Genomic DNA, 288,358 nt, shown 5'->3' with positions numbered 1-288,358 from the left:
GTATGATTGGATGCATGTGTTGGCAACCATTAATCTCCCATTCTTGGAGGATGAGAGTGAATAAATGCAAGCTATAGATTCAGTTAGTAAACCCAACAACACTACAACTTCAAACCTATCCACAGTACTCGTATGCATGTTGGCCAAGAGTTCCATTAGCAGACCAACACCAATCACCTATCATGTCCCAACTAACAAATGGGAACTCCATAAGATCTTTGAGTACCTGTCAGGTGAGTTGGCTAGCAACCCAATTGCCAACTTAAATCCTCTCAAGGATCTTATGAAAAGCAAAGAGTGGCAATGGACTAAGATGCATGAATTAAACTTGTCATATAACTGGACTCTCATGATAAGTGAGAAGAAACGTGAAAATAGGAGCCATGAAAATGATGCATAGTCTAAGTATGCAGATTTTGAGGATGAGTACGAACATTGCAATTCCATGAGCAAGGAAAGAAAAGAGGAAGTAGAGACCATAGAATATGACATGGATGGAAGACTGACAATGCAAATTTGAGCATATACTAAACCCCAAGAGGTAAGCATGTTTAGAGTGAACAAAGGAGTTGCCAAGGTAGATTGCGATCAAGCTTGGCTAGAATACCTAGAGGTGGTAGATTATGAGCAAGGGGGATTAGTTCAGCCTTGCACCACACCATTATTTGGAGTGTAGTTAGCCTCAAAGTTGAGACCACTAGGGGAGACAACCTCTTCAAGTGAGGATGGTAAGTACAACTTTGAGTCAGAGGTGAGCTCTAATAGTGACCCTAAAATGCCTCAACCACCTGGGACCAAATGCACCAAGGGGGACCTCCCAGTCCACCTGAGGTGCAAGAGGCTAAAGAAAGAGAGAAGGAAACAATCGAAGCCTTCAGAAGTTGACCGACAAAAGAAACCCTAGGACCTACCCAAGTGCTTCACGAATTTCAAGAAGGGTGATCAAGTAGCGGTGTTATTAGGAGAAAAGTGGAAGGGGTAGGCAAGTGAACCCATTGAGGACCAGCCAAAGTTAAGGAAGTCAACTTGGCAAGGGAAGAGGACAAGCCTCGACCCATGTACATAGCAGACGACCTAACTAAGGAGGAAGAGAACAACCTCATGGATCTCTTAAGGGAGTTCACTGACGTGTTTGCATTGTCCTTAGATGAGTTGAAGGGAATAGATTTGAGTATCGTGACTCACAATATTCCCATGACCCCCAATGCAGTACTAGTCAAGCAATGATTGTACACGATGAATCTTAAGCATGCACACATACTGAAGAAAGAGATTGATAATCTATTGAAGGCATGATTCATTTACAAAATAAACCACATGGAATAGCTATCATCCATATCCATAGTCATAAAAAAGAATGGGAAGTTCAAGTATGCGTAAACTATAAGAAGGTCAATCTAGTTACAAAGATAGACAACTATCCGTAACCATACACTAAGCATGTGTTAGAGAGAGTTTCACGAAAGGAAGCCTATAGTTTTTTGGATGGCTTCTCAGGCTATAACCAAGTGCAATTTTATTTGGATGATAGGCACAAGACAACATTCACCACCAAACGGGGGTTGTTTGCGTACATAGTCATGCCATTTGGGCTAACCAATGCCTTTGTTGCCTTCTAGTGCCTCATGTGTGCCATCTTCAAGGACATGCTCAGAAAATGGTTGGAAGTCTTTGTTAATGACTTCTGTGTCCACACCAAAACTGGGAAGAGCACTTGGAAAAGCTACGAATGGTCTTTGAACGGTGTTGGCAATATAATCTCTCATTGGACCCCTTAAAGTGCCAGTTTTGGGTGAAGCACAATTATATTTTAGGGCACGTTATGTTGAGGAATGGGATAGCCACAAACTCCTTGAAAATTAGGGTAATTGTAGACCTTCCACCTCCAACCACTTTCAAGGGAGTACAATGATTCTTAGGCCACACAAGGTACTACTAGCGGTTTGTGTTGAACTATGCATTGATTGCTAAATCTTTGTACAAGCTATTGATAGTATTCAAGTGGATTGAAGAATGTCAGCAAGGCTATGAAAGGCTTAAACATGCTCTAAATTTAGCTCATATCTTAAGAGCCCTAGATTGGTCCATTACATTCCATGTGCATCCTAATGCATCAAAGTTTCCCGTGGGGGCAGTATTGTGCCAACCTGGTGAGCATAACCTTGGCTATCCAATAAGCTTTGATAGCAAACAACTCATTGATACGGAAATGAACTATTCCACAATAGAAAGGGAAGGGTTAGCCCCATGGTGTTTGCCATAAAGAAGTTTAGACACTATCTTTTAGCAACACCCTTTACCTTCTTTGTGGATCATCAACAAGCATTGCTTTATCTTGTGAATAAACCCTGTGCAATAGGACACATTGCTTGATGGCTACTTTGCTTTTGGAATTTGACTTCTCTATGGTTGTATATGCAAAGGCAAAACACATCACTACATGGCAAATCACATGTCGCCCATGTCCACAGGTGAAGTGGTTGGATAGGGCCTCATTGATGACCTACAAGATGCACATGTTTTTAGAATGTCCAGAAAATGATATTTGTTTAGAGAAGACCTCACACCATATTGGGCAAATGACATAGTCCATATCCTAGAGAATGGATTGCCTGAATGATCCATAGAAAAAGCTAGGTTAAGGAGATCAATCTTGACGTCTCACCACCAGATCGATCATCTACTGTTTCTAGTTCAGTAGAAGATAAAGGAGCTCTCTCACTCTGAGGAGACTCAGGGTAAGCATCCACTATTACATGATTGGCACCTCTCCCTAGAATCACTCGACTAGTGGGTATATCGACTTGGCAGTTTGTTTGTAAGATCCATGGCCTACCTAGCAAAACTCGATAGCTAGGATGTCCTACAAACCTTATCACCCTAAAGTCCAGATAGCATTCCATGTTCGCAACTGTAACGTGGACTTTAGTGATGCACCCTTCTAGTTGTGTTAGACTGTTATCTGCCATCCTAAGAAGTGTGGAGTTGTCTTTCTGAATTTCGAGACCTAGCCTCTCCATCAAGTCTGAACTCATGATATTGACGGAGGATCCAGTGTCCACATATGCTGGAACCCTAGGGCAATGCTTTTCAGCATGATCAAACCAATCTTCTCCCACTCATGCGATGCCCAAAGGTTCTATAATATATACAATTACAGAGGATTTTCTTGAATTCCTTGCGTACTCTTGGAGAAAGTTTAATCAATTGCAAGAGATTCACGTCTGGTTTAACTTCACAAAGAGAACTTGCTAGGTCAAGTCATGGTAGTTAGCCAAAGCTCTCTTCTCGTGCCAAACCATTCTCTCCTTTGGTATTTGGACCGGCTTTGGTGCCTCTTTTTTAACTTTTTCCTTCTTTCTTGGCCATCCTTTATCCTTCTTGGGATTAACTTTACTATCAACAGGCCTTATAGGTTCACCTTCCATATCAGGATTCAGAACTTACTTTCCCCTAGATCTTGCTTAGGGTTTCCCTCGACAGGTTTTACAGTTTCTTTGTCACCCTCTTTAATCTTTTGACCTCTTGTTACGGCTCATAGATTAGAAGGTTCAACGCTATTGACACATACAACCCCAATAAGACTGACTCCATTGCCATGAGGCAACTGCTCTATAATAGCCTTTCCTCATTGCAGTATTTGTCTTGGTCTCTCATCTTGTTGGAGATTATTCCCTTGTGCGCGATGCTTAACTAGACCTGGAAGTTTACTCCCTTGTTGGAGAGAACTAATCTTATTCCAACATGTAGCAGGTAAGTGGCCAAAATTCCCGCAAATATCGCATTTGACATTCGAACAATTCCTAGGGAAATGTTGGTCACCACACCACTTACAGCTGAATCTTGAGGGGGCACCCTCTTCAGGGCATCGACTCCCTATCAAATTTTGCTGCTTCTTAAGAAAATTGACATCCACAGATATTTTTCTATATTTTTCAGAAATCATATTGGTGTAGTGCTTCATCATGTCCTTAACTTTACTAAGGACATTAGAGGCACACTCGACTCATAGCCACGATTGTCTATCTATCATACCATCGGTCTAACCACTTGATTAGGAATTGGCCGTTGACCTATTGGGACAACATTAGGATTCATTGTTTGGTCCCCACTATTTAGTGAGGCCGTTTGACTAGCCATAGGCATAGTCATACTATTAGGAGGAGTTGGTAACATAGGCATATTCGAAATGATACTCCTTTTCCATTCACATTTGACATGGGGTCCCCTTGACTCCTGTTGGTCAATGCAAAATTATTACCATTCCAATTTATCACTGCTGCATACGCCACTTGCAAGCGTGACTCTACTCCTTCTGCTTGGGTGATAACAGTGTTAATGTCAGCCAAAGTGACACTACTAAGTTGCACCTGGATATTGAAATCCAATCCATGTAGGAAATATTGCAACTGTGCAACCAGTGGAATGGGGATATAAGTATTAAGTTTGCAAAGAACTTGCTTTAGCTTCTTGGCATAGGCATGGACATTCTCATTTGGCTCTTGGTGTGTTACATTCAAGACACACAACCAATACTATCCACCCCTATCAGGAGCAAACTCTCTAGGGAAGGCCGTGAAGAATTGGTCAGTGCTAGTTATAGTTATGGCCTCTAGACTGTGATACCATATTGCTGTCCTTCCTTTTAATGTCATATTGAAGAACATCATTAGGTGTTCTTTGTCTTGGATTCGATAGTTGAACATGAGATTTTGGCCTTAATATGGAGTTCTTCATATTCTTTTGCTAACCCATGGAAGATGGGAAAAGGTGCTCCTAATATCGGTAAATCCGGTGTCCCTGCTGGAATTGAGATGGGTTGTGCCATGGCTACATCCGGTTTGACAATCGGCTTCTTATGACACTTAGGTTATTAGAACCATTGTCGCTTATGCGTAGTGGGCTGCTTCTTTGAGGGGAATAATGCCTTACAATCTCCAACCACTGTCTAGCTGTCTCAACACGTTCTATTTTTTGTATTTTGGCTTGACGGTTCTTGTCAGAGGACATAAACCAACTATTTGGTCCCTAGAAACCCTAGATTCGGAACCACCACTTGTTGGTAGCTCCCGGCAGATGCACCATTGATGGGACCTAAAATGGGCTGGCATTGGCAGCACTAGCCGCACCTCATGCACACAATAGACAACCCCACCACATGGCCTCGTGGTCTGGGAATGTCTGTAATATACCGATGTATATTAAATAGACTTAATTATGCATTTGTAGTTGATATGTAGTTCAACGTTTACCTTCCCTTCTCCTCAGAGGGAGATCCCATACCATATAGGCATAGTGCCTCGTAACACAAACATAAGGAAGCTCCCCTCAACTGATTGTCGCGGCTCCATTGCGACCTCCTACACCTCGGGGATTGGCCCCAAGATGCGTCCCTCCAACATATAAAACATAACGCACAAACTCTACTCTTTTCTTGCTTTGTACGATCTAGGAAGATATAGATCCTCACCAAACAGTCCCAAGGAAAGCGTATAATTGCCCTACAGCAAAGACTCCTTTCCACTCAACATATAAGTCATGTCCTAGGAAGACAATTGCTATGCAATCCAAGATTGATACCATATCATGTGTCATGCATAGTGCATATGATCCTAGTGCACAAAAAATATTTATCAAATCAACATTTTATGATGTAGAAAAAATAGCCCTTCCATGATTTTCACTAAACGTATGCTTCAATGTATGAAAACTAGCACCGATTCCTCATGCTACTAGCCTCTTAAACTGAATTATCGCAATTCTAAATGGAATGCACAATCAAATATTTCAAAGATCCATACCCTCTTAGCCCTCTTAATCTCTTAACTTCACCCTTTCCCTCTAACGTTTAGGTTATGTTGCATTGCATAGGTGTAGGGTTTTATTTTGTAAATATTTTTCGCATTAAAAGAAAAAACATGAACTATGATACATAAAAAAGGCCTAAATGAAGCCAAAATTCATGCCTCAACTTTGTTATATAGCCACAACCACGAATCGTAATTTTCTAGATTTTATAACGTGAAAATCCTATTTTTTTCCCATTTTTAGCTAATTTTCCCTATTTATTTGTGTATAAAAATAGATTATTATCTAATTTATGACTATTGATTGATTATAACAGTTGAAAGATGTTTTATCTCAGAATTTTATCCCTTGTGTATCTATTTTTTCCACCCGAAACCAATAAAATCTTCATTTTTACACTAAAAAGGCACTTTTCGAGCTATAATTTAATTATTGCAACTATTTATCATTATGGATCTGCATTTCTTTTATGCACAACCCTCAATCATAATGCAAAAAAGCTCCAAACAAATTTTTGTTCCATATGAATTCCATTTCAACCATCAAACATCAACAAGAAGCAAATTTCCTTTGTAAAAATGGTGCATACCGCTTACTTGCGTGTTGCGGGTTTTTTGAATTATTTTTTTGGATTTCCAATGGAATGACCAGCAGAAAATCTTCAATGCTAAACATCTCCCCTCAGTCTCCTCTTGATCTTGGAGCAATCTGGTTTAGGCCGGGCAAGCATCCTTCAATCGGTCTTCATTCTTCTTCATGTGCATGAACTACCCCTTAAGGGGAGAGAGGAGGAGAGAGAAATACTGAAACTGTATCTCCTCATCCGGGCAGCCATTTTTGAAGTCGAGAGTGGCGATGAGGAGCGAAAACATCAAGCATCAGGGTGGTAAGATTGGTTAGTATGGGTATATTGAGGTGGGAGATGGCCTATGCCTCCACTTCACTCCATTTCACATCGTCTGTAAGGAGAGCGCCTTCTTTCTTCTTCACACGCTACGAACCCCCCCCCCCCCCCCCCCCCCCCCCCCCCCCCCCCCCCCCCCTCCCCACGAAATCAAAATTTTAAGGGGCCCCCCAAAGGGAGCCTCCAAGGGTCACACCCTTTGGCCCTTTAAAACCCATTTACACTTAGCCTTCTTTGGTCTTGATCTCGGTCTTGGCCTCCCGGGCACTACCATTCGACTGTGCAGCGTCCAAATCGACTTCTAAAAATTCCTGGGCATCCATCTCAAAGCCCCATATACAATAGTCGAAAAAATTATGAAAATTCCCCAACCGTCTCTCGGTGGGTCTTTAAAGCACTTTTGGGGCTTGCTACTAAAATCGTACTGATTGCAGTTGTCGCCTTCGATGAAGTCTATTTTTCCCTTGAAATTTGAAAATTTTGGCTATTTTTAACCACTTCTTGGTGTCAAAAATCATCTCTCATTAAACCAATACATAACCCATCATGATAGTCTAAATCATACATGATCCTTGATTGGAGTACCAAGGTCTAACATATGACGTGACCTTGTATAGAGTTCAAAACCTTTTTGGAACTTTCAAATGGCATTCATTTAGGAGAGAATATATCCTTTACACTATGGCTACAAAGTATTTTGCACTATGGCTTTTGTAAAGGGATTACACTAAACATGATATCCATGTCCCAAGTCCATGTGGCTTGTCACTACAGGATGCTATATTTAGTGTCATTATTTTCACATCTAAAGAGACATAAAGTTTACATAACTTACTATACAACATGTTACCCAATGTAGTAACTATACATAAACTACTCATAATGTAATAGGAGTCTAATGCAGGATTCAATGGAGAATATTACCAAAGAGATATAAAGGTTATTGATAAAGCATGAGGTTGATCAATTTATCGAGTTTAGGAAGAATAGCTAGTGATGACTTGCACTAAAGATGGAATCTATGTCCCATGTCTTTATGACTTTGGCACTAACAAATATCATATCTAATGTGGTTAATTTATACACAAAAAAGTATAACTAATGTTAAAAAAATGCTGTTAGATTTTATCTTTGTGCTTCTTAACACTATATAATTATTCATATACTCGTTTCAAAGCAAGTACTTGATAATCCACATTAGTATCTATCTTAAGCTCAAAATTTAAGAGTATTTTTTTAGCTATATAAGATGGGAACACACACACACACACACACACACACACGCACGCACGCACGCACGCACGCACGCACGTGTGCGTGTGCGCGCCTGCGCATGCACCCGCACATGCATATGCACACGCACACACACACACACACACACACACACACACACACACACACACACACACACACACACACACACACACACACACACACACACACACACACACACACACACACACACACACACACACACACACACACACACACACACACACACACACACACACACACACACACACACACACACACACACACACATAGTTGGTTTCACCTTTTAGGTATGGATGCTGAGGGAAAAACAAGTGTCCAAGGTAATATGAGTAAATTGGATTAAAAGATACTTTTGAAAAAATGTAGGTATAGGCTATTTAGAGAAATATGCTCTATGAAAGAAGAAGAGATGAGATATTTGTTGGAATATTGGAAAAAGGGACATACTAAGATGTAATGTGATTTCACAAATAAAAAAACATGTAGAAAACCCATGGATTGCATGCTTAGTTGAAAGTATGGATTTGGATGTTGTTACCATGACATGGATCTCTAGCATGATTGGAAATATTTTAGAAATTTGGAACACTAGTAAGCCCAGCTTCCAACAAGATTTTGGTGTTGGAAAAAAAAGCATGGGATGCATTGTATGCGAAAGCACGAGTTGCAAAATCAAAATTTGATAGAAGCTTAAACAAGTCAATTTCATGGGATAAAAAGATGCAGTTTGCATATGTTGCTATGGAACAAAATTTTACCCCTTCAATGGCAATATCTGAAGTACATGCCCTTCAAAGTAACTATGCAAGTATGTCTCATGTGTACTCTACAACATATCTGAGTGAATATGAGATAATTCTAGGGAAAAACTAGGAAAGGGTGCTTGTGGTGTTGTATTCAAAGTAAAGGTTGTAGGAGTAGCAAGATTTGATCACAACAAGATCTATGCAGGACAATGTTATAGAGGAAAAGACTATATAAGGCAAGCAGAGCAACGAAGAGAGATAGTGATGTAGATTAGACATCCAATGTTAGTACGTGTGATTGTAGCTACTGCAAAAGAACCTCTATGGACCATAACACCATATTTTAATGGTGGAAATCTTTTAAGTTTCATGACTCTACTACCTACATCTTATGGTTGATTTACAAGGTTATTTCATGCTTGGGATACAGGTAAAAGAAGGCATGATGAAGAAACTCAATTGAAAAGTAATAAAATAGTGTAAATAAATATATTTTGAAAATGTATCACATCTATTATACATGCATTAATTTTGGGAATGTGTCGTTTGCACAAAGCAAGGTGGTTACACATAGATCTACATCCTAGTAATAGTGTATTAGATTTTGTTGGTGATGTTTATTGTGTGGGGATTATAGATTGGGGCACAACTTTGGATTTATCAGAGAAGAGAAAGGCATTTTCCAAGCCACATCGAGGGTGTGTAGATGATGATAAAGTGTATGCAAAAAAATTAGAGCAATGCAAAGTAGACCATATACAAAGAAGATGGTTCATGCAAGATACCACATTGAAGGGTTGTTATAGCCCACAAACTGATGCTTATGCTCTTGGCTGGATATTTCGGGAGCTTTACTATTTCTATGAGGATGCTTCTGATTAATTTGATGTAATGAAAGTTATCTCTTCATCCTTGATAATGATTAGACACTTGTCTGATGTTTTTGGAGGTAAAATGATGAATGTAGATCCATGAAAAAGGGTTTCATTTGACAACATAAATGAGCATATCTGTAAGCGCCATGGTATGAATGGTGAATTGGTTATGTGTCCCTTGGAAGAAATGGAGCCAAGATTTATCTGAATATAGTTTTACATTATCAATACCATATAGCATGACTTGTAACTAATTTTACTTTATTGTCCAAAGATACAAATCCTTTTGGAATTCTTCATATATTAGAAAGTGTGCTCTTTATTTTGTATGTATCCTTTTGAAATTATGGTACTATATCTCTTATGAACTAAGTTTTTCTTCAGTGGGACTATCTTTACTTGAATTTATGTAGATAGCTTGAATTTCTTATTTCACTTTGATCATCATTGATTGTTTAGTTGAGTATCATTACATTATATACTCAAGCATGATTTTAGTGCTTCAAGGTATTGTGCTTGCCACTCTCCCTCTTCTTCACTCACCCTCCTTTCACTAGACTGCTCATGTTCTTGGTGTGTAGAGGGGACATGTCTGGCGTCTCACCAACTTCCTCATATTCTTGTGCTTCCCCTAAGGACTCTCTGATAATGGCCGTCAAGACTCCTCCAAAGCCAATGGTAGAAGCTTTTGATGACGACGACCCCCTAGCTTTAGAGGCCGGGGATCCCCCCCCCGCGCGGGTCTTTTGCTAGTGGCCAATGCTTTCGTTGATGTTTCTATCATCTTCCTCACAAAGCCATTTAGGTTCACGTTGTCGAAGGACTTGGCAGCTATGCTATCCAACATTGGCACATTGATCTACTCATGTTGTACCTTTGGCTAGAGAATAGTACATGCACCATTTTGGCTACAGCAGGATTTTTGAATCATGGATATCAGCCAAGTTGATACCATCGTTAGTGTGGACCATCACTTTTTTCCTAGCATGGCATACACATCTCTCTTTGGCCATATTTCCACCATGTTGGCTAGGACCAATGCCTTCTCCACCAACTCAAGTGTCAACTCAATCTGTACCTAGTGGGTTTTCTCTCATTTTTGCACAGTCACAGTACCATGGTTCCTGTTGAAGGTTCAAAGGAACTCTATGCACTGGTTATAGTCCACCATTTGGCCAACTGTCTCCATGTAATTTTGCATATTGCATTGCTCCACAATCTGTTTTATGGCTTGCTCCTCCACGGCTATATAGTCCAAGTTCAAGACATGCCTAAAATTGAACTTATTAAAGACCCTCGTTTCAATTGAGAGTCTGTACTTTGCCTGCTCTTTCTATGAGAATGGCAAATTTCTTATCTTTTCCTGTCTTGCCATAGTGGATGCCTGTCATTAAGTCATGCTCCCGATTAGTTATCTTAAAACAATTTCTTGCGGAAAGAAAAAGATTATGTGATTATGAACGATTGAAATGATTAAGAATAGAGAGAGACTTTTCCTTCAAGCAATTCTATCCATTTCCAAAATTTCATGACACTGTTTCTCAATCACAAGCTGATTTCCAATCATTCTTTACTTTTGGACATTGATTGAGGCTTTGGTTTTTCCTTGCATATTTCATTCACCTTACATGTTTGATTCATCTTACCCCCTCCCCCTTGGAATTGAGAAAAATCCTTCCTAGGATTAAGGGTTGAGAGGTCAAGGGCATTCAACTTGTACTCACAGTGATTTACTTTCATATGAGCCAAGCATAGAAGTTTACAGAGAAAGGTATTATGCTGCTTGTCATTTATGTTGATGATTTGATTATCACAGGTGATAGTGATGAAGATATCCTTCATGTGAAAATGCTATTGAAGTAGAAGTTTGAGATGAAGGATTTGGGAGAGCTGCGTTATTTCTTGGGCATTGAGGTGATTAGATCACCAAGTGGGATACGGCTCTTGCAGAGGCAGTATGGATTGGACATGCTGTCCAAATATGGGATGACAGGCTGTAAGCCTATTTCAGTTCCTTTGGAGCAGAATGTGAAGCTGATCGCTCCTCCTCCTCCTCCTCCTCCTCCTCCTCCTCCTCCTCCTCCTCCTCCTTCTTCTTCTTCTTCTTCTTCTTCTTCTCCTTCTCCTTCTCTCTCTCCCTCTTCTTCTCCTTCCTCTTCTCCTCTCTCTCTCCCTCTTCCTCTCCTTCCTCCTCTCCTCTCTCTCCCTCTTCTTCTTCTTCTTCTCTTCTTTTTCTCCTTCTCGCTCTCCCTCTTCCTCTCCTTCTTCTTCTCCTCTCTCTCCTCTTCCTCTTCTACTTCTTTTTCTCTTCTTCTCCTCCTCCTTCTTCTTCTTCTTCTTCTTCTTCTTCTTCTTCTTCTTCTTCTTCTTCTTCTTCTTCTTCTTCTTCTTCTTCTTCTTCTTCTTCTTCTTCTTCTTCTTCTTCTTCTTCTTCTTCTTCTTCTTCTTCTTCTTCTTCTTCTTCTTCTTCTTCTTCTCCTTCTCTCTCTTCTCTCCCTCTTCTCTCTCTTCCCTCTTCTTCTCCTTCTTCTTCCACGATGATCACACCCGCGGGGGGGGGGGGGGGGGGGGTAAGGAGAGCACTATTGTGGATGACGAGGGGGGGAAGCTTATGGATGACGAGGGGGGGAAGCTTACGGATGACGAGGGGGGGAAGGCGGTGCTGCATTCGAATGGGGGGAAGCTTGCCACAGTCGTCCTAGGGGCCTATCGAGAGCCAAGGATGGGGCACTTGTTGCTGTTGTAGCAAGGGGGCCACCTTATATGGTGGAGGGGGGAAGGTGATAAGGTGGTGCCGCCCGCCATCTGGGAGGGCTACATGCCCCCCATCACACACTTCACTCCCTCTCTCTCTCTCCATGATGTGCTGTCATCGGGGAGAAAGGGAGGGATAAAAATTTTTCCAAAAAAAATTAAGAATTTTGAAGGGGGGTTCTCATGGGGGGAAAGCATGGGGGGTCATAGGGGGGGATGTTATAAAATGTGACAACCATAAGGCCTCTTTGCATGCCTCAGTGGCAGCCACATACTCTACCTCTATAGTAGACAGTGAATCACACTTATGCAGCCTGAATATTTGGAAAATATATCCCCTTGTGAAGGTAAACACATACCATGAAGTGGACTTCCTGCAGTCCACATGTCCAACATAGTCCGCATCCGTAAAGCTAATAACATATACCTTTTGCTTACCAAAGTAGATGCACAAATCCCTTGTGCCCTTGAGGTATCTCATAATACCTTTCACTGCTTCCCAATGCTTCTCGCTAGGATTTTCCGTGTACCCACTAACCACTCCCACTGCAAAGGCAATGCTAGGATGTGTAGCAACCATGGCATATATCAAACTACCAACAACTAAAGCATATAGAATCTTGGCCATTTCAGCCTTCTCATCATCAAATGTAGGGTTGTCCTCTGCACTGAGTTTCACATATGAAGGCAATGGAACTTTGATTTCTTTCCCCCCCTCCACATTGAAATGCTATAAAATCTTGGAGACATATACTCCTGTGAGACAGATAGAGTAACCTCTTTGACCTATCTCTGAGTATCGACATCCCAAGAATGTGATTTGCATCACCAAGATCCTTCATGTCAAAGATTCCAATGTAGATTATGCTTAAATGAATCCAAAGCATGAGTATCACTGCCAACAATCATCATGTCATCAACATACAGAACCAAGATAATCAGGCCACCATCTGTTTCCTTCTTGGTGTACAAGCAGTGATCAACTTGACTCCTCTGATAGCCCTGAGATTGCATGAAAGAATCAAACTTATGATACCATTCCCACAATTCTTATTTCAGCCCATACAAACTCCCGTTTGTGTTTATAGACCATCTTCTCTTTGCCTTAGCAACAAAACCCTCAGGCTTCTACATATATATGTCCTCATGTAGATCACCATGTAAGAATGTAGTCTTTACATCCATTTCTATGAGCTCCATATCTTCAGCTACAACAAAGCCCAAAATGGTTCTTAGAGTAGTCATCTTGACTACGGGAGAGAAGATCTCATCAAAGTCAATTCCATGTTCCTACTTCTACCCCTTTGCAACCAACCGTGCTTTGTACTTTGGCAAGGAACCAAAAATGACCTCCATCTTGTAAACCCACTTGCATGGAAGAGTTTTCTACCCTTTAGGTAGCTGTACCAAGTCCCAAGTACCATTCTTATCAAGTGATTCCATTTTTGATAGCATGGCCCTTAAACCACTTATTGTTGTCGGGTCTAGTCATTGCTTTCTTGAAGGATGACGGCTCAGCACAGCCAATAACCATGACAAAATTTCCAGCATACTATGCACCAGGAACAAACTTGTCAGGTGGCCTTGATGGTTGAGTTGACCTACGGAGTGAAGGCTCGGCATTTGCAAGCTGTGGAACTTGCAATCTTGCATTTTCAGCTTACTATCCTAAAATTTCATCATGCTATCTAGTTGTCCTAACTGCATATTTTCTTGCTACAACTATGGATCATCATGGGAAATACCTTGCTGCTCATTTCCAACAAACACCATGTTGGGGAATATGGGAATTTCCCATTAGATTGGGACACATGGTCAAATCTTTGATTTTTCATAACTTGAACACTATAACTCCAAATCGAGTGCTCTATAGCTCAATAGATTCCATTTTTCAAGCACTTTCCAATGATAGGTCACATCATATGGTTTTGAGAAACTTATGTGCATGTTATCCGGGTGCCAAATTTTTAGTATTCAAAAAATGGGAATTGGGAGATTCCCAAACTCACTAATATTGTGTTAACACCATTTCCTACATTTTTAGGGTTATTTATAGCACGTATATGGTGCCGTTTACCACTGGGCACAAACAAATGACTAAAAGGTACATCCTCCCTGAAAACAATCCTCCTGACTTCCTCAGTCTTCTCATGCTACTTATGAATGCAATCTTCACGGAAGATGATGTCATTGTTGCATACTATCTTTCTTTTCTTGGGATCTCAAAGTGTATATCCCATCTCACCCTCATCACCGTATCCTAGGAATATGCATTTACAGGACTTTGGTTCCAGTTTGGTGCATTCTTCTTTCCATATATGCACAAAAGCCTCATATCCAAACACTCACAAATGAGCATAAGAAGGTGGCTTTCCCGACCACTCTTTTGAGGGACTCCCCCCCCAAAGACCTATTCGGTGGCCTATTGATAAGATGAATGGTTCTCATAACAGCCTCTGCCCAAAAGCCATGGGGTAATGCAATATGAGACATCATCGTACGGACCTTATCCTGGATGGTTTGATTCATGCACTCTACAACTTCGTTTTGAGGTGGATTATAAGGGGCAATGAGCTCCCTCTTTATCCCCTTACTGTCATAAAATGCCTGAAAGGCTTTGGACACATACTCCCCACCGTTGTCAGAGAAAAGACACTTAAGTGTCTTATCAATGTGGTTCTTAACCAATGCCAAGAATTTTTGAAACTTGTCAAGCACTTCGTCCTTGCTACAAATAGTGTAAACCCATACCTTCCGAGTAGCATCATCAACAAATGTGACAAAGTATTTCTTTCTCCCTAGAGATAACTATGGTATCTGGTAGACATCGGAATGTACTAACTCTAGAGGCAAAGGCTTTAATGAAAGAGACTTTTTATGAGACATTTGTGCATGCTTACCATAAACACAATGATCACAGTGCTCAAAATCAACATAATGAAGACAAGGCAAGTAACCCAAACAAGAAAGTACTTTCATTCCTATCTGACTCATGTGTCCCAACCGGCCATCCCACAAGGAAACACTTGGCTACTCAGTCACGACAACAACACGGTCATGCACACTAGATACATGAAGTGGATACAAAGTATCACTCTTGCAACCTCTAGCAATAACCTTAGATCCCTCATAGATCTTCCATTTCCCATCACCAAAGGTGGTAGGAAAACCATCATCATCTAGCTGACCAATACTAATCAAGCTCTTCTTGAGAGGAGGTACATGCCTGACATGCTGAAGAGTGAAGACAGATCCATGCTAAAACTGCAACTACACACTACCAATACCTACAATGTCACATGGAGTTGTCCCCAAGATGGACAAATCCATGTTTGCCCCCAGTGTAGTCAGAAAAACCACTCATGATGAGGAGTGACATGAAAAGAGGCACCTAAATCTAAAATCCAAGTGTGCATGTCATCATCCATATCTGGAAAATCAAGGCATGTGCACTAAAACAAGAAGAGACAAAGAGGTCATCATTCCCATTGTCGCTCTCATGGCTGACTACATTCACCTCTTTGATCTTTACACTACTCTTTTTAGCAAGATGACTCTCTTTCTTCTCTTCTTTGCTGTCATTTGTTTTCTTGCCTTTCCCTTTCTATTTCTTCCATCTATAGCAATCATGTTTGAAGTGACCCTTCTTGCCACAGTGATGGCATTCAACATCCTTACCACATGATTTACTGCATCCCCTATTATCAGATTTCCCTTTCTGTTGCAATCTACCTCTAGTATGCAAAGCATGGAAGACTTGCTAGATGCATTGTTCTGTCAATTCATTTCTTCCATGAGTAGAGCACTCTCTACATCCGAATACAATAACATGGCATTAGAATTACTTATAGCAGTCCTAAAAGTATCTAGCTCTCTGGCAGAGTGCATAGCAAGAATGTAGCTTTGAACTCCTCATCAATGTTGAACTTAAAGGCAACAATCTGGTTGAAAATGGAATTAAACTCACTCACATGAGTAGACATGGCAGTGCCTTCTTTCATGCACAAATCCATGAGTTTCTTTAGCCAGTAGACTTTGCTTGTTGCAGCACTTTTTAGGGCATACAATTCCTCTAGTCACATCCAAATGGCATACGTAGTATCAAGTCCTTCTATGTTGAACAACAAATCATCAAAAATTGAAAGGTCGATGGTTGAGCGAGCAGGCTCATTCAACTCATCCCAATCATCTTAATCTACATTAGTTGGTTTTATCCCCTTCTCTTTGATCGGCTTTGCCTACTTTTTTTGCAACAAGATGTTATAGCATTTCTTTTGCCAAACTACAAAGTTGTGTGCTCCTTCAAGCTTCTTGATGTGCAGTAGATTGCTACTGTCACTATTGCTAGCCATAGTTGCAACCCAAAAGTACACAAATGCAAGCCAAAATATGTCAAGACAAGTGACCGATGACTATAAATTTTAACTAGCAAGAGATTCCAAAATATTTTATTAAGATCATTTTACTGATCATAACCTATCATATAGACTCGGTTACATCCATCAATGTATGTCTAACAAGCATTTGACAGTTGCATGTATGACCTATTTGTAGACAAGACCTACTATCCACTATTTATAGCTTCAAAATGTCTGCAAAAATTGATGCATTTTGGCCAAAGATGACATATAAAACATGTCCAATCGCTAACCAAAGTGGATGCGGGTAATCCAATACCAAAACAATGTCAACCAACTCAATCAAAAAGCATAGAGTTCAAGAAAAACCCTCTCAAATTTGTCCATGTGACCTGCAATTTTATGACAGTCAGGAGCAAGATTTCGATCCTCCAAACAATCATAACATCTTCCCAAAGCTGTTTCCACATACATGACATCAAAATCAAGCATCAATACATCATTTTGGATGCCCAAATCAAGTCTAGAATGCATAAATCCTCAAAGTGGCATTCAGCCCTGTTCATTACAGGCAACAAATCCCTATCAAAACTGAGTAAAATCTCAGTCAAAATCAGCCCAAATGCACTTCAAGTCATAGGCATATCATTCCTCAGTGTCTTGACATCATATGATCATGTATATGCATCAACATACATTTCCAAGGACCAATATCATCTCATGATAGAGTGTTGGTGTAAAATTTAGGTTGTGAATTGTGTATTCCAGGCACAATTTAGTCATCAAATAGATTCAAATATATGCCAAGATCAGCCCAAAAAATACTTCAAGATAATAGCACATGACCTCCAAGGCATCCAACATCCATTGGCATCCAATAGCTATTATATGAGTATGACATGTGAGCATCAAACCCATAAAGATGTGTGCTGCCCTATGTATACAGCCTATAAGCTATATATTCCTTGCTCTGGATTGAATGTATCATCCCAATGTTAATAGAAATGGCCAATGTCAATGCTCAAGGTCTAGGTCAAGCATCCAAATATGTTAGAGATGCCCAACATATGTCCACTAGAGTGCAAAGCCCCTGAGCAGCTGCGTATCAATGTCAGCTTGCAACATGTGCAAATCAGTGTGAGCTGTCCTAAGACTTGCTTGAGATGTTGAAGGTGTGGAGGCTCAAGGGAGGACACCAATGGTACCCAAGGAAGGCCGAAACTATTTCCAAACAAGCTTAGATAGGCTACATACAAAATATGGAAGAGAATTTCTATTGTGTTGTTGAGCTATGGCTGCCCACAACTTGTGACATTTCTCACAAACTTGTTCTACTTGTTTCCAAGCTCATGCTTCACAATGCTTGGCTCCAACTCCTGAGTCATGCGCTCTAATATCACTTTGTTGTATGCACAGATCAATGGAGTCAAGCTGTTGATATAGGTTGAGAGAGATGAGAGACAAAGACATAATCTTTTGGTGGTACTGAAGAGTACCTCGATAATGCTTTAGATAGGTATATAAGTCATGTATAGGTCAGCCCTTAAGGGTGGTCACGAGCATTGCATTGGGCACTACCCTTTATCCCAACAATCCCTCTACCTCCTATGGCTCTTGGACACCTACTCTAATGATTGAGAACCATTGGGCATCCTATTCAATTTGGTCATTGATATTGAGTAGTGGTCTTGAGTCATTAAGCTTTAGCTATTGATTGTGCAAATAGTGTAGCATGTTGTAATACGCCTCATGATAGCACTTACCTTGTTTTTTGGAGGTCACTTATGCTTCATGAAATGTCTATTTGATGGGATCACTTGGGGATGCTATGTGAATGTTATGAGATGCTATTGAGCTAATTTGAGTACACTTTTGGCTTAGTTTGCTCAAAGTTTTCCTTGTTGTAATAATAAGGTTGAAGCTCATTTTTTTGGGAAAATCTTATGATTATTGCTACTTGATGCAACCGGGGTCATCTATTGGATGTATCGACACTTTGGTTGTCATGTACACCTATGGAAATGTTTATGACATGCTCTTAAGTTGAGATTGGGGCTTGGATGCTCTAATGTTGGCAATCATTTTTTTCATTGGATGTTATATTTACAGGCTTGAAGTTCTTTCCTAGGTTTGATGCTCACGACTTATGCTACATGTATCTTGGATGTCTGGATGCTATTCACTTGATGTAGTGAGCTTGTTGCTTAGTGGGCATTTGACTTTTGCGTGAGTGGGAGCTATTCGGCTGTATGTATTGAGCCACTTACTTGACATTGGATGTTATATTGTGCATTGGATTGTAGTTGAGCTTTAGCTCCTTAGAGTGAGATAGTGGGATCTTCACTTCATATCTATGCTCTCTTCATGCTATACGCATGTAGTGGAATCCTAGTGTGTTGATTTGACATTTTTCTTTGGGTTGGCACCTATCTCTATCTGATCATTTTCAGTGATGCATACACTTGACATGGCTATGTATTGATCATCTTTGTCCTTGCTTAGTTAGTTGTGCCTTTGGTAGGTCTCTTTCATTATCTGTGAGACCTACCATATGCATGATGGTTATGCCTATGGGATGTATCTCAGTGGCACATTGACCTTTGATAGTTCTCAGTGTTTGTTGCATATTCACTCACTGCTAGTTGTAGTTCTTCCTTGGCAGTTGTAATTTGCATTTTATTCACTGATAGCTCATACTTGGCTTTGATTTCTTAATGCTATACTCTATTTTCAACATGTTATAAATGCAGTTCTCTACATTTTTTATGAGAGCAGCTACCTTGTCTTGACAGTTTCTTAACTATAGTTTGTGGACAATTCATTATTTTGTCAGTATCTCTTGTTTCCAACTTGATTTTGTAGTGGTTTTGGGGCTGATTTGTAGGATATTATAGTAGCATGTTTTGCCATTCAGTACACTTACTTGGTCTCATTATGACTAGTGGTTCTCACAACAATACTCTCTTTAACATTGACAAGTTGGATGGCCCCAACTATAGTTATTGAAAAGCACAGATCTCGCAAGTTTTGGTACAAAAAATGTAGATTAAGCCTTTGAAATATGAGGGTATCAATGTAGAGGATTGGGTTGAATTGGACGAGTTATATAAATCTACAATCATTTCGTCACTCTCTAAGTAGGCTTTCTATAATGTTGTCTCTAATGGGTAGTTTTCGTGGGAATGATGGGATAAGATTCATAATATCTATGACAAACAAAGCCTACCTCTCAAATGTATTAGCCAAAGCAACTCATGGACCTTCGTATGGAGGAGACTTCTATATCCACCCACTTAAATGATTTTCAATTCATTTTTAGCCACTTATCTTTATGGGGATTGAGTTCAAGGATAATCTTCCTCCCTTGTTCCTCTTTTTTACATTGCCTAAGCGATGGGACACATTCTATACTACTATGTTTGCAAACATGCCTATTGATGGGCTAAAGTCTTGGGATGTAGAGGGTGCACTCTTGAATGAAGAGGTTAATAGAAAGAATGTCAATGCTTTCCACATCTCTCATGATTTGACAGTTAGAGGCAATAATGATAGGATCAGTAATGACCTTCATGGGAGAGACTCTTAGTAGTCTCATTCTCAATCACATGGACAGTCGCATAGTAAGTCCTATAGCTATAAGCCTACTCTTAGTACTCTCATTCTCAATCACATGGATAGTCCTGCAGTAAGTCCCATAGCTATAAGTCTACATTGACTTGTCATTATTGTGGGAAGTAGGGTCATTTTTGACCATAGTACCATATATTGCGTGATGACAAGCATAAGGAAAAGGGAAAGGTAAAGTACATGTAAGAATGATGATTTTAGCGTTGCGTTCAACATCAAGATTGAAGAGATTAATGTTGTACATACTAATTTTGATAATGATTACACACTTGCAACTTCTTCTCTTGATACGTCACAGCTGATTGATACCTTGTCATGGTATGATTAGTGTTGGTTGATAGATTTAGGGGTTTCCTTTCATGTGACCCATCATAGAGAGTGGTTTTGCTCCTATTACAGTATAGTTGGATCTATATATTTGGGTAATGACTTGGCATTATAGATGGTTGGTATTGGTGATATCTGTTTAGGTAGTATGTTCACTCTTCATGATGTCTATCATATATCGACTCACATGAAGAGTCTTATCTCTATTGGGACTTTGGATGATGGAGGTTATTTTGTCTCTTTTGGTGATTCCTCATGGAAGATTACATGTGGGAATCTTGTTATTGCACGTAGTGCTAAGACCAATACTCTCTATCCCTTGCTTGTATCTAGGTTAGTTGACCATGTTTCGATAGTGGTTGTAGTTCCACATGTATCTCTTTGGCATCGTCACCTTGGGCACATGTCTTTGAAAGGAATAAAAATGCTTACCCATTTGCATTATCTTCCACTCCTTGACTATAAGTCTTTTGAGTCTTGTGATCATTGTTTATATGGTAGGTAGATACGTAATATGCATAAAAAGTTTGGCATGAAGTGCATGGGTGAGCCTTTGACTCTTATTCACTTTGATGTGTGTGGATCTTGCCCTACAAGTCCTTAAGTGGCACGAAGTATTTTGTTACTTTCATTGATGATCACACACATAAGATCTTAGTATACCCCATAGAGATAAAAGTGAAAATCTTGGCTATATTTCAGCATTAACTTTCTTTGGTCTAGGTCTAGGTTAAAATGCCTATGATCTGACAATGGGGGTGAATATGCCTCTAAAGCCTTTGAGTAATTTTGTATTAAGTATCAATTGACCGCTCCATACACCCCACCCTAGAATGGTATGACAGAGTGCATGAATAGGATGATTCATAAGTGAGTTCATAGCATGCTTAGCGAGTTATGCTTACCACAATACTTTTGGGCTAAGGCAGTTATCATTGGTGTATACTTGATTAATTGGATCCCATGCACTACGCTTGATTATCAGGTTAGTAAGGAGGTATGATATGAAAAATATCCATCTTATGCTCATTTACGTGTCTTTAGTTGTGAGGCTTTCTATCATGTTTCCAAGAACAAGTGTAATAAGCTGGATCCTGAGTCTATGAAATGCAACTTTCTGGTTATGGGAATAATGCGAGATGGGCTATCATATGGGATCTACAGGCTACTCGGAATGTCATATGCAGTAGCCATGATGTTGTTTTCTATGAGGAGAAAATGCATAAGTAACTTGAGTAGGTCATTGAGGTATGTAGGAGGGTGATATTTTAGGAGGAGCCTCCTGTTACTATACAGCAAACTAGATAGTATGCAGCACTAGCATGCTCCAATGGCCTAGGCCCTTGATGTTCCACATGATGTATAGGCCCTTGTCTTGTGGTAGTCTACTAGAGATAGATGATAGCTTGAGTGGTTTGCACCCTCTATGGATTATGTTATGGTGATGGATGCTAGTGAGCCTCTTACCTATGATGAGGCCATGCGTAGAAATGATACTCACTTTTTGGAGAGTGCCATACAGTTAGAGTATGACTCACTACAAAAAAATCATACATGGGATTTGGTTCCTTTGCCTAGGGGGAAGTGTGTAATGCCAAGAAAGTGGGTATACAAGTTGAAATTTACCCCTAGATGCCCCAAGTTAGCATACAAGACCATATTAATTACTAAGGGTTTCAAGGAAGAGCATGGTGTGGACTTTAATGAAATCTTTTCTATTGTTGTAAAGATAACAACCCTATGCTTGGTACTAGCTTTGGTTGCTTAGCTTAACTTGGATCTTTATCAAATGGATGTTAAGATGGCTTTTCTTATTGGGGAATTGCATGATGAGATTTCGATGGACAAGCCTAAGGGCTTTGCTGAACCTAGTAGGGAATACCTAGTGTACAAATTGAGAAAGAGCGTTTATGGCCTTAAGTAGGCACTTAGGGAATGGTACCACAAGTTTGATGCTTTTATGCATTCACAACCTAGAGTGATATGATCCTTGTTTATACACAAAGAAGGGCCAAGATAATATCCTTATGATTTTGGTATTTTATGTGTGTTGAGAAATAAGCCTAAGTCTAAGGCATAGTCTAAGCCTTATCATATTGTTGTATGTAAAGTGTCCTTAAGTGTGGGTTATCTATCTTTTGAGGATACCATTTTTAGTGTGTGGACTGTTTTTTGAGATATGGTGGGAGAATATTGAAGAAGAAGAGAATGAAGAAAGCTTGAGCCTCTCCTTGTCTCAACCACCTTTCGTTGTGCATCCCCATCGAATCTCTCACCTACTTTCATTTGGTATTAGAGTGGGAGTGAAGGATTGACGCGAGGAGCGCATCGAATCAAGGTCTACATCAAATTGAAAGCTTGTTGTCCGTCATTAAATGAGGTACAAATCCCTATCTAAACCACTCAAAGCAGGTACATCAATTGGAAGAGCTATTGGGGCTCGAATTTGTGGGCTATTGAGCTTGCATTGAGGGTTTGTTGGAAGCCAAAGGAGGCTAGAAATGATGTATAATAGCAAGAAATCAGTTCACTTTGGATGCAAAATCGATTCATGTATGGATGCCGAAAGCACGAGGGCTACTTAAGCTCGGGGCCTGCTTGTCATCATAAGCACATGGCCAGCTTGAAAAAGGAAACACAGGGTCTACTTACAGAGAAGCGGGGGGGGGGGGGGGGGTTTGGCGACCTGCAGTACATGCCATGAGATGCTGAAATTCACGCCATGTAGGCAGTGCCCCCCTGGTCACGACTAATATGTTTTTGTAAGGCTTAAAGAGCCTTATTACTAAGCCTTATCCACTTGATAAAATTCACGCCATGTAGGTGGCACCCCCTAGTCAGGACTAATATGTTTTTATAAGGCTTAAAGAGCCTTATTACTAAGCTTAGAACTGGTTCATTTGACACAGATTTCACACTGCAGACAGAAGAACTAGATGTTTTGAAGGCTAAAATGACAGTTTTCATGCCATTTTCGGCTGCGATTTTGGAGGTAAAAAAAATTACAGAGAAATTCCAAAATTTTTTACGTATCTTCAACTTGACTAGGACTTCATGTTTGGCACAAAAAAACTGTAAGAAAACAATAGGGAAATTGGTCAATTTTAAGTCCGTATTTTGATGCATTTTGGGTCATACAGACATCGTGTGGAATCCGATTTGGATGGTTCTTGTTGGGAACTGAATGTATGACATGTTGGCATCATGGATGGATGTATATGACAGTTTTTGGACACATGTATGAGAGTCATATTGCTGAATACCATTTCTGGACAGATTGTATTGTTGTTTTCTTCTGAATTTGCAGTAGTCATAATGTCTGACACAGCATAGATCACTCAGATCGTGGGGGACAAATTGACCAAAGACAACTATAGTGTTTGGTCCTACAGGATGGAGAATTTTTTGATGGGTAGAGGTCTACGGGATCTCATAACAGGTGATGATGAATGTTCAGAAGTTCCCGAACATCCAACTGAAGAGCAAAAGAAAGTGTACAAGGATTGGACTGGGAAGAGCAGGAAGGTTTTGCATTGGATCTCCATATGTATTTCAGAAACATTGATCCCTCGTATCAAAAAGGCAAGTACTTGTAAGGAGGCATGGAAAATCATAGAAAAAATGTATGGAACATGTACAGAGGCTTGTAAGATACAACTTAAGTAGAGATTACATGGTGCATGGAGAGGCGATCGCAGTATCAGTGACTATGTGGCAGAAATCAAGCAAATTTCAGAAGACCTTGCATCCATTAATGCACCTATTGATGATGATGATTTAGTGTCAGTGACACTAAATGGGCTTGGACCAACTTTTAAATCTTTGGATACCTCTATTTCCATTAGGGGAGGCTCCTATGCTTGACTTTGAGGAGCTTATTGGATTGCTACTTATAGAAGAAATCAAGTTGGGATTGAATGCATCTAGCAATGGCAAAAATGCAGGTGGAGATAGTGTTTTCTATCACCAGAGAGGTCGTGGTAGCTCATCTAGAGCTAGATGCTCTTCACATGGTCGTAGTAATTATGGTTTTGCTCGTGGAAGAGGTAACTTTGGTCGTGATGACTTCATGCATAGAGGCAGGGGGAGATCTTTCCCTAGAGGTAGAGGACGGTCTATTCCTTCTTCACAAAGAGATGGCACTTATCATTATTGTGGGCAGTTTGGTCACTTTGAGAGGGATTGTTATCAAAAATAGAATGCTATGTCTAGGGGTCATGGAAGGACCCAATATGGCCACTATGCAGGCACTTATGGTGGTACAAGTTATGGACCTAAAGGTGGATCACCTAGAGGTCATTTATTTGCTATGGAGCATGTGCTTGGGAGCATGACTCATCCTTCTCGTGAGAATGACCGGTTTTTTGGATTCAGGAGCTACAAACCACATGACTCATCATGTTGAGTGGTTTGATAGTAAGGAGCAAGTGCAGAATGATGAATACGTTGCCACTGGTGATGATACTTTACACAAAAGTACTCATATTAGTAGTGTGCCACTTGTTACTAAAGATGGGATTGAGAACAAGCTTGGTGATGTACTTTATGTGCCCACAATAACTAAGAACCTAGCATCGGTTGGTCAAATGACAGATCAAGGATTGCAGGTGAGATTCAATAAGTTTTGATTTTTCATTGAAGAGTTCCATAATGGGAGAACTGGCAGGGTGATTGCTCATGGTAGAAAGAAAGGGAGATTGTTTGCTTTGGATGCAGGCACTCCAGTGATTCAAAACTCTATGTATGTTGAGAGAGGACATGGGCAAGATAAGGATGTGGAATTATGGCATAGATGGATTGGTCATGTTAATTTGCAAAGATTGAAACAAATGCAATCAAAATAGATAGTCCGTGGTTTGCCGCATTTAGGATATGTGAATTTTGATCATGTATGTGAGGCTTGTCAATTTGGCAAGCAGTCCAGATTGCCATTTCCAAAGAGGGGAGAATAAGCAGCCATGCTTTGGAAATAATACACTCAGATATTTGGGGCCCATGTCAGAATGCTTCCATGAGCGAAAAATGTAGATTATATATCACCTTCATTGATGATTTTAGGAGGATGACTTGGGTGTACTTTATGCAGCATAAAAGTGAAGCATTTGAAAAGTTCTTGGAATTTAAATATATGACTAAAAAGCAGTTTGGATGCTACATAAAATGTTTGAGGTTAGATAATGGTGGAGAGTACATGTCATATGAGTTTTGTGACTTCTTGAGAGATCATGGTATCAAAAGGCAATTGACATGCAGGTATACACCTCAACAAAATGGTGTGGCTGAAAGGAAGAATCAGATTATTGTAGAGGTTGCAAGGTCAATGATGAACCAAATGAACATGCCATTGTCATATTGGGCAGAAGCAGTGCATACTGCAGTTCACATTATGAATAGAACACCTACAGCCTTGATTCATAATATGTCACCATATGAGAGAATGTATGGCATGAAACCCACTGTTGCATACTTTACAGTCTTTGGATGTGTCTGTTATGTTCATGTTCCGGATGAGAGAGAGAAGAGGGAGAGAGAAGAGAAGAAGAAGGAGAAGAAGAGGGAGAGAGAGTAGGAGAAGAAGAGAAGAAAAGAAGAAGAGAAGAGAAAAGAGAGGGAGAGAGAGAGAAGAAGAAGGAGAAGAAGAGGGAGAGAGAGAAGAAGAAGAAGAAGAAGAAGAAGAAGAAGAAGAAGAAGAAGAAGAAGAAGAAGAAGAAGAAGAAGAAGAAGAAGAAGAAGAAGAAGGAGGAGGAGGAGGAGAAGAAGAGGGAGAGAGAGAGAGAAGAAGAAGAAGAAGAAGAAGAAGAAGAAGAAGAAGAAGAAGAAGAAGAAGAAGAAGAAGAAGAAGAAGGAGAAGAAGAGGGAGAGAGAGGAGAAAAAGAAAAAGAAGCTGAGAAAGAAGAGAACTCGAAGAGAAATCAGAAGGCCAAACATGAAGACTCGTTTGCGGCCATCAAGAAATCCCCTCGAAAATGGTGTCCTCTAACCCTCCTGCTATTCTTATTGCTTATTGTTCATGGTTTTCTTCCATACTTAAAAGTGCATGATTATGAAAAGTCAAGTGCATGGGTTGCATGAAATATTGACTAGCCTAGTACATGAAATATTGTTGCACGAAATATTGCAAATATGGAATGATTGCATGGGAGTCAAGTGGACAAATAGAATGGTCTGCATGGATTGACACACATGAAATGATAAGGTTTTCATAAATTTTTACATAAAATGATAGACCTTCGCGTAGAGCAATGTTTAAATTAACCAATAAAAATCACGATTTGCATCTGCATAAAAATTAAGCACATGAAATGTTAGTTTCCGTTCATAGGATGCAATTGCACTGATAGATAGAAACCTAGACTTTCATATACGCAAGTCACATGAGATCCGGTGCATTAGGAATAAGCATTCGTTGTCACGTAGAAGAGAGTTAAAGGTTGTTTAGGATGTACTAATATATTAAACGCACCATGTGCATGATGGGTAAGTTTGATTGGAAATTTCTACATAGTACCGCACTAAGAGAGATGGATGGGACACATGCATCTAGATTGTATCCTGAAGGCCTAGGTGAAAAAGTCTTGCATTGCCAAGTGTGTTAACTTTACTTGGTTAGAGAGAGATGAGTAAAGAACTGGAAGAATAAAGGCTCTTGGATGGGTTGCAAATAAGGCTTGTCCGTTGCCTGGGTTGACCAGCCAATACTTTGGGTTAGGACTAAGTTACCACAAGGAAACACCCAAGGGGAAGAGAGCTTCAAAAGGTTCTAAAACGGGGCCTGAAACCTTATCATTTTAGAGCCGCAAGGTTGCGGACAGTAGTTTTAGGGTACACTGTGATTTCGATTGTTTTGACCAAAAGTGGGTGCGCAGGTTACAGATTGTGAATCTGTAATTCTTGAGGTGTTTGCAGGAAGCAAACATAAGGTTTATCTACAAACAAGTTGCAAATTGCATGTCTTGTTGAGCAAATAGTGAAAAAGGCTGTCCAGTGTATTGTTGTGCACTACAGGTCGAGGGTTGCAGAAGATTTGCTTGCTGTTTGGTATTAGTTTTGTGATAATGGCAGAGAACAATGGAAGCCCCATCATTGAGAAGCTCGACAAGAACAACTACCCTTCATGGAAGTTCTGTGTCACGAACTTCCTTATTGGAAAATGCCTCTACAAGTTTGTTTCAGGTGAAGAAAAGGAGCCAAAGGTAAGTGATCCTCCAACTGCAGAAGAGACAAAGGCACGGAAGGAATGGAATGCAAAAGATAAAAAGTTCATGTATTGGTTGTCTGCAGTAATTGACAATAATATGCTGGGACATATTAGAAATGCAGAGAATTCATATGCAGCTTGGACCATACTTGAAAGTATGTATTCTGTAAATACAAAGGCACGAAAGATTCAACTCAAGCAAGAGTTGAATACATTGAAGAAAGGGAAGATGTCTATCAATGAGTATGTATTGAAGATAAGGAGCATTGCAGATGCCTTGGCAGTGATTGATGAAATGCCCAATGATGATGATTTGGTGTCGTCTACCTTGGGTGGACTTAACAATGAAAAGGCTTGGAAGTCTTTTGTAACTTCCGTATATGTTAGAAAGCCATTTCCAGATTTTGATGAGTTGGTCTCCCTTATGATCATCACTGAAGAGATCAACATGTAGAGTGAGACAACTGAAAAAAGTGGTGAACATGTCCAAGCTTTCTACTCTAGTTTAGGAAGGGGACGTGGCAGGTTCTCTTCAAGAGGTCGTGGTACAGGACGCGGTAGTGACAACCAGCAAAATAGATTGAATCAACAATTTGGCGATATGCAGGTTTCAGGAGGTCGTGGTAACTTTAGAGGCAGGGGGAGCTTTAGAGGAAGAGGTGGATGGCAAAATAGAGGTTCTAACAACTCTGGTATTGTGTGTCACTACTGTGGCAAAACGGGTCATATTGCAGCCTAATGTTATGCTAAGAAAGATGATATTCGCAGTGGTAAATTGCAGCAAGGAAACTATGCATCGTCTTTACGACAGAATGAAGACAAAAATGAATGTATGTTTGTTATGCAGCATATGTTGAATGCTGTTACAGGAAAGGGAACACATGATGATATTTGGTACATTGATTCAGGTGCATCCAATCATATGACCAACCATGCAGAGTGGTTTGGAGAGATGCAGGATTTGCAAAATGCAGGTTATGTGCAGACGGGTGATGATTCATGCCACCCAATTTCACACATTGGAAAAGTTCCCTTGTCCTTGCATGATGGTAAGACAAAGAGTCTTTCAGATGTATTGCATGTGCCATCTATTACAAAGAACTTGGTGTCAGTCGGTCAAATGGTAGAGCAAGGGCTGCAAGTCAGATTTAATGCAAAGGGCTGCTTTGTAGAAGACTTCAATGACAAGTGCAGGTTGGTAGCAAAGGGAAGTAGAGTTGGACGTATGTTTACTCTGGATGCTGGAATTCCTACTATGAATCCTGCTATGTATGCTAAAGGAAAAGTTGTTGTTGCAGATATTGAAATATGGCACAAACGCATTGGACATGCAAATATACAAAGGTTGAAATTAATGCAGTCCAAAGGGTTGGTTACATGTTTGCCTACATTTAGAGTTGCAGAATTTCATAAGGTATGCGAAGCATGTCAGTTTGGTAAGCAAGCAAGACAACCCTTTTCACATGACAGAGATGTAAGCAGAAATATCCTTGATGTTGTGCATACAGACATTTGGGGGCCTACACAAAATGTATCTCTTGGAGGTAGTTCATACTTTGTCACATTCATTGATGATTGTTCTAGAAAACTGTGGGTATATTTTATGAAGGAAAAGAGTGAAGCATTTGAGAACTTTAGAACTTTCAAGGTTGCAGTTGAAGGAGAAACGGGCTTGAAAGTAAAGTGCCACCCACCTCCACGAGACTGTGAGCTAGCTAGGTATGAGAAACGAATTGATCCAAAAGGAACCAAACCCAACGAGTCTCAATAGGTCTATCAACCAAAACCATAGCCCACTGTATCCAAACCAACTCAACCTAACACTTCTACTGTTCCAGTGACTCCACAAGCAAAGAGAAGCACATCAACTAAGCTACAAGACCAACCCACTACACAAGTGGCCGACAAACACCCCACAGAACAACCCATGAGACAAGCATCAATAGTTAAGTTATCTAGGCCAACCAACCTCCTGTAGGCCTTAGACCCTCCTATAGGCAAATATCCATCCTTACTTTGGCCTCAAATCTAGCCACAAACTCAAGGTATGACCGGGCCACTTGCATCAAATGCTTGGATGCTACTTTCACCATGTTTCCTAAATGCTACGAATAGTTGGATCTAGGTCGCCTTGACGAGCCATTAGCAATGGAAGTACACTCCTTGCCATGCACTTGGGAGGAATATGAGTTCATGTTTGTTAAGATTCCAAGGTGGCCAAGGACTTAATTGCCAATGAGATTTCTCGAGAGAGAAAGCTCTCAAATAGTAGTTGCTCACCTTTTATTGCAAGAGCAAAGTCTCTGCAAACAACCTAGGAACTAGAAGAACTGAAACGGTTAGCTGAGTCTAACTCTTCCTTTCTACAAAAATGGTATGCTATGTGTCTCCAATGGGAACAAGAGGGCTACCAAAGTATGACCACTGTTGAGCAAAGATGTGCAATCAAAACCTCTGAGTGCAATTGGATCTATGTGGCTCCTACCTCATTCAAAGTATTGGCCATCACACGTAATTGACCCTTAGAAGAGCATGTTATGGCCCATCCCTATTTGGATCAACTCCTTAACTAATGAGGAATTGCACATTGCTAGTAGCAAGATGCACTCTGGCAACTTCTTCACTGATGTTCTAGCCTACATTACACACATAGGCATTAGGCCTCAAAACATGGACTGTCATGCCTGCTTATAGTATAACCCACAATTCTATGCTTGGCTCACAAAGAAATAAAGCACAATAAGCAAGTGCTTCACACCATTAACCCTTTACCCTCCAATCCTAGAAAGGATTTTCATCATTCTTGGGGGGGAGGGGGTAAGGTGGAAAAGAAACCTTGACTTGAACTTCAAAACTTCAAACCGAATTTCAAAAGCAAAAAGGTTCAAAAGCAAAAAAGGACGAATAAAGGGGACTTGTACTTTAAGAAAATCTTTTATGGAATTCATCCTTGGAATGTGTGGATTTCTTAAAGTATAAAAAAGTTTCCATTCCCTTACTAGAACATCACACCATTCCATAGTGTTTGTTCTTAAACTTTTTCCTTTTTTGAAAAATGTACCCTTAAATGAGCTAATTGTAAGTTGTTGTGCCACAACAAAAACTTGAGATGGCAATACAACTTCTATTCTCAAAGGAAGAGCACAACAAGTACCGATTGGCCACTAAAAGGCAAGTCTACAACCAACTAAAGTACCGCAATGTCAGCAATTTGCACTACAAGATATAGGCCTTATACCGACGTTAAAAGTGACAAAAATATAAATAAATAAATTTGCCCCCGTCGTCACAAAAATCATCGTTATTGGCAATGCCATAGAACAGTCGGTATTAGCATCATTATCAGCATCGCTATTTGCGTCAGTATCAGCGTCGCAATACGATACAAATAATGATGCTCTGCGACACTAATAATGACACCAATAACGATGCGTGCATGTAATTTTGCAATGCTAATAGCGACGGTAACAGGGAAAAAAAATTTGTGGTAGGGCAGCAAGTTGCCCTGGCACATATAACACTGTGTGCTATATTTAGGCCATACAAAATAGTTTCTGCACTATGTACAATGCTCATGTAAATAAAAACAAAGTGTACTTAAATTGTAACACTGATACATGAAATAAATACATGATCGCATGATGAAAGCGACTAGTACAATCATGGCAAGATATCACTACTACATAGAAAATGTCTACACAGATCAGGCAACCAAAAAAGAAGGGTGTGTGAGCTCTAGGGATCCAAGGGCGAGCTATATATCCTCGCCATCCAAAAGCTCGTCTCACTGCAAAGGAGCATCAAATGGACTCTGCAAAAAAAAGAAACAACTACATATCAGTCCACCATACAATAATGCATTCTAATTAAACATGGTAATTATGGACAAGAAAGATGAGTGACTTACAGGGCCGCTATGTCTATACAATCGATCAATCAATACAGTGAGATCACGCCTCTCTGTATATCGAGTCTCAAGGACGGTCGGATCATGATTTGTGTCAAGAATCACGTGGTGGAGGGACTTGCTCAAGATGTTGCGCCGCACATACACAGAATGCACAAGGAGAAGCTCACTCAAGAGACAAGAAGAGAGATGGAGGCCAAAACGTTTTCTTGTTGGTTTCTTCTTCTTCTTCCACACACTTTACAATGTACACAAAGTATAGGTAAGATACAACATAAAGAAAAGTGGCCTACTAAGTCAAACAATGCATAATCGACTACACTAGTCGACTGGTGCTATAACTATGCCAGCTGTAAATAGGTGTAACAACCTGAATATAATAAGTAATGAGTTAGTGGCCATGTGAGGGTCATAATGACCACCAACGTGCTAAGTGTAGACATGTGGACCCATCTAACGAGGCCGTCCATCATCAATGTCCGCATGTGTTGAGCTTGTCATATCAACACTCGCCCTCAAGCTCAACTGTATCTCTGCAACTCCAAGTAAGCTTCGAAACTTTTGAAGCTTCTCTGTACCCAATGCCTTTGTAAAGATGTCGGCTATTTGATCCTATGTGCTGATATACACCAAGTCAATCTCACCTGCTAGTACCTTCTCTCTCACAAAGTGGTAGTGTATCTCAATATGTTTTGTCCTGGCATGGAACACAGGGTTCCTAGCCAACTGTATACTGCTCATGTTGTCACAATAAATGACAACTGGACCTTCCACCTGCACATCCAAATCAGCCATTAACTTTTGTAGCCATACTACCTCACATGTTGCACTAGCAGCACCTCTATACTCAGCCTCTGTACTCGACAAAGCAACTGTAGATTGCTTTTTGCTGCTCCAAGCAATTGTTGCACTACCAAGAGAGAACATGTATCCGCTGGTAGATCTTCTATCAGACATACTACCATCCCAATCTGCATCTGTGTATCCAAACACATGTACATCTGTACCTACCTCATAGAAAAGTCCATAATGTAATGTGGACTTCACATATCTCAATATGCATCTGACTGCATCCAAATGTGGCTTTCTAGGTACTTGTATAAACTGACTCACAAGACCAACAGTGTAGCTCAAGTCTGGCCTTGTAATGGTCATGTAGATCAAACTCCCCACTATCCTCCTGAACATAGTAGGGTCTTCTATCTCATCCCCAACATCAGCACTCAACTTTACATTCTGCTCCAACGGGACTGAAAGTGGTTTGCATGCTGTCATACCATACTTGGACAACATATCCAAGCCATACTGTCTTTGGGACAGCCATATACCATCATCACATCTGATCACCTCAATGCCAAGGAAAAACCTTAGCTCACCTAAATCCTTCATCTCAAACTTCTTCTTCAAAAAATCCTTGACTTCAGCAATCCCACTATCACTATCACCTGTAATAATCAAGTCATCCACATAAATGACTATGATGACCAAACCTGCATCTCCCTTTCTCACATAAAGTGAGTGATCAGCATTAGAAACATAAAAACCAATATTGATAAGATACTCTTTGATCTTGTCAAACCATGTTCTAGGTGCTTGCTTGAGCCCATATAGCGCCTTCTTCAACCTGCACACATACATGGGATGCTCTAAATCTTCATAACCTACTGGCTGATCCATATACACTTCTTCCTGAAAATCACCATGCAAGAAGGCATTCTTCACATCCATTTTCTGCAAACTCCAACCTTTGGTTGCTGCCAAAGCAATCACACATCTGACAGTTGCCATCCTAGCAACTGGACTGAAGGTTTCATCATAATCTATGCCATATGTCTGGGCATAGCCTTTTGCAACCAGCCTAGCTTTGTACCTACTAATAGAACCATCTGCATTATGCTTAATCTTATAAACCCACTTACATCCAATAGCTTTCTTTCCCTTCGGCAATGATACTAGATCCCAAGTCTTATTGGCCTCTAATGCAGCGATCTCCTCATCCATTGCTGCATCCCAATGAGCATGATGACCAGCCTCTTCAAAAAATGTGGGCTCAACATCCTCAACTAGTTTCACCATATAAGCATAATGGTGGGCTACATAACCTTCAAAACCAAATCTTTTAACAGGGTATCTGACCCTGCTAGATCTACGTACCATCGGGTCACTGAATGGAGCCTTTACATTATTATGAGCTCTCTGTACACCTGGTGTCTTGACAGAAGGAATACCAAGCTCATCATCTAAGCTCTCTGAGCCACTAGAGTCTCCATCAAGAATTACATCAATGCCATCTGACACTTTATTCTTTCCTTTGTCTTTACCTGTAGTGCTACTAGATGCACCTGAAGATGTAGAGGTACTCCTTAATCTCCCAGACCAAGGACTACCAGATGATGTCTCTGGTCCACTAAGAGTCTGTGATTCTTGCTTTTCAGCCTGCACATGAGTGTCATGATCATCATCATCATCCAATGCATCACCACTAGATGCATACCAACTGCTCATTTCATCAAAGATGACATCCCTGCTCACTCTGAACTTACATGTGACAGGGTTATAACAACGATACCCTTTTTGCTCTAAAGAGTATCCAATAAAGACACACTTTTCAGCCTTTGGATCTAGTTTCTTCCACAACTCATCTGGCACATGAACATACGCGATGCAGCCAAACACTTTCAAGTGTGATACATCAGGCTTCTTGCCAGTAAAACATTCTTCAAGAGTCATACCATGAGCTGCAGCTGTGGGAGTTTTGTTCATAATATAAACAACAGTATGAACAGCCTCAGACCAGAAATGCTTAGGCATATTCTTTTCAACCATCAAGGCATGTGCAACTTCTGCAATATGTCTGTTTTTCCTTTCTGCAACCCCATTTTTCTATGGGGTATACCTGCATGTGAACTGTCTCTTTATCCCATGAGACCTCAGAAAATCACTGAACTCATTCAAGAGGTACTCTCCCCCTCCATCTGACCTCAAGCACTTTACTTTCAAGCCTGTTTCTCTTTCAACTGTAGCCTTGAAAGTTTTAAAGTGCTCAAACGCTTTACTCTTTTCCTTCATAAAATATACCCACAGCTTCCTAGAACAATCATAAATGAATGTGACAAAGTATGAACTGCCTCCAAGAGATACATTTTGTGTAGGCCCCCAAATGCCTATATGCACAACATCAAGGATATTTCTGCTTACATCTCTGTCATGTGAAAAGGGTTGTCTTGCTTGCTTACCAAACTGACATGCTTCGCATACCTTATGAAATTCTGCAACTCTAAATGTAGGCAAACCTGTAACCAACCCTTTGGACTGCATTAATTTCAACCTTTGTACATTTGCATGTCCAATGCGTTTGTGCCATATTTCAATATCTGCAACAACCCCTTTTCCTTTAGCATACATAGCAGCATTCATAGTAGGAATTCTAGTATCCAGAGTAAACATACGTCCAACTCTACTTCCCTTTGCTACCAATCTGCACTTGTCATTGAAGTCTTCTACAAAGCAGCCCTTTGCATTAAATCTAACTTGCAGCCCTTGCTCTACCATTTGACCGACTGACACCAAGTTCTTTGTAATAGATGGCACATGTAATACATCTAAAAGACTCTTTGTCTTACCATCATGCAAGGACAAGGGAACTTTTCCAATGTGTGAAATTGGGTGGCATGAATCATCACCTGTCTGCACATAACCTGCATTTTGCAAATCCTGCATCTCTCCAAACCATTCTGCATGGCTAGTCATATGATTGGATGCACCTGAATCAACATACAAACATCATCATGTGTTCCCTTTCCTGTAATAGCATCCAACATATGCTGCATAACAAATAGACGTTCATTTTTGTCTTCATTCTGTCATGAAGATGATGCATAGTTTCCTTGCTGCAACTTACCACTCCGAATATCACCTTTCTTAGCATAACATTGGGCTACAATATGACCTGTTTTGCCACAGTAGTGACACACAATACCAAAGTTGTTAGAACCTCTGTTCTGCCATCCACCTCTTCCTCTAAAGCTCCCCCTGCCTCTAAAGTTACCACGACCTCCTGAAACCTGCATATCGCCAAATTGCTGATTCAATCTATTTTGCTGGTTGTCACTACCACGTCCTGTACCACGGCCTCTTGAAGAGAAGCTGACATGTCCCCTTCCTGAATTGGAGTAGAAAGCTTGGACCTGTTCACTACTTCTTTCATATATCTCACTCTTCATGTTGATCTCTTCAGTGATCATAAGGGAGACCAACTCATCGAAATTTGGAAATGGCTTTCTGACATATATGGAAGTTACAAAAGACTTCCAAGCCTTTTCATTGTTAAGTCCACCCAAGGTAGATGACACCAAATCATCATCATCAGGCATTGCATCAATCGCTGCCAATGCATCTGCAATGCTTTTTACCTTCAGTGCATACTCATTGATAGACATCTTTCCTTTCTTTAATGTATTCAACTCTTTCTTGAGTTGAATCTTTCATGCCTTTGTATTTACAGAAAACATACTTTCAAGTATGGTCCAAGCTGCATATGAATTCTCTGCATTTCTAATGTGTCCCAGCATATTATTGTCAATTACTACAAACAACCAATACATTACCTTTTTATCTTTTGCATTTCATTCCTTCCGTGCCTTTGTCTCTTCTACAGTTGGAGGATCACTCACCTTCGGCTCCTTTTCTTCACCTGAAACAAACTCGTAGAGGCCTTTTTCAATAAGGAAGTTCGTGACACGGAACTTCCATGATGGGTAGTTGTTCTTATCGAGCTTCTCAATGATGGGGCTTCCACTGTTCTCTTCCATTATCACAAAACTAATACCAAATAGCAAGCAAATCTTCTGCAACCTTTGACCTGTAGTGCACAGCAATACACCAGACAGCCTTATTTCACTGTCTACTCAACAATACATGCAATTTGCAACCTCTTTGTAGATAAACCTTATGTTTGCTTCCTGCAAACACCTCAAGAATTACAGATTTGCAATCTGTAACCTGTGCACCCACTTTCGGTCAAAATAGCTGAAATCATAGTGTACCCTGAAACTGATGTCCGCAACCTTGCGGGTCTAAAACGAGGCCGGAAATGGCCTCAGATACCCAAAATAACTGCAAAAAATCTGCAGAATACACAGCGCTCTTCGGGCACACCAAATCTCACTGCAATTTGAGATTTTTGCTCAACCCTGCTTCCGGTGCCTCCACAGGCACTATCCAAGAGAGAGAGTGGAAGAATGGGAGAGCTTCTTACCCATGGCTTGCTTGCTCGAACCTTGCTTCTTCTCCTTCGCTTCAACCTTCGAAATTAGCCTCTCTCAGTGGCGCGGCTCTGATACCATGTCAAGAATCATGTGGTGGAGGGACTTGCTCAAGATGTTGCGCCGAACACACACAGAATGCACAAGGTGAAGCTCACTTAAGAGACAAGAAGAGAGATGGAGGCCAAAACGTTTTCTTGCTGGTTTCTTCTTCTTCTTCGACACACTTTACAATGTACACAAAGTATAGATAAGATACAACATAAAGAAAAGTGGCCTACTAAGTCAAACAATGCATAATCGACTACACTAGTCGACTGGCACTATAACTATGCCAGCTGTAAATAGGTGTAACAATGCATAATCGACTACACTAGTTGATTGGCGCTATAACTATGCCAGCTGCAAATAGGTGTAACAACCTGAATATAATAAGTAATGAGTCAGTGGCCATGTGTGGGTCATAATGACCACTGACGTGCTAAGTGTAGACGTGTGGACCCATCTAACCAGGCGGTCCATCATCAATGTCGGCATGTGTTGAGCTAGTCATCTCAACAATTTGTAATGGAGTGCTGCAAAGAAAACACAAAATACTAACTGTTAGAAACATGATTATCAGTACAAAGGATATTGCAAAAAAATAAGCAAGCAAAACAAAAGAAAAACTTACAAAGTCCTCCAGATATGTCATGTCTGCCAAGATAATGGACCACTTTGGCCTCTAATTGTGCCCTCACCGCATCATGTTACTGACTCCAACATCCTGAAGAATCTATAACCTCCTCCCTCAGTCGGCACAGTCATCCACGTCTAGCCACTCGGGCTTTGCAACCCCACTTTTGAGTGCCTTGCGTGCGTCCGATCGTCTGTGTAACATATATGTACACATGCAGTCCATCATCTAGCCCTTAGAAAATCTATTTGCTGTGGCTGGAATCAAAAACTCCTCATGCAAGGATGCTACTATGTAGCCCTTGCTCCCCTCCGGTATGTTTTTTCAATGATCTAAGACGTTGTGTCGAAAAACTTATTGGCACAACTCTCTCATGTCAGCCATTACCCTCCTTCCCTTATCATTCATGATGATGGCTCCTGACCTATCATTGACAAGATAGGCATATCCCTCTGGGGTATGCCTAAGATGGGTCCTCTCCCACCTGCGACCACGCTCCTAGGCATATCCAGGAGACCCCTGTACATCTGGTGTACCGACCGGGGTAGTATCTATCGGTGTAGCACCCATAGGGGTGCCACTTGCAGACGGCTGAGCAAAAGCCAAAGTAACTTGAGTAGACGTCCCCACAGGTGTGACAAATCCTGGAGGTGATGCAACTCCAGTAGAATGACAAGATGGAGATACCGCGCCCGTGCCTCCACAGCAACCACCTAAGCTACGCTCCCTGGAACCGCCACAAGAGTGAGGAGTAGCACCTGTATCCCATGCCGACCGCGGGCTCACTACCTCCGTATCTCTGCAGCATCCCCCTAACCCTAAAGCACACCCTCCCTCTAGCCCAAGCCTAGAGCGTAGACCTCATCTGCTCAAATTTGAAGCATCTGATCGCATCAAAGTAGATCTAATAGAGCGGCCTGACGATGTCTGAGACAGCTCCTGGTCCACCATGTCTCTGAATCTCGCCATCTGATCTGGAGACATGCACGTAAATATATCATGCAACTCCTCATTGCTCATCCCTCGACTCATCCTGATTATCTAAGTATCCAAAAAGGTCACCTACACAAACAAAAAATAATGTTAGCACAATCAATTTAAATCATACAAAGCACGGAATATAAATCCTAAAAAAATGATCTCACTTAAAATGCATATCTTATGTACCCTTATAAGCGATTAGTCAATGAATTGAGTAAGTGGATGCTCTAAGTATGAAGTATCCTGTGGTCCCATGTCAATCTCCTGACACAACTCTGCATACACTAGAAGGTCAATAGACATGTCACTACAAAAGGATGAGTCTATCTCGTTCTCAAAGAATTCTTGGACTCCTTTATTTCCATCATTGTTACCTGATGCTAGCTCCTCTACATGCTCCAAGCTTTCGGTGGTCTCCACCCCTTGCAATATGGACCCCTCTATTTGCATATTGTCCTCATCTATGCTCGGAACATTGCTTTGATCATATACTCTCGCACTTCGGGGAGCTGAAGGTATAACATACCACCATCGAGGTTGTCAGGGGTTTGGATAGAAGATTACCTGTTAACAAACACGTACAAGAGAGATTAAACTATTGTGACATGTACCATGTCGTAATACAATTAACAAACAAATGAGTTCATGTACATGTTCACAATGGACCAGCAACACAAAGGTGTCGTGCAAATCCGTCCATTTTTTTTCGGAATCTATTTTGAGAAATCCAGATGGACCTCATCGAAGTGTTGCTCCAGCTCCTTCAAGTACCACTTTGAACCACTGCACATAGAATAGTATCATGGAGAAGCTACGGTAATCCACTATAACAACACTTTGCAAGTTTCTAAAATACTCCATATTATCTATAACCGTGTTTGGATCCGTTGCTTGTCGTCGGCTCTCTTGCTCGAACCTTGCCATGATACCACAGTCCGTTGTGGAGTGCATTTTGTCAATACACTCCACGTGAAAATACCGTCTGAGTGTCCACGTTGCACTATATATTTTGTATTGTACATTGAAATACTCAAATTATTTGTCGCATATAAAATATAGATATGACAAATCCTAAACACATCATCACCTTTGGACTACATCCCCTCGAGAATTCCCACTCCTCGATTGAGACCTCCACCCCTTCGTGAGATGCTGCGGTCAAAGCTCCATGCAACTATCGCGTTGAAATGAACCGCAGTATCTCCTCCATGCCCTTGAGATATTGAATCGGTCGATGGCACATACTACGTCGAAATTCAGATCGCACTTCCTCTCGATCTTGCCTAGCTTGATGGTACCTGGCAAGCCACGTCTCTATAGAGGCATGGTGCAACATACAAAAACGATTCACCTTCTCCTCCATTACAGCATCCATTCTTTTTCTACCCCATTTCCAACCACCACATCTCCAGCCCTAGGGGCAGGGAAAACCCTAACCCTAGCTAGCAAAGGGCTATATAAATAGCCTATGGGTCACTATCAAAGTGTGAGAGAGTGTACCCAAGTTGTACTCTAAGCAACTTAGTAAGCAAGATTTCATTCTTGTACTTTGAGCTCTCTTCTCTCTCTTGTGTACACATTCTACTGCTATAAACTTTGATTCTCAACATGGTATCAGAGCCATCTCTGATCTTCTCAGCTTCCCTCAGTATCAGTTATCACTAAGTGCACATGAGCTACCATTTTCTTCATTCTATCCTTCTTTCCTCCATAGCTGCCTGCAACCTACCTCCATTGGAGGACTTGAGGAGGACAAAGGAGGCCATACTAGCCTGAGCTTTCTTCTGGAGATCTTTTTCCCACATCAGGGCGCAGCTCCTTGTCAGTTCAAACCCTGACATTGTCCACGTGTGAGGCTAGCATTGTCAAGATCCCAGAAACGGTGCAGTTTCTGACAGCGTGGCGTTTCCTGACCTGGCGCGGGCAACAGGCGGCGCAATCTCAGCCACCGCCATAGGGCTTTGATAGCCCCCCAAGTGGGCTATCCTCAGCTAAGAGGGCTCTGAGAAATTTATCCTCTACTGGCTGCTACAAGCCAAACCCTAACTATGTTTTTTTGGGCAGCCATAGCCAACAAGCTCCAAGCTTGACATTTTGTCATTTTTACACTCTGAGCTTCATTAATAGTGATTCTAATCACTGAAGCAGAGTCTCTGAAGCCTATTCCAGAGTCTAAAGCTCTTGGGCATGCTCAATGGACATCACCAAGCATCGGGAAGCCGACTTCCAACCGGGTTCCATTCAAGCACTTCACTAAGCTTGACAATAGTGTTCTTTTAACACTAATCATAAGTCATCAGGTTAATTGCTTGCTGGGCATTCATTAAAACCTAGTGAGTTTTTTATTCCTCTTCATATATTGTTGTAAGGTTATGTGTAAAATTAACACATAGACCATCATGCACAAGAAGTGTATTGCATACCGTGAGTGACTTTGTCTCAAGTACATTGGTCAGTAAAATCAATAGCATGAGTGTCATCATACTCTCCTCGGAATCATCAACAACAAGCATTGAGATCATAGACAAACCGTGTCCAACACAAGCTTCATCCACTAAGCCGTACCACAAGGAGGAGCCTGAAGTCCAGTCTAGGTTTACTTTATTAAAACCTAAAAAGACTATTAAACCACGGAAGAAGCTTGCTCATAAGAAAGGACCGCCAAAGTCATACTTTGAAATATTACACTTATATGATTTTCAGTCTTTCTCTTCATTGCAACTTTGACTTCACTTTGTCTAATTTTCTTCCACATTCAATGAAAAGTTTGTAAGGGACTAGACACTGCCCTTGTCCTAACAAGTGGTAAGACCTTCCCAATGACCACAACATATGCTGATGTCCGTCCTCAAATTCGAAAGTTTGATGGTAAGGATTTCCACCCATGGCAGGTACTTATAAAATACAAAATGATGGAGAGAGGGTATTGGCCTCTTATTCAAGGTAGTAGAGTTGTAAACTCTGCAAGTATGATTGATATAGAGGATGACCAACATGCTCAAGCAATCATAATGCTACACTTAGATGAATCCCTGATTCATCATGTTGATCAACTAAACACTGCTAAAGAAAAATGGGATGAGCTTGAAAAGCTCTATGGAGCCACTGGCAAAAATACTAAAACCTTCCTTAAAATTGAATTCTTTAGCTTGGAATATCGTTCAGGAGAAGATTTGGGAAAATTCATTTCTCATATGAAGGGACTTATGGCATAGATTGCTTCTGTACAAGCTCCAATACTTGAAGAAGATGCTATTGCTATTCTCCTAAAAGCTGTAAAACAGGTGTTTCCTACTCTTGTAACCACTCTCACCAACATTCCAGATCCTACTTTGGCAAGTACCATTCAATCCTGTTTGGATGAAGAAAAGAGGAACCACAAAGAAAGCAGCAACAGTCAGGCAACTTCAAATTCCCGTGAACAAGTATTGGTTCATACAGTTCTCACTAAATGTTCTTTCTGTAAGAAAAAATGACATCTTGTAAACAACTGTTGGAAGAAGTATCCCGAGAAGATGAAATGTAACAAATGCAAGAAGACAGGGCATATCACTAGTAAATGCCCCAACACTTCTGAAATACCCAAAGAATTGGTGGCCAACTATGTCTCAAATTCATCTGAAGATCGACTGTTTTGACTATTTAAATCCTCTACCTAAAACAACCTTGTAAGCCTGATTTATAAAGGCATCCCGAAAAGGGGGGGGGGGATCTTTTACATGCCTTGTAATCCAATGCCACCCTGGCATTGAGGGGGGTGTTAGAAGATGGGCATAGAAACCCACTGTAAGCAAGGGAGTATAAGGGCAGATGAGTGTGAATAGCCCTAGGGGCAGGGGAAACCCTAACCCTAGCTGGCAAAGGGCTATATAAACAGCCTATGGGTCACTATCAAAGTGTGAGAGAGTGTACCCAAGTTGTACTCTAAGCAACTTAGTAAGCAAGATTTCATTCTTGTACTTTGAGCTCTCTTCTCCCTCTTGTGCACACATTCTACTGCTACAAACTTTAATTCTCAACATTTGTATCGTGAGCATGCTGGTAGGCAGGTATTTCTCAAAGAGACAGACCGTCTCCACTGCTCTTCGCCTCGCGGATTCAATAGAGGGCATCTTAATCTCCTTCTCTGAGATCCATTGTACTAAAGTCGACAATCTATAAATGGCCTCGCGTATTTCTGGAGTAAGGCAGCCTACAATCACGATCGGTAGTACAAACTGCCACAAATGAGAAAGCATTATAAACAATAGCTACACTCCAAATAGCAAATTGAGCATGCCAATTACAATCCACTTGTAGTACAAAATTGACATATCTTATGCCAATCATGGGATTTTAGCCCTGATAAATTGGTCGTCTTTAGAAAATGTAGACCCGAGAGAACACATCATACCCGTCGGAGTGCGGATAGACTTGACTATTTGCTTCACAATGCGTTCTTCCTTAGTGGACAAAACCCAAGGAGCGCGAGGTAGCTGCATGCAACCATCAGCACTCGACTGCGGCCAAAGCACCTCCATCTTGCCTACCTTCTTCAAATCCATTCGTGCCCCTATAGTGTCTCTCTTTCTTCTGATGTGGTCCTATAGCAAGCTGCACACGTTCTTGAAAATATGCATGGGATCCAAAAAGTGGTTGATCTGTAAGTGGGTCCAATATGGCAACTCATAGAAAACTGAGAACGGTCGCATTCCATTTGAATGTGACTCCGCATGAACCATTTTTAGCTTGTACTAGCTTGCGGCATTCATACGTGTTGGAGTTCATCCAAGAAAACCTTCCCTAAGTTCATGACCCTCTGGCAAGAAAGCGACATGTCCTTGATATACCATCTTCTTCATGGTTCGTGACCTTCAAGAGTCTAACTATGGCCCGCACAATGGACATGCATGATAACTTGAGGTAACCGGACCTATTCCAACACCTCTATCCAATGAATACAAACTTGAACGAGCTATGATAAATATTACTAATGAGAACGAAAGCCTATTTACCTTAGCACTCTCCAAATCCCGAAAAGTCATGCATCATCCACATGAGAATGGCTCGAATATTGGCTGACCGTCAACCATTGCGCTTGCTCATATCTTGCACGGTGACCCCCTCCTCCCACAAAATCTTAAGCTCATCAACTAATGGACGAAGATACATGTCCATATTTTTGACTTTGTAGCGACTGGGAAGGAGTAAGCTAAGGATGAGATGTTCTTTCTTCGTAGAAAGCCATGAAGGGATATTGTAGTTGACAAGGACTATAGGCCACACATTGTAAGAAGTTGAGCGTAGACCGAATGGGTTCACACCATCCATTGCAAGACTGAGCCGAAGATTCCTTGGCTCTTAGGCAAAGCCTAGGAAGGTAGAGTCAATGTGGCTCCATGCGCGTGAATCCGCTGATATTTGTTGACATGTCTCCATACTCTCGTATTCTCCTCAAAATAGTATGCAATCATTGATACATGCATGGATGCTGTTGTAGTCCATGCCAAGCTTTTGTAAAACATATCGTGCATCATCACGAGACTCAGGCATGGTATTTGCAGGTGGTAATATATGATATTTCAATAGCCTGAAAAAAATCACAAAACACCTTGAAAAAGCACAAATGTTATTAATGATAGTGCTTTCAGGAATGGTATTTGGAGTGTCTTCAGGCGAGATACTCGGCACCCATCATATAATGGTATGGATGCTTCGTCTCTAAATGGATCAAAAGTCTTGACATCCATGGGAATCAATGCATCGATCATTGCCTCCATCTCATGCTCCAAGATTGTAGGTAGGTCTGGAAGGCTACCTGTCTCCTCTGGTATTGACAATATGGATTGGGTAGTACCTTCCAGGTGGTGGATTTGCTTAGACACTCCATCCATTACACGCCCACGAACTCTTCTAATTGGCTGCAAAGGGTGCACTCCTCCTTGGGACGAGACGTCACCTCCGTGGATAGAAAATTTACCAGCCACACCTAATCTTCTTGTATATGGTATTCAATTAGCTTGCGAGTACAATGCATGATTGATATTAACTTTTCTTACCATTTGCTGAAAATCCAAGATCGCCTGATCAATGATCTCAGATTAACGTATGTAAAGTTTCCACCTACCCACCCACAAATTAACGTATATATGTCGGAGTATTTCCCGTCTCGTGGTGTTGCACCGGACCTTGCCACCACTCTCTCTTTGTTTTTTATCCATTCATTATCTTCTATCCTTCCATCTCTCTCTCTTTTTCTCTTTCTTTATTATGCTGTATGTTTATTCCCTCTCTCTCGTTCCTTCTTCTTTTTTCTCTTCCTCCCCCTCTCTCATTTTCTTTAACGATTACGACTACGACCACGACCATGACCACGACTACAACCACGACTACGACTACTATTACTACAACAACAACAACAACAAACAACAATTTCCTTTTCTCTCTTCCTCTCCCTCTCTCATTTGCTCTCCCTCCCTCACCCTCACCCTCTCTTTCTCTCTTTCCCTATCAGGTTTAATGTTTTTTCTCTCTTTTTCTCTCTCCTCTCCCTCTCTCATTTTTTCTCTCTCCTCTCCCTCTCTCATTTCCTTTTCTCTCTTTCTCTCTCTCTCTCTCTCATTTCCTCTCCCTCCCTCACCCTCTCTCTCTCTTTCTCTCTTTCCCTATTATGTTTAATGTTTTTTCTCTCTCTTCTCCCTCTCTCATTTCCTTTTCTCTCTTCCTCTCTCTCTCTCTCTCTCATTTTCTCTCCCTCCCTCACCCTCACCCTCTCTTTCTCTCTTTCCCTATTAGGTTTAATGTTTTTTCTATTTTTCTCTCTCCTCTGTCTCTCTCATTTTTTTTCTCTCTCCTCTCCCTCTCTCTTCCTCTCCCTCCCTCACCCTCTCCCTCTGTTTCTCTCTTTCCCTATCAGGTTTAATGTTTTTTCTCTCCCTCTCCCTCTCTTTCCCTATTAGGTTTAATGTTTTTTCTCTCTTTTTCTCTCATTTCTTTTTCTCTCTTTCTCTCCCTCTCTCATTTCCTCGCCCTCCCTCACCTTCTCCCTCTCTTTCTCTCTTTCCCTATTAGGTTTAATGTATTTTCTCTCTTTTTCTCTCTCCTCTCCCTCTCTCATTTCCTTTTCTCTCTTCCTCTCCCTCTCTCATTTCCTCCCCCTCCCTCACCCTCACACTCACCCTCTCTTTCTCTATTATGTTTAATGTTTTTTCTCTCTCCTCTCCCTCTCTCATTTCCTTTTCTCTTTTCCTCTCCCTCTCTCATTTCCTCTCCCTCCCTCACCCTCTTCTTCTCTTTCTCTCTTTCCCTATTAGGTTTAATGTTTTTTCTCTCTTTCTCTCTCCTCTCTCTCTCTCATTTCATTTTTCTCTCTTCCTCTCCCTCTCTCATTTCTTCTCCCTCCCTCACCCTCTCCCTCTCTTTCTCTTTTTCCCTATTATGTTTAATGTTTTTTCTCTCTCCTCTCCCTCTCTCATTTCCTTTTCTCTCTTCCTCTTTCTCTCTTATTTCCTCTCCCTCTCTTTCTCTCTTTTCCTATTATGTTTTATGTTTTTTCTCTCTTTTTCTCTCTACTCTCCCTCTCTCATTTCCTTTTCTCTCTTCCTCTCCCTCTCTCATTTCCTCTCCCTCTTTTTCTCTCTTTCCCTATTAGGTTTAATATTTTTTCTATCTTTTTCTCTCTCCTCTCCCTCTCTCATTTCCTTTTCTCTCTTTCTCTCCCTCCCTCACCCTCTCTCTCTCTTTCTCTCTTTCCCTATTAGGTTTAATGTGTTTTCTCTCTTTTTCTCTCTCCTCTCCCTCTCTCATTTCTTGTTCTCTCTCCTCTCCCTCTCTCATTTCATTTTCTCTCTTCCTCTCCCTCTCTCATTTTCTCTCTCTCCCTCACCCTCTATTTCTCTCTTTTCCTACTATGTTTAATGTTTTTCTCTCTCCTCTCTCTCTCTCTCTCATTTCCTTTTCTCTCTTCCTCTTCCTCTCTCATTTCCTCTCCCTCTCTTTCTCTCTTTCCCTATTATGTTAATTTTTTTTCTCTCTTTTTTCTCTCTCCTCTCCCTCTCTCATTTCTTTTTCCCTCTCTCATTTCCTCTCCCTCCCTCACCCTCACCCTCTCTTTCTCTCTTTCCCTATTATGTTTAATGTTTTTTCTCTCTCCTCTCCCTCTCTCATTTCCTCTCCCTCCCTCTCCCTCTCCCTCTCTTTCTCTCTTTCCCTATTATCTTTAATGTTTTTCCTTCCTCTCCCTCTCTCATTTCCTCTTCCTCCCTTTCTCTCTTTCCCTATTATGTTTAATATTTTTTCTCTATTCCTCTTCCTCTCTTTCCCTATTATGTTGAATGTTTCCCTCTCTTTCCTCTCTCTCCCTGTCCCTCTTCCTCTCCATCTCCTTCTCTCATTTCCTCTCCCTCCCTCTCCCTCTCCCTCTCTTTCTCCCTTTTCCTATTATGTTTAATGTTTTTTCTCTCTTCCTCTCCCTCTCTCATTTCCTCTCCCTCCCCCTCTCTTTCTCTCTCCCTCCCTCTCCCTCTCCCCCTCTTTCTCTCTTTCCCTATTATGTTTAATGTTTTCCTCTCGCTCCCTCTCCCTCTCCCTCTCCTCTCTCATTCCCTCTCTCTCCCCCTCTCTTTCTCTCTCCCTCCCTCTCCCTCTTCCTCTCCCTCTCTCATTTCCTCTCCCTCCCTCTCCCCTTTCCTCCCTCTCTCTCTCCCTCTCTCATTTCCTCTCCCTCCCTCTCCATCTCCCTCTCTTTCTCTCTCATTTCCTCTCCCTCTCTCACGAATTATACCAAAAACAAGTAAAAGAGAGAGAGAAAACACAAAAGCAAAGCAAGAATGGAGAATGCACTCACCGTAAAGACTCGAAGGGTTTAGCGCCTCCTCTTCGCCCTCCGTACACCTCCTCCTCTTCTTCGAGAATGACAGTGGTGGTGGTGAGAGCCTTCTTTCTCCCTCTTTCTCTCTTTCTATCCCTCTCAAATGCAAGATGTTCACTCTTCCTTTCGCTCTCTCTTTCGTGAATGTGCGCAAAATAATGCGCTCGGGTTTTGGCCCACGTTTTTTTCGTCTAAGTACCGTCGCTATTTGCATCGCTATTAATAGCGACGCGGCTATTTCTCGTCGCAAATCGCCATCGCTATACCCTCATATCCTTGTAATGTTGGGAGAGCTGGTAAACAAGAAAGATTTGGTGAGATAAATAGTTTATCAATGCAATCTCCATAGATACGTAGAGAAGATTGGCTAGAATATTGACCATGGCAGGTGCAGAGTTCCTAAGAACCTTTGATGCAAGAAAGAATAGTGGCACAATAATCATCACAAGAAGAAAGGCTCACCCAAAAGGGTAGAAGTTGTGCTTAGCCTTGAAATAGTGGAGAAGGCCTTGGGTTTGACCAACACATAAGGAAAGAGACCAAAAAGGGATGTTTTTGGCATGTTGAAGATGCTGAAGACAAAGGTGCACCAATGATGGGATCAGTCTAGCAGACATCCCTGACCCCGCTGGCTCCAGGCTTCTAGATCATCCGCCCTACATTGTTGCTCGATGGACCGGTGTGTAGCCTCGGCCAAGTCCTCCTCTTCCTTTCTTCTTAATTCCTCTTCTTCCTCTGCAGCTCTTCTTTGCCTTTCTTTTTCAGCCTTTCTGTATTCTTCCTCCAGTTTCTCCTTTTCTTCTTGCTCCTCTCTTATTCTCTTTTCAGCCTCTTGCTTCGACGCCTTTTTAGCCTGCTTAACTTGCTCTATTGCTTCTTCTTCTTCATGTCTTCTCTTCTTCTCCCTCTCCTTGGCTTTCCTGAGGGATTGTCTTTTTGCTTTTTCCAAATCTTCATTTTCCTTCCTGCGGCCTTCGTCAAGTTTCTTTTTCTTCTGTGCTATCTTCTTCTTGGTTTCCTTGACCTGCTTTTTGCTTGATTGCTCTTCTTGCCCCTGTCCTTCCTTATCGGTCTCAGTCCTGTCACTGGACCTCTCTTGATACTGCTGAGGGGGTGACCTTTCGGGCATTTCCCCTCCCCCCTTTTCTACATCTTGCGTCTCTTTCATGGCCTCCTAGATGATTACTGTTCAGATGCTTCCATAAGCGATGAACGAGGCCTTGGATTAGGCTTTTTTTCTTTTTGCAGCCTTAGATGGCGGAGACTCTCCCCCTACGGGCATGCTTCCTAAAGCCAGTGCCTTAGCCACTTGGTTGATAGTTTTATGCACGTAGCCGTTTCAACTAACTTCATGCAGGGTGTGAGCTGCCACATTCTCCGGTTCGGCACACTGATTCGGTGCATCAATGTGTTTTAGCACTGGCTGGAAAAGAGTGCGTGTACCAGTTTTGCCTGCAATTTGGTTTTTGCATCAGGGATGTCTTGAATGCTGATGCCGTCATTTGTCAGCACATCCTCCTTTCTCATCCCCAGCATGGCGTACACATCTCTTTTCTGCTTCTTTTCTATTTTGGGTTCTAGTCCTAGCGCCTTTTCCACCAAGGTGGGGGTTAAGCGAACCAGTACTTGCTTGGCGCTTTGTCCCCTTCCCATTGTGACGGTGCCGCATTCGTTGTCGGGGTCGTGAGATCTTAGAAATTTCACTCATCTTGTGTGGTCGGGTTCTTGTGCGAATCTTTCCAGGTATCTGGCGAAGTTGCACTTTTCAATGACTCTCCTAGCCGCCTCTTCCTTGGTCACCAATCCTTCTATGTTGTGAATAGTTCGGAATTTTAGTTGGTTGTAGGCGCGGCTCTCCAGGGTGATGTTGTACTGCGCTCTCTCTTCTTCTGTGAATGGGGGTCGATGGGCACGGTCTTGTTGCGACATTTTTGGTTCCTGTCATAAATTCCAGTTTCCATTAGTTCTTTCAATTTGACAATACAAAAACATCCTAGGCTGAAAAGGAAAGATTTACGTGTTTATTGAATGGAAGCCTTAAAAGCCTATCCAACATGAAGCTTTAACTTTTTGCCTTTTATATTAAAGTTCTCTTGTCATTTTTCTACTTTGCTTGGTGCTACGTGCTTAGCGTTTTGCTTGATTTCCGCGAGTTTTAATTGTTCTCCTGATTCTCCCCTTTCCCTCCCAGCTTGAGAAGAATCCTTACTAGGATTGAAGGTGTGGGGAGTTGAGGACCTTGGAATGGGTCTTAGGAGTCGTCGGTGTAGGAACCAAGTGTAAAAGTCGGGGTTGTACTCTAACCGAGCTGTGCGGTCGAGATCAACCAGGCGAGTGCCTACATGCATTACGTAAGTGAGAACATCTGTTAGGAAGTCACCAGAGGCATTGCGGCTAGCAATGTGTAGCTCCTCCTCTGTCAGTAAAGCGATCGAGGTGAGGATGTCCCTTGATGTGCTCCTCCAGAGGTTGATTGCGAAGAGTGGTCAACACTCTATATGAGGTTGGCGCGATATAAGTGGGGTCACACTGCGCCATTTTGATTGCGCAGTGCTGCTCCGCGTTAGTCATAACTCGGCAGCCTTCTACTTCCCATTGCAACCTAAGAGTGTACCAGTGCCGTAAAAATGGGGATTTCATCCCACCAAGTTGGGATAATTCTGTGATTTCTTGGTCGGTGATGGCAGAAGTGGTTCACTAATCGTATGATGTGATGAGACGTTGTTTGAGTGCTTGCTTCGCTGGATCATATGATGTGATGAGACGTTGTTTGAGTGCTTGCTCTTTCGAGACCTCACTGTCGAGTAATACAGCCACGGAGTTTGCTGCCTTTGCAAAGGCAAGTTCAAACGTCTCCCAAGAACAAGGCATCATGTGAATTTTAGTTGCGAAAGGTTTGGGCAACAAGCCTAAGTCCAAGCAGTCATAGCTGAGAGCCAGGTTTCTGAAGGTGGCATCGAGTTGTCTAACGCAATCAATCACGTCATCCCCCGTATCTGAGGCCAGTGTCAAAAATGACTTTCGCTCGTAGGAAGGCATAAGCCCTACTGGTGGTTGGGGTTTGATGGCCCATTGACAACGGGTAGTTGTGGTTGCGGGTGTGCCAGAGGTTGCGGTTGGATGCCTTGGCTTAGGGCTGGTGGAGTGGCAACTACTTCGGATTGATGGCAGCCTTTAGCGTGGATCATTGTCGTTGAATGGACTCTAGTGCGTGATGGGTCGTACGATGGTGTCTATCATTTGGGCCGGTAGGCTTGTTTGAGTCTCTCGGGCATATGTGTAGATGGGCTTTGCTGGACGCGGTCCTGGGGAGCACTGCGGCTCGTCATGTTGAGGTCTGATGGGGCTGGGGGTGATCAAGCTCGAGGGTAACATACTAATGGCGGTCTTGGCCGGGTGGGGTTTAGGGATATACAACCAGGTGTTTCCCTCAAAGTAGCCTTGCGTGAGCAGGAGAGCTTTGGGGACCCACCTGCACTGAATCATGTCCTAATTTCTGTAAGTGCGTCTTAGTGTCCTAGTTTTAGCGACAGGGGTCTTATGCAGTTGTGCATGGTGACTCCTAGGCAGCGGTTGTGGTTGTTTAGGCCTCCATTGGAAATTATGCTATTGTGCCTTAGCTTTTGTTGCCACGAGTAGTGGTTCTTGAGTAGTGGTGGGAAGCGGTCGGTCACTACCCCGCTCCTTAGATTCGGATGCTAATAGTTTTACTGATGGTCATGTGGTCTGTTCCATCGCACCACCCTTGCTGAGAGGTGCATCGACACGGATGCTGCCTATGGTGAGGTTAATGCGTTGCGACTCATAATCGACATGGCAACGAGTTTGCTTCTTGAAGGTTCGCCCTAGCAACGTTTCCATACCTGCATCCTTGGTGCTTGGCAGCACATAGAAGATCATTGGTACAGTTTCGGTCTCAATAGAAACAACGGCCCTACACTTGCCGAGGAGTGCATAGGGGCGGTTTTCATATGGGTTCAACTTGGCGTTAGTGGGTTGTAGTGGTGGTTTGCCAAGTTGGGTCCAATGATCGTGAATTATGACATTGAAGTCTGCTCCCTCATCAATTAAGGCATTAAGGATGCAGGTCTACTTGGCAGTGACTGTGATGTGCAGGTACGCAGGTTCTACGACCTCCTCCTTTGCGTTGTCAATTTCGGTGATGGTGGCTACATGGACATTGACTGGTGGTTCCAACATTGGTGGTTCATGCAACGGATGCGTGGGGGGATAGTATTTATTAACACGGCTGCCATTGAAGAAGCCAATTCCATCGCCGGCTATAGTCTCGAGCTCGACGTTGCCTGTTCAGCTGATAGCATGGACCCTGAAAGGTCCAAGTCCCTAAAACTTCATTTTTTGTTTGTGCCCCTTGACTGCGTATAGGAGCACTAGGTCGCCTTGTTCGAAATTGCATTTCTTGACATATTTGTCAGACTAGATCTTGTATCGTGCCTTCTTGCATATGAGTGCGTGAGTGGCTAGAAGGTGGGTCTCCGAGAGGCATTCGAGTTCTACTAGTCTTTGTGTCCATGCTTCCTTTCCTTCCCATCGCTCTTGAAGCACAATTCGTAGGCTGGGCACGAAGAATTCTAGGGGAGAATAGCTTCGGTTCCGTAGGTGAGCCTAAAGGGGGTCTGTGTCCGACAGCTATTTTGTAAGCTATGCGGTAAGCCCACAAGGCCGCCATTAGCTTGTTATCCCAGTCACTGCATGAAGCCGAGACTACCTTGGTTAGGAGGTTGATAAGAATATTATTTGTGGATTCCGCCTGGCTGTTTGCCTGAGGGTAGTATGGAAAGGATTTCCGATGGATAATCAGGAAGGTGGATAGGAGATGGGTTATCACTTCATTGATGAAGTGTGTCCCCCGGTCACTAACTAGTTCGATGGGGCATCCAAATTGTGAGATCACCTGCTCTCATAATAACTTAGCAGTCGTCCGAGCATCGTTCTTTCAGGTCGCTCTCGCTTCTGCCCACTTTGTTAGGTAGTTTGTGACCACAATGATGTATTTGGCCTGAGAATACTGTGCAGCAGGGCTGATTGGTCCTATGAAGTCGATTCCCCATTTCTCGAAGGGTTGTCGTGCAATGACTGGGGTCAACTCCATCTGATCCTTGTGAATTGGGATCTTTGTCACCTGACATTCGTCACAATGTTTAACAAATCGCGCAGCATCATGGAACAGTGTCGACCACTATAGTTGAGCTTGCAACACCTTGCGAGCTGTTGTGTCTCCGCAAAAGTGTCCCCCCACAATCCCACTGTGTGCCTCTGAGAGCACGTCGTGCATCTCATGTTCACACCCGCACCTGCGCATTAATCCATCTTGCCCTAAGCGATACAGCTGGCCTGCTATCAACTGGTAGGGTTGGATTTTGAGAATAAGTCGCCTTAGTCTTGCCTTTTCCAATGGTCGTTCTGGTAGTCCGTGCTCTAGCAGTTGGACTATGTCATCTGCCCAATATGGCATTAAATCGGCTTTGAATAAATCCCTTTCGTTGGAGAGGTTAAAGAGATGGGAGTCTGGTGGCAATTCATCCGTGATGCCTTTGCCAGCGGATTCCCCTGTGGGAATGCATGACATATGATCAGCCATGTAGTGCTGTTTCCCTTTTCGTACAACCACCGAGAAGTCAAACTCCAAGAGCAGGAGGAGCCACCAAGCGATGTGCCCCGTAGCGCAAGGTTTGTTCACTAGGTATAGCAAGGCTTGGTGGTCTACGAAGAAGGTAAAGGGTGTACCCAATAGATAATGCCGGAACGTCTTCACAGCAAACACCATGGCCAAGCCCTCTCTTTTGGTCATTGAGTAATTCATTTCCATCTCCGTCAGTTGTCAGCTTGCAAAGCTTACTGGGTAGTCTAGGTTGTGCTTGCCAGGTTGGCACAACACTGCCCCCACCGCGATTTTAGAAGCATCGATATGCACGTGGAAGGTAATGGTCAAGTCTGGGGCTCGTAGAATTGGTGCTATGGTTAGATCCTTCTTTAGCTTTTCATATGCGTGTTGGCATGCTTCAGTCCATTCGAAGACAATTAGCAGTTTGTACAAAGGTCTTGCTATCAATGCATAATTCAACACAAACCATTGATAGTATCCCGTATGGCCTAAGAAGCATTGAACTCCCCTGTAGTTGGTTGGTGGTGGAAGGTCGACAATAGCCCTGACCTTTGAGAAGTTAGTGGTGATGCTGTTCTTTGACACCACATGGCCGAGGATGCATCCATGTTTCACCCAAAACTGGCATTTCAAGGGGTTCAGGCAGAGATGATATAGGCAGCACCAATCAAAGACTGCTTGGAGTTTGTTCAAGTGCTCCATCCAGTTTGAGTGAACGCAGAGGTCATCGACAAAGACTTCTAACTCCTTGCAAAGCATGTCTTTAAATATGGTGCACATGAGTCGTTGGAAGGTGACAGGGGCATTAGTCAACCTGAAGGGCATGACCATGTACGCAAAGACGCCCCACTCGGTGGTGAAGGCAGTCTTATGCCTATCGGCAGGATGCACTTGCACCTGGTTGTATCTTGAGAAGCCGTCCAGAAAACTGTAGGCCTCTTTGCCTACCACTCGTTCAAGCATGTGCTCGGTGTATGGTAATGGATAGTTATCCCTCTTAGTAGCAACGTTCACATTTTTATAATTGACGCACACTCTAATTTTTTTGTTTTTCTTCATCACAATGACTATGGGTGATACCCAGTCTGTGTGCTCAATTTCATATATGAATCCTGCTTTCATCAGCTTATCAATTTCTTCCTTTACAGTGTGAGCGTGCTTCGGATTCATTGGGTACGGTCGCTGCTTTACTGGTGCTGCGTCTAGTGTCATGGGTATGTTATGAGTCACCACACTCGGATCTACCCCTTTAAGCTCTTCCAAGGACCATGCGAACACGTCCACATATTCTCGCAAGAGGGCGACAGACTCGCCTCCTCATCCTCGGCCAAGTCATCGGCAACAAAGACTGGCCGGGGTGTCTCCCTTTCCCAGGCTAAGCTTACCTACTTGACTCTGGCTGGTCCCTCGATTGGTTTGCTCACTTGTCCTTTCCGTTTGGCACCCATCAAGATCACTACCCTATCGCCTTTCTTGAATTTTGTAAATCATTTCGGAAGGTCCTGTGGTTTTCATTGCTCATCTGTTCAGGTGTCCCTGGGTTGTTTTGTCTTTTCTTGCTTCAGTCACTTGCGCCTCAAATGGATAGGTAAGTCCCCGGCGATGCATCGGGTCTTGGGTGGCCTAGGTATCTCTGGGTCACTATCCGAGATCACTTCTGACTCAGAGTCAAACTCCTCGTCTTCGCTAGATGAGGGGGTCTCCCCAGGTGGTCGCAGTTCAAACAGTGATTTTTCCATAAGCACTTATGTCATCCCTGGTTGAGCTAGGCCTACTTGCTCAAGGTCTATGGCTGCTATGTGTTCTAACCAGGCACGGTCACAAATCACGTGCATGAGCCCTTGCTTTGTCTGGTAGGCACTTCTTTTTTGCAGCTTGGAATATGCCCGTATCTGCTCTATTACATGTCCCTCCATGTCGTATTCTATCGAATCCACCTCCCCTCCACTCTCATCCTTGAAGGGTTGGCAATCTTCGTACTCGTCATCAAAGTCCTCTGCACTAACTCGTTCCACGTCCCCTAGGGCTTGGTACTTCTCTTGTCGTTGCTCTGGAACTAAGACCCAGTTGTACATAAGGTTCAAGTCATGCACTCTAGTCCATTGCCACTTGGATTCACCTAATAGGTCCTAGAGAGGCATGAGGTTTGCTGCTGAGTTGTTAGTCAGCTTGTCTGTTAAGTATTCCAGGGCCTCTTGGAGTTCTTTCTTGTTGCTTGCCACTTGGAGGGTGACGGGCTTAGGTCTCCCAAGGTGGGTTCCTTCCATCATGCACATTGGTATAGTGGGCATGTCGTCAGTTGTGCCTATCATTGTGATGGCTTGCTTGTGTGCTTCTTCGTCCAAGAATAGTAGGTCAATTGTAGCAAGGACATGCATCCAATCCCGCTCGTCTTCAAGACATGGGATATACTTGGTCAAGGGCCCATAAGACTTCTTGACCTGACTGTCGCCCTTGAGCATCGAGAAGATGGCATCCAAGTTGACTGGTGAGGTTTTCCAAGTGTCCATCTCCACCCTCACAGCTTTCGTCCTGTTGCCTAAGAAGATCAAGCCATTACCCTAATCTTCAATAACTCTGGCATTGCACATCCAGGGCCGGCCTAACAGAACATCATAGTCCACCCCCTTCATGACTATAAAGTCGATTGAGAACTGAACACCTGCGATTCTTACTAGCCAGTTTTTAAGCACTCCGAATGGCCTTACCCTCATGCCATTTGCTAGTGTGACATTAAACCGAGCGGTCTCAACAGGTGGGTTTCCCCATGTTTGCAGTACCGCATGGCTCAACACACTAACACCAGCTCCCGTGTCTATGATCCCCTTCCTTTTCGTGTCTCCTAAGGCTAGGACTAATAACACCTCGTGCATCTCGGTGCCTTTCCAAAAAGCGTTAATGTGCAAGGATTTTGGCACAAAGTGTAGCGTAAATCTCGGTATTTGTGTTTCTGCGTTCTGATCCTATAGGTCCAACGCCTGCTCCCGTGACTCCTCAACCCACTGCTTGAGGTTTCACCATAGGGTGGGGTGCTGCTTAATCAGGTTTCCTAGGCTTAACATCATTGGGGTGGTCACTAGTGTGGTGAGGAGCCCATCGATTGCTCGTCCTTCTCCTATGCCAAACTGCTCTGGCCAATGGCCGTGACTAGTTTGTGGCCCTTCAACATCAAGGCTTGCCCTCAGAGGTGCTGTTTGGGATGCAGTTGCCCTTCTTGGTTTTGGTTGAGGGGGTAATTCTGCCATGGTCATGCTGATGAGATCCTCGCTCCCATCCTCTAGGATGGGCTCAGCATCTCTCAAATGTGCTTGTGCCTCTTTTACCCAATCCCTCACTTTCTCTATGGCCTCGAGTTGGCTCTTCGGACGCGAGTACTCCCCTACCTTGACACTCCCCTTTTCGACCGTCTTGGGGGCTGAAGTCTCCATCTCTGCGTCCTCGACCTTTCCAACAGGTAGAGTTGTAGCACTCTCGGCCTTCAGTGTAACTTTAGCCTCCGGCCTCCTTTTCCTTCTCTTGCGGCTCTTCTTTCCCATTGAGGCTGCATTGAGGTTACTAGGCCCTGGTAGAGATATGCCGGCCTGCTTTGTCTGGGCACGGGTCATGGCCCACAATGGGATGGGAGTGGCCTCCCCATTGATGTTCTCGACGCCGAACAGCCCCAATGGGACAGATGGTACTTCGATTGGATTTGTAGACAGTTTCCGCTTTGGGCAATCGATGAAGAGGTGGGTGATTCCACACTCTATGCACCTTAGGTCAACCTTGTCTCTGTTTTGCTGCTCCCTTTTTGCACAAGAAGGGCCAACGGGGCTTCCCTTCCAAAAAGTGGTTTTAGTCTGTTGGCTAGGTAAGGCTAGCCATATGGTTGGGAGTATGAAAGTCTCCTGGGCAATCTGCAGTGCATAACGTTGTGATTGAACCTGCCGCAATTAGTGCAAGGTCTTGACCGATGGTCTTGACACTCGGTTGGCAAATGATTTCCGCCACAATACACACATTGGATGTGTGGCCACGTTGGTCGTCTCCATAAGTCTTGCAGCTTGACTATCTCCATCTTGACATCAGCCAGAGTGGCTTGTCTCGGTGGCCTTCCCCTTATCTTGGGATGATGGTGCGGGCCGCTCACCAGAGGTTGGTGCTCTTTCCAAACCTCGCAAGCTGGTTTCTTCTAAGCCGAAGTTCCTGGAACTCCTCTCTTTCAGTTGGTCATCAACTCTGATGGCTTCCTCAAAAACCCTAGCTATTGCATCTCACTGCAGGCTTGAGTTGGTTGCCAGAGTCTTATACAGTTCCTCATTTCGAATTCTGCTAATGAACACAGTCAAAACTACTCTCTCAGTCAGTCGTTCACCTGTAGGGATCCTCTTGAAGAGGCTCCTTACGTGGGTTACGTAATCGTGAATGTCCTCCTTCTCTTTCTGCTTGACATTCATCAATTGCACTAGCAAATTATTGTAGTATCCAGGCTCGATAAATCTCTTAATGAAGAGATCCTTGAGGTTGTTGAAGTTTGCCCGCTCAACCACGTCTAAACTTGTATACCAGGTCCTGGCCTTGTCCCCTAAGAAGAGTCCGAACGCTTGAGAGCACTAAGTCAGGTTGCTGAGGCCGTTGGCTTTGCAGACTTGCTCGAACTGCTCTACAAAGCTGTATGAGTCGTCATGGGGTTGGTACTTGTCGAGCTGCTTTGCAACTATTGGGATCTTAGCTTGGCTCTTAGAGCCTTGGGTTGCTCCTAACCCTGCAAGCAGCGAGGTTGCTAACGCTGCAACATTTTGCTCTACTGCGGTGTTGTCTAACAAGCGCTTCATGAGAAGTTCACTCAGTGTTAAGTCCCCTTCTCGGTTTCCGCCGGCTAAGTTCAGCACTCGCTGTACCTTATGCAATTCCATACTTTGCCTTTGCCTCCTGACCTGCTGGTCTCTATTGTGCGCAGCTATGCCTTGCAACGCCTTATGGGTTAGCTTTCTCTCTTCTTCTAAGTCTGCGATGATAGCATCTACTGTCCGACCGTGGTGCTCATATCGGGCGGGCGCATCATAGTTGCTAACCAGTTGCTGAATAGCCTCTGGAAAGATGCCCAAGTTGAGTTTCTCATTAGCCCTAAGGTCCGCGCCTTCCTCCGCCATGGCTGAGTTCTTGCGCTTTGCCAAGCTATCAATCGAATTGAGTGGGTTTGTCAAATCCCTTTCTCTTGCGCCGCTTGCTTGGTCCCACTCTGTGTGTTGATGGTTTGTCTTCGTCTGTGGGTTTTCTCCTATTTGTGGGTTCCTTAAGTGGCTTATCTGAGTGAGTTCCTTGGCTTATTAAATGCAGTTCTCAAGTTATTTCCACTCCGTGTGGGTGTTCTTTATGGTGCACGTGTGTTCAAACAGGCTTTCAATTTTCCTCAAGTGCCCTTCAAGTGCGGAAATTCAAGGTGAGTGCAACAACCAGCCCCTAAGCGTCTCATGCACCCTTGGGTGCCACGTTGCCTTGCCATTTCTCGTGGGCTCAACCAAGGTTTTACGTCTCGGCGAGTTACCTCTAGGTCTCTGGGTCTCTAGGTATCATGACAACCCACTCAAACTGTTAAGTGGCCCTGTCTTACGATTTCGTCTACTCGGTGCGCCAAAATCAGGCTTCAAGCGCCAAGAAGACTTACGCCAAGTTGCGTTGCTAGCTCCAATTGGGTCAGGTCAAATTTTTGAGACTAAGTTGGGGTACTCACTCGGCCCAACTGGTCTGAGTTGCAGGGGTCAAGTGGGTGACTCGGACGGGCCAAATCTCGCCTGTCCGAGTGCAGAGTTTTTTTTTTTTCGGACCGAGAGCCGAGTGGAGTAACTCAGACGGGCCAAGTTGAGTGATTCGGACGAGCCGAGTCCGAGGGCCAAGTGGACCTGGGTCCGAGTGTTAGTTTGGTCGGATGGGCTGAATCTAGTGATTCGGATGGCCCGAGTCCGAGGGCCAAGTAGGGTTTTTGGGTCGAGATCTGAATGGGCGGGTCTAAGGGCCGAGTATGGGACTCGACCTCACAAGGGCCATTCGAACGGGCCGAACACGGCATGACGAAAGCCGTGCAATGCCGATTTTGATCGAATCTCCCTAATCAGCAATCATTCCTTGCATAAACTTCTAGATCCTGGCTAAGGCACCAAGGGAAGTGATTGGCATACCTGGGGTGAGCGGTGGGCTCTTCGACGGCATGATCGAATCAAATCTTCATGGCGGCTCTCACTCACTCACTCTCTCTCTCTCTCTCTCTCTCTCTCTCTCTCTCTCTAATGGTTGTAAATGAGCTCTCCCTTGGCCCCCTAACCTTTAAACCCCTTCCCGAGCAAGGCTTTGACACTCTCAATCATTCATTTGCCAACGTTAAGCATCCCAAGATGGCTTTTTGCCATTTTTTGTATGTTTTATGCCCTGTTTTGCCCTCTTTGCAACAGTAAACCTTGCCCCTTCCCGGTTCAATTTCCTAATGCTATCCTACTCTAAATGCAACGAGAATCGAAAGCAACAAACCAACATAATTTCTCCCTATTTTACAATCATCAAACTAACTAACTAACCCAAAATACTTACTTGTTTCAAATATCAAAACACCCAACCTTCCTACCTACCTCAAGCTCTGTTTCGGGGGAGAATCCCTTACTTCGATGCTTGATATGGGGCACGCAAACGCTCAAGCTTGAATCCATGGTCCCGGCAATAGAACCAAAATGTGGGAGCTTTCACTCAACCGCCAAGACCCACGGACCACTTATTGTTTCAAGCGTTCCAAGCGAGCTCTAATGGCTACCTCCCACATAGCCGACGGGCCCTTGATCCTAAGAGTGTAGTGAGCTTACCTTGATGCCGGTATGAGTTGCCTCCTCCCTTCCACACTCCGGTAGTTCCACAATCCTAGATGCTAGCTCAAGAATGCTCAAGCCTTCTCCTTCTCCACACTCCAACCTCCATGGCCGCGTGCACAAATGATGGAAAGGGAAGAGAAAAGAGGAGAAGATGATAGATGATGAAGAGCTTCACCCCCTTGATCCCTCATTCCCACTCACTCCCTCCCTCACTCTCACAAGGGCACTCACACAAGCAAGGAGAGGGGAAGAAGAGGAGAAGAGAAGAGCTCTTGTTGGGCACACACCAAAGAATGAGCTTCCATTCACTTTTTGAACTTTATATATACAAACCCTAAAACCCCATGGGCACCCATCCTTTTTTACATGACCAGCCATTGTGGCAAGGTCCCTTTTTCTAATTCCCTCTTTTTGCTTAGTGCCCTAGGCCTATATTCGGCTATTCTTTTACAGGTGGCACAGGAGGGAGACTAGCGCTCTTTTACAAAAGTTTTTCGGAGTTTTTGAGGCGCCTTTTATTTAAAACTACGCTTTTGGACCCGGCTTAGCTTTGGAGTCTGTCTGCGTGTCCTTGCTCCTTTTCCATCTTTTTTTTGCGTTTTCATTTGCCTTTCCTTCTTTTGGGCTTGGGGTTAACATCTACACCATTTGCCTTCTTTGTGGACCATCAAGCTTTGCTTTATCTTATAAACAAACCCTACGCACTACAAGAAGATGCATAGCTACGCACTACAAGAAGATGCATAGCTAGATGATTGCATCTGCTTTTAGAGTTTGACTTCTCTGTGTGGTAGTACTCAAGGTCAAGTAGCATTACATGGCCGATCACATGTCCCGTCGCATACCCACAAGAGAAGCCACTGGATGACAGGGGATTATAGACATCCTACATGATGCACACATGTTTAGCATCTCAAGCAAAAAAGACTTATTTAGGGTAGACTTAACGCCATATTGGGCAGATGACATACTCCAAATCTTAGAGTACGGGTTACTTGAGAGACCTATCGAAAAGGCCACACTAAAGCACCTTATCCTTAAGATTGAGCCCTATTAATTAATTGTCGACCACCTCTATAGATTGGGACAGGATGGCTTATTGCGAAGATACATGTGTGAGCATGAAATGCATGATGTGTTGTGACTGAAGCACATGTTGGAATTGCTAGAGGGCATTTCAGCAGAGATACCACGGCCCGCAAGGTGCTATAATCTCAACTGTCGTGGCCCATTCTATTCCGTGATGCTACCAAATTTGTAAAGCATTGTGACAAATGCCAAAGGACCAAGGTCCCTATTCATGAGTTGACCCTTGATCATAGCATGACAACCCTTTAAAAAATGAAAATTTGACTTATTGGGCCGATCAATCCCACAGCACAGTATCCTAGGCCAAGTACATCATAGTAGCCATTGACTATCTCATGAAATGGGTTGAAACTCGAGCTACCAGGAGGACCGATGCTTGAATTATGGCAAAGTTCCTTTGGAAGCAAGTGATCTTATGATTCGGCTGGCCCATTGAGCTAGCTAGTGACCAAGGCATGCACTTCATTAATGAAATGATCAATTATTTGCTATCCACATTCCTGATTATCCATAGGAAATCATCACCTTACTACCCTCAAGCACTTATTTGCTATCCACATTCCTAATCATCCATAGGAAATCATCACCTTACTACCCTCAAGCCAACAATCAAGCGGAATCCACGAACAAAATCCTAGTGAATGTCCTAACTAAAGTGGTCTTTGCTTCACGCAGTGACTGGGATAACAAGCTCATTGCATCACTATGGGGTTGTAGGACATCTTACAAGATGGCAATGGGGAAAACACCATTCAAGCTGACCTATAGAACTGAAGCAATCCTGCCAGTAGAGTTTGTTGTTTCAAGCTTGAGAGTAGAAGTACAAGAAAGATGGGGTGGAAAGGAGGCATGGACAGAACTCCTAGTAGACCTAAAACATCTTTTTGAGACTCGGCTCTTAGCTATCCATGTGATAATCTATGAAAAAGCATGACACAAGAGTTGGTTTGACAAGCATATCAAACAATGTGACTTCAAGCAAGGTGACCTCATGTTGCTATACTATGTGAAGGGCCATAAGCAGAAAATGAAATTCAAAAGATTAGGGCCCTTCAAGGTCCACAACATTAGTCGAACCACTGGCTAATTTCACAAGGAGGAAATTTAATGCCATGCCACAAGACATGCCCAAAGTCCAGATGATGCAACCTGAAGAACAACTGCCAATAAAATGGGCACTAGAACTAAACCATTGGGAGCAGTGGGAAAAGGGGGGACACACCATTCAAATTTGATTTCTTCTATTATGTTGCCCCAAATCGAGTGCTACCCCCTCCAATGGTTGAACGAGCCATCCAGGTTGCAAAGATGCTAGGAAAGTTGTGGCTAGAGGAGAGGGCAAGAAAACCCACACTATGGAGAAGAGATCCTGCTTAATACTGTGAGGACAAGGTCATGGAAGAGCCTAGAAAAGTCAAAGGTTATGAAGCCCAACCTAAATGGTGCCAAAGAATCTGGGACAATAATTTTGAGGCATGGATGGCATTTTGCAACACACTACCATATGAAAGGGATGAGCCCACCTACATGGCTTACCCAAGGCACCACAGTGTGGACTTTGACCAAGGGAAGCATGCAAGTATGACTTCCCTTTGATCTATAATGTCAATGCCTCCAGCCTTGAAGAGTGCCTCGTTTTTGGAGCTCAAGACCTCCAGCCTTCCATCACCCACTTCCTAGACAAGTTCATAGCATGCTTGGACATTGGCTTCCTTACCACCCTGCAATTACCTCCGCCTCTTACGACTCATATTAAAATAGAACCCAGTACCAAAAGAAGAGCATCTTCCACTGCTCTATTTTGACATCAATGTAGGGATAGACAGTTGTGTAATGACCCGCATAACGTTAAGTGCCAAATCTCTTACCAACATTTTGCATGTCTCTTAGAAGATATGTGATAGTAGGTTCTCAAAATGTAACAATCCCTTCCTCTCTACTACCCCATTCAATGTAAGGATTAATCAGGAGGGATATGTTAAGCCATGCATTCCCCTTAGCAAATACCTTAGTCCCCCACGTGAAGCTCCTAAAGAGCATGAGGATGACATCTAGCTTGTCTCCTGCAAGAGGAAAAAGAAAACAAAAAAAAAAGGAACTGAAGAAAAAGGGAAAGAATGAATGAAGTCCACTATAACATCATAGTGCCACAACTATTGCACCTAGGGTTCCTCAAGTTAGGTGCATCACGTAGACTTAGTCGACTGGCTCCATGCCTAAGACCCTAGTCCTTTTGTTCCCCCACTCCACACTTAGGGCTCATCAATAGCAAGTCACACTTGCCTATGGTTAGACATGTATCCCTAAGCTACTCCCACTACACCTCCCCTCTGGAACATGCCTACCTATCAGTTGTCTAAGCATGTTTTAGCGGTCCATCGAGCAACAAATCTAAGTGTCGCCACTCAGCACTCCCATGGAATGTTCCTGAGTTTGTCGCCTAGGGTTTCCCGAGTCCACTTCGCAACGGAACATTTGCGGTTGAACCCACTAGGATCGACCTAAAAACTGGATTCCTAGTTGCCAAGGTCTCCTAACAGCATTCTAGCATTGACTCCTAGACATCCTACTTTACGCACAGATACCCAAGCTGAAGCAGATCAATGCTGCACTTGGTTCAAAGAGAATGGGAAATGAGAGGGATGTGCCACTCAACCTCTCTGCCCATAAGGCATAGTCCCATTTCGATCCCCTAAAATGGCATGAATCGGGGTTCTAACCTAACAATTCCAAAGAGTCGGACGATGGTAAAATCTTGTGAGAAGCTCCCCAGTTCTTTAGGACCACCTTGCTGTTAGAAATGCGGGATCTAGAGCATGACATAACCGGAAGCTATGGAGGATGGAAGGAGAAGTGTAGACTCATGATGGAATGGACACTGTTTGTTACACAAGTGAATTAGGTTCCAAGATTGAGACTTGGACTCATAAACACAATCTTGTGTATGTGGACAATGACATTGACACTTTACTGAAATGAAAAGAGTACTATCATTGCATTAAGAAAGGAAGCAAGTACAATGCTTTATAGGAAAGTAGGAAACTGCAGTAGGCACCATTGTGCATATGGGATAAGTTAGCCTGCATGTCCTTGACCCTGAGACTCCATACAAAGAGCCTGTTTGAGCATGATTGCTGATTCTCAACACCCCTCCTCAATCACAACTAGGAAAGGCACAAAGTGTGTAGAGGCTGTAATGAGAACCACCTGCAAAGTGTGGGTATACCACAGACATGGCAAAACACCAGAGGCTGTCGCAGAAAAAGCTAAGTGTGGGTACCATAAACATGGTGGACATCCAGAGGCTGTAACAGGGGCCTCACAAAGTGTACAGGGACTGTAATGCCAAGTTACATAAGGAGTTTACATAGCTTATGGCAGGAAGCATTAGGGCAAGGAAAAATACAAGGCTATTAAAACAGTCTATCAGAATTATGAGAGTACAAGGACTGATGAGTCTTGTCCTTCCGATCCTGGTGATCTTCATCTTCTTCTTCCTTTGCTTCATTTTCTTCTTCTTCTTTGACTGCGACTAGATAGGCCTTTTGGGATCTCTTTCTTGCGTGGCAGAACTTCTCGGTGTGTCCGGTCCTTTTGCAGAAGTCACAAAAGAGCTGATCTTTCTTGCCTTTGTACCTGTTGCTAACATATAATGCATGGTCATCTCTAGAGGTACTTGGTTCTTCCTTAGTTTTTAGCTTCTTTTCTTCTTCTAACAGTGATGCCTGGATATCAACAAGTTCAGGATTTGGCATGTTGATTAAAGTTGTTGATACGTTATTATATTTAGGAGGCAAGCTCTTAAGTAGAACACCGATGCAAACATCTTCATCCATTTTAATGTTGATTCCTGCAAGTTGGGTTAGGAGTCCTTCCATGTAATTAAGATGTGTGGCAAGTGATGTGCTGAACTTCATTTCAAGCCTGAAGAATTCAATTAGGAGACCATACTTTGATGGTTTAGATTGTGCACCGAACAGGGTGTCAAGTCTTTTCCATGTATCCTGTGAGGTCTCACAGTTATCCACGTGATGGATATAACTGTCATCTAGCTCCAATTTGATAATGGCCTGGGCTCTGTCATCATTCTTTTGCCAAGTAGTTGCAAGGTCCGCGTCTCGCGGTTTCTTCTCTTTGCCATTTGTGATGGCCCAGAGACCCTTCTTCATCAGGATGAGCTTGATGCGGGTTTGCCAAGTGTGGAATCCGACTCCTTTGAATCGAGCATTTGGCGAGTCTTTGCCCATGTTAGATTTATGGGAACAGTAGCAAATCAACTTTAGACTTTATTAGATTTGAGCAACAGAAGAATTGATTGAGAGACACAAGTGCTAAAAAGCACTAACTAAGTGTCAATGAATACCAAATCTGCAAAAGTCTTTTACTCCAAGTGATCTTCCCCTTCTTGATTTGATGCTGATGCCTTCAGATCTGAGTGACAGTACTTTAACAAACTTCAGAGAGTATTGCTCAGTGATTAAAATCACTGTTGATAACTTCAGTGAGAGAAACAGTGAAAAATGTCAAGATTTTGAAGCTTTTGGCTATGGTGGAATTAGGGTTTCTGAGACAGGGGCCTGGTTTTTTGCTGATTGCAGGAGCTACAGTGCATCATTTTCAAAACTTTTTACATATCTAGGAAGCTTATGTCATGGGCTACCAAAACCCCATGGAGATTGTCAACATCGTGGTCAGTATACAGCGCGTAGGTGCCGCGAACAGAATCGGCGCAGATCTGGACAGCGAGGTCGAATTTGAGCAATGCTGGAGCTATAGATCATCAATGTTGGTGTTTAAAGTGACAGGAAGCTGCGCCCTGAGCCAAGGAACATTTCTCCAGAAGAAATCGTGTTGAAATTCTGCCTGGTTGAAGAGTTATGGAAGCTCCAAGCAAGGTAGGTCCTGTCTGGCTATGGCAGACACAGAATAGAGATTGGGGATTTTCACAATGCTGAGCTCCAGATGGTCCAATGTCCTAGATTGATGTGATACAGGGAAGCTTTATGAGTTGGGGAATACTTTTCCAGAAGGAAGCTCCAAGAGCTTTGACCTGTGGAGTGAGATATAAGCAGTTCAATCTGACAGGGTGCTGCTGGCTATGGCTGCCATGGAAGCTTCAGTGAGAGTAGAGTTGAGAAAAGAAGTCATACACTGACACTGAGCTGGATGGAGGTTCAGAAGAATCAAGAGAGGCTGGAGAAGCAATGCCATGCCCAACTGGGCTCTGATACCATGTTAGAAATGCGGGATCTAGAGCATGACATAACCGGAAGCTATGGAGGATGGAAGGAGAAGTGTAGACTCATGATGGAATGGACACTGTTTGTTACACAAGTGAATTAGGTTCCAAGATTGAGACTTGGACTCATAAACACAATCTTGTGTATGTGGACAATGACATTGACACTTTACTGAAATGAAAAGAGTACTATCATTGCATTAAGAAAGGAAGCAAGTACAATGCTTTATAGGAAAGTAGGAAACTGCAGTAGGCACCATTGTGCATATGGGATAAGTTAGCCTGCATGTCCTTGACCCTGAGACTCCATACAAAGAGGCTGTTTGAGTGTGATTGCTGATTCTCAACACTTGCCATAGGACAGACCCATCGGGGTTCCACCCACCTGCTTCCCTTGATAGCTTTAGTTTTCTAATTAGGTCGTATCACATTTATGGTGACATTCAAGATCAACTTCCTTAATTAAGCCTTTTAGGGAACAAGATTCATTTGTGTAATTTATGGCACAGACACGAATACAGAGCAAGAAATCCTTTGACAACAAATTCAAACAAATTTCTTAACTCATCTTTACATTAATCTTTATCTACTGCCCATACACGAGAAATTATGTATCCTTTCTGTCCAACAAAAGTACCCGGTCCAAATCACATGGCACCATAATTTTCATCTAGTATCTAGAATAGGATCTTCCAATCCCCTAGACGTTGGGCTCATGGCAGTCTCCAACTCCATCCCAGACGACTCAACAAGGGGTGTCCAGAGCTCCACTGAACCCAAGCGATCTAGGAGTGAGACACAATTTCCATGGTTGGCCTTTCCACCACTCGACCTTCGGCCCATGAATCGAGTAGTACCCTCTTGAGTTGAAACGCGGTGTGACCGTGAAGATGATCCACCCGTGCAAAATATCATCTTCCAGGATAACATTCCTTTATTCCCATGGCAACTTGTCATCACAGACCCCTCCCATGCATTTACCATCAAGCACAAGCACTCAGAATAATCATCCAGATCACATTCCAGCAAAATCAGTTTAATGCAAAAGCATATAGGGCATTATTTGATCAATCAACAAAAACAATAGTATCCTTTTTCAAATCATTGCCAGAATAGTCGCGATAACCTTTCCATCATGTATTTTCTCTCCCCCTTGGGATCAGGAGTGGTTCTATGTAAAATTTACTTTAACACACCCTTCTTTCGACTAAGGCATATGTTAAGGTTTCAAACATTGTACAAGACATAAGTTCTATTAAACACTTACATCGATTGATAACCCAACCTTCTTCTCTACACGTACAAAAGCATCGGTCTTTCCTTCGACTTAGGGTTTACTAACACTTGAGTTATTTGCTTGCCCTAAGGTTGTTGTTGCATCTAACCCAACCTCGAATAGGATTGATAAACATAGTCACTATCAGACAGATCTCAAGGCATCATAGTTATAGTCCTAATGAATGTCGTTTGTCCTAGCTAGGCATAACTTCAAGATCCCAATGAGCTAATAGTTTGGGATATTAGTAAGACTTTAATGCCAAATCAATTTGTGTACCATCGATGCATGTGTCATATAATCTTTCCCATGCATGTACCACCTACGTGCATCTGCAAGCCTTAACAATGTTATCCTAGGTAAAGAATAATCGAGACTTATCGATGCTTAGTACTTTAGAAATATTATATGCCGCTTATGATATGCATGGATTTGTCGCATAGCAACTAGGGCAATTAACTTCCCTTGATACAAGCACTTCGCAAACTTCATCCTCAAGCTTTTGAGATGGACTTTATCCTTTCAATTAACCTATTATCGCGTGGCATAGTACGGCCTAATGCATCTCATGTGGGAAATCAAAGCAAGCATCTATCAATTTTAAAATACATTACGTACGACCAATATCGCATGCAAATTGGCAGTGATGCCCCTGTTTGAGACTTCATTGCTTGTTGAGGGATTGCCATATGGGTGTGAGAATTTCCACTTGGGTGCCATCCCCGATCTCTTCTCTTTTAGGCATGCTTCATATAGTACTTAGAGAGGGCCAGTTGGGGAGCGACATGAACTTGGGATCAAAGGATAATCATGCAGGAATGGGGTATGGGTCCGCAGCCAATGAGAGAGAAGGAAAGCATGTGGACACCCTCTACGGAGGGGAAAGGAAGAAGAACCCTCAGAGAGTCTCTCTCTCTCTCCCTCTTCTTCTTCTTCTTCTTCTTCTTCTTCTTCTTCTTCTTCTTCTCCTCTCTCTCTCTCTCTCTCCCTCTCTCGTCTTCTCCCTCTCCCTCTCCCTCTTCTTCTTTTTCTTCTTCTCTTCTTCTTCTCCTTCTTCTCTTCTTCTCTCCTCTCTCTCTTCCTCTCTTCTTCTTCTTCCCTACAGTGTCCTGGCCCCTCTCTAAGGCTTCCTATCTCCTTTTATTACGATTGGGGGGGAGGGGGGGGGAACAGATGGTTGGGGGCAGGGGGGTTGGAGCATGTGTGCCCCTCCCCCCATCGATTTCACCGCCTTTCTCTTATCGCATCATCTCCCACTCATCCCTGGGCTCTCCGTCATGATCTCCTCCTCCACCCCCATCAACTGTCGTTTAGCTCCCCCCTTCCTCCACGAACTAGCTACATTGCCAGGTCTTGGGGGTAAAGGCGCCTCCACCTAGCCGCCCGTGTATTACTACACTGATAGTACCCGCCACTGCACACTGTAGGTGGTGGGCGCCCGTCATAGTCACTTATTCTTTATTCTTTTAGTGATAGTTTGAATAAAGGAAGGTCTGGCCACACATTGTGATTGTTGAAGTTCCCACTTTGAGTTTCTCTCTCTCTCTTGCTCTTGCTCTCCATCTGCCATAGCTCTCACAGCCAAGCTTCTTCCTCTTGGGTTCTACTTCCCTTTCAACTGGTATCAGAGCAAAGGCATTGGAGCTTGCCCATCATTCTCTTCAGCTCGAACTTGAAGAGCTTCAACTCGAGCTTCATTGGCAGCCATGGCACCTTCATTTGCAGGTATGTTTTAATCTCCCGCCTCCTCTCAGATCTTCCCGGCCTTCATTTGGCACCTTGTAGGGCTGTATTGGAGTCCCCCTAATCATTGCCAAGTACTCATTAGCACTATTGAAGACTCCCCATCCCCCAAAATCAGCCAGCACAAAATGCAGCACATTTTTAGGGGGCTGGGCTGATCCACTTTTGGCATTTCGAGTTCCTTCCCCGACTTTCCGGCATTGTTTGCAAGCTTCCCGATCATCTTTGGACTCCCCGGCATTGGTTCTTGGCTCCCGATGATAGATACTAATGCTTTCACCTTCAGCCATTGTTGTATACACAGTCCCAAGACTGTCAAAAACAAGGCAGCACTTGACATTTGATGTTTGATGCTTCTTGGCATTGCCCGTTTGATGCCTATTGATGCCCGGTGATGCCCGGATGTTATGGGATGTTATTTCTATGCTTTGGGACTGATTTCGAGCAAATTTGGGCATCGATTGAGCTTCATTTGACAGTGATTATGCTGTTGTAATACAGTGGGCTGAAGCTCATTTACTTGGTGTATGCATTGGTTCTTGGATACAGGGTGCTTACCAGCGATTTGAATGATCATACCGATGTATTTGGAGTTTGTCAAATGTTTTTTTTTTGTTTTAGAATGCCTTTGAGCTTGGATTAGACTCCATCTTGGTCATCATTCATTGGCATTTGGATTGACTTGGCATGCTTTAGACTGATGTATGCCTATTGTCATTGCTTGACATTTAGGCCACTTGCATTTATGCTTTGGTCAGATATGGCTGCCACTTGGTTTGCCCATGCATGATAGCCACTTGGAACTTCATCTTTGGATGTATTTGAGAATTTTGGACCTACTGGGCATTACATTTGGTTGTCAGTTACATGTTATTTGAATGCTTTCAGGCTTATGCGTTACGGGTCTCAGATAGCTTGGGATTTATGCTCCGAATATACCCTACTGGGATTTAGAATGTCTGATGCAATATACTCAATGTATTTGAGCGTTGCTTGCTCTATTTGCATTTGACTTTACTTCCAGTGGAAGCCTCTTGGCATATCCAGATGTATACAGAGTTTTACTTACACTTGAGCTTGAGCTTGTGGGACACTTACATGCATTTTCTCTCATGAGAGCTTTATGTCTGCAGTTAGTCTGTAGTGGGCTAATTTGATATGCCTATTGGGGCAGGAATCTATCTCTATCACTGATAGAGTGTTGCTTGCTCTATTTGCATCTGACTTTACCTCTAATGGGAGCCTCTTGATATTTTCAAATGTACATAGAGTCTTATACTTGAGCTTGAGCTTGTGGGACAATTACATGCATTTGCTCTCTTGAGAGCTTTATGTTTGCAGTTAGTCTGTAGTGGGCTGATTTGATATGCTTATTGGGACAGGCACCTATCTCTGTTCATAGGTTTGTCAGTTTTGTATGCATCTTGGATGGTTATGCATTGAGCTTCTTACTCTATCAATTGTGCTTATGCTTGGTCTCTTCTCTTACCCTAAGACCCATTACATGCATGACTTCTAGACCTATGAGATGTATCTTGCCTGACATGTTATTGGTTTGACAGTTCTTGGTACTTTCTTGCCCCTTAACACTCATTGTTGGATGTATCTTGCTACCTTGCAATTGCAGTAACATATGTATCAGTGATTGCTTCACTTTGGGACAGTTTTACATACTGCTATAATTTATTCTAGCAAGCTAAAATCTGTAGATTTCGAGCACTTGTATGAGGGTAATGCTTACTGTTTGATGTTATCTTGGTCATATTTGGTGGACATGTGGTTCTCTTGGTGACATCAACTCTTTTAGCTTGTTTTAGCAGTGGTTTTAATGCATTTTCTACTAATTACAATAACCTACAATTTTGCATTTTTTGCTTTGATTTGAGACAATATGGCTGGTCATCTGAAAGACAGGGCTCTCTTTAACATTGCCAAGTTGGATGGTACCAACTATGGATATTGGAAGTCCCTGATATGGCAAGTTTTGGTGCAAAAGTTACAGATTAAACCATTGCATTTCAAGGGTGCTAAATCTGAGGATATGGATACTGATGTTTGGATGGAAGTTGATGAGCTATGCAAGCCTACCATTATCTTGTCACTCTCAGAAGAGGTCCATCATAATGTTGTTGAAGATGAGAATCAGAGTGCATGGGACTTATGGAAGAAGATTTAGGAGCTTTATGCGTAACAGAGTCCTGTGACACAGATGTATTGGCTGAAGCAGTTAATGGACCTTCGCATGGAGGAAACATCCCTATCATCTCATTTCAGCTAGCTTCATGCTATCATGAAGAATCTATTGTCACAAGGTATTGATTTCAAAGACAATTTGCACCCGTTATTTCTGCTTGGCACCTTGCTTGAATCATGGGATGTCTTCTGTACTGCCATATGCACAAACAAGCTTGATGGGCTGAAAATCAACGATGTTGAGAGTGCTTTATTGACTGGGGAAATCAACAAGAAAAACAATGATGCTTCTCGCTCTTCACATGCATTGACCATTAGAGGTGGCAGACACGGCAGGCATGATAATGATCATAAGGGCAAGGACTCTCAGAAGTCCAGGTCAAAGTCACATGGCCGCAGTAAGTCCCATGGACGAAAGTCTGATCTTACCTATCATTATTGTGGGAAAGCAGGACATATTAGGCCACATTGCAATAAGATGCACGATGATAAGCGCAAGGAAAAGGGAAAAGAGAAAGCACATGAAAAGTCTTCTGAGCGCAGTATTGTACCTGCAAAGTCGGTGTGAAGATAGAAGAGGTTAATGTCATGTACACCACTGATTCAGATGAGGATTACATACTTGCAGCTTCTTCATGCGATGCCTTATAGGCTTCTGAGACAGATTCTATGTATGCGCAATGTGCTGGCTTTTGGATTCGAGTGCGTCATTTCATGTGACACCCTGTAGAGATTGGTTTCATACCTATCGTACCATCTCTAGTTCTGTGCATCTTGGTGATGACAAGTCTCTTGACATTATGGGCATTAGAGATGTTAGGCTGCTACAGTTTCCTTCTGGTAGTTCTTTTGTTTTGCATGATGTACACCATGTACCTATGTTGACTCGCAACCTTATGTTAGCTAGACAGCTTGATGATGCAAGGTATTTTGTGTCTTTTGGATACTTTGCATGGAAGACAGCTTGATGATGCAAGGTATTTTGTGTCTTTTGGAGACTTTGCATGGAAGATTATTCGTGGCAGGTTTGTGCTTGCAAGAGGTGCCAAGTTTGGTAGCCTCTATCCCTTACTTGTATCTGGAGCTACCTTGAATCATGTTTTATCTGTGGGTTCTATCCCACATGTATCCCTTTGGCATGCTTGTTTGGGGCATATGTCCCTTAAAGAAATGAAAATGCTCCGTGCTTTGCAGTATCTTCTGCCTTTTGACTATTTGCATTTTGATTCTTGTGAGGAGTGTTTGTATGGCAGGCAGACTAGGAATATGCAAATAAAGTCTGGTAAGAAATGCATGGGTTAGCCCTTGGCTCTTGTGCACTCAGATGTATGTGGGCCCATGCCTTGTTAATCACTAGGTGGGGCAAAGTACTTTGTTACTTTCATAGATGATCACTCACGTAAGGTTTGGGCTTATCCCATAAAGAGAAAATATGATGTCTTAGACACATTTTAGTGTTGGCTTGCATTAGCAAAGAACCAGTCTGGGAATAGGTTGAAATGCCTAAGTTCAGATAATGGGGGTGAGTATGTATCATGTGCTTTTGAGTAGTTTTGTAATGAGCGAGGTATTAAGCATCAGTTGACCACTCCTTATACCCCTCCCTAGAATGGTATGACTGAATGCATGAATAGGACCATTTAGAACAGGGTCCGTAGCATGCTTAGCTAGATTGGCTTACCGTAGCACTTTTGGGTTGAGGGAATTACTATTGCAGTGCATCTCATTAACATGTCACCTAGTAGTGGCATTGACTTTCATGTTACAGAGGAGGTATGGGTAGGCAAGCCCCCCTCTTATGATCATTTGTGTGTCTTTGGATGTGAGAAATTCTGCCATGTGCCCAAGGACAAACGCAATAAGTTGGATCCTAAAAGTGTCAAATGCATTTTCATTGGCTATGGAGATGCAGGAGAGATGGGTTACCGTCTATGGGATCTGCAGGCGCAGAAAGTGATCCGCAGCCATGATGTCATCTTTCATGAGGATAAAATGCATATACAGCCTGAGAAAGTGGTTGAGGTATGCAGAGCTACCTTTCAAGAGGAGCCACCTGCTCCCGTACAGCCTGCTTCATAGCCAGCTAGACAGCATGCAGCATCACCTGATGCTCATGGCCCAAATGTTAGACATGTTGATGTTAGACAAGATGTTGGTCAGGAAGGAGAGCCTGGGTTGAGGCATTCTACTAGAGAGAGGCCGAGTATATTGCAGCCATAGAGGCTTGCAAGGAGGCTATCTGGTTAGGCCGTTTGATTGCAAACCTTGATATGACAGATGCTATGCCTTCACTGCATTTGGATTCTATGAGTGCCATTCAGTGGGCCAAGCATCCGGTCTTCCATGCGAAGAAGAAACATATTGAGGTGAGGTATCACTTCATTCGTGAGGTCGTTGAGGACAGGTCTATTGACCTTGTCAAGATTTCGAGTGAGCAGAATCCTGCAGACTTGCTCACGAAGAGCCTCACTACAGAGCACTTTGCCTTCCTCAGTAGATTGATAGGCGTTGGATGAGATGATGTCTTTTTTTTCATCATGTTGTACATGTGTACATGTTGTACTATCTTTTCTTTTCTTTTCTCTCACTGGGGCAAATTCACCTTTAAGTGGGAGGTTGTTGGGGGTAAAGGCGCCTAGCTGCCTGTGTATTACTACACTTTACTACACTAACAGTACCTGCCACTGCACACTACAGTTGGCGACTGCCCGTCACTGTCACTTATTCTTTATTCTTTTAGTGATAGTTTGAATAAAGGAAGTCCTGGGCACACATTGTGGTTGTTGGAGTTCCCACTTTGAGTTTCTCTCTCTCTCTCTTGCTCTTGTTCTCCATCCGCCATAGCTCTCACCGCCAAGCTTCTTCCTCTTGGGTTCTACTTCCCTTTCACCAGGGAGGGGGTTGAAAAAGGAAAAAAAAAATTTTTGATTTAATTATTTAAAAAAGTAGAATGCTTTATGCAGTTGGCTAGGGGGGTTTTATGGGCCCCAACAAGATATTACATCCCCTCTACACAAACCAGGTCCTCAAGTGCGGGATAACATTCTAGGCTTACTTATGGTTGACCCAACTCCTAGTTCCAATGGCACATGGACACAATGCACTACAAGGTAAGGTAGACACACCCCCTAGGCAATGCACCTTCTTTTCCTTTTTAGGTGAATTCGACCAACCACGACAACCCCTCTACTACAAAGGCCCCATCACCCACTCAATCCACTTTCGGGCTCCACAACCTCAATCATTTTGATATGCTTCTTCTCCACATCCAATCTGCACAAGGCCCCATCATTGACCTCCATGACAACCCTTCAACCAAATGAGCCCTCATCAACAAAGCCCACAAGTACCATAGGACTAGCACTTGACTAGGAGGGGGGTAATATTAACCCTACTGCAAGAAAGGAAAAAAATGAAAAGAATGAAGAAAATAAACTTTTAAAATATAGGGAAAAGTGAAAAAATGCGGCCCTGACAAAAGTAAGAGGGAAAAGGACCAATAGTGCAAAGGAACCTTAAAAATCCAACACGAGTGCAAAAATGGAAGAGGCCCATATTAATATGCAAAGGTGCCCCTAAATCTTTGTAAAAGAGCGTCAGGATCCCTCTTTTGCAATTTATAAAGAGTAGATGGGCATGGGTGAAGTCATAATGTATATAAAAGAGAATAGGAAAAAAGGACCTAGGCTAAAATGGCCGATCATGTAAAAAAGGGATGGGTGCCCAAAAGGGCTTAGAGCATGCATAAAAGCCAACAAGTGAATAGAGAAGCTCATTCTTGTGTGTGGCCAAAACTAGCTCTCCTCTTCTCTTCTTCTTCTTCTTCTTGCTTGTTTGAACTTGTGCTTGAGAGAGGGAGTGTAAAGGAGTGAGTGAGTAAGTGTGTGAGGGTGAGGGACCATGGTGGAGAAGCCCTCCATCTTCTCCTCCCTTCTTCTTCTTCTCCTCTCTTCTCTTGTCTCATGCGCAGCAATGGAGCTGGGAGCTTGGAGCTGGGAGCTTGGAGCTGGGAGCTTGGGGATTGAGCTTGCACATTGGATCATGGAGCTATCAGAGTGCTTGAGGGAGGAGGGAACCCGATCAAGCATGGAGGTAAGCTCACTACACTTGTAGGTGGTGTGAGAATGCGTACAACTATGTGAGAGGTAGCCATTGCACTTGGCTTGAAATGCTTAAAGCAATATTAAGTAGTCCATGGGTCTTGGTGCCGATCGACGAGCAAAGGCTCCCACAATGAACCTTGTCTTGAGAAGCATGCATATATGGGGTTCATTGGTAAGGTATTTGTTATGTGGAAGTACTTTAGGGTTTGTTGATATTATGTGCATGAGCATGTGTGGTGGTACACCCTTAAGGTCAATGTACTTCCAAGTGAACACATCTTCAAACTCTATGCGTAGCACAATGAGTCTTCTGTTATCCTCTTTTGAAAGGTCATCAGCAATGTACATGCGCTTGGGAAGCACCCCTTCCTTGTTTGGCAAGGTTCACCTCATTGACATTCAAAATTCTCTCCATGGGCTCACCGAACTTCCCTGGTTTGCCAAAGTTTATTCTATCATCTTGACATCAAAATTTTAGTCTCCAGATCTATTATCTTTGTCATCCTTGCTTTCATCCTCAAAAAAATCCTCTTCAATTTTGCTATACTTTCATCCTCAATATCATCCATCAACACCAATAGGTTGTTAGTCAAACAATCTGGTGTAGCTTGGCCCATTTCCACTCTTAGGTGCTTGAGTCACATTTCTCTTAGTTCATTTAGCTTTGCTAGGTTGTGGAATCTCAAGACTGGTATCCATGCTATCATCTAAATTTGAACTCATTGCATCCACTCTTGTACAAAGCCTTTATCAATGTCCTTGGCTCCCTTTGTCATAAGGACTCGTCCTAGCTTATACCATATGATCATTCATGGTCTAGGATCTCCAAGTTCTCTAGCCTTCCAACTCCCCATTCACTCTCACCACTCTAGTATCTATTAGCAATCTTTTGGGGCTTGGGATCTCCCAAAGTTTGTTCTATCATCTTAATACCAAAATTGTAGATTCAAGATTTATTATCTTTCTCATCCTCAAAAGAATCATCTCCAATATTTCTATAATTTCATCCTCAATATCATCCCCATTTGCATTAGCAACACTAGAAGGTTGTTATGGTAGTCAAACAATCTGGTGTAGCTTGGTCCATTTCCACTCTTGTTATTGATGGATTTGGAGTTTTCCTTGAGATGCCATCACCATTGATAGAGGATTTTTCTCAACTCTAAATGGTTGATGGAAATGTTGTATCCCTTGATACTAGGTCAAGATGATTCTGGGTTCATCATAAGGACCAATATTGTCAACTTGATCATGCTAGGCTCATACATGTGTATAGTGAGTGCTTCTCAAATTTGTGACTCATTCATTCATAGACTTCCTTATATTTACTCTTGTCTGTGAATGGTAAGTTCAGAAGAGTGGTGAGAAGGTGCGTCCAGTCGTGCTCATTTTTAGCACAAGGGATGTATTTGTTAAAAGTTTCAATTCTAGGTACACAATCTGTTCCTCCTTGAGGCATGCTAGATATGGCATTCAAGAGGACAAAGACAACCTTCCAATTCTCATCCAAGGGTGATCCAATCCATACCTCTCATGACCACAAAGTTCACCATGAAATTAATATCTAGAATCTTAACAAGAAAGTCCTTTAACACTCCTAGTGATAGACAATTATATCTATCATCCACCATGAAGTTGAAGTGTATGCTCTTGATCAATGGGCTTTCCCATGCCTTAAGCATAGATTGGTTAACAAGGCTGACTCCCACACCCTTTTCTACAATGCCTTCCTGCTGTGCACCACCAAGAACCCCCACTATAGGAGGACATTTGGCTACTTTCTAAAATATGTTGACTCTATGTGCCCTTGGAGAAGGAATTGGTACTTTGCATTGTTCTTTTGCACGATATCAAATGATGGTTTGTAGGGTTTTTTCCTTCCCTAACAACCGCATTTATCGAAAGATTATTCTCCTTGTGATGACTACTCCAAAAAGAGTGACCATCCAACCCATCTATGTTTCAAGTGGCATTTTGATTCAAATCGTAATAGAGCATATGCTGCTACACATGACAACACTATTGAAGAAGCAAATTGTGTTAGTTATTATATCTCTCCGGAAAGGATACTTCATGTTTTTGATGGATCTCTTTTTATTATTGATTCTAGTGCTACGAAAAACATGACATATCAGTCCCAATGGTTACATAATTATCATTCCATTCCTGTCAAGAAATTGGTTTATCTTGCTGACGACACAACCTGCCAAGTCAAAGGTATAGATATTCTATATCTCGATATTCTTTCTTTAACAAGAATTCTGAAAGGTGAGAAGGATCAAAACTTTCTTGGAAGTGAGCTATGGCGGAGAGCAAGAGCAAGAAGAGAGAGACACAAATCGGAACTCCAACAATCACAATGTGTGACCAGGCCTTTCTTTATTCAGACTCTCACTAAAAGAATAAAGAATAAAGTGATGGTGATAGGCGCCTGCCACCTGCAGTGTACAGTGGTGGGTATTGTCAGTGTAGTAATACATGGGCAGCTAGGCAGACACGCCTTTATCCCAACAACCTCCCACTTAAAGGTGAATCTGCCCCAATGAGAAGTGAAAAGAAAAAGAAAAGACAGTGCAATGTACACATGTACAACAGGATGAGGAAAAACGTCATCTCATCCAACACCCATCAATCTCCTGAGAAAGGCAAAGCGCTCAGTAGTGAGACTTTTTGTGAGCAGATCTACAAGATTTTTGTCAGTGGAGATATTGACAAGGTCAACAAACTTGTCCTCCACAACCCCACGTATGAAGTGAGCCTCAATGTGTTTTGTCTTCTCATGGAAGACCGGATTCTTGGCTAGCTAAATAGCACTCATAGAATCTGAATGCAGTGTAGGTATAGTATCAATCCCAAGGTCATGAGCCAAACGGCCCAACCATATGGCTTTCAAGAATCGCGTGGTGGGGGGAGTTGCTCAAGATGTTGTGCCGAACACACACAGAATGCACAAGGAGAAGCTCACTCAAGAGACAAGAAGAGAGATGGAGGCCAAAACGTTTTCTTGGTGGTTTCTTCTTCTTCTTTTATACTCTTTACAATATACACAAAGTATAGATAAGATACAACATAAAAGGAAAGTGGCCTACTAAGTCAAACAATGCATAACCAACCATACTAGTTGACTGGTGCTATAACTATGCCAGCTGTAAATAGGTGTAACAACCTGAATATAATAAGTAATGAGTCAATGGCCATGTGAGAGTCATAATGACCACCGACATGCTAAGTGTAGACGTATGGACCCATCTAGCCAGGCGGTCCATCATCAATGTCTGCATGTGTTGAGCTTGTCATCTCAACACTCCCCCTCAAGCTCAATTGTATCTCTGCAGCTCCAAGTAAGCTTCGAAACTTTTGAAGCTTCTCTATACCCAATGCCTTGTGAAGATGTCAGCTATCTGATCCTGTGTGCTGACATACACCAAGTCAATCTCACTTGCTAGTACCTTCTCTCTCACAAAGTGGTAGTGTACCTCAATATGTTTTGTCCTGGCATGGAACACAGGGTTCCTAGCCAACTGTATACTGCTTATGTTGTCACAATAAATGACAACTGGACCTTCCACCTGCACATTCAAATCAGCCAATAACTTTTGCAGCCATACTACCTCACATGTTGCAACAGCAGCACCTCTATACTCAGCCTCTGTACTTGACAAAGCAACTGTAGATTGCTTTTTGCTACTCCAAGCAACTGCTGCACTACCAAGAGAGAACATGTATCCGCTGGTAGATCTTCTATCAGACATAGTACCAGCCCAATCTGCATCTGTGTATCCAAACACATGTACATCTGTACCTGCCTCATAGAAAAGTCCATAATGTAATGTGGACTTCACATATCTCAATATGCATCTGACTGCATCCAAGTGTGGCTTTCTAGGCACTTGCATAAACTGACTCACAAGACCAACAGCGTAGCTCAAGCCTAGCCTTGTAATGGTCATGTAGATCAAACTTTCCACTATCCTCCTGAACATAGTAGGGTCTTCTATCTCATCCCCAACATCAGCATTCAACTTTACATTCTCCTCCAACGGGAGTGAAAGTGGTTTGCATGCTGTCATACCATACTTGGACAACATGTCCAAGCCATACTGTCTTTGGGACAGCCATATACCATCATCACATCTGATCACCTCAATGCCAAGGAAAAACCTTAGCTCACCTAAATCCTTCATCTCAAACTTCTTCTTCAAAGAGTCCTTGACTTCAGCAATCCCATTATCACTATCACCTGTAATAATCAAGTCATCCACATAGATGACTATGATGATCAAACCTGCATCTCCCTTTCTCACATAAAGTGAGCAATCAGCATCAGAAACATAAAAGCCAATATTGACAAGATACTCTCTGATCTTGTCAGACCATGCTCTAGGTGCTTGCTTGAGCCCATAGAGCGCCTTCTTCAACCTGCACACATACGTGGGATGCTCTAAATCTTCATAACCTACTGGCTGATCCATATAAAAATCTTCCTGCAAATCACCATGTAAGAAGGCATTCTTCACATCCATTTGCTGCAACCTCCAACCTTTGGCTACTGCCAAAGCAATCACACATCTGACAGTTGCCATCCTAGCAATTGGACTGAAGGTTTCATCATTATCTATGCCATATGTCTGGGCATAGCCTTTTGCAACCAGCCTAGCTTTGTACCTACTAATAGAACCATCTGCATTGTGCTTAATCTTATAAACCCATTTACATCCAATGGCTTTCTTGCCCTTCGGCAATGATACTAGATCCCAAGTCTTATTGGCCTCTAATGCAGCCATCTCCTCATCCATTGCTGCATCCCAATGAGCATGACCAAAAGCCTCTTCAAAACATGTGGGCTCAACATCCTCAACTAGTTTCACCATATAAGCATAATGGTGAACTGCATAACCTTCAAAACCAAATCTTTTAACAGGGTATCTGACCCTGCTAGATCTGCGTGTCACTGGATCACTCAATGGAGTCTTTGCATTAACGCGTGCTCTCTGCACACCTAGATCCTCACTGAAGAAATGCCAAGCTCATCATCCAAGCTCTCTGAGCCATTGGAATCTCCATCAAGAACTGCATCAATGCCTTCTGACACTTTATTCTTTCCTTTGTCTTTACCTGTAGTGCTACTAGATGCACCCGAAGATGTAGAGGTACTCCTTAGTCTCCCAGACCAAGGACTACTAGTTGATGTCTCTGGTCCACTAAGAGTCTGTGATTCTTGCTTTTCACCCTGCACATGAGTGTCATGATCATCATCATCATCCAATGCATCACCACTAGATGCATACCAACTGCTCATTTCATCAAAGATGACATCCCTGCTCACTCTAAACTTACATGTGGCAGGGTTATAACAGTGATACCCTTTCTGCTCTAAAGAGTATCCAATAAAGACACACCTTTTAGCCTTTGGATCCAGTTTCTTTCACAACTCATCTGGCACATGAACATACACAATGCAACCAAACACTTTCAAGTGTGAAACATCAGGCTTCTTACCTGTAAAACATTCTTCGGGGGTCATACCATGAACTGCAGCTGTGGGAGTTCTGTTCATAATATAAACAGCTGTGGGACTTCTGCAATATGCCTGTTTTTCCTTTATGCAACCCCATTTTGTTGTGGAGTATACCTGCATGTGAACTCTCTTTATCCCATGAGACCTCAGAAAATCACTGAACTCATTTGAGAGGTACTCTCCCCCTCCATCTGACCTCAAGCACTTTACTTTCAAGCCTGTTTCTCTTTCAACTGCAGTCTTGAAGGTTTTAAAGTGCTCAAACGCTTCACTCTTTTCCTTCATAAAATATACCCACAGCTTTCTAGAACAATCATCAATGAATGTGACAAAGTATGAACTGCCTCCAAGAGATACATTTTGTGTAGGTCCCCAAATGTCCGTATGCACAACGTCAAGGATATTTCTGCTTACATCTCTGTCATGTGAAAAGGGTTGTCTTGCCTGCTTACCAAACTGACATGCTTTACATACCTTATGAAATTCTGCAACTTTAAATGTAGACAAACCTATAACCAACCCTTTGGACTGCATTAATTTCAGCCTTTGTACATTTGCATATCCAATGCGTTTGTGCCAAATTTCAATGTCTGCAACAACACCTTTTCCTTTGGCATACATAGCAGCATTCATAGTAGGAATTCTAGCATCCAGAGTAAACATACGTCCAACTCTACTTCCCTTTGCTACCAACCTGCACTTGTCATTGAAGTATTCTACAAAGCAGCCCTTTGCATTAAATCTGACTTGCAGCCCTTGCCCGACTGATACCAAGTTCTTTGTAATAGATGACACATGTAATACATCTAAAAGACTCTTTGTCTTACCATCATGCAAGGACAATGGAACTTTTCCAATGTGTGAAATTGGGTGGCATGAGTCATCACCCGTCTGCATATAACCTGCATTCTACAAATCTTACATCTCTCCAAACCATTCTGCATGGTTGGTCATATGATTGGATGCACCTGAATCAACATACTAAACATCTTCATGTGTTCCCTTTCCTGTAACAGCATTCAGCATATGCTGCATAACGAACAAACATTCATTTTTGTCTTCATTCTATCGTGAAGACGATGCATAGTTTCCTTGCTGCAACTTACCACTGCGGATATCATATTTCTTAGCATAACATTAGGCTGCAATATGACATGTTTTGCCACAGTAGTGGCACACAATACCAGAGTTGTTAGAACCTCTATTCTGCCATCCACCTCTTCCTCTAAAGCTCCCCTACCTCTAAAGTTACCACGACCTCCTGAAACCTGCATATCGCCAAATTGCTGATTCAATCTGTTTTGCTGATTGTCACTACCACGTCCTGTACCATGGCCTCTTGAAGAGAACCTGCCACGTCCCCTTCCTGAACTAGAGTAGAAAGCTTGGACCTGTTCACCACTTCTTTCAGATGTCTCACTTTGCATGTTGATCTCTTCAGTGATCATAAGGGAGACCAACTCATCGAAAACTGGAAATGGCTTTCTGACATATACGGAAGTTACAAAAGACTTCCAAGCCTTTTCATTGTTAAGTCCACCCAAGGTAGACGACACTAAATCATCATCATCGGGCATTGCATCAATCGTTGCCAATGCATCTGCAATGCTTCTTACCTTCAGTGCATACTCATTGATAGACATCTTCCCTTTCTTTAATGTATTCAACTCTTGCTTGAGTTGAATCTTTCGTGCCTTTGTATTTACAGAAAACATACTTTCAAGTATGGTCCAGGCTGCATATGAATTCTCTGCATTTATAATATGTCCCAACATATTATTGTCAATTACTGCTGACAGCCAATACATGACCTTCTTGTCTTTTGCATTCCATTCCTTTCGTGCCTTTGTCTCTTCTGCCGTTGGAGGATCACTCACCTCCGGCTCCTTTTCTTCACCTGAAACAAACTCGTAGAGGCCTTTTCCAATAAGGAAGTTCGTGACACGGAACTTCCATGAAGGGTAGTTGTTCTTGTCGAGCTTCTCAATGATGGGGCTTCCACTGTTCTCTGCCATTATCACAAAATTAATACCAACAGCAAGCAAATCTTCTGCAACCCTCGACCTATAGTGCACAGCAATACACCAGGCAGCCTTTTTCACTGTCTACCTAACAATACATGCAATCTGTAACATGTTTGCAGATAAACCTTGTGTTTACTCACTGGTAAACACCTTTGAACTTACAAATCTGAAATTTGTAACCTGCGCACCCACTTTCGGTCAATACAGTCGAAGTCACAGTGTACCCTGAAACTGTTGTCCGCAACCTTGCGGCTCTAAAACGGGCCTTGAAACGGCCTCAAATGCCCAAAATAACTGCGGAAAAAGCCCTAAAGGGCTTATTTGCAGAATACACAACGCTCTTCGTGCACACTAAATCTCACTGCAATCTGAGATTTTTGCTCTGCCCTACTTTCGTCGCCTCCACAGGCACTATCCAAGAGAAAGAGGGAAAGGATGGGAGAGCTTCTTACCCGTGGCTTGCTTGCTCGAACCTTGCTTCTTCTCCTTTGCTTCAGCCTTAGAAATCAGCCTCTCTTAGTGGTGCGGCTCTGATACCATGTCAAGAATCGCGTGGTGGGGGGAGTTGCTCAAGATGTTGCGCCAAACACACACAGAATGCACAAGGAGAAGCTCACTCAAGAGACAAGAAGAGAGATGGAGGCCAAAACGTTTTCTTGCTGGTTTCTTCTTCTTCTTTTACACTCTTTACAATGTACACAAAGTATAGATAAGATACAACATAAAAGAAAAGTGGCCTACTAAGTCAAACAATGCATAACCGACTACACTAGTCGACTGGCGCTATAACTATGCCAGCTGTAAATAGGTGTAACAACCTGAATATAATAAGTAATGAGTCAGTGGCCATGTGAGAGTCATAATGACCACCGACGTGCTAAGTGTAGACTTGTGGACCCATCTAACCAGGCGGTCCATCATCAATGTCTGCATGTGTTGAGCTTGTCATCTCAACAATGGCCTCCTTGCAAGCCTCAATGGCTGCAATATACTCGGCCTCAGTGGTAGAGAGAGCCTACACTTCTGAACCCTGGACACCCAAGAAAACATAGATAAATACATAGCCAAAAGTGGACTTCCTATTATCTGCATGTCCTACATAATCAGAGTCTATGTAACCCACAACTCATGTATCCTGGCTGCCATAGCAAATACACATATCTGTTGTGCCCTTCAAGTATCTCATGATATCCTTTACAGCATCCCAATGCTTTTTGCTAGGTATAGCCATATAGCGTGCCACAACACCAACTGCAAAGGCAATATCTGGACGAGTGGCTATCATGCCATACATCAAACTACCCACGGCTGATGCATAAGGGATCTTGACTGTCTCAATCCTCTGCTCATTCGTCTGTGGACAATCGGCCTATGAAACCTTCACATAAGAAGGTAATGGACAACCAATAGGCTTTACGTCCTGTATGTGGAAAAAATGCTCAAGGACTTTATGAATGCACTCCCTCTGTGAGAGGTAGAGTAGTCCTTGATGCCTGTCGTGCTTAATGCACATACCAAGAATGTGAGAGGCTTGTCCCAAATCCTTCATCTCTAAGCTCTTCTTTAGCTAAGATTTAAGAGCATCCAGCTCATCATGAGCTTTCTCTACTATCAGCATATCATCCACATAAAGTACCAAAATAAGCAATGAGCCATCACAAGCTTTCTTCGTGTAAAGACACGAATCCATAGTACTTCTGTTGTAGCCCTGTGACTGCATTAAGGCATTAAACTTATGATACCACTCCCTAGGTGCCTGCTATAAGCCATAAAGACTTTTCTTCAACTTGCACACTAGGTGGTTCCTACCAGGTTCTGCAAAGCCCTTAGGCTGCTCCATGTATATCTCATCATGCAAATCCCCATGCAAGAATGCAGTCTTGGCATCCATCTGGTACAAGTCTAAGTCAAGCTGCACCATTAAGGCCAAAACCAAGCGTAGGGTGGTCATCTTGACCACAGGAGAAAAGATTTCATCAACGTCAACTCCATGCTCCTGTTTAAAACCCTTAGCGACAAGTCTTGCCTTATAAGCCGGCTTGGGGTTTCCAAGGATACTTTTTAGCTTGTACACCCATTTGCATGGCAAAGCCTTCTTGCCCTGAGGCAGTGCAACCAAATCCCAAGTCATATTCTTGTGTAGGGAGTCTATCTCAGACTGCATAGCCCTCTCCCAAGAGTGAATGTCACTCCTGCACATAGCCTCATCATGGGTGAGAGGCTCTCCTACATCTGTAACCAAGACATAATGCATCAAGGGCTCAAATCTATCAAGTGGACAACTATCTCTAGTAGACCATCTCACGGTAGACTCTATGGCCGGTCCAACACCCTGGCCATGTGTACCAACTACTGCTACAGGCTGTCCAACTGGCTATGCAGTAGCACATGTCTCCTCCTGGAATATAACCCTGCATATCTCTACCACCTTCTCAAGCTGCCTATATATCTTGTCTTCATGGAAGACTACATCATGGCTGCGGATGACTTTCCATGCTTGTGGATCCCAAAGGCAGTAACCCATCTCGCATGCATCCCCATAGCCAAGGAAAATGCATTTGACACTCTTAGGATCCAACTTAGTATGCTTGTCTTTGGGCACATGGTAGAATGCCTCACATCCAAAGACATGTAGATGCGCATAAGATGGAGGTTTCCTAGTCCATACCTCCTCTACAACCTGGAAATCCAAACCACTAGAAGGTGATCTGTTTATGACATGCACAACTGTACTGATTGCCTCAATCCAAAAGCTCTATGGTAAGCCTGCATGGCTAAGCATATTGCGTACACACTCCTAGATGGTTCTATTCATCCGCTCAGCCAAACCATTCTTGGGTGGGGCATAAGGGGCGGTCAATTGACGCTTAATATCCCTCTCATCACATAGTTGCTCAAAAGCACCTGACACATATTCTCCCCATTGTCAATCCTAAGGCATTTCAGCCTATGCGCAGTCTGGTTTTCAACAAATACAAGCCATCTCTGAAATATACCCAAGACATCGCACTTAAGCTTAATGGGGTAAGCCAGACTTTACGTGAAAAATCGTCAATGAATGTCACAAAATACTTTTCACCACCCATAGACTGATATGGCATGGGCCCATAGACATCCAAATGTATCAATGCCAGGGACTCACTCATGCGTGTTCTACCAAACTTCTTATGTGTATTCTTAGTATGTCTGCCATAAAGACAATGCTCACATGAATCAAAATATGTGTAGTCAAGGGGTGGTAAGTACTGCAAACCAGAAAGCATTTTCATTCCCTTCAAGGACATATGGCCCAAACGGGCATGCCAAAGAGATACATGTGGGATGGAGGCCACTGACAAAACATGGTTAACAGTTTTCCTTACGCACAGCAGTACAACTCACCATACTACGAGAATAGTCAGCCTAACTTTGGAAGAGAAGCCCCATTGGCCCTTCCAGCACCTGATGCAAAACCGGCCATTCCTAGATTAGAGATCAATCCCACGAGCATACCCAGACCGCCTAGACCCTTCGTGATACATCCACTGAGTAACGCTCCCATCCACTACGTGGAAGAGCCCAATGACGAGGAGTCATATGTGAACCCTTACATCTCGTATGATGAAGAGGGTAAGCCAGTCCTCATGGACTATCGACTAGTGCCGGTGATGGCGTCAGGAAGGGGAAGGGGCAGAGGTTTTTCAGGGCCAACCCAAGACCTAGTCACCTACTGGACTTGTGGTCACCCTGGTCACATATCGACACGATGCCCAGAAAAAGAGCAGGCTAATAGAGAGAGAGCTGATCTCAGGTGTGTCGAGTGTGGCATCACCCATCTCTTCAGGGAATGCCAATAGCTCTCAAATAGCATATCTGGGCATAAACCATGATGACCAAGCATCAATACATCCAACAAGACACCCGAATGTCAACAAAGAGCATTATGCATAAGCCATCCCTGATAAAACCTTGTTGCCCAAACAATGTATAGCACTAAATCCTTACATAAATTGAGCTATGGAAGCTCAAACCAAGTCCCAAAGCATCTCAAAACATTGGGCAAACATCCCCAAAGTATCTAGGCATCAAATATCAAGCCTCAGGAGCATCACATAAGCTAAGAGCATGACATTTTCTTACTATAAATCAACCCAGATCTGTTGTAGAAAATGATATGATCAAAGTTTGGCAAATCTAACATCACCATCGCGTCTAGAGCGTGCCAAAACCCCAAGTTAGACTCTTATCTTGCCTAATCGGGTTCCGGATGCTCGAGATATGAGAAAAAATGGGATTTTTTGAGCCAGATTTCGAAACAAGCGCAAATAAAAAAATGTGAGCTGATTGTGGAGCCTGTAGTTATGCTGAGGATAAGAGGGCAAATGGGGCATACAAGGTGCCCAATGAAGCCAAGGAAGCCCTGCAAAGAGCCTATGCAAACTGGGGAGAGGTGACAGATGAAATCTTACCTCGGAGGGAAGAAGCCATGGCTGGCATTGAAGCTCCAAGCTCTAGGTCTTCAATCCGGGCTGAGGTAATGTCGGGCTAAGCTCCATGATCAAGCTCTAATCCAAAGCTCTGATACTAGTTGAAAGGTGAGAAGGATCGAAGCTTGCTTGGAAGTGAGCTATGGCGAAGAGCAAGAGAAAAAAGAGAGAGAGACACAAATAGGAACTCCAACAGTCACAATGTGTGACCAGGCCTTCCTTTATTCAAAACTATCACTAAAAGAATAAAGAATAAAGTGACAGTGACGGCCCGCCACCTGTAGTGTGTAGTGGCAGGTACTGTCAGTGTAGTAATATACGAGCGGTTAAGCAGAGGCGCCTTTACCCCCAACAAATTATGCGTGGAGTTTTACATATCCTAGATCTACAAAGGAATCTTCTTTCAGTTGCAAGACTTGTGGATCTTGTTCTCTTTGTCAGTTTTGACTATACCAAGTGTCGCATTGAGAAAGTTGGCCAAACCATCCTTGCTCCTCAAAATGGTAATCTTTTTTAGTTATCTTTAAATGAAGATGTTGCAAATGTTGTTACAGCTCCGCGATCTTAACAGTAAAATATGGCATCGTCACTTTATTCACTCTGATTTTTCAAAGCTTGTTGATCTCTATCGGCATGACCTTGTTCAAGGTATGGAATTTAAAGCTCATCCTCACATGGACATTTGTGAATATTGTGCACTTGGAAAGCATTTTCGCAAACCCTTTTCCATTCCCACCACCACAACTCATTCTAGATATTTGCTTGATCTTATTCACACAGATATTTGTGAACCTTTTTTTCCATCAAAATCTCAATATCAGTATTTCATGACTTTTATTGATGGCTTCTCAAGATACACCAGTGTTTTTCTCTTACGACACAAATAAAAAGCTTTATTATCTTTTAAGCAATATCAAAAAGTTGCAGAACCTCATATTGGTCGTTGCATCAAGAAACTTTGTAGTGATAATGGTGGAGAATACATTTCAAATTATTTTGATGATTATTGTAATAATCAGGATATTCATCATGAATATATAGTTCCCTACTCTCCTCAATAGAATGGTATTATTGAACCTAAAAACAGGGCTATTCTCAATGTCATGCGATGTATACTCATTCATTCTGGCTTATCTCGATGTTTTTAGCACTGAAGCAATCTTAACAGCACTATTTGTGCAAAATTATCTTCCTACAACTACTTTTTCTAGTAAAATACCGATTACTACTTGGACAGGTGAAACTCCTTTTGTTTCATATTTTCAAACTTTTGGATATATTGCTTATATTCATGTACCCAAAGAGACTCGCAGAAAACTTAATCCTCCTGGTTTGAAAGTTATTTTCATTGGATACTTAACTTTTTCTAACAGATACAAGTTTTATGATCCATCTTTCAAGAAGGTAATCATAAGTCGTGATGTTATTTTCAATGAGCAACTTATGGGTAGCACATGGTCTCAGAAGGATGCTGGGTGAACGTGGTCACTAGAGGATGTTGATGATACAAAGTCATTACTCACTTATTTTCCTTTTCTATATGATGATCAACCTCCTTTACACGAGATAATATTGACTCTTCAGATCAAGATTCACAACCTACACCTATTATTGTTGATGATGACCTTGGCATTGATCTTTATGTTGATCTTCCCATTGATAATGAGCATGGTACTTGTCATGTTTACGATGCTGATATTCTTGAGAATGCTCTCAATATTTGTGAAGACCCTATCTCTTATAGTGATGCCATGCCATCCCCACAAAAGGAACAATGGCACGAGGCCATGGAAGCTAAGTGTGAATCTCTTCTCTCGAAAGATACATGGGTTCTAACTAAGTTACCACCTAGACGTACTGCTATTAAATGCAAGTGGGTTTATAAGACTAAAACAAAAGCAGATGAAACATTTGATAAATTCAAAGCAAGGCTAGTTGCCAAAGGTTTCTCACAAATTGCAGGAGTTGATTATCAGGGAACTCACATGTTGTTTGCATTACTAGTATTCAGGTCTTGCTAGTTTTTGGTGTTGAGTTTGATTTGGAGGTTCACCAAATGGATGTGAGAACTACTTTTCTTAATGGTGATTTAAAGGAAGAGATATACATAGAGCAACCAGAGGGATTTGTAGTCAAACATAAGGAAAATCTTGCTTGCAGACTTCATCAGCAAGGCACTCTATGGTCTCAAACAATCTTCACAAGCTTAGTATTAAAAGATTGATATTTTCCTTACAAAACAAGGTTTTATCTCTTGTTCTTCAGATCCTAACTTATATGTCAAGCGCTGCAATGATAGTTTTGTTATTCTTGCTCTATATGTGGATGATACCATACTTGTCTCTAGCAATCTCAACTTCCTTCAACAAGTAAAAAATGTTTTATCTTCTGCATTTGACATGGTCAATCTTGGAGACATACACTAATGCCTTGGTATTCAGATTCAACGCTATCAAGAAAATGGTGTTTTATTACTGCATCAAACAAAGTTCATTGAAGATATTATTCAAAAATTTGCTTTGGGTTTTGCACATTCTACTAGCACTCCTTGTCTTGTGAGCTCTACCAAAAACTCTAACTTTTTGCATAATGATGGACAATTAGCATTATATTAACCTTATGCTAATCTTTTTGCATGTCTTCAATTTGTTGGCTTAAATTCTTGACCTGACATTCTTTTTGCAGCAAATTTTCTTAGACAACATCTTAGTTCTCTATGCCTTAAACATTGGACTACAGCTAAACGAGTTTTGAAGTATTTGAAAGGCACTAAAGATTTTGGGTTGATTTATTGACGCCAACAATTCTAATTATCTACATTCACTTCAACTTTCAGGTTATACAAATATAGATTGGGCAAGCTCTCACTTATCTATGCATTCAACAAGTGGAAATCATTTCTTTATCAATGGTTGTCTTGTTTCTTGGACTAGCAAGAAACATCGTTGTGTTGCTATTTCCACTACAAAGACTCAATATGTAGCTACATCTTTAGCAGCTTGAAAGTTAGTATGGCTTCGACAAGTTCTATCAGATATTGGCCATCCTCCTCTCTCCAGCACACCACTTCGATGTGATAACCAAAGTGCTAATGGTCTTGCTTAAGACTATGTTCAACATAACAAGTCTAAACATATTGCAGTGCATTATCATTAAGTTCGATATGAAGTAAACAACGGCACGATCATGATTGAACATTGTCCAAGTGATCATATGATTACGGATATATTCATCAAAGGACTCAATGAAGCATGCTTCACTCTGTTGCGCTCGGAACTTGGAGTTTTCTTAACTTCAATCTTTGTTTGGAGTTAAAGAAATTTTTTGTTCTCCTCTTATCTGATGTGTACTTTGATTCTTTATCTCTTACTCAAATTCAATTCCCGATGCACCCTATAATTTTATGGTATCAAAGCCTATAGGGGGCTCTAAGGATTAAATAGTACGCAAGAGGCAAAGGCTTCAATAGCAAGGAGGAGCAATGTCAACTTTTACAAGTGGTTCTAGCGTATCAAGGAGCAATTTTGGAGGCAATGCTACCGTACTGACTATTCAAACATTGAGGATTCATCCACCAACCTTCAACAAAGGCAAGTTAGATGGTACAAACTATACTTTGTGGAAGTTTAAAATCACTACAATCCTTGATTCTTATGAGCTCCTATAGACGGTGCTAGGGACTGACCAAGAACCACAACTAACCCCCAACCCATCAAATTTGAGTGCAATGATTTCTCCAAATGCATATCTTCTAAGAGCTTGGAAAAAATGAAGGAACGCAGATGCACTATGTGCCTTACTTATAAGTTGTTCTGATAGTATTTTGACTTTGATTCAGCATGCAACCAAGGCATCGAAAGCATAGATTGTACTAAGAAGTCAATACAAAATACGAAATCAAACAAGGTTTCAAAACCTAGAGAATCAACTAGCAACGGAGAAGTTTTCTAAAGGAGAGACAGTTGAAGTATTCATCACTTGGATTAAGAATTTACGTGACCAAATGGCTGGCGCTGGGATACAAAATACTAGCGATGAGGTAGCTCGGAGGTGTCTTTGGATTTGTCCACTAAAGTTTGATGGATTGGTGACTACCCTTAATACTCAGGTGAGACCTCAAGCTTTGACTTTGGAGGATTTTTATATATTATTAATGGAGGAGGAGTTAAGGCTCAAAGCCCGAGAAGGAGGTAGTAGTTGAGATATTGTATTCTCCACCAATGCAAAAGACAAAGGTGGCTTCTCTACCGAAAATGATGGTGACAAAAAAAAGAAAAAGGGTGGTAAGAAGAAATTTCAAGGAGAGTATTTCTATTGCAAGAAGAAAAGACATGAAATCGCAGATTGTCACGTCAAGAAGGTAGATGAAAAGAATGGTACCCTTAAAAGTAAGGAGAAGGAGATAGCCAATACAGCTGAAGCAGAGCTGGATGGGTGTTGGATAGTGGTGCGTCTAGTCACATGGCCAACAAGAAAGGTCTATATAGTTCTATGTAGCCTCTACAAGAATCCATCACTATGACAATTGAAAACAAAGCAAAATGCCTTACTATGGCCACATGCACTATTTCCTTTGTTGTTGCAAATGGTAAAGTCAAAAAGCTTTCAAATGTGTTGTATATTCCAAAAATTAGGAGAAATTTCTTATCAGTTTTGCTGCCATAACTGGTATTGGTCATGAAGTGAGATTCAACAAGACAGGTGCAAAAATCCTTGACAATGCTAGCAAAGTTATTGGTAAAGGAGAAAGGAGGAAGAACCTATATGAGCTAAGTGCTCTTACAGCCACCGCTGGAGTGGGCACAAGTAAGCTTTGGCATGAAAGGTTTGGACACATTTGATTTGTAGTTTTGAAGAAGATGCATAAGCAAGGTATGGTTGCTCACCTACCTACAGTTATTACTAAATTGAAGGATCCATGTGAAGCTTGTACTATGGGCAAGCAACATAGAAAGGCATTTCCACAAGAAAGCAAGAATAGATCAAATGCTTCTCTAGAGTTGGTACATGCTGACTTGTGTGGTAAGATGCCTACACAAGCCTTGGGAGGATCTCCTTATTTCATGTTCATCATCGATGAATACAATAGGAAGATGTGGGTACACTTCCTTTGTGATAAGGCTCAAGCTTTTGGTAAGTTTAAAGAATGGCTAAAACTTATTGAGAATTAAACAAGAAAAAGTGTGAAGAAATTTAAAATAAATGGTGGTGGTGAGTTTAACTCAAAGGAGTTTGAAGACTTTTGCAAGAGCAAAGGGATCAAGCATCAATCAACGACGCCTCATATACCTCAATAGAACGGTGTCATGGAATGAATGAATCACACCATTGTGACATGGCAAGGTGCATACTAAAAGGCAAGGGATTACCAAACCATTTTTGGGCCGAAGCTGTAAATACTATCGTCTACATTCTCAATCGGAGCTACACAAAGGCTCTCAAGGGAAAAACACCTCATGAGGCTTACACTGGTAAGAGACCATCTGTCTCACATTTTAGAACTTTTGGATGTGAATGCTATGCACATGTTCTTGATGAGAAAAGAAACAAGTTAAAATCAAAAATATAAAAATGTATATTCTTGGGTTATAGTGATGACCAAAAGGCTTACATATTGTATGATCAAGGGGCAAAGAAGATCATAGCGAGCCATGATGTAATGTTTAAGGATTAAGTGCATACAATGGAGGAGAATAAGGCAAGTTCTTACACTTTATCATCAAGCGAATAAGTATTCCATGATGAACCTATCCCAAGAGCTATCCCTATCCTTAAGGAGGAGGAAGAATCATCTTCGGATGATGAAGAGAAAGTTCACCAACCCTACATCACGCCATCGAAAATTCCGCAATGAGTGAAGCATCTCTATGAACAAAATAATCCTATGCCCACATCTGTTGAGGAGAAGGCAGATGGACCAAGGAGGTCTCTGAGAATAGAGGAGCAAAGAAGGGATTCTGGTCACATAATCAATATGGCCTTGATGGCTGAGATTATGAGAGAAGTAAAGGAGCCAACTAACTTGGAAGCAGCACTTGCAGATCCAGCATGGAAGGCAACTATGCAAGCCGAGTATGACATCATAATGAAGAATGACACTTGCTGGGAACTAATGGATTGGCCACCAAAGAGAAAATTTGTTGGCACTCAAGAGAAAATTCAATCAAAGACTTAATTCATTTACTATCCATACTCTCATGCCAAAATAAGCTCTCTTTTTTTCAGTAGGAGTGTGGTATACATGGATAGCCTTGTTCACATGTACTCCCTCTCTCAAAATTCTTTGGGGTCCTTTATTTGGCTCTCAAGGCAAGTGGTGATTCTTTGAGGGTTCTTTCTCTTGAGTGCACCACACTTAAGTGACACTCTAGCTTGGCACCTTTCAAGTCTATGCAGACTCAAGTCGAGTGCCTTTACTCAAGTGGCATATTGTGGCCCTTGTATAGTTTTTGGGAATTTTCGTACACTTTGGGGACTCCCTTGTTGTCTTACTTAAAGGTGGAGTTTACCCTAAATACTATATAAGCTACCTTTCCAAATCCTACTTTCAAATATGGATTAAGATTTAGCCACGTCAAATATTAATCGCTTATTTGAAAATGGGACTTGTGGAAAATTCCCAAATTCTCTAATATGGTGTTAAGTGGTCTCTGAGTTTCTAGCAATTGAGGAGACACTCAACAACTCAGAGCATGAGTGTCTAGTATGAATGCACTTGGTAGTGCACCCTTGCTTTGGTTGAGTGGGGAGTGATTGAGCTCTTTGGGCTTAAGCGGGTGATGTAAATATGACCATAAAGTGCTCAAGGGGTTGCAAACTCGAGAGAGGCATGCTTCAAGTGTCTTGGTGTAAAAGGTCTATTTGGGATTTCAAGTAGGTCTCATGTGACAATAGTTAAATCAAGGGCCTCCTAGGATTCAATGGTCCTACAATCAAGTATGAAAGGGTCTTATTATGCACTCAACCACTTAATCACCTAACTTCAGAGTGCTTTCATTGGTGTAGATGATGAGAGTGTTAAAATGAATCGAGAACGTGTTCCTTGATGATTGTGTCGACTGACTGCAACAAGGGTTGTATAATATCTTGTATAGATGATCAAGTTCTAAGTTGAGTGTTCCAACAAGGTTCTATGGGGTCAAGTGTTGGGCCTATCTATCGACCATTAAAGTCACCGAATTGAGTGGTTCCACGAGAGTTATATCTGAGACAAGGATATGTGTTTTGCACAATGAGTCACCATCACAATGATAGCCATATGTCACATACAAACATATAAACACACCATGCATATACATCATATGATAAAACACTACAAATATACATAGCCCATATACATGCATAAAAACCAATATATGTAGCTATATTATATTCATATTTGTAGCTATACTTTCTTAAACATGAAGAAAAATCAAATGAAGGCACCAAAAGTATACAATTGAAGTAATGCAAAGTTGAAGGATGGAGACCACTTTACCGAATTAACCTCACAAAAGCAATAGAAAGAGTATTTTTAGAATGCGCTTTGGACTAGCTACTCAAGTTCCATCATTAGGAGCAAAAGGAGAGTGAGGCAAGGCATGGGCACCAAAGAGAGCAACTATTTAGGTGTCCTCATGTCCCATACACCACCTAAAACCAAAGGCCCAAAATGGCAGTCGAGTTGTCACTCCATGCCTTTTTTTGCAAAATCCAAAACCATTAAATGCAGCACTCATTATTTCTTAAACCTATAGTTTTTGTGCTAAATACATGAAAAGGTTTTATAAATTGCATGGCAAAAACTAGTTAATTACTAAGGCCTTCCTAAAGGTAGCCAAAAATTCACGTCAAAAGAAGTGATACTAGTGTAGGGGGCCCAATTAGATGATGGCCCTATAGCATGACACAACATAACCCAATCTACTAACACTTCCACAAAAAATGCTTGTGTATACTTTGAGAGGATGCTCCTATTGAAAATATTTGTGGATCCCTTATTGGAAGAAGATGAAACTAGTCATAATCAATGCCATGCACTTATTCACTTGTTTTAAGCATCTGTAAAGCATCCATAGCAACAAGCCCCTTGATGTGTGTAAATTGGTCACCATCTACAATGGGACACTTAGCTATCATTATACTTGCTCCTTTACCTAGGCATGTGTTTTGCAAAAGGACTCACCATCACTATTATACCTACATGTCAAGCATGTGCACGCATGCATGCACAGTATGCACACACGTAGGCATGCGCACGCACGCACGCACACATGGGCACACGAACGTGTGGCTATGCAAAAAAAAAATCTACCAATGCATAAATAGACCCACATAAATACATATGACATAAGTATATTTACTTGCTTGAATGTGAAGAAAAACTACACAAAGGCACAAAATATCTTTCTCATTTTTTCCAACTAGTCCCACTCCACTTCAACCCTTACAACTTCTCTCACAAGTCTCATTCAAGACAACAATTGTGATCTCTGACTACAATACCAACTCTACTACAGTTGGCATTCTCAAACTAAGGTGCACCTTTACCATGACCTTGGTCACATGATTATTAGACACTTTCCAATTAATCAACCAACTTTCTAGATTATTGCAATGTATCCCTATGGTGACTTTATGATTTGACACTTTACATGTGCCTTTGTGTATTGAGAAAAGCTTGGCATATTTTGGAGCAACTCATTGTCACTATTGGCTAAGTCAAAGAGTCTACAAGGCACCCATACAAATAATTATTGACTCATTACCATGGACTGATTTAAAGATCTAAAAGAAACTTGCATAAATCATTAGAACTACATAATGCTTACTATATGAATAGGTTTGATACCTACACTTGACAATGCCACCATAAGTTCAGAGTGTCTTATATGTTATTGATTATTGATGTATTGCTATGGTAGACTTATTTTGATCCAATATCAAACATAGGCGTATGGTAGGCTGCAATTTTGATGATTACTTACCATCTTCCACCATTTCAATGTAGTATTTCTTTATAACTCATTTATTTTCTCATTTAAGTTGTACATGATACCAATTCTTTATGTATGGAAAATTAGCATGTGGTGGTAAACAAATTCCTAAGGCTAGCTACCTGCTTGTAGATTTTTAGGGGGAGAAGTACATTATCGTATTATCCCCACTAGCCTTGAGCATCATTAAGAGGTTGTCCGCAAACCCTTGACACTAAAGTTGTCTTCCCTTGCACTTGATACCTTCCAGCCTACAATCTTGTGTCATACTATCAAAGAGGCAAAAAAAAGGGATGTGTTAACGATTGTGAACAGAAGGGGGCTCAGAGGGAATCCTTGCCCAACACCCCTACATACTCTAAATGGTTCAACCAATGCCCCATTTACAGACACAAATGCCTAAGCTTCTCTTGCTAGCAAATATAGGATATTATTTGGTCTTTTCTCAAACCCCATTTTCTCCGTTACTTCTCTTATATATATGCCCATCTAAGAGAGTCAAAAGCTTTTTCCACATCTATCTACCTAAATACAGATTTCCTTGCTCAAAGATTCTGCCCACTTAGCTGTCGTATTGCATTTCAAACATTATATCCCACAAGGTTCCCCATGACGCCTTTGATATTAAATGTTGCTACCTTAATGTTGTCCTACATTCCCATCTGACTTTTGATTACCCATGGATTGTCTTTCAAACCCCTTATCAATCTTATCCCGATTTACATTTTCCTTGAACTAGGCACTATCAAAGGAATTGTCAAGCTTGCCAAGTCCATTCATACTTGTCTGCACAACAAACCAACATTGGTACTTTGCTCATCGCCCTCATGGGTCATCGTACAAGGATGTCATTTTGGACTTTGGCATTAATACTTACACACTCCTGGTCGAGTTGATCAAGAGGGACCTAGTAGATATTTGTGAAGTTTATATATCCAATTGTCAAGTTTTACTTACCAATCATGGCATGGAATAAAAAGTCAAAAAGAGTTCACATTCATGCATAGCTATATTTCTCTAATGAAAGTATGGGAAAAACACTTGACATCTATTAGTGTGGAATATCTCAAGAATGACTAGAAAGATGGAGGGATCTCAAGAATGACTAGAAAGATGGAGGGCTTCAATTAATACAGATGATACTAAAGCAGATGCTCTCAAAACACAATTGTTAAAAACCTATTGGTTATAGCTATGCCCATAATGAATAATGATATTGAACTTGTATTCACTAGGAACTAGAAAGGGTGTGAAAATGAGGGTTTTATCTCTCAAGATATCTTTAGAATCAAAGCTAACGGAATCACCCTCAACTTTATCTCCTCCTAGAGAGATGGTGGCATTACAACAAGGGGCCTAGAAGAATATCCTACTTCACATTGGCTTCAGAGCTATGAATGAATCCAATATGCATGCATGCATACACCTCAAGAAACCTAGGACACAAGAAACAAGCATCTTTTTCAAGGAGATATGCAAGATGTTAGTTCGGAATCAAGTCTAAAGTATCAAATTTTTGGAGCATTTGCTTAATGATGGGTAAAACCCACAAAAAAGAGCCGCCTAAGTCAAGGTCCTTTTGAACTAGCCAAGGCCCAATCAATGGATGCAAATATTACTTTTTAATCTAATATACACATTTTCACATGTAACAAAATATTCTTTGCACGGCATGCATGTTTGCAAAATATGTACCCATCTTGGAGATGGTCATCGCCATGTGGATCTTGCAAATTTATGCTTGCAAAGGTTTTTAGAGTAATTCACTTTGAATTCTTATTTCAAATCTTCAAATGGCATTGTTATGTGACTATGTCCAATGTTTCAAATCTATTTGACTCACCTATAATGCTCAACTAATAGCCACCTTTCTTTGTACATCTTGATAATATGTTTGTCATATTCTTTCTTAGCTTTGGTTGTACATGATAACAGGTCTTGCGCCAAAAGATAGTTCTCATCAGTTATCATCAGAAAATATTACAAATTTTTGCGCACAGAGAGAGAGAGAGAGAGAGAGAGAGATTTCTAGATTTCTACAAGAAATCATCAGAATTCAATTCATATCTTGTTATGATGACATTGAGATTCTTCAATACAATATGCTTGCATCTTTTGGCTTCAAACTGATATATCTTGAGGTATACCTCAAGATCCTAATGGTAACACAAAATTTTCAGCCTATTTCAGGACTTCTATGAGCCTTTCATAATCCTCTACACTTAGGAACTCTGGAGTTTCTTTACATTCATCTGTCTCTAGAGAAAGAGGGAAGAGCACTTCCATCTCTAGGAAGAAGCCACCAAAGTATACAGAACATCCCCAACATTGGAAGAATGACCATCCACTTCAACAAGCGGTAATAATGCATATGGAAAGTAAGGGAATATTCATCACTAAAGTACAACCCATTTTTATCAACCATTTCAAGAACAACAGTACCAGAGGATCGTACTGAAACACATGGCATCTTGAACTGGTGTCTTCCAGGTTGATCAATAATTTGGGACTCTGTTATCCGCTTTTGTCCCATGTAATTATGAGGGAGTAGGAGTGTTACCTGTAGATCCAGTCCAATCAGGCAGATCCAGTCCAATCAGGCAGTCAGAAGAACAGAAAGCTAATTGATGATATTATGGTAAAACGATTTTCAGAGAGTGATCACAGATTTCAAACACTATTATCCTAACCAAATAGGCAGATCACTCTTGTTGTACCCTGCTTCAAGATCTTTGAATATATTTCTAGCCACACTTCAATCAAATGATTTTTGCAATGCAAAACTCCATAACTAACAACAGTAAGGCACTTCAGACTTGAAAACAAATCTATCAAAACAAAATAGTTCTTATTTATACAAACACCATATTATAGCACTTGCTTGAGAAAAAAGGCTCAATATGTGGGATTGCCTCATTACGTACAACCAAAAGCAAAGGAGACACAAATCTAGATGTGGCTGATCTATTAGTTAAAGAGGATGTTAGTCATAGACAACTAGCACAAAGCTTGAAATAAGTCGACCAATTGTCAAGCTAAAATCTCTAGGAAAATAGTTTCCTGTGTTTTTGTCAACCGCCTCTCATATCTCATCACTTGCTTGTGCTGCCTTGTGTTTCCCCTCTCCTATCAGCATGTGCACTCCTGATCATGCAATTTTCTACTATTTATTCCTCTCATCGTTCTTGCCTCTAGTCAACTATACTGGCTGCATTGGGAATCACTGCACCAGATTGTCCACTTCCACTCCCACTGATAGCATCTTCTTTGCTATCAGCTGCATGTCCTGTCTCTTGTCACTCACAGCCCACCCTTTGCACCCCTTTGTCCTCAAGTATTGCTAAGCACATTGAGGTGCATTATCATTATGTCAAAGAGAGGCTCCACCCAAGGGAGATTGACTTGGTTTATGTCCCTACGCAGGACAACTTCACAAATGTGTTTACAAAAGCTTTGTCTAGAGAGAAGTTGGAGGCCTTTCGCAAGGCTTTAGGCTTACTAACATTTGGGGATTGATTTGTCGATTCCGTATGTACGTTCACATCATTAACTCAAGGGGAGTTTGTTACACTTATCATGTTCCCCCATAGCTCTAGTGTGAATGCTCCCTTATACCCATGCACTTTTTACCTTCTAGCTGGAGAGGGGTTTTGACCTCGAGTGAACACCCATCAATGGGTGTGGTACTTTAGTACCTTAGGGATTGTACTTTCATTATCATTTTCACATAGTTGATGTGACCTTCCAACAACTCTCTTCTCTCTTGTTGTTCAGTTGTTCACTAAGAGTATGAGTGAGTGGGCACATGCTGTTGAATCCTAACCTAACAGTATGTGTGAGCGAAAGAGTATGAGCTTGTGTGTATCAATCACTTTGTGAGTATGAGTGTATGTGTGAATGTGACTGTATGTACTATGAATGTGTGCATGTGTAACAAGAGAGAAGCTCATGTAAACAACCAACAGCCATCCCCTGTTTGTCCCCTTGTCTAGTATGCAACAAGGGGTTCCTGCCAATTTGGGGTGCACCCCAAAACAGATTCATTTTGGAACATTGGTCAACAAACCCCCACCCCCCCCCCCCCCCCCCCCCCCCCCCGCCAAACCCAAAACAAAAAAAAAAACTGTACAGGATCCAGACCAGCCTGTGATCCTAGTAACATGGATGGTTTTGGCCCTAGAATGTAAGAAATTGGTAAGACCTCTCTATGTTTGGCGTCTGGCAAGTGATGCTGAGGATCTCATCATCTCAGCTTTAGGTAGAAGTTCCCCATGTATGTGAAATCTCTAAGAGGAAAAGCCCTAGGCATTTCTTGTCAAAGGCATATGTGATCTCAAAAATGACCCAGATCCATATCAAGAGACTCAAAAACCGCCCTCTTATATCACAGTACAACGGCATCCAGAAAAAAGCCCTCCTACTATCAAGAACATTTAGCAGAGGCAGGGATCTCAGCAGATCTCTGATAGAATTAAGAAAGTACAAATGCCTCACTTGTGAACGGCTCAAACCAAATCCTCCTTAGCCTTAAAGCTACAGATAATAAACTCCACATTTGGCATGGTCCAAAAAAGAAAGGAAAGCCTGAAAAGTGAAACACAATTTGCAACATGGTAAACTAAAATGACAGTTTCATACATCAAGCTGACTACTTTTCCTTTTCCATCAGAGCTTTGATTAGAGGATCCTGAACATAATGGTTATTTATACTTTTCTTCTCAAATGACAGGGAAGGCATGCACTTGTCATAAATAGAGAATTACGAAAATTTTCGCTGCTGATGATCATGCAAAATCTTTGAAGATTACAATATAAAGACAATAACTTGAAAGCTAAATTACTCACCGTCACATTATAAGGAGCTTGAGTGCCGGATGGTAAGCGATGCCCATCTACAATGTTGAACTGTACCCAGAAGTTTTCACCTGCCTCATCACGGAATGCTCTTGATGCTGGCAATACATAAATTCCTTCTCGCCTTTGGCGAGAGGAAAGAACATTTCTCCCTTGGTTTTGTGCAGACCATGACTGCATCCATGCAGATGTGACCGTCAGGACTCAGAATAAAAGCTAGATACAATCAAACAAGGATTCCCTGTTACTGCACAATGCTTCAAGCGAGCACAGACAAGTGCCTTGGGATACTTTGTCCCAAGGGGATTTCTTTATGAATAGAATCATTCTTTTCTCTGAACAAAAGAAAAGCACAGACGAGTGCCCACAAAGGAGGGAAAAATAAAAAGCCATTACAACATTAGTTGGTTAAAATTACACAAACACGCATCATAATCAACCAGCAGATGGATGATGCGAGTAAATGGGCAGCATCTATGGTATCATTTTAAAAATCCCAATAGCAAATTAAGTAATCATTCAAGATGCAACCTAGTAACTGCTGATCAAAGATGCAGGTTACTTGACATGAAGTGAGTGCCCATTCCTAGAATAAAGTCAGGTCCTTTATTGTAGAGATCATACCTTGAGAGGATGATAAGGAGACGGAGTTGAAAAGCAGAATACATTGCCATTCATGGTTGAAACAATCAACTCAAGATCGTCACCACCATCAACATTATCAGCTAAAACCATGCTGTATCTGAAAAACAAACGGTAACATGTAAGGCATCTGAAATTATCTGACCTTTCCATAATGAAGGCTAATAGTCTATTCTTTCTGAATACTGAGCAACAGAGAAGAGGCCTATTCTTTCTGAATAATGAGCAACAGAGAAAATTTACACTCTGGATGCGTGAACACATCATGAAGTTGTTAACTTACGATGTTTCGCCAACATCGATTGCATCAGCACAAGCTGTTGGCCCATCAATAAGGTATAGGTACCCATCAAATGAAGTGACTACTAGTGTCAGACCTTTCTTTTCTGTACCCGGCTTATTAAGGTCAACTAGAAGAACAGGAGCCATCACACGGCCATGAGTACGGTAAGGATAAGGCCGCACATGGGATCCATCTGCACCTTTCAAGACATAGATGTTTCCAGACACAGTTGGAATCACTATATCTGTCTTTCCATCACCATCAACATCTCCTACAGTGGGGCCCTAGCAGAATTAGCAGGAGTGGTCAGTACCAGACAGGCACTACCAGTCAGTCCATGATTCTGAACAAAAGACAATATAAATAGTTGAATTCCAAATATTCCAAAAAACATCGTAGGTAGCTGCAATCCAACATCTGCTATGGAAGAGCTGACTTTTCATCGCATTAAACTTGCAGCAACCCATCACAATCTTAACTAGGTTGATGGTTTAACACCATTTCACGATCTCAAATAAGGTAATCGAAATGAATCTAATAAAAAACCTGCTACATAATGAAATCCCATATAAAAACACTGAAGTCCTGTATAATACAATCATTCACACATGCCATTCAGCTCTTCTAGTACAAAAATTGAAATCCCAGCAACAACTTGCAAGTGTAGGCTAGGGGAACCTATTCATTAATGAAAACACCATGACCTGAAAAAGAAGAAAGTTTACGAAGAAATAGCAACAGACCAGATGTCAGGTGCCAATACTGCACCAGAAGACAGATGCACTCTCTTCTTCTCTTGTAATGCTTTATCTTACTGGTGGGAGCCCATTAAAGTTGATAAAACCCAAAAAACAAAAAGAAAACAACAAGGCCAAAAGAAACAGCACTTACCACTAAAGGCAGTATGTAAGCAGTATAGTGGGCAAAAACTTCCCATCAAACTCCATGAGAGATCTCTCTCTGAAAATCAAGCAGTATTGTGGTCTAAAACAAGCTTCCTGCCAAACTCCATGAGAGGTGAGTCTTTCAAAGATTGAGCAATAGGGTGGACTAAGACAAACAATCAGTTTCATTTTTGCAAAATTGCTGTTCTGATTAAGGTTTTTTTCCAAGAAAAATGATGATTCTCTTAATAAATGCGCTCATGACAAAGAACCCAAGGCGAAATACATAAAGTGCTCTCTAAAAAAGAAAAGGTATACAACATAGGGTAAGTCCATTGTAAAGCCAGAGTCAATAAACAATCAGGAGGTCTATAGTGCTGAACCATGTGTGGCCAACAATGAAAGAAATTACCAAAATCCCAGGTCCTGAGAAAAGCATCTCTCCTCCTCGGTCTCTAAATTCCCATGTGCCTCTCCCATCTCTTGTGGAAAGAATAGACAATTTCTGTCCAAATCCTAGAGAGAGTCTCTGAAGCATAGCTAATTCTCATGGTCCAAATATACCAAGCAATGAGGCTAACTATGAACTCCCATCTGTGAAACTGCCTCTGAGCCCACACAAAATATGAAAAATGCCCACACAACTGTTGTTCATGTCTGAATCATAGACTTTGTTGTGCCATGGCACACCATCCTAAGGGCTCTCCTCCATGCCCCTTGCACCCCATGGCAATCCCAGATACAATGTCTTATGACTCCTCTAGCTCTCCACATCTAACACAAAGGACAAGATCTCTACCATCCCATGTGCTTCAAATTAAAAAACTCATTCATTTTCTGGGTGTGATAAGCTGGAGGTAAATATCTTCCTCTTATATATTCTTTCAGCAAATTCCAAGTAATGGTATTTTCAGGGACACCTTGATCTCGGCACCACTACTTCCACTAGAGTTGACCTTCGCCAATTAATTTTAGCTTTGGCTATCATGGCTTGGTTGGCCATGACAATTCTAGCAGTAGGCAAATAACCTTCCATGGATTCGATCCAAATTTTTGCATTGGCTTCCACATTCTCACCTTTCCCTTCAAATTCCAAAGGCCTGACTTGCTTCAAAAGATTCCTTTTCTCTTGAACTTCATTGGGAATTATTGTGGATGAGAAATTTTGGGAAATTTTCAACAATTCCCAAGTTAAACTTTACAAAATTTATATAGCGTTAATATTAGAGTTTGATACTCAAAGTATTTTTCACTTAATTTATTGAAACAATTTTAATTAAAACTCTTTTCCCATTGCTAAAGTTAAAATGCAATTTCAGAGGTTCCAAGGGAAAATAAGGTTCCATTATTTCTCTGATTGATAAAGTATCAATCAACGAATGTACAAGGTAATCAAATGGGAAGAAATACATTATTCAAATAGCTCACAGGCTCATCTTTTTTTTTCTAGAAAATGATTCCCTACTACAATCTAAGCATGACACTCTGATACATCCTTTATGAAGCAACTTGGATTCTAAGAGTAGATATCTAGGAATCTATATTTTTTAGGGAGTTCAGGAAATCTGTTATTTTTGTAGTTGAGGTACCACATCCTAAATGCCCTCCATCATGTCACTAAATCCTTTGATGGCATGAAGTTGCCATCTCTTTGCTTTGTAGTCTTGTATCATTTAGCCATCAATTAGTTCATTCCTTCTTTCTCCTACCTTTCATTTAGTCTCCTTCTCTATCACGAGGACATATTTTTAATGCTTAGCTTTGGCATTATTAAGTTGTGCACATGTGAGGTGCACATGTGAAGTGGAAGTGAATTAAGTCATAGTGACAACCTAAGTGCCATGGGCCTGAGGCACTTGTGTGCAAGCCAATGAATTTGCTCATTGCTGAATTTGTGATCAGCTGAGTGCATCTCAGCAAGCAAGTCATCAAAACTCAAGTGAGATGGGTTCAAGTCATGATGATACTTCACAGTCTAAAGATTCAAAAAGTATTGGGGGAAATACAATGCCTAATCTTGGAATGGGTTCACAACATGGGCAACATGCTGAGATTGTTAGTTTTGACAAGAAGCAAGTCCCTCAAGGCCTCAAAATGCTGATGACCAGCAAGAAGAAGAGAATAACGATCAATTGAAGGCACAATTGAGGACAGCAGCTGATATCTTTGCAGAATGGACAAAAAATCCTCAAGTTGTGCTATTCATGAATGCTCCTCCGAAGGTCAGCAAGGGCAAGAACAAAGTCATCTTCTAGATCGTGGGGACAGCATGAGGTTCCAGAAGAAGAGCCACCACAACCTCAAGATACACCTAATGTTGGTAATGACTAAAAGCAAATGATGCCAATCTACTCTCTGAAAAAAGGTTTTTATTATTTAGCCGCCATCTTACAACTGCTGTTGTACTTCATTTTTCTGGTTTTGATGAATTAAGATAATATTTTCTTTCTTCAAACAAAAAGAAGAGTATGTTTCTAATCACAAATCAGTCTGTGAGACTTGAACAAGCAGATTGAAACAATTTTTTAAAGGTCACTATCAGGCAACCACTGCATGACCGTGGTGAGTTTTTGAAACAAATCCAACTGACCATACATGTGCCAAGACCAAAATGACTACAGAATCTCCTGTGGAAATAAAGACACTTTCCGAGTACCTGAGCAATAAGACTTTTCAAGTGCACTTCCCAGATTTCTTTTCCCTGGCTTGTCCATGCAGCTACATTTCCACGGGTGTCAGTTGTCACCAACTCAATCTTTCCATCATCATTTACATCAGCAGCTAGAATCTGGCCTTGGATTTCACCCATCAACAGCGGGAAGTTCTCACGAAATTCACCTACAAAACAGAATTGTACAGAGTCATTGAATATTAAACCATTGAAACCTAAGTTGGTTTGTACTTATATGTATGGAAAGTAATCTTCCATGAATAAACAAGTGCTTACCACGATGATCAAGTGCATAGAAGAAACCAAATGATGTACCAATCAAAATGTCCAAGAATCCATCATTATCTAAGTCTACGAGTGTTGGAGATGAGTAGATATATGCGCGATATTGTCCATCATCTGTACTGAGATCAAGAAGCTTCTTCCATTTGACTTGTTTTGTGTCCAGATTAAAAACAACAACAGCTCCAGCAACGTATTTCGATATGTCAATGCCTGCTAACTCTTGTGCATTTTCAGGTTTATCATAGTACCTGTATTTACCATCGGAAACAGATATAACAGAACCAAATGTTAGCAAGAAATTTGTTGCTTTAAGTCCTGTTCATTCTGCCCAAGCATAGCAAAAACATTTTTGTTAATATTAGCTCTGTACTCAAGCTAGTCCAAACTAATCAGGAGGGAGGAATTTTCAAGTAATCTAAAGTTTGAAATAAGCTTCAAAAAGGTGACAAGCAACTCCAGCAAGGTCAAAGATCTCAACATACGAGGAGCATCACATGATTGACATGTCTATTAATTACAGAATCATCAATATAGAAAGGAATTAAGGTTGATCTCAAGTCACTGAAACCAGCCTTCCAAAAACCAAAGGGCAACAGACTTTCTTTTTTCGAGAAAATAAATTTCTACTAATAACACCTTGCAGAAGTCCCCTTGAGGTAAAAATACGTAAGTCCAAGGAACTATAAGTGGAGTGTTTAAGTACATCACAAATACAATAGTTGTGCAAACAACCAATCTGGTGAGTTATAGTACCAAACCATCTCAGGGGCTGTCTGGAACTGAATAGACTTTAACTTGCAAGTACTTGATCTTAAAGACTGAAATTCAGTAAAATAAAAAAGTGGAGCTAGAATGCTCCTACACCATGACACAAAAAGATTAGCCCCAAAGACTAGCGCCCCTTGTGGTATTTCTTTATCACTACCTGATTGTTGGTACAACTGTTTGGAAAGCCCTACTCTAATAGAACACCAGATCTGAACAATACTACCATATCCACTCATGAATCCACAAAAAGCACAACACCACCAATCTGCTCGACGAGCCTAGATCAAGTCAGATTCACTCTAGCCAAGATCTTCACCAGCACGCACCCAATGCTCAAGCCTTCACATAGGAGATCACGATCTTGCCCAAATACTTCAAATTTCTGCTCAAAGCACTCCGTATGAGGCATTCTTTGGCTCTCGGCCTATAGATTCCCACTTTGGATCTTTGGGAGTCATGCTTACATGCACACCCCTGGTGACAAATGGGCAAGCTCACTCCCTAAGCTGATCTCTTCATTTTTGTAGGATACTCCTCCAAAGCAAAACCCTATCGCCTATTTGATCCCTAGACAAACAAGGTGATCGTTAGGAGAGATGTAGTCCTAGATTCTCTGCCCTTTTCTCAAATTTTTCCTACTGAGATAGTGCCTTCTGAGCAAGGTCTACTACCCGCTCCTAACCCAGCCGCAGCGTCTTCACCCCCCAAGCCTCCTTCGCGAGACCCGTTACCTCGCTGGTACCAGCAAACCATGTGAGATCCTTCCACCAAATTCCACTCTGGAGGGCCCTAGAAGATCTACTCAGCTTGCATCTCAGGCTTCCTTTGCAACATTGTTTCTAGCTGATTATATAGCGTATTCTAAGCCAGATAGTTGGCAAGAGGCTCTTTAACACCCCCAATGGCAAGAGGCCATGGAAAAGGAGCTAGAGAGTATTGACCAAAATGAGACTTAGACCATGGCAGATTGTTTGAGCCACAAGAAAGTTATCAAGACAAAGTGGATTTTTAGGACTAAGCAAAAAGTTGATGGGACTTTGGACAAATACAAGGCTTGCCTTGTGGTGCAAGGGTTTTGATAGAAGCAAGATATCAACTATGAAGAGACCTTTACTCCTAGTTGACTTTATTTCGCCAGCTAGTTGCGCTCACTGCTCACCACAGTAAGCTAATCTATCAGATAGACGTCAAAAGTGCCTTTCTGAACGGTTATTTGGGGGAGGAAGTCTATGTGGAGCACCCTCCCAGATTTTCTTCTATTGATCGGAAGGATAAGGCCTTTCACTTGCGGAAAGCTCTTTATGGACTGAAGCAAGCACCATGGTCTTGGTTCTAGAGAATGGCCTCACAAACAACCTGCAATGTCTACACTTCCAAATCGGCAAAACCTTCAACTGATATGAAAGTTGAGCCTTCTAGGGAAGGAATGAATGTTTAAGCTAAGCCTTCTAAGGAAGCAACTAATACTAAAACTTAGGCCTCTCAAGAAGTGACCACTAAGATAGCAACTAATGTTGAATTTGAGTCTTCAAATCAAGCATCACCAAAAGACTATGCTACTATAGTGCATCTTTTTAGGAGGAGAAACATTAAGGCCCAAGTGTTTTCAAAGCTATACCTGAGAAGAGGAAGATAAAAACTAGATGGTACTGTGTCCAAAGATGCTTCAAGGAAATAAGGAAACCCCATTAAGCAACCAATCATCTAATTCCTAGGTTGGCATTCATAGGGTTTATTAGTTGAAGGCCATCCACGCCTAAAACTATCCAAGGATATCTATAAAGCCTATTAGTTGGGAAAACAACATCACATATCATATCCTCAGTAAGTCTCACCTCGAGTTGAAAAACCTCTTGGATTGATTCACATTGACCTTTGTGGGCCATCATCCACAATAGCCATTAATGGCACATTGTACTTTCTTATTGTGGATGACCATTCAAGATATATGTGGATCTTTTTCTAAAGAATAAATCTAACGCCTCCATATATTTCTCTGCATGGATGCACCTTGTGAAAAATCAAATAGGTGTCCCTATAGGGACAATGAGGAGTGATAATGGTGTAGAGCTTGTTTCCCACCAATTTCTCAAGTTGTTACATGAATAGGGCATAGAGCATAGGAACCAAACTACGATGAATATGGCATGCTCTATGTTGTTCATAGCAAACCTCCCTGTGCATCTATGGATTGCGGCTGTTAACACTTCTATATGCATCTTCAACCAATGCCCAACTCCAACAGTCCCTCATAAGACCCCCTTCAAGGCTTTCTTTGGCACTTAACCTCTGGAGTCTATGCACTTCGATACATGTATTGATGCAATTTGCACCGATTTGCCTTTGACAATTTGGAGCTTCTGACCGCAATCGCCAAATTTGTGCACGAGAATGCGTTTGGAACAAAAATTGCAGCATAATTTTGCGAATTTCCCGTGCAATTGGTGCATTGGCCTATAAATCTAGCTATAATTGATTGTGGAGTGCAATAGCAAACATTCTCTAATTCTGGAAATCAATTTGTAGATCTGAAATTTCTGCAATTTCTTGATTTTCACTTCTGGTTGGTACTTGCAGTGTACCGTGGTCATTTGTGTGACATTTGGGCTTGTAGTTGCTGATGTTTGAGTCAATTTAGAGCTACAAATCATGGCCGGAAACACCCAATACGCTAGCTACTTTAGGATAGGACATCTTGAGGTATTATGGGCTGAACTATGCTTGGCAGCCCCTCCTACGTTCCAAGCTTGGGCTTGATAGGGGTGTCAAGCTAAAAACGTTTGTTACAAATTTAAACCTTAATTACCTCTTTAAAACAACCCCAAAACTCAAAAATTACCAAACTTTCTATCCCATAAGCAAACACCCAAACTTTGGGAGGATCCACATCTCTAAATAGGAGGCTGCCAAACCACTTGAGCTAATCTTTTTTTGCAAATTTCTCCGACTGTGGGCACCCTATTCCTACTCTCTACATCCCTCATCTAGCATATACCTCAATTCATGGTGTTGTCCTTCAGCCATGCACCTTATTCAACCTCCATCCTCTGCTGTGTTTGCTGATCATGCCCAGTTTCAGCCTGTTCAAAGCTGCTACACATCAAGCGACTAATGTGCAGTCCGTGTTTATTGTATACACTGGTTTGTACACAGCTACTGTCAGCTGCCAGCCTATCACCCAGCCTTCAGCACCTTGTGTTTCCAGCTTGCAGCTGCAAGCCTAATCTTTGGGGAGTTGTCTATTGCTTCATTGCTTCTACATATTTCACCAAATCAGTCTACATCAAAGTCGAACTTGCAAAATCTTTTACTGCAAGTACAGGAGGGGGGAACAAAGAAGAAGGAGAAAACAAAGGCCAAGCCCAAGAAGGAGACACAAGAGCATTCTTCAAGCTCTGACACAAATTTAAAGAAGCCTCAATGCCCACACTCTGGAACGGGGACACATCCTAAGGAGAAGTGTGGGACGTACCCTCACTTTGTCTAGGAGCGAAGGATGGAGCTATGTAATTCAGGCCTTCCTCCACCTCTACATCAGCTATTACCCATAAGTCCGTGTTCCTTCATATCCATGTGTTGGAGGAGCCTTCTTCACTAGTTGAGTCATCTTCAGAGAGCCCTTGGCTCATTGATAGTGGTGCTTCAAGTCATATGACTCCATGAGGAGATATTTAACAGGATCTTCGTCCATCTCAAGGTCTTGTCACTGTGGGTGACATTTGTTTGGTGCCTATTAGTGGTGTTGGCACTTCGCCGTTATTGCTAGACCATTTCTCTAGCTCCATTTCAAAAGTCCTACACGGTCCAAACTTGGGCTTTCCACTCCTCTTTGTTTATCGCTTGACTAGACTCCATTCCCGGGTTGCCTTTACCAAGAAAGCTATCTTTATTCAAGACTCTTCTTCAAGAGTTGTTTTAGCGAGCTTCAATAGGTTGGCAAGAGAGCGAACTCTACAAACTCCATTTCCCTTCTCTTATGCAAGCTCCTCGAAGGCAATTGTCTATTGCTCCCCTCATTCCTGCTTGTGCACCATCTATTCCACAAGTTCCTTTCCATCCCTAACCCTCTCCTCCGGTAGTTCCCTCGTACCCCTCATCCAGAGGGACAATATCGATGATGCAGCTCTGGATTCCCCGGCCACTCGTGTTTCAGAGGGAGATTCCCAAGATTGGGAGGAGCTTCTTCATCGACAGTCTGTAGCAATGGACTTCCTCAGCATTGGCACTCTTCCTATCTCCCTCCAATCCGCCTCTTCTTTGGCCTTCCCCCACATTCAGGATCTAAGAGGGGCTCTTAGAAATCATATTTGTCATGCACTATCATCTCCTACCTGTGAGCCTCAGTCCGAGTCAAACAAGGACATTAGGAGCTCTAACATGTCTATCATGTGCTCGGTCAGTTTAGGAGTGTTTGTCAATTAGTTTCCAGCTTGTGCTGCCCTATCAAACAATATCCAGCATTCCTGAGAGTTTGTGTCTGCATCAGCTACCACATCAGAAATTTTTCCCATTTTTTATGTGCTGCTGAATGCAGTCGGCCAGGATGGCACAGGTTGGCCAGCAGCTGGTCCGCTAGTTTGGCTGATTTCAGCTATTTATAGCTGGCCTGTGGTTGGGGCAGATCTCTTCCTCCGCAGCTGCTCCATTGGTTGCTGCAGTCTCCTCCATCTCCGGCATGGACAGCAGGCTGGATATTCTGTCACCGTCATCGTCACTTCACCGTCAGTGCTGCTGTCATCATTTCAGGCTGATCCAGTGCCCTCACTGATGCCTCAGGCTGCGTGCAGGGACCGATCAGTCCACTCCTTTATATTCAACATTCTTCTTCAATCAGTGCTCTCTCTCTCTCTCTCTCTCTCTCTCTCTCTCTCTCTCTCTCTCTCTCTCATGTTCATGGTTCTCTTTTGTTGTGCACTCTTACAAGATAAGCATGTGGGAAAAGCAACACATTCAGCTCTCAATAGCAGAAAAGCTAGAAACATAGGTTTTGGGCAAGAAATCAGGTGCCTGCAAACACAAGGTCATGGCTGGTAAATGCAGGTATACCAGGTCTGTAATGAGGTCATTCAGCATGAATAGCAGTCGCCCAGCCTTGGGAACAGTGCATAGCAGTCAGTCGCAGGTAGGATCAGCACCAGGACAAAGAAGACTCAAACTTGCAGCAGTAAACAGCACCATGAATGCTAACATGGACGCCCAATACAATGTCAAAATAGGGGCCAGCAATGGAAGCAAGTGCTGTAATAGACTGCACAAACACAAAGAAGAAAGAAGAATGCTGCAAAGAACAAAAGAACTCAAGAAGAATATTGCACAGGAAATGGAATCCATATACCAAGGCATAGGATAGTACAAAACTCAAGCACTAAGTCACTAGCAATGCGCATGGTCCCCCCCTCTCAACACAGCTATAAGTCATGATATGTAAAATCTGCTAACAGTGCCGGCCAATGATGAGAAAGGAGTGGCTCTACCAAAAATCCTTATATCACATGTTGGACCTCTGTCCATGATCAAGCTACTGCCCCCAAGGTCTAAAATTAGGTGTTGTTTAGGCTCAACGAGTGGCACAAGTTTTTAAGTAGTGTTAGTTAACTTCAGTTTAATCATTCAATTGTATGTGGTTAGAGCATCTAATCCATTTCATTTTAAAATAAAGTAGTTTGTTGCTTTTTTTTGGTAATGTTGCAACTTAGGTAGTGGGGGCTTATAGAGTGATGTTACCTTACTGCTGGTGTGGGGCTCAAGATTTCTCACCACACAACACCCCTTTTAAATAATACAGCCTTATTTTTCAGGGAAAAGCGGGTGGGTGAGGTGTGGTCCTATATGTGTGTGTGTATCTTTCGAACTTTTCTTGGCTAAGATGAACCACATCGAATAGATTGTCACAAATTAAATGGTCATAAGGTGTCCAAACAGTCAAAAGTTGTTCTTAAACAGCTTTGGCTAAATTTTCTTAGTAACAACAATAGGGCCCACGCCCATAAGGTGTCCAAACAGTCAAAAGTTGTTCTTAAACAGCTTTGGCTAAATTTTATTAGCAACAACAATAGGACCCACGCCCATAATCTATATGCAAGAACATACATCCAAAGCATTGTTTGTTGTGTGTGTTTCGGTCTTGTTTGTCAACCTAACGGACTTGTGCTGTTGCTGATGTAGCAGAAAACTGCAAGCAGCTAAGCAAATCTAGAAATTCATCAGTCACAAGAGAAATCAGCACTGTTAAGAGTGCCCTGAAGCCATCCAGTATTATTCCCAATTTCAGCAACTATTCAATCAACATCAGGTTTTGAAGTGTATGTGCATGGGTTTCCAATTTAAATGCCTGTGTTTATACTGGATTGCCAGCATTTGACAAAACATGTAAAGTCATCAAAGAAGATGCAACAATTAACTCTTTATAAGCTATCTTCCCTTGTCTTTGACATGGTCCAGAAAAATGCAAATATAGAAGATACAACGTTCAGATTTCCTATTGGCTGTATTTGATTTCTGTTTGACATGCACCAAACTACGCAAGAAGAAATAGAACCATAAAACTAACATATTCAGGGGGGCACAGTGGCTTACTCACGATCAAAAAAATAAGATGTGGCAACTACCATCTCATCCACACCATCTCTATCAATGTCAGCGATAACCTGGGACAGCATAAGGTAAAATGTGAAGTAGCTCTATATGTATTATAGCAACAAAAATATTAAAAACTAGATTCCACATGCCTAAGGTAAATCATTAAACACAAGAACAGATCTACATGTATATGGATAGATATTAACACAGAATCACTGCATGAACATTGGCATCTTAGGCACAGTCCATGAATTTTCATGTCAGGCTGTGAAGTGCACCGTGCCTACATGCCTGGTTTGTGGTGCATGGCCTGTCAACAGTCCGTGCAAGCTAAAGTTTAGGGGGTCATAATAACTGCATTTCATCAAGTCCTTTAAAGAAATTTCCCATGTGCAAACCTGATTTATGCGCACACAATTGTTTCAAACTATGACAAACATTCTGAATAAGCATCATGTTATGTCTTGCACAAAAGCCAAATGTTCCATGATTTATGGTTGTATGTTTCGACCCATATATGGGTTTCTTGGCTTTGGCTTCTTTGTCCAATGTTGGGACTCTTGACTCTAGGTGCCACCATGCCAGGAATCCCTCTCATGCATAGTGGTGAGTGTAACAACCTAGGGAACCTCAAACGCAAGAATTTCCATCCCACAACCTTGCATCCATTTCATCCCTCACTTGGCCTCTCAGTTTGCATAGATTCCAATGTTGAATCAGCCCTATTACACCTACCATCCTTTTTCTGCTACTAGTAGATTCCCTGCACAAGCTATCTGAGAGTGAGCGATGGAAGCAAAGTAGCACAGAGAGAAGAGAAAAGAAGATGAAACGCAGATGAAATGGAAGGGAAACACTCTGATATGTACTCAATAGAAGCATGTGAGCTGTCACCCCCTGCACGTCTGTAGAACACATCAACAAGGGCACTCGACTGATGGCAGAAGATGATGAGAATCTAACTCAGGGAGATGAGGGATGACGATGATAGCTGGATGATGTGACTGCAACAGCCGTAGAAGAACAGGAATCAGCTGCATGCAATGATTTAGGAGGGTAGAAGCATGTGCTACAAATAGCTTGCAGAATAGAAATCAGCCAACCTGCAAAAGGTACCTAAAAAACTGGTCAATTGCTTATCACCATGTGGATAAGTGGCTAAAACTCTGCCCACCCTGTTGAGCTAAAACACACTTTACAGCTCATTGGCATCTTTAAAACAGCCCTTTTCGTGGCAACAGCCACGAAGGCTGGACCACCACGTGGATGAAGGCTGATGGCTGAAATCTGCACACAAGAGTGAAAACCTGCACATAATGATAAGGCTGAATGGTGGGTAGTTTGTCAATTTATAGATGTTGAAGGGTGCCCCAAAAATTAGGGTTTTAGGGGACCACTGAAAACTCTCTCGAACCGCGCACTAAATTTGCGTTTGTCATTAATTACGTTCTTCTTGCTGCATTTGGACTATTCTACCATCGCCAATACACAGTCTGCCTCCTCCAACTTGCATTTGGGCACTCCACTACACGACAGTTGGCAATGATCTCCCACAGCTTCCAACGACCTTCTACTACTTGCATTTGGCCTTCACCACTCCATGTGGCAGCTCGCAACACTCCTCATCTAGGCGTCTCCTCCTCAACTGCGTTTGCAGCCTTCTGGTGTTGTCACCTTCCTCTTCCATCCTCCATAGCTGTCACCAGCATCTCCAACATATGGTCGGATCTGCGTCTAACAATCTTCCTCTCTTCAACATTCCGACTGGTGGTCACAGTACATGGGATCCATCCCCGATGGACATTGCTCTCTAACATTTCATTGCTCTACCCTACGGCATTCCGTACTCTTACATTCATTTACAACATTTATTCAGTCCAAAATTCTCTTCTCTCTGTGTTTGTCTTAATGTTTGAGTTTTGAGTTTCGCATTTGCATTTTGCATTTAGGGTTTGAATTTTTCTTTGTCATTGTTTGAGTCTTTGAGTCGTCTCTGTGTATTCTGCAGTGATTGTGGAGGCCACTCTTTATGTGAGACTCACACATGACTCTATTTTAACTCATAGTGTCTCAAGCACCTTCTTCTTTATGCTATCCGGAACACATGACAACCAGCCAAATCATAACTTACCTACCCACCTGGTCCAATATTATTCACCCTGGTGGCCACCGTATATTTGGATTGCAAGATGACGATGAATGTATTTGATACTTGCAAGTGGCGAATTGCTATAAGGTTGAGGGTGTTTGGCCAGACTATATGTTATATTTGAGGACAAGAAATATATTCAATGCTTGCAAGGGGCGGATTTCTATAAGAACATCAATAGTCTTTTATTTCATAATCTGAGTTGCAAAATATTGCATTAGGTATGAGGATAGTGGATTCGTAACCCATGCAGTGTGGACGTTCTTATAATATTACTCATCCTAGTGGCTGCCATGTAATTTTAAGATACATACTTGAGCCCAATCTTTGAGGAAACCATATAGTGTTAAAATGCTTCTTCATGCGTTGATAGGGGGAATGCCTGATGGCTGATGTGCAAGGATCGAAGCAAAGTACACATCTGATTGAGTGCAGAGTTTAGAGTAGGGAGAGTAAGCAGAAGAAGTGAGAGCACGACACACAAAGTAGTTTGGTACAATGACAAAATGTATCACTTTAGGTTTTTTATAATATATATAAAGTACAAGTGTAAGGATCTGTTCACACCCGAACACCATAAAAAGCATAGTGAGCCGTTATTCCCAACAACCTCCCATCTAAAGGCAATGTGCCTGAAGCATAGTAACATGGAATGGGGAGGTCAAGGACGAGGGACGGCTAAAAGCAAGAAACGGGGACGGGGGTGGGATCCGAGAGGAAACACCATACATAAATAGCATTTGAAAATGTATGCATGTGATGTGGTGGATGGATGCGTGGGCATAGTAATAGGGGTTGCTCATTTTGTAGCTTCCCGTCCTAGTCCCATCCCCATGTTAGAGCCCCCTCTCATGGCAATTCATAATTCCTGTTCCCATCCCTATTTCAATGATCACATCCCTATCCCCAAAACCGGTCCCATGTTATTGTGTGTGTGGATGAATGTATACTACCAAAGAACATACAAAAAAACCCACAAAAAACTACCCCCCTAAAAGACATCCACTCCATCCCCAAAAAATAAAAACCCTATTAAAAACGTCCCCTAACAGGGGACATGACAAGGGGACGAGGTAGGGAACGGCTGTTAGGGACGGTACATGGAATGTCCACATCCCATTTTGGCATCCCCATTCGGCCCATCCGTTCAGGACGGCATTCCCGTGTTCCGAGCCCTCAGGACAACCATTCCATGTTACTATGGCCTGAAGGTAGAGGAAAGAACCAGCTAACTCTACTATATACAAAGCTGAAATACACTTATACTATCCAACCCCCATCATCTGGTAGTAATAAGCAAACCACTCTACTGAAAGACCCTTCATGGATGATCTGCAAGGTTATCACCTGTATGTACCTTAACAAGCTCAATGCTCTTGCTGTCAAGTACATCCCTGATAAAATGATACTTCACCTATATGTGCTTTGTCTTTGCATGAAAGACAGGATTCTGTGCTAGCATAATAGCACTCTAACTGTCACAATGGGAGATATGAGCCTCTGTAATACCAAGCTCTCTCACCAAACGTGAAAGCCATAAGGCCTCTTTGCATGCCTCAATGGCAGCCACATACTCAGCCTCTATAGTGGACAATGCAACACACTTTTGCAGCCTGGATATCCAAGAGATTGCTCCACCTATGAACGTGAACACATATCTTGAAGTAGACTTCCTACAATCAAGATGACCAGCATAATCTGCATCCATGAAGCCAACAACATTTGACTTCTGCTTACCAAAGCAAACACACAAATCCTTTGTGCCCTTAATGTATCTCATGATACTCTTCACTACTTCCCAATGCTTTTTGCCAAGATATGCCATATACCTGCTCTCCCACTGCAGATGCAATGTGAGGACATGAAGCAACCATAGCATACATCAAGCTACCAACAGCTGAAGCATAAGGTATCTTGGCCATTTCAACCTTTCCATCATCAGATGTAGAGCTATCATCTGCACTAAGTTTCACATGTGGAGGTAATGGTACACAATGGCTTTTCCCCCCTCCATATTGAAACGCTGCAACGCCTTAGTAACATACTCCTATTGTGACAGATAGAGAAGACCCTTCCATCTGTCCTTGAGTATATGCATGCCAAGAACGTGATTGACCTCGCCAAGATCCTTCATATCAAAGCTATTGTGTAAACTCTACTTCAAGGAGTCTAAGGCATGAACATCCCTACCTGCAATCAACACATCATCCACATACAAAACCAAGAGAATAAGGTAGCCATCCACTGTCTTCTTGGTGTATAGGTAGCGATCGATTTGAGAGCAATGAAATCCCTAAGATTGCATAAATGTATCAAATTTATGATACCATTCCCATGGTGCTTGTTTCAAGCTTGTTGAATTTACATACCATGTGCTCTTTCCCCTTTGCAGCAAAACCCTCAGACTGCTGCATATAGATCTCCTCATGCAGATCACCATATAAGAAAGTGGTTTTTACATCCATCTGTATGAGCTCCATATCTTCAAATGCAACTAAGCCCAAGACGGTTTCCAATGTAATGATTTAGATTACAGGAGAAGATTTCATCAATATCAATTCCATATTCTTACTTGTACCCTTTAACAACCAAGCGTGCCTTGTACTTTGGCAAAGAGCCAGAAGTGACTTTCATTTTGTAAACCCATTTGCATGGTAGAACTTTCTACCCTTTAGGCAAATGCACCAAATTCCAAGTGCTATTTTTCATGAGAGATTCCATCTCTGACAGCATTCTCTTATGCCATTTCTGTAGAGACGAGTTAGGCACGAAGATCGAGACAGCAAGTATTCATTGCGCGCGGAGAGACAGAGAGAGTAAGAGAGCAGAGTAGAAAGTGAGCATGTTTGTAGATACAATGACGAGTGTGTACCTTTAGGTTTTTAGATAGATATATGTGTACGTACAAGTGGTAAGGATGTGTTCACACCCAAGCACATTTAAAGGCACGAGGCCTTTATTCCCAACAACCTCCCACCTAAGGCAATGTGCCTTAAGAGGATAAAAGAATCAAATAAGTCTAGGTATGTACAAAGCCGAAATACATATATCTATCCAACTCCCATCATCTGTCGACAATGAGTAAACCGCTCTCCTAGAAGACCCTTCGTAAGAAGATCTGCAGGGTTATCATCTGTATGCACTTTGATAAGCTCAATGCTCTTGCTGTCAAGTACATCTCTAATGAAGTGGTACTTTACCTGTATGTGCTTCGTTTTTGCATGAAAGATAGGATTCCGTGCTAGCATGATAGCACTCTGACTATCACAATGGAGAACAGATAATTCTATGATGCCAAGCTCTTCCACCAGACGTGAAAGCCATAAAGCCTCCTTGCATGCCTCAGTGGCAGCCACATACTCAGTAGACAATGCAACACACTTTTGCAGCCTCGAGATCCAAGAGACTGCTCCTCCTGTGAAAGTAAACACATACCCAAAAGTGAACTTTCTGCAATCTACATGACCAGTATAGTCTGCATCTGTAAAGCTAACAACAAATGCCTTCTACTTCCTAAAGCAGATGCACAACTCCTTTGTGCCTTTGAGGTATCTCATAATACCTTTCACTGCATCCCAATGCTTCTTGCGAGGGGTTGCCATGTATCTGCTAACCACTCCCACTGCAAAGGCAATGTCAGGACGTGTAGCAATCACAGCATATATCAAACTGCCAACAGCTGAAGCATATGGTATCTTGGCCATTTCAGCCTTCTCATCATCAAAAGTAGAGCTGTCTTCTGCACTGAGTTTTACATATGGAGACAATGGAACCCCAATTGTTTTTCCCCCTTCCATATTGAAACGCTACAAAACCTTGGAGATACTGCTGAGATTGATAGAGTAAGCCTGTCAACCTATCTCTCAGTATTCGCATGCTAAGAATGTGATTTGTATCACCAAGATTCTTCATGTCAAAGCTGCCATGAAGACTTTGCTTCAGTGAGTTCAAGGCATGAGTATCCCTACCAACAATCAGCATGTCATCTACATACAAGACCAAGATAATCAGGCTGCCATCTACTGCCTTCTTGGTGTACAAGCAGTGATCCACTTGACTTCTATAGAAACCTTGAGACTGCATAAATGTATCAAACTTATGATACCATTCTCTTAGTGTTTATTTCAACCCATACAAACTCCTTTTGAATTTACATATCATCTTTTCTTTTCCTTTTTCCACAAACCCTTCAGGTTGCTGCATTTATATGTCTTCATGTAAATCACCATGTAAAAATGCAGTCTTTATATCCATCTGTATGAGTTCCATATCTTCAACTGCAACCAAGCCCAAAATGGTTCTCAATGTAGTCATCTTGAATACAAGAGAGAAAATCTCATCAAAGTCAATTCCATGCTCCTGCTTGTACCCCTATGCAACCAATCTTGCTTTGTACTTTGGTGAGAAACCAGAAGTGACCTTCATCCTGTAAACCCATTTGCATGGAAGTGTTTTTTGTCCTTTAGACAGCTGCACCAAGTCCCAAGTGCCATTTTTCTCAAGAGATTCCATTTCTAACAATATGGCTTTATATCGTTTCTTGTTGTTCTGTCTGTCCATTGCTTCCTTGAAGCAAGACGGTTCACCACAGTCTATTAACATGACATAATCGGCCATATAATTTGCACCAGAAATGAATCTATCAGGTTGTCTAGTAGCCCTAGACAATCTCCTAACCCAATGATCATTGTTTGCTAGGTGTTAAGGATTTTCAGCTTGCTTTCCTGGCATTTCAGCCTGCAAATCAGCATTAATAGCTTGTTATCCTTGCTGTTCCTGCATGTGTAGTGGCTCATTATCATGGGCCATAGCTGGCTGATCAATTCCAGCATCATTTTCTGCATTAGAAGGTTCATTTACAACAGGTATTTGCTGCTGTACAACGGGCACATTTTGCTGTCCAAAAGGTATTTATTCCTGGAATACAACCCTACAGACCTCCTTAGTCTTTTCGGGCCCCTATTTATGCATGCAATCTTCCCCGAAGATAACATCATTGCTGCGTACTACTTTCATTTTCTCAAGATCCCATAATCTATACCCCATTTCACCCTCGTCACCATATCCTAGGAAAATACATTTACAAGACTTTGGCTCAAGTTTGCTGCGTTTTTCTTTATGAATGTGCACAAAAGCCTCGCAGCCAAACACTTTCAAGTGAGCATATGAAGGTGGCTTGCTCGACCACTCGTCTTGGGAAACTCCCCTTCCCCCAAAAGACCTATTTGATAACCGATTAAGTAAGTGAACGGCTATCATAACAGTCTCTGCCCAAAAACCATGGGGTAATGCAGCATGGGAGAAAATCGTATGGAGCTTATCATGTATGGTCCGATTCATATGCTCTACAACTCCATTTTGGGGTGGATTATGAGGGCCAGTGAGCTCCCTCTTTATCCCTTTGCTGTCACAAAATGTCTGAAAGGCCTTGGACACATATTCCCCACCACTGTTAGAACGAAGACACTTAAGTGTCTTATCAATTTGATTTTCAACCAATGCCAAGAATTTTTCAAACGCACTTCATCCTTGCTACAAATAGGATAAACACATAACTTTCGTGTAGCATCGTCGACAAAGGTAACAAAATATTTCTTTCCCCTTAAAGATAATTCTGACATCTGACATACATCTAAATGTACTATCTCTAGAGGAGAAGAGTTCAGCGAAAGAGACTTTTTATGAGACGTCTGTATATGTTTGCCATAAATACAATGATCACAATGCTCAAAATCAGCATAACTAAGACAAGGCAAGTAACCCAAACGACAAAGTACTTTCATTCCAGTTTGACTCGTGTCCCACCAACCGGCCATGCCACAAAGAAACACTTGGCTGCTCGGTCACGGCAACAACATGGTCACGCACACTAGATACATGAAGTGGATACAAAGTATCACTCTTGCAACCTCTGGCAATAATCCTAGATCCCTTACAGATCTTCCATTTTCCATTACCAAAGGTGGTATAAAAACCATCATCGTCTAGTTGCCCTATGCTAATCAACCTCTTCTTGAGCTGAGGTACATGCCGTACATGCTGATGTGTAAAGAAAGAGCCATGCTGAAACTGTTGGAAGCGATAGGGACGCAGCTCGAGCAGGAGTAAACGAGTGAGTGTGATAGCTTGAGAGAGTGTGAGCAAAGTGAAAGTACAAGACGATAAGAGTATACCAACAATAGCTTCAGTAGCTGATATGTATTCAACTTCAGTGATACTCAGTGCAACAATATTCTGCAACCTGCAACACCAAGAAACAGCCCCACCAGCAACTCTAAAGACATACCCGCTGGTGGACCTACGAGTGTCCAAGTCACCTACCATGTCTGCATCACAATAACCCGAAAACTAAGTGCACCTTGCCCATAGCAAATACTTTTTCTTTGTGTACCCTTAAGGTAACGAAGAATACACTTGACAGCCTCCCAATGTGTTTTGCCAAGATTTGACATAAACCTGCTAACAACTCCCACTACCTGGGCAATGTCTGGACGAGTAGAAACCATAGCATAAATAAGAGAGCCACAAGCTGATGCATAAGGAACTCTCTTCATAGCATTTGCTTCCACGTCATCTTTCGGATTGTTGGCTTTGCTAAGCTTGAGATAAGGAGGTAAGGGTACCCCAAAACGCTTAGCTTCAGCCATGTTAAATCTATTCAGTACCTTTCCAATGTACTTTTCTTGAAATAAAAACAGCAATTTCTGCATTCTATCTCTACGAATCCTCATGCCCAAAATATGCTCTGCATTTCCCAAATCTTTCATGGAGAAAGCCAATTTCAGCTGATTTTTAAGAGCATCCAAGCTAGTCTTTCTTTTTCCAGCTAGTAACATATCATCCACATATAAAACAAGTATGATGGGGCTACCATCTGTATCCTTTTTCATGTACAAGAAATGATCTGCATGGCTGCGTGTAAACTCATGAGATAGCATAAACATGTCAAACTTTTTGTACCACTGCCGTGGTGCTTGTTTCAGCCCATACAGGCTGTGTTTTAGCTTAAACACCATTTGCTCTTTTCCAAAAACTACAAAGCCCTCGGGCTGTTTCATGTAGATTTCCTCATCAATGTCACCATGCAAGAAAGTTGTTTTTACATCCATTTGATACAGCTCTAAATCCAAAACAGCAATAAGAGCAAAAAGCACACGTAAAGTGATCATCTTCACAACAGGTGAGAAGACCTCTTGGAAGTCAATCCCTTCCTTCTGTGCCTTGTACTTGGGTTTCCCATCAACTGTCTTGCCTTTGTACACCCATTTGTTTGGAAGTGGCTCCTTCCCTTTGGCAATGACACAAGATCCCAAGTATCATTTGCATATAGAGATTTAATCTCTTCTTACATAGCTAGCTCCAACTTACTGCTAAATTCGCATGACATGGCCTCTTTGTATGTAAGAGGCTCACTCTCACCTGTAAGCATCACATAATGCAAGGAGGGGTCAAACCTATGTGGTTGCCTTCTTATGCATGTAGACCTACGTACCCAATGATCAACATTTTCAGGAATTGGGTCTACATTTGGAGGTATATTATTTTCAACATTTATAGGCTGCTGTAAACCATTTTCAGCATGCTGTTCATGCTGTACAGCACCTTCATTTTCATTTCCAGCACCTGCATTTTCATAATCAGCAAGCCTATCTTGCTTTCCATGACCTCCTTGTGCTTCTATTTGCTGTCCAACATCATTTGGCTCAAAAATAACCGGCTGATCATCAATTTCAGCCTGTGGTACAGCACCTTGAGGCTCATTTTCCGAAGTAATGGGTGGCTGCAAACTCTGAAATTTCACCTTTTTCAAATCTTTATTAGAGGCTAAAGAACCTTTCAGCAATTTTGCCTCATTAAAAACAGCATTACGGCTGCGAATACTTTTCTTGGACAGAGGTAACCACACTCTACAGCCAAATTCACCCTCATCACCGTAGCCCATGAAAATGCCTTTGGTGGATTTTGGGTCAAGTTTATTCCTCAGCTCATCCCTAACATGCACAAAAGCATCACAGTCAAATATGCGTAAATAGTCATATGAGGCCGATTTGCCAAACCAAACCTCCTCAGGGATGCCATTATGTAAGGACCTATTTGGAGAGCGGTTGCAAATGTGAACCGCAGTTTTGAGTGCCTCTCCCCAAAATGCATGAGGAAGATTAGCAGTGGACAGCATGCACCGCACTCTTTTACATAAAGTCCTCTTATATCTTTCAACCACCCCATTTGAAGAGGGGCTGTAAGGGGCTATAAGGGGTTGTAAGCTCCCTCTTAATACCATGCAAGTCACAAAAGGACTTGAATTCAGTCGATGTGAACTCACCCCCCTTATCAATTCTCAAGCATTTTAGCTTTCTATCTGTTTGAGTGGTCACAAATGTATGAAAAGTTTTAAAAACAGCAAACACTGCACTTTTCTTTTTCAGCAAATACACCCAAATCTTCTTGGAACAGTCATCAATAAAGGAGAAAATATGCAACACCACCCAACGATTTCACGGGCATACTACATACATCAGAATGCACTAAGTCCAAGACATTAGCCTTACATGAGACACCAGAATAAAAGGAATTTTTTATTTGCTTTCCAAACTGACACTCATTACAAAAATCAAGTTTAGAGCCTTTTCCATCAACCCTCTTCAAAGAGGTAAGGACATCAAGTCATTTTTGGCTCATATGGCCTAATCTCTTATGCCATAACTCCAAGTGGCTGCAAATTTCATCAACTGCAAGAAACTTGCCATTCAAGGCTTTACAATGCAAGCAATACAAAGTGCCCTTCTTGGTTCCTTTTGCAATCAGCATGGAACCCTTTTTCATTTTCCACAAACCACCACCAAACAGTGTGGTGTAGCCATGCAAGTCATCAAGCTGACCAACAAATAGTAAACTCCTTTTAATGCCTAACTGTCTGCATTGAACATAGCAAAACACTCCAAGCAAGGAGTTACAAGAAAAGAGTCACCAAAGTCTACAATCCAAGCCTGAGTGACACCGTCATCAACTAACAAGAGCATCAATCACATCAGCCTTGGTAATTTGCATATCTTGCATGTGACATACGAGGGCATCATAATCAACTCCACATAATACATCAGCCTCTAAATCTGAAAGCTCTTCTATGACCACACTAGAGGCCACATTGGCCTTCTCTTTGCCTTTGGTTGTCTCGGATGTATCTGTCTTTTCTTCCTTCTTCTTTTTATCTCTTGCATTCTTCTTTCTCTCTTGTTCCTTCTTATAGTACCTGCAATCAAGTTTCTTGTGGCCCTTCCGATCACAATGATAGCAAGTAATGTCACTCTTATCCTTTCCTTTGCTCTTGCTCCTATTTCTATGCCTGACATTTGCATTTTTCTTTTCACCCCTCCCTCTTACATTATAAGATGAGTTGCTGCCTTCTCCACTAGACAAACGTCTAATTTCTTCATTCAAGATACAACCCCTCACCCCATCATATGAGAGATTGGGGTTATTGCTAAGTGAAACCACCAAGGTTTTCCAAGAGTCAAGCAGTGTCATGATAAAAAAGAATCACCCTCAACTTATCATTAAAGTTCAAGTTTGCATCTTTGAGCTGATTTAGAATCCATGTAAATGCACTCAAGTACTCAGCTATAGGCTTTGACTCATCCGGTAGCATATTCACCAACTTGCGCATTAAATGCACTTGATTAACAAGTGTGGTGATCTCATAAGTAGTTTTCAGCTTCTCCCATATTGCATAACCTATATCTAAACCCTTAATGTCTGTCAGAATGTCGTCAATGACACCCATCTTTATGTAAGCCACAGCCTTTTTATTCACTCTCGCCCAAACTGCATCAGACATTAGTGTGGGTTTATCTTCCTGCAACGCATCCTCACAATCCTTCAGGAACAAAATGCCCTACATATGGTCTTTCCAAAGGTCAAATCCATGACCATCAAACCGTTTAATCTCCATCAAACTCTTGATGTCTGAACTGGAAGAAGTTGCAACCATTTTATCAAGAACACAAGTGTAAATGCACTAATCTGCGGAAGCACAAGCTGAACCAGCAAAACACCCTGCTGTTTTTCCTCAACCAAAAATAAATCTTTGCTGTTTGTACATGAACCAGCCAACAAACAAGTAAAAGATGCAGAAATTTACCAAATTCTGTGCAAATCCCCAAAATTTCAAGTCCAAATTTGCATGAATGTTATTTAATCTAACCCAGCTGAGTAAAGCTTTGCCAATACATGAAAAGCCCCAAATTTCTCGCATCCAATGTCAGGAGATTTTGCCTAGAAGAGCGAAAAGCCAACAAATTTGGTAAAATCCCCAAATTAATTTGGGTCACCTCTCACAATCTCTGCAATTTCTGACATGGAATTTACTCTCAGGCCTAGATGGGATCAAATCTGGGAAAAGCCCCAAATTCTCTGGCCAGATTTGCACAGATTCTGCACCCATGCCTCTGGTGTGTGAACACTCACCAAGGCAAGTGGTAATTGAAGAGATTGAAGGAAAAAAAATTATTTTAAAAAAAACTCCGTTTACCGTCCCGTCAGTCACGCGACGTGACCTGACCGATGGCGTCTTAGCTGGACACGTCGCCGCGCGTGCCTGTCGTCGCTAGCTCGTCGCTGGCCCGCGACTAACACCTGTCTCCTCGTTCGCGCCTATTGGTCGTGACTGACTGGTCCACTCTAATGGCCAGTCGCCTGCCGCCTAATTGCTGCTCGCTTGCACCCAACTACCCTGCACACGACTCCCTGTCGATTCCCGGCCGTCGACCTGCCACTCCCTGTTGGCCGCTGCTGCTTGGTTTCTTTGGCGCCTAGTCAACGGACCCCTCTAGCCTTCTGCCTCAAGCTGCCTCCAAAACCTATGAGCTGCGCCTTGGTCTCGAGAAGCGTGTAGCACCTTGGGCTCTGATACCAATTGTTGGAACCGATAGGAACGCAGCTCGAGCAAGAGTGAACAAGTGAGTGTGACAACTTGAGAGAGTGTGAGCAGAGTGAAAGTAGGAGACAATAAGAGTGTACCAACAATGTGTTGGTACACAAAGAATAAAATGTATTTATACTTGGGGCACCGTACAGGGTGTGTTCACATGTACAATGTGCGCGTACTATCCACAGAGGTTACCAGGCCTTTATATCCCAATAGAAACTGCAACTGCACACTGCCAATACCTGCAATGTCACATGCATAGTTGTCCCCAAGATGGGCAACACCATGTCAACCCCCTGTATAGTTAGAGAGCCACTCACAATCAGGGGTGACATGAAAGGAAGCACCTGAATCAAGAATCCAAGTATACATGTCATCATCTGTATCTGCAAGTAAAGCATGTGCACCAAAGTGTGAAGAGACCAAGAGTACGTCACTCCCACTATCACTGTCATGAGTGACTACATTCACCTCTTTCATTTTTACACTGCTCTTTTTAGGCTCACTGTCCTTCTTCTCTTCCTTGCTATCATTCTGTCTTCTTGCCCTTTCCTTTCTCTTTCTTCCATTTGTAGCAGTCGCGTTTAAAGTGACCCTTCTTGCCACAATGATGGCATTCAACATCTTTACCACGTGATTTACTGCATCCCTTGCTATCAGATTTGTCTTTCTGCTGTGATCTGCCCCTAGTATGCAAACCACTAGAAGACTTACTGGATGCATTATTCTGCAGATTCATTTCTTTCATGAGTAGAGCACTCTCTACATCAGCATACAAAAGAATTGCATTCAAATTGCTCATAGCAGTCCTGAATGTATCCCAACTCTCTGGAAGAGTGCAAAGCAGGAACGTAGCCTTAAATTCTTCATCAATCAAGAACTTCAAGGCAACCAACTGGCTGAAAATGGAGTTAAACTCACTTAAGTAAGTAGTCATTGTTGTACCTCTTTCATACGCAAATCCATAAGCTTTTTCAACCGATACACTTTGCTTGCAACACTCTTCTGTATATACAGTTCTTCCAGTCGAGTCCATATAGCATATGCAGAATCCAAACCTTCAATGTTAAACAGCAAGGCATCAGAAATAAATAGCTCGATGGTTGAGCGTGCAAGCTCATTTAACTCATCCCAATCGTCATGTTCCATACCTGCAGGCTTTGCCCCCTGTGTCTTGATCAACTTTGCCTGCTTCTTTTGTAACAAGATATTGTAGCACCGCTTTTGCCAAACTACAAAGTTATGTGATCCTTCAAGCTTCTTTGTGTGCATTAGATTACTGCTGTCATTGCTGCCAGCCATGATTCTCAGCCCAAAAGTGACCAAAAAACAGGAAATGCAAGCCCAAAACTCTCACCCAAGTGACCAAGGTACAAACAAGCACCAACCAGCAATAAATGACCACCTAGAAGCATAGATTTCAGATCTGTAGTTAAATTTTCAGAAGCACCAAACCATGTGCTACAGCATTCCACAACTGATTACAGCTGCTCCAAGGACATATGCATCACATTACATGAGAAATCCCAAATTTTAGCTGCAATTTCTGTTGTGCATGTACCCACGGGCATAAAATTTGACACGAATGGTCAAAAGCCCCAAAATTTTGTGCTCAAAGCATCAACCACACATCTGCATTTTCTGTGTCATGCATAGGACAGGTCAATTTTGCCAAAATAGAGCAATTTCAACAAAACCCCCAAATTTTACCAAGTGTTGATGTCCAAATTGCATGGAATTGAACCTGCATGTATATAAAATGACCAAATGCTGTACATATTTTGCCCAAACTGCAAAAGCCCCAAATTGCACGAGGTCCAATGTGCATCAATGTCGAGAAATTGGGTAAATTTCAGCCCAATTTGTGCATGTACATGAAAAGCCCCAAATGTCAAGGACAAAATGTCACAAAATTCCTGCAATTTCTGAGACAAATATCACTATTGCATCTTGCTTGCTCCAAATCTGGACAAATCCCCAAATTTTCCAAGTCTTGCGTGCACTAATTTTAGTGAAATTGAAAGAATTTCACTAAAATGTGAAAAGCCCCAAAATTCCCGGGCAAATGTGTACCAACTTTGCAAGTTCTGAGTCAGATTGTCCAATTCTGCGTTGAAATCCCCGAATTCGAGAAAGGCCCCTAATTTCTAGCTCAATTTTACACAGATCTAAGATTTTGTGCTTGCGCAAGCAAACCTCTATCAAGCCAAGGGAAAATTTAATAAGAATTTTTTTAAAAACGAATTTGTGCCCCGTTGACATGCAGCATTCATCGTGACGTGTCACTTGCAATCGTGTTGAAGAAAAGGCGCCGCCTGATGCCACGGGAGCTGTCGCCTGCAATCGCGTTGCAGAAAAGGCGTCGCCTAACTCCACGGGAGCTGTTGCCTGCAAGTCGCTGACCTGTCATGTACCTAAAGGTTGTCGCCTGCGGCCCGTTTCGTCTAGCGTCCCTGCAACGTGTCTTAAGACCTGGTCGCCTGTCGTTCGTCAGCTGCTGCAATCAACTGTCAATTGCTGCAACCGACTGCCTCCCGCCTACTTGCCAAGTCAAAGAACGACCTCACGACTTGCATGCCTGCTTGTCAACTCCTGCTCGAACTCCGAGAAGTACAAACTCTTTAACCTTTGCTCTGATACCAATTTGTAGAGACGGGTTAGGCACCAAGATGGAGACAGCAAGTACTCGTTGAGCGTGGAGAGATAAAGAGAGTGAGAGAGAGCAGAGTAGAGAGTGAGCACGTTTGTAATACAATGACGAGTGTGTACCTTTAGGTTTTTAGATAGATATATATGTGTAAGTACAAGTGCTAAGGGTATGTTCACACCCGAGCACATTTAAAGGCATGAGACCTTTATTCCCAACAATTTCTTGGTGTCTTTTCTATCCATTGCTTCCTGGAAGCATGAGCTCACCACAGTCTATCAACATGACATAATCAGCCACATAGTTAACACCATGAACGAACCTATTTGGCTATCTTTGCACTTTGATCAACCTACGGACCTAATGGTCAAGATTCGCTAGCTGTTCAGCATGTAAATCTACATTAACAGCTTGATGTTTTACAGGTTCAGCATGCTATACAGCTGGTTTTGGTTGTTCCAAAGGCATATGTTCTTACTGAATTTGTGGTACATCATGGGCACCCTCATGATAGTCTTTTGTTGCCCCTTTGGGCATCAAGTTGTCATACACTGGCTGCTGCAAAAATGGTACATTTGCTGAATTTACATCAAAACCAACACCAAACGGAGCATTTGCATGACTAGCATTCATTCCTTGAGTCCCATAGGCATTGGAGGGTGCACATGCAGTACCAAATATGCTACTTTGTGCCCCAGGCATCAAGCCAATGATGCCATACATAGGGTTTTGCATATTTCCAGCTATACCCAAATACATTGGATCTAGCACACCATGCATTGGTTGTTCATACCGCAAGGATTTGTGCCATACATTCCCATATGAGGTTCTTGTCCAACCATAGCATGAAAAATCGTACTTCCACCAAAATATCCTGGTTGCCCCATCATAGCATGCATGCCCGACTATCCAAAATCCATTGGATTGACACTTCTATGATGACCTTGCATTTGCATTCCTTGTCTCATAGATACCAACTGTTTCATTTCATTAGCATCTTTGAGCGCTTCAAATAAGGGGTTTGGCATTATCTTTGATGCATCTTGCTCTCTTGAAGGTGTAGAAGGCATCTTCTTCTTCTTACCTTTGTTCACCTTCTTTGGAGCATTCGAAAATCCAGTAAATTGAGGATCCTTTGCCAATTCAGCAAAGACATTTGCTACTGTCCTCACTCAATTCTTGAACTGGTCATCAAATTCCTCTTCACTTTGCAGGTCATCAGCCTCCTTACGCCCTGAAGGCTGTGCATCTTGCCCAACAATAACATTTTCAGCTTGTTGGCCATGGTCTAAGCCTTGTCCAAGGGCAAGCATTGTATTTTCTTCATTCCCATGTGAATGTTCATCTTGAGAGGCATCATCACTGCTTGAGTCCATCTCACTATATGAAGACATGTTGCTGTAATTTCTCGGCTGAGAGTAAAAATCAGCACTAGCACAAAGCTTTGGCTTGCAATCAAGTGCCTTGGGCCCACCAAATCAAGGGATTGAGTGGTATCCCAGCAATGGAACCATGAAACCAGCCTTCTTCCTCAAATAGGGTGGTAAATAACCTAATTAAGCACTATTTACAGCAATTAACAAAATCACAAAACTGAAATGTACACTTCACCATATAATCTTGGACATTGGACACCCTATTGGCCCCAAAACTGACGCCCCTTCCAGTATTTATTTAACTTAATTGAAGAAGAAGTTGATGTACAATGGGATTCTCCCAACCCCTTTCGGTATTCCAACATCCCTTGCTGTCCAAAATGACCAGCAAGTCTTCAATATGATTTGCCCCTTGATTCAAGAAGTCAATTCGCCTTCAGCTGCTTTGACGAAGATGGAAAATACCCCAAATCCATTGATTTGCTAGTCCCTCCACTTGAATTTGACTAAAAACAACTTCAACCCTATTGAATCCAAGTCTTGGAGGTTTCAATTTTTTGGCACGCTTCCCGAGGCTACCGCTAAACCCTAATTTCTGCTGCAGATTAGGATTTGCAGCAAAGAAATCTGAAATTTCTCAGTCTCTGGTGATCTCAATGCTGTAATCTTCGGAGCAAGGATATAGAAAGGCTAGGACATGAGAGAGAATACTGAGAAGAGAGAAAATTCAGACTTTTTTCGCGAAGAACTGAAGAAAATTTGTCATTTATTGCTAATGCCCTATCTCAACAGATTGTAGATGCAAAGAACTAAAGAAAATCAGTCATTTATTGTTGTTGCCCTGTCTCAACAACATGTGGATATTGTCACCTGTTGTTGATTGGTCTTCTCCTACCCCTAGCTACCTTAGAAGGTCCTCCAATGGCTGCAAATCAGACCAGCAGCATCTCCTCCCCCTCTCTTGCAGGTTGAATACACTAAAATGCCTCTTTCCAACATCTAAAGATGTTTTTCAGACTTGCATGGGCATTTTTGACAAGTGGAAGCCTTACCAAATGGTTTTTCTAGCATTCTCCATAATTAAATATTAATTTCAGTCTTTTAATACTGAAAATTATTCTAATAATTATTTCGGTGCCTTAAAAAAAATCTGACTAGTCAATAATTAAATTGGCTAGGCAACTTCCATTCCCGAGTGTCTCTACGCTATCTTTGACCATCAGATTGGCATTAAGTACCATTAAACGCCACTTCTCTGGTGTCACCAACTAACACTTATGGCCAAATGAACGACCTAGGCCAACAACTGGCACCACATACCACCAAGTACCTGTGTGACATAACTTATAGCAACTTTTGCCTTTGACATGCCACGATTTCCTCGGGTCCCGAGCTCGTAAATTTACCTTGACCCCAGTTACACCTCACATGTGCAATATTTACTTAACCATGTGGTTAAAATTTAATCCACATATTAAGTGAGGTTTCAAAAATACATGTCCTCATGACAGTAAACATCACATGACTTTGGCATTATTGATTAGGTCACATTACTATGACTCTCTCTATGAGTTTTGTTTCCAAGAAAAAAGTTCTATTCAAGACACAACAAAGGAAAACCACTTGAGGTAAAAAACAAAGTACTATAAGAAGTGGATGCAATGATAGAAGTGTGTGGAAAAGTGTTGTAATATGATCACGAGACAAAGAAAAGAGAAAGAGACACCACAAAAGAAAAGAACATTGCACAAAGAACTCAAAAGCAAAAAGATACTTGAGAAATGGAATCTATATATAAAGATATGAAACAGTACAAAACCAATGTGTGTCAAAAATGTGAGACAGTACTCTCAATATCTGTCAAAAATGTCTCACAGTAGCATACAAGACTAGCCTGTCAAAAATGCCTCTAAACATATGTGACCATGGATTCCACACCTTTGGTCAAACCGCCAAAGTATTTCCTCATGTAAGCTCAGACTAGGAGCCAAAACCCACTCTCTGTAAAAGAACCAGCTCATCATGAACCTAGATATCAATCCCAGCTCCAAGAATTGAACTTGCCAGACTTTGATCAATGTGTCAGGGAAACCCCTCATGGAAACCTATGCACCTATTTACCTGTATACATGAGTTGTACCAACCCCATCTCACCACCCTTTCACACTCCCTCTCTAGCACGGGAGAGTTGTGAGGGATAACCGCATCATATATACTAGCAGCCTAGAAGGGACCCTTGTAGCCATCACCGGGGCCACAGAGCTAGAGCCTAATTGGCGATGAGGAAGACTCGTCGAGAGAGTCGTCGCCATCTGCACCTACTCCTACCGTAAAGCTGTGAATGTCTTGGAGTCCTGTCGAAGGTGTCTCTTCTTGCCACAATAATAGCACTAAGACTTCTTTGTCCGCCATATGCCACCCCTCTCTAAACCTGGAACATTTGAAGCACCAAGAGATAGCATCCTCACAAATTCCTAAAGCTGAATACAATAAGTCTCCAACATAACCCTTGTAGATGAGTAAAGAATGTCTACATATGGATTATCAGGAGAAGAGGCTAGAGAAGCCGTGATGAGGGAGATATAGAGAAGAAGAAAGACACAAGATCTTCAAGGAGAAAAGTATGTCAAAAATACAGACTTGCAAGGATTGCATGAGTTTAAAGCAGTAAAGAAAGCACCTAGAGAAAAGACCAACAGTAACCAAAGTGTAGTGATGAGAACACAACTAGATGCACATGAACCCTCTCTAAAGCAGAGCAGTGTATCACAAAAGGAAAATATGGACCAAACACAACCAAAAAAATGTTGAGATATCGAGCTCCACTCATGATATGCCAGGGTGACCGTTGTGCATTTATGTCACCGACTTGTCAGTTGCAGATGCGGTTGGTACACCGCCCATGAATAATAACTAGATGACAGCTATCCTTATCTACTCTAGTTCGTGGCTCAGTTAGTATGCCACCTTAGTTAGTTGAGTTTGGTTTTGAGACCCATATATAGGGTTCTTCTATTTCTATATGCTAGAGTTCTTTTGGCTTACACAACTAATAAGAGAAAAACTGTTTTCAACCTCCATCTTTGTGTGTATTCCCCCATTGTGCAAGCAAGAAAGCTACAAGTGAGACTCCTTCCTTCTCTCCCACAATCTTGACATGGTATCAGAGCCTTGTTCATGGTAAGGAGCTCAAGAAAGCAAGCCAAGCTCGCGGTGTTCTGGTAAGAGGACCAGTGTTGCTTTCATTTTTCTGTTTTGGGAGCAAGTCTCTGTAGGTAGCACAGCCGAGAAGTGCAAGAGTGTATTGCCTCAGGTTGAGACGACCTTCGCGGTGAAGCAAGAGGACAGTATATGCTGCGGGCAAAGGGCTTAGCCCTCGGTGACCCCGTTTTTTTTATTTAAGGCCATTTCGAGCCCTGTTTTGGAGGCCCAAGTTTTTTGCACGCACTCAGGAAAATGCTCTATTTTATGCTGTGCGACAACTGTTCTACAGGTCAATGAAAAGTTACTGTAGAAATTGCATCGTCTGCTTGTGCGCAGAGACATTGCGAGTTACAGAATCATCCTTGTTGCCTGTTGATGCAAAATCGTCACTAGAAAGTGACTGTGTGGTCAAATACTACTTTCGTCAGTTTTGCAGATTAGCCCTTGTGAGGCTGAAGCTGTGTTCTTTGCAGTGATAGAATTTTTTGCAGTGTTCTGTAATGGCGTCTGATTCTCTCTCACAGATTGTCACTGAAAAGATCGACAATAACAACTTCCAAGCATGGAAGTTTAAAATGACGAATTTTCTTATGGGAAAAGGATATTGGGAGTTCGTTGCCGGAAATGAAGAAGAACTAGTTCTTCCTGATGTTCCCAATCAACAGCAAATGCAGGCATTCAAAGCATGGCATGAGAGAGCCAGGAAAGTTATGTACTGGCTGTCTATCAGCATTTCAGACTCTATGATTGTGCATATTCAAGATGCAAGTGCGCCAAAGGAGGCATGGGATACTTTGTCAAAAATGTATAGCACAAATACGCAAGCGAGGAAAATGCAGCTCAAGCAAGAGTGACATAATGTGCAAAGAGAAAATATGAGCATCAATGACTACCACATGAAGGTGACGAAGATTGCAGATGCACTTGCTTTCATTGGGTCGCCAGTGGAAGATGATGATTTAGTTTGTGTGACCTTGAATGGTCTAGGAAAGAATTATACACAGTTCCGAACATCCATTTCCGTCCGTAAAAGATTTCCTGATTTTGAGGAGTTGATTGCTCTTCTAATTTCTGAGGAGCAGAGAAATGGTGGTGCATCTTCTTCAGGAGGAACTTCAAAAGAAGCTGTCTTCTACTCAAATGCTGGAAGAGGTAGAGGCAGAGGTAGAGGAGACCGATCTAGAGACCGTGGTAGAAATCAGAATATGCAGCAAACTCAAGAAAACCAGTCCTATGGAGGAGGACGTGATAACTCTAGAGGCAGGGAGAGCCAAAGAGGTCGTGGTGGATGGCAAAGAGGCCAAAATGCAAACAGTAATGTTGAATGCTACTACTGTGGTAAAATGGGTCATATGGCTAAAGACTGCTATAAAAAGAAGAATGACATCATGAATGGAAAATTGCAACAAGAGAATTATGCGTCTTCTAGTAGACAGGGTGATGACAGAAATGAGCATTTGTTTATGGTACAGCACATGAACAATTCTGCGACAAGTGCAGAAGAAAGCAACGATGTATGGTATGTTGACTCAGGTGCATCAAACCACATGACAGGTCATACAGAATGGATGGAGGATGCAAGGAAAATGGAAAAACCAGGATTTGTGGAGACTGGTGATGATACTGCACATCCTATTGTGCAGATTGGAAAAATTCCTTTGTCTATGCAGGATGGAAAAAAGAAATACATGTCCGATGTATTTCATGTCCCGAATATCACCAAGAATCTGGTTTCTGTTGGTCAAATGGTTGAGCAGGGCTTGCAGGTCAGATTTAATCCTTATGAATGCTTTGTTGAGGATATGAAAAATAAAGCTCGCTTGATAGCAAAAGGAAATAAGAAGGGCGGAATGTTTACGTTGGATGCAGACATGTCTGAATTCAGTGCAGCAATGTTTGCACATGAGACCGGTGTAGTTGCAGATATTGATATCTGGCATAAACGCATTGGTCATGTTAATGTACGGCGACTTAAATCAATGCAGGCCCAAAATATTGTTGCAGGATTGCCTAAATTCAAGGTTGCAGAAATGCATAAGGTATGTGAAGCCTGCCAATTTGAAAAACAGACAAGGAAACCATTTCCTAGACATGTTCAAGAGAGTAAGAAGCCATTGGAATTAATCCACTTTGATGTGTAGACTACTAAAGCTGCATCTCTTGAAGGCTGTCATTATTTTGTTACTTTTATTGATGACTATAGCAGAAAAGTTTGGATGTATTTAATGAAAAAGAAAAGTGAAGTTTTTGGGCATTTCAAAACTCTTAAAGCTATGGTTGAAAAAGAAACAGGCCTGCAAATAAAATGCCTGAGGTCAGATGGAGGGGGAGAGTACCTCTCAAATGAGTTTGCAAGGTTCCTGCAACAGCATGGCATAAAGCAGCAATATTCATGCAGTCATACCCCACAACAAAATGGAATTGCAGAAAGGAAAAACAGGCATATTGGAGAGGTATCTCGTGCCATGCTCAATGAAAAAGACCTGCTAGATTTTTATGGGCTGAGGCAGTTGCTACAGCAGTCTACATAATGAACAAGACTTCCACTGCAGCAATACATGGGATGACTCCAGAGGAGAGATATACTAGTAAGAAACCAGATATTTTTCATTTGAAATTTTTTTGTTGCATTGCCTATGTTCATGTGCTAGATGAATTGAGATCCAAGTTGGATCCAAAAGCTGAGAAGTACATCTTTATTGGTTACTCTTTGCAACAGAAAGGGTATAGATGTTATAACCCTTCTACTCGTAAGTTTACAGTGAGCAGAGATATTTTTTATGAGATGAGTAGCTAGTATAAACCAGTAAATGTGATTGATGATGTAGATGCACAAAATGGTAATGCTGCACAGAATTCACAGCAGCAGTCACAAAATATTAGTGGACCTGGAGCGTCCTCTCGCAGTGGTTCACATTCTTCGCCATGGACAGGCAGATTGAGATCGGAAGAATCTTCTCAAAGCAATGCAGATAGTGGTATGCAAGTATCACGAAAAGGAAAAGATAAGGTAGATCAGCCCATGTTTGATGTGAATGCAGGTCACTCTTATGTGGATGCTGAATCCAGTGGCTCACAACAGAGTATTAATGATGAGTTGGGTATTCCTTCTATTGTTACACCTGGAGTAAGGAAGACCAGGGATGTTTTGAGAGCACCTGGGAGCGAACCTACTTTGCGCAGGTCTACCAGAGCTAGGTATCCTGTGGATAGGCTGAAATATGATGGATTTACAGCCATTGACTATGCATATATAGTCAAAGTGATACAGAAACCAGAAACCACTTCTTTTGAGCAAGCCATGGGAAAAGAAAAATGGGAGAAAGCCATGGATAAAGAAATGGATGCCTTGGAAGCAAATGCTACATGGGAATTGGTACCTTTGCCTAAAGGTAAGAATGCAATTGGCTGTAAGTGGGTTTATAAGGTGAAGCACAATGCAGATGGTTCTGTGAACAGATACAATGCAAGATTAGTAGTCAAGGGGTATGCACAAACATATGGCATTGATTATGAAGAAACATTCAGTCCGGTTGCAAGGATAGCAACCGTAAGAGCAATCATTGCTATGGCTGCATCAAAAGAATAGTCTTTACATCAGATGGATGTAAAGAATGCCTTCTTGCATGGTGATTTGCAAGAAGAGGTATATATGGAGCAGCCACCAGGTTATGTGCATGCTGTTCATCCTGAGTTTGTTTGCAGGTTGAAGGAAGCATTGTATGGCTTAAAGCAAGCACCTAGAGCATGGTCTGACAAGATAGGACAGTATCTTGTCACTATTGGCTTTCAGATTTCCAAGGCAGATTTCTCACTTTATGTGAGAAAAACAGAGAAAGGTATTATGCTACTTGTCATTTATGTTGATGATTTGATTATGACATATGACAGTGATGAAGATATCCTTCATGTGAAAATGCTATTGAAGCAGAAGTTTGAGATGAAGGATTTGGGAGAGCTGCGTTATTTCTTGGGCATTGAGGTGATTAGATCACCAAGTGGGATATGGCTCTTACAGAGGCAGTATGGATTGGACATGCTGTCCAAATATGGGATGACAGGCTGTAAGCCTATTTCAGTTCCTTTGGAGCAGAATGTGAAGGTAAGCGCAGATACAGGTCAGCTTCTGGAATACCCTACTATGTACAGACGCATAGTAGGAAGTTTGATTTATATGACTATTACCAGGCCAGATTTGAGCTATGTTGTTGGATTGATAAGTCAGTTTATGCAGGCTCCAAGGAAACCGCATTTGGATGCGGCTAGACGCATACTCAGGTATGTGAAGTCCACATTGCAGTATGGACTATTTTATGAGACTGGGGTTCAGATACAATTGCATGGATACACTGATGCTGATTGGGCTGGTAGTATTTCTGATAGACGATCTACCAGTGGATATGTGTTCTCTTTTGGGAGTGCTGCAGTTACTTGGAGCAGTAAGAAACAGCCTACAGTTGCCTTGTCAAGCACAGAGGCTGAGAACAGGGGCGCAGCAATGGCTACATGTGAGGTAGCTTGGTTACATAAGCTACTTTATGATATGCATCAGCCTACAGATGGGCCAGTTGTCATTTATTGTGACAACATGAGTAGTATACACTTGACAAATAACCCAGTCTATCATGCTAGAACAAAGCACATTGAGGCGCATTATCACTATGTGCGAGAGAGGGTTTTACTAGGTCTTATTGATCTAGTTTATGTCAGCACAGAGGATCAGGTAGCTGACATATTCACGAAGGCATTGGACGCAGAGAAGCTGCGCAAGTTCAGAGACATGCTTGGTGTGCAGGAATTGGGATTGAGCTCGAGGGGGAGTGTTGAGATATCGAGCTCCACTTGTGATATGCCAGGGTGACCGTTGTGCATTTATGTCACCGACTAGTCAGTTGCAGATGCGGTTGGTACACCGCCCATGAATAATAGCTAGATGACAACTATCCTTATCTACTCTAGTTCATGGCTCAATTAGTATGCCACCTTAGTTAGTTGAGTTTGGTTTTGAGACCCATATATAGGGTTCTTCTATTTCTATGTACTAGAGTTCTTTTGGCTTACACAACTAAGAAGAGAAAAACTGTTTTCAGCCTCCATCTTTGTGTGTATTCCCCCATTGTGCAAGCAAGAAAGCTACAAGTGAGACTCCTTCCTTCTCTCCCACAATCTTGACAAAAAATAGCCTGAAACTTGTTGCCCAGCCCTGCATAAAAGCGAAAAAGGCAAAACGCAGATGCTGATGGCGAAGCACAATCAGGAAATGCAATAAATGCAGTCAACCTGCAGGAAAACAGGTCACCTCAGCCTACTATCCCCAAAATGCAGATTTGGAAGGGTCAATTACGGGTCCCCAGCCCTGTAATAGCTCCAGAAATCTGTAAATGCAGATGGTAAACTGCAAAATGCTGAGAATAGAGCAGAAGAATGGGCCGAAAATTAGGAAAAAATGGTCGCCCATGCTGCAAATCAGGTGCAGCAGTCAGAAACAGGTCCAATCACCACACGAAAAGTCAAAACTCAGGCCTGAAACAATTTAAAACAGCAGGAGGAACAATAACCCTACAATTTGATACCATGCCAAAAGTGGATGCAGTGATGGAAACGTGTGCAAAACTGCTGTAATAGACTGCTTCACAAGAGACAAAGGAAAGAGAGAGCAAAACACTACAAAAGAAAATAACATTGCACAAAGAACTCAGAAGCAAAGAGATACTCGAGAAATGGAATCCATATATCTTGTTGAGTCAATACAGAACCAATGTGAGTCACCGGTTGTGAGGGCACTGGCACCTGCTCCTCTCCTTCCACTAAAACCTATTAGATGATGAATGACAGATGATGCATAATGATTGTGGAAGAGGAGCTAAGTAAGTACGCAAAAATAATGCCATAAATGATCTCATATCCGCCAACAATTAATGCCATAAACACTATCAAAATGACAAATAAAAAACACCTAAAATATCTAGAATGTGCCTTCCACTCTCTATCATGCACAAACTCAACCATGAACTGACATATCCATTGAAGCACAAACTGATAGAAGAACGCAGTTAGGGTTAGGGTTACTAAAAGACAATGAACACAAAGAATGAATGAAATGATATGACTATTGAATATACAATGCTTATGCAACAAGCACACTATGCAGTGAATCAATACTGTATCTCGAACTCCTGTATCTCAAGGATCAAGGTAGGGGTAATGAGCTGGAGAGTGTCCCATACTCCGAATAGATCCGGAATCGTACCAAGGAAACCTCCGGATGTCAAACACCAACAAACACAGCCAAGGAAGGCTGGATCTAATGCAGACGCCAGTGCAGGAGAGAGAAAGGCTAAAAACACAAGTGAGGAGAGAGAAATACTAAAAACAAAGGTGAGGAGAGAGAAAACAGCAAACGCAAGCTACACGAGGTAGAAAACAGCAGCGACAAGCTCACGAGATAATGATGACGGCTGAAGAAGAGAAAAAATCTGCAAGGCACCAGCTGGGGCCTGCAAACACAGTAGTATGCTGATGTGACAGGTTGTATGACAACTGGATGACAGACAGCAGCAGTCGTCTGGCCGGAAACAAGAGCAAACTGATGATGGAGGGCTGGAAACAGGTGCCAAATGAATGAAGACTGCAATGGGCAGCTTGGACTGCGATGTCCTCTGCGAATCGAGTGTGGGGAGCAACTTGAAAGCACCTGAAACTTGCAAAAACGACATTAGGCTGAATGGAGAGTAGCATACCGATTTATAGAAACATCCCCTCTCAAGCCCAACAATGGTGCCACGAGAAGTAGGCCAGTCAAGCCCCTTTTTTTTTCTTTATTTTACCCCAAGGCATCCCACCTCAAAGCAGCCAGAGCATCAGACAAAGGATACATGTCAGCTGCCCAATGGCCTACTAAGACTATAGAGACAATGGTTATCTTACCAAGGAAACCCAAGTGATCACCCCAAAGAGGCCAGGGCATTGAACAAAGGGTGCACGCGAGCTGCCCAGTGGCCTGCCAAGTCCAACAAAGATGGATGGAAGCTGCTATGGACTTTTTTTTCAAGGGCTTTGTAGTTTTGATAGATTTAACATTCAATGAGGGTTTCAAATCAATTTTCGTCCTATTGAGTATCGGTGCCCAAAACGGAAGAGTGATAAGGGATGGTCAGACCCAAGACCTTCACAAAACAAGCATACTATCCCTACCATTATTGGGTGTCGGTGAAAAAGGAAACTGGCTAAGGTGTGGGTGACACAAATATAGCAAAGATGTGAAGCAAGCAAGACAAGCAAAGCAAGGAAGCAAACTAGGGAGAACTACCTTGGAGACTGCCATGTACAATGCCACGAATATGGTGGATCCAGAGAGTACTCGACCATTCCAAAAGACCGAAAAGGGATAAATGTGCACAGATGCATGTTTACATTAACAGAATGCCAATGTATGGAATAATGCAAACAGAGATGTAAGATGTCATGATCACGCAAATTGCAATGCAAGGGTGCCACTTAGATAGTGCCCTTGTAGGGAAATTGTTCACTTGCTCAAGTGCCCGTGCTGTGAAATACTGATTGAGAAAGGTAAATCTGGCCTAGTATGAATTAACAAAAGGAGTTTCCAACAACATTTCTATAGATATGCGTATCGAAGGTTTGACCCACGGTATTCTTTGATAAGTGGATAGTAGGATCGAGGGATATAGCCACTAGCCGTGTTTGATTCGTAGTGAATTGTTCCACGAGTTGAAGTGCGTACTTGTGCATGAAACATTGGGTTTCGTGCCACTGCAATGGCACTCTGACTGTCAGTGAACAAAGGAGTAGGCTCCGTAACAAATACATCCACATCAACTAGCAAGCACCTAATCCATACGCATTCAACTGTGGTATGGAAAGCTGCCTTGTATTCACCTTCATATGATGATGTGGCAACAATGGATTGTTTCTTGCAAAGCCAATATATGCAAGACGAGCCAAGAAAGAAACAATTGCCACTAGTGGATTGACGTGAATCATAATCACCAGCCCAATTAGAATCACTGTAAGCATGTAACTGCAATGGTCCCCCCTTAGTTCATGGCTGAAACTGCAAACTGTATGTCTGACCTAGTGTTGCATAAGTAAATAAGACATCCAATTGCTATAGCATATGTGTGTATATCAAACAAATCACTGTTATCATGTAATGACAGTTTAAGTCCAGGTTCCATTGATGTACAAACTGGCTTGTAATCCTATAAGCCAAACTTCTCAAGAAGTTTACCAATGTATCTTGACTGTGATAATTCAATACCTCTAGCATCATGTATGAACTGAATGCCCCAAGTAATAATGCAAAGACCCCAAGTCTAACATATCAAAAGTTTGCTGCAAATTTTGTTTAAATACTGAAATCTGATCAGCATGTGTCCTTGTAAGCAAGAGATCATCAACATAAAGACAAATGATCAACATGGATCCCCCCTCTTTACATACGTAAAGGGTAGACTCAGATGAGCTGTTTATGAACCCTTGGCTAAGCAAGAAAGTATCTATCTTTGCATACCAAGCTCTAGGAGCTTGTTTCAAACCATACAAAGCTTTTTTCAGCTTGCAAACCAAGTGTTCCAAGCCCTCAACTGCAAAACCAATGGGCTGCTGTAAATATACTTCCTCATGAAGTTCCCCATGTAAAAATGTAGTTTTAATATCCAACTGATGCACAGTCCATCCATAATGAGCAGCCAAAGCAACCATAGACCTGATGGTCGTCATACAGGAAGTAGGAGCAAATGTCTCCTCATAGTCAATGCCTTTTTTCTGTGCATAGCCTTTAGCTACAAGCCTTGCCTTGTATTTATCAATGGATCCATCTGCATTCCATTTCAGCTTGTAGGCCCATTTTGTTCCAATGGCTTTCTTCCTAAATGGCAAAGACACCAAATCCCATGTTTGATTCTTAGTGATAGAATCCAATTCAGCTTTCATCGCTGCCATCCAATGCACGGTCTATTGTCCATCTTCAAAACATTCAAGCTCCTCTTCATCAAGGGTGCTTGCTGCCATACCAAACTCCATGGTATGTGCAGTATCATGCATACCAGTTTGCCTTCTAGTACGACCAGCCATGGGAGCATCCAAATGATTATCTTTCATAGTCTGTAAATACCATCTAGGCATTTGTCTTGCCTCCTGGCTGTGCATAAGCTCTTGCTGAATTTCAGTTTCAGCACTTTGCTGAATATTCAGATCAGCCAATGGCTGATTTTCTGCATTTTCCAAAGGAGTAGCTGGCTGAAGATTGAGTTCACTTGCTGAAACTCCAGCTGAATCACCAAATGTAATGGGCAGCAGCCCTTCAAATACATCACGGGCAGCCTGATATGTGTCTAAACCAGCCAGGGACAATTCTGCTGATTTTTCATCAAAAAGTGCATCCCTACTGACAAATACCTGTTTAGAGACAGGATCATATAGTCTGTATCCTTTGCTCTCACTACTATATCCCACAAAAATGCATTTGACAGCCTTGCTATCCAACTTTTTTCTGAGTACCTTAGGAATGTGTACATATGCAAGACACCCAAAGGTACGAAACTGCCCAACAAAAGGTTTCCAGCTATTACAAGCCTCAAAAGGCATGACATTCTTTAATGCTTTGGTGGGGCATCTGTTCCAAACATGGCAAGCACACATAAAGGCTTCCATCCAAAAACTGTGGGGCAAGCTCTTTGCTTTCAGCATACATTTGGCCATCTCCATGAGAAAGTGATTCTTCCTCTCTGCAAACCCATTCTCATGTGGAGGATAAGCAATAGTGAACTAATGAACAATGCCCTTCTACTTCAAAAAATAATTCAGCATAGAGGGCATATATTCCCCCCCTTGGTCCAAACAGAGAGTCTTTACTTTACAGCCAAATTGGTTCTCAACAAGTGCTACAGAAGCCAAAAATACATCATACACTTCTGACTTTTTCACTAAAGAATAGACCAAGCAAAAGCGAGTGAAGTCATCAATAAAAGTCACAAAATAGTAACATCCACCCAATGACTTTGTCTACATAGGGCCACATACATATGAGTGCACTAATTGTAACCTAGCTGTGGCTCTAAAAGCAACATCACGGGGCAGCGAAACCGATGCATTTCCCCCAAAATACATCCCTCGCATAAATACTCAGGAGGTCTATCCAAGAGAGGTAGTCCATATATCATCTGTGTACGCTGTAAGAGCATCAAGCTACCATAGTTCACATGCCCCATGCGAGCATGTCATAACTCCGCCTGTAACATAGCAGGAGTAAGAGTGGACACTAAGTATGTGGACTGATCAACTGAAAAAGCATCCAACTCATATAACCCATGACATAGAGTTCCAGTCAATACCAAAGTCATGTGTTTCTTATCTCGCACCATGCATCTGTCATCATCAAAGGTGACCTACAATCCACATCGTGCCAAAGAAGAAATATATAGCAAATTCTTCTTGATACCTAGCACAAACAAAGCATCCTGTAGGCGGAGAATAGAGCCATCAATGGCTGAGCACAAACTCCCCAATACCTCTAACAAGGTATGATGCATTGTTGGCTCACTGTACAGACTTGCCAACTGGAGTTGCACCAACAAAAGCAAATAAATCTCTGCGAGATGTGATGCGCCTAGAAGCACCACTATCAAAAAACCAAGTGTCTACATCCTTAGTAGAGCTAAAAGCCGTCCGGTATTCGTGAAGGAATTTGATTCAAATTCAAAGTCACTCGGATTATCAATCAAAGGTTACTGGTTCGATTCTAAAAAACCTAACGGATAGTCATGATAAATAGAATTCATTTTGTTGGTTCCTTTTTATCTATTTCTTTTTGTCAGAGAATTTGAATCTTTAACAAACTGAAACTTCGTTTGTCTCCATTCCATTATATGCTATGATTGTTGTATATACTGAATCTCATGAGAGAAAGAGAGTTATACGAGTGGTACTTGAAACATCATCTTTACTCTGATCTTCAAACATTTGATTTTCAATTGCAATACGTTTACGGAAAAGGAGCCCCTACGTCTCGATATCAAGGATCTCGCTTGAAAATAGTACGTCGTCTAAAGGATTTACCTGGGCTTACGAGCAAGTCATCAAACCCAAATAAAACATGGATTGATGATGATCCGTCTATTTCAAGAAAAACATCTCAATTTTCCATACGATTAGAAGCTAAGCAGAGATTACGTTTCAACTACGACTCAACAGAACGCCAATTACTTAGATATATACGAATTGCTAGGAAAGCCGAGGGTTCAACGGGTCAGGTATCATTACAATTGCTTGAAATGCACTTGGATAATATCATTTTTCAATTTGGTATGGCCCCCGTTATCAACCCAAGAAGAGTCATAACTGCATGTATGAAAATAATAGTCCCTATCTGCAACAAAGAACGTTGACTCAGTAGCAGTGGAAGGAGCATTAAAACAGACATTCGTAACTCCTTTTTACTTCTCCTTCGCTATGCGCTTTCTACACTCAGTGATGTAGTGGCTTGGCTTCTTGCAATAATGGCATTTGCTCTTCTTGGCTTGTGTGCCCCCTTACTTCTTATTACCTTGTGAAGTGCCTGAAGTCCCAAAGCTTTGTGGAGCATTCTTTGCTTGGCTACCCTTGCCCTTCTATCATGCCATAAAAGCCTACTCAGAGGCTATAACATCCACGACACTATTTCTTCTTGTCAGCTCCTCCTCTAAGAGCAAATTGACCAGCTGAAGAGAAGTAATCGGTTGTGATGCAATCCTCATGGTGAGGTTCAAGGCCGTATGAAAGGCCAAGTACAAGGGTGGTAATGAGTTCAATGTAGTAGATATCAGTTGTGCATTTGAGTAATACTCATCGACATTCATAAGCTGCTCACGCAAGTCCTGAATTTTGTTCAAGTGATCTTGCATAGAATGACCCTCATCCATCTTCAGTGTCTCAAGCTCTTTCTTTAAGAAAAAGATGCGGGTCTTATTCTTACCAGTAAACATCTGCTCCAAAGTCAGCTAAGCTTCTCATGAAGAAGCTGCAGACCGAATGCGAGGGATGATAGACCACTGAACTGCCAATGCAATCAGCGATAATGCCTATACATCCGATGTATCCCATGTCTTTTGAGCTGGTGATCTTTGGGGAAGTGGCTAAACAGGCTGAGGTGCCCATTATCCACGTCCTCCTAGAGGAGGAGTAGCAGAAGCCACAACTCCGAGCCTTTCTTCTTCTCCGCTTACGTAGTCCCAAAGATTCTTCGCAATCAGCACATTCTTCATCATGAAGAACCAAAGTGAATAGTTATTACAATCCAACCTGTTCTCCTTGGATACATAGATAAGTATAGCACCTCCCTGATTTGCCATGATAATCAGTGCCAAAAAGAGTAAAAAAGAAGCAATAGCCGAGCTGGACCAACCTGGAAATCTCAAATTTTTCAAAAATTACAGCAAAGAGGTTGTTGCAATTCGCAAAACTAAAGTTCACTCTGTCAAAACTATCTGTAGTGCATGCAGTCCAAGGTACACTTAATCCATGGAAAATCTTGGCTACCTCTTGAATAGTATTCATAGCTAGGGTTTTTTTTTGGAGTGTTACAGCTTGAGAATAGTAGGCTTCAAATATTAATACCATATGGTGTAAATGAAAAAACTCATTCATTTTCATATTGAGGTAGAATGGCAAAAGGTATCTTTTGGACACAACTTCTTTTAACTACTCCTATATGGTTATTAACTAGGATGTCCCCTTGGCCATGGTCTCGATAGTATTGGTTTTGCCATAATAGCTTCCCCTGTCAACTTGAGTTGGCTATCATGGTCCGATTTGAGACATTAGTTCCAATGGGCGAGAAAATAATCCACCATTATCTCTATCCAAGCTTAAGCATTTGTTTTCACATATTTTCCCTTGTTGTCAAACTCAGGTGGCTTGACCTTCTTGATGAGAATTTCTTTCTCTTAGACCTAAATAGGATTAGGGGTAGCGGATCAAATGCCTATCTCTTCTAGTATTCACGATATAGACCGAGTCATGCCTTCCAAGTGGTGGATTGGCTCAGGCACTCAATTCATCGCACGCCCACTAACTCTTCTAACTGGCCACAATAGGTGCATTCCTCCCTAGGATGAGACGTCACCTCCCTGTATAAATTTTACGGCCACGTCTAATGTTTTTGTATATGATATTCAATTAGTTTGAGAATGTAAGGCATGATTGATACACACTTTCCTTACCGTTTCGATCAATGATCTTCAATTGGAACTCGCTGAAGCATCGTATGTGTTCTATAGACAAGCGACGCTTTCGTCTGATTGCCAACTTGCATTGAGAACAAGGACACAGGACACGCTAATTAAGATACGCCTCGAGATCTTGGACATCACGACCATTATCATTTTCCATTTTGTCTACGCTACGACAAACAATAGGTTTTTGTTCTCATTGTCTTTTTACTTTTTTATTTGCCTCCCTTCATTCTTCTTCGCTTCTCTCTCCCCCTCTATTTCTATAAATGTTTCTTTATCCCCTCCATCTTTGATTTTGATTTTAGCAAGATGCGTCGAGTGCAAATGGAAAGGTAAAGAGAGAAGAAGTGAGAGTGGAGAGAGAAGAGTTAGGAGTGCTCACATCTCTCCCTTATCTCCATATCCCATGAAGATGCCCTTGATGGATTTCATGTCTAGTTTAGTCCTCTGATTTACAGGAATATGCACAAAAGCATCACAACCAAAGACATGCAAATGGTCATATGAAGCAAGTTTGTTAAACCAAACCTCTTCAAGAATGCCATTTTCCAATGCACAATTGAGAGAGCAATTGCACACATGAACTGCAGTTTTAAGAGCCTCTCTCTAGAACCGTTGCGGGAGATTAGCTATGAACAGTATGCATCTGACTCTCTCACAAAGTGTACGATTATATCTTTCAGCTATGCCATTTGATGCAGGATTGTAAGGGGTTGTCAACTCCCTCTTAATGCCATGCTTCTCACAAAACTTTTTGAACTCATTTGAAACATACTCGCCTCCATTATCCATTCTTATAGCCTTTAACTTAAGCCCTTTCTGTGTGGTAACAAAAGCATAAAACCTTTTAAAGGCGTCCAACACTTCCTTTTTGCTCTTTAATACATATACCCATGACTTTCTAACGAAATCATCAATAAAAGTGGCAAAGTATCGTGCACTCCCATATGAATTAACAAGCACAGTATACACATCAGAATGTACTAAGTCAAGAGCATTGGACTTCTTAACGGCACCAGAGTAATAAGGAGACTTCACATGTTTTTCATATATGCAATCATTACAAAAGTCGAGATCAAAGCCTTTTACATCAAATCTCCCTAAAGAGGAGAGAACCTGAAGGCTTGTTGGCTCATATGGCCAAGTCTTTTGTGCCAAAGTTCCATCCGTGAATGAACTTCAGCAACAGCCAAAAACTTGCCAAGAAATGCTTTACAATGCACATAATACAAAGTCCCCCTTTTGCTGCCTTTAACAATCAGTATGGTGCCCTTGTGGACCTTCCAAGATCCACCATCAAAGATAGTAAACTACCCTCTTGCATCAAGCTACCCAACTGATAGTAGAATTTCTTTATGCTGGGTAGGTATCTGACATCTTACAAAATCAGCTCTTAACCATTTTCAAGGGCCAAGTGAATGGTACCTACACCATCTATTTTATATGCATAATTGTTGCCCAAGTAAACCTTGCCTAGGCAACCTGCATTGTATTCAGAAAATGACTCCAAAGAGGGAGAAACATGAAAAGAGGCACCGTTTTCCACTATCCATGATTGAGACAGCCCATCTTGAGCTGAAACTAAGGCATCAATTACCTCCCTTTTAGTGACATAACATCTACATCATTACATGAGGCTAGAACAAGTATCTCTTCAATGTCAGAGAGCTCTTTAATGGCCACACTAGATGCAACATTTTCCTTTGCAGCTTCTTTTGAGGGATAGGTGTCATCATCTTTCTTATCATCCTTCGTTTTATTTCCTTCGTTTCATATAGTAGCAACAATCAAGCTTTTTGTACCCTTTACATCCACATCGATAGCAAGTAACGTCCTATTGTTTGCCCTTGCTTTTACTCCTGCTTTCACTTTTTATTTCTTGCATTACCCCTCTTTTCTAACCTGCCTCTAAGATGATAGGCTGAGCCACTACTTTCTCCACTGATCTTTCTTCTAAACTCCTCATTGAGAATAGAACACCTAACACCATCGAAGGTTGAAGCAAGGTTGTTGCTCAATGAAACAACTAGAGATTCCCAGCTATCAGTCAAAGTCATCAACAAGAAAATAGCCTTCGATTTATCATTGAAGGGCTGCAAACCAAAGTCTTGCAATTGGCTCAAAATCTCTATGAAAGCACTCAAATGCTCTAATGCTCGCTTAGACTCATCCAACTCCATGTTTACAAGCTTACGCATGAGATGCACTTGATTTATTGGAGTTATATTTTCATAAGTGTCTATCAATTTTTTCCATATGGCATAAGCTGTATCAAGACGCTTAATGTCTGTAAGTACATCATCACATACAACCATTTTAATTTATGCAATCTTGTTGAGTCTAACCCAATCCTCATTTGTCATAGCTGCAAGCTTGACTTCTAAAAGAGCATCATCACAATCCTTGAGAAACAAAATGCCTTGCATCCTGTCCTTCCATAAGTCAAAACCAGTGCCATCAAACCTCTTGATTTCAAGAAGGGATTTAGTGTCACCGTTGCTTGAAGCATTTGCAGTCATTTTTCAGCAATGCACCCAAAGATCAATACTACAATTTATGACAGCAAACAATGAACTGAATATTCAGCTAATATCAGCCCAAATTTTCACTCAATAAGAGCAAGGTTCAGTCCAAGTACATGTACAGCAGTAGAACGGATGACTTTCAGCAGTATAACTGAAATTTCAGCATATAATCCAAGCATACATCACTGCCAGGTGACTCCCACTTCAGCAGTATCACCAAAAGTACATCTGCAACAATCCAAGATCTGCAAGTGATCACTAAGACTGCTGCAACATGACCATTCAGCAATACATCAACTCAATGGGAGCTACCCAACATGGGTACTGCATACATATGTGACCAAGTCAACTTCTAGTACACAAAAACACCAAGATTCTTTGCAATTTCTTCAAAAATCTCACAAGTGAAAGATAAATCTCACTACCTACAGCACCAAGATTACTTCAGCAATGATCCCAATGTACATTTCAAACATCATTTTTTCCAAAATTCTCAAATTTCAGCAAAAGCCCCAAAATTTTACTGACCAACCTGCCCCGATCACATTGATACATGAAATCGAGAGCATAAAACGGGCAAAATTAGTAAAATTTTCCAAAATCTTGAAAAGCCCCAAAATTCTCAGGTCAAAATGTGCACCAATGTTAACAAATTTGACTCAACTAAGCAAAATTTAACTAATATGAGAAAAGCCCCAAAATTTTCAGAGCCAATGTGCACAATTTCTGCGATTTCCTGGTCAAATTGTCCTGTTCTGGATCACAATTCCCGAATCCAAGAAAATCCCCAAAATTTTCAGGCAAAATGGTGTTGTGTGCTTGTGCACGCGAACATCCGATAGAGAAAGGAGAGAGAAATCGCAGATTTATAACAAACTTTTCAAATCGTTGACCTGCCCCGTCTGCCCAATCAGTCCCCTTGGCCCATCGCCCGCACTCCACAATCCTTGCTTGGCCCATCCCGCGCATTTGCCTAGCCCATCGCCTTGTCACACATGACCTACGACAATCGTCAAGCCTGGTCGCCTACTGGTTTTGGTTGCGCTGCACGCGCCCTGCCCTATCTGCAGCATATGCACACAACCTATCCCGTCAACAGCACATGATTTGTATTGGTCGTCTTCTCAACTACTACCTATCGACTTCTGCCAGTGCCATGACCTAGCACACTCTTGGGAGGTGTGAATGCTGTAACCGATGCTCTGATACCACTTTGTTGCACAGGAGTGCTATGGAGTGTGAGACAAAAATGAGCAGAAATAGGGTTGAGAGCTGAGAGTGAGGGAATCGAATGTGAGTGTACCAATGTGTTGCACGGTACACAAGGAATAAAAAAGTATTTATATGTTAGGGTACAAGTCAAGGGTGTGTTCACACTCGTAAGTTTATACACATGGGATTAATGGGAGTTTACACCCAACAACTATTTCCAACTAGGCGACTGCTGTTGTCCATCATCCAGCTGTCGTACAGCCTGCCACGTCAGTATATTGTAGCATTTGCAAGCCCCAACTGCCGCCCTACATAATTTCTCTCTCATCTAGCTAGCCTACTTCCCGTGGCACTGTTGTTGGGCTTGAGAGTAGATGTTGAGCTAAAAATGCATTAGCTTCACTTAAATAGTCCCTAAACATGCTTAATTAAGGAAGAAACCTTGTTTATTTAAAAGAAATGCATTCCTAGAGAGTGTCTATATCCCATAAGCACAGACCCACTCGGGAGGGCCCAAACTTTCTATAAATATGTATGCTTCCCTCCATTCAGCCCTAATCTCGTTTTTGCAGGTTTCAAGTGTTTTCAGCTTGCTGCCCACACCTCGTTCGCAGAGGACATCACAACCCAATCTGTCCATTGCAGTCTTCACTCATCTATCGCCTATTTCCAACCCTCTGTTATCAGTTTGCTGCTGTTTCCAGCCAGGCAACTGCTGCTGTCCATCCATCTATTGTACACCCTGCCACATCAGAATACTGCTGCATTTGTAGGCCCTAGCTGCCGCCCTGCAGAATTTCTCTCTGCTCCAGCTATCGCCATCATCTCCTCAACCTGTTGCTGTTGTTCTCTCTCCTGGAGTCTGCATTTGCTGTTTTCCGTCTCCTCACATGTGTTTTCAATATTTCTCTCTCCTCACCAGCGTTTTTAGTCTTTCTCTCTCTTGCACTGCCGTCTGGATTAGATCGAGCCTTCCTTGGCCACATTTGCTGGTATTCGACATTCGGAGGCTATCTTGCTGCGATTTGGGATCCGTTTCGCTGCATGAACGTTGTATATTCAATAGTCATATCATTTCATTCATTCTCTATGTTCATTGTCTTTGAGTTACCTTTATCCTAACTATGTTCTTCTATCATTCCGTGCTTTTTCGTACGTTATTATTTGTGTTTCTATGTTAGGGTATTTTCTTCACATGGTATCAGAGCCAAGTTCTCTCAGAGAAACCTAGGCCTTGATCTGAAAGCTCTACACAAGAAGGAGGAACAACAGAAGGGCGAACACTACTTGTGTATCACTTCTCACATCCAAGCTAAATCCATCGAGAAACGAGTCGGAGTGGGCCTCACATCTTGCTTCACAAGCTCTCGACATGGCCCAACAAACATTGGACTACCATTGAGTTTCACGACCTTACAAGATTACTGCAACTGAGTACGATCTCATTTTGATACATAGATCCCAACAGCAAATAGAAGGTGTCAGAGTGCAGCGGTGCGGAAGCGTAGGACTGAGAGAGAGAGAACGCAGAGAGAAAAAGGGAGAGAAAGAGACAGTGTACAATGAAGATCTGTTGTATAAAGAATGCTGAATACAAAGATATACACGGGCGCAGTGCGCTGGACTGCGTGTCTCCACCTCGACGATGCGACCTGCTGTCCACCTCGAAGTCTGCTGCAGTCTGCACTGTCTGCTGTCTGAAATCTGTGAACAGAGACAGAAATCTGCACGGCACCGGTCTGTAATCTGCGACAGAGAATAGTGGCCAGACTGCTGAAAACGTCAGCAATAAATAGTCGAAAAACTGCCTGGAATGGGGCACCAGAAAATAGGGCGCAGCCTGAATAAATCGGCTGCAGGCAGTCGGACTGCCACGTGGCAGTCCGACTGTGCAGCAGGTCCGACTGCTGCTGGTCCAACTGCTGCAGCTGGTACTGCCCTACCAGACAGGCTATGATCTCTGACACCCCCTCTCAGAGCCTGGACAGGGCAGAAGCCTGAGGGATCTGGAATGTTGCCGAAGTAGAGCCTGAGGAAGCGCCTTCGTAAACAAATCCGCAAGATTATCCTCCATCTTGCAATACTCCACAGTGATGGTCTCATCCAAAAGCTTTTCTCAGATGAAGTGGTACTGGATCTCAATGTGCTTCGTCCGGACATGAAAAACAAGATTTCTTGTCAAGGCAATGCAACTCTCATTGTCACATCGCAGCAATGTAGGACGAGTCTGGGGGCACCCAAGCTCCTCCAACAATCTCCGAAGCCACACAACCTCGCATGTGGTGGAAGACGCGGCCCAATACTCCGCCTCCGTAGACGAAAGGGCTACCGTGGGCTGCTTCTTGCTACTCCATGAAATAACACCTGCACCCAAAGTAAAGCAGTAACCTGTTGTAGACCGCCTGTGGTCCACGTCACCGGCCCAATCCGAGTCGCTCCAACCTGCAAGTACAAGATCTGACCCATCTGTCCCTGCGGGGTAATGAATCCCCAAATCAGACGTCCCCCTCAGATACCGAAGTATCCTCTGAGCAGCCTGCCAATGCACCGTCTTAGGTTCACTCATGAACCCTGCCAAGAGCCCAACAGCAAAACATAGATCAACCTTGGTGTTGAGAAGCCAAATCAAAGACCCTATCAACTGTCGATAGCGGGAAGCATCCACCAAAGGAGAAGCTGAGTGGGAAGTGGCCTTCCAGTTCGGATCCATAGGAGTAGAGAGGGCCCGACAATCTTCCATCTCAAAAGACACCAAGAGCTCCTGTACATATCTCTGTTGGGAGAGAAAGATCCCCCTCTGAGACTGAAAAATCTCATGTCCTAAAAAGAAATGGAGTAGCCCCAAATCCGTCATCTCGAACGTCCGATGTAAAGCTGACTTTGTCTCCTGGACCTGCTGTGCATCATCACCTGTGACAATCAAATCATCAACATATAATACAAACAGCACACAACCATCCTCGGAAGTGTGAACATACAGCTGCGGATCGGCCTTGGACCGCCGATATCCCAACTGAGTCTGGAGGAACGAATCAATCTTCTCGTTCCACGCTTGCGGGGCCTGCTTGAGGCCATACAGGGCCTTCTTCAACCTGTAGACTTTCCCATCTGAAGAACCAAAGCCAGGAGGCTGCTCGACGTAGATCTCCTCCTTCAAATCACCATTCAGGAAGGCCGACTTCACATCTAGCTGATAAACAGGCCATCTCCTATGGCCAGCCAAAGCAAGAACAGCTCTAATGGTTGCCATACGAGCTGTAGGGGCAAAGGTGTCATGGCAGTCAATCCCTGGGCGCTGGGCAAAACCCTTAGCAACAAGGCGAGCCTTGTGCTTATCCAAAGTACCATCACTGAGATATTTGGTCTTAAAGACCCACTTGACTCCAATCACCTTCTTCTTCGAGGGGCGTGGCACAAGTGACCAAGTGCCATTCCTCTCAATAGCCTCCAACTCAGCTTCCATAGCTTTCTTCCATGGGGCGGACTGTAAAGCCTCCTTCACGGAGGTGGGCTCTCGATCCTGTATAACTCGGGACATCAAACAATAATTGGAGCAAACAAGCTCCGAAGAATGCGCCTGGTGCCTCCGTGACCGCCGCGGACCATCCTGCGGTCCCCACTCCTCAGGAACCCCCTCGATCCCTGAATCACGGAGTGTGTCACGGGCCCAGCGAGGAGGAGGCCAAACCTCCCCTCGTCGTTCTCCATCAGTAGAAGACTCTGGAATGTCCACCGGTGGTAACTCCTCAGAAGGATCCGGTGGAACAGTAGACTCTGTATCAGAAACAGAATCATAATCAAACGGCACAGGCTCCAGTGGAACTGTAGAAGGAGCCAAACTCTCCCCTGGAACTCCAAGAACGGGATGCTCCTCACCCGTTGAAGAAGCCGGAACCTCCACAAACCGCACATCACGGCTAGTATATACATCCCGCTTGACGGGATCATACAGTCGGTAGCCTTGGGACTGGGAGCTGTAGCCAACAAATACCTGTTTTCGGGAAGCCGCTTCGAATTTGTCACGGTGAGCTTTGGGAATGTGAACATAGGCATCACACCCAAAGACCCGAAAGTAAGAAACATCTGGCTTCGACCCAAAATACGCCTCAAATGGAGTCATCCCTTCCACGGCCGACGTAGGAGATCGGTTAAGGATGTGGACTGCAGTAGCCACAGCCTCGGCCCACAGAACCTGAGGGGTCTGTCGGTGCTCCATCATGGTGCGCGCCATCTCGATCACACTGCGGTTCTTCCGTTCGAGAATACCATTTTCTTGTGGAGTATTCGTATTGGCAAACTCCTGGTGAATTCCTCTATCTGCACAAAACCGAGCAAATTCATTAGACACAAATTCACCTCCCTTGTCGGATCGCAAGGTCTTCAACTTCCGGCCTGATCGGTTCTCCTCAAAGAGAAGCCAATCCTTGAAGTGCGAGAAAGCTTCTGACTTTAGTGCCAAAAAATAGGCCCATGTCATCCTGCTATAGTCATCCACGATCAGCATGAAGTACGAGCTCCCACGCAGGGACTCATTCCTCATAGGGCCACATAGATCCGTAGATACTAACTCCATCGGTGAAGTAGACCGCCGCGAAGCGGTGTGGGGAATGGCATCCCTATGCTGCTTCCCCCTTATGCAGGAGGCACATGGCTGCTAGCTCACCACTATATCCGGCAACCTTCGAACAAGCTGTCCCCGCGACGCCTTCCGAAGATAGTCATAGTTCAGGTGACCAAACCTAGCATGCTATAATTCAGACTGTGACTGTGAGGTAAGAAGAAGAGTAGAGAGGGCAGTGGAAGACTTCAGTTTGTAACTGCCGTTCTCCTCATATCCAGATGATAGAACCTTCCTCGATTCACGATCAAGGACTCGCACTGTAGAACTGTCAAACTCCACCAGAAGACCAAGGGAGCAAATCTTATGGACTGAAAGGAGATGGTACCCCAATCCTGATACATGCAAAACCTCTGAGGTATGGGTGCCACCTCGTCAATCCGGAATAAGCTGCATCTTACCCCGACCTGCAATAGAAACTGAAGAGCTGTCTCCAATGAGAACCTGCCCACGCGAAGGTCGCAGCTGGGCAACACCATCTGATGAAGGAGTCATGTGCCGTAAGGCACCACTATCAATAATCCACTCTCGAGATTGGGAAGCCGCCATCGCAGCATCAGAAGCATTCGGTGAAGCGTCCTCAATGACAACTAGATGTAGAAATGCAGCTGATGAGGGTACAGCCACCGCTCCAGAATCCTTAGTATGCTTCTTCTTGGTGTCCTTCGAGTCTTTGTCAGGGCAATCCTTCTTCCAATGGCCAGTCTTTCCACAAATATGGCATGTGGAGTCTTTGTCCTTGTCCTTCTCCTTGTCCTTCTTGGACTTGTTATCCCCCTTCTTCTTCTTTTGGTCCTTCCCCTTCTTCTGAGAGGCTTGACCTGTCAACGCCTCCGTCTTGGAAGCATTCTGTCCCTTTAACTGTTCCTCTTGGTCCAAGACCATAGGAACCAACTCCTCCCACCGAAGAGTAGACTCTCACCCCGAAGCAATAAGGGCAGAGTAAAATGTACCGAATCGTGGCGGCAACTGGGACAATAGTGTGATCGCCATGTCTTCGGAGGAGATCGGCTTCCCCGCATTCTGAACCTGCATCTGTAGCTGCCTTAGCTTATTAATGTGTTCCCTTAGCGAAGAAGACTTATTGACGGACAAGGTCCGCATCTGTACCTCCAAAGAAACCCTCTTCATCAGGGTCATCCGATTGTACATTTAATCAAGCTCCAGCCATAACTCACGAGCCACCGTCAAGTGCTCGATGTGAGCGATCACGGCTGTAGTGCATGATAGAAAGAGAAAGGATCGAATCCTGGCATTCAGTTTGTCCCAATGAGACTGGGCCCTGGCCAACTCCGCACGAGCATCGGAAGAGAGTTTGGACTCATCTCTTACCGAAGGCCAGTCAATATCTTCCTGTACCAACTCCGCCAAATCATAGGACTCCAGAATGGCCAACATCATAACGCGCCAAATGCGGTAGTTGTCGCCGTCGAGCTTCTGATCTGTAGGAAGAGCCGGTAGGACAGGCACCTTCCGGTCCATAATCGCCTGGAACTCCAAGTCCATCTCTGTAGACATCTTCACCTGCAATGCCTTCTCAAACGCAAAAGCAGCCCCCTCTGACTGGGTAAACTCAGCCTGCTAAGGCTCTTCTGCGTCCCGAAGCTCCTTCACCCGCCGGAGGCGATGAAAAAGCAAAACCTGCACTTTTAGGTTGAAAACTCAAACTTTCTCCGCGTCAAACAGCAGTAAACAGCAACAAATCCACCACCTGTACTCCTTTCCTGTGCGCCCACACTCGTTTCAGCCTTGTTCCAAGGCGCAGCCCTCCTGTCTGCCCTTAAACGCAAAAAACGCAAATTTGTGTCGCGATGGAAACTCCTCTTCAGGTTGATTCTGCGCTCAATCAGCCCTCAAACACTGCTCTAATACCATGTCAGAGTGCAGCGGTGCGGAAGCGTAGGACTGAGAGAGAGAGAACGCAGAGAGAAAAAGGGAGAGAAAGAGACAGTGTACAATGAAGATCTGCTGTATAAAGAATGCTGAATACAAAGATATACACGGGTGCAGTGCGCTGGACTGCGTGTCTCCACCTCGACGATGCGACCTACTGTCCACCTCGAAGTCTGCTGCAGTCTGCACTGTCTGCTGTCTGAAATCTGTGAACAGAGACAGAAATCTGCACGGCACCGGTCTGTAATCTGCGACAGAGAATAGTGGCCAGACTGCTGAAAACGTCAGCAATAAATAGTCGAAAAACTGCCTGGAATGGGGCGCCAGAAAATAGGGCGCAGCCTGAATAAATCGGCTGCAGGCAGTCGGACTGCCACGTGGCAGTCCGACTGCACAGTCCGACTGTGCAGCAGGTCCGACTGCTGCTGGTCCGACTGCTGCAGCTGGTACTGCCCTACCAGACAGGCTATGATCTCTGACAGAAGGTAAGTTTGAATTCTTTAGATTCAATGCATCAATCTACTAATCATGTAGACGGGTGGAATCTCCACTTAGGATTGGCCATCTGCGAGTGAAAACTGGCATAGAGTACACTCCATTGCCTTCATACTTATTCTCTTCAGTGCTAGGTATGTCTACTATTTCAGATTCTATTAATGATGATTTCCCTTCTATTATTATTGATGGTTTTCATGATAAAGGACGTATGCAAAACAGTTTCTGGCTTATGAGTAATGAGGACGACGGATATTTCTTTATGAACTCAAGACTAAATAAGAAGTTGAAACAAAAAGCTGTCAGTACTCCTTCCCCTTCTTTTCTGAAGAAAATACCCTAACACAGAAACACAAATAACACAATACGACAAAGCGCAAACTAATAGAAGAACACAGTTAGGGTTAGGGTAACTCAGAGACAATGAATACACAGAATGAATGAAATGATTTGACTATTGAATATACAATGCTCATGCAGCAAACACACTATGCAATGAATGAATATTGTACGTCGAACCCTTGTATCTCAAGGATCAGGGCAAGGATAGTGAGCTGGAGAGAGTGTCGTACTCCAAATGGATTTCAAATCGCAGCAATGTAACCTCCGAATGTCGAACACCAACAAACGCAGTCAAGGAAGGCTTGGATGTGATGTAGACAGAAGTGCACAGGAGAACAACTAAAAACGCAGGTGAGAAGAGAGAAAATAGTGAACACATCTAGGAGAGAGAAAACAGCAAACACAGGCTGCAAGAGAGAGAAAACAGCAGCAACAGGCTAAGGAGATAATGGCGATAGCTAGAGGAGAGAGAATCTGCAGGGCGGGAGATGGGGCCTGCAAACGTAGCAGTATGCTGAAGTAGCAAGTTGAACAAAAGCTGGATGACGGACAGCAGTAGTCGCCTGGCTGGAAACAGCTGCAAATTGATGACGGAGGGCTGGAAACAGGGCCAAATGAGTGAAGACTGCAACAAACTGCTTGGACTGCGATATCCTTCACAAACAGGGTGTGGCAGCAAGCTGAAAACACTTGAAACCAGCAAAAGTGAGATTACGACTGAATGGAGGGTGGCATACCTATTTATAGAAAGTTTGGGCCCTCCCAACTAGGTTTGTGCCTATGGGATACAGACACTCTCTAGGAATGCATTTCTTTTAAATAAACAAGGTTTCTTCCTTAATTAAGCATATTTCGGGGCTGTTTAAGTGAAGCTAATGCATTTTTAGCTCAACAGGGGGGGAGAGGAGGGCTATATTAAATACATCATAAATACAATGGTTGGTTGAACAACCAACATAGTGGGCTATAATGCCACGCAATTAAGTGAAGCTAATGCATTTTTAGCTCAACAAGGGGCTGGGGGGGGGGAGGGGGCGAGGGGGCGAGGGATGTGTCGAAGGCTATATTAAATACATCATAAATACAATGGTTGAGTGAACAACCAACATAGTGGGCTATAATGCCACACAATATGTAGATGTAAGAGAAAGGTGTGAAAGTCCCATGTCTACATAAAAGCATCTCCCCTCCTCATCCACTTCAAGCCACCTTGCAACCTCTACCATCTTCTTCAAAGTACAAATAGTCTCTATCTAGATTCTAGGGAGCAAGCCTACAGTGCAAGCATCTTGTATATCAATAGCATGATTACACCTCACAATCCAAATGAGCCAAGCAATGATGCTAGCAATGAACTCCCATTTGTGACAATGTCCTTGTGTCCATGCAATCTAGACTAGGAACCATGCTAAGTGCTGGTCAACAATGACAAATTAGTGGCTCCTCCAGAAGTCCTCGAAGCCACTCTCCCTACCTTTCTCATTCCTATACACTCTCTCTCCTCATTGAGCACTCATTAGATTGTGTCTATTGCATGTCATATGCTTTGCATTTCTCTCAATTTGCCCTAGTATTTCCTTACAGGCCCTAGTGCTGTTCATCACCCCCCATCAGCTGTATTTGCCTGCCAGCCCTTGCATTGTCCTCCCCACCTTCCCAAGATTCACCAAACAGCCATGTTTTGTAGCTCCCTGCCACCACACCGCTGGTTGGACATCATTAGGTGCTGAGCTTCTGAATCAGCATCCTCTGTCAGTCAGAGCTGCTGTGCTTTCATATCTAAAGGTTTATATCCCTATTCCGTCAGGACAAGCTGCTGCCTGGACCATTTTTTATCCATTCAGTATCAAGTTTGGAGGTTTCCCAATTCGGAATCGTCAGAGTACAACACACTACTTTAGTATCTCTCAGCCTGCTCCCTTGAGGGAGTTGTAGTTGGACAGCCCTTCCCTCCTTGAGCATCACTTGTATCACATAACTCCATACACTTGATTTGTTCATTGAGTTTCATTCCATTCACTCTCATTTCATTGGTAAGTCCTTTTGTTAGTCGTAGTTATTCATACACTGTTTTTTCTGTACAAAACCTAGTGTACTCCCCTACAAGGCAGAAGAATGAGGCTCCCAACCTAAAGCTTCCGAGCCTAAAACTGAATTAGTAACATTAGTCACTTGACCCGCTTCCTTTTGTCCTCTAACTAGAACTGGAGAGAACTAATTGTACAACATGTGGGATCTGCCAAAATAAAGCTGAAATGGTCTGACCTGATCTGAAGGGAAATTTTGGATGGTGCAAATATTGGCTGACCTAAATATGCCACATGGCATAAGTGCCCATAACAGAAACACAAGAAAAAATGGGACACTACATGTAGGCCTTTCAAGCTGACACTCTACCTAGATCGGGGCTAGACATGCACATCCTCAACATTAGAGAGCTTTGAGAATGTCGGAGCCAAACCAATTTTAATGTAAATTAGAATACAAATAAGTTATAATTGAATTATTTAGTCAAACAGCTCCTTTTCCTAAAATTTATAAACAGAAGTGTTGAGATCTTGTGTCCAGATCCATTTTGGTCACACATAGAAGGGGTACACTAAAATCTCCCATCACTCAAAGTTTTGGGATCAAAATGGCCAGACCAATTTGCAAGAACCTCTGCTTAGCATGGAGACGCACAGATAAACTCTATCCTGCTATCCTGCTAAAGAATGACATAGTAACCCATTTCAGTTCTGACATTTCAATCAACTACAATTAATCTCAAGGCTCCTATATCACCTATATTGCATTATTACGACTGATGTGAACTGAATTTATTGTCCGTGTCTATTTGTCACAACACAAATGAAAAGGGAATTTACCGGAGTACATAAAATGTGTGCATCCACATTAATATAGTCTTCTTCCTTTTCATGCTGAGCTTCCTTCCAATTCTCATCACCCCACATGCTCTCATCCACATAATCATCATAATCATACTGATACTCCTCTGTCAATCCATCCTCCACATTCTCCTCCTCATCACGAAAAACATCAAAAGAAGCATCTGCTGCATCCTCTAGAGGCTCTTGATCATTTTCTGCAGTCGGAACCTTTTCATTGGAAATTGTGTCTCCCTTGGTATCCTTGTTGGAAGAATCTCCTTCTTGCAGGAGGCGTCTTTGTTGTGCACCATGCACAATAGGCGTATAAATGTCAGACTTGTTCAAAGTAGCAGCTGCCATTTCCAGACCAATGCCTAATGTGCCTTCTTGTTTCAAGTCTTCATCAACCTTGTGATCTAGAAGGTGGCTACTTTGTGTCTGCTCCTTTTTCTGTACATTGTCTCTGAGAGTTTGACTCTCACTGTTATTGGAGGCATCCTTACTCACTGAAACTGCCTCATTTATAGGTGCATCAAGACTCGAGGGCTTGGAAGTGGTCTCATTGGCACTCCCTCCATCTGGTGTTTTCTGACCTACACCACAAAAGGAGAGGAACTTTTCGTAAGATACAGCAATACATCGTCGAGCTTGAAGGATATTAGCCATGATATTGCATGTAGTCATCATGTTGAGATTCCATGGTCAACAAAAAAGAACCTAAATCATTACAAACCTGGCAACACATCAGAACTACAAATTGATAAAATATACACAATTTATCTATGGCACACACATAAAAGAAGCTATAAACTGGCATTGGAACTGAAGGTTTTTTTTTTAAGTTGGAAGTTCTGTGATTTGAAAACAATTCAACAAATGTGTATAAGACTGAGATTTTTTATCTTGTTTCAAAGTAGCACAACCAGTGCACAAATCTTTTTATCTCAAAATCTGTTATCCCGGCATGAATGAACAAAGTCATTGAAGTCATTTTTGCATAGATTTGAAAATCAAATGAACACTAGGCCGGCTTTCAACCTTCCATTGTAATATGTTATTTCTCCCAATCTTTTCCAGATATTGACAGTTGATAACATCCATCCAGCTCTGCTGTGTCAAATTAAAATTCATGCTAATTGCTAGATGAACAGATTATAAATGTGTACATTGCAGATGCAGATCCTCCATAATGCAATCTGACTATACAGTACATTGACAAAGAGATGGAGCCTCACAACCACCTTTTCTATACAGGAAAGGACAGTTGACATGGGTAAATTTGCTTATACTGTAAAATCAATCCTTGAATTGAACAATAATCTCCTTATCACTTATCCAACCACCAAGTAAATACTAAACATGGCAAGCATCTTCTCAAGAGAACAGATGGTTTACACAAACTATAGGTTCACATAAGCGCAATGAATTCTGAAATTCTATATTGATTACAAGAATAGACAATTTACCAGATGATGTATGATGTTGCTTCTCTGTTATAAGAGTCTCATCATGAACATCTGGGTGAGAACGATCTGCGTGATCCGGCTGTATGCCTACATACCAATCTTTGCGAATACGCTCCCTTGGAAGAACTAGCTTCTCAGTCATCATATAACCTGAAGGTCTTTAACATGCAATATGTTCCTTGAGTTATAATGTCTTGATGCAACGTGTAAAACTTCAATACATCGTGATTCATCAAATGGAAATATTTGGTCTTCTCACAATCCATAGAACTGAATATAAAACAAAATACTGAGAATATTTATTGGAAATTTTTGGAACATAATCTGCATGGAAGTAATAAGGTAAAGACCTGAAAAACAAAACTTCTCCATTGTATGTAGCTAAAGCAATTTCCCGTACAGCATCCTTGTCAATGTCATACATCAATGGACTTGAGTGAGAAGTGGACTGATGAGATGCTGGCCATCCTGTTAAGTCATAAGCGGTGGGGGGGGTGGAGATATCACCACCACTATGAGTGACGCAGAATACACTCCAATATGTAGAAAAGATATTTCATAAGCAATAATCAACCAACCACTGAAACAAATCGTCAAATCGGACTTGACAGAGACCTTAAAATACCTTAAAATTCAATTGGGTAGTTTGAATCATTTATAGAACTTGCATAAGGCATTATATAAAGAGTAATCAACCAACCGCTGAAACCTATAACAGACCATCTTTTACAAGGACATCAAAGACAACTATGTGTTGTAAGGCCTTGAATTTTCCAACCACTAAAACAAACCATAAATCACAGAGATGCAAAAAACCTATACTTTGAGGGCCTTAAATTTTGATTTGGTAGTTTCAATCATCAACAAAACGTCTATAAGACATTAAATAAAGAGTACTCAAGTCGCTGAAAGTTATAACAAACCACTTTTCCTACGGATATCAAAGACAATTGTGTTTTGAAGGCCTTGAATTTAATTGGCAGTATGCGGTCATGCACATAGGTTTCTAATGTTCTAGATGCCACAAGATTCAAAGCGGCTAACATGAAAATGTAACGCAAAGTAGCTGTACAATGTGCTACATAAGACGTTCTACAAGAATGCATCAGTGGATGTAGTCGTTGAGGCTCTTCATACGCATATGTTGGCACCCTCTAACAAAGGACAGGATCTCTGAACGGAGCAAAGCTCACTTTAATCAGCCCCTTTGCCAAGAGATCATTTGAGCCTTCAGCTCCTCAAGATCCTTCTTGCTGATCCAGCCAGAAGCCTGAGGGACAGGTTTTGGCTCCTCAATGCAAAGCAAGATGGAAATCTTCTAACGTACCTCTGTTGGCAAAATATCAAAGATAAATGATCAAATTCAGCCAAAAACTGGGGTGTGCTGGGAATTTGGGGTAACAACAAGGTCTTAGCAAAATGATTGCTCACCAAGAAATATAATTACTCACAGTAAACGCACCCTAAAAGTCAACAAATCCTAGAGATCTACATCCAACACATCTTTAGAATTAGGCTGCTTCACGATCTCCTTTACCTTCTTAGGTTGCATCTAGAATGCTATCCACTTATGGGGATTGTGTGCCAAGTGGGATATTGAGGACCTTCATACTGGTGTGAGATGTGCTGCAAAAATTAGCAACTTTTTTAGAGTCTCCACACCACAAAAAAATTGGTAGAAAATCTTGAGTCACCCAAGTTATACTGGCCAGTAGAGTCACCTCTGTTACACTGGCCATTATTGCTGATCTACAAGGTGTGGGCAGTACACTGTCTATCTTGGTTAAGCATGATTTATTGATGGTTCAAAGGTCACTTGCTAGATTTTTGGTGATTCCAAAAACTTTGTAAAGGAGCACTTTTTGGCAAAGCACAATCTGCTAACTTCGTGCAGGAGGGCACTAGATGAGATGGTCATTTCCTTGAAAGTTATCTAGGATTTGGTGACTGTCAGGGTGCCTTTGCTATGATGATTATGATTCTTATCCTCCAAGCAGTCAATGGAGTATTATATGTATATGAGATTCTCTCTTTTCCAACCTTGAGGCACAGAAGTTGTAGCCTTTTCTAAGGGAACTGTATTCTTGGTTTCCTTGATATATTGATCCCTACATTAAGTTCCAAGACGGCCATTGTGGCCATCTGCAAATTAAAATTTTGCAAGGGTACAAGCTTTTCTTTGAACTAGACCAAGTGCAAGGTATTTATTGTTCCCATTTCCTATTCAGGACAAATCATTCATGTAAGGATCAACAACATGCATCCTGAGAAGGTGAAGTCAATCATCAAGTGGCCTTGTCTTGAATATGCTCCAGAGATGCATATGCTTTCTGCTCTACAAGCAATTTATGGGGCACTATGTGTATGTGACATTGTCTCTTCTGATGCCACAAAGCTTGATGAGGCTGCCTCTCACAAAGTTGAGGGACATTTATTCATAAGCCCTTTACGGTGATTTCTGATGCCCGCTTTCGTAATATAGGAATAGTGTTGCAGCAACATCCAATGGCCTAGAAGAGTCACCTGATTTCAATGGTCTGTACAGCAAAGATGGAGCAAGCTTTTATGAAGTTTACACACAATAACATGGGGCAACCATTTTTTAACTCCCCATCCAGTCCCCACGTTGCATTCCATCCCTAAACACATCCATATAGTACAATCTGTCCGGTTTTTGTCCTCTATCCTTTTTTTTATTTTGAGAGTTGGTGTTGAAAGAAAAGTGGTTTTCCTCTTTAACCTTTTCCTCTACTCTTCTCTCTCCTCCATCCACTTCTCTCTACCTCTACCTCTACCTCTACATCCTCCTTTTCCTCTCGTGTCTCATCCCCTATGTGTAGCTCTAATTCTATTTCCTCTTCCTTTACCTCCACTTATTTCCCTTCCCCTACCTCTACCTATATCTCTATATAGATCCCAAAATTCTAGGTCCAACAGTGCATAAATGTCAACCAATCTGACCCAGCTGAGCAAAATTTCATCATGAAGCCTTTATATTACACAAAACTCACCTTGAGGGTTAGCCTTTAGGTTTTTTTTGTATCTACTACTTTTTGTACTTGGCACTTGTGACTTGTCATACCATGATCCATGAATCATGATCCATCATGGTCCATCCTTGTAGTTAGCTCCCTCTTTTGATCGTTTCTACATGTCTTCAATCTTATAAATGAAATTGGATCTTGGAAAGTACTTGTGACCATAGTCTTGGATTTACATTCTGTCTCAACCTCTAGTCATGTCCATGACTCATTGGTGAAAATTGAAGCAAAGACATTTGTGGTTTGTAAACTGTAATAGTATTGAATGGATCATGGATAGGTACTCTCATGTTTAAACAATTAACATTTACTAGCCTAACCATTAATTTCCTGTGTATTTTTTAATGACTATACGAAACACTGGATTTTGTATGACTTTTTTTTGTGTACGTTTGGTACCGTACTAAGTCCATGGACTAGATGGATCAAATAAATCGTACCTGACTACATAGCCAATCCCAATCCATCCCCGTACTATCCCAATCTTATTCCCATGTTCAAGCGCCCTCTCATGGTGACAAGGGATGGCAATTCTTGTCCCCATCCCCGTCCCCAAAACCCATCCCTTGTTGCTATGAGTCTTAGGGACATCTTTTCTTCTGTAACCAGTCTCCCTTCCGTGGATGGGTGGTAAATCCCTGATTACAACTTAATTACAACAGCAAACAATAAATGTAATTCTGAAAATACAAATTTACCTACTGATCTTGGATAATACACACCCGATTGGCCCCAAAATTGGCGCTCCTTTCGGTATTTCTTTAGCTTTATTGAAGAAAACGTTGATTTACGATGGAATTCTCCTAATCCCCTTCGCAATTCAAACTCCCCTTGCTGTCCAAAGTGACAACAAGTCTTCAATCTGATTTGCCCCATGATTCGAGTACTTAATTGGCCTTCACCCACTTCATAGACGATGGAAATGCCGCGAATTCAATGGCTGGCTAGTCCTCCACCCGCAGTTGAAATTTACTTTCAACCCTGAAAAATCCAAGTCTTGGAGCTTCCAATTTTTGGCACGCTTCTCGAGCTGTTGCTAAACCCTAATTTCTATTGCAATCAAGATTTACAGCAAAGAAATCTGAAATTTCTCAACCTCTGGTGATCTCAATGCTGCAACTCTAGAGCAAGGCTGTAGAAAGGCTGGGAGATGAGAGAGAATACTGAGGAGAGAGAAAATTCAGACTTTCTTTGCGAAGAACTAAAGAAAATCTATCATTTACTGCTACTGTCTTGTCTCAACAACTTGTAGATGCAAAGAACTAAAGAAAATCAGTCATTTACCACTTCCTCCTATCTCAAGAGCCTATAGATGTTGTCATTTGCTGTTGATTGGTCTTCTCTTGCCCCTGGCTGCCTCAAAAGGTCCTCCAATGGCTGCAAATCAGACCAGCAACATCTCCTGCCTCTCTCTTGCAAGTTGAATACACTAAAAATGCCTCTCTCCAGCCTCTAAAGACGTTTTTCAATCTTGCATGGGCATTTTTGACAAGCGGCAACCTTCCCAAATGGTTTTTCCAGTATTATCCATAATTAAATATTAATTTTCAACCTTTAAATACTAAAAATTAATCCAATAACTATTTCGGAGCCCTATAAAATAATCTGATTGGCCAATAATTAAATTGGCTAGGCAACTTCCATTCCCGAGTGTCTCTGTGTCATCATTGACCATCACATTAGCATTAGGTATTATTAAACGTCACTTTTCTAGTGTCACCAAACCGACACTTATAGCCAAATGAATGACCTAGGCCAACAATTGACACCAGATACCACCAAGTATCTATGCAACATAACTTATAGCAACTTTTGCCTTTGACATCCCGTGATTTTTCTCGTGTCCTGGGCTCGTAAATTTATTCTAACCCCAATTGCACCTCACATGTGCAAAATTTACTTAATCAAGTAATTAAAAATTAATCCACATGTTAAGCGAGGTTTCAAAAATACATGTCCGCATGACAGCCCTTCCCCTTGAAATCCTTGCAATCATCCTCGATTGCGCTGCCAAATGCATCAAAAGCAAAGTACTACACTGGAATTTTCCTAGGGCATCATAGTCAACACAACATTGCGCACTGCTGTTCAACCATTCCATATGCCCAACATATGCTCAAAATTACCAGCCAACATAACATAATATAAGATTCATAAAGAATCTCAAAAACATTACCAAATTGTGACATGTCCATTTCTCATGAGCTCAACTCATCTGGCAAAACCAAACCATAGTATTGTGAAAACCAAGCATAAACCATGGCTGAAACATCAATGGCATCATAACATATGTTGTTGTCCACGGAAATAGATGTAAACCATTGAAAACTGAGCATAATCTGATCATAAACTAATCACTTGCTGATCTAAGAACTAATCACAAACTGCTGCAAATGTGACCCCAAATTGATCACAAACTCATTGCAAAAACTGACCAACAATCAATGCAAAAATTGATGCAAAACTAATCCCAAAAGTGACCATAAATGGTTCTCAAGCTGATCAAAAACTAAGCTGAAACTTATCAAAATTTTTGTCTCAAAATTGAGGCAAAATTCAAGCCAAATTGATCATAAGCTAATGCAATAGTATAGTTCCAGTGCCCGAGTGAAACTCATACTCATCTGCATACATCTCACAGTGACTAGTACACTAAGTAGTGACCTCATGGCAAACATACTGTCAGCGCAGTACCTTGGATGCATGCTAAATACATCCGAGATCCACTACGTACGAGAGCTGTCCATTACTGAGGAGCGGAGGTGCTAGCTCCCTCACAAGCATCAGGTAATACTTTGGACCTCTGCTCTGCTAAACTTGATTAAGTCCGAACTAAAGTCAACTCTCACTGGAAAGCATCGAGGTAAAGCTACAACAACTGAGGACGGTCTGCCAAGTCATCCTCCTCCATCCATTTGACATCAATTGGTCAATAATTCTGAAACTTCACCAAGTACCTTCAAGAACCCTTACCCCTGATCTTCCTCTCTTTGAGTGCCAAAATCTCCTCTGATAACACTATTTCATTGAGCTCTTCAACTTTCAGCTAAATTTCAGCAAAGACATCTTTTGGCATATCTCCATGAAAAGATCCACGCAAGCTCACATGAAAAGCATTGTGTATCCGCCAGTGTGGAGACAATTTCAGCCTATAGCATGCATCACTAATCCTCCCCAACACTCAAAATGGCCCATAGTATCTCATAGACAGTTTTGGATACAATCGCTCTCTGCCCTTCATTTTTTCAGCCGTGCCTTTTCAAATCGCAGCAATACATAATCGCCCTCTACAAAGTGCAAAGCACGCCTATCACAATCAGCTACTCTCTTTTGCTTATCCTGTGATCTTTGAAGCACATACTTAACCTTCTGATAAGCTGCATCCATGCTTTCCACATAGCGATCAGCCTCAAAGATCTTATCTTTTGTATGCAAAATAGGAGGTACTTTCTTACCACACTCTATTCAGCTTGTTGTTTATTAGGACAGTTGTGTGCTATATGTCCTTCCTGTTCACAAATATAGCATTTATTTGCAACCATCAGCTCCCTACGTCATGCATCACTTTTCCCAATCTTTCTTTGCAATCTGTTCCTCTTTCCAACCCTATTTTCAGATCTGCCGTGATTTTTAGCTTTATTTTCAGATTTTCAGATTTACCTTTTTTCTCAGTCTTTGCCTCTTTGACATGTGACTTCGCATCATCATCGTGGAATCCTACATCCTTTCCACATAGCAATGTGTCCACTGTAGTAGCAGTTTCTATAAGCTGAGACATGCTCGAAACACTGGACTTAATGCAAAAATCCCGAATACCCTCTGGCAAACCACAAATATACTACACCTACTCATGGAGGGGTACTATGCGATAAGAAGTAACTGGCAGCAATGCATCCCAAAACTTCTTATTATACTGATCCAAGTTCTTGTAGTCTTTGAAATTCAACTGATTCCAAGCTGTCATAATGTCTACTTCAAAGGTACTTGTCAACCAATTTGAAGCAAACATTTGCTTAAACTGGACCCAAGTGGTAGGTGTCTTTCCTTGAATAAGAAGTCTAGACCACCAATGCAATGCATTTCCCGTGAAAAATGTAGCTACCTTGCATATCTTAGATGCCTCTATGAAGTTGCCTCCATAGACTGCATCAAACTGCTGAATAAAAACAAGTGCTTTCAACCTATCTTGTGCACCACTGAAAGGCTCAAACTTCACGCTTTTGCCACCTTGATCATATTCCTTCAGTGGACCCATGGGAGTCAAGTTATAATATATGGGCTGCTGCAAAAAGGGTGCATTGGCTGTATTTGCATAAAAACCAGTACTATCTGAAGCACCTACATGACCATAACCAAATCCTTGTACTCCAATAGTTCCTGGGGGTGCCAATACATATCCATATGGCCTGCTTTGTGCCCCAAGCATCATGTCTATGCTGCCATACATGGGATTAGGCATTCCACTTGCATTACCCGGATAAATTGGGTGTTGTGAGCCATGCATTGACTACTGCATACCATAGGGATTTGTGCCATATATTCTCGTATGCGGTGCCTGTCCGACCATAGCATGAAAAATGGTACCACCGCCAAAGTCCTTGCTGTCCCACGCTTGCATGTGCATAATTGCCTTGTTGCACATGTTCCCATGGATTGGCACTACCAAGTTGGCCATGCATTTGCACTTGCTGCCCCACAGATACAATCTGTTTGTGCTCATTAGGCATTTTAGGCTCTTCTAAAGAAGACTTAGGCATTTCCTTCGGTTCTTGTGGTGGCTGTCCCAAAGCTGTAGAAGGTGTCTTCTTCTCTTTGCCTTTGTTGTCCTTCTTTAGGGCATTCAAGAATTGAGTAAACTAAGGATCCTTTGCCAATCCAGCAAAAAGATTTGCTGTTGTACGCATTCGATCCTTGAAGCTATCATCAAATTCTTCAGTCCCTTGCTGATCATCAGCCTCTTTATGCATTGAAGTGCCAACATTTGGGTCATTTCCCACATTTTCAGCATGCTGTCCATGCTGAGAACCATGCCCAACATCAGTCATTGCATTTCCCCCTTCACCATGTGATTGACCAAGGAGTGATGCATCCTCTCCACTTGATCCCGTATCACCATATGAAGGCATGCTTGCTGTAATTCACTGCTGAGAACAATTTCAACAATAATGCAATAGTCCCAAGTTGCAATCAAGTACCACGGGCCCACCAATTCAAAGGATTTGATGATGTCCCGGCAATGGAACCATGTAACCAGTCTTCCTTCCGTGGATGGGCGATAAATCCCTAATTACAACTTAATTACAGCAGCAAACAATAAATATAAATCTGAAAATACAAATTTACCTACTGATCTTGGACAATGCACACCCGATTGGCCCCAAAATTGGCGCCCCTTTCGGTATTTCTTTAGCTTTATTGAAGAAAAAGTTGATTTACGATGGGATTCTCCCGATCCTCTTCGCAATCCAAACTCCCCTTGCTATCCAAAGTGACCAGCAAGTCTTCAATCTGATTTGCCCCTTGATTTGGGCACTTAATTGGCCTTCACCCACTTCATAGACAATGGAAATGCCCCAAATTCAATGGCTAGCTAGTCCTCCACCTGAATTCAACCAAAATTCACCTTCAGCCTTGAAAAATCCAATTCTTGGAGCCTCCAATTTTTGACACACTTTCCGAGGCTGTTGCTAAACCCTAATTTCTGTTGCAAATTAGGATTTACAACAAAGAAATCTGAAATTTTTCAACCTCTGGTGATCTCAATGCTGCAATCTCTCGAGCAAGGCCGTAGAAAGGCTAGGAGATGAGAGAGAGAAAATTCAGACTTTCTTCGTGAAGAACTAAAGAAAATCTATCATTTACTGCTACTGCCCTATCTCAACAGCTTGTAGATGCAAAGAACTGAAGGAAATCAATCATTTACTGCTGCTGCCCTGTCTCAACAACCTGCAGATGCTGCCACCTGCTGTTGATTGGTCTTCTCCTGCCCCTGGCTACCTCAAAAGGTCCTCCAATGGCTGCAAATCAGACCAGCAACATATCCTCCCTCTCTCTTGCAAGCTGAATACAGTAAAAATGCCTCTCTCCAGCCTCTAAAGACGTTTTTCAGTCTTACATGGGCATTCTTAACAAGTGGCAACCTTCCCAAATGGTTTTTCCAATATTATCCATAATTAAATATTACTTTTCAGTCTTCAAATACTAAAAATTAATCTATTAATTATTTCGATGCCCTGAAAAATAATCTGATTGGCCAATAATTAAATTGGCTAGGCAACTTCCATTCCCGAGTGTCTCTGCGCCATCATTGACCATCACATTGGCGTTAGGTACCATTAAACGTCACTTCTCTAGTGTCACCAACCGACACTTATGGCCAAATGAATGACCTAGGCCAACAATTGACACCAAATACCACCAAGTACCTATGCAACATAGCTTATAGCAACTTTTGCCTTCGACATCCTGTGATTTTTCTTGGGTACTGGGCTCGTAAATTTACTCTAACCCCAACTGCACCTCACAAGTGCAACATTTACTTAATCATGTGATTAAAAATTAATCCACATGTTAAGTGAGGTTTCAAAAATACATGTCCTCATGACATCTTCCCACCCTAAGTTGAGATTGTTGCTATGAATCTTAGGGACATCTTTTCTTCCCACCCTAAGTTGAGATTGTTGGATCTAAATAACCCACCCCTTTTCCTCTTTGTGGTAGAGGCTACAAGTTCATTCTTGACTAATACAAGGGTGGGCATCAAAGGAATCAAACTTTCCATCCCTCATTATAAAGAGCTTACGGATCGATGATATGGCTATATGTCTTCATGGCAACGAAAGCAACTTGACAGATTATTGCAAAAATGGAGATCTCTTTGTTTAGCTTCAGCAAGTTTATGGTTGGATGACAAGCCAATTGTTTAGGGTGGGGATGACAGCAACTTCATAGATTTTGTTGTACATGGACATCTCTTGTTTAGCTTCAGCAACCCTCATCGATTGGCAGAATTCCTATAGTTTTTTGTGCATGTGATACATAGTATCTTAACCAGAGGCCTCAATCTTGCAAGATGAGTAGTGGTGGCTAACCAAGTTCTCTTGGCAAACATGTGTTACTTCAGTTCCTGTTGGCTTTTCCTAGATCCCATATTGGACAAATTAATCAAAGCTTCTTCTAGTGAGGTGACGATGGAAGTCTAGCCACAGCAATGTTGCTTGGGAAATTAAGGGAACTCTTACCTAGTGTTCCTTCACCTAGATGAATTGCACTAGAAGACAAAATCACGAAGGGGAGCTTATTTGTAGTATCATTGTCTGGCATGTTTGCACAGCAAGATGGACTAAGGCTGTAAAGCAATAGCATACTTCGACCTTCAAGTTACTCCACTCATGTCTAGAAAAATATCATTATTACTCTCAAAAGCACATGGCAAAGATCTGACTGCTCTCAAGGGAGGACATTGATAACAAGGGCTAGCAAAATAATTAGCTCTAAATCTCCCTATGTCTAAAGAATGTTATTCCCTTGCTTGAGCATTAATTTAATTACTTGTCTTATCTAGGGGGGAAAATGTCTGGACATATTAACATTTCAGGCTCCAATTATAAAGTCGTTGCATAAAAGACAACATGCAAGCACCTGAAGGTGTCAACTTCGATTATGAATACTCGGATTGATGTACAAGGTCAACCCCAATTAAAATATAAACCAACAAGGAAAAGATGCACACACCTGGCAGTTTTTCACCATCTGCACCATCAAGAACCTCTAGATTGTGTACAAAAGAAGGCACCACCACCTCTAACTTTCCATCACTGCAAAGTCGCAAATAAGAGACTTAACAATAGTTATTTGCTGATGCCTCATGCAGCAAACAGTTCAACTTAGATTACCTTATCAATTACACATGAAAAATAACCATATGTTTCTAATTTAAATAGTATGCATATTCAAGGTTTGATCAATACTGTGACCAATATCATGATCTGACCACCACTGAATGTAGTCCATAAGCACCCAATTCTACAAATCCCTCAATCACAGACCTAATACCAGTAACAAAACACTTTGAGGAAAAGGAAGGTGCAGGATTTGAGGGCTCACTAGTATGAACCAAAGGCCAGCACCAAATGAATAGTAGCCATAGTTAGATGTAACAAAAGAACCAATCATAGGTAGTTGGAAGAGTTAGAACCATCAGAAAATGTCATAAGCAATGGAGATCCAAACATGCTGCAAGCATGTATCCATCTCCCTAGGGTATTCAACAAAATAGTCATTTTACATACATGCTACCTATTCCACCAACACCCAACTCCAAATGGACACAGTGCTAGATGGTCACATATGAATTCACAACCTACACAAACATGTTGGGAACTTAAATCTTGCAATTAGACTTAAAATCTTGACATTGGACCCATAGAGCTTGTGAGAGTGCGCAACAAAGGTAAAGCAATACGAACAAAAGAGAAAGAGACTATGAGAGAAGATGAAGCTAAAGGAATAATACCCTGATCTGAATACAATACAACGCTATGAACAATCATCTATGAGAGTGCGCAATGGAAAGAGGAAAGTAAACACGGAGAGGGAAAGGAGACAAAGAGAGAATGCAGGAGAGAGAAGGAGCTATGTGACTACAATTGTTGAAGGTACAAGGCTACAACAGCCAGCCCCAACACGCAACTCTACGCATCAATGTGGGGGTCAAACAGTAGCAGGGGATCAATGATGGATAATGAAAGTGGGAGGGCAAGCTGCCTATATATAGGCAAAAAGTGGCAAAACCCTAAATATAGTCAAACCCCTAAAAATGGCCAAACCTACCCAAAAAGAAATGCACTAATGTACCCTTTATCTAAAGGGTCTAAAACACATAAAATGACACACAAATACAATGTCAAAGCTCCGAATGTTCACGACTATTGACTCAAACTAAGGCTCACAGGCAGGAGATGACATATGAGACACAAGAATGCTAACACCCCCTCAAAGATCCTGGATGTGGCACAAGGCCAAAGGAGATGCAAATCTGAGGGTCGTAGGAACAGTGCCAATGTCGATGAAGTCCGTCGATGAAGAATGCCAACCAAGGAGCAAGACCCCCTCTCCATAGAAAAATCCAATCAAACGGAAGGCCACCAAAGGTAAAGGAAACAAAGAGGTCTCGAACAGATCACTCCTGAAAACTCCAATCATGGATGAGTGAGCCAAGCCTCTAACCCAACTATGAGAGGATAGCGAGGAACTATCAAAGGTGCCATAATCTACATAGAAACAACACGGACCAAGGACCAAGCAGCACGAGATGGGGACTCAATAACAAAGAAAAGAGGTTGCCACATAAAGAAAAGGCCCAAAGTAGACTAGAAACCCTAAAGAAACTCCTCACAATCCTAGGAATCCCCCTCTGAAACACAAAGAACCAAGGAATCCACAGCCACATCACCAATATCATCCCCCTCTAAAAGGGATGGGAGAAATGAGGGAACCACCAAAGGAGAAATGAGGGAACCTGTAGAATAAACAGTGCATAATTGGGAACAATTGCAACAATAGAAAGCATAATCGGGAACAATTGCAACAATAGAAAGATGCCTGGGAGGGCCCTGCACAATGGAAGGGAAATGAAGCATAGATAGACCCCTCTTACCAAACTCTCACAAAAGTGGCTCCTATAGAAGAATCCTCAACAAAGATGACCAGCTTGGTAAAGATAACGTGGATCCCGAGTCTAGGAAGGCCATGTATTGAGAGGAGAGGGAAACCCAAGTCTGAAAAATGTAGGGCCTCAAAAACGGAGCTTGATGGATGGTCAAACAATAGAGGCAAGGTGCCAACACCACTAATAGGCACCAAAGAGATGTCACCAACAATGATGGCACCCTCGGATAGATAGAGATCCTACAACAAATCACCTGGAGGAGTCATATGACTCAAGACACCACTATCAATGAGCTAAGGCTACTCGGAAGACAAGATAGTTGAAGAAGACGACTCCACCTGATAAATGTGTAGAAACATGGACTCAATAGTAATAGCGAGTAACAAAGTAGGGGTAGACGACGGCCCCGATATAGATCCACTCTTCACTCCTAAATGAAGGTGAGCATATATCCTCCAACACTTCTCCTAGGGGTGCAAGCTCTTCCCACAATGAGGACACATGGGATATCCTCTATGCTTCCCCACAAAATCTATATCGGAGACAAAAGAGGACTCCAACTTCTGTTGGGATGTAAAGGTCCTTTATTCACCTCCGTGTATTGTACATGTGTACTATTATGTTGTACATGTGAATGCACCCTTACGTGCCCTAAGTATAAATATATTTTATTATGTGTACCAACACATTTTGGTACACCCAAATCAAATCATACTCTCTCTCTTTGTCGCTCTCACTCACCTGCACACTGCTCTTGCTGGAAATCTTCACCCTTCCGCTAGCTGCACTCGCAACAACTGGTATCAAAGGAAAGGTTCTGCACGCTTCCCGAGACCAAGGCGCAAGCGACTAACACGTGACCACGTCCAACAACAAGGCTGACTGCTGACGAGACCAGCGGGGAGAGAACGGCACTCGTGACCAGACCAGGACCAACACGCGGCGATCGAATGGCTGACGACCAACATGCAGGAGACAGGGTCCAACGAGCAGGCGACAGGTCATGACGAGTCGGGGAGGTCAACGCCCTCCCCCCCTTTTTTTTAAATCAGCAATTTCAGCTCATTTTTGCTCCTCTCCTTCCGGGCATTCACATGCATAAGCTTATAAATCTGTGCAAATCTACTTCGGGGAATTTGGGGCTTTTCCAAGATTTGATGCTGTTTATGCTTGATAGTGACATCTGTGTCAAAAATTGCAAACATTGGGCATGTTAACCTTAGTTAAATTGGGGATTTTGCCAAATTTGTTGAAATTTTGCTCATCCGAGTAAAGTTTCTTGACATTGGACCCGGAAAATTTGGGGCTTTTCATGTATTGATGATTTTTGCTCAGCTTGGTCGGATTGACTGACATTTACGAACTATTGGACCTGGAAATTTGGGATTTTGTGCAGATTTTGGTAAATTTCTGCAGTATTTGCCCGTGTGGTGCCTGGTTTATGTAAGAACAGCAGTGTATTTGCTGGTTTAGCTTGTGCTCTTGCAGTTCAGTGCATTTACTCTTGTGTTTGTGATAAAAATGGCTGCAACTTCTTCCAATTCAGACACTAAGAGTTTTATGGAAATCAAACAGCTTGATGGTCAGGGTTTTGACCTTTGGAAAGACCATATCCAGGGCATATTGTTCTTAAAGAATTGTGAGCATGCTTTGCAGGAAGATAAACCCGCACAAATGTCTGATGCAAATTGGACCAAAGTCAACAAAAAGGTTGTGGCTTATATAAAGATGGGTGTCACTAATGACATTTTGATAGACATTAAGGGCTTAGATACTGGTCATGCAATATGGGAGAAGTTAAAAACTACCTATGAGATTACCACACCTGTTAATCAGGTGCATTTAATGCGCAAGTTGGTGAATATGCAGCTAGATGAGTCCAAGCCTACAGTTGAGCACTTGAGTGCATTTATTAGTATTTTAAATCAACTCAAGGATGCTAATTTGGATTTTGATGATAAGTTGAGGGAGATCTTTCTGATCATGACACTGCCTAATTTTTGGGAGACCTTGGTGGTTTCTCTCAGTAATAACCCCAATCTCTTATATGATGGTGTGAGGGGTTCAATCTTGAATGAAGAAATTAGACGTAAGTCTAATGGAGAAGGCAGCAACTCAGCTTACAATGTTAGAGGCAGGACTGAAAAGAAAAATGCAAATACTGGACAGAGAAGCAGAAGCAAGAGCAAAGGAAAAGAAAAGAGTGATGTTACTTGCTATCAGTGTGGTCGGAAGGGCCACAAGAAGCCTGATTGCAAGTACTACAAGAAGAAACAAGAGAGAGAAGAATGCAAGAGACAGAAAGAAGAAAGAGGATAAGACAAATGTATCTGAGGCAGCCAAAGGCAAGGAAAAATCCAATGTGGCCTCCAGTGTAGTTATAGAGGAGCTCTCGAATGCAGACGATGATGTACTATATGCAGTAGTCCTTGTATGTCACATGCAAGATATGCAGATTACCAAGGCTAATTGATTGATGCACTTTTGTCAGTTGATGATAGTGTCACTCAGACTTGGATTGTAGACTCTGGTGCCTCTTTCCATGTAACTCCTTGTTTGGAGTGTTTTGCTATGTTCAATACGCGTAGTTATGAAAAAGTATATCTTGGAAATAACCATGCTTGCAACATTGATGGGATAGGCATTGTACACTTGTCTTTGGGTAATGGGCAAGAGCTTGTGTTGAAAGATGTCAAATATGTGCCTGGCATCGAGAAGAGTTTACTATCTGTTGGACAGCTTGACCTGCATGGTTACACTACACTGTTTGGTGGTTTCTGGAAATTGAAAAACGGTTACATGCTGATTGCAAAAGGAACCAAGAAGGGCACTTTGTATTGTCTACACTATAAAGCTTTGAATGGCAAGTTTCTTGCAGTTGCTGAAATTGGCTGTCATTTGGAGTTGCGGCACAAGAGATTAGGCCATATGAGCCAGAAAGGACTTGATGTCCTTACATCTTTGAAGAGGGTTGATGGAAAAGGCTCTAAACTTGATTTTTGTAATGACTGTCAATTTGGAAAGCAAATGAAAATTTCCTTTTACTCTAGTGTCTCCCATAAGTCCAATGTCTTGGACTTAGTGCATTCTGATATATGTAGTATGCCCATGAAATCGTTGGGTGGTGCTGCATATTTTGTCTCTTTTATTGATGATTGTTCCAAGAAGATTTGGGTTTATCTGTTGAAAAAGAAAAGTGAAGCGTTTGCTGTTTTTAAAACTTTTCATGCATTTGTGACCACTCAAACAGGTAGAAAGCTGAAATGCTTGAGAACAAATAATGGGGGTGAGTTCACGTCTACTAAGTTTAAGTCTTTTTGTGACTTGCATGGAATCAAAAGGGAGCTTACAGCTCCATACAGCCCTTTTTTAAATGGTGTGGCTGAAAGATACAATAGGACTTTATGTGAGAGAGTGCGGTGTATGCTGTCCACTGCTAACCTCCCTCGTGAATTTCGGGGAGAGGCACTTAAAACCGCGGTTCACATTTGCAACCGCTCTCCAAACAGGTCCTTAAATAATGGCATCCCTAAGGAGGTTTGGTCTGGCAAATCGGCCTTATATGACCATTTACAGATATTCGGTTGTGATGCTTTTGTGCATGTTAGAGATGAGCTGAGAAGTAAACTTGACCTGAAATCCACCAAAGGCATTTTCATGGGCTAGGATGATGAGGGTGAATTTGGCTATAGAGTGCGGTTACCACAGTCCAAGAAAATTATTCGCAGCCGTAATGTTGTGTTTAATGAGGCAAAGTTGCTGAAAAGTACTTTAGCCTCCGATGAAGACATGAAAAGGGTCAAACTTCAGAATTTGCAGCCATCTATTACTTCAAATGATGAGCCTCATGATGCTGTACCACAAGCTGAAACTGAAGATCAGCCGGTTATTTTGAGCCAGATGATGATGGACAGCAAATAGAAGCATAAGGAGGTCATGGACAGCAAGATAGACTTGCTGATTAGCTTGGATACTCTCAAAGATCAGCTGAAATCAGCTTTCTCCATGAAAGATTTGGGGAATGCAGAGCATATATTGGGCATGAGGATTCGGAGGTATAGAACGCAAAAATTGTTGTTCTTATCTCAAGAGAAGTGCATTGAAAAGGTATTGGACAGATTTAACATGGCTGAAGCTAAGCCTCTTGGGGTGCCCTTACCTCCATATCTTAAGCTTAGTAAAATCAACAGCCCAAAAGATGACATGGATGCCAATGCTATGAAGGGAGTCCCTTATGCATCAACTTATGGCTCTCTTATGTATGCTATGGTCGCTACTCGTCCAAACATTGCTCATGCAGTGGGAGTTGTTAGCAGGTTTATGCCAAATCCTAGCAAAGCACATTGGGAGGCTGTAAAGTGTATTCTTAGATATCTAAAGGGTACACAAAGAAATTGTATTTGCTATGGGTAGGGTGCACTTAGTTTGTAGGTTTATTGTGATGCAAACATGGCAAGTGACTTGGACACTCACAAGTCCACTAGCGGGTATGTCTTTACAGTTGATGGCGGGGCCGTCCCTTGGTGCTCCAGGTTATAGCACATCGTGGCACTGAGTACTACTAAAACTGAATACATATCAGCTACTGAAGCTTCTAAGGAAGCTATATGGTTGAGCAGACTTGCAGCGGATCTCGACATGTCTATGAGTACTCCAGTGTTGGGATGTGATAGCCAGAGTGTTCTGTTTCTGGCTAAGAATGCCATGTATCATTCACGCACAAAGCATATAGATGTGTGATATCACTATATCAGAAAAATTCTAGAAGATGGTCTAATCACATTGACCAAGATCAAAACACAGGACAACCCTACAGATGTTCTCACTAAAAGTTTAAGCAAGGCTCGGCATGAGCATTGCATACGACTAATGGGAGTTGGTTAAAGGTTCACTTCGGACCTTAAAGTGAAAGGTTGTTGGGATGTAAAGGTCCTTTATTCACCTCCATGTATTGTACACCTGTATTATTATGTTATACATGTGAATGCACCCTTACGTGCCCTAAGTATAAATACATTTTATTCTTTGTGTACCAACACATTGTTGGTACACCCAAATCAAATTATACTCTCTCTCTCTCTTGCTCTCACTCACTCGCACACTTCTCCTGTTGGAAATCTTCACCCTTCCGCTAGTTGCACTCGCAACAACTTCTTCCTTTTCCCTTTCTTTTGCTTGGCTTGTCCTGTACCTATAGATAAAGTTGCATAAGCACGGACATGTGCACAAGCTCCACAAGAATCTGGCTCACTATGACGCGCATCTTGCTCAAGCACCAACAAAACTACCTCTCCCAAGTGAGCCTCTCTCGGCTACGAGAAGTGCAAAGACGTGTGTAAAACACATCATATGTCAGTGACGGAAGATGTGAGAGAAGTGTCGCAACTAGGTCCTTCAAAGGAATGTCCGTACTAAGGGATGCAAGCTCATATTGAAGCTCCTCCATCCTATGATGTGATCCCTCATCGCAGGGAAACCTGCAACAAAAAGCTGTCGTAGCTTCAACTCAAGAGACAAATGTTTGGATCCAGAAGAGGCCAATCTCTTCCAAACCTCTATCCTCATTTGACTCAAACTAACGCTATTTGCTAACATCTCCTCTTAGAAATAGGGTGTGGTCGAAAGTCAAAAGCAAAAAATCCAATTAGAGATCGAAACATGTCAATGTTGATGAAATCCATCAATGAAGAAAACCAACCGAGTAGCATGTGTGAAAATGAGCAATGAAAGTGGAAGAATCACAACTTTTGAACACTGTGAAGAATAAACAATGATAAAGAGAACATGAACTTGAAAAATAAATGAATGGGCAATTGAATCCATAACACAATGCAAGAGATGTACCATAGAAACCACACAAGGGAACGGCACGTGTGGTGGCCAACATTACCTCTAGACTTCCTTTCTCCAAGTAGATGTGATCCGATGTAACTATTAGCCTATATTATTTCAATTTGTCATCTCCTCATTGTGAGCTCTACCACAGTTCGATATAAACATTGGAGCTTTGGCTTTAAGGTCAGCCAGCACTACACATGCATAACGTCTCAAAGTCAGGTAGCACTATTTTCTACCAATTCTAGAATATGCATTATAGTGCATTACACATTCAATGAGTATTTTAGCGTGTTCACCCTGGTTGAGGTCATTTTCCAACTCAATGCATTTCTTATTCAATGACTAGAGGCAGCTTTCACACTGGCAAATGAGGGTGTGGAATTGCTTACTGAAGACATCCCAACCAAAAGCACCAATTTCCCCTTTGTTTTGGGTTGCCAAATCATTGAAAATTCAGGGCAGCCATCTCTTGAGTCGAATGATTTTGCCTAATGCAAGTCTGATTTTCCCGCCACTACAAGCATTAAATTCAGCATCCAATTGGGGGGAAAATGCATGCTAGAGATAAGGATTATGGACAGCAGGTCTACAGGTCTGAATTACTTCAATTTGGCAATGAATTGAAGGTCCATTGGTTAGGGAAAAGCTCTAAGATTATTGGACAATCAGGGCTGAGCCTCACTCAATAAACTAGATGGATCTAGGACTGAGATTCATGTGAATTCTTCTGTGATTGCAATGTCGCAGCAGTGAGAGACCATGTATGCATTTTTCAATGTCATGTTGGTCAACAATAGAGTGATTGAAGCTCTATAAGCTTGAAGATACACTAGTTTAAGTCTATCTTTGAGACAAATTCAAAGCTCCTTGGTCAAGGTTGGTGAGAGCAATTGAGTACATAGCAATTGGAGTGAATCTAGTCCATTGAAGAGCCAAGCACACAAGGAATCATTAGCAAAAGGAGTGTTGGTCTCTGACAACTACATTGATCACAATTCACACAAGCAGGTCACAAGAGGTTTATGTAAAGGCTCATCTTCAACATTAAAGAAAATATCGTAAGGGGCGCTCACCTTGAGGGCCAATCTAGTATCATCTACAATGCAAGAGCCTCTAGCTCTCAAGTTCTTTGTGTCATTTATTTTCTTTGATGAATTGACTAGTGTGTGCTGTAAGTTTATGTTCACTGCCCTATAGATCACATCTATAGAGGCTCCTTTGAGTGACTTGAGGAGATTGTGTTAGCCTCTACCTGTGTTAGTCATGTCAGTCTATCATCTCTTGGTTGTGAGCTCCTATTAGAGTTTGACGGAGACATAGGAGCTTTGGAAGTTTTAGGTGTGTTTTCTGTCTTCTCTTGGTGTTTGCACGTTGTCTAGGTTTGTGACAATGTCTATCATTTTCTGTGCCACACATGTGGGCTGCCACATCAGCAAACTGTGCATTTATTGCAGTCGGACTGCACAAGAGCAGTCGGCCAGCATTTCCAGCATTTATTGCCTCTCCCAGGAGCAGTCCGCCAAACTTAGGGCATATTTCTGCAGTCGGCCAGTTTTGGTGGGAGTTGGCTATTTACAACAGCCCTCCCTCGCTTGGCACTTCACTTGTCTTGTGCAGGCTTTGCACTCTTAATCTACGATACTCTCCGGCCTTGGTGCTACCATCATCAACTCACCTTGATCTGGTGCCCTCATTGACGCTTAGGGCTGCGTGCAACGACCGATCAGTCCTCATCATTGTATTCAGCATTCTTCTTCAGCCAGTGCAGTATTCTCTCTCTCTCTCTCTCTCTCTCTCTCTCTCTCTCTCTCTCTCTCTCTCTCTATGTGTTCGTGTTCCTTCTTCCGCTGCGCACTCACATGGTATCATCACCAAAGTGAGAGCACAGAGTGCAGATTTCAGTCAAGGACCATTCCCAGCCATCAAACACAGCTCTACAACATTGTGTTCGTTGCAAACACAGCCATCTAAGGAGGCGGCAACATCATCAAGGTGGTTCTAGTCTGTGTTTTGTGAGCGACCATTTGGAAGATGTTGTACTAGTTTCCAAGCTTTGATGGCTCAAATGAGGAGCTTCCGTCTAACCACTCTTCTGAGCACAAACGTGAGTATCATGAGTTTCATCATTGAGAGGAGTCTCCTCGCACCTATCTCTGTTCTGCTCATCTTTCACAACGGGTCCCATCTGATGTGAAGGTAGTGAAGATGCCATCCTTGATACCCTCAATACAAGTACTTGTTTTACCTTCATTACCCAAAGAAGACAAACTCAATTGTTCGAAGCATTCGTTGTGGTTGTGTAAGGCAGAGTGCATACTCGACAGCTTCCATTCTTTGGGCTCTTGTTTCAGACTCCATCCCTTGTCCTAAGGAGGATCCCGCAAATGGAACTTCTATGGAACCCACAGCCTTGTGGGGTTGACGCAACTCTCGAGCCCAATCCTTCCTTTTTATGAGTTTGCAGGATTCTATCCTTGTGCATGTTCACAGGTTGAAGACTACGACAAAACCATGGAAGAAGCTTGTGTCTTTGTATCAACATAAGACATTTACCCACAAGATTTCCCTAGAGAAGAAGTTGCAGATACTCAATCTTGATGATTCCTCCTCTATGAAGGAGCACATCACGAAGATGGACATGAGAGGTGAGCTTGCCTCTCTCGGTCAGATGATATCCCTTGAAGACATGGCTATGATTCTTTTAAATCAACTGCCATCTCCTAGGTTCGATGTCTTCTACACCAACCTTATCACATCGAGGACACGTGAGACCCTCTTATGGGAGGAGCTTTCACTGCTTGTCTTGGAGCATGACGAGCGACTGAGAGAGGTTGGAGCCCATCGTTTTGGCACCATCAAGGCATTTACTGCAAGTACAAGAGGAGCGGAAAAGAAGAAGGCACGGGCCAAGGACAAGAAGGATGGGAAGAAGAAGAAGTTGCCCAAATGCCCACACTGTGGGAAGGGCACTCATCCCAAGGATAAGTGTTGGCAAAAGTACCCCCATTTGAAGCCAAAGGAGAAGGATTTAAAAGATTTGAAGGCTGCCTCGGCGACAGCAAAGTTTGCTTTTGTGCATGTATTTGCCAAGGAGGATACAACGCTTGCTTCTTCCACACAAGGAAGCCTTGACTCGTTGACAATCGAGCCTCTTCTCACATTCCTATAGATAGGATTGGCTTCAAGACATGAGTATCCGAGGGGGCACCGTCACCATTGGTGGCAACTCTATCGTTTCCGTTCGAGGAGTGGAGACTATTCCCTTATTGCCACATAGGCAGACTTCTTCAACTAAGGTTCTCTATGTCCCGGATTTAGGTTTTAACCTATTGTTTGTTCATGGTCTTACACGGCTTGGTACTCGTGTGGTCTTTACACAAGATGCAGTGACAATGGAGGATGCTCCTACAAGTATCGTTCTTTGAACAAGCTCCTAGGAGGGTGAGCTTTATAAGCTCACAGCCTTAGCCGCGTGGTCTTTCCACGAGCTTGGGCTGCTTTGGCATCCTTATTATGGTCATCCTCACTTTGATACAATTAGACGGGCTTCTCGAAAGAAGATGGTGGAGGGACTTTCTGATTTCCCTCCTATTCACACTTTGTGCCCTAGCTATTTGAGGGGCAAGCAACATAGGCAACCACATCCTCAAGTTGCCATTAGGAGGGTTCCTACCCCACTTGAGTTGGTTCACACCAACCTTTGTGGACCTATGGGCACGGCCTCCCTTGGGAAGGCCAAGTACTTGATATTGATTGTAGACGACTTCAGTCATTATGTGTGGGCTTATTTTCTAGAGTACAAGAACAAGGCGTACTTGTGACGAAATGCTCTAAACGCAAAAACACAAAACCAATCGTACGACAAAGCACACGATAAACACAAAACACACTTAGAATTAGGGTTAGGGTAACTCGGAGACAATGAACACAATGAATAATAAAGTGAATGAATAATGAATATGCAATGCTCATGCAATACACACACTGTTGGGTATTTCACTCATGCCTCACTTGCGCCTACACTCACATAGGAGTGTCGGTGATGAGTAGGACACTGGGGCACTTTTTACTCTCGGTAGGAGGGGTTTTTTCCCCCAGACTTATGGTATTATTTCGTATGTGCTTTATGACACACACTTACAGCAACTTACCGTGTTCAAGTGTGAACACCCCCCTACAACCCTAAGGTTTAAGGGTTGTACCTTGTACTTTCAATTAACACTCTTTCAATCTATCGCATTGGGTGTCATGCTTCACTCTCTACTATCTACTAGTTTTCTTTGCTGAGCTTTGATCCTATCCTCTCTCACATTTGGTATCAGAGCATTGGCTCTACTCTGCTCAGCTCACCTGTACTCGGGTATAACTCTACCCGCCAGGGACATCCTTGCCCAACGCCACTGCCCCATGCCACTGTCTTGCAACTCACCAGTCCGCCAGGGAGCTGCTTGCCCAACACTGCCCCTACCCTATGCCATCGATCGCTTCACCTGCCTGACATCTAACGCCCGCCAACTCTAGCCTCCGACGTCCAGCTCGCCCGACGGTCGCCACGTCACTCTGACCCGCATCTCGCCACTCATCTGACCCGCCAATTGCGCCGTGAGGAATGCGACAGCCCGTCTGAAGCGCCGCTGGTCAACCCGCACCTCACGTCTCTGCGCTAATCATCTCGTTTTTTGGTAAATTATTTTTCAAAAAAAAATAATTCCAGTTGCAATTTCTAGAAGCAAGGGTTCCCACGGCATAGCCACAGAATTCAGGAAAAGTGTTTGGGACACACTGAATGCAATTTCTGGACACATTCATCAAAAAATTTTGGGGCTTTTATGTTTTCTGGGAACATTGGCATACGTACTGCAATTACAATCACTGAAAGACTATTTTGACAAACTTGAGGCAAGAAATTTTGGGGATTTTATAGATACAATGTTGCTGAACACTGATTGCACGTTGGACTGCGTGCATAGCAGACAATTTTGACATAGTGCACCTCTGTACACTAATTGCAGAAAGTTATTTCCTGCAATTTCTGAAAATTTTCAGATTTCCAATGTAGTCCTGGTTCGACATTGCTCTTTTATATATTTATTTGGTAATTAAAAATAATGGCAAATCAGGGCGGAGATGTTTTCACCTATGTATCCAAGGAGGAAAATTTTGATGGAAATAACTATTCACTTTGGTCCTTCATGATGAAGAATGTACTTGTGGCCAAAAATCTTTGGGATTATGTCAGTGGAGAAAAAGCTGGACCTGGAGTTGTGGCTCCAGCTACTCCTCCTCCAAGAAGACATGCACCACGGGCACCTCAACCTGCTCCACTTCAACCACTTCCCCAAAGAACAACAGCTCAAAAAGCGTGGGATACACGAGATGCACACGTTTTGTCATTGATTGTATTGGCAGTTCAACGGTCAATCATCCCCCACATTCATTCAGTAGCTTCTTCACAAGAAGCTTGGCTAACTTTGGAGCAGATGTTTGCAGACAAGAATGAAACTTGCATCTCTTTCTTAAAGAAAGAGCTAGAGACATTGAAAATGGATGAAGTTGATTCTATTCAGGATCACTTGAACAAAATTCAGGACTTGCAAGAGCAACTCATGAATGTTGATAAGTACTATTCGGATGTGCAGATGATATCTACCACTTCGAACTCATTACCTCCTTCGTACTTGGCTTTTCATACGGCCTTAAACCTCACCATGAGGATTGCCACGCAGCCAATCACTTTTCTTCAGTTAATCAGTTTGCTTCTAGAGGAGGAGCAAACACGGAGGAATAGTGGTGTGGATGATATAGCCTCTGAGCAAGCTTTTATGGCTAGACAGAAGAGCAAAGGCAGCCAAGTGAAGAATGCTCCGCAAAGTTCTGGGACTTATGGCACATCACAAGCAAACAAAAAACAAGGGGACACGCAAGCCAAAAAGGCAAATGCCATTATTGCAAGAAGCCAAGCCACTACATCATTGAGTGCAGAAAGCGCATTGCCAAAGAGAAGAAAAAGGAGTCAGGAATGTCTGTTTCTGATGCTCCTTCCACTGCTACTGAGTCCACGTCCTTTGTTGCAGACAGGGACTATTGTTTTTACACATACAGTTATGACACCTCTTAGGCAAATCGAGCATTTAGCTCTACTGAGGATGCAGACACTTGGTTTTTTTACAGTGGTGCTTACATCTCGCAGAGATTTATTTGTATTGGTTCATGCAGCTCCAATTGGCAAGTCTATATAGTGTGCCAACAATGCATCATACCTTGTTAGAGGTATTGGGGAGATTGTGCTCACAGCCATTGATGGCTCTATTCTCCACCCACAGGAGGATGCTTCGTTCGTGCCAGGCATAAAGAAGAATTTGCTCTCTATTTCTTCTTTAGCACGTTGTGGATTGCAGGTCACATTTGATGATGACAGATGCATGGTAAGAGACAAAGAACACATGACTTTAGTCTTGACAGGCACTTTATGTCATGGGTTATACGAGTTGGATGCTCTTTCAGTTGATCAGTTAGCGTATTTGACATCCACTCTTACTCCTGCTATGATACAGCATTCAAATGTATGTGGGCCTATGCAGACAAAGTCATTGGGGGGATGTTACTATTTTGTGACTTTTATTGATGACTTTACTCGATTTTGTTGGGTCTACTCTTTGGTCAAAAAGTCAGAAGTGTATGATGCATTCTTGGCTTCTATTGCACTTGTTGAAAACCAGTCTGGTTGTAAAATTAAGACTCTCTGTTCGAACTAAGGGAGGGAATACATGTCCTCTATGTTGAATTCCTTTTTGAAGCAGAAGGGCATTGTCCATCAGTACACTGCTGCTTATACTCCATAGCAGAATGGGGTTGCAGAGAGGAAGAATCGGTCACTCATGGAGATGGCCAGGTATATGCCGAAGACAAAGAGCTTGCCTCATAGTTTTTCGATGGAAGCAATGATGTGTGCTTTCCATGTTTTAAACAGATGCCCCACCAAAGCTTTGAAGAAAATTACACCTTTTGAGGCTTGGAACAACCAAAAACCTTCTATCGGACACTTTCATACCTTTGGCTGCCTTCTATATACACATATTCCAAAGATACTCAGGAATAAGTTGGATAACAAGGCTGTTAAATGCATTTTTATGGGATATAGCAGTGAGAGCAAAGACTACAGACTCTATGATCCTGTTTCTAAAAAGGTGTTTGTCAGTAGGGATGTACTATTTGATGAAAAATCAGAATTGTCCCTGGCTGGTTTAGACACATATCAAGCTGCCTGTGATGTATTTGAAGGGCTGCTGCCCATTATATTTGGTGATTCAACTGGAGTTTCAGCAAGTGAACTCAATGTTCAGCCAGCTACTCCTTTGGAAAATGCAGAAAATCAGCCATTGGCTGATCTGAATATTCAGCAAAGTGCTGAAACTGAAATTCACCAAGAGCTTATGCACACTCAGGAGGCAAGACAAATGCCTAGATGGTATTTATAGACTATGAAAGATAATCATTTGGATGCTCCCATGGCTGGTCGTACTAGAAGGCAAGCTCATATGCATGATACTGCACATACCATGGCGTTTGGTATGGCAGCAAGCACCCTTGATGAAGAGGAGCCTGAATGTTTTGAAGATGCACAATAGAGTGTGCATTGGATGGCAGCGATGAAAGCTGAATTGAATTCTATCACTAAGAATCAAACATGGGATTTGGTGTCTTTGCCATTTGGGAAGAAAGCCATTGGAACAAAATGGGCCTACAAGCTGAAATGGAATGCAGATGGATCCATTGACAAATACAAGGCAAGGCTTGTAGCTAAAGATTATGCACAGGAAAAAGGCATTGACTATGAGGAGACATTTGCTCCTACTTCCCCTATGACAACGATCAGGTCTATGGTTGCTTTGGCTGCTCATTATGGATGGACTGTGCATCAGTTGGATGTTAGAACTGCATTTTTACCTGGGGAACTTCATGAGGAAGTATATGTACAGCAGCCCATTGGTTTTGCAGTTGAGGGCTTGGATCACTTGGTCTGCAAGCTGAAAAAAGCTCTGTATGGTTTGAAACAAGCTCCCAGAGCTTGTTATGCAAAGATAGATACTTTCTTGCTTAGCCAAGGGTTCATAAACAGCTCATCTGAGTCTACCCTTTACGTATGTAAAGAGGGGGGATCCATGCTGATCATTTGTCTTTAAGTTGAGGATCTCTTGCTTACAGGGACATATGCTGATCAGATTTCAGCATTTAAACAAAATTTGCAGCAAACTTTACATGTCAGACTTGGGGTCTTTGCATTATTACTTAGGCATTCAGTTCATACATGATGCTAGAGGTATTGGATTATCACAGTCAAGATACATTGGTAAACTTCTTGAGAAGTTTGGCTTACAGGATTACAAGCCAATTTGTACACCAATGGAACCTGGACTTAAACTGTCATTACATGATAACAGCGATTTATTTGATATACACACATATGCTATAGCAGTTGGATGTCTTATTTACTTATGCAACACTAGGCCACACATATAGTTTGCAGTTTCAGCCCTGAGCAGATATATGCATCAGCCACGCATGTCACATTGGCAAGCTGTTAAGCGTGTCTTCCGTTACTTGCAGGGTACTAGATCTCTTGGATTGCTTTATGCCAAGGGGGGACCATTGCAGTTACATGCTTATAGTGATTCTAATTGGGCTAGTGATTATGATTCACGTCACTCCACTAGTGGCAATTGTTTCTTTCTTGGCTCGTCTTGCATATCTTGGCTTAGCAAGAAACAGTCCACTATTGCCACATCATCATGTGAAGCTGAATACAAGGCAGCTTTCACTACCACAATTGAATGCGTATGGATTAGACACTTGCTAGCTGATCTGGATGTATCTCTTACGGAGCCTACTCCTTTGTTCACTGACAATCAGAGTGCCACGGCAATGGCACGAAACCCACTGTTTCATGCACACACAAAATACATTGAGATACATTATCACTTTGTCAGAGAGAGGCTACATGCAAGTGATATCAGCCTTGTCTATTGTCCTACCACCAACAATGTGGCAAAAATCTTCACCGAAGCTCTTCCTCATGAAAAATTTGAAGTATTTCGCCATGCTTTAAATTTGATCTCCTTTAGTGGCGGATGATCTTTGTACTCTTGATCACTCCACTCCAGGGGGGTTTGTTGGATATTTCACTCATGCCTCACTTACGCCTACGCTCACATAGGAGTATCAGTGATCAGTAGGACACTGGGGCACGTGTTCAGGTGTGAATACCCCCCAACAACCCTAAGGTTTAAGGGTTGTACCTTGTCCTTTCAGTTAACACTCTTTTAGTCTATCGCATTGGGTGTCCTGCTTCACTTTCTACTGTCTACTGGTTCTCTTTGCTGCGCTTCAATCCTGTCCTCTCTCACACACACACTTTGTAGTGAATCCTGAACATCGAACTCTCGTATCTCTAAGATCAAGGCAGTGATTATGAGTTATAGAGTATACCGTACTCCGAACGGATCCTGAATTGCAGCCAAAGGCAAGCCTTCGAGTATTAAACGCCAGCAAACGCAACCAAGGAAGGGTGAATCTAATGCAGTCAACAATGCAAGAGAGAAAAAGACTAAAAACGCATGTACCTAAGGAGAGAGAAAAACTAGGCGACAACTGTTAGGTACAAACACAGCCTGTGGAGGAGAGAGAAGATCAGGACGACAACTAAAAACTATAAACAAAGCACTCAAGCAGCAAAAGCTCCAAGGTACCAGGCAACAACTGCAGATAGGTGGTGCAGGCTGGAATCAGGCGCCGAACGGTAGCAGATGGCTGGGAGATGCTCTGCCCGCGATATCATTCGGGAACGAGATGTGGGCAACAAAGATACGGCTCCTGAAACCTGCAAAAACGAGATTAAGGGAGAGTGGTGAGCTACATGCCCATTTATACCACTACATGCCCATTTATAGAAAGTTTGGGGCACCCAAATTAGGGTTTTACATGTGGAACACAATAACTCTCTAGAATCGCATTTCTTTTTAAAATAAGAGGTTTTCTTCCTTAATTAAGCATGTTTTGGGGTTATTTAAGTTAGGATAATGCATTTTTAACTCAACAATACTCCCATTTCTACGAATGGAAGGAATTTGTGGAGACACAGACTACTTCCAAAGTTTGTGGCATATGAGCAAATCATGGTGGTGAATTTACTTTTAACCTCTTTTCTCAATTTTATAGGGATCACGACATTCAAGTGAAGTATACCCATCCAAACACACCTTCGGAGAATGATGTGGTGGAGCATGAGAATCGAACCATGCTAGAGATGGCCCGATCAATGCTGGAGCATTGAAGTCTTCCTTATACCCTTTGGGGTGAGGCAGTAACCACAACCGCTCCGCAACTTTTGCATTACAAGACATGACTCCTTACGAGGCTTTCTTTGGTCCAAATACTTCCGTGTCTCATTTTTGCATCTTTGGTTGTGATGCATTTGTTCATTTGGACAAGAAGAAGAGCAAGACAAAGCTTAACTCGAAGTCATGGAAGCTAATCTTCATGAGCTACAGCACTACCACGAAAGGCTATCAACTCTATGACCCAATGACCCGAAAGCTTGAGGTGAGCAAGGATGCGATCCTCGATGAGAGTTTAGCCTCCGAGGATCCTATTGATGGTTTTGTTGCAGGTTATTCTTCGTCATCGACGACTGACCCTCCCCCATCCTCAGCTCCGCCTCTTCCTTCCAAGTTGCCTCTTCGTACCCCTTTTTCATCTTCGGTTCCTCCAATTCCTTGTTGGTACCAACAGCTCATGCAGGATTGAAGTATTTCTCACTTTCCTACTCCTACAGGTCCACGCAAATCCGCTCGCCTCCACGCCCAGCAGAATAGTTCACTTTGTGTGAACTATGGTCTTGTGTCATAAATTCTTCATGCCAAGGAGCCTACTACTGTTGAGGAGGTTCTTGCACAAGATATTTGGCATCAAGCCATGCAAGAGGAGCTTGATTCCATTGAGCGTAATCAAAACGTGGGAGTTGGTTAAGCGTCCCAAGTACCTTGCAGATAATTCCTTGGATAATCACAAAGCTAGAATTGTTGCCAAGGGTTTTGCTCAAAGGGTAAGGCTGGACTATTTTGAGACTTTTGCACCTACTGCTCGGATGTCTACTATTTGGGCTATTTTGGCTCTTGCAGCCCACCATCATTGGCCTATTTATCAAATGGACATAAAGTCTGCCTTCTTAAATGGTGTGCTTGAGGAGGAGATTTATGTTTCCCAACCTCCTAGTTTTCTCGTGCAAGTAAAGGAGGACCATGTCTACCGATTGCAGAAGGCCCTCTATATCCTAAAGCAAGCTCTCAGAGCTTGGTACCAGAGGATTGATCGCTTCTTTCTTCAAAGTGGCTTCCACTGATCAGCTCATGACCCCAACCTATACTTTCAAGTTGAGGGTAACAGGTATGTTTTGCTCATCTTGTATGCGGACGATCTTATCATTATAGGGAGCCATACTCCAAAGGTTTATCATACTCCGTCAATTTTGCGACAAGAGTTTTACAAGACGAATCTATGGATCGTTCTCTTCTTTCTTAGATTAGAGATTTATTAGATAGCACAAGGCATTTTTGTTTCGTAGCATAGGTACATTTCCGAGCTTCTCTCGCAATTCGGTATGGCCAATTGTCAACCTATTTCATGCCCCTCAAGCTTTTGGCATCCAGTGTTTCCCTTACAAATGCCACTCATTACAAGTATCTTGTTGGCTCCCTCATCTGGCTTTTTCATGCTCGACTGAATATTTCTTTTGTTTGTGCTCTATTGTTTTCTTTCATGAAGACTCCCATCGGAGAATTGGAGCGCAACGTTGCGCGTTCTTCATTATTTACAGGAGACCCGATCCTACGCGATCATGTATAGAGAGGGGGGTATTCTCTCTGGTTGGAGTGACTCTACATGATCAGGTGATGTGGATTCACGGAGATCCACTACAAGTTATTCCTTCTCCCTTGGATTCGCAATTATCTCGTGGAGCAGCAAGAAGCAACCTACTATGGCCCTTGCTTCTACAGAGGCATAGTGCCTTATGTTCTACAACTATGGAGGCGGTTTGGCTTCACCGTATGTTGGCCGAGTTTAGCTTTTCTCAACCAGGGCCTATGGAGCTACATGTAGACAACCATAATACTCTAGCTCTAGCCACCAAGAACCCTGTGTTTCATGCTCGCATGAAGCACATTGAGGTTCAGTACCACTATGTTCGAGAGCAGCTCATAGATTCTGAGTTGGCAATGGTCTACTGTCCCACAAAGAACAATGCCGCGGATCTCTTCACGAAACCTTTGCCCAATGCTTCTCTACTTCATTACATGAGGTTGTTGGGTCTTTAGACACTCCCAGGATTTGAGAGGGGGTGTCAGCCTGCCTATGTTAGTCATGTTCGTCTGTCAACTCCAAGTTGTGAGCTCCTATTAGAGTCTGATGTAGAGATATAGGAGCTCTGGTAGTTTTAGGTGCATTTTCTATCTTTTCTTGGTGTTTGCATATATTAGTGTATATTTCCTAGGTTGTCTAGGTTTGTAACACTGTCTGTCATTTTCTATGCCACGTGTGGACTGCCACATCAACAAACTACGCATTTATTGCAGTCGGATTGCACAAGAGCAGTCAGCCAGCATTTCCAACATTTATTGCCTCTCCCACGAGCATTCGGCCAAATTTAGGGCATATTTATCTAGTCAACCAGTTTTAGTGGGAGTTGGCTATTTATAGCAGCCCTTCCTCACTTGGCACTTTACTTGTCTTCTGCAAGCTTTGCACTCTCCGTCTCCGACGCTCTCCGACATTGGTGCTACCGTCGTCATCTCCGCCTGATCTGGTCCCCTCACTGACACTTAGGGTTGTATGCAAGCAGTCCTCATCATTGTATTTAGCATTCTTCTTCAGTCAGTGCAGTATTTTCTTCATCTTCTGCTCTCTCTCTCTCTCTCTCTCTCTCTCTCTCTCTCTCTCTCTCTCTCTCTCTCTCTCTCTCTCCGTAAAAGGTAATTGTATTGATTACGAAAAAGTTTACATGATTACAAGATACACGATGGCTCTATCCCATCATGTGTACACACTGACTCTTTACAAGAACCAGACGGCCAAGGGGTTACAAAATCATGGCAAAGGCGCTGAGGAAATTGCCATATGCCAGGGACGTAAGTCCTCCCGAGAAAGTATGTCAGAGTGCCGGAGAAGATCTATCTGCCAATACAAGAGACCTTTAAGCCTAGCAATATGCCGCTGAACATTATAAGCGGAATCAAAAAGGAAAGCATTCCGAATTGTCCAGTTGTGCCAACAGCCCCAATATCGAAGAAAGTGAAACAAGATCTTCATATGTGGCTGTGTCGGTGTGTGATATTTGGGCTGTGCAAAAACCCAATCAAAAGGGCGTAACGAGAAGCCAACCACCGCTCGCCAGACGGCTGACAAGAATGACCAGATTTTCTTAGCAAGGGGGCAAGAAATAAAACGATGACGGGCGGATTCCACAGTGATGGTGCAAAAGAAACAGTTGCCGTTGGAGATTCGGCGCTTGGAAAGACCTGAAGCAAGCGGAAGACCACCAATCATCACCCTCCAAAGAAAAACCTTATATTTGAATGGTGTCTTATTTAACCAGCCCTCCATCACAATTACACTCCACCATGACCGGGATTTATGCAATCCCCATAGAGTACTAGCTTTAGTAACCAGCCATCGATGATCCTGAATCAGAAGATGATACACCTGATTAGCTGAAGCCTTTTCTAAATTCAGCCTGCCTGCAAAGTCCCAGTCCTGCCAGGGACGATCCGTAGCAAGGGCAGGAAAGGGTTGTCTGCTCTGAAGCACCATCAAAAGTTGTTCCCATAAAAACCTATATCCACGAGGGATCCTGAAAAGCCTCCTGGCTGTACGAAACGACATCAACACATTGCGACTGGCAAGGGTGGCATCCGCAACAGAGGTTAAGCCCAAACGTGCCATGCGGTTGAATTGTGGTCGAAGCTCAAGTTTACCGTCCCACGAAATTAACCGCGAGACTGCCAACAGTTCCAATTGAAAAGAATTAGTGGCTAAGCGATCCTCCGCTGGATGCCACTGAGACTTCCGGAGGACCAGTCTCCAGGAACACACCAAATGGGCAAGCAGAGATGAGGAAGAACTGGAGAACCGAGAATCGGCATTAAGAACATGCCACCAAGAACTGCGGATTTGGGTATTACCATGTAGAAGCCCGTGATCCTCAAGAAAATAACGGGCTATGATGACCCAAGGATGATAATCCGAGCACATGGCGCGAAAAAGAGACCAGCGGAGTGCCAGCATATGAGTCTGGGCATCTAAAATAGCCCCTCCACCCATGCGTTTTGGGGTGCACGCATGCGACCAAGAAACCCAAGAAATACCTGCATGCAAGGAATCCTTCTTCCATAACATGAAACGAATAGACTTAGTAAGATCATTCAGTATAGTAGTAGTCCAGGGTAGCAATGGCAAGAAATATGTAAGCATTGGCAACATAATTGTCTGGGCTACTTTGAGTCGAACATGGAAGGGCCAGGCTTGAAACTTCCAATACAGAAACTTAGCCGCCAGTTTCTGTGAAATCCACTGTAGTAGCTGCTTTGGGGGAACACCAACACCCAAAGGGTATCCAAGATGCCTGACAATGGAGCCACGGGGGACAACCATTCCTTGCCAGTCCAGTGACTGCAAATCCGACTCTCTGCAGCTGAGAATGGCCGATTTCAAAGCGTTGATGCGAAGACCAGAAGCCTGACCAAAGAGAGCCCAAACATCTAATGCTTTGTGAAGGTTATCTTTGTCCGCAGGCAGAATCATAAAACTATCATCAGCCAAGGATTGACCAATGAAGTGCTGTCCAGAGGCAAGCAACAATCCAGCCAACTGAGTAGAGGCTGCCATATGAGATAACATCGAAAGAACCGGATGAGTCGCAAGGGCAAAGAAGAGAGGACTCAAAGGGCACCCCGAGCTCACAGAGCGGGCAAGGACAATTGGCTTGGTAACGCCTCCATTCAACATGACTCGTGAAGACGCTGCAACATTAATAGTGAAGATCAGACGAGACATCCGGGCACCAAAGCCCATAGCAGACATAAGTTCTGCAATGAAAGACCAGTCCAGATAATCAAAAGCCTTTTCCAGGTCCAATTGAACCAGTACGACCTCTTGATTGGAATGCCTTGCATAATCAATCGCCAGTTGCGCATTTAATACATTGTGCAAAATGTTTCTGCCCTTAATGAAACCATATTGGAGAGGATGCACAATGGCAGGAAGATGCTTATGGAGGCGATTCGCCATAACTTTGGAAAAGATTTTATACATAGAACCCATCAAAGAAATTGGGCGCCACTGCTTCAACATGGATGGCGAAGGAACTTTTGGAAGCAGTTTAATAAGACCTTCTTTCCAAGAGGAAGGCATGATCCCCGTTTCCCATACCCGCTGAAACAAAGCTGTCAAAGGTTTCGCGAGCTAGGTGGCAAAAAACTCAAAGAACTCATTGGTGAGACCATCCCAGCCAGGACTTTTGTGGTAGTGACAACCAGCAAAACAGATTGAATCAGCAATGTGGCGATATGCAGGTTTCAGGAGGTCGTGGTAACCTTAGAGGCAGGGGGAGCTTTAGAGGAAGAGGTGGATGGCAGAACAGAGGTTCTAACAACTCTGGTATTGTGTGTCACTACTGTGGCAAAACAGGTCATATTGCAAGCCAATGTTATGCTAAGAAAGATGACATTCGCAATGGTAAGTTGCAGCAAAGAAACTATGCATCATCTTCACGACAGAATGAAGACAAAAATGAATGTATGTTTGTTATGCAGCATATGCTGAATGTTGTTACAGGAAATGGAACACATGATGATGTTTCGTATGTTGATTCAGGTGCATCCAATCATATGACCAGCCATGCATAATGGTTTGGAGAGATGTAGGATTTGCTTGTAACAGAACATCCATAACCTCCAACTCACAAATATCTGCCTCCAGAGTAGATTGCATGTCCCGAGGAACCTGATTGCGGACCAGATCATTAAAAATTGAACGAGCATGAGCAATGTGGCCTGAAGGAGGAGAAGTAGAACCAAGAAGGTCAAGGAAATAATTACTATACATATTCACAATCGTCTACGGATCAAGAACCATTTGACCTTCTGCATCCTGGAGCCTAGTCATATTCTCTCGAGCAGGAGAGGCATGGAGAGCTCGAAAGAACTTATGGGTCTGACACGCACTATCTTGCAAAGTCTCCGTCAGATATTGCAATTTGACCTGCTGATAAGATTTCAACTGAAACTCTTTAATAAGATCAACCAGACGCGTTGCCAGTGACAGCAGAAATGCATCATCTGGAGTGTCCACCAGCAAAGAGCGAACCAGAGCCAGCAGTTCCTCCACTGCCTGTCGGCGCTGCCGACAAAGAGAGGCATGATGGATCCCATACTGCCGAGCAACCCGCTGCACATTAGAGAGCAATCGTTCAAACGAAGCAGTGCCCTGATATGAGAAATCCAATAAGAATCGATCAATCAATTGCTGCATATAGCCCTAAAAGAGTGCATGCTTCAAATAAGACGAGTTGAACCGCAAAGGGAGTCTATCCAGAAATTGCTTGAAAGGTGCAATGGGTTGTGCAAGGAGCTCAAGCTGCAGAGGGAAATGATCCGAGAAGGCATATTGTTGTAACACTTTCATTTCGAGCATCTCAAGAAGGAAATCATCAACCTGCATGATGTATATGCGGTCTAACCGCGACCATGTTGTGGCATACTGGGCAGAATGGAAGGTAAACCCTGTAGAAGAAGGATGCAGCCAAGACCAGAGATCTTGCTTAAGAACGGCAAAAGCCAACTCTTGCCACATACGTCTTTCCGGCGCATCCATTACCGAATGCTCTGATGTGGACTGTGAAGAATCAACACACATATTAAAATCCCCCATCAAAAAACCCCGTCTGCCAAGGGACAAGGAAGTCTGCAAGGTATGCCAAAGCTCCCGGCGAGATAAGGGATCATTCGGAGTATAGAGGCCAAGTAACCATAAGATCTCTCCTTCGAATAAAATTTCAATTACCACAAAGCAGCCATGTACATCATTCTTGATAAGAAACGGCTGATATTTTTGATGTACAATCATAAGTACACCAGAATACTGTCTGGCATGTGTCCCTACATAGAACAAACGAAAGCCATGGCAATCCACAACTTTACCTGCTTCATCGTGACTCTTGTGCTCAACAGCACACAAGACATCCCACTGATTCTCATGCAATATTGTCCATGGCATGTTGCTTGTAGCGAGAACAAATTCCTCGCACATTCCACGTGGCTATCTTCATGTGGATTCAAAAGAAAATCAGGTACGAGGCACAGCTTGCCTCGATGCGACCTTTTTTGCAAGAATGTCTAGGACACCCTCATCCAAGAAATCAGCTAACACGGCAAAGGAGTTCTGACGACCAGATTTGGAAGTAGATGGCATATCCGCTGTCTTGGGGATGGAACGGGGATAACGACGATCCCATGGGGTAATGACGTTACCTCGAGTATCAAAAGCCAGCTTAGCAGGTGGACCCTTTGGACCATCCGAAGATACTCTCCTAGCTGGATGTTGACGGGGAGCAGGGGAAACCATAGCAGGAGCAGAGTGCTCTGAAGACATCGTTTCTTTCCTGCGCATATACGTACGCATAGAATTTGGTGGGGCAGCAGACACAATATCCATCATGCCAGCAACAAGCCTGTTGCCTTTTTTCGCACGTACATCTACCCAGTCGTTGCCACTAGAATCCAAACCCGAGACTTGTTGTTTACCTTTATTCAAAACTTTGGATGGCTGGGTGGCATCCTGCGACGGCGCATCGCACACCATATCTTCCATGGGCTGCGCAACATGCTCGGCATCTGAAGTGTGTTGCTTCTCTCGGCATTCAGCCATAAAATGCCCCAATTTTCCACACGAAAAGCAATGTCCTGCAAAGTTGCTCCATTTCAAACGAAAATGTAAAGGATGTATGCCAGAGCAGTTAATACGTAACCAAGCAGGCCTTTTCCAAGTAGTGTCCCATAACATACACAGGCGGTTGCGATTCATGACCCTTAGGCTTGGGGGGACCAAAACAGTGCCCACAGCGGCCATAGCATCTTTTAACAGTGGCCAATAAACAGCCGGACAGTTTTCCACTTCAACCCACACAGGGCATTCACGTTGCAGCAGACGCTGAAAATCTGCCATTGGGCGCCATGGCACCACATGGACTAGGCGGCGATCCACGAACAATGGCAATTTAGACAGGAGAGCAACATGGTGTGTCTCTGATTTCAACAGCACCTCAAAAAAACCCCGAGGGCCAACAAAGATCTCTTCAACACATTCCCCTTGTAGCAGACTGTGCAACCACTAGCGAATACCGAAAAGCAGTGGGATCCTACCAGTGAAGAAAAGTATCACAGCACGTTCATAAAACACTAAGAAGGAGCGCAAGACATGTTTCGGATCCACAGTGGCTTCCAAAACATCTTCCGTTGCATAGTCCGAAAAGACTTCCTGATTATGTTGAACATAATCGCCCAGTAAAGTGTTGGCAAACTCCAGCAAGTGCTCCCAATCAACCTCCTGGGAGTCCACAGAATCAGAAGCAACCTGAGCATAGAAACAATCCTGGTGATCCATTGTCCCTGCCGAAGTATGGTTGGTGCGTTTGCCCGTTGGCTGGAGCTTAGGAGCAAGGGGCATCTCCTCTGTGCACAGAACCATGTCCTCTGGTTCCTCAGTGTCAGAATCCGGACCAAGAGCTGCCACCGTTTGGTCCAGACCAGCCATATTGTATCAGTACATATGTCAGTCAGAGGCCGAGTGAAGACCTCGCGGGAGGCAAAGACACACAGGCCTCTCCCTCGCTCTCTCCCTCTCTCTCTCTCTCTTCCTCTTTTCTGTATAGAGGCGCTGTCCAGGGGCGTACTCTGCAAGGACAGCCAATGAAAGCGGAGCTTTACCTGTCAGCCTCAGTCGCGGCCTGTCCCAAGAACCCTTATAGCAAGGCACAACCCTAACAGTGCAGGGGCAGAAGGGCGAAACAAAGGCCTGGCAGTCGACGGCAGAGTGGGACAGTCTGGGGCGTAGGGCAGGGGTCGTCGTCAGCCGAAACCCTAACTGACAGGGCAAAGGGGCGAGAAGCAGGCGCAGAGGTCGCAGCTCAGGCGGGTGAGGGATGCAAGCAATGGGCCGTCCGAACGCAGGGCAGGGGACTCAGCGGCCGTGGACAGGACGTCAGGGGCAGGCGACGGGCCTGCGGGCGACGGGCAAAAGGCGTCTGCAGGCGGCGATGATCAAACGACGAAGATGTGAGAGCAGGGGACGACGACGAGTCAGACGATGACGACGCCACCCCCTCTCTCTCGCTCTCTCTCTCTCTCAGCCTATCTCTCTGCGTATTGCATCGTCCGCCATGGCAGCAGCTCTCATCCCGTCGTCTCTCTCTCTCTCTCTCTCTCTCTCTCTCTCTCTCTCTCTCTCTCTCTCTCTCTCTCTCTCTCTCTCTCTCTCTCTCTCTCTCTCTCTCTCTCTCTCTCTCTCTCTCTCTCTGTGAGTTCGTGTTCCTCCTGTTGTGCACTCTCACAAATTGGAGCCAGTGGATCCAGCTCTACTAAGGCTTTTACTACACATTCACATAGGGGAAACAAGGAGGACAACAAGAAGAAGGCCAAGAACAAGAAGCAAAAGACAAGAAGGATGAGAAGCCAAAGCCAAAGTATTCACACTATGGGAAAGGTACTCATCTTGAGAAGTGTTGGCAAAAGTACCCTCGTTTGAAGCCAAGCAATCAAGAATGGTGCTAAAGATTCCAAAGTCACCCTAGTAACTTTAGAGTCAATTTTCATTCATTTGTTTGAGGTTGTAGACACTACACTTGCTTCTTCCAGATTCAAAAGCCAAGCGATTAAGGATGGTCTTAAAGATTCAAAAGCCACCCTAGTAACTTCAGAGCCAATTTTCATTCATTTTTTTGGGATTGAACTCCTAAACTTTAGAAATCTCTGATTGGCCTAAAGATGCTAGTCCTAAAAAATAAGAATGACATTTTAAAAGTAGTAAATTTTGTCTTCGGGCCGTACTTACTCAATTTGGTTGTTTCTATTCTTGACAATACTCAACCCAAAAAGAAAGGCTATACAGACGACACAAGTGTCAAGACACTTGTCACATAAGCTTCCAAGTGTCCTACCACTTGTCACACCTCATGACATGTGGTTAGACACTTATCTTATGCTACTCCACTTTCCCTTTTTGCACTAGCTCTGGTCTTTCTCCCATAAAGAGAGCTTGTTTTTCCTCATTTTATATTGGTTTTTTTGGTTGTAAACTCTCATATAATAGTTGAACATAGTCTAAAGTTGGCCCCATCAATCTCTCTCGTCATCCTCCACTCCTCTACATCAATACCTCCGTATTCTCTCTTTTTTCGCTGCCGTTTTACAAGACAATAGACCTATAAATTCATTGCAACACCTCTTTCTCAAGCTCTTCTTCCATTTCAAGAACTAGAAAAAAGCCATGTTGATATATTGCTAATCAACAATGGAGAAGGGCTGATTTTCCCCTCTTTCTACTCTTATCTTGAAGAAAATTTGTCGAGTATACTATGTTGTTTAGGGCGTTTATAGTAGCATCAAAGCTTTAGCTCAATTTTGCCCCAACACAAGTAGTGTTTACAATTATAAGTTTACTTGTTTTCAGCCCTTACATTGAGTGCTTGAGCATATTATCCTTAGAGTTCCAATAAAGAGTTGATTGCTATCATTCAGCCATTCAAAGCCTTAGAGAGAAGAATCAGCATATTCATGAGCAACTTCTTGAACTAGAAAAAGTTGAGAAGTCCAAAGAATTCAAGGAAAAAAGCCTATCTCCCTCAAGGAGATACGAGCCAATCAAGAATCCCAACTACTTTTAAAAGGCATAATGGAACAAATGAAAGGTCCTATCCTACTTCAAGACAAAGGAAGATATTGCATCGAAGCCTATTCTCTTCTTCCCAATCAACCGATGCCTTTTCTCATGGATCCTCATCAAGTGAGGGAAAGTCATACCCTTCTCGTAGAAGGCCTCGTTTCATTGATAGAGGCATCAATATTCTTCACTCTCATCTCCATCTTCATCCCCATCAACCACTTCATCACCTTCAACCTCAAGATTCGGGCATGGGCGAAGGCATAAAAAAAAGGAGACTGAGTCATTACCTCAACTTGAAAAGAAGATCAAATTCAGTATGTTTGATGGTTCACCAAATCCTGAACTTTTTTTAAGTCCATTCATCAATTTCAAATCTTATATGGTCATGATAAGTATAAAGAAAAAGTCTAAAGAAAAGATTAAGTTTGCAGCTCTACATTTGACCGACCTAACCTACACTTAGTGAACAGGATTGGAATATGATCATGTGCCCCAAAATCGTGGCGGTCTTTCATTGCATTATCCAAGGCCAATTTTTTCTTACTCATTTCAAAAGACATGTAAAAGTGGAATGGGATTGGCTCTAGCAAAGGAAAAACAAGTCACTTTGGTGACTACACAAAGAGAGTTTGAGAGCTACTTTGGAAGGTCCAACATTTCAAGAAGATTAGTAGCTTTGGAAGCTTCAAGAAGATTTGCGTTTTAAACTTTGTACTGCTCTTAATCATTATCATTGTTCCAATCTCAAGAAACTCGTTGATCATGCTGAGACATGGAAAATGGAGAATAATGGCAACTAATCATTCCAAAAGAATGATAAGAAGAGAGTGGTTGATGATGAGGAGTATTCAGCTCCAAAAGAAGGACAAAAATAGCAGTAAAAGCAGCCCTCAAAACAAAGAAAATGAACACAATGCACCCACAAATGCTTCTCAATTCCACTCCAATCTATACCCAAAAGCCAAGCACCTTTCTAAAGAAGCAAAGCAATGCTTTATGAAAGAAAGAAAGTATTTTAAATATATACAAACATGCCACATAGCAAAACAAAGGACAAAGCAAAGTTTCTAACAAGTCCAAGTCACCAAAGACAATCAGCATTGTTAGTGATGTGATTGCAAACACAAAACACACTCCAAAGATGTGTAAACTATTAGAAGCTTAAGGGCAGTTGCAAGGTAAGCAAGCACTAATCTTGATAGGCCTTGGAGCAAAGAAAAACTTCACTTCCTTGGAGTTGGATAAAGAGCTTGGATTAAAGAACAAAGAGATCATGATTGCAGCAACTAAAGTTCGCTAGGCTTTAAATACCAATGAAGGTAACATAGTGAAGACCATTAGTGAAGCAACCCCATATCTGACATATCAAAAGTAGACTGCAATTTGAAATCTGCAATTTTTCTCTCATTTGGTCCAATGAGTAGCATAGCATCTGCCTTCCTTCTTGATGTAGAGGGTGGGTTTAGCTAGGCTGTTTTGGAACCCCTATGCAGTCAAAAATGCACCTATCTTGGAGTACCATGCACATGGAGCCTGTTTTAAGCCATACAAAGCTTTATATCCAATTGATGTACATCCCAACTGAAATGTGTAACCATAGAAATCACACATCTAATGGTTGTCATCCTAGACGTAGAAGCAAATGTATTCTCATAATCAATTCCCTTTTTCTATGCATATCCCTTCATAACCAGCCTTCCCTTATATCTATCAATAGATCCATCAAATTTTCTTTTCAACTTGTAAACCCAACATGTGCCAATGGCCTTTTTGCCAAATGGCAAGTCAACAAGACTCCAAGTGTTATTCTTCTCAAAAAAGCACATCTCATCACTTGTGGTTTGCACCCGATGCACATCCTGTCATGTTGTTAGCAAATATGTCAGCTCATGTGTGAGTCTACGCATACATAGGCTGGGCACATTATTTAGGATATTTTAGGCATTTTTTATGGTCTTTATTTTGGTCATATTGAGCATTTATTGCTGGCCGACCTCATCATTTTGAGGACATAGTTTTGTCTTATATATTCAGGCTCCTCCTCCTCACTCGGTCACTCATCTGCCATCACACATGTGGAGACTCCGTGGAGAGAGGAGCTAGTGCCAGTGCCCACACAGCCAGTGACTCACTATTGTATGTGACTATCTCATGTTGGATATATGGATTCCATTTCCCAAGCATACATCTGAGTTCTCATCCGTATTGTGTCCTTCAGTGTTCTTTCTTTCCCTTTCTCTTTTGTCTTGTGTTTCAATAGTTTATTACAGCATATGTTTACACTCTCATTGCTGCTCCACTTTTGACATGGCATCAGATTTCAAGTTCTATGCTCCTGCTCTGTTTTCTTTGCTGATTTCAAGATTATTTTGGCCATTGTTGATCAGGCAACTGCTACTCCAATCAGGTGACCTGTTTTACTTGCGCTTTTGCTGACATCAACAGCAGCCGTACAGCCTGCGTTGCCCCCTCTACTACCTGCGTGTCCATTCCAACCTTCGTTTTGGTGTCTTTGCATCTCCTCCTGGCTGGGTGACTACATTTTCAAGCCGTTTTTGCTGTTTCAAGTAGTTTCTAGCTGATTTTTTGGACTTTTCACAACAGATTTCTTTTGTTTTGGTTAGATTTTGGTGAATACTCCATGTGAACTTTCATTTTCTGTAGTCTGTGCTTGTGGTTTGGCTGTGTTCCCTATCCAAATACTTTATTTTCTCTACTTCCCTTCTCAATCCTCTACAGATGGCTCCTCCGTGCACATCCACTGATGATAAGCTACATGGACTTGATTATCTTACATGGAGTGCTGTGATGAAGCTTGGTTTATACAAAAGCAATTATGGTACGTGGTTTGCGGAGCTATTGAATGTCCTCAGCGGCCTTCTCTTGTTCCATCTAATTTTGATGACCACAACCATGAGGAAGCAGTGCTTACATGGGATTCGGATGATGCCCATGCTTACTTGGCCTTACCTCGGTGTATTTCCAAAGAAGTCCTACCGGCGAGTACCTTCTACAAGACATCTTTTGAAGTATGGACAAAGTTGCAATTGATGTACACGGCACCTTCCACCATGAGGGCAGTTACTCTTTATGGATAGCTCCAGCAAATTCCGTTCGAGATCAAAGATATTATCCACTCCTTTCTACTTCGTGTGACCCAAATCCAAGACTAGCTTTGGCAAATGCAGTCTGCCCTTCCAAAGGCTCATCTTATTGGACTCATACTCTCCATACTCCCTTCGATGTTCGATGGAGTGGCAAATACTTTGAGGGCACAGACATCATCAACTCCTGTCAGTTTTACACATATAGCCTCGATACTGCTTAAGCATGAGGCATCATTGTGGTTACAAGGGAGGCTTTTATCGAGTTCTAGAGAGGTTCTTGTAGCTTCAAAGAGGGGTTTGAAGAAGAAGAAATCAAAGACCCAATGTTACCATTGTGGAAAGAAAGATCATTTATGGAAGGACTGCAAAGAGTTAGCGGCTTCCAGGAAGAAGAAGGAGAAGAAGACGAAGCGGAATATGGACTCCTCCGATGAGTCATCATCTACCTCCGACTCAAACTCCAATCCTCCAACCAAGGAGAAGTCCCAAGCGCAGAAAGGATCAGCTTCTTCAAATCGCAGGAAAGGATTGATGGCCCCTTCCTCAGCTGCTTTCTAGTGGAGGTGATGATGGCATCCCTCATGACTTTCCAGTACCAAAGAGGGAGTGTGAGAGGGGTCAAAAGATGGCATACCAACGAAACAGTAGGGTTAGCGGGGAGGAACACAGAGTGAACTCGGCAAACATGGAGAAGAGAAGAGAAGAGAGAAGAAACTCTGATGAATAAAATGATGAAGTTCTGAATCATGGAGTGAATGTGATACAAGGGAACAAGGGTGTCGTAGCACAAGGAAGATGATGAAGACAGCCACGAACCACGAATCGCAATGTCCTCCTCAAGGGGTGTGAGGATAGTGAAGAGGTTGGAGAGAAGAGGTGACGAACTGAATGAATCAGCCGTGAGGAATGAATGAGAGAGTGGCCTATGAATAGACACGGTCAATCTAGGATGGCGCGCCTTTTTAGGGCTGCAAACCCTAAACGCAAAACACAGAAACGCAAAAAACGCAAACTGCAAGTGAAGGGTGAAGGGTGAAGGGTTTCTCAACACCCACTCTCAGGCCCAAAAAGGGAAACAAGAGAAGAGTGAGGTAGAGATGCAATGCTACATGCTGAAGAATGCTCATGCAGCAGGTGCCACTTGGACAATGTCCCTCATGGGAAATTGTTCACTTGCCCAAGCGCCCTAGTACAAAGATGATGAAAACATGCAATGCATAGGAGGAATGTCAGACTTTGTGTGGTGCCGAGAACCATAAGGATATGCTCGTACTCGATCTCGGGAGGTGGCTCCATACTAACCAAGTGACTAAGGCAAGAAGAAAAGAGAAGGAAGAAGATGTAGAGGATCCCTAAGATCCAAGATCTCCACCGGAAAGGGAACCTGCAATAAAGAACAGTAGATAGAGTGAACTGGAGAACCCGAAACTCAACCTCGGGAGAGAAGCCACTAGCTCCGTGCATCCATGCTGGAAGGAATACGAAGGCCTCGTCACCAAGTCGCAGCTGAACCTCCGAGGTTCCGATCCAAGTGGTACCTAAAGATCTTGGGTATCAGCAGAAGAGATGACCGGTCGAAGACAGCCACCCCAAGAAAGTACAGAATGGGTGAAGAACGTCATGGGGAGTAGGTTTCCCCGCTGAGGTTGGAGGTAAAGGGCCCCCCATTGAAGTCAAAGAAGAAGTAGATGCCCCCTTTGAGGGCGAAGAAATAACATCCCCCTCTGAATCCCCCTCTGAAGTAGATAGAGAATCCAAAAACTCATGGATCAAGGACTCTGAAATATCCAATGACGAAGAAAGTACCGCCGGTCGTACTGAAGAAGATATCTGGGGTGCCGAAGAGCTCACAGAGGTAGCCTCTCGAACCTGAGTAGGCGAGGGTGGGGAAGGGTAGGGCTTAGAATGAGCAAGAGGTGAGCAACAGTCGTTGTCTCTCAGTGGAGTAGACTGGGTAGCCAAAGAAGAGGAAGGAGTCGAGCAACCATTGTCTCTCGAAGGAGCAGACTGACGAGGAGACGGTATCAAACAATCACTGTCTCTCGGTGGAGCGGACTACAGAGCCGTAGGTCGTGGAAGCCACTGTACCTGAAAATAAGTGAGAGAAGACTACCGTTCGCATTGTGACGATCTCTAGGAGGTCGTAGCGCCAATCGATCCTCCATGTGCTCAAAAGGACTTAGTGCGCAACGAATGCGTCTTATTGCCTTGAGCATAGTACTCTGATAGCCGATGCAAAACAATCTCTGTGGCCCAGAAAGGAGAGGTGGCACAAGGAGTGCCTGGTGGAAGACACACATACTCCGAGGGGGTGGGGAGCAAGGGTCGAAGTCGGCAAGCATTGGTGGTGTCTTTGGTAATGCCACAGTAGGAGCACCCAGTAGTCTGGTCATCTATTGGTAAAGAAGCCATGGATACAAGTGTGCCTTGCTGAAAAAGGAAGAGGTCAACCACCATGAACCACGAACCGCAATGTCTGCCTCAAGGGGTGTGAGGGCAATGTGAAGCACGAACCGCAATGTCCGCCTCAAGGGGTGGGAGGGTAGTGGAAGAACTAGAAGTGAGCTGCCAGTGGAAGGAGGATGTGACCAATAGTAAGAGACTACAACCTGTAGAAAAACGCATGTGAGGAGAGAGAGACTAAAAACGCAGGCAATACAGCCTACAAGAGAGAGAAAGACTAAAAACGCAGGCGAGGCTGGAGAGAAGAGGTGATGGACTGAATAAATCAGGCGTGAGGAATGAATGAGAGAGTAGCCTATAAATAGGAACAGTCAGTCTAAGATGGCGCCCCTTGTTGGGGCTGCCCTAAATGCAAACCTTAAACACAAAATGCAGAAACACAAAAAACGCAAACTGTGGGTGAAGGGTGAAGGGTTTCTCAACAAGAGGGTGGTGAGATGGGGCAGCCACGCCTCATCTATACATCTATACAGATGCACAGGATCCAAAGAGGGACTTCCCTGATGCATCGATTGAAGTTTGGCAGGTTTAAATCTTGAAGCTAGGATTGACATCCAGGTTCATGATGGGCTGTTTATTTAACAGAGCACCGGCTTGGTTCCTAATCATGAGCTTACATGAGGGGACACTTTGGTGGCGCGGAATCCATGGTCACGTATGTTCTAGATGCATTTTTTATAGAATGGTCCTATATGCTACTGAGAAACATTGGGACAGACATCAAGATATGCTATGATCTTCTCTATTTTCAAGAGCTGGTACACTCGACATCAACATTAGGTTCTCTTCGAGGCACCTTGGTAGTGGCTTGATCACCCACTGCTTAGGTATCCACTTGGTGGTTCTATGTTGTATGGTTTATGTTTCATTTTCATTGTATCGTTGTATTGTATCAGATCATCCATGATCTGAGAGAGGGTGTTAGTAGATATATTAGCTCATGTGTGAGTCTGTGCATACAGAGGCTGGGCACATTATTTTAGATATTTTAGGAATTTTTTATGGTTTTTATTTTGGTCATATTGAGCATTTATTGATGGCCAACCTCATCATTTTGACAACATATTTTTGTCCTATATATTCAAGCTCCTCCTCCTCACTCAGTCACTCATCTGCGGTCACACGTGTGGAGACTCCGTGGAGAGAGAAGCCAATGCTAGTGCCCACGGAACCAGTAACTCACTATTGTATGCGACTATCTCATGTTGGATATATGGATTCCATTTCCCAAGCATACATCCGAGTTCTCATCTCTATTGTGTTCTTCAGTGTTCTTTCTTTCCCTTTCTCTTTTGTCTTGTGTTTCAGTAGTTTATTACAGCATATGTTTACACTTCCATTGCTACTCCACTTCTAACACGTGCATCCTCAAAACATGTAGGCCCATCCTCATCCAAAAGAGTACTAGCAAAAGCATATGCTTTCTCATCATCAATAAGATTGCATGTATGAATAAAATGTGCCCCCTGCATTTCTAGCACCTAAACGTATACATTGAGGCAAAGGAACATCCATACAGCTCTCTTTAAGAGTCTGTAACAATCATCTAGGGACTATTTCGGCTATACGTATAGCAATTCTTTTCTTACACAACCACATCATTCACTGTCCCAAGAGAAATTGGATCAGCTGCAGGCTGATTTTGGGCAAGTGGGGAAAGTGCAGTATGCAAAGATGGCTGATTTTCTGCATCAAAACCAGTCCCCCAAAGAGATAGCATATACAAGGAGACCCTCACATACATCCAAAGAGTCTAATGTGGCTCGCATTTCAAATTCAACATGCAAATGTGCTGAATTTTCAGAGAACATGACATCTTTGCTCACAAAAACCTTGCATGTGGAAGGGTTATATAGCCTATACCCTTTGCTTCCGTGCTATACCCAATAAAAATGCATTTTACTACCTTGTTATCAATGTTTCTACGAAATTCTTTGGATACATGTGTGTATGTAACACAACCAAAAACATGAAAGTAATCCACAAGGCTTCTTGCCATACCATGCCTCATATGCTGTAATGGTCTTCAATGCTTTTGTAGGAGCACGATTCAAAACATGATTTGCACACATTAAGGTCCTCCAGCCAAAATCTATGGGGAGCTGAAACCAGCCTTCCTTCTTGGAATGGGTGGTGATAACCTGATTTAAGAGTTAATTACAGAAATAAATAAATGCACATATAATGAAATACACACTTTACCATAACATTCTTGGACAGTAGACACCCTGTCGGCCCCAAAATTGGCGCCCCTTGCGGTATTTCTTTAGCTTTCATTCAATTGGAAGGAGTACAACTTGAGATTCTTCAATCTCCTCCTGCTAACCAATTGCTCTTGCTGTCATAAATGTCCAGCAAGCCTTTTAGGTCATTTGCCCCTTGTTTCACCCAAGAGTTCTTCTCCGATTTGACCCTTGGCTGGCCAAATGCTGCCCCAAATCAATTCGGGATGGGCTGGCTCCTGAAATCCCTTGATAACCTTCAATTATCATCTGCTGATTTCAGTCCCTTGATCCTTCAATCTCTCGCACGGATCCCAAGGTGGCTGCTAAACCCTAATTTCTGCTGTGAATTAGGGTTTACTGCAGAAATTACAGATCAGCCCACCAAAAATGGCTGAGATCTCCTCCGAATGGCTAAGAATTACTGAGAATGGCTGAGCATAGGCTGAAGGAGATGAGAGAATGCTGTAGAGAGAGAAAATTTTGAGATTTGTCGCAAAGAACTGATCAAAATCAGCTGCTGCCGTGCTGTACCAGCCCCAAACGGATGCACCAACAACAATAGGAGCATCAGAGACTGTGATCTTCAGGAGAAAGTGCATCAGCAGCAATTGTCAGCTTCCCAAGGTCAAGAATATGCAATCTCCATCACCAAAATGGTCTCCAATGGCTGGGAATTGGCCCCAAAAGCTGGCAGCAACAGTCCAACAGCTCCAAAATGAAAAAACGAGATTTCCCTCTCCCTTCAGCCCTATTTAGCCTTTCCCCCACTTGCATGGGAAAGTTTTGCCAAGTGGCAGCTTTCTTAATCCATTTTCAGCAATTTCTAGCCATTTAATTAATTTTCAGAATTAATTAATTCTGGAAATTAATTCAGCCCTTAATCCATGCCCAGAAAATTGACCTTGCCCATCCAAAAATTAATTGGCTAGGCGATTTGCAACCCAAAGTGGTCCCATGCATTAATTGACCCTTGGACAAGCATTAATCCATTAATTAATGCCTAGTCCCTAGTGTCACCACAAGGAAACCCCCCTCTAAAACATGTACACCTGTATACCTGTATAGATGAGGTTCACCTACCCCATCTCACCACCCTCTTCACACTCCCTCTCTGGGACACTAGAGAGTTGTGAGGGATGACCCCATCACCTATACTAGCAGCCTGGAAGGGAGGCCCTTACTACAGCCATCACCAAGGCCACATAGCTGGAGCCTAAACCTGGACCTGGAGAAGAGGAAGACTCGCCAAGAGAGGCGTCACCCATCATCACCATCCACACTTGCTCCCATGTCGTAAAGCTACTAATGTCTTGCAATCCTTCCGGAGGTTACCCTTCTCGCCACAATAATAGCACTGAGACTTCTTCATCTGCCATATAGCACCCCTCTCTAAAACTAAAACATCTAAAGCACCAAGAGATAGTATTCTCACAGAAACGTGAAGCTAAATACAGAAGTTGTTGAGCTAAAATATGCATTACTTGCTGATTAGCCTCTTAAACAACCCCAAAACACACTAAAAATGCTCTTTTAGAGTAAAACCCTAAAACGGGGAGCAGTTCGAGAGAGTTCAATGGAAACCCTAAAACGGGGAGTGGTTCGAGAAAGTTTAGTGAAACCATAATTTTTGGGGCGCCCTTCCACATCTATAAATAGACAGGCTGCCCCCATTCAGCCATCGTCCTTGTTTGCAGGTTACACCAGCCCACACACCCTCTGCTGCTGTTGGCACCCACTTTCCAGCCTGCAGCCCGCCTCCATCTACTATCCAGCCATCATCGACTGTAACCACATCATATTCAGCCTATCCATTGCTCTAGGCGACAGCTCTCAGCTGCTTGCGACTGCTCCAAACTGTCCCAGACTATTGTTCAGCCTGCTGGCCATCATCTCCAGGGTCAGTCAGCCTGCATTTTCAGCATTGCAAGCCCTAACACTCTCAAACACTGTTTAAGCCTGCTGTTTACAGCAAACTATGCACAATTTCCAATCCCCCGATCGGTGGTACACTGTTGCGTTTACCAGTTTCCAGCCTCCAGACTGCTGCGTTTTGGTGAACAGCCTGCTGCCATTCACTATTCAGCATTCCTACACTCCGACTAGTGGTCACAGACTTAGGATCCGTCTTCGGCGGACGTCACACTCCGACATTACTCTGCCCTTGAGCACATTGTACACTCTTACATTCATTTACAGCATTCATTCACTTCAAAGTTGTGTTCTCTCTCTCCCTTCTTCTGTTTGTGTTTGAGTTTTGAGTTTTGCGTTTAGGGTTTGAGTTTTGCCCTTTGTGTCTGTGTCTGTGTCTTTGTGTTTCTGTCGTGGTCGTACACTCTGTGTGTCCTCAATGCAAACCCTAGCAGTCTTCTTAACATGGTATTAGAGCCGATGCTCTTGTAAAGAGTATCCTGTGGATATTGTTGAGAGCTAGTCTTTGTGCGAGGCACACAATACGACTCGTAACCAAATCACAATGTCCAAAACACCTTCTCCAGTTCCTATGATGTCTTATTAGGCTTCTCCATCATTGGAGGCCCTGAGACAGCATTATGGACTCGGTGAGGAGGATGACACTCCACCTTCACTAGATTTCACTAACATGACAGAGGAGGACTTTTGAGGAGTACTATCGCAACAAGTACAGTGATGTTTACACCCCTCCTACCAGTTTTGCTACCACATCCGGACCGGTTGGTGAGGCTGGCTACCTCTCCGATCATGGAGGACATACGGCATTCGGAACGTCTGGCGATACATCTTCATCATCTCAGCCAGGTCCAATGTCAGGTTTGTACAATTCTTTTGTGTTGCATGAATCAAAACCCTCACCTGTTTCTTCTTTTGAGGTACACGATCCGGATGGCTTTGCGTATGTGAACTTCAATAGAGGGGGCTCACGAAGCAGACGGAATTCAGGTACATCTACAGCTTCTGTTTCATTTGAGCATATCATACGCACTTCTCACTTCCCTCCCATCCCACCCTCTTCTATATCACACCTTGATCATCTCTCATCATCTTTCCAAAATCTTGAATTACACTCCACATCTGCTTCACACACCTTAGGGGTTGGATCTTCCATCTCCGCTCCTAGCACCTTTTCCTTCTCCACCCCATTCTCTACCTCTTTGCACCATGGTACTTCGTTAGGGGGAATGCCACCCTTTAACACAGTGCCTCTCACCTTTCAGCAAATGAGCACACCCATAACTCCCGGGTCGACTGTGATGGGCATCCCCCTCACTATCCCCAGCTTCACATCTCCCATGACCACTCATATGCAGGGGTTTCCATCCTCAGCTTATGGTGCGTCTTCACACTCTCCTTGGGTTACACCTATGCAGGGATTCCCATCTTCTACTCCCGGTGTTCCCATCCCACCTCCTTGGGTTTCTCATGTGGCTACCATGCCCATGCCTCGTCAGCCCATCCCTACCTATGGATCCACCTTGCACACTACTCGCATGCCTGGTGGGCACTCTGGGGCCCATTCCCAAGTATACTCCACTCCCCCATCCTACCTCCACTACACTTTTTCACACTATCCATCTCCGAGCACTACCACTCCTGTTGCAACAGCCAAGAATGCCTTCACGGATAAGACACATTTTAACGGATCAAATTTCACTACTTGGTCGAATTTCATGCAACAGGTGCTTGAGTCTCAGCGTCTTTGGGACCTCGTCATTGGTCTAAAGCCTATGCTAGACCCTCGACTAGCTCACCCTGACTACATCCGTCAATGGAGAGTCCGCAATGCTACAGCCAATGTTGATCTGATGCAGGGATTGCTTCCTGAGTTTCACTCTCAATTGCAGCACTTCCCGCTCGCGTCAGAGCATTGGAGTCACCTTCTCGACCGCTATGCGGCTCGTGATCGTACTCGGCGCATCAATCTCGACTTTGCGCTTCAAGAGTTCTCTCTTAAGGAAGGGGATGATCTGAAAGTCAAGTTGGCTAACTATAGGCGGTTACTTGCCGAGTTTGCCACTACTGGCTCTCCAAAGTCAAATGACGATCAAGTTACATTCTTCTTGAATAAGTTGCCCGCAAAATACTTCAATTTCATCCAACACATCATCTCCCAACCTCGATTGCCAACCTTTTACGAGTTTGAGTGCCAGTTCTTATGTTACGCAAGGCTGCATGATCAAGTCCACAAGAAATCCTCATCATAGCCTTATTCAAAGCAAAGGGGGTTGGTTGCCTCTTCTTTGGGAGGGAAACCACTAGTGGCAAGAACTCGCTAGATGCGAAGGCAAGCCAATCAAAGGGTGACTCCTCTTCCTCAGATGGAACCAAAGAATCAAGACCTCTCTGGTAACAACTCCCTAAGAAAAACCGGTTTTGCACACACTACCAAAGAGCAGGCCATGTGGACGAGGAGTATCGCTCCAAGGCCCAAGGTCTTCCACCCAAAAAGCCTCAGCAGACCTTTTGCGACTCCACAGTCCAGTGGGGCTACGCCTTCCGCTCCTGCTTCATCTGCTCCTTCAGCACCCACTATTGCTGCTGGACATGTGGCTTGAGTACAATCTCAGCAACCCATCTCTTTTACTACCCCTGAGGGACTGGTTGATTGGTCTGTAGGTTCCGATCCCGTTGCACTTCATGCATCTATCTCACCTTCCTCCCCACCTCGTCAGGTGTTCCCTTGGCAGAGTCCTGCTGCTGGACGTACGCGATGGTGGCCACCTTCTTAGACTAGCATATCTCTAGGTCCTTTCGAATACCCTAAGTCAGTCTAGCATTCATTTTTCGCACTCTTAGAGTCGGGCCTATAGGATTTTTGTCTCTATATTTTAAGTCTTCCGCTGCATTTACTCACACGCACATACACATTTGCATCTTTGCACTTGTTCCTTTAGTTAGCTTTTCATTTTTGTTTTGTTTTGTTTTTGGAGCATCTCACTATTGACCTCTGTGATTGCAAACTTTGATCTCCTTTGCAGGTTTTGTTTTCAGTGTAGGGCTAACATGCAGGTTTGCCCAGTCCTACCTGGGCTGGAGACTTGGGATGCGCGTCATTCCTTCATGGTTTCATCATCCTTGGAGTTTTGCTCTTCTACCAGCATGGAGGCTTCCCCTCCCGAGGCGGATCGTGCAGCATCTCTCTTGATGCTATCATGGCGGTGACTTCTACCTAGCTCTTCCACCTGGGATGCTTCCTCCTCCTCTTCATTCCTTATGGTTCTTGGCACCACACGAAGACCGACATCAGGCTCCTCTTCCTTCTTCGACATCTACATCCAGGTTGAGAGGGGGTTCCTACCCTTCTTGGTATTCTGCAAGCTTCAACAATTTGTCTTCAACATCGGCTTCTCCCCCCTGTTGTACCTTACCCTTTGCATTGCATGATTTCATCATCTTTGTACTAGGGCGCTTGGACAAGTGAACAATTTTCCCATGAGGGACACTGTCCAAGTGGCACCTGCTGCATGAGCATTCTTCAGCATGTAGCATACTTTGCATCTCATTGTGCAGAGCACCACTTGCGCGGATCCTAAGCTGTTTCCATCGACGGCTGTTGTTACCACACCACCATCCTTCTTCATCACATGGATACCTCATCACCTATTTTTCCTCGACATCGACACCCTAGAGTGGATGGGTTAGCTTGTACTGTTTTGTGATGTGTTGGGTGTTCCCTCCCTACTCTCGTCTTCTGGGTCACCATTACTCAATCGGCCGCATCTCATAAAATTTACCACACTTATTCCAAAAAAAAAAACAACACACAAAGTTCAATGTGGTTCCATCCGCCTTTGTAGAACTTGGTAGGCCACTAGATAGCCGACATGCACCCTTTGTCCGATGCCTTGTTTTCTCTGGGGTGACTACTTGGATTCCCTTGGTGAGATCACCATCGCCTCTGTAGTCTTGGTAGGCCACTGGGCAACCGACGTGCATCCTTTGTCCGATACCTTGGCTGCTTTGGGGTGGGATGCCTTGGGGTACATAAACATCACCATGGCTAGCCTAACCTTTCGGCTCAGTTTTGGGCCTGAGAGGGGGTGTTGAGCTAAAATATACATTACTTGCTGATTAGCCTCTTAAACAGCCCCAAAACACATTAAAAATGCTCTTTTAGAGTCAAACCCTAAAACGGGGAGCGGTTCGAGAGAGTTCAATGGAAACCCTAAAACGGGGAGCGTTTCGAGAAAGTTTAGTGGAAACCCTAATTTTTGGGGCGCCCTTCCACATCTATAAATAGACAAACTGCTCCCATTCAGCCATTGTCCTTATTTGCAGGTTGCACCAACCCACACACCCTCTACTGCTGTTGGCGCCCACTTTCCAGCCTGCAGCCCGCCTCCATTTGCTATCCAACCATCATCGATTGCAACCACATCATCTTCAATCTATCCATTGCTGTAGGCGACAGCTCTCAGCTGCTAGCGACTGCTCCAAACTGTCCCAGACTGCTGTTCAGCCTGCTGGCCATCATCTCCAGGGTCAGTCAGCCTGCGTTTTCAGCATTGCAAGCACTGACACTCTCAAACACTGTTTAAGCTTGCTGTTTACAGCAGACTGTGCACAGTTTCCAGCCCCCGATCGGTGGTACACTGCTGCGTTTTGGTGAACAGCCTGCTCCCATTCACTATTCAGCACTCCTACACTCCGACTGGTGGTCACAGACTTGGGATCCGTCTTCGGTGGACGTCACACTCCAACATTGCTCTGCCCTTGAGCACATTGTACACTCTTACATTCATCATATTCTTCTGAGTTTGCTCCTCTTGAAGTAAGAGGCTAGTCAACTCCACAAATGTGAGGGGCTCAACTGCCCCCCTCAATGACAAATTAAATGAAGTGAGAAAACCAAGGTACGACTTTGAAATAGAGTTCAATGTGATGTTCACCATCTTCAATGATGTCATTAATCTTGAGCAGCTACTAGTGCAAATCCTAAATGTATGTGACGTGATCTATCATAGAATCACCTTCATTCATGTGAGCATTGGCTAACTCTTTACACAAAAAGAGATGCGGGCCTCATTCTACACTGCAAACATTTGCTGCATGTGACATTTTGCAAGAATGAATGTGAGACATGATGGCTCTTCCAACTAACAGAGTTATCAAAGAAAAAGCTTGTGCATCTCTAGAATTTCATTTCTTCTAGTCAAGTGTAACAACAATGGGGGCAGCATTTGTTGCAGGTCAAACTTCATATCCTGCAACACAATTCCATAAATTATTGGCCACAAGGAGGTTCTGAATCATGAAACTCCAAAGGGAGTAATTCATGCCATACAATTTGTCCTCATTAGTGAGGCTGCCAAAAACATCATTGTTATTCCTTGGCATAGCTGAACAAAAACTTAATGAAAGCTTCAACCAAAATTCCAACACAGAAGAGGCACAAATGACCAAAATCCTCTTCGGGATCCCAATGCAAACAAGAGTACTTGCTATACCAAAACTGTCAAGAGCTGAAATCACTATTGTGTAGTCAAACAAAGGCTGTGAATGTCTCAATTTCTGTGCCCAAACTGATCAGAACAGTAATTCAATGCTGTACCACCACCTCTGGTGTGCCTTTGAATGCATGAGAGCGAACAGCCCCAATTTTCTCAGTAAAATTTGAGAATTTGCAGAAATTCAGAATTACTTACAGCCAATGACCAATGTCTTTCAAAGAATTTCAAGAAACTTCAGAAATTGGGCAAGTCAATCAAAAAACCCCTAATTTCTTGGCACACCAACTGTGAGAAATTGAAAATTTCTTTGAAAATTCACGATGAGACAAGCAAAATGGACAAGAAAATGCACAAAATTCCAAAAAGCCCCAAATTCTAAAATTAAGGTTTCTACACTTTTCGGGTTTTTGAGTATTTGTGCACAGCTAAAATGGCAAAGACATTTGTTGGGTTGGTGGGGGGAGGGGATTGTGTGAGTGGGTGGGTAGGTGGGTCACAATGTGTGTGTTTTTCCCAACCATTGATCTTTGAGATTGATGTTCTTGTTTCTACTTATCTCCCTCTCATGCAAGGCTAGATACATTTACTATCCTCGTTACAATCCTATTACTACTCATGATTGAGAGATACATTGTTTTACCATATCTCACGGAGCTTTAGTCAAGTGCTTTGATGCTTCCTACTGCCATTTAGAGAGGATGTTGCATTGCACCAGCCTTTCGAGGAGTTTGTGCTTCCACCACCACGCAACTAGCTAGCAATCATGCACTTGGAAGGCAAAGAGATTGTATAGCATCACTAAGCATCGCTTCAAAAGGCAATAAAGATGCACACAATCCCTTCTTGCTGACATTGGTGGCAATGGTGGGTCTATCCATCATGATTCATCTATGATCGAGATCTCACAACAGTGTCTATCTTAGTTCACTTAAGGACCAGCAACGGCCCAAGCGAAGAAGTCTTCTATCCAGTGACGTTGCACTCAGCTCACATTGATCCTACAAGGGAGGGACATGTAGGGAGTCAAAGAAGGCATGCTTATGCTCTCTTGTTTTGGCATGGTGTGTTCCACCACTAAAATTAAGGCAAGCACTAATAAAGACTTATTAGGCATTAATGCTATTTTTATTCTCCTTAAAACAATCCCAAAAAGCAATTAGATGCTGATTTTAAAAAACAAAAGAATTTACTTTTTTTGTTTTGTGAGCCTGGTATGCACAACAAGTTGCACAAGCGCTATCACAAGGCTAAACCCTTACACCCCTGGTTTCGCCAAGAAAGTCCACTTATTTCCACTTCCTTTAAATGAAAGCTCGAGAAAGACCAACCTTACGTTGACGGGGATAGGCACCAAGCAGCCCGAGTAGTCCAATACTTGGGAGAAGCTAACCCTCACCCTCACCCAGTAAAAACCCTTATCTTGACAAGTTCTTGCAAAAGGAGTGCCGTGCTTCCCATTGGCTTGTAAGAAGTGCCATGCCTCCCTTGGGCATCAGCTTGTACAAAAGGCCTCGTATAGTAGAACAAATGCCCAAAAATCCTTTATGAATAGAGCATGTGTGGGCATCCTCTTTCAGCCCTGATCAATCATCATCGAAACTTCAGCCTACAGCCACCAAACATCTCCATTGCTGCCAATAACCCATTTGAAGCTGCTATGACCCTCTGTTTCAGCTGTCATTGTCATCAGCTGGCTGCCATGCTGCCTAGAGGCATCAGCATCAGCATCAGCATCAGCCGGAGATCATCACCTTGCTGCCACCAAACCCATCGCCATCGTGAGGAATCTGTTAAGAGTGCCACTCCTCATCATCACGACCTGCTATATGTGCATTTTGACCAGCTCAGGCTGTCTTTTCTGCCTGCTACTCCAGAATACCAACTAATGTCATCAAGCCGCCATCATCTGCCATGTTTGGAGTGTTTGGCACTATTGTTTTTCAGTCAAAGACATGAGGCTTAAACAAATATGTGCAATCATCACCCTTCATATCAAGCTAAAAAAGGGATTTTCCACTTATAGCTTCATTCTTTTGTATGTCTTTCCTTAACCTTATCTAGACTTCCATACCATTTAAGAGTAGCCTTTAGACTACGCTTATGTCCTTAAAAGCTAATCCCAAGTGGGTACAAGAAACCAGCTAAACTACTTTGTGAGCTCAAGGCAACATCTAGCCTAGCCCAAGTACACAACAAACACAGTTATGTCTGGCTATTTCTAATTCACCTATTCCTCTGAGACCTTTGCCACTTCTTACCTATGTAGACACGTCAACATGCCTAAGTACCAAGTAGCACACACGACATTTTGGGGTGCCACTTGAGTGGCTCAATTTTCATCGTGTCTCGTACAAGTATTACCTATATAAAGGCAACCTTAAAACTTTTGGCCCTCACCCATTTGGCCAATTTCTTCCAAACAATGCTCTCTATTGACCTATTCATGCACCACACTTGAGGGTGTACATTCACCCCAATCTTCATTATCTTTTTTCTTTTTGGATGATTGCCTGCATGCCTTACACCTTGGGATCCAATCAACTATGTAATTGTCTATTACATTTTAAAACGAACACATTCTAGGCTAGTAAAGAATGACCAGGCAGTGTTGAAGAAACAATGAAAGGAAAGGTTTACACCAACTAGACTCTCCGAGGTTCATTAGTGTCACATCAAAGTCTATTAGTAAAAAGGCTGCCGATCAGTGAAGTGATGAAAACCGGGTAAGGCCAAACAAGCAAGTGACGAAAAACTTGCAAATAAGAGTGCCTTAAAAATCTTACAAACAATCCTAAATTTCCAACGCTGCACTCATTCTACACACCCAACCTATACTTTGATCCTAGTTCCTTTCTTGTCTAGTAATACAAAAAGAGATTCTTATGGTTATTCCATACTAGAGAAATCATGAGCTAAACCCAAAAAGAATGCTTTTAACACCTTTTACTGATAAAAATTTGGGTCGGTCACATATGCCTCCCTCTAATGTTCCAATCCTTTGTTCTCACAATACCATTGTTAGGAAGAAGTTCATATTGTGTGGGCAAAGCTTTAGCATGCTTAACATGGTCATCAACAGCAAATGTGTATAGTGTGCCATCTGTATAACTTGTAAATTAGATTCCTCCCATCCCCAAACTAGAAAAAGAGAAAGCAAGTCATTGGACTCACTTTAATTGTGTACCTTTACTATATAACATTGTTATCAATCAACCAATGATATCCTCTACAACAAAAAGCAAACAAGGTGGAAATTAGAGATCACCTATTGATGTCTGCAATCAGAGGAGTGGCATAAATGCTGGAACTAACTTCAGTTTGCCATCGCAACTCAACATGTCGAGGGCATTGAGTATTTGTTAATGCCAACTCATCCCTAAAAAGAAACACATACATTAGCATGCGCCATACAAGCAATCATGCAAAATTCTCCAGCAATGAGTCTCTTTTTATTGGGTACTGGGTAATTGTATTAATTACTGTGAACATAAAATATCCGAGTCACAAGAGAACTATATGTATGGCAAAGAGACTGGAGAGACCACAGCGTGCCAAGGAGCCAAATCATCCCTGGAAATCTCTCTCACACACCCCCCCCCTCTCTCTCTCTCTCTCTCTCTCTCTCTCTCTCTCTCTCTCTCTCTCTCTCTCTCTCTCTCTCTCTCTCTCTCTGTGTGTGCGCGCAGATGCATGGATGCTGCATGCATGTCCCATATGTCTCTGTGAGGAAAGAAATGTTGTCCATTGTAATTCCATGATCCCGTGATGACACTCGTCCTTCGATTGCGTTACTTACTCATTTCAGTGAATCTTGTGAAGTTCCGAACTTCATATCAAGAGTTAAGATTTGACATTCAAAGAACAATAGGCATACACCACAGCTTTAAAAACAAGCACAGACGAGTATATCGAAGCCGTCATTTCCATTGAGGAGAAACCAATGTTCTGTGTCATAGATCGGTGAAGATGACTTACAGGACAGGGTAAGGGAGCTGATCGTCAGTGGCTTCTCGTTGCCGGAATTTGTTGCTCTTGTCGTCCGCGTCTGTGAGGACCTTGCAATGCGCCAGGGTTGACAGAAGCAGGAAGGCGAGAAGGATCCGCCATGGCCGCATCACTGCAGTACTCGATTAGCTCGGGTTCAGTTCAGGAGGAGCATGTCACCGATGCCAGGAAAAACCCACACAAAACAAGCAAACAAAGGTTATGAAAATTCAATGGCCTGCCACAAGTTTACAATTATATTATAATTATAATTACGATTATTATGATATGATATGATGGCTAGAACTATAATAACAATACTAACAAGTTGTCGTCCTAATTAACTAGAACCCATACACTAACCTTTTTTTTTAAATAATGCGGTCATGTTATATTGTAGTCGAAATAAGGTGAGTACAGCATCTTAAATAAGGTCATGTTATATTATATTATACACTAACCTTCAAGGCTCTGTTTCCAGCATCCCACAGCACCCCACAGAGACGTGAGGATTACACCTCTAATTACAATGTGAATTTTTTCACGTAGGCCTATTGTAGATATCCATTTTTGGGATTTGTTCGACATGGCTCGGGAGCTTTGCATTCCCACAACAAAGTGGCAAATCGAATACAAGGTCATGGGTACTTAAGGTTCTCCTTAGTTTAGGAAGGAGGATTCTACTAAGGTTGTCTTTGTAAAGCTTGCCATCTCTTTTCAACACAACAAATATGTGATCTATTCCCTTTACTTTTGTCACCACATATATCTTGTTGCATTTAAAGAAATGTTGTAGGCCTAATTGCCATTTGTTTAGAATAGCCTGCCAATGACTAGATTAGAGGATAGAATATACATTTCTTAAGGAAGCTGAAAGAGATGTTCCAATAACTAGATTAGAGGATAGAATATACATTTCTTAAGGAAGGTGAAAGAGATGTTCCAATCTGTCTCATTAACCTTTCTGCTAATTAGCATTAGCATTTGTACACTATTTAGGGTATGATTTGCTATCATATTTTGGTTATAATGTGTGTGAGCCACTTTGGATTGTCGTGGCACTTTTTTTTTCTCGTTGGAAGGTTTCTTCCCCTTGGCTTTGTATATATTAATATGATAAGGAGCCATAAGCAAGACACACAAACACACACAAAGCACACAAGAAGTTTTGTAGGTACTAAGATACCATTATTCTATTATCTCCACTTATGTACAAATGTATAGTGTATATATATGCAAGGGGTGTCCACCTTATCTTAGGACATTGGCCTTTACCCCAACAATCTTAGACTTAAAGGTCGATACTCTTTAAGGGAGGATATCTAATCAAGAGACTATCTGATGCCCATCAACACTATGCAATGTGCAAAGCACTCGGAGGGTAAACTCTTTATAAGATCTACATGATTAGCATATATGTGAATATTGACAAGCTAAATCTGCTTCTCCTCAAGCATTTTCCTAATAATGTGATACTTCACATCAATATTCTTTGTCTTTGCATGAAAAATAAGAGTCCATGCCAATTGGATGGCACTCTAACGATCACTATCTAAAATGGGGATCTCTCTTGCAATGCCTAGATCTCTCATTAAACGAGTAAGCCATATAGCTTCCTTTCATGCCTTAGTGGAAGCAATATATTCAACCTCTCTAGTGTAGTAGGCAAGATTGTACATGGCAATAATCAAGAGATCCATGAATTTTTTCTTCTTGTTGTGAATGTGAAAATTGATCTTATTGTAAACTTTTTGGACTCGATATTCCATGCAAAATCTACATCTACATGATTTGGGATAGAGGTATCCTTTTCGGAGCAAATTTATATTGCTTGGTAGTATTCAAGTATTTCATGATTCTTTTCATTGCTTCTCAATGCTTCTTACTAGGATTTTCCATACACCTACTTTATCAACCATGTCTACTACTACATATGCAATGTTTAGACGTGTAGCTACCATAACATACATCAAGCTACCAACCATGGATGAATAAGGCATCTCTTCCATTTTAGCCCTTTGCTTGTTTGACTAAAGGTTGTCTTCTTGGTTGAATTTCATGAAGGGAGATAGACAATTCTCTTACATCTGTCCCTCACAATCCTCATGCCAAGAATATAACCTACATCTCCTAAAAGGTTTCATGCAATCTTTTCTTCAAGGCATTCACATACAATATGTATTTTCCAATATATCAACATCAAGATCATAAGATGGCATTCATTGTCTTCTCCATATAAGAACAATAATCTATCTCACTCAATGTATATCCTTAAGATCTTAAAAAAGTATCAAGCTCATGGTACTCTTCCCATGGGAGCCTGCCTCAACCCAGAGACTTTTGTTAAAGCTTACATGTCAATCATTCTTTGCCTTGCATAAAAAACCCTTCTAATTGTTACATGTGGATGTCTTTACGGAAGTTCCCATGTAAGAAAGTTATCTCAACATCCATGTAAACAAGCTTCATGCTTTTCTTAGCATTTTGTGCGCTCTCTCTCTCTCTCTCTCTCTCTCTCTCTCTCTCTCTCTCTCTCTCTCTCTCTCTCTCTCTCTCTCTCTCTCTCTCTCTCACACACACACACACACACACACACACACACACACACACACACACACACCCCTAAGTCTAGGATCTTTATTGTGTGTGTGTGTGTGTGTGTGTGTGTGTGTGTGTGTGTGTGTGTGTGTGTGTGTGTGTGTGTGTGTGTGTGTGTGTGTGTGTGTGTGTGTGTGTGTGTGTGTGTGTGTTGTAGTAGCAGTAGTAGTAGTAGTAGTAGTGCCCAACCAACAAAGAAGCAACAAACATATGTGTGTGTGTGTGTGTGTGTGTGTGTGTGTGTGTGTGTGTGTGTGTGTGTGTGTTGTAGTAGCAGCAGCAGTAGTAGTAGTAGTAGTAGTAGTAGTGCCCAACCAACAAAGAAGCAACAAACATATAGAGGGTGGTTGTGGAGCAATAGGCCAACATGTAAAGGAGTTGCAAGGAAGGGCCCAGTAGGCACAATGAATCACTGTAGGAATGTCAAGTAGCGGCAACCAAGCACAATAGGCATGCAGCACAGCAATAGCCATGAGGCAATGAGGTAGTGGGTGATGACCAACCAATACGACAATGGCAACTACATAAATTTTGGCGCCAGCATAGTGTAGAGGTGAGTTAGCTCTGTGGAGCCACACACACACACACACACACAGGACTAGAGGAAGGGAGATTGATGATAATGCATTCAAATTGGGCATTCCTCCTCATTAACAAATTCATAATTCATTTATTAGTTTACTCAAACCCTTCAAAAGAATGCCACCTATGACTCCAGCTATAGATAATCATCCATTGTTAGAGGAAGACACTCAGATTCTAGAATCCAAATTTATCCTTGACCATAATCAAAATACTATCAACAAGTGTACTCAATATGATAAAAACTTAATTAAATATAAAAACCATTTTATTGAAGGATTAATCAATATGGATTCGAAAGTCATCACTAACTTCAACTTATGTCTATCTAATTCTACATTTCGCTCAATGTCAAATTAAGTCCAAATAGGCATTAAGAGGGAAGTAATAGCGGGATGTAAGGTTAAAGTTATAGAGTGCAAGAGGATCGAGACAAAGAGAAGTATAAGAGAATTTAGTGGGTACAATGAACGATGCCCTTATTGTTAGTTATTTTCACTCATATATGATTGTACAGACTGTGCACTTATATAAGGGGTGCTTACCTAGCTATTAGCACTGCCCTTTTTCCCAACAACCTCCCACTTAAAGGTCAATGCACCTTGATGGGAGTATAAGAAGAAAGTGAAGATATTATCCAATGCCCATCAATACCTTGCAAAGTGCAATGTGCTCAAAAGGTAGACTCTTAATGAGAAGATATGTAGGGTTATCATCTATAAGGATCTTGAGAAGCTCAATGCGCTTGTTCTCAAGTACCTCTGTGATGAAGTGATACTTTATCTCAATGTGCTTTGTCTTTGCATGAAATATACGATTTTGTGTCAATTGAATGGCACTTTGACTATCATACTACAATGTAGGCACATGTCCTATAATGCCCCAAGACTCCCACTAGACAAATAAGCCATATAACTTCCTTATAGACTATTATTGAGCATGAAGATGGAAATGTACATAAAATACATGCTTTTGTGAAGCGCTCACACAAGGCATGTATTTTATGTATCTATTATTGAGCATGAAGATGGAAATATACATAAAATACATGCCTTGTGTGAGCGCTTCACAAAGCATGTATTTTATGTATATTTCCATATTCATGCTCAATAATATAGACCTTGGTGGCTACAACATAGCCTCAATGGTAGATAAAGTCATATATGTCTACAATTGAATGACCTAAGAGACTTCACCATGTATGAGAGTAAAGACAATACCTATAGCAGATCTTTTAGAGTCTACTCTCCTACAAAATCAATATCTACATAGCCAAAACATCCTTCCTTTCGAAGCATATGCATATAGCTCTAGTACCATTCAAGTATCATGATATCACTACCTCCCACTACTTCTCTTTAGGGTTTGCCATATATATGCTAACCACTCCCACTACTACATAGGCAATGTTTAAATATGTAGCCATCGTGCCTTACATCAAGCTACCAATTGCGAGTGCATAAGGAACCTTGCCATTTCAGCCTTTTCATTGACTTGGGATTATCCTCTTGGCTAAGTTTTAGATATGGAGGCAATGGAATATAGCTTGCCTTCCTCCTCTCCATATTGAAATGCTCCAATACCTTCCTAATATACTCCTTTTGAGTCAAATAGAGCATCATTCTGTCTTTGTCTATTGCATAATGCACGTGCCAAGAATGTGACTGAGGATGAGACCCATATTACCCAAGTTGTTTGTGTAAAGGATGTGACCAGCATTTCCCAAGTACTTTATATCAAAGGTTTCATGTAACCTTTTCTTTCGTGCGTCCACATCCATGATCTACTCCAAGCAATTAGCATGTCATCCACATAGCCACCATCCATAGCCTTTCTAGTGTATAAATAGTAATCAATCTCATTTCTAGCACACCCTTAAGATCACATAAAGATATCCAACTTATGATACATTCCTTGGGATCCAATTTCAAACCATGTAAGCTCTTATGTACCTTGTATAGTAACTATTCCTTTCCTTCCATAACAAAACCTTTAGGCCACTGCATATAAAATGTCCTCATGGAAATCTCCATGCAAGAAAGGCATCTTCACATCCATATGAACAAGCTTCATTTCTTCCTTAGCAACCAATGCAAGTATCATACAAAGGGTGGTCATCTTGACTACAGGTGAGCCAATTTCCTGTTATCTAAATTGCTTGGCCACAAATCTTTCCTTATACTTAAGCAATGCATTAGATGGAGATACCTTCAACTTCTAGACTAACTTGCGTGGAATTGCACGTTTTTCCTTAAGCAAAGGAACTAACTCTCAAGGAAGCATTTTTTAGCAAAGAATCCACTTCTAACTTCATAACCTTCTTTCATTTATGACTTTTATCCCTAGTCATAGTATCAACATAGCAAGGAGGTTCACGGCAATACATAACCATAATATGTCTAGAGACAGAGTGTATATATGTAGTAGTCTAGAACAACTTAGGGATCTTATAAGTGTGATTCTATAGATCACAATTGCACTCTTTGATTATGAAAAATGTATTGGAGACATAAGCAAATTAAGATTATAAATATGTGCCCATCTCTCATTCTGTAGCATTATTATTGTAGTCATATTTCTCTATGTAGTTTGAAAATGGTGTTTTGCTACTATATTGTAATTTGTCATACATTTTTGCAATTTACATACAGCAAAGATGTGGGCCTTTGTATATTTTATTCTTAAAATTATGGATGTAACACTTTGGTGATCCTATACATGACATGTTATAACTCTGGTTTGAATTTCATGCTTTTTTGGTGCCTAACTTCTCAAATTATTACAAATCTTAAAGCTATGGCACACCCTATTGAGTAGGATGATGCTTGTTAGATGGCTCATTTTGCCTTTCTAAGTAAATATTAAAAAATTACCCTAACCTATCCAATGTTATATTAACAAGAAGCAAATCTAGAGAATTGTAAAAATTATTTGCAAAACAACAATAGTAGGAATCACAACAAAATGATGGACAAGAAGCAAGAGAATTTGTGACCCTGTATGAGGAAAGAGAGTGTGTATCTATGTAAACGAGTCTTAAAATCTAAGTACTATATATTAGAGTTTTACTCTATATCTCGTTCAACGAGTTTCCAAATCTCTTGCTATGTAAGAAAGATGGCTAGGTCTAAGGTAGCCAGAAAGAAGATTCCTCTTACAGCTCCATATCATGTTCAACTCAATGGAGCATGTACTAGCTCATATGCAATCTTTGATAATGGCACTTCATAGTGTGCTAATAGACCATCCTTCTCAACTTAACACAACTTCCTTAGGCTTCCCTAAGAGGGGTCCTCCTCAGCATCCCTACAAGAAACGTAAGTAGAGGCCACGTACTATAGCCCTAAGAGAAATTAGGAAGTATCAACACTCTTTTGATTTCATCATTCTAAAGCTAGCTTCTCAAGACTTGTTCACAAGATTGTGAAAGACCTCTATTAAATAGAAAGCAAGAGGTGGTTTTTGGCATAGGGTTAGGATATACTTGATCACTTCACAAAAGAATGTCTTCATGCTTTACAAAGGGCTATACAGGTTTTTTTGATAGACTTAATGAGTGATGCTCATCATTATGCGATACATGCAATCCACATTACTATAACCCCCAGGGACTTTCAACTTATAAGAAATCTTCAAGTAGTGAAGGATGCATTCATTCTAATGAAATGAATACTATTTGTAATGTTACCTTTTTTGGAATAGTGGCCATGTACACGAGACATGCAACTATGTTCCAATGCAAAAGTTTTGTACCAACGTAGTATGAATAAAGATTTTGCTCTTAGTCTTCGCTCTCAACTTTAATATGCATATTTGCTTCTTTTTTTACCACTTAATTAGAGTTTTGCTATTTCAACAAGGAAAACATGCTAAAATTTTTCATTTCTTGTTGCATACTTTACTTGATGCCTTTGTGCAGTCTATGTGGTGTGAACATTTTAAGGATTAATAATTGTAATGTTAATTCATGGATTATTGATCCATCCATAATTTTTTTAATTGAATGATTTTACAAATGTAGAACTTCATCAAAATGTGACAAATCTTTACATGCACACCCCTTAGGTGACCAAGAGGCCCAACGAGTAGCTCTAGATAGTAGACTTTGGACCAGAGCCTTACTGGCATTTTAAACCAAAAAAATGTAGACTCATTGGCCACCTAATAGGTGTGCATGTAAAGTTTCATCACTTTTTGATAAAAGATTATGGATTTACTATTACACAATGAACTATGCGTATGATGCTGCATTTACTCAATTTAGAATTTAAATGGGTTAAAAGTTCACTATTATTCTCATTTTCACATCTTGCTTTCATTATTTTCTCTATTCTTACTCCCCCAACTTTCATCTCTCTCCATCCCACCCTCCTTGAGCCTTGTATGACACATATCAACAAATAATCCGCTCACCATTTCCTAATCAAGACCTTGCACATGGTCCTACTAGGAGGACAAGCTAGAGCCTCCTCTGGGCTAGCATCACTAGGTGCTCCCCCTAGAGCATAAAGATTGCCATAGAAGAAGAGGAGATGGAAGCCTGACATTGTTACCCCATATGAGATAAGGTGCATTCGATGTAGCTATGAGCTCCTTACCGCAAAAAACAACCTTCTAGAAGGCGATTCTAGAAATTTTGCATGACATGTGCCTGATTGGGCCAAGAAGGTGTTAGGTACGAGTGACTAATGGCCCATTGCCATGCGAGTGGACTAGAGTAGCCATGTAGGGATTGCAAACGACTCTTGTAAAGGGGTTTCTCATTGATATGTTTGATGATACATGGTTGGTGACTATCCATGCAAAGTACGTCACTGTCAACTAACAAATATGAATTTCATCATTCAGCTTTAACATGGTAGGGACATTTCTCACATGATTATGCCACTTATGACGCAATGCCTTGCAATGTATACTACAACATGACTTCTTGGAAATGTAACACATCTTGTATACTCTGACAATGGAATGTATAAATATTTTTTGTCTCATGTGATGTGTACTCAATTCCAATAGTTTCAAGTAAAGTTGTTAATTTTGTTTCTTGAAATGCAAGACAATTAACTTATGTTTAATGAGGAGATTACACAAGTCAATAGTGCAGACTTTGAAATCAAAGAAGAACCGTGGTGGATTGATAGCGGAGCAAGCTCCCACATGACTTCTCATGCTAAATACTTTTCTAAATTGGATTCTACTCATGATGGTAATATTTATGTTGTAGATAGTACTCCTAATGTTATTGTAGGTAAAGGAGGCATACCTATCCAGCTCAATACAAGGCTAAAAAAGACACTTTGGAGATGTTCATTTGGTATTCTCATTGACCAATAATCTACTCTTTCTTGGATCCATGACTAAAAAGGGCTTCAAAGTGGAGATTAAAGGCCACCAATGCCCCATTAAAGACAAGAATCACCACAAGGTAGTGGCCAAACAAAAGAAGCATGGAAACTTAGATGGATCACCTTCAACAATTGTAGCCATACAAGTTGAAAGAACGATCCCTCTTTCTCTTGTTGAATTATGCATAAAAGATATAGAAACTTGAACTTTAGAAGCATGTCTATGTTGAATATATCCATCACAAGAGGTAGTAGATACATGTATCGCGCATGATGTACCACATGTATATTGCACTGATACAAGTTACATTATTGCATACACACGATTACATGTGTATGTACCTATGGTAGTTAGAGATCTTACCTTTTCTAGCTTATCATGTATCTTTATCTCCTCTTATGGGTCAATGAGGCATTCTTTTAGGCAGACAGGTCCATGAATTCCCTGTAGTAACCCTGGGCCTTGGTCTGAATAGATCATGCTGTAATGCTTCAAACTCAGCTTGGGTATAAGATAATGTGCCTTAAGCATGGGAATCTACTTTTATGTTGCTATGATAGCACTCATTTATCTAGGCTTGTGTCAACATATCTTCTAGCATTTGCCATTGTCAAATGCACATTCATGTTATTAAGGTCATCCATCAAATCCCTAACAAGGACAGAGAATAACTCTTCTTTCTTCATTTCCAAATATTCTAACACATTGAATAGAAATATGTATTGTGAGCCATCTATTTCAAGAGGTTTCAAGGAGACAAGGTTGGATTTATCGAGATATGGCTCTTTTGAAGAGGATGACACCATAAGGGTCTCAACCCTTGCTCTACTACCATTTGATATTCCTCTTAAACATTTATTGGCTCTTCAATTGGCTCTCCTCCTCTGTATGTGATAGTACCAATCTTTTGTATCTTTATTGATCTTCTCCTCTATGGGTGTATCCAATGCAAGTCCTCATCAGAACAATGCATGTTTTGTGTGAAGGATCCATGTGGACCAAACACTTATTCACCACTTTCTGGTGGTTCTTTCCACCTTGAAGTACCATGAGCTATTCCAAGGATACCCAATCCATGTTGGATCCCTTGATGAAGTATGTGCAAGTAGCGTTGATGTTCACAAAAAGTCTTCTAGAATCTAAAGTGGGGGATTCAATGGTGAGAGTATGCATTCTAGGTTAAAGACCATTGAGAAACCCTCAAATATCTCATCACCTTGGCTACTAAAGTGAGTTTCAGAGATCCACTTGTCAAAGTGAATGCAAGCATTCATCACAATAGGTAGGAGGGATGTGGAGGATGTAAAGAGATAAAGAGAGAAGGGTGAAATGAAATAGTGAAACCTAAACTAGTTCTGTCTTAAAAATCCTACGCATTGTATCAACTAATATCTAGAAGGAGCCATCTCTCTCTCTCTCTCTCTCTCTCTCTCTCTCTCTCTCTCTCTCTCTCTCTCTCTCTCTCTCTCTCTCTCTCTCCCCCCAAGCACATAGATGTGCATGTGTATGTATCGTATCTAAAAGAAAAAAGTTTATACATGTTCAAAAAATCCACAGTAAGTTGCAAGAATACATGCATACTCTATCCTGATGTTGGAGGGGAGGTGCATTTTCCCTTGTCCCTAGGTGGATGTTTGGGTGTATGCATCTTATCCCAATTAAACAAATGCAACAGGAACTTCACTCTTTGTGCAAAGTATACAAAAGGATCTTACTCAGTCTGAAAGAGATAGCACAAGGCACTTCAGTCATACTCCATGAATTGCAGACCTCAGCAACAACAAAACTGACCAAGTAAGACTAGTAAACCAGGTACGGTTAGCACAACCTAGAGTACATAAGATTAATGCTCTAGACACATGTGGACCTATTCCAATGGTGTGTGTACAGGTAAAAAATATGCCACAATTTTCACCATATGTAGATGCATTAATAGATACTAGTTCGAGTTTGACAATAGCTCCATATGAGATTTTTCTCAAAAAATGTATAAAGGTTACTACTCCCATCATTATAAAACTATCAAACAACAAAAATATTACATTGATCCATGTAACACAAGCATACTTGCATTTTAGATCAATCAAGGTGCCTATAGAAATCCAACTTATGAAACATATGAGATATGATTTACTACTGGAAACAGATATATTACAACATTTGGTACCCTACACTTTTTGGTTAAAACATCTCACATTTTCTTATAAAGGGAAACAAGCACATCTGTGACTACTTCCTAAGATAGGAAGAACCATCTACTCCATCTACGAAGCCAATACACAAGCAAAGGACATATCTAGAAATCATTGGATAAATATAGAATTGAAAAAATATGAAAGAGACATTCAACAAATTCAAAATTAGATAAAGCCATTCATGAATGAAGACCCAATGATGTTCAAAGAGAAAAGAGAAAGATTTGCCATTAGCCTGCCCATCCAATCATATGCAATCCCAATAAAAGCCGTCCACCCAAGAATGAAGGACGAAGACTTGACACTTTGTCAAGATGAGATTCAGTCTCTCCTTGAGAAAGGCTTGATAGAGCCTACAAACTCACCATGGGCACGTCAAGTTTTCTATGTAAACAAACATTCAGAGAAGAAAAGAGGCAAGAAGTGGATGGTCATCAATTATAAACTCTTGAACAAGTATTTAATTAGGCATTGTCACCCAATTCCACTAAAGGATCTTCTTTTGAAAAGGCTAAAAAAGGCTAACATATTTAGCAAGTTTGATCTGAAATCGGGATTTTGTCAACTCCCCATCAAACAAGAAGATAGATACAAGATAGCTTTTAGTGTGTCGCAAGGTCACTATTAGTGAATTGTTCTCTCCTTTGGAATTAAAATTGCTCCTACTAAATTCCAAGAATGGACAGACTCTATCTTTGGCAAATTATTTTTTTGTCTTACTTACATAGAAGACGACATCCTTGTATTCTCGAAAACTGTACGGGAACACTTGGAGCATCTCTCCAAATTTGCCCAAGCTATAGAAGATGTAGGCATAGTATTGCCACCAACCAAATCACTCCTATTCCAGACATCAGGGGAGTTTGAAATCAACCAAACTCCAAGATCATGTGCTAACAAAAATTCTTGACATGCCGGACACAATGATGTCAGTTAAATAGCTACAACAATTCCTTGCTTGTTTAAATTGGGTTAATCCTTCCACACCAAACATAGCCCATTATTCAAAAGATCTTTACCCTTTACTTTGTAAATATAATTTTAAATGGAAATCTATTCACACATTAGAAATCCAAAATATTAAACATGTAATTAAAAATCTTCCTCCATTACGCCTACCAACCGGCCTTCCTCTCATTCTATACACAGATGCTTCCGATAACGGATGGGGTGCATGCCTATGCGAAGAAGAATCTTCCCAACTACATCCATGCTGATATGCCTCTGGCATATTCTCTATTACACAAAGAAATTATCCATCATACCAAAGGGAAATCTTGGCCATGATCAAGGCCATAAAAGGCTTTAGATTTTTCATAGAAATTGTTCCCTTTACTATCCATACTGACCTCAAGCATGTGCCGGGTTACCTCACCAAAAAGGCGTCGAATGAAATCGGGAAGAAAATATTACTCAGATGGTCACTGTCCTTTGATGCCCTTGATGTGACTTTTGAACACATGATTGGCATCCAGAACACTATATCAAATCTCTTATCCCGAAAGCCACTGTGACTTCTCAAGAAAAAGACTATGTACAATATTCTTTTCTTCCTTTGTAAAAGATATTCCGGCCTAAAGGCACTAAGGCATCTACCTTTTGATCTCATACTGCACTTAGAGATGCTTTCTTATCTCTTTACGCTGCAAAGCCTTTCAACACAAGCAAGACCTATAAATACCCCTCAAGGTCTCATTTGTAAATACAAGTTTACAAGTTTCCAAGTTTATAAGTTTATACAGAGAGCAATACAAGAGCAAGCTTTGTCTCCTCAACCTTGAGCCTTTTCTTGTCTACCTCCCCTTTCACTCTCTTATACTTGCACCATGGTTTCTCATATGATTTCAATTCTTTGAGTTGAGCTTGAGTTTCCTACATTCTGTGATCTTTTCCATAGATATTTGCCATGCTTCCATATCCGCTGTGCCACGCTGAAATCATGAATGAAATCAAAGAGTCAAGATCTAGTTGGGTAAAAAAAGAATATAGATATAGTGAATCAAAGGGGTATAATTATGTGATTTGAATGTTAATCCAAGTTAAAATTGTCATACAATTTTCTTTGCAAAACGGAGGTGCAGGACGTACTAAGAGAAAGAGAGATATTCACTTTCAACTGGAGGATGAATATGCACCACTATTCAAAAGAACTATGGAAGGGGATGATGCAATAAGATACATGATGCAACAAGAAAGAAATGCATGTAAAAAAATGTGGATCTTTGGGTTGATGGGTGCATTTATCTATCTAATCCACTAGCTCAAAGGCCACCACAATTTAATGGGCTTACATAATTTATAATGTTTATTTGTGAAGGAAATGAAGGATTGTATGGATACACATGTAGACTTGTGACATAAGGATTAGCAAGGGATCATCAAGCCGCCTTAACAAATATGTAGACAAGATTACAAGGGTGTGTGTAGTCTTTGATGGAAAAAGATATATTGTTGGCTAAGAAGGAAAGGGAGAATCAGAGCTTACGACAAGCAATGTTTGTCATTCAAGATGCTATGCATGCTACACATGTACAAAATATTGAGTGGAGATTGGGCCCACTTTAAAAGCCAAAGCAATATGTCAACGCATCCGATTAGTTAAAATAATTTAACAATTAACCAAAGTAAGTGGATAATATCATAGACGGATATATGCTCGATCTACTACAATGAGAAATATGTTTCCTCATGCAGAGAATGACACTATTGCTAAAGTCCCTAGCAAGGATATGATAAAAAATGCATTGGAAAATTGTAAATTCAGGGATACCATGGATGGTGTCGCAAGTGAACATCTTAGGGATGTAAGTAACTTGTTTATTACTACAGATGTGCAAGGACTATGTGGCAAGGTGGGATTGAGTTCTGAGTCATACAGTACGCTCTATCAACAATTGGATACAAGTTTTAAGCAGGTCTTCAAAACAAAGTGAGTAGTGCCTCTGCCAAAACCATTTCATGCGAAGAAGGCTAGAAAGCAACTAAATGAGAAAGTTTTAGAAGTGATTGGTGACCCTACACATCTGAAAAACACACACACACACACACACACACACACACAGAAGTATAGTTCCAACAACTTTGTATTGGATGTATGTAATAGGATTGGCTATGGTCAAGTTCTACAATATGTCTTTGGAAGAATGTAGAGGCAAGCTTAAGTTTGTCCTCAAACTTGACGAGAGTGAGATCATCAAGGGGCAAAAACTTAAACATGTGAGTATAACACCTTTGAGTGAAGCATTGGATCCTGACATCAATGAAAACCATCCTTTATACTTTATTGTGCAATTAGAGAATGAAATATGGTGGCTTGCAGCATTTGAGGTACCAAAGGAGGACCATGAAGTACTTAAAGTTTTTTTAAACCTCACTAATATACCCGGTGTTATTCAATAGCAAAATAATGGAGCAACTTTACATGTTGAAGGATTTGAGGACTATCAAGTTGAATGGCATCTTGTAGGTGATTTAAAACAATGAAGTGTATGCTTGGTTTATCGAATGCAACAAATGCAAAATTTCCATGCATATATTGTATGCAAACTAGGAAGAAAGGGAAAGATAGAAAGAAAGAATGGCTTGCAAAGACATGACAACAAGGTGCTCCAACAAGGTGCTCCAACACGTGCTAGTCCCAATAGATCCAAACTGGTGCCCCATTTTGGAAATACCATTGACAAGGGTTCACTTTTGCACATTGCATTGTTTGGTTAGAATAATTGAGGAGCTAGTATATGAATATGCATGCTTCGTATACAAGATCTAGACTATGTCAAACGCTACATGCAGGAAGGTAGAACAAGTCCTCTTTGAAGTTGGATTGCACAGGGGCCAAGTAGAAATAAAAAAGGACGAAAATAAATTGGACAAGACTAGAAACATCCCTTACAAACCATGCTTTGGTGGACCCAAGGCTAGGAAGTTTGTATCTCCACCTTGAGATGAGGAAGGCAATATACTTGTGAAACAACCAAAGAAGTATGAAGCATGAAAAAAGTTGCACCTTGATGTTCCAGATTAGAGCAATGGGGAAGAACGAGGATTGCGAAGGCATAAGTGTGGATACACCTAGATAGATTAGTAGCTCTCTTACTGAGATTAAGGGATGGTGACGGCAATACATTTAAAGAGACAATTGCTAAATTTCACAACTCTATGGTGGAGGCATGGACTTCAAACAACATAACACACTACATGGTTAGTATTGTCACCATTACAAAAATATATCATCATTGTGAATTAGTTTGTGTTTCTAATCTCTCTTTCTTATGCAACATATACTTGAGGCACATGATGGTCCATACTTTGTAGATCAAGGGGGGAGTTTAGCAGTATGGTCAACTCAAGGCATGGAATGATCTCACTAGCAAGCCCATTGTGCTTTTCAAAAGGCAACTGATCATGGAGGTGGCATCAATGATTCCAATTCTATGAGGAAATTATTCCAATGGTGGTATAGGAGATTAGAGATATGATACGAGGAAAAAAAAAAGAAGTCCAAAACTTCTCAAGAAGAATCTATAACTAGGGCAATATATGAAGTAAGAAAAGCAAGATATGAAAACAACATAGCTAGGCAACACCATGTAAAATGGTTGGCAACCTAAGAGAGAGATGACAAGAAATGGAGACATAGATAAAGAGTACAATTTTGATGCATTTAGAGTCCAAGAGAGAGTACATGTACTAAGGATATGACTTATCAATACTCCTATCTTAAACATGAGATGTCTTAACACTCCTATCTTAAGCTTTAGATAGTTTGTTTGTTTGAATTTAGCTAAAAGAGAAGTTTGTAAATTTTGTTCAAAATTTCAAAGGTTCAAACTATGTTTTCAAAGTTTTGATATCAATTGCACTATCTTTTGGGTCTATTAATCTTAAACCTCATTTCTTGGGAGAAGGTGTAACAATGCCTATCTTAGAGAGTGAAGTTTAAGATTATCTCTACTTGAGTAAGACTATAGATACAATATATTGTTGGAACTTTCAAAAAATTAAAATTAGATGATGAAAAGTTGATTTTGAAATCCTAAAACAAAGTTTTGAAAATTCCAAACCTTGGAATATTCACTAGCCTAGAGAGAGAGAGAGAGGGGCATAAGGGGGGGTGGCAGGAGATAGAGAGAGGGAGGGATGGGGTGGAGAGAGAGACACACACACATAAGTTCATTTATACAATAGTAAATTTGAAAGTTCATTTGCACTAAAGTAATTTTAAAGTTCATCTATACTATAGTAAATTTAAAAGTTTTGTATTTAAGTCAAGTCTCTCCTTTCATTTTTTCCCATTACTCTTCACTCTACCCTCCAATTTTCTATCCTACATCATCACAACCATGACATGTTCCAAGCTTCCTATCAAGAAGGTGCATGCAAGATCAAGAGATCAACACTCTTTTGAATCTAGTAAGTGTACTATGAGTGATAATAGCCCCCTGGTGACCGACAACGGTGGCCCTACTATAGCTAATAATGGTGGTGCTACTGTGGCCAACAATGGTGGCCCTAGTGTGTTCAATAATGATGGCCCATCTATCAAGAATAATGGTCCACCATTGTCCAGAAATGGTGGTCCACGTGCTCCAATTGCTCTAGCTCCCAGTACTGCTCATCACTGGTAATACATGTCCTCCAACACATAAGAAGAGAAGATGGAGACTAGGCACAACTGCTCTATGTGAGATAAGGAAATTCTAGAAGATTGCCAACTTAATTATTCCTAAGACACCATTCTCTAGGTTGGTGTGAAAAATACTACAAGATCTATAGTCAAGGTATCATCACATGTTCTTTTCATCAAGGAACCACGCAAGGAATGTGGGTGGTCAAGCCAAGCCTTGCTTGCTCTCCAAGAGGCAACTGAAAGCTACTTGATTGATCTCATCAGTGATGATCAACTTCTAGCCATTCATGCCCAAAGCCCATAGATTTGATTATTGTTTGTAGGATTTGCAACAACAAGGATGCAGTTAATCTTAATGTCAACAATATTATTTGAGAAGCTAGTAATCTTGTAAATGGATCTATGTTTAGCTTAGGTCTAGTTGTAGATTTTATGAAGCTTAGTTTATAGTTATCCTTCTAGTAGACCTTCAAGTATTTAATAGTAGCCGCCTTTTAAACAGAGCTAAAAGTTGTAATTGGTGCAATGTACTATTTATCGTGTATTTTGTGGTTTCATAATGCTATATCCGATATGTGATATTCTATTTTTCCCATGACTTGCATTGTGTGAATTTTTAAGTTTCCAATTTCATAAGTAGTTTCGTTGAGGATAAATTTTATGCACAATCATGCACATGTCGGTGAACAATTGTACTTGGGCAGATGCACTATATCTTTACTATACTTTATGGTTTGGCAATACTATATTCGATATATGATATTCCATTTTTTTATGATTTGTATTTTGTAAAATTTTAAGTTTTCAATGTTGCACGTAGTTTGATCGAAAATATATTTAATATGCAAGTACACACACTTGATGAATTTTTTCTATTCCAGTGAAGTATAATCCACTTATTAATGCATTTTTCAAAAAAAGATTAAACTGTTAATTTTATAAATCAAAATTTGGTGAAACTTCACCCATGTGCAAGGCATTATAAGAGCTCATTAAAAATAAAAAATTGGCCCCATTAGAAGTCTCTAGGACACCTGGTTGGAGGCTCACATGAGAAGCCTTGATTTCCCAGATTTAGGGCCCCACACGTAAGCCTCTAGCCAGGTGTCCTAGAGGCTTTTGATGGGGCTCTTTTTTTTGTGGTTGATGTGTCCTAGAAGAGTCCACAAGTAAAATTTCATGTCAATCTGATCATTTGTCATATTTTTTCTAAAATCTAGATACATTAATTAAAGTTTATGGAATTTTAAAAAGTTTGACTATAAGTTGAAAGTTTCACCTCATTTTACCCATTTGAGTTATGTGTTTCAAGTTCTCACTCTTGGAAGACATGGCATGTGCCAAGCAAGCTGCTTGGAGATTCCCCCCAAGAACTCTTGCCACGTAGAGACAACCTTCCCCCGCTCTACTACCACCACCACCACCCATTGCAAGTGTCGATAGAAGTTAGGCACAGTGGCCCTCCGAGAGATCTACCATTATTAGAAGACCACACACCTCTTGAAACCAAAGGCTCCAAAAGGTGGTGTGGGAGACAATGAAGAACATACTGATTAGAAATAGTAGGAGCCACTTTCCGATAGTTCAAGTGTGGATTTGATTGGTGGACTGCCCAAGCCCTCCTTGCACTATAGAAAGCTACTAAAGCCTTTCTCATTGGCTTGTTCAGAGACTTGGTCTATGCAATAGTGTCTATACGGAGGGTCATCGTCACTGACAGGGATCTAGAAATAGTAAGATTCTTTCATTGATGGAGGGACAGCCGTGGCGGAGAGTAGCAACAACAAGGGTCTACTAGTGAAACATCTATGGAATCTAGCTTTTGAAAAATGATTTTGTAAAACCCTGCTTATATTGGATTCTTTGTAAATTATTATGAATATGAATATATTTTTTTAGCGCATCTTATTTTTTTTTTAGTCACTTGTTATTTGTTTTATTTATTTATTTAAGTTATCCTTACGTGCCTTTGGATAAATAAATATTATGCACGAATTTGATAAAGCACTGTGTAACAAATCATGTTGCGTATAAATTTAACAAATAAGCATTACATTCAAATACAAATAATAATAAATGAACGTATCACAAACTACATTGCATGCAAATCCAACAACATTGATTTTTATTAATACAAGAGAATATTACAAATTGCGTTACATTGTAAAAGAGACATCATTAGGTAGTAAGTACATCTAATCTATCCTAGGCTTCTTGGAGCTAGGCTCCCTATGTTCAGAGTTGCTCTTTATCATAGGCAATAATGCATTTTGCCCTAGAAGTTCCTACCTAATGATAGTGGGCTCTTCAACTTCGACAACCATACCACGGGCCACCATGGAGAAAAGTGGGCCAGACATAGTACTTGTGAACAAGTAGAGTAGCTTCCAACATTGAAGCCACACTACCTTCTCCAAGCTGGAGTTGGTCAGGATGGTCTTGAAGGGGCAAGCCTTCATCAGTGCCCTCAGCTTCAGGAAGTCCTCGTCGAAAGTAGGAGAACATGTCTTATGAAATACTACTATGTCATTGACAAGCTATCTAATGTATTCTTTTAATGCAGAGTCATGTGCCAATCCTTGGCCCCCACCAAATTGGCCACCTTGCTTAGATAAAAACTCATCTATATAGATAACATCATGTGTCACATAAGTTCAGTATCATACTCACTATTCATGAAGTGTTAACGATATATACTTCAATTTTGCATGTAACTTCACCCATAGGGCCTCCAGGGGGCATGTGGGCCCCCAACATGAAATTTGATCGGGATTAGACCCCTACAGGAGCCTTGTCCGTAGGCTCACGTTTGGGGGAGTTGAACCTAGGTTGCGGATGGGACTCTTTTAGGGGTTCGATCCTGGTGAAATTTCATGTTGGGGATTTAGGCCCCAAGATGTGAGCCGGCAGACAAGGCCCTTGCCTCCATGGGTTCAATTCGATCAAATTTCATGTTGTGGATTCACATGCCTTGAAGGCCCTATGGGTGAAGTTGCACTGAAAATCAAAAACATTAACCTCCTTCGTGTAATCTATCTACCACTCTAATGAAGCATCGAAGTCTTCTCTTGCAATTGGGTTGCTCTCTTCTCTCTCATAGGAAGGTACCATGTAGTCGGGTCGAGGACCAAAAAGGCTTTCCTATAAGTGCTTAAAGTCATGGTCGGAGATATTGTACTTTGGTGGATGCTCACAATGGCAAAGATGTCACTAACGCTTGTGTCATCATATCAACCTACCTCATCCACATGTGGTGGGGCATCATATACATCAAAATCTATAAAATCATTTGGTGTCAAGATTGTGGGAGAGAAGGAAGGAGTCTCACTTGTAGCTTTCTTGCTTGCACAATGGGGGAATACACACAAGGGTGGAGGCTGAAAACAGTTTTCCTCTTCTTAGTTGTGTAAGCCAAAAAGAACTCTCATACAAAGAAATAGAAGAACCATATATATGGGTCTCAAACCAAAGACAACTAACTAAGGTGGCATACTAACTGAGCCACGAACTAGAGTAGATAAGGATAGCTGTCGTCTAGCTATTATTCATGGGCGGTGTACCAACCGCATCTGCAACTGACAAGTCGGTGACATAAATGCACAACGGTCACCCTGGCATATCGTGAGTGGAGCTTGATCTCTCAACACTCCCCCTCGAGCTCAATCCCAATTCCTGCACACCAAGCAGGTCTCTGAACTTGCGTAGCTTCTCTGCGCCCAATGCCTTCGTAAATATGTCAGCTACCTAATCCTCTGTGCTGACATAAACTAGATCAATAAGACCTAGTAAAACCCTCTCTCGCACATAGTGATAATGCACCTCAATGTGCTTTGTTCCAGCATGATAGACTGGGTTATTTGCCAAGTGTATACTACTAATGTTGTCACAATAAATGACAACTGGCCCATCTGTAGGCTGATGCATATCATAAAGTAGCTTACGCAACCAAGCTACCTCACATGCAGCCATTGCTGCACCCCTGTACTCGGCCTCTGTGCTCGACAAGGCAACTGTAGGCTGTTTCTTACTGCTCCAAGTGACTGCAGTACTCCCAAAAGAGAACACATATCCACTGGTAGATCGTCTATCAGAAATACTACCAGCCCAATCAGCATCAGTGTATCCATGTAATTGTATCTGAACCCCAGTCTCATAAAATAGTCCATACTGCAATGTGGACTTCACATACCTGAGTATGCGTCTAGCCGCATCCAAATGCGGTTTCCTTGGAGCTTGCATAAACTGACTTACCAATCCAACAGCATAGCTCAAATCTGGCCTGGTAATAGTCATATAAATCAAACTTCCTACTATGCGTCTGTACATAGTAGGGTCTTCCAGAAGCTCACCTACATCTGCGCTCAGCTTCACATTCTGCTCCAAAGGAACTGAAATAGGCTTACAGCCTGTCATCCCATATTTGGACAGCATGTCCAATCCATACTGCCTCTGCAAGAGCTGTATCCCACTTGGTGATCTAATCACCTCAATGCCCAAGAAATAACGCAGCTCTCCCAAATCCTTCATCTCAAACTTCTGCTTCAATAGCATTTTCACATGAAGGATATCTTCATCACTGTCACCTGTCATAATCAAATCATCAACATAAATGACAAGTAGCATAATACATTTCTCTGTTTTTCTCACATAAAGTGAGAAATCTGCCTTGGAAATCTGAAAGCCAATAGTGACAAGATACTGTCCTATCTTGTCAGACCATGCTCTAGGTGCTTACTTCAAGCCATACAAAGCTTTCTTCAACCTGCAAACAAACTCAGGATGAACAGCATGCACATAACCTGGTGGCTGCTCCATATAGACCTCTTCTTGCAAATCACCATGCAAGAAGGCATTCTTTACATCCATCTGATGTAAAGACCATCCCTTTGATGCAGCCATAGCAATGACTACTCTTACGGTTGCCATCCTTGCAACCGGACTGAATGTTTCTTCATAGTCAATGCCATATGTTTGTGCATACCCCTTGACTACTAATCTTGCCTTGTATCTATTCACAGAACCATCTGCATTGTGCTTCACCTTATAAACCCACTTACAGCCAATTGCATTCTTACCTTTAGGCAAAGGTAACAATTTTTCTTTTCCCATGGCTTGCTCAAAAGAAGTGGGTTCTGGTTCCTGTATCACTTTGACCATATATGCATAGTGAATGGCTGTAAATCCATCATATTTCAGCCTATCCACAGAATACCTAGCTCTCGTAGACCTGTGCAAAGTAGGTTCATTCCCAGGTGCTCTCAAAACATCCCTGGTCTTCCTTACTCCAGGTGTAACAATAGAAGGAATACCCAACTCATCATCAATGCTCTGTTCTGAGCCACTGGATTCACCATCCACATAAGAGTGACCTGCATTCACATCAAACATGGGCTGATCAACCTTCTCTTTTCCTTTTCGTGATACCTGCATACCACTATCTGCATTGCTTTGAGAAGATTCTCCTGATCTCAATCTGCCTGTCCATGGCGAAGAATATGAACCACTGCTAGAGGACACTCCAGGTCCACTAATATTTTGTGACTGCTGCTGTGAATTCTGTGCAGCATTACCATTTTGTGCATCTACATCATCAATCACATTTACTGGTTTATACCAGCTACTCATCTCATCAAAAACAACATCTCTGCTCACTGTAAACTTACGAGTAGAAGGGTTATAGCATCTATACTCGAGTAACCAATAAAGATGCACTTCTCAGCTTTTGGATCCAACTTGGATCTCAACTCATCTGGCACATTTACATAGGCAATGCAACCAAAAATTTTCAAATGAGAAATATCTGGTTTTCTACCAGTATACCTCTCCTTTGGAGTCATCCCATGTATTGCTGCAGTGGGAGTCCTGTTCATTATGTAGACTGCTGTAGCAACTACTTCAGCCCAGTAAAAATCTGACAAGTCTTTTTCGTTGAGCATGGCACGAGATACCTCTCCAATATGCCTGTTTTTCCTTTCTGCAATTCCATTTTGTTGTGGGGTATGACTACATGAATATTGCTGCTTTATGCCATGCTCCTACAAGAACCTTGCAAACTCATTTGAGAGGTACTCTCCCCCTCCATCTGACCTTAGGCATTTTATTTGCAGACCTGTTTCTTTTTCAACCATAGCTTTAAGAGTTTTGAAATGCCCAAACACTTCACTTTTCTTCTTCATAAAATACACCCAAACTTTTGTGCTATAGTCATCAATAAAAGTGACAAAATAATGACAGCCTCCAAGAGATGCAGCTTTAGTAGTCCACATATCAGAGTGGATTAATTCCAATGGCTTCTTACTCTCTTGAACATGTCTAGGAAATGGTTTCCTTGCCCGTTTTCCAAACTAACAGGCTTCACATACCTTATGCATTTCTGCAACCTTCAATTTAGGCAATCCTGCAACAATATTTTGGGCATGCATTGATTTAAGTCGTTGTACATTAACATGACCAATGCGTTTATGCCGGATATCAATATCTGCAACTACACCGGTCGCATGTGCAAACATTGCTGCACTCAATTCAGACATGTCTGCATCCAACGTAAACATTCTGCCCTTCTTCTTTCCTTTTGCTATCAAGCGACCTTTATTTTTCATATCCTCAACAAAGCATCCATGAGGATTAAATCTGACCTGCAAGCCCTGCTCAACCATTTGACCAACAGAAACCAGATTCTTGGTGATATTCGGGACATGAAATACATCGGACAGGTATTTCTTTTTCCCATCCTGCATAGACAAAGGAATTTTTCCAATGTGCACAATAGGATGTGCAGTATCATCACCAGTCTCCACAAATCCTGGTTTTTCCATTTTCCTTGCATCCTCCATCCATTCTGCATGACCTGTCATGTGGTTTGATGCACCTGAGTCAACATACCATACATTGTTGCTTTCTTCTGCACTTGTCATAGAATTGTTCATGTGCTGCACCATAAACAAATGCTCATTTCTATCATCACCCTGTCTACTAGAAGATGCATAATTTCCTTGTTGCAGTTTTCCATTCATGATGTCATTCTGCTTTTTATAGCAGTCTTTAGCCATATGACCCATTTTACCACAGTAGTAGCATTCAACATTATTGTTTGCATTTTGGACTCTTTGCCATCCACCACGACCTCTTTGGCTCCCCCTACCTCTAGAGTTACCACGTCCTCCTCCATAGGACTGGTTTTCTTGAGTTTGTTGCATATTCTGATTTCTACCACGGCCTCCAAATCGGCCTTCTCTACCTCTGCCTCTACCTCTTCCAGCATTTGAGTAGAAGACAGCTTCTTTTGAAGTTCCTCCTAAAGAAGATGCACCACCATTTCTCTGCTCCTCAGAAATTAGAAGAGCAATCAACTCCTCAAAATCAGGAAATCTTTCACGAACTGAAATGGATGTCCGAAACTGTGCATAATCCTTTCCTAGACCATTGAAGGTCACAGAAACTAAATCATCATCTTCCACTGGCGACCCAATGGAAGCAAGTGCATCTGCAATCTTCTTCACCTTCATGTGGTAGTCATTGATGCTTATATTTTCTCTTTGCACATTATGCAACTCTTGCTTGAGTTGCATTTTCCTGGCTTGCGTATTTGTGCTATACATTTTTGACAAAGTATCCCATGCCTCCTTTGGCGTACTTGCATCCTGAATATGCACAATCATAGAGTCTGAAATACTGATAGACAGCCAGTACATAACTTTCCTGGCTCTCTCATGCCATGCTTTAAATGCCTGCATTTGCTGTTGATTGGGAACATCAAGAAGAACTGGTTCTTCTTCATTTCCTGCAACAAATTTCCAATATCCTTTTCCCATAAGGAAATTCGTCATTCTAAACTTCCATGCTTGGAAGTTGTTCTTGTCAAGCTTTTCAGTGACAATATGTGAGAGAGAATCAGACGCCATTACAGAACACTACAAAAAGTTCTGTCACTGCAAAGAACACAGCTTCAGCCTCACAAGGGCTAATCTGCAAAACTGACGAAAGTGGTATTTGACCACAGAGTCACTCCCTAGTGACGATTTTGCATCAACAGGCAACAAGGATGATTCTGTAACTCCCAATGTCTCTGCACACAAGCATAGGATGCAATTTCTACAGTAACTTTTCACCGACCTATAGAACAGTGGTCGCACAGCATAAAACTGGGCCTTTTCCTGAGTGTGTGCATAAAACTTCCGCCTCCAAAACAAGCCCTGAAATGGCCTCAAATAAAAAAAATAGGGTCGCCGAGGGCTAAAGTCCTCGCCCGCAGCATATACTGCCCTCTTGCTTCACCGCGAAGGGCGTCTCAAATTGAGACAATGCACTCTTGCAATTTTTGGCTGTGCTACCTGCAGAGATCTGCTCCCAAAACAGAAAATGAAAGCAACACTGCTCCTCTTACCAGAACACCGCGAGCTTGGCTTGCTTTCTTGAGCTCCTTACCACGAACAAGGCTCTGATACCATGTCAAGATTGTGGGAGAGAAGGAAGGAGTCTCACTTGTAGCTTTCTTGCTTGCACAATGGGGGAATACACACAAGGGTGGAGGCTGAAAACAGTTTTCCTCTTCTTAGTTGTGTAAGCCAAAAAGAACTCTCATACAAAGAAATAGAAGAACCCTATATATGGGTCTCAAACCAAAGACAACTAACTAAGGTGGCATACTAACTGAGCCACGAACTAGAGTAGATAAGGATAGCTGTCGTCTAGCTATTATTCATGGGCGGTGTACCAACCGCATCTGCAACTGACAAGTCGGTGACATAAATGCACAACGGTCACCCTGGCATATCGCGAGTGGAGCTCGATCTCTCAACATTTGGTGCATCACACAACATGATACATTATAGTTCTTCTTCTCTTATCTCTAAAATCTCCAACACATCTTATATGAATAGGTATTCAACCCCCTTGATGGTGACATCATGGAGAGAAGCAAGGGTGGCTCATTGCTGAGTATCTCAATATGGCAGGGAGGTGGGTGTACAATAGCTAAGCTCTGTAATGCCTCTTCGCTTGGATTGAGAGTGATTTCCTTAGGCTCCCTCTCAAAATACTATAGCTGAGAGGATGCATCAATATCTTTCTCATTGTCCTCTTGCATATCAATGCACAAAACATAGGTGGCAAAGACTACATCACACTCGATGAGATCCATCATGATGTGGTCTTGGAATGAGGCGGGTACAACTCTAGCATGGAGTTTTTTTCCCACATGCACCAAAGCTCGGTTTTTTACCTTTGCATGGCTCGATTTGGCATGTAGACTATACAAAAAATCTATCGGAATCCACCTAAGAGTAGAGTTTGGGATGGAGCAAGTGAGAGGGTTTGCCTCATCACAGAATGATGCCAATATGCTAGAGCTAGGATCTACCATGGAAAGTAAGCTCTCTAGATTCAAGGTCATGCAAAACCTCCAGTAAATCTGGTCTCCTATGGGTGCATAGTGTATGGAGCTAATCCATGTGGCGAAAGAGGTAGGAGTAGTAGCCATGGCATATAGAGAGAGAATGAAGGAGAGCATAGGTATAGAGAAGGAGAGAATGAAAGTGAAAATGAGATTCGAGATCTAACTTTTATGTATCAAGGGAGTTAAATAAAGGTTCTTATAAAAATTTTAACATTAAAGTTTCAAATTAAAACTCTAACTATAGATACTTTATTTCAATAATTAAAAGTCAGCATTAAAATTACTCAAATAGACAAACACTTCATTACACTTCATTATATCCTCAAATATGTTTGGATTGCTAAGTATGTTTAAGTCTAACTAGAGAAAATATTAGATTTTTAAAAGAGAAAAATCTAAGAGACCTTCAAATACAATAACTATAAATCTAAATATTTCCAACACTTATTTTCATTCCTTTCAACAATAGACCGAGTGCTCAAAAAATGAGTAGAAGAGATGAGTTGTTATATATCGTTATGCAAATACAATATTCAAAAGGCTATAGAACTTCAACCTGCAATTTAATAGTGATTTCAACCAATGCAATTGACTAATTACAACATATATACTCACATGTTTGGATCACAGTAAACTAAAATGATCAAAATTAAAAGTATATAGAAGTTTTAAAAGAGTTTGTATTTGCTATTTATAGGAAATTTTACAAGGATTCCACTATCTCAAGGACGTGGAGAAACACATTGCTTATGTGTTAGGGATTGTTCATTGCGAGTCCTCACCTTTCTATTATCTAACTTGAAATAGAAGTTGTACAGGGGCTCGTTGGACATTAATTGGATTTCTTGTCTTAGAAAAGAAATGGGCCAATAACTCTCTATGCTAATTATAAAAGGATTACGACTATTCCACAAGATAACTACATGTATGAGAGTTGTATGTATCTCATCTTGGATATCTTGATCCAAGTTAATCCACTCCCCTCACAAAAGTCACAATCTTCTATATTGAAAGCGAATGCATAGAGTTTGTCTAGTGATAAAGTACATGTAATTATAACAAAAAATATGATAAGTAAAAGTGAATAACACAACAATTCATCTAAGCAATAATTATATCAATTAAATCAAGGAATACAATTCAGTAAAAAAGATTTACCTAAATGTAAGATCTGATTGGTTGACCCTGCACTCGATTGTCTCATCCAAATGTGTTTTTTTTTTACATGCCATGACTCACCTAATAGAGCTTGTTCATCCATTCCTTAGACGGACACTTGCATTGATAAGTAATCTTTGTTTCCTTCAGAACCTCACATGAACCAAACAAATGTGTAAACAATGAAAATGGAATAAACCAACTAAGATGCACATCTTTGGAGCCTGTGGTAGATTTCATAGCACTATTGATGTCAGATTTGATCTTCGACTTACATGCTCTTGACAACTCCAAGCTACCAATCAACCATTCATAACTTGATAATGCAATCTCTGACTTTCTAATATATACAATGAATTATAAAAAAAGATATTTTGAGTTGCAATTTGACTTAGAGTTATTATCATAGATCAAAGAGCCTATGTCTTCATGCCAAACATATATCTTGCCGCTTAAACATTCCACATTCTACCATTCATGTAGAGTCGATGGATATAGAGCTGTCAGTAAAACACATTTGAAATTAGAACACTGTAAATATTATAAAAAACAACTTTGATATAAAAGAATAAATAATGATAAAATTTAGAAACTTATTATTTTGTTTATATTTTGCAATGTAGTTCTCATCGTGCACACATATTTGTTTAGGCGTATAAACATGTTGGATCAATACTTTTGTTATCGTACTTGTCCCATACAAACACTTTTTGGAACTCTAAAATTCTACCTTTCCAATGTTTGCTAGGGTCTACAATATCCTTACACGACCTTGAAACTTCCTCGAGTACTTGGATGCATTAAAATCCAATCCAACTTATAGTATTTATTACAAATCCAATTACTACTACTATCTTTCCTGTTAAAGACCTCTTTTGCAAGTATGTTATTGATGTTTTTCCTCCATGAAGACATCTATATTAACCAAATACAAAAGCTACCTATCATCAAGTTTTTATGTGCTTTTATTATTACATGTAAGTGAATTTATCCATATATAGAATCATTAGTATAATAATATTTTCATGTACAAGCATCCCTTTGTCATTTCATATATACAATTCTAATATTATGCAATGCTATGAGATTGCAGTACTGATGCTATCTCATGCTATTCCATGGTTTTAGAATCTAAACAAAATTATCCTAATGAGATAAAAAACTAACATTTTTTTTCTTATCCATAGCATTTTAATTGTGGACTTCTAAATATAAAAATTATTAACACAACTGAAACAAAATTTTACATTTAATCACTGTAGAGAGAGCAATGCACTTGAGAAACTTTGTAGCCCTCAATCCTAAGGTTGTTAAAAAAGAAGTCAATTTTTGGACAATAGGTGTATCTCGCTGATATGGAGACCTAGGATACAATAGCAAAAGATAGTTTAACTTAGAGTATGCATAACTTGCAAATGTTTTCTCCAAATGCAATGATATTTAACCATGAAGTAGTTAAAAAAAAAAGAAATTGTACATGTAATTAAGAAGCCTAGAGATGTTGAACAAGAAGTTGAGTTATTACAAGATCATTGTTCCTTCATTGTGAGATCCTTGGAGTATAAAAACAAAAGAAATTTCAGGCCAATGCATGCATATAACTTATGCAGGCTTTGTTCAAATGAGTTGAAATTTAATCATGGAGCAATAGAAAAAAATGACAATATATATGTGACTCTCTTGGCATGATGTTGAAGAAGTTGAGTTTTTAGAAAATCATTGTTCTTCACTATGGGAGATTCTTGGAATACAAAAGCAAAGGAAAGCTTAGTATGCACATAACTTGCATAGATTTTGTCCAAATGAGACGAAATTCAACTATGGAGCAACAAAAAAACAAGTCAACATACTTGTAACTTTGTTTACAGAGAAACCTAAAGATGTTGAGGAAGAAGTTGAGTATTTAAAAGATCATTGTTCTTGACTGTGAGAGACTCCTACCAAAACAAAAGAAAGTTCATGTTAGAGCATGCACATAACTTACACAGGTTTTTTCCAAATGAGATAAAACTTTACCATAGAACATCCATGAAAGAGAACAATGTATTTGTAAATTTTTGTTAAGAAAATACCAAGGATTTTATAGAATAAGCTTCGCTCTCATAAAACATGAGAAACTCACTCTGTGTTTGTGTAGAGGCAAGAAATTTCACAAGGCTATATATACAACAAGCAACAATGAGGCTGTAAAATTTCATCAGGAAAGAAGAAGTGGTGAAAGAGAAATGATAAATTTGAGTTCCGCCTAAGAAAGAGGGGGGAAACTGAAAAGGGGAGATATGAAAAGTCAAACATAAAAAAATGAGAGAAGGAAAATTCGAGTCACTAACTTTCAGGAAGTGACAAGCTTTATTACCCACATTTCTCCTTATTTTATCATTGAGGGAAGATATCTACCAAGATATGGCTAAAAGATTCATGCTACATGAATTTGGAATCCCAGTTCTCTCATTGGTTAGGCCTATTTTTTTAAAAAATTCACTCCTCAAGAGGCGAAAAAGAGAGTCCATACTTCTCCTACGGGTGAAATTTGCACAGAAACAAGCTATTCATTCTATGCCATTGATATACTTCAAGGGATTTTAGGGCACCCATTACTTGAGAGAAACCTCAAAAGGGTGGGGGAGATAAAGGGGATATAGGGGGGACAAGCCTATAAGTGGTAGGGACAAGGGAAAAAAATGAGTGGATAAAATATGCACACCATTCCCTCTCCCATTGGTCCACATAAAATCTATTGTCATTAGGAGAGTCATTAACTTTTAAGCTAAAGGGCCCTTTTTGAGTCCATATTCCCCCTAGTGCTTGGATCAACATCATTATTTGGAGGCATTTTTTGCTTTGTTGGATAGTAGTGGGCTAAATGGATGAGTTGATTACAACTTGAATACAATAGCCTTGTCAGGTTGGAGTATTCTATGTATCAGTTTGCATCTCTTCTCTTTGGAGATGGCATCGTCTTCATTGTAGTGTCATGTATGCTTTTTCCCCTTGCTATCTGAATAACTAAAATTGAACAAGTGGAATGGGTGCCAATGATTGGGATTGTAAGCTTTCTAAATGGTTGATAATGGTACTAAACATTATATAGCCTTGGATTTTGGCTACCAATAGTTCCATTTTCAAGTCCTTGTTGTCTTTTGTGATTTGTCAAACTATCTCAAATCAAGTATATAGGGGACGAATAACCTTCTTAGTAGGATTGTACGTGTTAGAAGAGTGCTCGATGCCAAATTTGAGTTATGGAGTGGTATTTTGGTGAGTTACTTGTACACTTTTGAGCCTAAAGCAAATACCACTTGAGTTCAGATCAAAAGGGACAGGTTGAATGGGTCTTAGTAAGGGGGTTTTGCAAATTGGTTGTGCCTCCTAGTCCAAGTTCATTTTGACTTGAGTGCTAGGGCTCCCTATTGAAATTTCCAATGTTTTTGGGATTCATGTAAGAACGACTTGTTCTCTCTATTGAATTGGATAAGAAGCAGTGGCATGCTTTCTAGTAACATGAATAAGGGATTATCAAGTTGATTCAAAAGAACCCACACAAGCATTCTTGCAAAGATTGGATAAAGGTGCTTGTAGTTAGAATCAAACATATCTTGGATGAGGGAATCCACAATATGCAGTTTGGATTCATCTTCAAAAGGAATATTCATGAAACTATCCTAAATGTGGTCCTCTCTCTTCAATATGCTTTGGCTCTTGATAAGGACATTGTTGTGATAAATCTAGATTTGGAAAAAGCCTATTACAAAGTTAGGTTGGACTCCATTTTGTTAACTCTAGGTAAAAGGAGCTTTGGAAAAGTAGTTTGTTAAATGATCAACACTTTATCTGGCAATGTATCCTCCTAATTATATATCAATGGATATTTGAAAGGCTCCTTTGAGATTTATAGGTCAATTTCTTAGGGCCACCTATTGGCTCCACTCTTATTCACCATTATCTCATATATGCTATTGAGAAACTTGGATTTGCAAGTAACTAAAAAGAATGTAAAGAGTCTAGCTCTTCTTAATGCGACCTACTCCACACACCAAATATTTAATAATGATAATGCAAAAACATTAGTATAGAGGAAGATATGGGAGTATTCATGCCTCGTTTTCTATGTATGATGCATTTGTTGAAGTTTTAGGATCTAAAGTAAGTATATAGAAGATTGAAGTTCTCAAGGTTTTGCATTTAGAGGATTCACGCATCCTAGAGAATTTAGGGTTGCAGGAGGATATTGGCTTTGGAAAAGTGTTCAGATACTTGGAATGTCCAATAGTAGTAAAAAATACTACAAAGGATCGATCTTTGTGGGGTTGAAGCAAAAATTACTCTCCAAGTTGGAGTATTGGATAAAGATGTCTCTATATTTTGCTAGAAAAGTGATCATTCTTAAGCATGTCCTTCAGTCATATTATATGTTTATCTCCTTGACATTCCCTTTCACCAAATCAGCTTGGGATCATATATAAAAGAGTTTTGGAGAATTATTGTGGCATTAGGATGAAAAGCATGTTTGGCACTTTGTCTCTCGGGCTTGATCACAGTCATGAAAATGCATTGCTGGTTTGAAAATAAGCTAACTATTTGATAGAGCTACAAAGTTTAGCCTAAGACGGCTGCAAAAACTAGCATTTTCAATGCAACCTTGGTCTATTATCCTTTGTAATTGGATCTCAAATGCACCCATCAAGAAGCCTTGAGTATTATCATGAAAATGCCTTGTGGTTTGGGAATAAGCTCACGGTTTGATAGAGCTACAAAGTTGTTTAAGATGGTTGTAGAAGCTTCCATTTCCCATGCAACCTTGGTCCATTCTCCTTTGTAATTGGATCTTCAAGGCACCAAGCAAGAAGAAGATATGATTGGGGTTGGGTTGGTGTCAGAGATTGTGAGATTGCTATTTGTTGTTTAAAGATGAGAAAGTCAAGATTATGGACTCTGAACTTGCTCAACTCATAATTAATGCTTGGCATTAGTTTCTCCCTATTGTTGATTAATATTGGCGTATGAGATAATGTTTCTATCAATTTGGTTTATGTACATGGCTTCGAATTATGGGTGCTCCTTTTTAGGGCATAGTCCAAAAAGGGCATATTCTATCTTTAATATAGGCATCATGAACTAGATGGATCGATGAGATCAATGATACCTAGATTGGCTTCCTATAAATGATTTACAAGGTGAATTCTCACTGAACAGATAAAGAACTGCATTAGCTTATTGACTTTTTCGCCAAAATAAGGAGAATTGGCCCTCATCTCCCTCTCTCATAATCAATTCACTTGGAATCATTTTACAATGGTAGGCATTAATGTTGCCAACTTTAGGTCCTTGTTAGATTTAAAGGATTGGATTCCTAAAGTTCATGCCTTTTAGGTTAAACACCATCACATTCTTTCAATGTATAAACTAAGGAATATTGTCATGTCTACATGGAAAGCAATGGCTTTTATGAGATTCAACTTGTTCTTATGGATAGTGGTCCTAGGGAAGTTTTCCATCAAAGATATCATAGATAGATGGAAGCAAGTAAATATTATCTATCCGCTTTGCAAAGGTTTGAAGAAAGTTTATTTCATTTCTTTTGGGCCTACCCTCAAACTAGAAGGATTTGGATCAAAATCCAGGATTGGTTTGCTCAAGCCCCACTCCATGATTATATTTCCTAGAAAATGGCTCTGTTGAGTGGGAAAGTCCCCCACTTTGTTTGAACTATTGCAGGTGATTAGAGCCCTTGTTTTGAATTAGGAAGAGAAATAACATCTCAACATACACTATGTTAATCTTTTGGATGGTCTCTTGAGATGCATCTTTGATGAAGAAGATGAAGAGTAGCATTTAACTTCTATATTCCATGAACTGCTTTGCCAACAAAATCTATAATTTGATAAAAGATGTTTTTCAATGATTGTGTATAAATGATATATTAAGTAGGCAAAACCCCACACATTGCTATAAGCCATGTTGTCAAGTTTATACAACAAGGACTAGAAATTGAATTCAAATAAGTGGTGATTCTTTCGTTCGAGATCTTTTGTTTTTGTTCATAGCAAATCAACTACATGTACTCTCAAATCTTTACCAAGTAAATGCAAGTTAAGATAGGTTACTAAGTTTGATCGAATTCTCCAAGCCATCAAATGTCACTACTCCTCTTGAAGAACCATGAGCTACAACACTAGCAAGTAAAGAACTAATTGGAAAACCTCATCCTGAACAAGGCTTCCAAGACCACAATTTGCAAAGGTCATTGTCTACCTAGAAGTATGTCAAGGGCTAGCATGACTATCAAGCTACTCCTCGAGTCCCAAGGAATACCCAATCAATACCTCTTTGACATTGGCCAAGGTTATTCTTTCTTATGGGCCTTTGTGAGGCTCCTTTTCCTTTGATTGTTAAACACTTGCAAAGGCTAAACCCCCTCTTATACTACTTTGAAACTCAACAAGGAAAGAAAAAGAAAAAGAAAAATATGCACTCACGGACACAACACCCCATCTAGGGGTCTTGAAGTTAGGTATACCCACTCTTCTTGGTCAGTTGACTCCATCCCTAAGACCATAGCCCCATGTAAATTCAAGGCACATCAAGGGCAGGACACACCTACTGAGTCTTGCTCACCTATGGTTAAACCTATCTCCCTAAGTCACTGGCACAATTCTCTTCATTCCTTTTTGAATCTTTCACTTTCATTACAACTGTATCAAAAGAAAAATAACTAGCAAGTCAATCAATACCCATGTAAGTTGTAATATTCTTCAATGTTGGAAAGGGAGACCCATACCTCGACAAGGACACATGAGGGACACATGCACTAGCTTTCTATTTGCTTTTGAAAATAGGACAATGCAAACTAAATATGTGTGCATGAAGCAAGCAAGATCTTGGCCAGGAACCAAAAAGGGGGGATAGGTACCCAACTTTGAGTGGAAGTCTCAAACTCAAAATGTATGTATAAAAGCCAAAAAGTGAATGGATAAGCTTATTCTTGTGTGTGCAAACTTGAGACCTCTCTTTTCTTTACTTCTATCCTATCTTCTTGTGCATCACATGGACAGTGAGGGAGAGTGGTAGTGTGAGAGTGAGGAAGTGAGGAAGGGATTTGGAGAGTGAAACTTCTTCCTTGCTTGACATTTCTATTCTTTCCCTTCTTCTTCCATAGTTTGCAAAGTGATAGATGGAGTTGAGGTGCGGTTGGGATATCTCTTCTTCTCCTCTGTAGTTCCTCTCTTTGATGGAGCACTCAAGGAGTGGATCAATTATAGCAGAGTAGTGGAGAAAATCAAGGGAGCCACACTTGGATTGAGCTTGGATCATGAGGCCATTGTCAAGCCTTCAAATGCATTCAAACTACAATGCATGAGTGAAAGAGGGTGAGTCTATGATGAACTCTTTACTTTCTATTTTCTTGCTTTTGCTGGGGATATAGAGGAGAGAATAGACAGCTATGAGATTAGATTATGAGCAAACTATGTGAGAGGCAATTGAGTCCAAGAGCATTGAAGCTCCTAAAACAATAGGAGTTCCATCCAAGTCCTGCTTGTCATGTGTATATCTTGGCAATATTTTATTATTTTCAAAATTTTGTTTTGTATTTTGTTTAATGTCATTTAATTAGGATCATTCTTTCTTATGGTTCCATTCCAAGGTCACATATGTGGCTAGGAAGGGCATATAGTGTTACTTTATTATAAGATACTAAAACATTTTGAGAATTAACAGAAGTAACTAATATTTTGCATCATTGTCTTCTTTCATAAAATGTTTAATTGTTTCTCCTTTTTGATTTTTTCTCAATAGCCACTTTTTCCAAAAAAAAAGAGAGGTTTTTAATGTATCTCCATTGGGCAAGAATATGTTGCTTATGGCGCAATGAGTACATTCTATAACTTTGGAACTATGCTTGTCAAAGTTTGGTGGGCTTTAGATCTTCTTTGGCCTTATGTTATTCAAAAGTGAACTAATTACTTATTCAATAATAAGACTATGAAAATTATCTCAAGGTAGTGACAACAATTTCTCTATATTATAATTGGATCTTTTTCATTCATATTGATTGTAATAATTAAAAGTGGAATCATGTTACTCCTTCATATGTTGATATGGTCGATACATGAGTCTCTAACATCCATTGTTTTTTGAGATTGATTTCAATATCCATTTTGGCCTACAATAAATATGTTTGCCATATTGTTACATGCATGTTTGATTTTATTTTGGACTTACAGGGTGGCATATCTCCCAAATGACGCATAATATGGATAAGGACTTTTCTTTGTTATCCATAAATCATGAATAATTGTCGTTGCCTTCCTCCCCACCAACATTCTTTAAGATGTACATGACCTCAGTTTTGTTGTCAAGCGTGGAAATTTCCTATTAATGATTCTTGAGAATCATTGACATTTCCAATTATTGGAGGGTCTCGCCATCACAAGCTTATATTTTTATTTGGATTATGTCTATTTTTACATATGAAAATTGGACACTTTCCCTTTGAAAAGAAAATAGATATACATTTCCATATGTATCTCCCCCTAGCAACACTAAGCATGGACAACATTACTTTGACATATGCCCATGATTTGTGACTTTTAAAATGCAAGAAGGGAGAAAAGCATGCTGGAAACCTTGTATGAGCTATGCTACATGAATGGCCTTTGTTTTAAGCTTCAAGCCTTAGTTTTAAAGTCTTTAAGCTTTGAAAATATGAAAGAAAGCTAAAAATGAAATTTGATACCATAGGACAGAAGGATCTCTGCTAGTTCAGATAAGCTATATCTAGACGTTCAAAGCTAGAAGCCTTGCTCAAGCCTTGTTTATGAGAGTGTTACTCTTGTAGCATTGGAATATTGAAAATACATTGTTTTTTATTCTTAGCTTATTTTAGAGAAGCTTGCCTAGGGCCTATGGTTTCATTAGCCTTGAAGCAATGGGAGAGCTATGGCTTGAGTGGGCTAAGTCATAGTGAGCTTAAGAAATTTACTAGACAGTGTCTCGTGTGCTTAAGGAATGGGGTTAAAGGGAAGAAGTCCCTAGTTTTGTAGTTGATTATTTGAAAACCAAAAGCTAGGGCATAGGTCATTTGTTTTGTTTACTAGAAATAGTTCTTGTTGTAGCCTTTGGAATGCTAGACTAGGCACACTTTTTAGCCTTTAAAAATTTCAAGCATACCAAAGGAGGGAAACTTTTGGTTTCTAAAATAGTCATCGCATCACATCATGTTTCATTCATGACCCAAAACATGTAGCTAATATTATTTCGGAAATTGTCTCACAAGAATAAACCTTATACCATGAATGGCACTGAAAGATTGGCCCTTTATTGCGTAGGTCCAAGTGAGAACAATAAAATGGGTCACACTTAGATGGAAGCATCTCCATGGTAAGAAATGCACATGAACACCTATGGAGCAATGCAAGCGTATATCTTTGTCCTCACTTGATGTGCATAATTTCTTTCATTTGTGAATAGTCCTCAAGGCTATTGACCAACAATGTCGTCTCCCACTTAGACCAATGGAAGCATATTGTCATCCAAGAGCCACTTGTTTTTCCATTGTGGCAAAGAGCTGAGAGATTAGCAAAAGGCGAGGATGTAATCAGCACCGGTGCACGTGAAGGTGCTAGAGGGATCATCATAGGCATAACTGTAAGCGGCAGGGCAGGCTTTCTTGAAGATGCGGGAGTAGTTGGAAGGGTGGCAAGTTTTGGGGGAGCCATAGGACCCAGTGCAACAGTATTGGGGCAGGCCGAACACATCGCAGGCGCTCTTGCAGGCAACGACGTTGCCATTGACGACCTCCTGCAATTCAGGAGGGCAGATGGTGTTGAGGTCGAAGATGCAGCCGGCGGTGGAGCAGTTGCCGGATCCGCCCTTGGGGGTGATGCTCATCTCGAGGTTGTAGCCGTCCACGAGGCTGACATCGTAGAAGTCCTTGGGGGCCTGCAGCAGGTGATCAGCAGGAAGATGGGTATTCTAGAATATTGTTTGGAGAATTGAAAACCAATAAGACTAGACTAAAAAAGGGGTGGGTGGCCATGAGCGCTAGCCTGGAGGTTGAACTCGGCCAGGGAGGCCGGGGGGTCGCCGGTGCTGGAGCAGTTGAGGACGCCGCCGCAGTCGCCGGTGGCGCAGGAGCCGACGCCCTGCTCGTCGAAGGCGCAGCCCGTCCGCCCCCACAGGCGGCCCATCCAGCCCTCGCCCTCCGTCGTCAGCGTTGACGCCTGCTGAGCTGCCAGCTGCAGCCCCGGCCCGTTGGTCGTAGCCAATGGGAGGTTGCCAAATACCCCCAGCCATATGGTCTCTTGGCAATTGTTCTCCACTGTCAAGGTGGTCCCCGCCACCCTAGACGTGCAGCCACTACTCGCTATCAGTATTACCACTACACAAGAGAAGAGAAAATCAGCTGGATGAAGCTATGGGGAGAAAGAATAATGGAAGAGCAGGCAGCGCGCGCACGCACACAGAGAGAGAGAGAGAGAGAGAGAGAGAGAGAGAGAGAGAGAGAGAGAGAGAGAGAGAGAGAGGTACCTGCGGCTATCAGCATGCTCTCAGATAGTGTCAAGCCCATCGTTCCGATGTGCCATTCAACGACAACTTATCACTGTACTTATGAATGAATATGAGAGAGAGAGAGAGAGAGAGAGAGAGAGAGAGAGAGAGAGTCTGGCGTGTTTCTTCCTACACGGAGAACACATTGGTAATGTGTAAGGAAAGCGAAGCCTCCTAGGTTTGCCCACCACCCCGTTTTGGAGCTTAGCTACAACCCTTGTAGTCCTTTAAAAATCCCCACACTCTCGTTGATTGTTTTGCCTTTGAAAATAACACTTCCACTCAAACAATTCAAGCTATTCTTACTCCCTAATGACAAATATGGCCCACGATCAGCATACGACATACTAGGTTTCTACTCAACTCACAATTAATTCCATAATGAGGCCCTACCAAAGTCCGAAACTCACATCTACTATTTATTGGAAGGGGACAATGGAAAACGTTTGTAGGGTGTGTGAGATGCACATTTACAACTACTAAGCATTATCCTTACATGGTGTGCGTAGCAGTTCAACAAAAGAAGAAAGCCACAAAGCAATGCAACTTCAAGGAATGGAGAGAGTGATGTAATGAATATAAGAATAGTACATGAGGGTCATCTCTCCGCTCCACTGTTGTCGAGCCTGCTTGAGAGAGAGAGAGAGAGAGAGAGAGAGAGAGAGAGAGAGAGAGAGAGAGAGAGAGAGAGAGAGAGAGAGAGAGAGAGAGAGAGAGAGAGAGAGAGAGAGAGAGAACCGTACTAAGAGCAAAGCTTTTTTAGAGGCATGATACATGCTGCTTGATCAGCTCTCTTATCAGGTTGTCAGCCTCTAGAATGCATGGATTGTAGATCATTCATTCCAAAGGCTTGTAAGTTGTCATTGTGGGTAGGAAGGACATATGCTTAGATCTACAAAGAAGCACATGAGTCATCCGAATAGCTAAAATAATATAGGATCCACTACAACAAAATAGACAGTTTTGACGAGAAAATAGGCACGTTTTATGAAGTAAGATAAAGAAGTCACACACACATCTATACACATGCCTATTTGTAGTGTCAAATACCCTACATCTAAACACGCTTTTACATCCATCTTGATTATGAATTTCACACGGTTTTAAACATGATATTAATATAGTAAAAGAGATGGTGATTACCGGTTTTGAAAAAATAGGTAGTTGTTGGTTGTAGAATTGTGGTTGGAGCCACAATACAACAACCAACAACTCATTTTTGCCTATTTTTGCATGCACATCGAACAATATTTGTAAGAATTGAACCCACAAATAAAAATTACAACAAAAAAAAACCTTTTGACATAACAAATTTTACAATGTAAATCAAGAACGAGAACGACTACATAATAGTCTTTCTTGTATTATTAAATGTACATGGGTGTATATAAATCTGTAGAAACCAAGTTTTAGCATAAATAATAAGACCTAGGTTGCATTTATACGAGCATATTATTTAAAAATATGTTGTATACTCTCAATATTCGAGTACAAACTGTATATTACCCTAATTAACATAGAACCAGTTATCTTTCTCTCAAAAGATGCTTTCGTATAAATGGAAATTTTGATCAAAATAATTCTTTCAATCAAAACACTTTGTCAATTGAAGAAATTCTTTTGATCGAAAGATGTTGTCCCCACTATATAAACTAAAGCCCCCCTAAGTTTCATATAAAAGAAAAAGAGATAATCTTAATATGACTTGACAATACTACATGCTACCTTTATACTATCTTCACACATTTTTTACAAATTTTAAGATATTTTAATAATTACTAATAAATATTTAAACATAAAAATAATGTAAATATACGTTTGTGTGCATTTGGTGCCAACATGGTTACGATTAGGAATAAATTAACATTATATAGAAATGAAGTAAAGTTAGATTTTACTAATACATAGGTGCTAGTTTTCATACATCCTACACCAATGTATTTAGGATTAGGATCGAATAGACATTAGGGTGAGAACACAGTGGTGTTACATTGCATGCGTCCTACACCAATGTGTTTAGGATTACAGTGATAAGAAACATTAGTATAATGTAGTTTCCTCTTGCAAGTTGCACCATATTTGGGATGAAGTGAGTTTTTCTACAAACTCATAGCAAATACTAGTGTTCTCAGGCTTCAAAAGTAGACTATCCTAGGCAGTGACAAAAACCAAGGCTATGGCAAGAAGAGAGAATTGAGCATCAAAATGCACAATGTCTATCACAACACTAGTAAAGCAACATGATGCTCTATAGAATGAAACCAATTCGTTGAAAAAATGGTAGAGAATCTCAAAAAAAATCGTGTGTACTATTGCAAAGGAAAAAAGACGAGGTAAGACATCATATTGTTGGTCTACTAAAAGAGCTGAAGGCCGCTACAGTTGAGGCCATAAAAAACAATGTAATGATGAGTGGGACCTTAAGGAGATCCTTATTGACCTCACATAGATCAAGCGTCGCGAGGAATGTAGATGATGGGGTAGGCCTTATAATGTCGATGATGCAAGTATTTCAAATGTCAATGATGCAACCACTTCAAATGTAGATGATGGGGTAGGCCTTCTAATGTTGATGAGGTAAGTATTTCAAATGTCAATGATGCAACCACTTCAAATGTTTACAAGGCCAACATGAAATACAAATGAATATTTTATTTAAAAAACAAAGGTATACATGCATTGTTAAAGGTTTTTATCATCTACATGCTTTGACATTACCTCTGTTTTTTTGGTTTGCATGCTTTGACATGTGTTATAAACATCATTCATAGCTTAGATGCTTTGAAAATTACCTCAATTTGCATACTTTGATATTAGTTCAATCATGTGCTTTGTTATGATTGGTATATGAGTTAGTTGCATTTATATAATCGTATACTTTCTTATTGAACCCTTTTGAGTTAATCATGTGTTTTGCATCTAGTTATGTATGAGTTAGCTTCATTGCAATCATATACTTTGTGATATGATTGTTTAGAGTCTCATTCATGAGTCAATTGTTTACGAATCTCATTTACAAGTGTTGTTTACAAGTCGATCATGTACTTTACGAGTCAATCATTTTAAATCTTAAACATGTTTCTTCTACCCCTTGACAGGTTTGCTTGAAGAGTTCATTCTTCAAGCACTACAAAGGATTAGGCCCATAGACGACCATGTTCATGCATTTCTTTAAACTTAAAAAAAAACTTACAAGTGTATCTAGTTTTTCGATTAGCAGAGCATAGTACATGCACATCCAAAATCATGTTTGTATCACATCATATAAATGTAAATTTTTATGCCAATTTAAATGCTCTTGATTGCAATTTTCATGGTACTATAAACACCCATTTTAACACACTTTTACTTATGATTTTCATACGCTTTCTCAAACAACTTTAAACGTGCTCTCTAGGTAGGAAAAAAGAAAACCAATGACTCCTATTGGTTGTGGGATTGTGGTTAGAGCCACATATCTACAACAAGCAACTTCGTGGTTTTTTTTCCTGCTCTGCTTATGCACTCTTCGATATCAGTTTTACGAATTATATTTACATATTAAAAAAACACTACACACATTAATGTAGATTGAGAAAAGTAAATGAACATGACATAAATGAGTGACAGTGACTTTGTATTACTCAAAATGTACAAAAGATCATGTTTAGATGAATTTTTAGCCATCCATTATGGCTTCACATACACAACATGCTACTATATACATCAAAGGTTATATACTCTCCAAAGAGTTATCACCGCCACCCTTTCCCTCTTCATCCTTGACTTCATCACTCTGATCATCCTCATCCTCATTGCCATCACTCTCCTGAACCTTATGCTCTTTGCCCTCCATATCATCCCCTCATATGCAACTCCCTTCCTCTCCACCCACCTCATTGTGTTGTTGCCTCTATAGATATAGATAATTCAAGCTTAGAATAACCAATAAATTTCAAAGTATGTCACAAAAGAAATGACTTAACAATTTCTTTGTACAATGATTTTACACCAGTGCTACTTTATAACGACACTCTACTACCACAAGTGTGTCCACGTATCAAGCCTATTATAATAACCCTTATAGCTCATCACATAGCTAGTAGGCAACTAGCCAAGAAGACCCAACTACAAAATGAAACCACCAAGAGTATTAGATATAATCAATGTGAAATAGTCACAAACAATATTAGATATAATCACCAAGAGTATTAGATATAATCATATAGCTTGAGTATGATGGGAGGCCGATGCCCAAAGAAAGTCTCTACCTTGGTCATCATTCTCTCTGTCTCTCTCATCCTTAAGGTTCAAGGTCTTGAGATAATGGCCCCCACTTACCGCATGAAAATCTACATTAAGATGAAGAAAAACATCTACAAAGAGCATAATATACAAACTTAACTATTACTATAGTAAACCATGATCATAAAAGAATATACTAAATATCAAAGTAAATATTAATATCACTATCTTCGCTTGGTTGATGAATTTTCTTTCCTTTTCTCCAAGCAACAAATTTATCACCCTAAATACATAATAAATCAATATTTAGATAAGTTGGTAATTAAATCATTTAATCTTATGTTTATTTAAGTCAACAACTAGATGTCTCAACATGTGTAAAATGCTGCTTTCAATTACTTGTATATTTAATAGAGTGAAATGCTCTCTTTAAATCAAGCAAGGATATTTAATTCCTATTATTAGCATATACCTATACCTAGCATAAGCTTATTGAGGCCTAGCGTAACATAGCTTTCCTTTCTCTTTCCTTGCCCACACTTAGCATAGCAAGTGTATCCTAACCTTAGTGAGGCCTAGCCTAATATGGCTTCCCTTGTCCACATTTAGCATATGCAAGTAAGTGTAGCCTAACGTATAGTTAGCCTATGCCTACACTTATCTAAGATTAGTAAAGCCTAGCCTAACATGGCTTTCCTTGCCCACATTTAGCATAGGTAAGTGCCTATACTTGGCCTAAGCTTAGTGAGACCTAGCCTAGCGTGGCTTTTCTTGCCCACACTTAGCATAGGCAAGCACAACCAACCCTACTAGCTTCGCATAACCTGATCTATAGTTAACCTATGTTTATACTTAGCCTAAGCTTAATGATCCACTACAAGATACATGATGTATACTGATGTTTAAAGTGATGAAAATATTCATCTAAAAAATTGCCCCTGTCATTGCTAAAAACGTTGGTATATATGCCTCTACAGATTTGTTGCTACTATTAGCATTGCTATTTGTGTCATGATGCAAATAGTGATGCATTTATCGACACTGATAGTGACACATGTAGTAAATTAGAGATACTAATAGTGACGATTATGTAGAGAAAAAAAAGATGGCAGGGTAGCATGCTGCCATGCTAGCTTCCAACACCATGTCCTGAACAATGTTCCATAAAGCAATTATAAATTGAGTATACAATCATTGTTGAAACACATGCATCATGAGATGCTAGAAAAAAAGAGTTATTATTACAACATTCAAATAAGTACAAGGCCGATGATGATAACTTATAAAACTACATGGAATGATAGAGAGGAGAGTCCAAAATAAACATGGAAATGTATCTATAAAGATTGCAAAATGTGAGTCCATACAAAGGATGAGAAATATATCCAAGGAATGCTACATGGAAAGAGCCTATATGGATCATAGGACCAAAATAGAAAAGGATGTGCGCTCCATGAATCCAAGCAACTGCTACAGCTCCTTGCTATCCAGAGCTCTTCTCGATGCAATGAAGCATCGAACATACTCTAGAATATAAAGAACTAGAGATTAATCTCCACAATACATGATGCATCACAAAAAGACTAATAATTGAAAACAAGAAAGAGGCATGACTTACTGGGCCATTGTGTGCATAAAATCTATCAATGAGTGCATGAGACCGTGTCTCTCTACATATCGAGTCTCCAAACCTGTAGGATCGCGGCTTGTGATGGAGTGCTGCCAAAAAAACAAAGTAGCATTGTTAGAAATAAGGTTATTAGTACAAGTGGTATTCCAAATAAGAAAGTAAGAATCACCAAAAGAAAACTTATAAAATCCTCCAAATAAGTTCTATGGCCGCCACTCACTAGATGATGCACAATCCTTGCCTCTAATTGTGCCCTCGCTAACTTCTCGTTCTTGCTACCATAATCTCAGAGAGTCTGTGGCCTCCTCCCTGAGTATCTGCCAATCCTTTGCATCCAACCACTCATGCTTTGAAGTGCCACTCTTGATTGCCTTGTATGCATTTGATCATCTATGTGACATGTATGCATACATACAATCCATCACCCATCCTGTGGAAAACCTCTCTACCACAGTTAGGTGATGGAAACTCCTTGTGCAAGGATGCTATCACATAGTCCTTGCTCCCCTCCTCTGATATATTTTTTCAGTGGTCTAAAATGTTGTTCCTAAATACTTGTGTAATGAAGTAAATAAGGCCAATGACAAATAAATAAGACCAATGACAGGCTAAAAGCCTTTGTAATAATATTAGAGGACTAGGGCTTAGGGTTTGCTATAAATAGGCAGCCCTAGCCAAAGTTAGGGGCCTTTGTCATTATGAACTGGGAATTCATGTAAGTTTTCTTGGTAGTCACATCAATTCATGTCTTTCACCTACATGGAGGTGAGTTTCCATGGCACTAGCTTGTTTCAAGCATTTCTTTCATGTTTCCTTAACTTAATACATTTTAGCTTCTTTTCCATGTCAATTCCTTGTTGATTCCATTAGATTAGGCAAGTTCGATTTAGTTAGAAGATCCGTTCATTTCAATGGTCTCAGAGCCTTGCTTTGATCTAAGCAGGCTTTTATTCCATCATTTTCATGATTATGATCTGGCTGGGGAGGTCATTTTCATGGAAGATCTGATTACAGGCATCATTTTTGTGTAACTGGAGTTGAAGACATAGTTACCTGGTTTGCTTTCTTCTTGACAGTGACTAGTCAGGTTTTACTACTTCAAACTGTGGTTATTTTAGTGTTTCTTGACAGAGACATGGGGGCAAGATGGAGGTTCTTGGCATGAACCACTAGATAATGGCGGGCTCCAGCTATTTTTAGTAGGTCGTCATCAGATTTTGACTTATTTTAAAGGACATTTGTTAAAAGAAGAGCTATGGGAGACTAGAGGGGACTAAAGTTACCTCTACTTTTTGAAAGTAGGGTTCATCTTCTTCTTTCTCATCTCTCTCAAGCTTTTCTGAGAGATTCAATGGTGGATTTGCTTGCATATCTTCTTTCTTTTACATCAATGACATGAATGCTTGTCAAAGCCTCACTCTACTTGACACATGGACTATATTCATAAACATTCTTGGAGGGCTTAATGCAAAATGTGATCAACAAGATTAGATCAAAATGCACTGGTCGTAAAGTTCTATGAGATAAACATAGAAGGCCTTGAAGAAGGAAGGCCATCAGATCTCTGCAAGAGCCTGACGACATTCCCAAAAAGGGCTAGATTCATCTACAATAGTCAAAGAGATAGAGAAGAAGTTGCTAAAGATGGAGTGGTGAAGTAGGAAAGGCCAGGGTTAAGGCAAGGGTTGTTGAAGAAGTTGCTACACAAATTCATCTATAGCAATCAAAGAGATAGAGAAGAAGTTGTTGAAGATGAGGTCAGGGGTTACAAATTTCAGGTCCTTCCTTTGAGCTAGGCTCACTCCTAGGATCTATTGTAGTAGGTCTGATAAGGTTCGCACTTCCTCCTAACGGGTCTGATCTTGGCCACAGCTACCTTTCTATGGGATTTAGTTGAGGTAGTTGCAACCTTAGCTACAACATTCTTCCTTGGGCTTCTGCTTGGAGACATCTTGACAATTTGACAAGACACATATTTCAATATGTGGAAAGAAGGAATTTGCAAAACAGAGCCATGTGCAATGTCCATAGACTTTGGGCAAGCTTCTCCCTTCTTGGTGCCTAAATAGACATTGTTGGGTTGCGCAACATCGGCTCATCAATCTGAAGAGGGGGGCAAGCATGATGACCGAGTAGCTTCCCAAATCCCAAATCCATTTGTAATTGTGTGATACCCCTAGAACTGAAAAGGTTTGAGAAGGGTAGTTTCCATGTTTCTTTGCAGCTGTTTAGGAATGGCTAGGACTGGGAATGATCACTCTCAAATGCAAGACTAAAGCTATCAGCCTCCACTTCCATTTGCGTTTCAAGTGATGCAAACTCCAAAAACTCCAAAGGTTCATGTAAACTGAAAACAGTAGTTCGAGAAGCACTAGATCCAAGGAGGAGTGCACAATACTTATCTCTCAATCTCCTATTGTTCTATCGTGCACATTATGCCTGCTTCCTTGTGGATGGCATGCATTATCATTGCTAGGCCTCTAAGTTTCCTGTTGTCGATCAAGTTGCAATAGACATTCTTCAAAGATTGAGCAATACTACTGGTCAAGTTGGCATAGGCATTCTTCACAGATTGAGCAATACTACAAGTCACAAGCTGAAGGGCATCTTTGCCACCACAGGACTCAAAGGAAAAAAATTGGAGCTTGACCTTGCAGTATTAACCACCAGGACTCTTCATGTAGTATTGCAAATGATGACACAATGCTAAGATAGGCAGGATCATTGCATCTGTTGATTAGGTGATAGTTGAAGGGGGACCAACATTTTGAGAAATCATCAGGTGCAGTTCCATTTGGTACTATCTGAACAAGCATGGTCCTGAAAGTGATGATACTAGAGAGAGCTATGTATTCAACCTCAATGTCTTCCCTCACTAGTAATAGCTGGTTTATTTGGGGACACAAAACTTCTTTGAAGCCCTGCTACATGAACTGGTTTTCTTTCCAACTTGATGAAGGTTCTACATGTCCATGAGTTGAGAATATTTCTATGTGATGCATCACACAATGAAGGAATCAATTGTGTCTCAATTTCTAGATGAAGATTTACCTAAACTCCACATTCATTTGTCCATTGCAACTAGTATTATTTGAAGCAAATTGTTGACTATGAGCAATTGCAGTTTTCTGGTGCAACTTCAACTCCCTTGAAATCTATAGTAGCTACTCCACCAATTGGGAATTGTCCTCCTTAGTATTGAATTTTTGTTTTACATCACCAATATTTTCAGCATAGCCACATTCATTCCTTCAAATATCATCCAAGGAGGAAGAACTTTCATCTGACAGACTTGATCGTTAGAGATCTTATTCATTGCTATTGTGGTATCTTTGGGATTCTTCAAATTTGATGATTGTACCCGCAAGAGATACTTCAACCTTTTAATTTTTGTAGTTGGTAAGAGTTGTCAATGTACTTATTGATTTGAAGCATCTTCCAACTTCTTATGGGTGGAAGACATTGTTCATGAGGTAAATAGGGTCAAAACAGAGTAAAAATAGGGTGCAATCCACTATGGATGGATCTGGAAATCCTTTTATAGAGAGGGATATTTCTGCTCCTAAATTGAAACCAACACTCTCATTTGAAGCTAGACATCATAGGCTTCAAATAGAGCTATCATTTGTTCTATTTGGACTTGTATTCATCAAGCTATGGCCAAAACTGTGTCTATGGATAGTTGGGACAGCATGCATGCAGAGAACAGTTTGGCAAGTGTGGCAAGTGATATTAGGGAAATGAAGATGGGCATTGACAAACTCATTGCTCTCTTTGATGTATGGCTACAACCTATAGTAGTTTCCAATGTCTCAAGTCCTTCCACTTGTGAGAACTATGGCTAGCAATGTCATGATACTTTAGTGAATGAGTATGTATCTCATGGCAACTTAGCATATAACCATATGGAAATTCTCCCTCATATGAGCAACATTTTGGTAGATGTCTTGAACAAAATGGATGCTATACTTCATGTCATGATGAGAAAAATCTGTATCATTCAAACCATTTTGGTCAGCAACAAGATGATGTTTCTTATGATAGATTTGATCAAGAATATCATTCATGTATTCCTTACCAAAGCAATGACTATCATGGCTACTTTGAGCAAGGATATAATGCTTGTGAAGATTCTTTTGCTTATGATCAGCATGTACATACATTTGGACAGCATCATGATGTATTTGATCAACCTTCTCATCATGATTGGCATGTTTCTTCTTCAAAGTTTCATCCACATGACTTTGGACAGTATGCCTATATAGATGCCTATGGTAATGTCTATGAGGATGTTAGATATCATGATTAGCATGACATGGATGAATGTAGTAGTTATGATCATTTTTATGGACAACATTATGGGAATAAGAGCTATGACACTTACTATCAGCCCAACCATATGGGTTATGTACCACATGAGCCACCTGAAGCATTACAACGTGAAGATTTCTATGAAGAAGAGAAAGTACATGCAGATGTGGACAGCATAGATGGTAATGATGATAATGAAGAAGAGCAAATGGAGAACAATGCTGAAGAATATGAGGACAATGAGGAGGACCTTCATGAGAACCTCACTAAGGGCAGCATACAACATAAGGAGGACTTTCATAAGACCTTTATCCTTCAAGAGGGACATGATTATGCAAATTTTGGTTTCTATGGTGATTCTATTGATGATGCATATCAGCCCATAAGTGATTGGGATATGTACATGTTGGATAATGAAGATCCTTTACATCCATTTGACCATGATGACTATGAGACGGATTATGAGAATGTTCATTACCCTTTTGATGCGGGGGATCATTGGGATGATTCTTCTTTTCCATTTGACTTAGGCATAGTCATTGACAGTTTTGGTAGTTGTTTTCAGATGATCTCTTTGATGGATTCCCATTTTATCCAAGAGGATTGCTATGGAAGAATGGCTATACATTTTGATCCCTTGACCTACAAATATGGTTGACAGCTTGTCTTCATTGATTTTTATTTGGTTTATGGGAGAAACAATTGAAGAAGCATGAGTTCACTATTTAATACAACTTGCTATATTAAATTCCTATCATAAAAAATAAATTATTTGATGTCAAAAAAGTCAAGATTTTATGCTTGGATGTGATGCCCCAGGTGTATTCTTCAAAATGACACCTCATTTATTTGATTCAGAGCTATATTTCAGAAGTTATGACTCTATGGATTCCTCTTCAGCTTGTGCCTTTGAACTTTTATGTTACATCCATTGTAGTATCTTCCCATTTGCAGCTTTGAGGACAAAGCTGATTGAAGTAGGGAGGGTTTATAATGAAGTAAATAAGTCCAATGACAAATAAATAAGACCAATGACATGTTAAAAGCCTTTGTAATAATATTAGATGACTAGGGCTTAGGGTTTGCTATAAATAGACAATCCTAGCTAAAGTTAGGGGCCTTTGTCATTATGAACTTGGAAGTCATGTAAGTTTTCTTTGCAGTCACATTAGTTCATGTCTTTCACCTACATGGAGGTGAGTTTCCATGGCACCAGCTTGTTTCAAGCATTTCTTTCATGTTTCCTTAGGTTAATACATATTAGCTTCTTTTACATGTCAATTCCTTGTTGATTCCATTAGATTAGGCAAGTTTGATTTAGTTAGAAGGTCCCTTCATTTCAACTTGTCGGCACAACTCTCTTGTGCGATCCATCACCCTCTTTCCCTTATTGTTCACATGATCACATTACCTATTTTCTCATCCACTAGGTATCCGTACCTTGCTAAGGTACATCTAAGGTACACTCTCTCCCATGTACGACCACTCTCTTGGGCATAACCAAGAGACCCCTATCCATCTCTAGCGTATATGTGTGTGAGGATGGTATCTCTCACAGTAGCACCCATAAGGGTGCCACTTGCGGATAGCTGAAAACCTGGAGTCACGGGAGTAGAGGTCTCTACATGTATAAAAAACCGCATCCGTGAGCCTCTCTTCGGGGCTAGTCTAGAGCATCAGCTTTGTCTACTAGAGATCAAAGCATCAAAAAGTACTGCGATAGACTGTGCAAAATGGCAAGAGGATGACTGGTCTGCCATATCTATGAAGAAGCGGGCCATCTGATTAGGAGATATACGTGTGATCTCTTGTAGCTCCTCATTTGTTCTCCCTTGGCTCATCCTTCTCTCTAGGTATCGTCAAAGTAACCTGCACAGTCAGAAAATGATGTTAGTGTAATCAATATAAGAATTTAGGTAAAGCATGATAATATAACTTTGTAAAAAAGGATGTTAATTAAAACACACATACTAAAGTACCACTATGAGCAAATTACAATGAATTGAGCAAGTAGACACAAATATGACTAGCCTTACGGCTCCATGTCAAGCTCTTGGCATAGCTCAACGTACACACACTGGAAGGTCTATACACATGTTTCCACAGAAAGAGGAGTCCACCTCATTCTCAAAAAATTCTTGGCCTCCTATCTCTTCATCTACATTACTTGTGCTTGTCTCCTCCACACACTCCAAGCCCTCCTCCCTGCAACATCGACTCCTCTAGCTGCATACTCTCCTCATTCACATTGGGGACATTGCTTTCATCATACACTTGAGTACTCCAAGGTATTGATGGCACAACATACCACCAAAATGAGGTTGCCAAGGATTTGGATAGAAGATTACTTATTCAATATCACATATAAGTGTGTTGCAAATAATGAATCAACATTTGTGATCATTTCATATCACGAAAAAATTAACAAAAACGATCACGCACTTGTTCACAATGACCTGACAAGACAAACGTCTCACATAGATCGTTCTATCTTTTCTCAGAATTTACCTCCAGAAATCCAAATAGAGCTCACCAAAATATGATCATGGAGAAGCTATGGTAGTCCACTAAGATAACGCTTTGTAAGTTGTCAAAATACTCACACTATTTCTAGAGTGAGACACCCGCAATCATGATTGGTAGTACAAAGTGACATAAATTTAAAGCACTACGAATATCGAATCAATACAAAATAGTGAAATATTGATTGTACTTGCTATCAAGATCAGGACAAACCTGGCATAACTTGTGCCAATCATGGGATTTTAGTCTTATTAGTTGGTCATCTTTAAAAAAAGATGACCTAAGGAAACACATCATATCTGTCCCAGTGCGGATAGACCCGAAAATTTGCTTCACCATGTGCTCTTCTTTAGTGGACAAGAGCCAAGGAGCATGAGGTATTTGTATACGACCATCAGAGCTTGACTGTGGACAAAGTGCCCCCATCTTGCCTACCTCCTTCAAATCCATCCGTGCCTCTACAATGTCTCTCTTTCTTGTGATGTGGTCCCACAATAAGCTGTCCACATTCTTGAAAATGTGCATGGGATCCAACAAATGGTATCTATAAGTGGGTCAGATATGGAAACTCATAGAAAACTAAGAACCATTGCATTTTGCTTGGAAGCAACTCTTCCTGGACCATTTTCAACTCGTACAAGCTTTGAGTATTCATTCTATACTAGAGGTCATCCAAAAAAACATGCCCTCAATTCATGGCCCTCTAGCAAGAAAGCGGCATGTCCCTAATAGCCCATCTTCTTTATGGTTGACAAATTTCGAGAGTCTAACTATGATCCACACAATGAATGTGCATGATAACATGAGTTAACTAAACCTGTCACAATATCCCTATCTAGTCAATACAAGGATAAATGAGCCATATTAGATATCAGCAACAACTATAATGGAATCTCATTTACTTGAGCACTTTCTGAATCCCGAAAAGTCATACATAGTACACATGAGAATGCTTGTATATTAGTTGATTGGTGACCAACATACTTGCTCATGTCTTCCATAGTGATCCCCTCCTCCCATAAAAACTTGAGCTTATCAACTAATGGATGGAAATAGACGTCCATGTTCTTGACTTTATAACACCCAGAAACGAGCAAGCTAAGAATTAAGTGTCTCTTCTTCGTAGAAAGACATGATAGATTGTTATAATTTACAAGGACTGCATGCCACACATTATAAGAAGTAGAGTAGAGGTTGAATGGATTCATGCCATCCATAACAAGATTGAGCCGAAGATTCCTTAGCTCTTATGCAAAGCCTGGAAATGTGGAGTCAATGTTACTGCATGTACATGAATTTGTTGGTATTCGTTGGACTCCATCTATGGATCTATTTTACACATGCCATGTTGTCAAGCTTGCGATGCTTAAGATGTAAAAGTAAGAAATATCTAAGAATCTTTTGAGGGACGGTTTTGTCCTTGCAAGTCCTATTGATAGCTGTGAGCACCACACTTCGAACATTTCTCCATGGTCTCATAGCCTCCTCAAAACAACACACAATTGTTGACACGTGCATGAATGACGTTATAGTCCATGCCAAGCTTTTGAAACACCATCCATGCATCATCGTAAGACTCAAGAATCATGTTTTCATGTGGCAATATGTGATGCTTGAGCAACTTGAAAAAAAAAATCCCAAGCACCAAGAGCATTAAAAATATTTTTATAATGTCATTAAAGATAAATGAGCATAGTATGTACTTGAACAACTCGATCACACTCACATTGCTCCATCCGTATTTTCTTATATACTTAGAAGTGTAAGTAGCATCTTGAAGCGAGATACTTGACACCCATTATATAATGGTATGGATGCCTCCTTTCTCAATGGACCAGATAACTCAACATCCATGGGCAATAATGCATCAATCATTGCCTCCACCTTGGGCTCCAATATTGGAGGAATGTCTGAAAGGCCCACCATCTCTTCTAGTATCAAGGGTGTAGTTAGTGGTGTGCCCTCCAAAGGATTTATTAACTCATGCACTCCATCCATTGCACACCCACAAACTCTTCTTATGGGCTACAGTAGGTGCATTCTATCCTTCCTTGGGATGAAATGGCGTCTCTCTATAGATATTTTTAGGATACATCTAATATTATTGTATATGATATTCAATTACAGTTTGAATGTAAAGCATTATTGATACACACTTTTCTTACTGTTAGCTCAAAGTCTGAGATTGCTTGGTGGTCAATGATTTTCCTAAAAACTCACCAAAGCATCACATGTGGTCTATAAGCAAGTGACATCTTGATCGAATTGCTAGCTTGCACTAAGTGCAAGAGCATGGAACGCACTAATTGAGATATGCCTCACCATCTTGAATGCTGCGGCCATCATTGTTGTTCATTTCATCTATGTTGCGATAGACAATATGCTTTTGTTTCCCTCATTGCTTGTCTTCCCCTATGAAGTGGGAGCTCACGCTCAACCGCCAAGATCCACAGACTGCTTATTGCTTCAAGAGTTTCAAGAGAGCACAAATGACTATCTCTCACATGTTAGATATGATCAATGCCCCACCCTCATTAGGTGCCACCAATGATCCATGGTGCTCAAAGTTGTAAGGCCCCCACTATGAGAAGAAGCCAAATGTGAGCCCGGACATTGGTTGAGTCGTGACTTGTATATCAGATGAGGTCTATGTGACCGGATGGCAAAAAGGTGACTGTTATGGGTCTAATCTTTGGGTTAGACGCAATGGTTAAGCTGGTAGCAACTCGAGGCGCATTGCATCGAGTTGCGGGGTAAGGGAGTTAAAAGGGGCCCCTTTTTTGGGGTCCGAGGGCCGCAGAAAGCGGCCCTTGGCTCGGGGGTCCCAGGGGGGCCAGCGGCCCCCCTGGCTTGGTTCGGGGGCAGCGCCCCTGGCCCGATGGTAAAGGGAATATTCCCTGGTCAACTAGTGAAGGCTCATATGGTAGGTCGGTCAGGCCGACCTAACAACCTTCGTGGGCTATAAAAGCTAAACCCCTTCACAGCCATCAATCACTCATCTTTCACCCAGTCAGAGTTGTTGTTCCAGCTAGCCTTAAGCTCTTCACCTATCTTCTGTCTAGATTGCCATCTAAGCTTCACACAGTGGAAGTGCATGGGTGGACAGAGCCATCTTTGTATCAGTTGTTTGGAGCTAAAGAATTTACTGATTGTCCTCTTATCTGTTGTGTACTCTCTATCTCTTTCTCAGATTCTGTTCCCTGCGCCGTGTAATTTTTACATGGTATCAGAGCCCAGGGGGCTCTAGAGATCAGAGAGTATGCAAGAGGCAAAGGCTATTTAAACACTGAGGATTCGTCCACCAACCTTCAGCGAAGGCAAGTTAGATGGTACAAACTACACCTTGTGGAAGTTCAAAATTACAACTATCCTTGATTCTTATGAGCTTCTGGAGATTTTTCTGGGGACTGACGCAGAACCATAGCCTACCCCCGACCCATCAAATTCTAGTGTGATGATTCCTCCGAATGTAGATCTTCTACGAGCTTGGAAACGAAGGAATGCAGATGCATTGTGTGCCTTAGTTACAAGCTGTTCTGACAGTGTTCTGACTTTGATTCAGCATACAACCAAAGCATCAGAGGCTTGGAATGTACTAAGGAGTCAGTATGAAACACCAAACCAAACAAGGATTCAAAACTTGGAGAATCAACTAGCAGCGGAGAAGTTTGCTGAAGGAGAGACAGTTGAAGCATTCATCACTCGGATTAAGAATCTGTGTGACCAGATGGCTGGCGCTGGGATGCAAAAGACTAGCAAAGAGCTAGATTGGAGGTGTCTTCGGATTTGTCCACAAAAGTTTGATGGACTAGTAACTGCCCTTAATACTCAGGTAAGACCTCAAGCTTTGACTTTTGAGGATTTTTGTGCATTATTGATGGAGGAGGAGTTGAGGCTGAAAGCCCGAGAAGGAAGCAACAATGGAGATGCTACATTCTCTGCTGCCAATGCAAAAGGCAAAGGTGGTTCCTCCACCAAAAATGATGGTGACAAAAAGAAGAAGGGCGACAAGAAGAAGTTTCAAGGAGAGTGCTTCTACTACAAGAAGAAAGGACATGCAATTGCAGATTGTCATGTCAAGAAGGCATATGAAAAGAATGGTACCCTTAAAAGTAAAGGGAAAGAGACAACCAATACGGCTGAAGCAGAGTTGGAATTATTCATGGCGACCATTGAGAAAGTGTGCTCCTCAACGCAAGAAGAATCTACCACTGACTCATGGGTATTGAATAGTGGGGCCTCCCGTCACATGACCAACAAGAAAGGTCTATACAGTTCTATGCAGCCTCTACAAGAATCCATCACTGTGACGGTTGGAAATGATGCTAAATACCCTGCTGCGAGCACAGGTACTATTTTTTTTGTTGTTGCAAATGGTAAAGTCAAAAAGCTTTCAAATGTGTTGTATGTTCCCGAAATCAGGAGAAATCTCTTATCAATTGCTGCCATAACTGATCTTGGTCATGAAGTGAGGTTCAAGAAGACACGTGCAGAAATTCTTGATAGTGCTGGCACAATTGTTGGCAAAGGAGAAGGAAGGAACCTGTTTGGAGAGCTATCCCTATCCTTAAGGAGGAGGAAGCATCATCTTCAGATGATGAGGAAAAAGTTCACCAACCTGACATCACCCCATCGGAAAAGCCATTGCCTCGCTGGGTGAAGCAGCTCTATGACCACAATAATCCTATGCCTGCATCTGTTGAGGAGAAGGCAGACGGACCAAGGAGGTCTCAGAGAATAGAGGAGCAAAGGAAGGCTTCTGCTCACATAGTCAATATGGCCTTGATGGTTAAGGTTATGAGAGAAGTAAAGGAGCCAACTGACTTAGAAGAAGCACTTGCAGATCCATCATGGAAGGTTGCTATGTAAGCGGAGTATGACAGCATAATGAAGAATGACACTTGGGAGCTAGTGGATTGACCAGCAAAGCGAAAGGTTATTGGCACCAAGTGGATCTGGAAGGTAAAGTACAAGGCTGATGGTACCTTAGAAAAGTACAAAGCTAGATTTGTTGCCCAAGGATTTTCACAAGTTGAAGGGTTTGATTTTCAAGAGTCATTTGGCCCAACTGCCAGAATGACCACTATTCGCACGGTACTTGCAGTGGCTGCCCACAAGAAGTGGCCAGTGTACCAAATGGATGTTAAGTCAGTGTTCTTAAATGGTGACCTCAAGGAGGAGGTGTACGTGGCTCAGCCACCAAGGTTTGAGGCCCCCCATTTTGAGAATAAAGTGTGTAAGTTGAAGAAGGCATTATATGGGTTGAAACAAGCCCCCAGAGCATGGTACCAAAACGGATAGATAAGTTCTTTCTAAACCTAAACTTCAAAAGATGTGCCTCAGATGCTAACTTGTATGTTTACAGGGATGGTAAAAAGTCTGTAGTGATTGTCCTATATGTGGACGACCTTCTTATTACAGGTGACTATGAAGATATGATCAACCAAACTCGAAAGGCTTTGAGTTCTGAGTTTGAAATGACAGACTTGGGCTTGCTGCACTATTGTTTGGGGATTGAAGTTTGGCAAGAGCTAGGAAAGATCTTCATCTCTCAGAAGAAGTATGCATGGGAGATCTTGAAGGCATTTGGCATGACCGAGTGCAAGGAGATAGCTACACCTATGGATGTGAATGCAAAGTTATCTGTCGAGGATACATCAGCACTAGCAGACATTGGGAGGTATAGGAGTCTGGTCGGCAATCTGGTCGGCAGTCTGATCTACTTGTGTAACACCAGACCAGATATCAGTTTTGTTGTTGGTGTTTTGAGCAGGTTCTCAAACAAACCTTATGAGAGTCATTGGAAGGCTGGGATGCGGGTGCTTAGATACTTGAAGGAAACTCTTGACTATGGTATCACATACAGTTTCGAAACTTCTCTTGTGGGGAACTGTGACTCAAATTGGGCAGGAGACAGTGATTCTAGGAAGTCAGTTTCTGGTTATTGTTTCTCTTTGGGTTTAGGAATTTTCTCCTGGATTAGTAAGAAGCAGCAACCAATGGCATTGTCTTCTACCGAAGCAGAGTACAAGGCAGCTTGTTTTGCTGCATGTGAAGCCGTATGGTTGAGAAGGATTCTATGGCATATGGGAGTGCAGGATGAAGAACCAACTGTGCTGAGATGTGACAATCAGAGTTGCATCGCCATTGCCAAAAATCTAGTGTTTCATGCACGCACCATACATATAGAGATCCAGTATCACTATGTGCGTGATTTGATGGAGGATGGGATAGTGAAACTAGTCTACTGTCCAACAGAGGAGAATGGAGCAGACATCTTCACCAAAGCACTTACGAAGGATCTGCTTCAAGTTCATCTTCAGAGACTCGGCATTGGGCCGAGGAGATAGTTCATCTATGGGTGGACATTGAGGGGGGGTGTTAGATATGATCAATGCCCCACCCTCATTAGGTGCCACCAATGATCCATGGTGCTCAAAGTTGTAAGGCCCCCACTATGAGGAGAAGCCAAATGTGAGCCCGGACATTGGTTGAGTCCTGACTTGTATATCAGATGAGGTCTATGTGACCGGATGGCAAAAAGGTGAATCTTTGGGTTAGATGGAGTGGTTAAGCTGGTAGCAACTCGAGGCGCATTGTATCGAGTTGCAGGGTAAGGGAGTTAAAAGGGGCCCCTATTTTGGGGTCCGATGGTAAAGAGAATATTCCCTGGTCGACTAGTGAAGGCTCATATGGTAGGTCGGTCAGGCCGACCTAACAGCTTCGCAGGCTATAAAAGCTAAACCCCTTCACAGCCATCGATCACTCATCTTTCACCTAGTTAGAGTTGTTGTTCCAGCTAGCCTTAAGCTCTTCACCTATCTTCTGTCTAGATCGCCATCTAAGCTTCACACAGTGAAAGCGCACATGTGGACAAAGCCATCTTTGTATCAGTTTTTTGGAGCTAAAGAATTTACTGATTCTCCTCTTATCTGTTGTGTACTCTCTATCTCTTTCTCAGATTCTGTTCGCTACACCGTGTAATTTTTACATCACCTAGCCGACGCGCCTTCGATCCTATGGGGGTATAGTGAGCTTACCTTGATGCATGAATGAGTAGCCTCCTCCCTCAAGTAAGCCGATAGCTCCTTGATTTGAGATGTGAACTCAAGAAACCTCAAGCCTCCTCCTTTGAGCTCCATCCGCCATAGCCATGCGTGGGACAAGAGAAGATAAGAGAAGAGAAGAGGAAGAGAGGAGAAGATGGAGAACTTCTCCACCATGGTTCCTCACCCTCACACACTCACTCCCTCACACTTTCACACTCCCTCTCTCAAAGCACACACAAGCAAGCAAGAAGGAGAGAAGAAGAGACCACTTTAGCCACATACCAAATAATGAGCTTCTTATTCAGTTTTAGAGTTTATATACAAGCCCTCAATCCCTTGGGTGCCCATCCCCTTTTTACATGACCGGGCATCTTGCCAAGGTCCTCTTTGCCTATTCTCTTCTACTCATCTTATCCCTTCACCTATGCCCGTCTATGTTTTACAATTTGCACAAGAGGGATCTTGGCGCTCTTTTATAAAATTTTTGTGGCATCTTTGTATTATAAAATGCACATTTGCCTTCAACTTGACCATTTCGGCTATCCTTGCGCTTTTGGAATTTCTTCTTTTATTTCTTTGCATGGCTGCCTTTTTCCGCATTATTTCATATTTTTTATTTTTCTTTTTTTCATCTTGCATTGGGGTTAACATTACCCCCTCCTAGACGAGTGCTAGTCCCATGGCACGTGCGGATCTGTGTTGATGAGGGTTCGGTGATTTAAAGGGTGGTTGTGTGAGTCGATGATGATGGGGTCTTATGGGGATTGGTCCTAGGGAGAAGCTAATCAAATGATTGAGGTCGTGGAGGCCGAGAGTGAATTGAGTGGATGAGGGGGCCTCCAAAGTTGGTGGTTTGCAACATTTGTATTTACCTGAAAAGAAAAATAAGGTGCACTACCGGGGGATGGGGTGTGTCTACCTTACCGTGTGGTGCATTGTGCTTATGCTAGTGGAAATGAGGGATAGGTCAAACCACAAGCATGGGTGTTGTCCCACACTTGAGGACCCAGTTTGTGCTTAAGGGAGACTTGTCTAACCATAGGCGAGGATGACCTCCCTAGGTATGTCTTGCCCCCTTGATGTGCCCTGAGCGTGAAGTGGGGAATCAAAAAAGGGCTAGGGGGCTAGGGGCGGAGTTGACCACTGATCAAGGCCATCAGATGCACCTAACTTGAGAACCCCTAGGTGCAATGATTGTGGCCTACAGGTAGTGAGGTGATTCATTTTCTTTCTCTTGTTATTTTCTTCTATTATTCTCTTATTATTTTCTTTTCTCTTTCTCATTTTTTTGTCTTGTCTTTTCTTCTTTTTTTTGGATTATAACGAAGAACTAATATTGATTGTCATGGTCATGTGCAAGGGAGAAGTTGGAGGCTTAATGGATTTGCTAAGAAATTGTCTACCTTGTATATATCCTTTTAGGCCCATTCGAACGTTAAGAGGAGTGGTGGATAGGAATGGGTGGTTACATTGAGTGAAGCATGTATCGTTCATGTCCTCTAAGAGGGCCATGCAAAAGGATGGTAAGAGAGTAGCTTGCATCATCAATCTAGACATGGCATAGCTATCTATGCCAGCATTAAGATAAAAAAAGAGAAGTGGGAGGCCATACTCTTGCAATATAGGATCTTGCTTCAGCAGTACTCTAAGGAGTCTAAGATAATTACAAGTAATGAGGAAGATAGGGTCTAGGGCAAGAGGGAAACTCGCTAAGAAAATGGTCAATATAAGCATATAAGTCATTCTTGTTGAAGGTTAGGGTGTCCTCTGGCTTGATGGCAATCATGTTGTATATTTTTGGAAAAGCATATCTTCCGTGGATGTCTAGATTGTAGTCCACCCCGACCCTTGTAGGATATGGCATGTAGGTAGGGTTATTTCTCTCTTGAAGGGTAGGGTGTTGCAAAACGACATCCAAGCATCCATGTTGCCATCCTCGATTCTCCTCCTCCATCTTGGTTGGCACTCATAGCTTTTTACTATTCTAGGCACTTCTAGGACCTTGTTCTCCGAGTAGTCAGGAGCCTTTGATCCCCATAGGGTAGGATTCTTTTCTCTTTTAGAGATCAAAATTGATGCAACTCATACTACTCAGGTTAACTGTAGTTACAAGAGTAAGGTTTACTCCAATACAAGTTGTATTATATGTCGATAAAACTTCTAGGATTTCTAATCATCCTGAAGATGTGTAGTGGGTTCTAGGTCTTTGTCTTCATCTGATTCCTCGATATATCCAAGGACTGGACTTGTGTAGCTTCATTTTCTTAGAGGCTCAATATCTTCCGCTAGCATTAGTAACTACTAAAAAGAATGGTCTATTAAAATCAGGTAGTTGTAATATAGGAGCATGAGTTAATGCATGTTTCAATAAATCAAAGGATTTCTGTTGATTATCAGACCAATGATAAACAATACCTTTCTTTAAAAGTTTAGTCAAAGGCAAAGCAAGTAATGAAAAATTTTGCACAAATTTCCTGTAGAAACTAGCAAGACCTACGAAAGATCGTAACTCATGCACATTTTTAGGTATAGGCCAGTGCAATATTGCTTCTATTTTCTTAGGGTCAACCTTAATACCATCTGATGATACAATATTACCTAAATATTCAATTTCTGTTTTAAAGAACTCACTTTTTTCCGGATTAGCATATAGTTGATTATCTTTCAACAACTTGAAAACCAAGGACAGATGTTCATAATGTTCTTTCTCATTTTGACTAAACACCAAGATATCATCAAAGAATACAATAACACAATGCTGATATTTCAAAAATATACGGTTCATCATTCTACTAAATGTAGCAGGTGCATTAGTCAATCCAAAAGGCATCACTAAAAATTCATAATGACCAAATTGTGTTCTAAATGCAGTCTTGAATATGTCAAACTTATCTAATCTCACCTGATGATAACCCAGATTTAAGATATATTTTACTAAATATGGCAGAACCTTGCAGTTCTGTCTCCCAACCTCCTTCCGATATTAATCACCTCTTTCACCACCTTGATTGATAACACCTTACTCAATGTGGTGGGGAATTGGGAATTAAAGTCGAATGGTTTGCGGCCATTCTCTTGCTACTCCCACACTATGAGTTATGTATTCTAATTTGTTGGGAAGCAATCTTCTCTTGGTGGGATTGGCACTGTTGGAAACATTGCTGGTTGAGCTTACAGCCTTTTTCGTGCGTGTTCTAGCATTCTCATTCTCTTCTTTTTGAGCTTTGCTTTCCTCTCAATGGAGGTGTCCACTTCATGATCTCCTCCTGTCGTACTTCAAGCTATGGAGAGGGAGGCGGTGGGACTAGCTCATCATCTTGTTGTCTCATATTGTAGCATGGTCTTGCTTCTTTCTCTTCTCTGTGTTCTTGTGGTGCTCCTTCGATGAATCCGAGGGCATCCATTTCTTGTACAATCAAGCCTACCCTTAGCAAATAGCTCATCTGATCCTGTAGGCTTAGGCTAACTCCTACTGCTTGTGGTTGCATATGCAACCCCTATCTCAGAGCCCTCTGGGCACGATTCCCAACTTTCTTTTTAATGACTCAATGGCCTCCTTCTTCTCTATTAGGGTGACATCCATGATAGTGTTGAGCAAGGCGCATTGTTGGGCTTCTAAGCTTACTTGTGCAGCCTCTGCCTTGCTCTCTGCTAGCACCTTGTCACCTTTACCACATGAGCTAGATGGCACACTAGGCCTTTGACTCTTCTCTCACTTCTACCCACCCATTCATTTGCTCTCTTTTTCATCTCTTCCAAGCTTTGACCATGCTGCCTTTGATCCTTAGTCTCCGCTCTTGTTCCTCAATTTCTATTTCTAATATTTTTTTCTCTTCTAGCTCTAAGGCTACCCTCTTCTTCAAATTTTCTATGTACTCTTGATACCTTCGACCCCTCTAACTCCTCCGCGGCATCTAATACTTTTGCCATCTCCCCTTGCAAGTCTTTATGTAGCACTACTAGATCATCATAATATCGTTGTAGGCTCATGAGGTTCTATGTCTCTTCGACGATCCTTCCTTGCTACTCGCCTTCTTCTCCTTCCTTGGCCTTAAGCTCGGCTTTCGTCTCCTTTATCTCTTTTTGACACAAGACCACTTGGTAGGTTTTCTCGTGCTAGAAGGTTGCTAACATATCCTTTTCAGCTTCTAGCTTAGAAAAAGCCACCTTCTTTTTTTGCTTTGCTCTTTTTAGTTGTGAAAGGAGCTCTTTGATGTAATCATCATAGTTAGCGAATGACAATAGTGCTATAGGAGTAGTCACTATGGATGCTTCTATCTTGTCTCTCTTAGCATCTTGTCTAGATTCCGCATCCGCAGTTGCCAATATTTTTTCTCTAGTCACTGGGGTTCCTCCACTTGCACCTTGAGTTATCTCCTTATTGACCAAAAACTACACCTAGACCATAAGGTTACTGGCATCTACTTTGGTAGAAGTGCCTTGGGTGGGTGCATAGACTGGGGTGGTAGGTGGAATGGGGTCAATTAAACCCTTGCCCTTGCCCTCAGCTACTGGGGGTGGTATGATTTTGGGTGCTTGGGAGCTTGTCCCCGAGCGTTCTTCTCCATGAGGGCTCATGGTAGCCAACTCCTCCTCTTTGGAGGGCTGCTCCACTGATAGGCAGATGGCCCTAGCTATGTATTCTTCTTCTCTCCTCCTGAGCTCCTCCTCTTCATCTGCTTTCCTTTTTCTCTCCTCTTCACCCCTCTTGGATTCCTCTTTTATCCTCTTTGACTCCTCCTTTTGTTTTCTCTTTCTTTTTTCTTCAGCTTTTTTGGGCTCTCTTTGGGCTCTTTGTAGGTTTGGTTTCTCTTTCTTCCTGCTCTCTTCTTTGCCCTTCTCATATGGAGTTTTTTTTCTTTGACTTCTTGGCCCCTCCATGGCTAGATTGTGCTTCCTACTCTTCTTGTTCGTCACTCACCATTCTCTCATTGAACTGCTCCTGCTCACGGTGAGGTGGTGACTTGTTGTCCAGTGTTTCATCGAATTCTTCTCCACCTTGGGCTTCCCCCAATGCCCCCCTAATGATGGTCTTCAAGACCCCACCAAATCCTATGGTTGAGGCCTTGGAGGATGATGTCTTTCTTTCCTTGGAGGCCAAGGACTCTCCACCTGTGGGTCTTCCTCTTGTGGCCAATGCCTTTGTTGAAGGCTCAATTGTCTTCCACACAAAGTCGTTTAGGTTTACTTCATCTAGAGATTTATCAGCAATGCTTTCCAACATCAGCACATTGATCCTACTCATCAATGCATTGTACCTTTGGTTGGAAAATAGAGCATGCACCATTTTGGCTTGCAACTGGACTTCTGGATCAGGGATATCTACCAAGTTGATGCCATTGTTAGTGTGGACCAAAACTTTGTCTATTCCATGCATGCTATATATATCCCTTTTTGGCCATCTTTCCACCTTGTTGGCTAGGCCCAATGCCCTCTCCACCAACTCTAGGGTTAGCTCAACTTCCAGTTGGCGGGTGTATTCTCCTTGGCACAGTGTTAGACTGCTACATTTCTTGTTGAAGGTTCAGAGAGGAACTTCGTGCACTAACTATAGTCCACCACTTGGCCAACTTTCTCTACATATTTCTATAAGTTGCATTGTTCCATAATTTTCTTCACGGCGTGCTCCTCCATGGCTACATCCTCCAAATTTAGGACATGCTGGAACTTGAATTGATTGAAGGCCCTCGTCTAGACTGAGAGCTTATACTTTGCCTGCTCTTCCTCCAAGAATGGCAACTTGCTAGTTTTTTTTTGTCATGCCATTGTGGGTTCCTATCATGAAGCCATAGCTCACCATTAGTATTCTTTAAAACAATTTCTTGTGGAAAGACACATAGAAAATGGTTGTGTGCTTATAGAAAATCAAAATGCTTAAGTACAAAAAGAGACTTTTCCTTCAAGCAGTCCATGCATTCCAAAAAAATTTATGACACTTTTCCTCAATCCCAAGTTGTTTTTTATCCATTCTTTTTTGCTAGTCTATTTTTATGTTCCATGCTTTACCCCCTCCCCACTTGGGAGATAAGAAGAATCCTTCCTAGGATTTGAAGGGTTAAGGGCATTCAATGCATGCTCATGATGCTTCCCTTTCGCATGATCCAAGCGTAAAAGTTTGAGTTGTACTCCATATTAGCATAGTGGTCCATGTTGAAAGGTTGGATGTCTACATGAGTGATGTAGGTGAGGACATCCATTAGGAAATCACTAGAGTCTATTCTGATGGCAATCTGTAACTCCTCCTCTGTCAAAATGCGATCTAAGTAGGGGTGAGTCATGATGTGTTCTTCTAGGGGCTGGTTGCAAATGTTAGTCAAGACCCTATAGGAGGTTGGAGCTACGTAAATTGGGTTGTATTCTGAGGTCTTGATTGCACATCTCTGCTCAACATTGGTAATGATTTGGTAGCCCTCTTGCTCCCATTGAAGTCAAAGAGCATACCATTTTTGCAAGAAAGAGGAGTCGTTGTCAGCAAGTTGTTTCAACTCCTCAATTTCCTAGTCGGGGGGGGCAAGGATCGTGCCCTTGTCATAAGACATAATGAGGCATTACTTGTGTGCTTGTCCACAAGAAATCTTGGTGGCAATTAGTTCCTCAGCTGCCTAGGGAGTTTTAACGAATAAAAATTCTAATTCTTCCCATGAGCAAGGTAGTGTGCATACCTCCGAGGCTCATCTAAAAGACATAGGTCTAATTTGTCATAGCTTTTAGCAAGTGTGATAAATGTGGCATCCAAGCGCCGAAGGCAAACAACCAAGTCATCCCCCGTATTTTCAACTAATTATGAGGCCAAGGTAAGAATCGATTGTTGTTCATAGGAGGGTTTAAGGCCTATTAGAGGCTTTTGATTGGACTGGACTTGACAGCTTAGTAAGTGATGTTGGCAATTGCGGCTGTTCCTAAGTGTACAATGTAGCCTCTTATGCATTGAGCGAGGTTTGTGATTCTGATGTTGTGCTGCCAAATGTTTGTGAGGCCTTAGGGGAACTAGCAGTGCTAGGTTGAGTCGATTTGGAGTCAGCATGTTGCGTTTCCATTGATAGACCCGTTGAGGCTCTGTAGGTTTAACAATGTTAGGCTCTATGGGCTTCACAGCTCAAGTCTTTTGTGGCTTTAGTGCTTGATCTGTTGTGGGACTTTGTGTGGTCAAGTTTGAGGGTGGTGTTTGAATAGTATCACTAGCCATCTTGGCTTTAGGCACCCATATCTAGGCATTGTCCTTGTAATAGCCGTGTGCTTGCAATAAGGTCTTGGAGACCCATTGTGGCTTGACCATTCATTGGTACCTATAGTTTCTTCTTTGCCTCTTAGGTTTCGAGTATGAGTTCCTAGGGTTGGGAGGTCATATTTGTATGCTTATAGGCGGTAGTCCTTGATGTTTAGGCACCCAATTGAACTTTGGTTTAGGGGCCTCAGGTTTGATCTCAGTGGTTTGTTGGCGGTGTGGCTTGGTGGGTTGTGACAAGTATTGATTCCCTCCTTAGACTTGGTAGTGGGTTTCTCTACTGGTAGCCTTGCGGGCTTTGATGGAGTTGCATTGCCCTTTGCTGAAAGCCGTGACTATTCATACATTGCTGATAGCAAGGTGAATACACTAAGACTCGTAGTCGACATTACAATGTGCTTGCTTTTTAAAAGAGTTTTCTAACTGTGATTCCTTACCACCAGCATCTCTTATATTTGACAACACAAAAAATTATAGGTATGCTTTCAGATTCAATAGAGATTATGACTTTGTAGTTTCTTAAAAGTGCATATGGTTGGCACCCAAATGGGCTAAGTTTGGCGTTGGTGGGTTGTAGTTGTGGTCGACCAATTTTATTCCAATGATCATGAGTTAAGATATTGAAATCAGCTCCCTCATCGATCAATGCATTGAAGACATGTGTTTGTTGGGTAGTGACCGTTATGCGCAGGTAAGCAGATGCTACTACCTCTTCATTGTCCTCATCAATTTCTATTATTGTGGTAACTCGGACCTTCATAGGGGACTCTTGCATGGGAGGCTCGTGTGTTGAGATATCGAGCTCCACTCGTGATATGCCAGGGTGACCGTTGTGCATTTATGTCACTGACTTGTTAGCTGTAGATGCGGTTGGTACACCACCCATGAATAATAGCTACATGACAGCTATCCTTATCTACTCTAGTTCGTGGCTCAGTTAGTATGCCACCTTAGTTAGTTGAGTTTGGTTTGAGACCCATATATAGGGTTCTTCTATTTCTATGTACTTGAGTTCTTTTTGGCTTACACAACTAAGAAGAGGAAAATTGTTTTCAGCCTCCACCCTTGTGTGTATTCCCCCATTGTGCAAGCAAGAAAGCTACAAGTGAGACTCCTTCCTTCTCTCCCACAATCTTGACATGGTATCAGAGCCTTGTTCGTGGTAAGGAGCTCAAGAAAGCAAGCCAAGTTCGCGGTGTTCTGGTAAGAGGACCAGTGTTGCTTTCATTCTTCTGTTTTGGGAGCAAGTCTCTGCAGGTAGCACAGCCGGAAAGTGCAAGAGTGCATTGTCTTAGGTTGAGACGCCCTTCGCGGTGAAGCAAGAGGGCAGTATATGCTGCGGGTGAGGGCTTTAGCCTGGGTGACCCTATTTTTTTGATTTGAGGACATTTTGGGGCCTGTTTTGGAGGCGGAAGTTTTCTGCACGCACTCAAGAAAAGGCCTAGTTTTATGTTGTGCGACCACTGTTCTACATGTCGGTGAAAAGTTACTGTAGAAATTGCATTGTATGCCTGTGTGCACAGACATTGGGAGTTACAGAATCATCCTTGTTGCCTGTTGATGCAAAATCGTCACTAGGAAGTGACTGTGTGGTCAAATACCACTTTCGTCAGTTTTGCAGATTTGCCCTGGTGAGGCTGAAGCTGTGTTCTTTGCAGTGACAGAATTTTTTGCAGTGTTCTGTAATGGCGTCTGATTCTCTTTCACACAGATTGTCACTGAAAAGCTTGACAAGAACAACTTCCAAGCATGGAAGTTTAGAATGACGAATTTCCTTATGGGAAAAGGATATTGGGAATTTGTTGGAGGAAATGAAGAAGAACCAGTTCTTCCTGATGTTCCCAATCAACAACAAATGCAGGCAATTAAAGCATGGCATGAGAGAGCCAAGAAAGTTATGTACTGCCTGTCTATCAGCATTTTAGACTCTATGATTGAGCATATTCAAGATGCAAGTACGCCAAAGGAGGCATGGGATACTTTGTCAAAAATGTATAGCACAAATACGCAAGCCAAGAAAATGCAGCTCAAGCAAGAGTTGCATAATGTGCAAAGAGAAAATATGAGCATCAATGACTACCACATGAAGGTGAAGAAGATTGCATATGCACTTGCTTCCATTGGGTCGCTAGTGGAAGATGATGATTTAGTTTCTGTGACCTTGAATGGTCTAGGAAAGGATTATGCACAGTTCCGAACATCCATTTCTGTCCGTGAAAGATTTCCTGATTTTGAGGAGTTGATTGCTCTTCTAATTTCTGAGGAGCAAAGAAATGGTGGTGCATCTTCTTCAGGAGAAACTTCAAAAGAAGTTGTCTTCTACTCAAATGCTGGAAGAGGTAGAGGCAGAGGTAGAAATCAAAATATGCAGCAAACTCAAGAAAACTAGTCCTATGGAGGAGGACGTGGTAACTCTAGAGGCAGGGGGAGCCAAAGAGGTCGTGGTGGATGGCAAAGAGGCCAAAATGCAAATAGCAATGTTGAATGCTACTACTGTGGTAAAATGGGTCATATGGCTAAGGACTGCTATAAAAAGCAGAATGACATCATGAATAGAAAATTGCAACAATGGAATTATGCATCTTCTAGTAGACAGGGTGATGACAGAAATGAGCATTTGTTTATGGTGCAGCACATGAACAATTCTATGA

At 41.7% G+C, this 288,358-nt stretch overlaps 1 protein-coding gene and 1 pseudogene across 1 annotated transcript; both read right to left on the bottom strand.

The window, feature by feature from the left end:
- Positions 1-98,669: 98,669 nt before the first annotated feature.
- DEX1 (defective in exine formation protein (DEX1)) lies at positions 98,670-221,521 on the bottom strand. Its single transcript, XM_087661223.1, has 13 exons — positions 221,287-221,521; positions 220,577-220,687; positions 173,331-173,413; positions 162,906-163,023; positions 162,556-162,713; positions 161,087-161,682; positions 113,600-113,670; positions 106,247-106,503; positions 105,956-106,137; positions 102,416-102,699; positions 102,115-102,232; positions 101,482-101,664; positions 98,670-99,196 (listed from the first exon to the last, which is right to left on the bottom strand). Exons 1-13 carry the CDS (start codon positions 221,424-221,426, stop codon positions 98,885-98,887), a joined length of 2,613 nt encoding a protein of 870 aa, XP_087517349.1. The 5' UTR covers positions 221,427-221,521; the 3' UTR covers positions 98,670-98,884.
- A 36,249-nt stretch (positions 221,522-257,770) lies between these two features.
- Positions 257,771-258,764, bottom strand: LOC148017817 (pathogenesis-related thaumatin-like protein 3.5 pseudogene; annotated as a pseudogene).
- Positions 258,765-288,358: the final 29,594 nt, after the last annotated feature.

Source organism: Lygodium microphyllum, chromosome 21 (genome assembly GCF_053477565.2).
Source record: "Lygodium microphyllum isolate KBCC chromosome 21, Lygodium_microphyllum_v1.1.10, whole genome shotgun sequence".
Taxonomy (NCBI): domain Eukaryota; kingdom Viridiplantae; phylum Streptophyta; class Polypodiopsida; order Schizaeales; family Lygodiaceae; genus Lygodium; species Lygodium microphyllum.
The sequence above is the reverse complement of the archived record's forward strand: the minus strand, read 5'-3'. Positions and strand labels throughout refer to the sequence as shown.

What these genes read in the sequence shown, in the direction of transcription:
- DEX1 (XM_087661223.1), bottom strand. Translation starts at nt 221,426, where the DNA reads ATGCGGCCATGGCGGATCCTTCTCGCCTTCCTGCTTCTGTCAACCCTG. An exon ending in TCTTATTTTTTTGATCGTGA is followed by an intron (nt 106,504 to 113,599) that starts GTAAGCCACTGT and finishes TGGTAAATACAG; the next exon opens with GTACTATGATAAACCTGAAA. An exon ending in CTCCTTATCATCCTCTCAAG is followed by an intron (nt 101,665 to 102,114) that starts GTATGATCTCTA and finishes GCATGGATGCAG; the next exon opens with TCATGGTCTGCACAAAACCA.